At 42.1% G+C, this 270,000-nt stretch overlaps 5 protein-coding genes across 5 annotated transcripts; 2 read left to right on the forward strand and 3 right to left on the reverse strand.

Annotated features, from left to right (window-relative positions):
• Positions 1-16,920: 16,920 nt before the first annotated feature.
• Positions 16,921-198,050, forward strand: il1rapl1a (interleukin 1 receptor accessory protein-like 1a; the record flags this gene model as incomplete). Its single annotated transcript, XM_080498496.1, has 10 exons — positions 16,921-17,002; positions 76,387-76,672; positions 84,919-85,105; positions 88,828-88,981; positions 124,792-124,866; positions 183,493-183,625; positions 189,783-189,928; positions 192,499-192,642; positions 195,622-195,792; positions 197,329-198,050. The coding sequence occupies 10 exons, from the start codon at positions 16,921-16,923 to the stop codon at positions 198,048-198,050; spliced, it is 2,100 nt and encodes a 699-aa protein (XP_080354622.1).
• An 18,783-nt stretch (positions 198,051-216,833) lies between these two features.
• Positions 216,834-218,805, reverse strand: nr0b1 (nuclear receptor subfamily 0, group B, member 1). The gene is made up of 2 exons (XM_080498629.1): positions 217,939-218,805; positions 216,834-217,577 (listed from the first exon to the last, which is right to left on the reverse strand). Exons 1-2 carry the CDS (start codon positions 218,612-218,614, stop codon positions 217,336-217,338), a joined length of 918 nt encoding a protein of 305 aa, XP_080354755.1. The 5' UTR covers positions 218,615-218,805; the 3' UTR covers positions 216,834-217,335.
• Positions 218,806-240,795: 21,990 nt separating this feature from the next.
• Positions 240,796-241,725, reverse strand: LOC308131144 (TLR adapter interacting with SLC15A4 on the lysosome; the record flags this gene model as incomplete). The annotated part of the gene is made up of 1 exon (XM_080497751.1): positions 240,796-241,725. One exon carries the CDS (start codon positions 241,723-241,725, stop codon positions 240,796-240,798), a length of 930 nt encoding a protein of 309 aa, XP_080353877.1.
• A 3,559-nt stretch (positions 241,726-245,284) lies between these two features.
• c9h13orf42 (chromosome 9 C13orf42 homolog) lies at positions 245,285-248,720 on the forward strand (the record flags this gene model as incomplete). The annotated part of the gene is made up of 3 exons (XM_080497708.1): positions 245,285-245,698; positions 245,769-245,892; positions 248,488-248,720. The coding sequence occupies 3 exons, from the start codon at positions 245,285-245,287 to the stop codon at positions 248,718-248,720; spliced, it is 771 nt and encodes a 256-aa protein (XP_080353834.1).
• A 3,440-nt stretch (positions 248,721-252,160) lies between these two features.
• On the reverse strand, positions 252,161-257,251 carry rnaseh2b (ribonuclease H2, subunit B). The gene is made up of 11 exons (XM_080498615.1): positions 257,104-257,251; positions 256,216-256,284; positions 255,442-255,549; positions 255,030-255,106; positions 254,357-254,471; positions 253,479-253,543; positions 253,267-253,372; positions 252,931-253,012; positions 252,812-252,857; positions 252,500-252,577; positions 252,161-252,309 (listed from the first exon to the last, which is right to left on the reverse strand). The coding sequence occupies exons 1-11, from the start codon at positions 257,165-257,167 to the stop codon at positions 252,199-252,201; spliced, it is 921 nt and encodes a 306-aa protein (XP_080354741.1). The 5' UTR covers positions 257,168-257,251; the 3' UTR covers positions 252,161-252,198.
• Positions 257,252-270,000: the final 12,749 nt, after the last annotated feature.

Consider the following 270,000-nt stretch of genomic DNA (forward strand, 5'->3'; position numbering starts at 1 on the left):
TGAATAAAAAGGGGAATGGGCTAAAGAGAGTACACTGTTAACATAGTTAGCCATGAACAGATACACTTATGAATTAGTAGAAAAATTGTTCAATACAAAAAGAAAATATGAGTTGGAATGTTAGTTATGGAGACCTTGAGTTCTGACTTCAAGATGAAATTGTCTGATTTTAATGTATTTTGACTATTTTTAGTTTGCTGGTGCAGTGGTTTGGAGTGAATTGACTAGTAACACAGTGTGTTTTGGGAATTTCCAGCAGAACAGAGTGAGCAGAGCGGGTGTTGTCGGCAGCAGATCTCATTTGTAACAAGCGACACAGGTAAAGTGGTGGCAGACTGGGGATGGTTTTTGTAGATGAGTATGAGCCAGTGAATTTCACATCGGGTGTGTAAAGATGGCCAATTTACGGAGGAATACAGTGTGCAGTGGCGTGTTCTGACAGCAGAGTGATAAATAACATGGAGCCAGCGGAGAACTGATGTATATACTGTGTCACCACAGTCAAACATGGAAAGGATTGTGATGTTGACCAATGTGGAAGCAGGAGCACATCCTGTAGCTAAAGTTTAGATTGAGCTTTACACAGTACCTCTCTGAAGGAAGACAGTAGGCTGTCGAGCCAAATACCCACATGCGGTATTTGTATTCAGAAACCTGCTCAGGTGTTTAGAATGGAGTGACAGGAGAACCGCATGTGATGAGAGTCCGTTTGCATAAAGAGCCAAGTGTCACGGTTGTAAAGATGATGGATTTCTCGCAGAATCTGTAATATCATTTCTGCATACTGAATATAATTTGAGACTCAGCATAGAGCCTTGAGACACGCCCCGCATCAGGACTCATTTGCATACTTTGTACAAAAGAATAACCAAGCTATAGGCGTGCATTGTCTGTATAGTTGATTCCAAGTCCCTTTGTGTTGTATGGTGAAATACATTCTATATTTTGGTCGAGGCAAACAGGTAAGCTTGTTGGAGATTGGGGAAAGATGTGTGAGACTGATGAAGGTCACGGAGATGTTATTATGGGGTGTAATTCACTGTGGAGCACTGCAGTCAGAAAGGGTGAGACGGGAGTGTAAATAAAAGCAACAGATAATGATGTGAGCACATGTTCAATTAAACATCCCCCTTCCACCATCCATCCATCTCCCGTGAGGGTGTAATACCTTCCACTCAGGCCTACACACACACACACACACACACACACACACACACACACACACACACACACACACACACACACACACACACACACACACACACACACACACACACACACACACACACACACACACACAGTACTGTTGTTGTCTCTTTGTGTCGGTGAGCAAACAACCCTGGTTGGTTGCAGCTTTTATTCTGCAACACTGACAAGATGCTCTCATTGGCTCCGGTTCTGATGGAGCTCGTATATCTCTCTCAGTCAAAAGTGACAGAATATTCGACTCTTTTCCTCCTCAATCCACAGCTGTGATTTTCAGTCAGCACTCTCGTCTTGTTCATCCTTTGGTAAGTTGAGGTGTTCTTGGCATGTGAGTTAGCCTTTTTTAGACATTTACTCAATATTATGTGAATAATTTAGTGGATGATTATAGATTATTTCAAAATAGTTTGGCATTATGCAGACGATGCAGTAGTGAGTGGTGGCCTGTGTCGGGTGTACCCTGACTTCACTCACACTGGGATCGGCTCCAGCACCCACTAGCCTTGAATTGAATAAAGCATCATCGAATATGTTATCTGCTCAGTACGTGATTTGAGATACATTTGTAATTGGTTTTATGAAAGTACTGTGCTCAATTCTTCCGGTGAAAACATTTTCGTAAAACCTTTATTGAGTTTGTACAAGTAATCCATCACTGGGAGTCAGACGTTGCCGGGTTTTTCATCAGAATGATCTTAAGGTTTTGGTACATAAAGTTCCTTTCACTGTTTCATATTGATGTGCATGCATGGAAATATTGCTTGAGCTGCGATGAGAAATGAGCCAATATCCAATGTCTGCCCTCTGATTCACTGATTTTATTGTCTCTTCTGCAAAATAAAACTTTTGATGAATAGTTAGTATTCCATGGTTACTGCAGGACGTGCCATCTGTCAGTCGTTTCACAGATCAGATGAGTGTGACATACAAATCAAAACAAGATACTTCAACCAGAGAATCAATTGCTCTAACTTGCAATAGGAGACATAAAGATAGGAGTACACTGATTTAAAGCAGAATCAAGTTTATTGGCCACGTGTACAAACACGCATTTCACTCCAGTTACATCCTTTAAGTGTAACTCCGGAAATTAATAATAATAACAGTAAGCTGACTCAAAGCAGGTATAAAAAAGAAAACAAGTATGTCTAGAAAAACCACAAAAATGTCAATTAATAAGGTACAAAATCTGTGGTGCAAAAATTGGAAAAAAATTATATATTGGACAGTGATTACTTGATGGAATTTTCTCCCATTATACAGTCAAACACAACTGTTTTCATGCCCTCTGTATATCTTTATTTCAAGATCTCAGCTTATAGATGTATAAAGGTGTGATTTAAAGAAATGACAATACAGTTTATTTGCCAAATTCAATTCAAATACCAAAAGAAACCATGAAATCTTAAATGTGTTAGACTTAAACTGAGATGTTTCAAGCCTTTTTTTGTAGTATGCTAGTTCATATCTTATAAATGTAATATCTTTTACATGTGAGTCCAAATTATCAAAATGCTTCTGTGTTTACCTGCTACAAGTGACATGCAGAGCAGCCAAACAAACAAGAGGAAGAATTCCCTTTGTCACAAAAACGTAATTAATGGGACATCCTTATGATAAATTTCAGCATAATAATTGGACATGAATTGGTATGATCTTTCTTGTTATTTTGACCATTTCTTGGCCGCCAGTCCTTCTTCCCGCTACTTTCCTCTCCATTTCTTCCAGTTCTCTCTATTCCCAGTCTGTCCCTAGTCAAGCAGAGAATCGATTTTTAAACAGGCAAGACTCTGGGGACCGAGCACAGAACCATTATTGGCCTCATTTAGGCTCCATTGCCACTACGATGGCTTCTCCAGACAATAGGATAGAGTCTGTCATGGATACCAAAGCACAAACGCACTCTCCAGCTGAAAACTGCTCAGGCCAGCATTTCCTGTCCTCAGGGAGCTTTGTTTAAAAAAAAAAAAAAAAACCTGTCCGTTTGAGAGGATAGACTGCAATGCCGTTCCGCACACTGATAATATAGGCACATCCAGCACATTTCACAGCCGCAGGCAAGATTGGAGAAGTATAGAGCAAATGTATGGGCTTCATCCTCGATGTGATTTACTGTGAGCCACCGATCACTTTCAAATCACTGCCACAGTTTTTGTGCAGTCTGCAACATAAGGCAGCGTGTTTCTACTGTAAACAGCGGCTGTTGATTCCCCATCAGGGGGATGGAGCTCCTCTATAGCAGCTGTATGTCTGTCAGCCTGCTCGAGCGTGCAGACCCAATCACGGCCCTCATTTTCTTTCTAGGATTGAAAGGTCTCTGGGAAGTTTTTTTGTTTTCCCTGCTACAGTTTATCCCTGACAGGCACACAATAAGTAACTTTCCACATTAAGGGGAAACACTGACGAGTTGCACAAAGGATCAAACATGTATTGTAAAATGTATTCATACAGATGTAAATGTACAGATGTAAAAAAAAAAAAGAAAAAAAAAGATATATATATATATATATATATATATATATATATATATATATATATATATATATATATATATATATATTTATATATATATACATATTGATTGATTGATTATGTTGAAATTTTTTTAATTATCATTACCAGTATGTGTAATTGTAGCATTCGCCATGTACAGCATGGCATTGCACCCCATTTAGATATTTTGTGTGTTGGTTGACATTGAACTGAATACTTGGATGCCCTCTCACAGCACATGTCAATAGCCGACTGCATGTTTGACAAAAGAAGGATATTATGTTCCACGCCTGATAAAATAAGAACCCTATTAAATAAATCAGTATCTATTTAATGGTATTTTTATTTGCTTCAGTTGATGAGAGGACGCCAATTTTCAAATTCACACAGATGCTTTGTCGACTGTGTTGCTTGGCTACATATTTCAAGCAGCGCTGCTTTTTATTATTAAGACTGACCTTAGTCCACCCACACTCATGTTGTAGAAGTGTGTCTCCAGGTAGGAAACATAATCACATGTGGTGAGAGAAAGGTAACTCGCATTGTGTGCGCTCTTGTTTTTAGAAGAGAGAACCACTGTAGGTAATTGCAGGGTTTTTAATGTGATTATTGGGATTCTAGTATTATCAATATAACATCAGCTTATAGCTAATAGTATCTACACAACATTCAATATGACTAAGCTGCTGTTTTATAATTTTGTATGTCCTCAAGACAATTAGTATGTAAAGCAGAATTTGACTATGTAGGGATTTCTTACCTCATGAGGAACCATTTATGTTGTGGTTGGCTATCAATAATGATTGATAATTATCAAAGATAGTTATTAATAATGTTATCTGATCTGTATCAGATTCATCGGTGCACCACCTGTTTTAACAGGAAATGATAGCCAATTCAGTTATATCAGTCTCATAAGATATACTAAACAGTTAATCAGGAATTTGAATTAATAGTTAAATTAATTACAATTACCAGAATTAACAGTAAAGATTGAGTTCTTGACACAGAAGAGGTCGGCATTTCATTCACCTTTGTGCACATTAATAACACAGCAAGTATAATTTCAAAAATTATATTTATTTACAATGAAAACAAATAAAACACAGATTCTAACTACCTATATACAGCTTGGTGTGTGCATGTGCGTGTGTGTGTGTGTGTGAGTGTGTGTGTGTGTGTGTGTGTGTGTGTGGAGAGAGAGAAAGAGAGAGAGAGGTGGAGGGAGTGTGTGTGAGACGTGTGATGGAACTACAAATCAAGATGGCGGATCACAAGAAACTACATTCAAATGGAGGTTATCAGTAGAGCAGGAAGTCTGTCCTGGGTCTCGACCATGTGCTGGAGAACAATGGAACATGGAAGCTAGTCTTTAGCGTCTGCTTCGTAAAGCTTAGTAAAGCAAAGATTAGCATGCAGACCCTGTGTCTGTGGCAGAGCTAACGTTGGTTTACAGGTTGATAACTGCTCCTAATATCATTATCTATAGAACTCAATTACTGTAATAAAATCAACACATCTTCATAAAAGTTAAACAGTTCTATCATAGCATCAGGTTTAACTAATCTCAGGTAATGCCCAGTTGTTGTTATCACTTCCTTGAAGGAGTTCAGTTGTTGTCCTGGCTGGAGGGAAGCTGGTGTCTTCTCCTGTAGTTAGCACCTCCTGCTAACTGTGGTTTGCTGGTTCTGCAGGCCGAGGAGAGGAAGATGAAGTTGATGTTTCAGGAGTCCTTCTTTGCAGCTCCTGGTTGTCCCTTTTGTCCACACTGAGGAGCTTGTAACTCAGGTCTGTGATGGTTTTCCTGCTAGTTGAGGAAAACACAAAGAAGTTCTGTGAGGCGTCGTTTCCCTGGTCCCGTCCTGGAGAAACTGGTTGGTTTTCCTTGGTTGATGGGAGAGTAGACTCTGGGTGCTGATCTCTTGGTCCGGGGAAGGCCTGACCCTCGTGGTCGGGTCAGCAGAGGAGTTGAGGAGTGAAGGCCCCTGGTTGCAGGCCTCTGGTGTTAGCTGTATGCTAACGCTGGGTGAGCTGCCTCCAGCAATCCACCTATTCGGGGAAGACTCGCTGCAAGACTCTCCAAGACTGCTTTTGCAGGCTTTTTTTTTTTTAAGTTTGTGGATTCGAAGGTGTCGAATCCCGAGAGCTTCAACCAATCAGTGACTGGCTGAGTGCATGGGGGAAGCGTCTTTTGAGCAGAAAGCGGGGGAGAATCTGCTGTGGCAAAAAGTCCCCCCCACTGGGCGTGATGGTCAATCACATTCCTGCATCCGAATTCATATGTCATGGCTGTGTATCATGACAAATGAAAATAGTTTTTCATTAGAAATGAACAAACTTTATGTGGTCTTGTGAGATCCCAACAACTATGTTCCACCCTTTTTACACATTATTCAACATATACATTTCTTTTTGTCAGGGTTAGTGGAACACAATTGCACGGCAGACAAGAAGCTCAGTTCAAAAGTGTTTAATAGCAAAACATCGGCAGAAGCTAAGTCAGGCAGTCCAAGGTCAAAACCAGCACAGGCGATTGAGAAGGAAATTCAGGAGGAGAAGTCAGGCAGGCAGGAGGTCAGAACACAAAGGCAACACGAGGAAAAATGGCGGGTACAACTGGCGTGAGAATGCAGACAAACTGGCAACCAGAGCTACAAGAGAGGGGAATTAAATACAAACACTAATGACAATTACAAACAGCTGTGACCAGGAAGAGGACGCAGGAGAGCACAGGGGAGGAGCGAAGGGCAACACAGGAGGGGAGAAGTGAAAACTCTCAGGAAGGGAGGGGTGAGTGAGAACAGGATCATGGCAATGAGCTTGCGGACCGGGAGCTTGCGGACCGTTTAAACTGTCTCGCTGCTGTCCAGTATCCGGGGGCATGGAAGGGGTTTTGAGGTGGGGACCAGGGGACTCTCGGTGGTGGGTTTGATGTGGGAAACGTGGAAAGAGGGATGGATCCTGATGTTCCTAGGGAGTTGGAGACGAACGGCCACGGGGTTGATTACTTTGGAAATGGCAAAAGGGCCAAGGAATTGTGGGGTTAACTTGCGTGATGGTCCCTGGAGTCGGAGGCTCCTCGTGGAAAGCCACACTTGCTGCCCCGGTTGGTAGGTTGGTGCCTGTGAGCAATGACGATCAGCGTAGATCTTATGAGACGCCGCCGCTCGGAGAAGACGCTGGCGGGCCTGGATCCAGACCTTGCATCACCTCCGAACCAGGGCAGCCGCTGAGAGAACATGAACCTCCTTCTCCAGGGCTGGGAAGATTGGGGGTTGAAAACCATAAACACAATGAAAGCGTGAGAGTCCAGTCAGCAGAGGGAAGCGAGTTGTGTGCATATTCCACCCAGATGATATTTTTGGACAAGGAGGAGAGTTGTTAGTGGGACAGGAGATGAAGGCCAATCTCCAGGACTTGGTTAAGATGCTCCATCTGTCCATTAGACTGAGGGTGGTAGCCAGAGGAGAGACTCTGGGAGGCTCAGATGAGAGCACAGAACTTCCAGAAATGAGAAGTAAACTGTGGGCCACGATCTGAAACCAGATCCGGAGGGAGACCGTGAAGCCCGAAAACATGAAGGAGGATTAATTCAGCGGTCTCTTTGGCAGAGGGTAGTTTAGTGAGGGGAATGAAATGAGCCATCTTAGAAAAATGGTCAACTACAGAGAAGATGGTGGTTTTACCATGGGATTCGGGAAGTCCAGTGATGAAATCCAAAGCAATGTGGGACCAGGGATGAGAAGGGACAGACAGAGGGAGGAGATTTCCCACAGGGGGTGAATTATCTGACTTGCAATGGGAGCACTCAGGACAGGCCGCCACATACTCCCTGACGTCCGCCCGCAGTTTGGGCCACCAAAAACGTCGTTGGACCGAGGCCAATGTCCGAGTGACCCCTGGGTGGACCGCCAACCGAGAAGCGTGAGCCCATTGGAGGACCTGTGAAAGGAGCTGTCGTGGAACAAACAAGCTGTTATCAGGGATATTATCGAGTACCTGCTGTCCCACGAGAGCGTCCGACACACACTGCTCCAATTCCAAAAGGACAGCCAAGATGATCTTGGCTGAGGGGATGACAGACTAGATGCAAGAGAGGGCATCAGGTTTGACGTTCTTCTGTCCCAGTCTGAAGATCAGAGAGAAGTTAAAGCGTGCAAAAAACAAACTCCAGCGGGCTTGCTGCGCATTTAGCCTCTTCAGTGTTCTTAGATATTCGAGATTTTTGTGGTCTGTCCACACGGTGAAGAGTTGGGTAGAGCCCTCAAGCCAATGTCGCCATTCCTCAAGGGCCAGCTTGATTGCTAGCAGCTCCCTGTCTCCCACACAGTAGTTCCTCTCTGCATTTGAAAGGCGATAAGAAGAAAACGCACACGGGTGAAGACATCCATTGGAAACTGACCTCTGTGACAGGACGCCCAAATCGGAGGCGTCAACCTCCACCACAAATTGCCGCTCGGGATCTTGTTGAATGAGAATGGGGACCGAGCAGAAAGCTGTCCGGAGGTTCTTGAACGCCTGGTCAGCCTCAGGGGTTCATGACAATGGAGAAACAGTGGAGGTGAGTCCGTGCAATGGGGCTGCAACGATACTGAAATCCTTAACGAACTTCCTGTAAAAATTGGCGAAGCAAAGGAAGCACTGAAGTTGTTTGCAGTTCTCTGGAATGGGCCATGAGGCCACAGCGCTGACCTTGGCAGGGTCCATCCGGATGTGTCCTGAGGAAATGATCAGACCAAGGAATGATGTTGAGGGAATGTGAAACTCACATTTCTCGGCTTTAACAAATAGCTTGTTCTCCAGGAGGCGAGAGAGGACCAGTCTCATATGCTGGATGTGAGTCTCCTGATCTGCACTTCAATGCTTGATCGTGTGTCAGAGTTTTCGTGGTCAAGACACCAAACCTCAAACTAACCTGATGGTGTGTGACCACCTTGCGTGGCATCCGTCGCTATTTGTGTGTATGTGTGTGCGTGTGTACGTGCGTGTGTATGTGCGTGTGCACATTTATCACTGGTGTGTGCTTGTATGTGACACTGTATCCAGTGTGTCTGTGTGTGAGTAGCGGTCCAGCTATCCCCAGCGGGGTGTGTACACTAAATGGGTGAGAAGAGAGTTGGCCTCTGCTCTCCATCAAAGGCAGCATTGACTGGAAGCATGAGAGCGTCTCTGCAGCCAGTCATCCTTGGACAGCTGACAATGGCCTGTGCACCGGGGACCAAGCTGAAAGCAATCAACAACAACTGGGGGGAAAAGTTTCTCTGCTGGAACTGGTCTGAACTGAGACCTCATCAACCGACCATTCCGCTCCTCGCTTTGCCTTGAAGCTCCTCTAATTAATTATAAACCCAGTGTTGCTGTTATGGTGGTCAAATATGCTCTTTACACGCATGTGCTCGGTGTGAGTCTATGCACAGCGTTCGGAGAGCGGCAGGGGGTGCAGATTGGCTTGTGTGGTAATTAATCTCACTCAGTGAAGAGGTGCATGTTGGGACTGAGGCAGTGCATAGCTCACAGTACCTTGCTCATTAACTCTAACCACCTATGGTCAGCCTCTGGAGATTAACAAGGGCCTGCCTTGGTCAAAAGCGGTCAAATGCGTTTTAACGAAAGCTCACTCATCCTTCCTCTGAGCTCTCTCTTTTTTTTTCATTATTCTGAGAGAGTGACTCACTTTACTACAGCAGTATAACACTCATGGGGCCTGACTCACGCTGTGACACATCTGGCAAAATCTCACGTACACATAGAGGCCACATTGTGCACACATAGGAACAGGTAGACATACTGCATAACTGCAGTGTGTTCTGGCATTTACAAGTAACCCCAACTTGAGTCTCTATTTGACACAGTGACACACAGTAACATTTGTAACTATTTGTTTGTGTTTGTGTGTGTGAGTGAGTTTGTATTGCTGGCCATTCTGCTTGTTGGAGTCACATTTGGTTGTAACATGGGTACAGAGAGATAACAAGTGACAGCTAGAGAGCGGCAACCACAAAAAAACGTATTTTAACTGTTGTGTAATTTCAAATAATCTCAAATTGTGGTGTTTAACTACTGTTGAACATGTTTTATATTGTCTAACTGAGCATAGCTTCAAAGGTTATTCTCCAGTCACCTAAGTAATGTACTATCCACATGAAATGAGGATGTATAAGAATCCCTCTTACAATACAAGGACTATGACATGAACAGAGCTGAGGACTTTCTTTTTTTATTTTCCACCTGAGGTATTCATACAAATTACATTTATTATTCTTACACGCAATACTGATCAAGTAACACTACTGTTTTTGTGTGTGAGAGGTTTAATGCTTCCTGTGTACTGTGTGAACACAGCAGAACATCACCGAGTTCTGAGAATCACGTTGCCCTCGCTGCACTCAGCAGGGATTGCAGATGAAGTCGAATCTATTTCTTCCTACTCTTTCTTCAATCGCTTGATTTAATGAAATCTACACTTTGATGAACAAATTGCCCGGTCTTAAGTATAATACAATATGACATCCCATAAATACTAGATGTACTTGAAGACATTCATTTCTCATATTGAAAAACACTCAATGGCATAATGTGGTTATGATTTTAAGAAAAGCGGAAAGAGGTTTCTGACAAATACTTTTGAGAATGATGTTTTAAATGTCTTATATTCGGGTCCTGCGGGGCCACATAACCATGTCGGACTTGGCTGATGTGCTTTACCTCAGACTATAGTGCAGGCTGCCTCTAAATTGGATTAACCCTCCAAATCACATGATCTATCACCCACACTGCTTGCTATGCCAAGATGGCGGAGCTTTCCTCCTCTGCTTTAAAATGGCATAACTGCATACTCCATCAGCAGTATGAGGGAGATTAAAAACCAACATACGGACCTGTTTCTCCTTTGAAGTCCTGAGAGATTAAAAAAAAATAGGAGTTTGAGAGTCCATTACATATGGCAGAGCAATTGTGTTTGCAACAAATAGCGTGGAGGTGGTAATTGAATTTGGGAAGAGGCATAGTCATCCTGGAAGATACAGTCCAACAACAATGACAACAGACAGTAAATTCCTCTGCTCCTTTTGACAGGGCGAGTCAGCAGCCACTATCGGGCCATGCCCCTCATTTTCTGGTAACAAGCAGCAGGCAAACGGCATGTGTGCTACAGTGTGCGATGATGTGTGCATGCTTCATGCATCGTTGAAGCGTGGATATCACGCAATGCCTCTGTGTGCCTCCAAAAACACACCTGCTCCCGACGCCTTAGAGGGAAGAGCTTGACCATAGTCAACTGGCCAGACCGTCTTGATCACAAGATATGTATGTATTGCTTTCTAATATAGGACATGACGTTGCCAAGTCATTAGCCTTTTTGTTTATTTGTCAGGAAACGCATTTTGAGCTGCTGTGAGCTGGTCGGCTTATGGTGGAGCTGCATGATATTGCAGATCAATCATTATTAGATAACTGACACAAACAAAACTGAGATAAATTATGTTTCAATGCACTGATATACTCTGCATGTCAACTTATTTGACCAGTCTGATGGAGCCCTATTGCCCCTAGATGCCCAATATGTCTATTATGCACACAGAGAGCAGTGAGCCATGCCAGTAGTTGTTCCACAAAATGCTGGTGATGATGCTTTACTGATATACTGTATAAAAACAAATTGCCTGCTCATGCAATCTAATACAATCAGTGACATAATGTGCAAACGGGAGTATTCAAATGAGGGTTTTGCTGACATTAGGCTATTTACACAAACTGCTAGAAACCGTGTTTTTTCCATGTTTGTTCACTCTTATGTTTTATTTTGTTCATCTGTGCAACATCTGAATTTTCACAAATTTTTGCACCAGCAAACATTTAGTATATCAGGCCCATTGTGTTAGAATATACCGCAATTGCTTGGAAGCAGAAAATCACAAAAAAACAAAGGAAAATAACCCAAAAGAACAAAACGTTTTTGAATCACTGCTGGTGGGAATGAGAGTTGTGCATGTGAAAAAAAAAAAAAAAAAAACCAGCCAGTAAAGAGTGCTGTTATTTTGAATAAAAATGCTGAAAGCTCAGAGACATTGCCACCATATACTTAAGTGTTTATCATATCGTTATCGCAATACTAGACAACATCATCATATTTTTCCAATGCAGCGTTTGCGGCTTCTGAGCATAAATAAGGATATGACAGAACCTTTTACATTTGAAGGATGTAAGAAATGAGAAGAGCTCGTCTCTGTTTACTCCCTGTTAGAAACTACATTTATTACAGCAGGCACAGTAGAGCAGCTCTAATGGTATGCTTTAGTCACTCCACAGACTCATTTCAAATATGTGCTAATGCTTCCTCCCAATGCATCAACAAGGAGTCCATCACACAGTCCATTCTGCACAATACAAGAAGAAGTCAGTCTGACCTGTGCACCGCTCAGGTTTTAAACATTAAAAGTAGCTTTTGAGGTCTTTTGTATTGCCTTTTGTGCTATGAATGCTGGAAATGGGGTGGAGCGGAGAGGCAGAGGAGGTGTGTGGAGATGAGGTGTGTGTGGTGTTTGCAGGGCTCACGGGCGATACACAAAGCCTCTCAGTGTGTGTGGAAGGCAGGCTGATGATGTCATGGCCGACAGGACCCCAAAGCCCACCGAGCTTGTGAAGGCGTGACATGATTAGGATACAGACGAGGGTCACTGGCATTGTTCTGCTGAATTAGGCTGTGACGGGGGGGCATCGCTCCCTCGCGCAGTCAAAAACATACAAGCTGCCAATCATGCAGTAGCACTGAGTAACTCCACTAGACTGACACACAAACTTTGTCCTTTTGAAGGGTTTTTGCCAGTTAGGTGACGGCTGAAATATTGACAAGAAATATGGGAAGTCATATTTGAAAAATGTCCACGGCCTGAGCTTTGGTGTATTTCCTATATGCTTTTTCATAAATCACAACTACATTTGACGACATGCAAGATCTTCGTCAGCTTATGGTTGAGTAAGCATAAAAAGCTGTAATTAATATGTAGTGGCTTCACATGGATGAGTTCGTGGTTAGCACTCCTTTTCTGACAAGCTCAGAGCTACTGAAATAAACATCCCACAGACAAAAAAAATTTGCCTCCAGTGTCATGACTCCGAGGCTTTATTCTCAGACTTGGTAGTTTTACAGTTGAGAGTCACTGTAACAACAATCCAACTTCATCATCTGTCCACAATGTCCTTGTACTCGCCATTGGGAGCATGTGTGTGGTTTTAGGACAAAAACAACCAACAGCACCAACCTAAGGCCTGGCATACTGGTTGGCTGAGTTTCTGCTGTTTTTGTCTCAATAGACATCATTTTCAAAATGTTGCTCTTTAAACACAGACTGTTTTCTGAAACCACAAATTATGCATTTTCTCTTGATAAGTGTTGAGCTTGCCTGTTCTCCCCATTTTCTGTTATTGCGTCAGGTTTCTTTCATCAAGTGAGGACATTTATTAGGTGAATTTGTGTTTATAAATTGACTGTAGGTCTCTGTGTATCTTCCCAGTGGTGGACTGGTGACCTGTCCATGATTAACCCTGCCTTTTACATTTAGGAAGCTTGAGCTCTTCAGGACACCATACTCAATTTTAATTAAGGCTGCACCATGATGTTGTTGAGCATTGTAAAAACAGGATGGAGGATAAAAACATCTCTTTGCTTTGAGATTAGGTCTTTGGGAATAACAGTGCTCTTTCTCTTGCCTCTAATATATACTCTGCCTTCTTTTTCCTTTTTTTTTTGCAGTTTACTTGCAAGGCAGTTTGTTGACTTTGCTTTTGGTTTTTCTTGATTTTGTGGGTCTGACTTCTACCCTGTGGCCATCACCTCTAAAATAATGTAAAAGTAATGAAGTGAAAAATGATTCAGCCAACACAACGTGACCAGATTCATGATGCCCATTGTGTTGCAACTTCCTGTCTGGCTCAATCTTCTCCGGACAACTCGACATAGCGTCTGTGAATAAAAGACATCTTGTCCGTGTAGAGGGACGCAGAGCTGCTCCAGGTGGAGATGCGAGCGTCGTCTGGAGTGAATGTGAAGCACTCTGAATGCTGTCACACCCGACGTGACGGAAGGGTTAGTCACAAGTTGTTCTTTGTCCAGATTTCCTTCACTCGTCTGTTCCTTCATCACAATGCTCACAAAGCTCTCCAAACATTTGCACTGGCCTCAGTAGGATTTGGGCCTTCAAGACTGTTTCATGTATTCACTGGTTATTTGTGTGTACAGTCATAAACCCGGCCGTGAGGTTACAGCTGCAGCTTCAAACTCACATTAAAGCTCACAAAGTTTTCTTTTAAAGGCTTTTTAGCTGTACAAAGAGGAGCAAATCCTTCAGCCGTGGCATTTGCCAGAATGTTATTGGCAGGGCTCTGTTTATAAACTGAAAGTTGTTTCCTAGTAGAATGTGATGGAGGAAGAGAGAAAGGCCTCCTTTTAAAGCAGTGTGTGTTTACACGGCACTTGCAACTCCTGAGAGAGGCTCCTTTCATTAGCTATGTTAATCTGGGAGGCACGTGACTCGCTGCAGATTCCACAGTCCCTCCTGGCTCTGGCTCTCGCTTCTGTCTTGCAAAGGCCACGGCCACATCCTTTCCTCTCAGGTTCATTTAGTTAATATTCTGTGTCCTCTTTGTATTGCTTTGGTTTTTGATGGAAACATAGACTGACTGGTCCTCTCCTCCAACCTTTTGCTTGTCTGGTCTATCTGAGGTGTTATTTCGTGATACTATAAGATCTGAGAAGATTTCCCATCGGTGAACTCTTGAACTTGTTTTGTCAGAGCTAAAAATGAAAAAAAAGGAAAAATGTTTTGATATCTAACTAAGAGTGACAGGATACTAAATAAAATTTGAAAGTTTGATAGATTGCATCCAAAAATGCACCGTGGTCTAGTTTCTCAACCATAATTTTGTCCATTACTGGTTGGGAATCACAAGCTGATAATTGTCCCTGAATAAAAAGAAATGTTCTTTTTGTAACTTCTCAGTGACCTCGGATGAATGGTAAACATTGGCATTTCTGCAAATAAATAAGTCAAAGTTAAAACGCTGCTTCAAAGATGACAGCTTTGAGTGATGCGTTCAGGTGCTCATTAAACTGTCGGAAAGCCGACTTCCCGGGTTGGCAGGGCTCATGCAGGAGCAACGTTATTTGCTTTTTCACAATTATTGATTTGAAGGATTGGATTTCAAAGTATCTCTGTAAAGGTGTAAAGACATGATTTAACTGTGACTCATTACTGAGGTACTAGATATATATACTATATATAGATACTAGGTATATGAAATATCTATAAAATATCAACTAGAAATAATATCCCAAACTACATTGTACAGCATTTATTTTCTCCCCCAAAATCTGAAACCTCACCCTTCGTTAGTTCACTTTTATAATCATTATCAATGTATTACTTCCCCATATTTCTACACCATCACTCAGATATGGAAGAATGAGGGCGTTATTTAATAAGTTGAGTTTATTTTGATTTAATTCTGGAATCGGTATTTACACATTACACCAATATTTTTTATGCTGTTATATGCAGCTTTTCATCAAAAATCATTCCTAGAAATGTATTTGTTGCATCGGTCAAACAATGCATCAAAAAATGTGTCATGAAGAAGAAAACAACACATAAGTTGCACTGGATTATGTTGTATTTATTTGGAAATGTAATGACTGTTTTTTTTTTTTTTTTTGCTTTCCCTTCCACAATTTTAAACTGTGCCTGTGTGTGTAATACATACATTACTATTCATCTGAGATCATTGAAATGTCACAAATTATTCACTGATTATAATAAAGTAAAGTAATATAAAGTCGTCTCGCTGGAAAAACTCACATCCCTTCACCATTTACAAACTGCAGATATTAAAGAATAAAAATCTTGTGTATTAAGGTCATTTACTTACTTGCCTCGAGTTAAACATGAAAAATTATACCCTTTACATATTTGTGTGGTGAAACTGAAGCTGCTGCCAGTGAGCTGCCTTACCCAAACGCGACTGTTAACCAGAAGATAAAGGTTGCCTGGTGTTTGCCTACAGTGACCACAATTGCTCCTAAAGTTCACTGAGTTACATCTCATTGATGTAATTCATGCAACAATGTGTACAAACATAGTAAATGATAAGAAACTACAAAAAAAAGAAAAGAAAATTGTTATTGCATAACCAGTGGAAGTGATTTTAGGGGTCTGAGTTAACTTCAAAGTCACTGCAGCAATTTTCCCTTTTTTCTAATCATTAAGCAAAATAAAACAGCTCCCAGTCATTTCATATTTTCTATTGTTGCTCTCATTTCTAGAAGCATTATTTGCATGCACCTTCTCTTGTCTACCATTATAATCCTTTTTCACCTTCAATCTAATGTTCCTTCTGTCCTTTGTTGTACTTGTTAATCTTTTACTACAATTCGGCTGACGTCGAAGGGTATTGCTGCTGGCTCGTGCCGTAAGCTAATAAACACTTCCTTTGATGAGTGTATTCTTTTTTCATTTCACATCAAATGTACACAGTGGCACCAGCACTTTCTAAGGAGTCGGCTATTAGATGGTAATTACTACATGTTAGATTGTGTCATTTACTCAGAGAAGATGAGAAGTTGAGAATGAGTCACCTCCGTCCATTAATATGAGTCGATAAGGGGTATGGGTGGGATACTTGCCACATCTCCATGAATCACAAGGTGATAATTTGAAATTCCCCCAAGGTCTCCTCCTTTTTTAATAAAAATGGCAATTAAAAGTGGTGTTTCTTACACATGTAATTATTTCTTTATTGATTCGTCAGCAGCTTTGGGAATGGTTCTCATGAAATATCTCCCTGTAATGATAACTCGTCTCAATTGCAGTCGTGAAAGGAAATCATTAAAAGGAAGACCCTCCCACCCAGCTCCCTCATGGGAATGTACAAAATGGTGTGTTGATCTTAAAGTCCGAGGATATGGGCTGTGCAAATGTGTGTGCGTGTGTGTGTGTGTGTGTGTGTGTGTGTGTGTGTGTGTGTGTGTGTGTGTTTGCTGTGGTGTTTGCAGAACATCCCCACACACTGACACTTGTGACACTGACTCCTGTCGAGCAGCAACAAGCAGGTACTTGATCTCGTGTACAGGCTTTGACTGATCGCTCCTTTTCTCTTTCTCTCCATTCTGCCATCTCTCTTCTTCTTTCCTTCACTCTTCCCTTCGCAGGCTGAGAGGACGGGGGGAAGATGAGACCTCCCAGCCCTCTGCTGATCCTGCTGTACATCACCCTATCCAAGAGCGTAAAGGTGGTCTCCAAGAGAGGCTCAGGTATTCTGTCCACTCCTTCACTTGAACCGGTTTACGTATGTGGGATGTTTATATGCCTCTGTGAGAGCATGGCTGAATGCTTCAGCTTATATTTACAGCAGTTTCTTACTGGAAATAGCTGGTTCTATTGAGGCTGCTGTTTTTTTGACTCCCTTACTAACTCCCTTACTTCCCATTCCGAACGTTTCAGTGATTTTACCTACATGATTTTCTCTTGATTGAAAGCACAATATGTCAACCTGTCGGCCTGCATAAGGCTCAGCCCCATGCTTCTTCAAGTGTTAAAGATGGATATGTGAGTAGATCTTGTGCTGCAGTTATTTTTCTCTGTAAGATTGTGTTTAATTGTTGTTTGTTATTGACAGTGTTCCACCTGCCACAGTAAATAATTCCTCCCCTTAATTCTGCAGACTCCAGGCGGGGCTAGAAAACAGCTTTTTGGGTCAGGGTTCATGCAAAAAAAAAAGTAAAACCTTCAGAAAGATGATGGGCAGGTAATTGCAAAGGATGCTGCCCTCAGTACAGTTGGAGTGCAGCTGAGCAATTTAGCTATAAGTGGATGTGTTTTTTCAGCTTGAGTCTCAGATGAAGAGACAAGATAGATATGAATTTATGTCTCAGAATTAGTCAGACACGCCTCAATCTGACACCTCCAAGATGATCCAAATTGCTCAGTGACTGGGTCACCAGGGGTTAATATGAAACTCATTTTGACTCTAAATGCCAGCAAATTGAACGTCAGCAGCGAACAAAAGCAAAGGTCAAAAAAGAAAATGGAGATCAAAGAGACTGAAAGTAGAAACTTTTCATGACATGAATACTGTGGTGTTAAGGAGGTAATTATTACACAATGAAGACAGACTGCCACTCAAATGAAATAATAAATCTGCAGCCAGTAGATGTGATTCTGCGATAGCCATTACAGCGTGAATGATCATTTTTAATATTTTCTCTCGTGTGTGTTTTTGGCAAGTGGTTGTTACATCTGGGTTTAGAATGAATCTGATAGTAAAGGTAATGTTATATGTGTGTATGTTCTTCTACCATCCAGCCTGTCTGATTACCTATTGTGACTCCTGTTAGCTCCCACTCCTTTGTTTTCCTGGTGTGTGTGTGTGTGTGTGTGTGTGTGTGTGTGTGTGTGTGTGTGTGTGTGTGTGTGTGTGTGTGTGTGTGTGTGTGTGTGTGTGTGTGTGTGTGTGTGTGTGTGTTCCTCTCTGGGCTTAGCGTCATGTTGCATGTTCTGCATTGGACATTTCTGAAGATTTAAAGAGTGACCTAGAGCAAAAGGTTTTATATTGAGAGGAAAGCACACTAAACTTTTTACGATTGTGCTGGTAACATCCAACAACAATGATTGTTGACATGGAGAACAGACACACTAACCCCGGTGTCGGCAACCTTCAACACTCAAAGAGCCATTTGGACCTGCTTCCCACTGAGCAGAACACACCACCGAAGGCCCCCCCCCCAACCAAATTCATCCTCGACTGTTTTTTTCAGCCTTATTAATTCAAAGGAATTGATTTCAAAGTATATTTGACACATTTAGAAGGATTATTTAGTGCATTTGACACAAAAACATAAACATTGGCAGCTGGCCAGAGCCAATCTCAACAGAGGTGTCGTGCACTGGCTCAGATGCTGTCTTCAGGAATACGTTTTTCAGATTAACTTATAGTCATTCGCAAGCTGGAATGTGCATGCACAGCACACGGTAGTGCCGAAGTTTTGGTATGCGGGACGTCATGTGCGCAAAGAAGACTATTCTTCGCGAGAAACAAAGCTATATTATACTATACTGCATATATATGGACATATACTAGTGATATGAAACATATAGAAAATATCAATTAGAAATATGTAAAAGCGCATTGTACAGGATTTATTTTCCTCCCTAAAATTCTGAACACAAGTTTTCCGGGGTTGCAGTTTTGTGTATGATTCGTCTGTGAACAAGTTGTCCCAAAATTGTCATTGCTATAAATCAGTGATCAGTGATTTTAGACGCATGAATGTGAGTGGTGTGGCTTTCAATGTCATTCAGGATTATTTAGCGTTAAGTGGATAATTGCCGCTCTCTGTGGCTGTGAGCACGAAGTATCGTGACTCACTCTGCTGACTGGTAGTGACGATCGTCACTCTCAATAAGTCGGCAATATTAAAACATCTCATCTGTCATCGTAAACACTCCTGTTGCATACGCCGCTCTGCACACACTGGTTGTTTTGTTGACCGGTTTTATTGAAACATCGGCGCTCCACAACACCGCGGTCTTCCAACGAGATTCAAACGCTCTTCTCAGTTACAGGAGAGGAGATCCAGCGGAAGATGGATGCTGCAGTTCAGATTGAGAATGCTTTCGCTGTGTCACAGACACAGGAATCGCACGGCTGCGGCGGCAGTGATCTGCGGCTTCCAGGTTCTTTGTGCCATGATTTTTATGTAATGTTGTTCCATGCCTGCTTCGTTCACAACTCCGCCTACATTTTATCGCACTCTCTGTAGTGGGACGCGCAACACAGTTGGGTCTGGGTGCACTTTGCCTTACCGTATTGTACCGACCCGCTCAGGGATGTACTGCAGTGGGACCGAGGCTCAAGGATGAAAGAGCCACTGGTCACCGACCCCTGCACTAACCCATATGCATTTTGAAATGATTAGAAAAATCCTGGGAAACAAGAAAAAAGGAAACAAGATTTTTAGAGGTTAGCGAGGCTGGCTTGGTGAGTTCAAATCCAACTGGGGGGTCCATGAGCCACACCCTTGACACTCAGCAGCTCCTGTATATGTAGTTAAGGTTAACTATTAATAGGATCTGTTAAATGCAGAGACATTATTTTGCCAAGGGGACGAATACATTTTGCTTTCTTACTTTACAATAATATACTAATCACACGGAAGTTTGGCCACCTGCAGTTGTCATAGACACATTTCTTGCTCTATTTTGTTTTAATTTCCTTTTCTAAACTTGTGTGAAGGATGCCTTTAAACAACATTGCCCAGCGCAACTGATGTTTGATATAAACTTTGTGAATTCTGAGAAGGAAGTGGCATAATAGCTGCCATATCAACAAGAAAGTCATTGTCACGGATATCAGACAGGACCCAATTGCAGGACTCAGAGGCAGGATGTGTTTAACCAAGTCTTTATTAACAATAGACAGCACAGCCCGATGTGAGATGCAGGTTGCTCCTCAACCTGGGGTGCGTAGCCGACCTAGACTCCAGAAGCGAACAGGATGGACTAGACATTGATGACTAACAAACTAACAATGAACAAACACACAGACAGGACATACATAGCTGGCATGGTAATGACTGCAGACTGGCTACAGGTGTGGAACAGAACTGGCCAAAACATGTGACCCGCCCCCACTATTAAAGGGAGGTCCCCAGCCTAGTCCCTGGCAGTACCACCCCCGTATATGCACACTAACCTCAGATTCCAAGGCAGGGAACAGGGGAGGTTGGTAACCATAAACACACTCAAATGGAGACAGCCCAGTAGATGAACAGGGAAGAGAATTATGCACATACTCTACCCAGACTAACTGCCTGTACCATGAAGCCGAGCTGTCAGAGACCAGACAACAAAGGATAGATTCCAGCTCTTGGTTCCCCCTCTCTGTTTGGCCATTTGACTCAGGGTGGTACCCAGATGAAAGACTCACAGTTGTTCCCAACAGTCTGCAAAACACAAACTGAGGCCCCCTGTCAGAGACAATGCCCCACGGGAACCCATGAAGGCGGAACACATTAGCCACCATCACCTCTGCCAGCACCTTGGCTGATGGGAGTTTCACTAAGGGCACAAAGTGGGCCATTTAGGAGAAATGGTCCACTACAATGAGGATAGTGGTAAAACCCTCTGCGTCAGGGAGGCCAGTGACGAAGTCAATGGACAGGTCTACCCATGGCCGGAAGGGGCGAGAACGAGCGGTCTTGTTACATGCACAAACTGGGCAAGCCCTGACAGACTCACGGACCTCCCTGTTCATTCCTGGCCACCAAAAGCGCTGTCTCACCACGAACAGGGTGCGCTGAATTCCTGGGTGACAAGACAAATGGTTAGTATGGGCCCATTGAATAACCCTAGACTGGGGAACACACAAACAAACGATTGGGAGGACAACCTGGCGGCACTGCCACCCCCTGCAGATCATGTTGAACCTGCTCCTCAATCTCTCAAGTCACCGGCCCCACCACGCAGGTCGGGGCTAAGATTGACGTCGGGGAACGAGGAGCAGGATCTGGTTTCAAGACACGGGAAAAGGCATCAGGCTTCACGTTCTTGGACTCAGAGCAATATGACACCACAAAGTCAGACCAGGTAAAAAATACAGCCCACCGGGCCTGCCGAGAGTTTAATCTCTTGGCTGACTTGATGTACTCGAGGTTCCTATGGTCAGTCCATACCACAAAAGGGTGCTCTGCGCCCTCCAGATAATGCCTCCACTTCTCCAATGCAGACTTAATGGCCAGAAGCTCTCGATTGCCAATGTCATAGTTCTGGTCAGCAGGGATCAGCCGCCTGGAAAAAAAGGCACACGGGTGCAGCCTACCATTTTCACTGCTTCGCTGAGAGAGCACCGCCCCTACACCAACATCTGAAGCATCCACCTCCACCACAAAGTGATGTCCTGGATCTGCAATACAAAGCACGGGAGAAGAGGTGAACCTGGCCCTGAGTTCAGAAAACGCCTGATCAGCTGAGGGATTCCAAGAAAATGGGACTTTGGGGGAAGTTAAGGCATGTAGTGGCGCTGCAATGGAGCTAAATCCCCTAATAAACCTCCGATAAAAGTTAGCAAACCCCAAAAATCGTAATAGTTGTTTGTGGTTACCCGGGATCGGCCAAGCAGCTACAGCCCTGACCTTCTCTTTCTCCATCTCCACCTTCCATTCTGAGATTACGTGTTCGAGAAAAGAAATGGAAGGAGCATGAAACACACATTTCTCGGCTTTTACAAACCATACCGAACATGCTTGACATGACTAGCTAGGTCAACAGAAAAAATCTAAATATTGTCGAGATACACAAACAAAAACTTGTTTAATGCATCTCTTAGCACATCATTGACCAGGTTTTGGAAAACTGCAGAAGCATTGCATAACACAAAGGGCATCACCAAATATTCATAGTGGCCTGAAAGAGTGTTAAATGCAGTTTTACATTCATCCCCCTGCCTAATCTGGACCAGATGATAAGCATTACGCAGATCTAGTTTAGTAAACACCTTGGCTCCCTGCAGGCATTCAAAGGCCAATGTCATAAGGGGTAGTGGGTAGCAGTTCTTAACTGTAATGTCATTGAGGCCCCTGTAATCAATGCATGGTCGAAGTGTTTTGTCCTTCTTTTCAACAAAAAAAAAATTCTGCCTTGCAGGAGACGACGAGGATCTAATAATACAAGCCTTTAAGGTGGACTCAACTTAATCTTTCATGGCCTGATTCTCAGGTTGTGAGAACGAGTAAATGCAACCCTTGGGGGGAGTGGTACCTGGCAATAAATCAATGGCACCGTCATAAGGACAATGAGGTGGCAGTAATGTAGCCTTCCCTTTACTGAAAACCTCTTTTAGATCATGGTAGCAGCTGGGAACTTGCTCTAGATCAGGATACTCAGGAACCTCAACAGTTGCAACATTAACTAAAGACACTGACTGACAACGTTCAGAACATTTCCCTTCCCAACTCAAAATCACTCTCGACTCCCAGTCACTATGGGGCTTGTGCAAACACAACCAAGGAAGGTCCAAGATAACTGGGTAGGATGGACTCAGACCTAAATGAAAAGAAATCTCCTCAACATGAGAGGGGCCAAATAATAGCTGAACTGAAAGTGTCTTTTTATCAATGGAGAATATCTCACGTCCATCCAAAGCAAAAGCCTTTAAAGGCAATGATAACATTTCAGTGGGAATATTGTGTTGCTCAGCCCACTTAAGGTCCATAACGTTCTCATCTGCACCTGAATCAATGAAAATGTCAATGTCTAATATGGTGCCGTCATAACTAAGTTTAGCCAGCGTGAGTCTTCTTAAAGGTGCAGTGGAGGAAGTCTTAAAACTCACCGGAGCCCTCCTTAACCCAGGTGAGCCTGTTCTTTTTAAGGACACGCTGCAGCTCTGTGCCCGTGCTGACCACAGTACAAAGACGGGCTGCTGGTCAGGCGCCGATGCTGCTCCTGCATGGAGATGCCAAGCTGCATCGGTTCTTCCAGAAGCTGTGCAGCACTCGGTGCTCGCTCCTGCTGCGAGGCGGGGCCGAGAGAGGGACGATCCTTGTGTGTGCTCGTGGCTCCTCCTCTCAGTGAATCCGTCTGCCTGAGATGATCACGGACCGTGAGACGATTATCCATCTTGACAGCCAGGGCAATGAGGGAACCCAAGTCATCAGGGAGATCTAACGGGAAAAGCTGATCACAGACTGGGCTGGCCAGCCTGTAGAGGTAAGTGTCCTGCAGTGACGCATCGTTCCAGGCGCAGTCCGCGGAGAGAGTGCGGAACTCAATCGCATAGTCAACCACCGACCTTCTGCCCTTGCACAGTGTCTGCCGGGTCGTCAATCAAAGATCTTTGACAGTGCGTCTGCAAACACGTCCACTGTGTCACACAGCCGGGATCGGCGGTTCCATTCAGCGGTGGCCCAACCTTCTGCTCTGCCAGACAGGTGGGAGGTGATGTACGCTACCCTCGACCTCTCTGTTGGAAATGTGCCCGGCTGCATCTCGAAGCGGAGACCACACTGGACCAGGAAGGCTCGCGAGTCTCCAGAGTCTCCCGAGAAACGCACTGGACTTGACAGCATTGACGGCGGCATCGTGACGGCGGCATCGTCACGGCGGCATCGTGACGGCGGCGGCAGCCGGTGGGACTGATGGGAGAGCTGGAGCATCCGGGGCTGAGAGACGAGTGATAAGTTGAGGGAGCTGACCAGTGAGTTGGTTCAACTGAGTCTCCACTGAAGTGTGTCGGTGTGAAAGGTCTTGGAGACCCGCCGTTAATCCAGCCAACTGCTCATTATGTTGAGTGAGGCGGCTTCCCTGCCTCCCAACTGCTCCTAGCAGCTGGTGATGAGAGTCCGCTGGGTCCATAAGGTGGTTGGTCTGTTCTGTCACGGGTATCAGACAGGACCCAATTGCAGGACTCTGAGGCAGGGTGCATTTAATCAAGTCTTTATCAACAATAGACAGCACAGACCAACGTGAGATGCAGGTTGTTTCTCAACCTGGGGTGCTCAGCCGACCTAGACTACAGAAGCGAACAGGATGGACGAGACGATGACTAACAGACCAACAATGAACAAACACACAGACAGGACATATATAGCTGGCATAGTAATGACTGCAGACTGGCTACAGGTGTGGAACAGCACCGCTCAGAACATGTGACCTGCCCTCTATTAAAGGGAGATCCTCAGCCTAGTCCCTGACAGTCATACATGTTGCTGGTATCCATGATGTAAAACAGCATGATTATGTATAAAGTTTATTATTGTGTTATATAAGTCAATGATGGATTTCCTCTTCCTTTTTTGTATAATTAAGGCCAAAGCAAGAGACTATTATCAAGACAACAGGAAATGACTGTTGGCCAGTTGAGCGGTAAAATAGTCATTATTCAAGTGTAGATGACTAAAAATGGACCGAAGGTGTCATAGAAAACGTTATTGTCGAGGTATTTTTATCTGGCTTTGCTGCAAAGGCCCAAATGGAATGAAAAATACTATGGCAATTAATTAGAATGGTACTGGAATTCAAGACTTTTACCTAAATGTAAGTGAGTAAGAAAATGAAAACACCACAGTGAATTCCGAGCAGACCTGAGCGACACAAAAACTTAGCTGGTTGTCAGATTGAGGTTGCACAATATTTCCACCAAGAGCAATTATCTCTGCAGTTAACTTGTGGGGCCCTTTTTCGAAACAGTTTCTTCATTTTTCTCCACACAATAATCTGCCACATAAATCATCTCATGGGGAAAACAAGCCAAAGTACATCAAAGTAAACAGGGGACAAGAGCAAACATAATTTGCATCAAAGAGGGGTTGTTCATGATAGATTTTACACCAAAGCTTGGTCTGAACTTCTATAGTATATAGTACTTATCCCTTTGAACTTTCGACATGAAGATACGTGTCTTATGTATGATTTTCATGAGGTCTATGCTTTGTGATTAACTATCATATCTATTTTTCAACTGAATGATGACTCATAACCAGTAGCATGCGGGGGATTCAGTCAGGGCCATCAGTAACAAAATACAACCCCACCCCCCCGCCACATTTTATGTCCTGCAGTAAATACACAATCTGAATCCAATGTAAGGCCTTTATTATGCATCAGCACTTAATACACATCAAGACACCACTGTGCAGTTTCACCATCAGATCATTTTCCAGTGTTTCCAACAGGTTTGCACAGAGAGGGGGAGGAAGGGGATCGGGGGTGCGAATCTTGTCTGTCTGTGTGCACAATTGTATGGTAAACACCACTTTACAATCTAATCTAATCCAGAGAAAGTAAAAAAAAAAACTAGCACTCACCATCACTTGTAGATTAAATCTATCCTGCTGTAAAATGCTGCACAAAGCTTTTGTTGATCTGAGTTCGCTCATCCATTTCTGGTGTCGATCTTCTTCTACTCACAATTTCCATTTCTTCTGCTAACGGCGCCTTGAAAAAGGCCCCCGAAGCAGGTCTGCTATCGTATCATCCGATCTTGATGTTAAATTAACCGCCATCACTCCAGAGTAGCAGATAATAATAAATGTGTCATCACCACCTGCCCATGGGCCAATCAGTCACGCTCATTTCAATGAACAGCAAGACCAGCGCTCGAAACTTTGCTGGCCCTAAGGCGGTCCGTCAATAACACATCAAAATCTGATTGGCTGATGATACTATCACTTAACATTTTAACCCAATAGCAGCGTCCAGCTTCCATCAGAGGGTAGCAATGAAGTTACTGCTGGCCCCCAGCAGAGGAAAGGAGATGTGATGCGTTTAGAGGACATAGGAGATTTGAACTCCACAGAATATAACCAGTCGTATTCTGAACAAAGTTGCTAAAGTCACTAATTGATTCCAGAATCACTTTTAATTATTATATAAAAAAAAAAAAAGAAAAATCATTTTTGACAGGGCTGGCAGTGCTAGCCCTGATGCCCCTGACTGCACACCACTGCTCATAACACACTTCTTTATTAATATTGCAGCTTTAGAGTTGGTTGTCTTCTGACCATTGAGCTGTTTCAGGTTACCTGTGTGTGTTTGTGTAATAACAGTTGATTTCACGTTGAGATAAATGTTTGTGTTTGTTCAAGTGCATGCGTTTGACTGCATACTCCTTTTGTGCCCACACAAAAGGTTTGCTACCTTTGTTGTTGTGTGGTTCAGTTAGTGCGGGATTTCCACATAGATCAGAGTCATGGCAACACATCGGATCAATCAGCCGGGTCCTCCAATTCCTTCAGTCAAATATCGATAGGAGCAAAGTCAATACTACCTCCCAAGTGTGGGGTCAAAGGTGATTGACTGCCACAGTGCACTTTGGCCATCTAATGCCACTTTAAAATGCTCCTGTTTCTGCCTGAAGGAGTGTGAATGGTGAAGAGGAAATTGAAATAAGCTTGCTTAAAACTTGCGGTTTGAGGCTTCCATGCGTTCTGTCGCTGTGTCTCATATATAAAGATGACAACGTGACATCTCTGAAGACATGTGCACTTGCATATTGTAAAACATAGGGCCATTATCTATGACATGACCTGATATTGCACACATACACATGTGGAAGCTGATCTACTAACTGCACATTCTGAGGAAATATATGCACAATGCATAGCAGCTGCAAATTTCTGTTGTTACTCGCCTCTATTTTCTACTTCTTTTTTCTGAATCTCTTCTGCGGTTTTCTCCACAGCTTAGACTTTGTGACAAATAATCGTCCACTTTGCAGTTTATTTTTTGTTCCCAAATTGATATTTGTTTGCTTTAGCTGATATGTTTGATAGTTTCCTCCATAAACACATCCATTACTCCATCAATACAAACAACCAGCCACACAAAGCCCTCATTTGAATGATCCTGTTTGCAATCATGGTGTTAGTTTTAGTCTATGACTATTAGTCTATTAGAAATCTCAAACCCCCAAATTATGTTTCTTTATACTTATTTCATAATTTAAATGAAAAATTCAGGATCTTTACCACCTCTACATCATAATCGGTTACGAACAGAACAGTGTGGAGGTTAGTCTTCTGTAGTAAGGATGAAATGTAGTGGTGGAAGAGATTAATTGGCTGATAAAGCCCCTAGTGTGTGATTGTTTTCCGGTTCAAAGGTTTAGGACATTTGTCTTCATGTGCCGGAGATGAAAGAGATGGAGCAGGTGGATTCTCCTGACTGCTATTAAATCTGCTTCAAAGGACTGCTTCTGGTTTCCACTTAAACTAAGGTCAATGCTGGTTAAAGGAAGTTATTATTATTATTGTTGTTCATATTATTATTATTGTTATCATTAATGCTAACAACAACAACAATAACAACAACAGCAATACTACTACTACTACTACTACTACTACTACTACTACTAATAATAATACCACTGAGAAAGAGGGTAAGAAGCAGCAAGTTTCAGGACAAAGAGACAAAGAGGTCTTTTTTTTGGTTCTTGGTTCAAGTGAATTGTTTGTTTGTGCACTGTGTTGTTTCTGAGGGGAATACCCTATTGTTGTGGTGGGATAGCAGAACGAGTTGGGGATTTGATTGCACAACCTTGAATAGTTATGGGTAAGGGATCAGATATAAGGGCTTGATTAGCCCTCAAGAGAGACTGGATGAAGCAACTGTTCAATTGATTTTTTTTTCCTGCAGTGTCCAGATGGCATTCCCAGTGTTGTAGCATGCCACAATCCTATAATTATTCAATGAGGAATCTACTTGGGCCTGTATTACATGGATTAATGACTTTCTCAAAGGTGTGGACGCTGCATGCAGCTCATGCTCCTTCCTTCTCGCTGCCATGCTTGATGCTGCTCCTGCTTTTAATGACCAGTCAAGCTCTGCAGAGTTGGATATCAGACAGTCTGTGCTGCTGCTGCTTATTGTTTTTGGGTCTATGTATGAGCTGTGCATACACACGTCTTTGTGACCCAGATCTTTGGGGTCAGTATGCTGCTGCTGCTGCTGCAAATGAGGGTTTTTACTCCAGGCGCTCTGCTCACCTCTATGTGCGATTGTGCAGTGGACTGACCAAGGCAATGCTGACACTGCGAGAGATTCACTCCCAGGGACCGTGAGCAGCTCTCTGACAGAAACAACCTGTCAGGGTCCATCTATCAGACTCCAGTTGTCTCTGTTGTGATCTGACCCGGTCTGGTCCAACCTGAACAAGTCTGCTGTTTTATCCCTGCTGGACAAGAAGCCCACACAGATCTTAAATCAGATAGGAAAAAAAAAAAAACAACAACAGTCTATTCAGCCGAGTTTGTTTGCAAACCCAGTTTGCAGTAGGCTGTAATCTTCACTGTATGTTTCTGATTATGGGTCTGAACTGAAAAACGACTAAACTCAGTGGTTTGCACACTGCAACAAAACCAAAAATAAGTTATTCGTCACCAATGTGAATTAAGATAAAACCCCCCAAAATTCTGTACAAAGTCAAAATATTCCTGATAAAAGAGGGCTTAATTGAACTGAACATTCAGGAAGTGGTTAGCACTTTTGCGTCATACTGCAAATTCCCCTGGTTCGATCCAGGCTTGGGCCTGAGGGCTTTTATATGTGGAGTTTGTATCTTATTCCTGGATCCTTCTCATGGTCAGAAACATGCATTTTGAGGATCATTGGCATGTGTAATTTGGTTGTATTTGTCTATGTGTGTGTCTGTCTCTCCGTGATTGCCTTGCGATGGTCAGGCGACTTGTCCAGCATGTCTCATGTCTCCACCTTTAGTCAGCGGTGACTAGCTCCAGCTCCCCGTGAACTCAGTCACAATTGAAGATGAATGGAGAGCTTAAATAAAAAGTGAAATAAATTCCTGTCATTTGCATTAGATTAAAGTTTTCCCTCTATAAAACCATCAAACATCTTTGAGATGAACTTCTTGTTACGGCTTGGAGTCGGTGTGTGGAGTCCTCAAACCCAGAATCAGAACAGGAGGTAGAGCAGGTGCAATTAGCAATGGTTTATTGATATTGCAAGGCCTGTGAGATGAGGAATGGAGACTCCGGGGTGCAGAGTGCACGGGTGAGAGGACCGCAGCAGGACCGGCAAATTACCTGCAGGACTGTCAGAGAGGGAGGATCTGCTGCTGGAGCGAGGTGTGGATCCTCACAGTACCCCCTCCTCAATGGTCGCCACCTGGTGGCCTACCCGGCTTGTCCGAGTGCTCGGCGTAGAAGTCCGTGAGGAGTTTCTTGTCCAGGATGAGTAGACAGGGGAGCCAGGACCGCTCCTCTGGATTGTACCCCTCCCAGTCCAGCAGATATTGAAAACCCAGACCCCGAGGCCGCACGTCTAAGATCTTGGACACGGTGAAGGCAAGATGATCATCGATGATCCAAGGGGGTGGTGGGTGGTCAGCAGGAGGACAAATGGGGCTAGAGGAAACTGGTTTGAGGAGAGAGACATGAAACGTAGGGTGGACCTTGAGGGAGCCGGGGAGCTGGAGGTGGACAGCTGTGGGATTGATCACCTTGGAGCCCGGAAATAGGCCGATGTAGCGGGGAGCCAGCTTCGGCAACTCTACCTGCAGTCCTGAATGCACTTCACAGCTCCTCATTCAGTGCGTCCTCAGTGCACCTCCTCCCGGTGCAGCATGCCTCCCTGCTCCAGTCTAAGATCTCGGGAGGACAACCACACCATCTGCCTGGGTCTGTAGTCTGGAGCGGGAGTGCGGTGACAGTCTGCGAATCGTTTGTTGGACTCCGCGGCTCTGGAGATCGCTGCCCAGGCAGATTTCCATGTACCTCCCCGACGTGACGTAGGTGGTCCGTGACCGTGGGGACTACGTCGAGCTCCTGATCTGAGAACAGGGGCGGTTGAAAACCGCAACATACCATGAACAGCGACATCCCAGTGGCTGAGCAGGTGAGGGAGTTGTGGGCGTATTCAATCCATGGAAGGTGGGCGCTCCAGGATGAAGGAAGCCACGCAGTCATGCACTAGAGAGCCGCCTTGAGGTTCTGGTTCGCCCACTCTGTCTGGCCATCGGTCTGGGGGTGATATCCAGAGGAGAGGCTGGCTGTTGCCCCCAGGACCGAGCAGAACGCCTTCCACACCTGGGAGGCGAATTGAGGTCCCCCCGGTCGGACACAATGTCCATGAATTCCGTGGAGCCTGAATAATCCTAACCCTGAGTCTGTCCGAGAGACCCTGGGCGTAGATTCCCTGGAGAGCATCGTCATACCACCCACACTCTTGCGCCAGGATCCAGAACTTGATTGAGTAGTCGACTGCTGACATGGTGCCCTGGGAGAAGGAGAGAAGCCTCTACGCCACCTCCCTTTTCTTTGCCGGTTGATCAAATGCCTTCTTAAGTTCCTTGGTAAAGCGGGCCCAGGTCTGAATAACCGGTGACTCGTGGTTCCAGAGTGCCATCATCCACCGAGCTGCTTTCCCTCGCAGGAAATTGGTGGTTTAGGAAATCTTGGCCCGATCAGAGGGCTTGGAGGGCTGGAGGTCGAAGACGAGGCAGCCCTTCAGCAAGAACTGGTCACAGGAGCCCAGTTCCCCGGCGTATGGTTCTGGTGGGGGAATGAAGGGCTCTTTGCTGGGAGAAGAGTCATCCTGGGCCCGTGGGGAGTGAGTGGCGCTGGGGTTTGACAGGGAAGCGTCTGTAGAAGTCTGCTGGACTAGCCACTGATGAATGTCTTGGATGGAAGCAACAAGATCCTGCAGCAGACGTTCGTCCTGACTGAGTAGCGCCCCCTGGGAGGAGAGGGCTTCTCCCACCGAGTTGAGGTCCGCTGGGTTAACTTTCGTGGCCAGAAAATTCAGTTATGGCTTGGAGCTGGTGTGTGGAGTTCTGAAACCCAGAAACAGACCAGGAGGCAGAGCAGGTGCAATTAGCAATGGTTGATTGATATTGCAAGGCCTGGGAGATGAGGAATGGAGACTCCAGGGTGCAGAGTGCACGGGTGAGAGGACCGCAGCAGAGAGGCGTGCTGCACTGGGAGGAGATGCGCTGAGGACACATGGAGTGAGCAGCTGTAAAGTGCATTCTGGACTGCAGCAGGAGAGAGCGCTGCGTGGAGAGGATGCTGGCCGAGGATGCTAGAAGCAGGGAGTCGTGGAGCGCATTTAGGGAGCAGGTGACTCAGAACAGAGACACAATCTTCTGGCACCGGATCCGCCTCACTGCAGGGTTTAAGAGGTGGGAGCAATCAATTAGCAAATTACCTGCAGGAGTGTCAGTGAGGGAGGATCCGGTGCTGGAGTGAGGTGTGGATCCTCACACTTCTTTCCTTAATTGGATATACCTAGTCCTTTGAATGATCTTTTTTGTAACAGCTGTCAGAGAAAACAGAAGGTGTGAAGAAGATATTTTTTTATTTTAAAACCAGTGAATATTGAGTAGTTTCACATATTGTATGTGTATACACAATTCAAAATGACACAATACAACCATGTGACATCTTTATTTAGTGTGATGTGTGTAAATATCTTCTGGGGCAACATTTTGTCTCCGGCAAGATATTGAGGTTGGATTCCAAGAAAGACAATCTGTATTATGGTTGAATATGGGCATGTGGAGTTTACTGCCACACAGTGTGTGTTTTTGTGGAGATATCAAATCTTTCTAAAAACATCAACTTTGAGAAAAGGCAACAAGAGTCTGATGAAAGAGCGTAGACACTGGGAACATGACAGTCACGTATCCCTTGGGGTTGATGTGCACATCAAGACATAAGTCGTGGGTGGACGTACAAAGAAAAACAAAGGCTTTAAACATCATATGCTGCCTGTATGATTTGTCATTCATGTCTTCATCAGCCTATAGCAATGTTTGTGGTTAGACATCCTCATCACAAGGTTCCAGCTCTTTCAAAGCAGAGTGAAGAGTTTTAGATGTAATTTCACTTCATACAAGGTATTGGGAGAGAGGAAACGGGTCTGAAGCCATATGTTAACTGTGCCAGTCTATCTGTTAATGCACCAGAAAAAAATATTATTTTTTTATTTTTTTTAGCCATGCATAAAATGTAATCTTATCTCCAACTATGGCCTATGTAAGGATCAACACAACCTCCCACAAAGTAACAGATTTGGATATATTGTTCACTGCCTGTGAACATTCATTGTGAGTTCACAGGAATTCACACACAAAAAAAGACTGCTACTGGAGGCATTTTCTGAATCCTTTCAGGCACTTGTTGACTCTAATCTTACCAGCCCACCTCACTGGTGGGCTGGTAATGAGTAATGGGTGCGATGAGAAGCTGAGGTTGTATCGGCAAAGCTTGAAGTTACCGAGTCACCCAAAAAACTTTGAAGACCAGAGAACAATCATCTCTGTTTAGTCAAACACACTTACTTTGATGCAACATGGCCAACTTTTAAATTACTCTCTTTGTAGACTTGAGCTATAAGTGAAACTCAAGCAGACAGATGAGAGCTCCATAGCTGGTCCAACCAGCCCTGTAGAGTGGCCACTTGAATGGGAGTATTAAGTTTGTGTGAGTCATGTGAGATGAGACGGAGAGACTCCAATTATCAGGGTTATTTCCCACCATTACATGATCAATTTCATTACCTGATTGATTCACATGGTTCACAATAGAACACCCGATCCATTTTCCTGGATTACACAGAGAACCATGAAATCCCATTTGACTGTAATGTGTCCTAACAACTGAGCTTTACCTGGCTCTGTCCAGCTACTATTTCAGTAATAGCCTTTGATTCTGCCTGGATGGGTTTTCGATATGGCTCTTTGCCCATAGCCATATTGTTGTATTCATGAATTAAGCATTACCGAGGCATGTCAGTTATAGGTTTATGACAAAAAAAAAGTGAAGTGGTTGGAGCTAATTACACCAGGCTGTAAATCGTGGGTCTTAATTGTGGATGTATAAAGAAGAATCACCTTGTTACTGGATTTGTTAACTTACTGCTGACTCACAGCACAAAACACAAGATGAACGTAGTTTTTCTTTCATATTTCATTATTATATTCATGGAGGTTGCTTCACTCTGGTGTAATGATAAGTGCTCTCGCTTCACAGTGAAATACATTGCTTTTTCGACTCCAGTTTGTGATTTTCTTTTTGGAGTTTCCATGTTCTCCTGGTGCATGCTTGAGTTTTCACTGGAATAATAAACCTGTCCCTGGTTTACTCCATCAGCTGCAGTCACAATTGACCCCGAAGTGGATAAAGCATCGAAGATGATAGATGTGATTCAGTGGTTTGACACCAATATTCGTACTTTCTGTTGGTAATATTTTGAATACTTTATTTGAATGTAAGCAATCCTGATCCTGTCATGATTATTCAATAATAAAAAAATAAAAAAAATGTAATCAATATTGTCAGTATAAACACAGAGATAATATGGCCACCATTTCTTTTATACACTTTAACATTTCAGCAGCTGTATCGCTCTTTTATTTACTTTTTGAGTAAAGATTCACAAGTTCATTCTGGAAAAACTATTTGTGTCCTGTGGTCGAAAGAGTAAAAGCATAAAAACTTGCACAAGGCGCAGTGTGTTGCCTTTCATGCCCGACTTTCCACTGTGACATAAGCTGACGATAGCCTTGATCATGAATCGCTCACAGCTGCAACTCCACGCCAACACAACCTCTGATGTTCCACACTGAAGTGAAAAATAAAACACTGTATGAACAATTTGTCCATTTATGCACTCCAAATGTCATAAGAGAGACAGACAATGCACATCACTAAACACATCCAAGGGCCTGCTGACTGGTCTGTTAGCTGGAATAATGGCTTTTAAACACAGCCTGTAGGGATGAGTGAACATGCTGCAGTGGAAAACAACGCTTTGCACTCAGCTCAAATACAAGAATGGGTGCCTCACTGTGTCTCATTCATAAGCCAGCAGATTTCATTAAATACTGTATGTGGAGTGTGTGGCTTAATCAAATGTTTGTTCACACTGCTGTAGTCCCTGATTAGGCGGGAAAGGTTCATCTGTACCTCGATAAATGGAAAAACATGGATATAACACCTGAATCTGCTCACATCTTTAATTATAATAATAATGCCTTTCGGATTAAAGGGTTATTACTTTACCCACATAATAATTCTGCCTAATTCATTGCAGTCACTGCTGTTTCTACAAAAAAAAGGCTAAAAGACACAAATGCTATTTCGATTTTTTCTTTATTAAAAACTGTCATGATATGAAATAAAGACATGCTAGATCTAAGACTGCTAAATTAAATATTTTCTAAAACTCCTCTACTTTATTTACATTTAATTAATGTGATTTTGAGTCACAGTAAAACATGTTATTGTACACATGGTGTGTGTGTGTGTGTGTGTGTGTGTGTGTGTGTGCGTGTGTGTGTGTGTGTGTGTGTGTGTGTGTGTGTGTGTGTGTGTGTGTGTGTGTGTGTGTGTGTGTGTGTGTGTGTGTGTGTGTGTGTGTGTGTGTGTGTGTGTGTGTATAAACCCCAGAAGTTTGCCGCAGAAAAGTCACTACTGTGACTCCCTGGCCTCTTTTTAAATATTAAACCCTGCAACTATGTCTCTGTGAAATTTGGAATTTCAGACCCAAGAGAGATACAATCATGGCCAACATTTACAGACAATTGAGAGTCAACAATTAGCCTCATGTGGACATTTTTGGTCCTGTGTGAGAAAGCCTATGTACACACAGGAAGGTCATACAGACTGCACAGAGTAAAGCCCAGTCTGGATTCAGACTGAGGGTATTCTTTCTGTGAGGTGACAATACAAAACACTATCCACTGTGAGACAAAGTTTTATAGCCCTTTATATGACACTCCTTGGAGAAACTTTAAAATATCCTATTACGAGGTGTTTTTGCAAAATAGACCCAAGGCTCATAAGTTTTCCCACTATTCACAACTGATTTATTTATTTCAAGGATTTCCATAAACTACAATCATTGTCACAAACTACTGAGTACTACTGTCCTTTATTATGTGTCAATGAGTTTTTTTTAAAAGTCCCCTCGATGCAATTGTTTGGACACAATGAGTGAATGTTTGGCATGTGTGTAAGCATGTAGTCTCAGATATTAAGAAAAACAGTCACTTGCCTAATGAATAGCTAAAAAAACAAACAAACTATTTATTAGTATACAGCAGTAATCTGTATAAAAATTTGCCTTTAATCATAGACATGGAAGAAAATGATTAGTGCTTTTTATGCGGTGCATATTGTTGTTGTCCAAACTTGTAAAAACAAATAAGCCTCATATCTGCAGAGCGCTGCTCACTCAGACTATAGCAAAGGCACTGCAGTCAGCTCACTGTCTACACACTCTGCTATGACAGGGCTTTGCTACTGCAATGATCCCAGCAGGAGATGTCAGGAATGTGTGTGTGTGTGTGCGCGCGTGTGTGTGTGCGGGTGTGTGTGTGTGTGTGTGTGTGTGTGTGTGTGTGTGTGTGTGTGTGTGTGCGTGCGTGCACTGTATTTATATGGCTTGTCATACCCCAACCTTGGCCTCTCGCTGTTTCTCTGAGAGGGGGGATAAGAAAAAAAAAAAGAAAAAAAACACACAAAAAAACCTGAGAGAGCCAATATTCTAGATGACTCTGCAAAGTCCTGCTCCAAATCCTTGATAAGAGCCTGTCATGGATAACTGTAAATCTGACATGGCCTCAAGGCAGTGTGGGGAATGGAGTCCGTGGAGCTGATGCCTGAATAGCCGCTCAATAAGTGAGAGGACAGGAATGCAAAACTCAGCCAGTCAGTCACTCAGTTAATTTATTTGTCAAGGTGCTTGCCTTTGTTTTCACAAATCATACAGCTGCTATTATTTCGACACTTGAAAACTGAAATGTTCCTGTCTATACAGTCCCTCTGTCAAGTTGATGAGCTCGATGACAAACACAAATAAGATGTAGACCTTGTCGGCACTTGTCACGCCTGTCTCCTCACCAGAAGCTGTATTGAACTGTCGTTCACCTTCATTTCGAGGTCAGTAAAGAGGCTTGATAGTTTATTATTGACATATTAGCTGTTCATCTATATACATTAGTGTCTATATATTATTATCTATACAAGCATAGTGTCAGCCATCGCTCTCCATCTCTCTCTCTCTTTCGCTCTTTTGCATTACTGTGCTAAACCAATTGCATCTGACGCTCATTAACAATGCTGTGCTTGTACTCGGTGCACTTTCTTGGCATGAGCCACTACGTGTCAAAGTAAGGATACACTGACGATAAGTGGAGAGTACGGCCCTTGTGGAAACAAGCAGACGTGAACACGCAGGTCTGTTAGCGTGCTGTTTGCATACCTTTAACACACACCTACATTTCATAAAGATACATAGAAACACACACAAGTAAATGTAAAAAGAAAATTGAAGGAAATCCGTGTTTAATGGATTCTATTTGGTTTAGTACAGATGCAGACACACACACACACACACACACACACGTATGCATGCCCTCACACATACACTCAGATACACTACGGATGCTGTCCTGGCCCGGTCAATACTCCTCTCTCTAAATGATGAGGAATGGCCTGCGCTGCAGTAACACAGTGCTGGGAGATTGATCACATGCAGACTACTGGAGATTAAATGGCTTTCTTGTGGAAAGCCAGACTGGATGGTGCATTGTGCAGATAGGAAGGCTGTTTTCGTTCACAAAAGCTTTACTGCCTATATTGGACAGCGTAGAGAAGCTGCAAGGTTATACTTTTTTTTTCTTTAGGGAAGGTATTGCATTTGCCTTCACACTTGCTTTTTTTTTGTACTCAATGTAAGCCACAAAGAAGTTTGGGGTTTTCTATTGAATTGAAATTAAAGTTCTATTCTCCGTATTATGTCTCTGCTGTGGGCATTTCGATCTGTGGAAGTTCAAGTATCCTTCAAAGCTAAACTTGTAAATGTTTTCAATAACTAACACAATGAGGGTACGGCTTGTGTAATGGGCCAGGTACTGTATAGTGTTACACATGAGAAAACTGCATGACAGTAAGTACTTCTTATACCATCGGTCTGGTCTTTAAATCCCCTTTAACGGTTTCCATTTAAAGACCATCATAGTCAGGGAATTATTCCCTCCAGTGAGTATGTGTGTGTGTGTGTGTGTGTGTGTGTGTGTGTGTGTGTGTGTGTGTGTGTGTGTGTGTGTGTGTGTGTGTGTGTGTGTGTGTGTGTGTGTGTGTGTGTGTGTGTGTGTGTGTTTGTTGTTGGTGTATATAGACTGGAGGCTTTATACTCCAAAGTGAACATGTGACTATGGAGGGACTTGGGGTGTAATATGTGCATGCTGCTCTCCACTGATAATGAAGCAATAATCCTGCGGTATCACTCACGTCAGTGTAATATTCAGCATATGCACTGCTGTAACACTGTGTGTGCATGTCTTAAATAGGCGGGTTTATATCTACTACAGAAATAATCTGCCAAGGTAATTAAATGTTGGTAAATGAGAAGTGCCACAAGACGCTTCCATCAACATCAAGGCAATTTAGCCTGCATTAAATGGCAAGGACAGAACGGCAGTATGTGCAGTCGGGGAGGAAGTGGTTGGATCCGATTTTCCCAGAAACAAAGAGCCTCATCTGCTGAAAAATGGGCACAAATTTGATGTTGAGTCACACACATGTGAAAGCTGATCCCCTAATGGATTGCATCTGACAGGCGTGCGGAATAACATACACAATCAATTGAGGGCATTTGCCATGAAAATGTAGCAATTTGTACCTAAATACAACAAAACGTCATCATACCCCTTCTGAGGACTTTTAATGTTTTACTCATTTGAATACTCCTGTTCAATGTCATTTCACTCATGGTGTTCATTCTTAGTTGATCACAGCGCTACTATCATGTTGGAATAGTTTAAGAATGCTGGCATGTCAGTGTTTCAATAATGAAATACCATCACTGTCGCCTCTGTGAAAGCCTCTACAGCTGAGGTGTCAAGTATAAGGCCCGTGGACTAAAACTTGGCACACAAAACTTCCAATCCAGCCCGGTAAAACACCAAGACATTTGTAAAAAAGAGTTTTTAGAGTAATGGTCACAACAAAATGCTGAGATATTGTGATTGCTGCCATGAACGCTAGCAAACTAGCATAAGTCTCAAAATCATGCTGTCGGAGTGAGTTTGTGAAAACGTGCATAATTCAACAGATTTAGAAGTTTTTCAGACATTTCACTGTATTCTACACCAGAAGGTTTCATTGTTTTTATGTATACAGTGGAGTAATTTCTGGGGAGTAATTGTTTGGTTTTGCAAAAATATAGGTGTTTTCACCATGTATACTCGGCGCCACACCAAAGAAAATCTCAATTTAAAGGTTATTTTAGCAGCATTTTACCGGTCCAGCCCACTCGAGAGGACATTGGGCTGTTTGTGACCCCTGAACTGAAACGAGTTTGACACCCATTCTCTGAGAATTGTCACCAGATAAAGCAAGTGAGAACCTGAACTCAAACCGCAAGTTGTGTATACCTCACCACTAGACCCAACACAACGCACACACCTAATGACATGACTGAGAGATATCACTCATTCGCACTTCCCATATGGAGGCGCGTTTGATTGCTGCTTGACATGATTATATCATATGCTTTCGCAAAAACCCAGAGGTTGCACCGCAGGCTGAGAAACTACAAAGGCCAGCGATCGAGAAACTCTTTCAGGCCATTTTAAACTACAGTTACCCACAGTCCTCTGTCATCTCCTTCTGTCAAAGTGATTTGCACTCACATGCTGTGTATTAGACCTTTATTGAAGGTGAGATGTACAATGGGTACGGACAGAAATAAACACTCCCTGGTGTTGGCGCCTTTCTGTCTACCAAGCCTCATTAACTAAAAATGAACTAGAACCTGAACTCCATGCTGGGATTTTTGAGAAAGAATCTGAATGTCTCTCCTGATGCAAGCGCTGTGTGTGTTTTTGTAGACACACGTTTGTAAGTTGTGTTCTGTTTTTGTAAAGGTACAGCGATTTCTGAAAATAGTTATTTTTACATATCATTAGAAACCCAATGCAGCCCCATCGCCCTGACAACTACATCCTTTCCTTGCTCTTCTGCTTATCACCATAACAACTAATCTACCGTAAATAGTGCTGTCTCCCTGTCTGCCTCACTCACTTTTTGTCCTTTTCTTTCTTTGGGTTTTTTTTTCCTTTCCTGCATTCCTCTCTCTCTCTCTCTCTCTCTCTCTCTCGCTCTCTCTTTGCACTTGTCTTGTTGCCACATCACCTCCCTCGTCCTTCGCTGTTGCTGCTTCTTCCACTTCTGCCTAGTTGTTGTGTTTGGAGTTCATTTTTCCGTGCCGCTGCAGATGTGGGTGGTTCTGGTGACTGCACAATAACCTTTCCACCGCTTCACGTCATCAACTGACGAAGTTCAGATGGCGATCGATAGCAAAAAGGCAGCGAGAACAAGTTACCCAGCGAAGACCCCAATATCGATCAGATGCTTCGTTTTTCAAAAAGAGCTGTTTTCGAATGCATAATTCTTTGTGCATGCACATGGGCTGTCTCATATAAAAACATATTAGACTGGGTTGATGGAGCTGTGTCTGTGGAAAATCAGGCTTTCTGTCTGCCTTTGTGCTTTACCTAAATGTGTTATTGATGGTGAGTCTGGCCTGACAACTTGATTGGCCTACTACGCACTGGGATTAAGTTGCCAGCCTGGCAGGCTTTTACAATCAAAGATCAAGCCAATGGTCTGTTTGGCTGAGTAGCTCTGGGATTGACTTAACAGCCTGATGTGCTAATGCAGAGTTATCCCAAGGTTGGGCAGGAAAGCAAGGACACTCATGCTGCTTTGTGGCCTATGTAGATCCACGATCTATACAATCGGCACAGGGCATTTGGAAAGGTGACAGCCAGCACCGGAGTGCTGCGAGCTGATGCTACTTGCAACAGGAAAAATCCCTCCTTTCAGTTTGAATCGTTCTGCAACTTGCACTCTTTTCTCCCCTCCTATCGTTTCTTTTAGTCTGTCTCCCTCATGTTTAATCACTGCTTGAAATCTAATTATTCTGGTTTACATCGTTTCCTCCCCCCTCTGATCTCCTTCTTTTCATCGGCTTCACATGTGAGGTCACCTTTGCGCACGTATGCCCCGTTTTCTCTCTTTCCCTCTGTTCAGACATTGCGTTCATTTCCCTGCTCTTTTCCTTTCACTCTCGATCCAAAGCTCTAGGGAAGCCCTCCTGGATCACTCCTTACGTAACCGCCTCCCCCTCACTCTCCTGGAGAGGAGCATGTGTAAAAAGCAACGTGAGTGGTGAGGGAAAGGGAATATTGATATCATCAATTCTCACCAAATTCCTACAGTTATCTTTCTAATAGGCAGTTGCATCAGTGTGAGGCAAAGCCCGGGTTTGATTAACGTCTCCTCAGATTACAGGCCCGGATCGCTCCCTCGAGACCGACTTGCAACCATAGGAGGGCTGATCGGAAACAAACAGGAGAATGAGGGGATGAATGCTGTTTGGAGCCATTGAAATGTTGAAAGTATAATCTTCAGTGCTTTGTTTAAAGGCAGCTCTTACCACACATCTTGAATTCCCATAATGTCCCTGTTGGTTCCCATACACATGCTTCACTGGGTTGCTGTATGTGATGTTGTAGCCTGTGACGCTGCCACTCCTTTGTAGCAACATATGCCCCCCCCCTCTCTCTCCCTCTCTCTCTCTCTCTCTCTCTCTCGCTCTCTCTCTGCCTTCATTAAGGGGTTGTCTTAAGCTCCCAGCTTAACGCTATTTACATTTTCATTATTCCACCGTTACCGGTAAGAAATGGCATGAAATGCAGCAGTGTTCAGGACATTAGACAAGCTTCATTCTCACAGCAAATGGATTTACATAAATAAGGATGCTGATACATGGAAGCAGAGAGAAAGATGAGACAACAAAGGATTGGGAAAATAAAGTATGAAAAGAGGGGAAAACCTTAGAAAAGGACAAATTCTGATGCAGAGAGAGGAAAGATAGATGTAAAGTAGTAAATGAGAGGGGATTGTGTCCGGCGCGCTGGCTGAATAAAGTGGGCTCTGAGGGACTGACAGAGGTCCTCTGATCCACTGCATGTGATCAATACAGCTCTGTCTTCCCTCATTACTGGAGCACATCTCATTGTGTTTATCATACAATGGACTGGTGGAATCAACCTCTGCTCTTGCTTGAAACCAAGTTATCTTGAAACTGTTCCTTTTCTCTGGCCGCTTTATGGTTGTTGTTTTTTGTTTGGTTTGTTTTTTATTTCATCTAATATTCTTTTACAACTATGTAGTTTTTTTTTAATGCTTTTTAATTCAACCGGAGGTGCTCACTAAGAAAGTGTTTGTTGTTGATGATTGTACTCAAGTGGATTTTTTAGATATCTATACTTTTTAATACATTCTTCTGAAGACTGATACCACCTCTTATTCAGTTTGCACAGATTCTTACATATATTTACAATTAACAAACAGCAATTTATCCTGTTTTTTGCCTCCTAACATTTGCTATTATATTAGATTATTGGATTATTCAACATCTGACTATTCACCTCATGACTGAATATATCCACATTTTATTATAACAGCTTCCCCTCACCTCAGTATCTGTCAATGGTTTGTTATTTTCTAATTGTACATAACTATTGAACATTAGAACCTCACACACTGGAATCTATGCACAAGTTTTTTCGATGGACAAACACAGGTTAGTTTTCTTGTCAAATGTCACTCAGTATTTTATGCTTTACCAGGAAATTAACTATCTTGTTTTGAATATAATTAAAGTCTTGTCTTAAATTTGACCAGATCCATTATTTTAATCTATGTGAGCTACATTAATTATGACAGAATAATAACACTTTCTGTTTCCATTTGAAACCAAAAAAGGTGTACTTATCGTGTACCAGCATGAATGATACTCTAGACTTATTACTTCACTATCAGTGGCGAGCAGCATCACAGCCCGCGTCTCTCCAATCACGTGTTCACTTTGGGACACAGAAGCCGATGATCAAAGTACAAGTGATTTATTTTACAAATGAAATACTGAAATGTCGCACTCCAAAAAAATATCCAAACATTATGGGAAGATATTTAGAAATTAAGATCAGTTGGCAAATTTTCCTTTTGATCATTGCCTTTTTCTACTCCTTTTTTTGACATTATTGTACAAATACACATATACACATATACACCATCCATCCACCTTCTTTAATCCTTTTTGCCGTGCAAGGTTGTGAGGTGCTGAAGCCGAGCCCACCTGACTATGGGTGGTGGTAGTCACAGGACAAACACACAGAGACACCACACACACTCACATTCACACCGAGAGGCATTTAAGTTTCACCAATGAACCTCACGTGTATGTTATTTGACTGTGGAAGGAAACCAGAGAACCCAGAGGAAACCCACACAGGGAGAACATACAAACTCCACATAGAAAGACCCCGGCCGATATTTGAACCTGGACCTTCTTGCTGTCAAGCGAGAGCGCTGACGAACTATACAAACTCCACCACCAAAACAACCTTTGTGTATCTTTGTAGTCAGACATTTCAGAACTTTTTTTACTTCTTTACCCAAATAAAATTTGAATGACACAAAAAACAAAAAAAACATCCATAAAGTAGCCCAACATGACAACTTCAGTCTTTTACAATGGGTTCAAATATTACATTTGCTTAAATATTTAGGAAATTACTCAAAACAACCCCAATTTTTGAAAAACATATTTGGGAAAAGACAAATTCTATTAATGTCATCAATACTTGTAGTTCAAGGTTGACAACATCTTTATTTCTTGATCCATCAATAGATTTTGGGGTCATTTTTCAGGATGCACTCTGTCACCACACATGGGTGCCGTTTTGTTCTGCGCAGGATGTACAGGTCATGCAATGGGGTGTTGTTGATGTGTGGAATTGTGTGTTGCTGTTCATTCCCAGCAGTTCTTTTAGAATGCTAATGTTAGATTAGCCTCAGTGGCTTCCTCCAGGCTCACCGATTGTCCAGCATGCCAATCACAGACACGGACTTCTCTCTTTCAGTCCTCTCAGTGCTCATTCCCAACCACTGCGACCCCTGGACCCTCTCTTCAAACCAGAAATAAAGACTGAACAATGACAGGAAAGAACTCTATTTTCCCTTTTTCAACCACTTTCTTTTCATCTAAGTTTTCTCAGGAATTTTCCTTTTAAAATCTTCACTCTCACACTTTTTGTGGAGCGGGTGAATTCACCACCTGCAAGCACAGGGCCCTCATCGCTGTCTGGAGTAAACCTTGGAGGAAAATACTCAAAAGGCTCAGTGAGCACATCAAGAACAGCTCATTTCCTCCAACAGTGTTCGTTTTAGCCAGCTGCTCCATACCGCTATCGCCTCTTAACAGTTGCTGTATGGTGTTGTAATGGATCATTTTAGCATGCTGGTGAATAGAGAGGCATTTATAATATAACACATTACAGATTCATATTGTGTATTTCTGCTTCAAATAAAATAAAATAAAATAAAAAAAGGCAAATGACTAGCTACATGTGTACTAATAGTTTCACAGTATTGTTTTAAATCATCTTTCATCTAGAGGAAATACTTTAATGGCAGTAAAATTCTGGAAACTTGCATGAGTTTCTTTCATTTTCCAGTGCTCCTCCAAACCCACCTAACCGCCCCCAACCTCTTTTCCTTTCATCCATCAATGGCTGAAGACAAGTCCGGGCAATGTGGTTTTAAGGTATCCTTTATAGGTATAACCGTTGTTGCATACAGAAACAATTCAAGTTGCACTTATGAAGTTGCTCTATAAAAAAGGTGGAAAGGTGAGTATTTATTTTCTTTCTCAGTTCAGTTTTAGTTAGACAACATCAATTTCCTAAGCCTTGTCATAAATTAGAGATACATCGATGCTATGAGTTGAAGCATTAGACCGTCACGCCATCATTGGCCTGATTCATTAAGATACATGTTTAATTGCATGCTGAAACAAACAGATGCTTTTGATTTTGGTGTGTCTTTTGATCAACTCAGACAAATACAATTAGAGACAAACAGACACGTTGCAAGTATTACGGTTTTGCATGCGTTAGGCTTTTTTTGAATACAATATACTATTGTTTCAGTGGAGTAATTGGATAATGTGCAGAGCTTCACAAGCAATGAAATGAAATAGGATAATAATGAGTTGGAAATATTGATAGAGAAATTCAAACATTTCGGAGTGTTACAGCAGACGATATGAGTTTGACATAAAAGAAAAGAAATGGGAAACGTTAAACTCAAAGCTTTAGGGAAAAACACTGAAGCAATAGCAGAGATTTAGAAAAGATTGCAAGACTTAAGAATGGGTAGAACACAGAAAATATCCTCCAATTAAGTTTGCATATAGAAGTCGAGGGTTGTAGCTGAAAAGACTCAGAATAACAGAAGCATCTTTGCTAAATGATGGGCTGATATTTTTCAAACACATAAAACAGACAAGTTCATAAGTAACACAAATGTCTTTCGTGTTATTCTCACAAACTCCATCCATTACTTTACGAAAAATGGTAAATGCCCTATATTCTACATTCATTGAAATCAAGTGTGACTGCTTGTTGTCTTGTAATTGTCACTGAATCGTGTTGGTGTATCAGCTTGTATGTGTGTGTGCACAATATCAAGATTGCACCATTTTTTATATATATGCAAAGCTATAATCAGTGATGCCACAATGCGTTAATTAGTCACTCATTGCTCTCACGTGACTACTTTTTTCAGTAACGAGTAATTTAATGTTATTATTTTCAAACCAGTAATCAGATTAAGTTACTTATCCAAGTCACTGTGCGTTACTATTGTAGCATTACTATTGTAGCATTACTATTGTAGTGTTACTATTGTAGTGTTACTATTGTAATATCCCTGAAGATGGGTTTCTTGTCTGCAAAGATCCTTTATAATTAAACAGAACTAGCTGCTCCATTCTCCTCCAAACTGACAGACACACAGCGCATGCAGACACTGCATGTTCACCTGCCCCGCCCCCTTCTCCACTCTCAGCCAATCACAGGTCAACCCGCTCCAACAGTGTGTTCATGTAACACAACAGAATTGGAACCAACCATCATCATCAATAAACCTTAACATTGCAATCAGCCCCCCCCCTCCCTTTTTTAAAAATCAATCAATCAATCAACCAATCAATCAACCAATCAATCAATCAATCAATCAAATACTTTTTTTGTCCGGGAAGGGGGAATGAAGTCATCGTGTAGTCAACAGACTACAACTACATCTCTGGGTAAATAAATACCAGTAATAGTAAAAATGTGATAATAAAACCGTGATTCACATATAAATACAACAAAAAATTAAGGTCAAAGGTTAAATATGTATAAACATGGTGCAGGAGGCAACGATCAGCACAGTTTTTGGCAAAACAGGTTGTAATTTTTATGTTCAGATGATGGCGGTGTTGTCAGCAGCTGCTTAAAATAACTAAAAAAGTAACTAAACAATTAATCGGTGAAGTAACTAAGTTACTTTTTAAAGGAGTAACTAGTAATCGGATTATTTTTTAGTAACTGTGGCAACACTGGCTATAATAGATTAGACCCTGTGTGGCCATCCATCCATCCATCCATCCATCCATCCATACAGACACAGAGAGATACACAACCACACACACTCACAGTCACACAAATTAACCTCACACACACGATGAGAACATGCAAACTCCACAGCAAAAGGCCCGAGCCGCTATTTGAACCCAGAGTTTCTTTCTCTGTGAGACGAAAGCACTAATCACTTCACCATCCTGCTGCCCTCCACAAATGAAAATAGTTCAGTTGAGTTTTTATTGTTTAACTTTCTTTTTTATCAGAAGTAGTATTGGAGTGGTTATTCACTTTATATGTGATAAATTAGCTTGTTTTATTTGTTTTCCTTTTGTCTATCATTTGTGTTTTTTTATGACTTTAAAGCTACATCATCATATTGAAGCTTTTTTCCGTACATTAATTACCCCTCCTATCATCCACAGTCGTCAAACTCCAGCAGTCCTCAGAGAATTTATTCCAACGTCTTCGTTGTAAAGTAATTTGTGATTGTAAAGCAGCTCAAAATATGATTTTTAAAGTCTCGCCAAGCTGCTCAATGACAACCGACAACACAATTTACCCATTTAGTAGCTTTTTTCCAGAAATTTAAAGAACAAAAAGATGGAAGTGTCTTCCTCTTTCACACTTATATCAGCTGGCTTTTTGACTAAATTGGTAGTGACACGGTGTCTTTTAACATTCAGTTACATATTATATTGTTTTGAAATCTGGGAAGTCGGGAGTAAATTATGAAGGAACGTGCATACGGCCATAACTCAAAGGCTTTCACTGTAATAAACACATCACCTAGTCTAATGAAATGTAAACAGCCCAAACACACAGGCAGGAAGCACATGGCTGTGTGCAGAAGAGCTGAGTACATAGGCTCAAGCTCCGCTCTCCAAACTCAGCTCGAGTTTGAGGGTCAAAGGTTTCCCTCTTCACACACTGCAAGACTGAAATGAGAGTTTTTATGTTCGTGTGCAAGCTGCTATTTGCCTCTCATCTTGTAGGCAAATTTCCAAATTGATGTACGAGTCTCTGCTTCCTTATTTTTTGACTAATGATACCTAATATATCTAATACGTTTTAGAATCGATTTTAAACTTCTGTTGTTTGTTTTTAATGCCATCACTGGCCAGGGTCCCTCTTACCTGTCTGACATTTTCACTCTACGTGACCCTGGCAGGGCCCTGCGTTCTTCAGGTCAGCTTCTTTTAGACATCCCAAGGTGGAGATACAAACAGTGGGGCGATCGCTCTTTTGCAGTCGCTGCTCCGAGACTGTGGAACAAACTGCCCCCCGACATTCGCGCCATCACTGATCTCGGCCTTTTTAAATCAAAACTGAAGACTCACCTTTTTAAGCTGGCTTTTAACTCTGCCTAGGGCAGTGTATTTTATTTTGCTCTGTATGCTCTGTTTTATGATTTTCTGGATGGCGTCAACAAACTGCAGTACCGACGCACCTCATACAGACAGCACCTGTGTTCTATTTTATTTTTTTGTTTTTATGTATTTATTCTTGTATTTAATTCTTAATGTATTGTTTTAGCTTGTAAAGCACTTTGGATGTCACCGGGTGATTATAAAAGGGCTATAGAAATAAAGTTGATTTGATTTGATTTGATAATATTTCTGTTTCAGCCTTTGAATTGAATTTGTCCATCCCTGTTTTGGTTAGATTTTTGCCCCAGAAACACACCATATCAAATTAACAGAGTAGTCCCAGTCTGTAGCAGTGGCTCAATGTGATTCTGAGTTGATTTTGATGTACTATACTCATCTATTAACAAGACGTTTGCCTGCTGTTACCATCCATCACTCAGATGAAGCACCGCCGATGCACACGTACACGTACACATACACATGCACACACACACACACACACACACACACACACACACACACACACACACGCACACACACGCACACACACGCACACACACGCACACACACACACACACACACACACACACACACACACACACACACACACACACACACACACACACACACACACACACACACTTGTTAGCAGGAGAGAAAACTCTTTTATCTGTTCCATCTACAGCTCATCATTATTGTGTGTGTGTGTGTGTGTGTGAGAGAGAGAGAGAGAGAGAGTGATATGTAATACTGTTGACGAAAGGGTGAAGGACACCACCTCCCCTTGTGTGCACATCACCCTTCCCTGAAGAGCCCTCATATCCCTGATCATGTATTCAGTCCACTTTTGTGTCCCACTTCATCCTCTCCTCTTGTAGGTTTCATTCATCAATAATTGAACCCAGAGGTCTCAGCCAAATTAGTTGAATTATTTTGAAGTAGTTGAATGCCTGCTTTTGGCTAATGGGACTGTGCTTTCGGGCAGATGTTTTATTGAAAAGAAGGAGGTTTTAATTCACTTTAAATTTTTGATAAGTAGTGTTATACTTAGATTATAGGCAAACCAATTCTCCCCTCTCTAATGGATGTGAAAGCGGTTGGAACAACTTCACAACAAACACAGAATGCTCTGGAGCTGGAGCACATTCCCCGCTTCCCATAGAATGGGAAATTTCTTTTTCTGAAGGATTGTAAGAGACAGTAATGACCATAATTGCCTGCCAAGACTCATTCACATCCACAGCTCAATAAGCGACTTGTTGTATCTGTGCCTCTCTGGCGAATCCTGACTTTCATTCACAGTCGCTGTGTTTTCTTTGTTCATTGAGCTTAATGACATTCTACAGTTCTACCTCAACTTTCATCTCCTTATTACCTCAGAATGACCTTCTGGTTTGCTTCTGCAACTTAATCTCTGCAGGATTTTCTTATTTTTCTTTTTTCCTTTTTTTTACACTGTGCATATACGGTTTATTGCATTTCTCCAAACACCTGTTTTGTCCCTGTAATGGTCACTTTAACTTCCAGCCTTCCAAGCACCTGCCTGACCTGTGTGTGTGTGTGTGTGTGTGTGTGTGTGTGTGTGTGTGTGTGTGTGTGTGTGTGTGTGTGTGTGTGTGTGTGTGTGTGTGTGTGTGTGTGTGTGTGTGTGTGTGTGTGTGTGTGTGTGTGTGTGTGTGTGTGTGTGTGTGTGTGTGTGAGAGAGAGAGAGAGAGAGAGAGAGATCCCCGATGCATCATTGGCATGACTGAGCTCGGCACAGCTGTTGCAGAGCTGGGCAGAGCCAGTGTGGGCACGGGTCCAGACTTGCTAGCAGCTGGATTAGCAGTGCAGCCATTAGCATCTGAACTACTGTAATGTGACAATATGACAAGGATTACGCCATCTGAGGGCGAGAGGCAGGAGCAGGCAAGAGGAGACGGGCAAGCATGAGGGAAGCGGGGTAAAATGCAAAAACTGGGATTCAGGCAGGTAGTGTGAGATTATTGGATGCTGAATAGAGGAAAAGGGCTAAAGGAGCGAAGAGCCTAAAGATGCAGAGTGGACAGAAAACCAGAGATTGGCTGGGACACGAAGAATCCTGAATTAATGAAAGAAAACAAGCGAATTTGTGCTAACGTAAGAAGAAAGGGTATTGTTGGGTAATAGAGTCTTGCAGATTTTAATTTAAAAAGCCTTCCAGTTGAGAGATACATCTTATAAGACAAAGAAAAATGAAAGAGATTTGACTGCATAGTAACAAGTCAACTCAATTTTACATTATGGATATATGCATTTTAATACATCTGCAACCCCACACACATTCAGAACGGAGTTACAAAATGTACTTATCTTTATAATAGAATGAAAATGTCGGTTCTTTCTGTTTCGGTTATTGGAAGTATAAAATATTAAAGCACAATGAAAATGTCAATCACTTTTCCAGAATACCAAATGGTTGTCGTCAAAGTGCTTCCCTGCAGCAAAGAGCGCGAAGATAGCCGATTTACTGCTAAAGTGTGTTAGCACATGAAAATACATCAAGACTGGACAATTCAGTGAGTCTGTCTGTTAGTGAGATGTGACGTTTTTGTTCAAACTACCAATGGGGAATTTTCTGTCAATCACTTTTGCTTCATACTGAAACCAAACTAATTCAATTCTGCTTCGTATTGAGGCTTTTATTTTTTTTTAACACATCCTCATACGTTTTTAAAGCTGGATCACCTCAGTGTCTGGATACCAGGAAGACAGTGTACAGTGTCCTGACCACCAATATGTTGGTTCAATAACACCCACAGGGTATCTCTCTGGAAATGAACACTTTAATTACAGACTTGACTGGAATCTTTTGAGAGAAGTTGGCTGGTTGCTAAGCAATAAATTTTTTTTTTTGTAGTGTCCACATCTAATCAATCCTGACTGTTATTTTTCATTATGTCATTTTTGTTTTTCCATTGGAATTTTTGCGTTTTATCTTTCATGCAGTCCATGCAGTTTTTTTTAGGGGAATTATTTGTTGTGGCTTCAACAAATGATAATTTTTTTTCTGTAATTATTGTAGCTGGAAAGTTGAATTACACAATATAAGTTTGTTATTTAAACAAATAAATAAAGTGAGACTCTCTCACTTTCTCTCTCTCTCTCTCGCTCGCTCTCTCTCCCTTGCGCTCTCTCTCTCTCTCTCTCTCTCTCTCTCTCTCTCTCTCTCTCTCTCTCCTCACGCTACTGTGTCAAAACAGCAACTGCAAATTTAGACACCTTGCTCTAACCACTGGAGAATGTTTTTTTTCTTGGAGGGCCTGTCAGTTTGGCCTGCTACATCTGTCACTGCTGCCACTGCTTTGCAGAGCTCTTGTTTATCTGTCCAGATCTAAAACCTCAGCGTGATCTTCACTTATTCGTCCTCAAACTCTGCCCCGCCTCTGCAGCACTCACACCTGAACCTGCTGCCTGAGTGAGAGTGACAACATGCCTGTATGCATTTTTTTGGTTTTGCTTGGTTTTGTTTATTTGACTTTCTGTGATATCATACCATCGCCACAATCTACTGAATGTGCATTTTCTTTATTTTTCAAGACTCTACTCATACTTTCATACAAAACTAGTTCAGGACATTAAGGATGAGCACATGAATAAACAGGGCAGATGCTTAATGCACGCATTTTTCTACAGCGTCAAATAACATAAAGCCGGAATGCAAATTCTGTTTGATTTTGACATTCAAAAATGCACTTTAAGAAGTAATCAAATGTTTTATGATTTAAGGGTTGGACAATTTGCTTCTTGAGGAAATCAGAGCATTTAAGCTTCATATGTTTTTTTATAATTCTACTTATAAATGAATATTTAAAAAAAAAAACAACAACAAAAAACAATCCACTAGCTGATGATCGTTACATGAGAAGCTTTGGGAGTGTTTTCTTTAGCTCCACCAGTTTCTTCTCATCATCCCACAAAAAAATATATTTTTGAGTCTAATAAGTGACTCCAAACTGCACATACTTGTGGATGTGAGTGTGGTTGTCGGTCTCTATTTGCCCTCTGTGTGACTGGTGACCTGTGCAATGTGTCCCACCTTTTGCCATCATCAGCTGGGATCAAATCCAGACCCCCTTTGTGCATACGTTGGATACAGTGGTTAAAAAAAAAGATGGACCAACATACTAATAGTGATTTTTCTGAAGGTCCTCCTCGGTGAAGAAGTTGAACAGACAGCCAAAGAAAATAACAAACCTGCAACATAAGAAGAAGAAATGGAAGCACAGGGGTTCTGAGTGGCACAACAGTCTTTTCATACAGTCGAATAGGAAAAGCTAAAAGAATTGGACACTGAAGTGTTTGAAGAGGTAGCTACAGCCTCACTGATCCTGACCATCTTCAAAATCATCATGCTTAAAGGTAGCTTGTCACCACTAACCCCTCTCCAAGAGACCACATCTCGTTGCTGTGGAAACCCAGTCCACTGTGGGTCTCCTTTGAGTGAGCAGAAGTTAGCTGTTAAACATTGGAGGGCCAAGAGTAAAGATATTAAACAATGTATGTCTCATTTATGTATAATTGTACAAATGAAAGATGTTAATTAAAGTGTATAATACGATGCAATGGAACAAATCTCAAGCCTAGAATAACCAATCTCATCTTGGAAGTGACTTCAGGCCTTTTTTTTCCCCATTTCCTGTCATTCTCATTCAGCAGGAAAGAAATTCTTAGACATGTTGAATCTCCTGTTAAATTCACGTAACATAACATGTGACAGGTAATTGGAATAGTATATGTAAATGTATGTAAACTTGGTTCTAAAACAAACATTGTGGTTGCAGCATGAATAATGAATGGCTTCAACTAAAGACATCAGTGTTAATTAAAAGACCTTCAATATTTTCCATCATGCTTATAAAATTGTTTTTGGGATCACGTTGAAAATGATTTTCTCTATGAGTTAAAAAAAAAAAAATTGGCTCAGTTCTTCTTTCATTTCCAGGATTGGTGGTTCAGTCCGCCTCTTGACCCGTCTATTCATCGAAGCGTCACAGAGCAGGTCATCAAACCACACATTTCTCAAAGTGGAGCTCGAGCTCCTTACATGAGTGCTGACGCAGTGAAAACGTGCGAGAGAATTGAAGCCAGGTCACCTTTTTCTTTGAAGACTTTCAGTTTTTATGGACACTGGCAGCCCAATTCTAATCAAGGCAATAATTAGATCCCACGATACTTTGCACAAAAAGATCTTTTGTTGATCATGAATAGAATTAAATGCATACAAGTTTATTAAACTGATGATACAGTGAGAAAGTGAGCATCAACTTCCTTTGTCAACTGAGATTTTAAAGGTCCTAGTCACAAATGTAAATGTGATGTACTTCTTGAAATTCCTTTGGATGGTACGCTGGAGCGAGGAATTCTGTCTGTCAGGCCGAGTCCAAGCCTGAGATAACCACCTGCCCAATCATTCATCCATCTCCTCAGTGACTCGGCCCCCAGAGCGCGCCCAGTAGGAGCTCACAGCCGCTGGCCTGCTTCCCTGGTTCCCTCCAGGCTGAAGTGCTTGTCACAGGCAGAGCTGCATTTAGATACAATGCTCCATTACATCAATAATAGATAGGAGGATGAAGGAGGTAGGCCAAATAAGATAGGACAGCTCACTCAACAGGAGATGACAAGTCACAATGATGGGGTAAAGTATTGGTGTGTGTGCGTGCGTGTGTGTGTGTGTGTGTGTGTGTGTGTGTGTGTGTGTGTGTGTGTGTGTGTGTGTGTGTGTGTGTGTGTGTGTGTGTGTGTGACACGAACTGGAGGTACATGTGAGAGATAAGATGACAAGCAAGCGAGGGTCTGTTGGATACAGAGGGATATTGACTTAGTGGGTTTCTGCTACGATGGCACCATTTAGGATCAGACTGACCCAGTTTTCACAGAGCCCATACATTTTAGATAATCCCCGAGGAAACGACGGTTTCCACAGTCTGCCTCCCCTGCGTGGTTTTACATTGTAGCATGCCGTAGTTAGAGTCAGGGACACAAAATGAAGCAGTTAAACGTACATGCTGAATCATGCGCGGCTGTGTTAAAGAGAGGATATTCATTTCCCTACCTCCGTTAAAACCTCTTCCTTTTTGCTCTTTCCTCCTCCTCCTCCTCCTCCTCCTCCTCCTCCTCCTCTCCTCTCTTCCTCCTTCTGCCTTTTGCACCAGTTGAAGTGGTTATGTGGCTTTATGCAGCAGCCATTTAAATCATTACCTTTCCCACATTGATCCAGCCAGAAGGTAATTGGCTCAATCAAGAGAATTAAAAGCCCGGGTAAGATTGAATAATTCAGCTCACAGATCAAAAGAGGAGGGGAAGGAGGACGAAAGGGAGGTGGGGGGGGGATAAGAGGAATGCCGATATTAACACAGTGGCTGCAAAAAAGAACACTGCAAGTAAAGGGGAGGGCAAAAGGAATTAAAATAAGATCATTAGCATTTCAATGAGGCAGAAATGAAGGCGGAGTGAAAAACTGAAAAATAGCAGTACGATACATAAAATGATGGAGCAGGGAGAACCGTGATTGTGCAGAGAGAGAAAACAACCCAAGTTGATACTGGAAAGGGGGCTGAGTGCTAAATGAGTAGTTCTCTTGCTTTCACATTTGACTCATTTCCATCCTTGCAGGATCACAAAGCTCCTATTTGACTTGCTTTCAATGTTTCTTTCTGATCAAGTGTAGGTGCATGTAGACCATATGTTTTCCCCTCCAAAGTTACAGTTCTTCCCTACTTCTTGACATAATGACTGACATCTCAGGCGTCTCAGTCATTAGCAACATCTGTTTATATCGTCTCTCTTCACGGTAATGTCAGCTGCCCTTCGCTTGGTCAATCGTTCAGAAAGAGATCTGGCAGCAGTGATAAGAGCTTTTATTTCACTGAATTGCCTATTTAAAGCTGTGGGTATATAGGTCTCCAGCAACGTGAGTGTGTAGCATGTGAGGTGGATTCACAGATGAGAAAACTTGACACTGGCATTGCCCCCAGGCTTAGTTGAATATGCAATGAAGACATGTACAGAAATAAAGAACAGGAGATGGGAGGAGCTGGTGGTGATTGAGCTCGCTCCATGATAATTAATAATGTCAACTCTAACAGTGACATTTTGAAGCAAAGGTAGCTGGAGGAAGGTTATGAGAAAATTATGAGAAAGGTTTCATATGTATAGGCGCACATGTGGCAGAGGTAAAGCAGTTCCACTTCGAAGATATGAAGGGATGCAGAAAATCAAATCAATTATCCATACTTGGAAGAGTTTAAACATTCATTGTTGGTTCTTTTATTAATGTGGCCTGTGAGGAAGATCAAGACCTGCTGTTTAAATGGCTAGACTTGTTTTAATTACAGTTGGAAGGTTGGAAGGGCAATTTCTGCTATTTCCTGCTTAAGGGCATTTAATTCATCCTTGACTTTTTAGGTCGCTGTCCTATCCATGGACGCTTAGCTGAGCGGCAGCTTTGTGTTTTTGATTTCTGGTCACTGCGGTCCAGAGCTCAGTTTTCATTGTGGTCAGAAAAACATGCGCATTTGGAAATCAGTTTTAAACAGGGCAGCTGCTTTCATGTGGCTCAGCCGTTGCTCACGAGTCTGCCCAGGCCTCGCAGGAGTCTTCCTGTCGTCTTAACTGCAGTCTCGGTTGGGAATGCCAGCCAGTCAGTTTTCTGCCTCCCTCTCACCAGTCGGAGAGTCACATGAGCCCCCCCTGTTCCCCCACTGTGTTGTTTCTGGCTGATGTTCACTCTGCTGCACACACACACACACACACACACACACGCACACACACACACACACACACACACACACACACACAAAATAAAACAAAATTAAATTAAATTAAATAAAATTAAATAAAATTAAATAAAGTGAAATAAAATAAAATAAAATAAAATAAAATTAAATTAAATTAAATTAAATTAAATTAAATTAAATTAAATTAAATTAAATTAAATTAAATTAAATTAAATTAAATTAAATTAAATGAAATGAAAGAAAAGAAAAGAAAAGAAAAGAAAAGAAAAGAAAAGAAAAGAAAAGAAAAAAAAATAATAATAATAAAATAAAATAAATCCCAGAGATGAATGCCCATGCCTTGAAAGCAGCATCTTGCTGGGCGAGGAGAAGGAACAATAGCTACAAGATTATATCGTTCCAAATAAAAGCTGCTAATCTGCACAGGCTACACCAGTTATAATAAGTACAGCGGTGAGTTGCATGTATGATGTACGATAATCAAACTTTCCCTCATAATTGGTTTTTAATTGGGATTTTCTACAGTCAGAATGAGATGTGAAAATATGCTATGATAATATATTCATACAGCCACTATGTGAAGCTGTTCTGTCAACAGAGAACAAACTTTCAAAGGAGGACTTCCACTGCTATATTAAATAATTAAACTGCAGTTGAGCCAATGTTTGTAAAAATATCTAATGAAAAGTTTTGTTTTTGAGATTTATGTAGTGACAATATTCTTCAATGCACAAATACTTCAAGTTACTTCAAGATTGATCCACCAGTTCAACTACCAATTGCAAATGTTTGATCATCCCATCACATGGCAGCACTTTTAATCGTGCATACATCAGGACGACCTGCTGAAGCTAGAATGAGTAACAGAATGATAAAGTGCAAGGTTTTTGAGGTGACTTTAAACATAGTATGTTTATTGAGTGCCAGACCGAGTGCTTGTGAAGCCATGACCAACTGGGATTTCCACACATCTCTAAGGTTAACAGAGAAAGGTCGGGAAGCAGAAAACATCTTATGAGCAGCAATTGTCTGGGTGAAGACGCCTTGTTGATGCTGGGGATCAGAGAAGTCCTGAACAGTTTCAAACAAAATAAAAAGGATCATAGTGCAAAAAAGCGGCTATCAACAAGATCCACAGAAAACCATACAATATGTGCATTTGCACATGTTGAAAGACATGTTGCCACACCTGTCAACGAAGAACAGGATACTAAGGTCACAATTCACACATGATCGCCATAGCTGCATAACAGCTGGCTGGAAAAAAATCAGAATTTTGATTTCTGCTGCATCTAAACTGGGTAGAGCTCTTTGTTCTTGCGGGTGGGGCAATGGAAAGAGGGATTGTTTTTAGCGTGTTTCATGGCCCTCAGCTCTAACTGTACATTGGTTAAATGACCCAGCCTTCCGTCCTGTGTAATGTCATTGACTAATATTATGACCCACAGTTCGTTCTTCGCTCCTTCTGCAGGATAGCACACCAGGTTATTCTGTTTACTTTACTCCGATGGCCTTGGAGCCCCCAGATGTCAGTCCTTTAGGGATTAGCTGGATTGAGAGCCTCAAGTTTTGAATTTGAAGCGGCTATTGGAAGATGTTCTGTCAATATACTGATGTATATTGAATAATCCCATCAGACTATAGCTTAATGTTTTCAATGACAATTGAAAACATTGCAAGGAAGAGTTATTGTTGTTGCGTGAAAGCACATGTAAGGCACACACAATAGGTAGGTAGAAATAATAATAGAAATGGCCGTGAACTTGGAATATTTTAGAAAGACTTTGATACTTTGATTAGTATTTGTCTTCTGGGGACACTTCATTGACTCGTTTATCTCCTGCAGACTTGCTCTAAACTCAGTAATAACAACTAATTGAACAACCATAACCACCACAATCCCAACCTTATTCTGAGGATACAATATAAGGCGCTAATAACTTTCCTATTGCAGTCTTTCTGTTTGTCTTCACTGTGACATGAATGAATACGTCACGTTGTAGAACAACATTTACACACAGGCAGAACTTAAACAGAAAATGAGAACATACTGCTGGAATTATGAAGGAGTGATCATATTCAAGTATAATCTCTTGCACTATAGATATATGAATCATTGGTCATTCTACACCTTTGCGTTCACACTGTCTGTGTGTGTACAATTAGCAAAAGCTATTTGACCTCTAAACAAAGGCATCATGGGTAGCAGAGGGATGTGATGTGGAAGATGTGGACCCAAAATATGAGTCAATTTCCTGCACGGCTTATCACAGCTGTTTGACTGGCGTGCAAGCAGCGAGTGGCCGTCAGTTGTCAGGATTTAAACTTTGGGTGGAAATGAGACGCTGGGATGTGCTCTGAATATCTGGCAATAATAGGATAAAAATGAGAGAGAGAGAGAGAGAGAGAGAGAGAGAGAGAGAGAGAGAGAGAGGGAGGGAGGGGGCAACTACTTTATGACACTATAGAGAGCGATGTATGCTTCAATGGTATGTTTAGTATTTACAAACCGTCTAAATAGAAGTGGAGCAATAATCTGACGTTCTTCTCAGCTGGAGCAGCACTAGAGCTTTCCCCAGTGTGTTTTGGATAGATTCGGTACTTTACTGGCTGTGGTGGCTGCATCAGACTGTCTGGATGACAGACACATCTTACTCCCTTCATTAATCTCAATTTAGTTCTGCACTGGAGGGAGGGAGAGAAGGAGGGAGGGAGGGAGGGAGAGAGAGCGAGGCCTGCGAGTGAATGTCACACAGGCGATATGAAGAAGAGCAAGATTAAAGATATGGCCTGCCATAAAATCGAAAAGGAGACAGAGGATGGAGGTTGAGGGAAAAGAGGAAAGATGGAGAGGAAACGGATGATGAGAACTCAAATTTAATATTGAGAATGGAGGTATAGATACCTGGAATATTATTGGTGAAAGTGAGGAATAAGGATGGTTGTGGGATGAGCAAAGCAATATACGTATGTATAATCTGGAGAAAAACGGAATCAGGAGAGAAAGGCAGGAGGAGGGGAAAGGAAGCCTTCTGTTTGATCTTTAACAGGATTATTTTTCCCTGCTGTCCTTTTATTTATTTGATTTTGGCTCATATTTATTCATATGTAAATGCTGGATGTGTGCCAGCAGAGAGCCATATCACAGTTTTGCGCTGAACAGAGCGGCTGCACACACACACACACACACACACACACACACACACACACACACACACACACACACACACACACACACACATGCGCGCACACACATGCACCGCCACACTGAGTAATCCTGAAGGGATTTCTGTGGAACTCTGCAGCCAGGCACAAGGCCTGGAAACATCATAGCAGTGAAGTTTGGTAGCTTCACTGTCAACTGCATTTGTCAGTGTTTTGAATTGTTTAACAGCTCGACCTTTAAAAAATGATGTTTGACTATGTGGCGATCTGTGTGTTTGCTCTTTCTGTATATGAAGAGAGGTGCTGGACCTGCGTCCAATCTGAACGCTCTCCAGCAGCTCCTATTGAACGGCAAAAACAAATCAAAAGGGAGCGTGTGCCCTGGTGATTATTTTGAGTCTCTTATTAAAAATGAGGGCATGGAATGTATTTGGTCGTTGTTGTTGTTGTCTGGGGTTGAAGGGGTATTTCCAGGCTGCTGTTTGAGTGCGTTAAAACCCCATGTAACTGCTCGATGCTGGATCCTGTAGTGGATATTGATTCGGTCTTTCTCTCAGATTATACAACTCTGGCACGGTTGATTGTCAATAGGGCCATCACTGGAGGATGGGACTTAATCTGTGTGGCCTGCAGCCCAAACAGGATTAAGTTATCTTCATGTTTGTCTGTTTGTACCAGTTCTTGAAACCAATAGCAGATACATACATAACAAGACTGATGTAAAATCACATTATTTTGCATCATGCTAGCATCTTATGTAAGTTTGTCACAGAATATATTTGCATGTGTACGTATTGTGTGCATATGCTTAACCTCAAAAGCTACTCATGGGGGATGTACGAGGCCTTTTCCGGTCAATAAGCAGGAACAGAAAGGGCACGTTCAGTCCTCTGTGACACCACTGTACGCTTCACAGATCCTGCCAGATATTCAGTATATTCTTCCAGCTTTGAATGTATAAACAGGCCCACAGACATACATATAAACATACAAAGTTACATGTCCTGTAGCCCTGGAGAGACTGCTGGTGTTCAGACGCTAAATACAGATAGGGGATAGTTTCCAGAACCCTGATTCTGATTAGGGATTGTGTGCGTGTGTGTGTGTGTGTGTGTGTGTGTGTGTGTGTGTGTGTGTGTGTGTGTGTGTGTGTGTGTGTGTGTGTGTGTGTGTGTGTGTGTGTGTGTGTGTGTGTGTGTGTGTGTGTGCGTGTGTGTGTGCGTGCGTGCGTGCGTGCGTGCGTGCATGCATGTGTGTGTGTGAAATTGAGTCTGTGTGTGTCTCCCCAACATACAGCAAGGACCATGACCATTAGAGCAGCATTGCAGATTGTCTTGTGGGGCGCTCAGGGCCACAAAATGCAATTAGATTCCAATATAAAATATTTATTTCCACAACACCTGCTGTGCACCAGAGGAGCCTTTACCCCCTGTTTGCTTAAATATGAAAATAGTGTATAAAGTGCATGCCTGAGAGAGCTGCAGATACAATTTCTCAGTGTGAGTTAATTTATTTGGTGCGTGTATTTGAGTGCAGGCCCATAAATGTGAATACAGGAAACGCTAACAGATGACTCCTGGTTATATTGCTTCTTTATTTATTTAAAATAAACGTGTTATTATATATTTCCAGATACAATTTGAGTTAAGGCTGTTTGTTTTTTTTGTCAAATGTACTTCATTTAGTTAAGCGGTTTTCTGTATTCTTTATGTCTAGTTGAGTTATATGTCTTGATTATTCAATTTTACATGCTGACATTCATCTGACTGCAAGAATGATTTTCAATGATTACTTTCAATAAAACAATCCTATTATTCTTTCTTGCTACAGAGGTTCACAATAACTAATTAAACTGTCTATAGTGTAAAATTGTCAAAATTAAATTGCCTGATCTGTTCTGTTTTATCGTACTTAACTAAAGTTTCATTGCCTGTCACTTTTAATTGCCTATCTGTATGTTTTACTGCCAAAAAAGAATTAATATGAGACTGACAGTGTTGTATTAACTTTTTCAAGTTCAATCTTTGCAAATGGATATCATTTCATAAAAGTCCCTATCTATACAAATTTGCTTTTTCTAATGAGAGTTTTTAATGTGAAATTAAAAACTATTTGTTTTTTGCCCAGCCTGTTTGGCCTAACTCTTTTACAACTCAAATTACAATGTAAATGTATGTTGGAGATCTTGTGCAGTTTCGTGAGTAAACAGAGTTTAGTGGAATGTAGTTTTTTTTATGGTTATGTGGGTACTGAATAAATACACAGCTGCCTCTTTTCTTCTTGTCAGTTCAGGCTGAAGTGCCTAATAATCCTGCCTGATTAAGCTTTTTCACTGATCTTGCAGCTCAGAGAAGTTCACAAACTTGTTGTAGATTTCAAATCTGTAAAGTGAAGACACAGGTGAACCCTGACCATGAGGGAGGCTTGCAAGAAAATGCACTCAGCAGGCTTCATGATAGTTTTGTACTCTCACTGTAACTTACCAACAATGTGTCTGCATGCCCGTGTGGGCTGAAGAGTGGGTGGAGGCCAAATGTTAAGGAATAAGCAGTATGGACAGTAGTTAGTAAAAGAAACCAAAGTCTGAGTAACAAAGTTATTCTAATAAAATTCACAAAGATCACAAGAGGGACAAAAAACTTGCATATATTACGCTGATTTTGTAAGACATTAAAATCACACGTTCTTTAATTCTTGCCAGCTGGGTGTGCTCAGTTCGCCTGCTAGTTTTTTTTTTTTTTTTAAGGAATAATCATACATACATGCAGATTTTTTTTTTGTGTGTGTGTGTGTGTACATTTGCAATATTTATGTGTGTTTGTGTGTTTCTAGTCTGCGCTGGGAGGATTATTGTAGATTTACAAGGCCTGGTAACAATGAGCAGACCCACCCAAGAGACCCATACTCAATAACTATCACAATGAAACTGCTAATTCCTATTTAAAGCTGCCACATAGGCACTGCCCTCCCTGCACTCCAGGCCAAGGGAGAGCAGGAAGCCGAGAGGCACAGCATGGAATAATCCATGTTTTTACAGTTAGCAGAATTCCTGGTTAAAGAATCGCTCATTTGTTACATCTTCATACATCATCCTTTCTCCAATCCCCATCTGGATGATTATGATGTGACTTCATAAGATGAATTCCTCTCCCACTGGAGAGCGCTCTATGTACCAGCACAGTGGCCACTAAAAGGCCCTGTCCTTTCTCGCGCCAGTCCTTATTGGCGAGCTGCTGAATAATTCAGAGGTTTCAGATGTAAATGGATTTGCTTTAATTCTGGTCTTGCAGGTTAATGTTGGTATTCTGTTGTGCTAAATGTATGCGGTGATTTGTATTGTCAGGGTAATCAGTGAGAGTCACAAACAAGGGCATGAATTTGTGTTATTGTGCTGCATTTGTGGACAAAAGTGCCATGTACTGTATTGCTGCGAGCTGATGCTTCTTCTCCCGTCTCTCGCACGAGCACATTCATTTAGAGAAACACGCTTCGGTTGGACTCCGAATCCGGGACAGAAATCTCCAGCCACATGAATATTTTAGAAGAACGCATTGGACGACTCTGCCCATCTTGCAGTTCTCTGTATTTTTGTATCTTTTTGTTACTTGCTGCTGTGCTTGCTTACAGGTGCATCTCCATCTGTTTTTTTCTCTGTACATAGACAAACTCCTCTGAAGATGTAATACATTTCTCCTTCAGCCATTAGGAGGAATGAATTATTGGTACTAAATCACTTAAGAAATCCATTTTACTTACACACTAGACATATGCTACCGAGCAGAAGCTGGCAAGCAAACACACATGCACATATACAGTGTCTTTAAACTGGGACGCTATCGTAATTGGGGTAATGATTTTTGCATTGTTAATGAACTAAGCTTCATACTCATCTTAATTGAAAATGTCATTTTATCTTCAGCACATGCTCATTTGTTATCTCTCTTCATACAAGTGTTTTAAGTCCTAAACTGTAGATAACACATGCTGTATATACTCAGTGTGTCTTTATTCTTCTGTTTTTCAGCTTCCAACGCAGCCTTTTTATCTCTCAAGGCTTTTTGCTGGCTCTGTACAATGACTCAGCTTTTATGCTATGCTCTTTCAGTTTCCAACACAAGTTTATTTGATAAGAAATTAATATTGGTTGGGGACATATGGATGCGAACAACTGTGGTAGAGTTAAATAACAATTGATGAACACATTGTTGACTGAAGATTGATCAATGTGTGATGAAACCTTGAAGATACAGTTGGAAGAATCTCATATGGTCAGAATTGATTGATAATTTACAGTTTCATCACAGAGAATAGGTTGTGGCTAAAGGTGGGAAGATAAAACAGTGGACAACATGTGAGGGCATGTGCCAGTGGAGTGATATATATATTAATAAAACGCTACTGATCTGTTGTAACTTTGTGCGAAGAGTCAATAACCAGCTTCAGGTGCTGCTGGAAGATGATGGATGGGCCTCGTTCTAAGATGAAGTGGTCTAACGTGACACGTGTCTGTCTTCAGGGGATTGCTGGTGAAAACTACAAGTTTAAATTAAAATAACTAGAGCTCCTTGTTTGGTTGTGTTCATCATGGGAATGGTGCCTGAATCCAGGCCCTGGGCGGTGTGTCATTAACTCCTCTGGCCCAGGGTGCTAGCTCTCACTGGAAATATCTGTTTAATGAGCGGACGGATGGATGGGTCATTGGTTCCATCTCTCCCCCACCCTCGACCAACCTCAATTCCTCTGCTATCACCTTGATTTAACATCACATTTCTTATTCAACCATGGCCATCATTTATTTTTGGTTGTATTTTTAGAGACATAGATCGGCTTTGCACCAATATCCTTAACCTCAAAATTGTAGCAGCACCACCAAACAAACACACACGTTTTCCAGCCTGATAAATGACACAGACAGAAAAAAAATGCATAAGCTATAAGGAGATACTTGTTTAGATATTTTAGTGTTTCAAATGAATTAATCATCCCAAGGCTTTATAAATCTTTGTAAATATTTAAAGACACACACGCATATGACCAACATGAAAGTTTACCTCCAATGACAACCAAGGCAGACCAGCAAAGTAACCATGAATATTGCACGCGGTGGTCTGTTTCACGAGGACTCATGTGTCAGGTTCATGCGTTCAGCACCGTGGATAGCTCTGTGGACACAGTCGCAATAGAGAACAAATCTGAATTGACGGGCTTATCTCCAGCGATCGGCTCAGTTAGCTGGTCTCGACCATTACCGGCTACGTCTACTTAAGACCCCATTCTCACTGCATGTCCCTGTCTGCAGTTACATTGCGTATTTTGCAGTCGGCCCGCAGGCTATCAGTTGTACGCGCAGTAATAGAGGCCATGAGAAATGCTCATTCACTCACCCCGAGGATACAAAATTCAATGACCTATGAGACTTCAGATGAGATAACTCTGTTTCAGGAAGTTTTGTCGAAGGAGGACTCTACTTTTGTCTGCATTTGTTAATCTGAAATTTGATTCCGGCCGCAGATTTTATTAGACATTGCCATCGGTTGTGCGATAACAGTGTGCGATTACAATCATCCTGTATACAGTCACAAATAATATGAGACAAGTTTTCTCAATCCTCCAAAACAATATGTACATTACAATAATGCACGCTTCTATTTCTAAATTGTGTCTGTGCCATATCTGAGCTCTTGTCAGAATTAATGTCCTGTTTCAGGTGTCAAATCATGAGATGACAAATTGGCCTCAGGCATCGAGAAACAAAATACTTTATTTATTCAAATGAGGAGGTTTGCTTTTTTTGATGCAAGATTTCCTTTGTGTTTCAGTCCTTGTCACCATTAGCACTGTTGTGAACCATAGTCTGTGTTTTGTCCCATCACACATAGCCACCAGCTGCTACTTTTTACCAGCGAAGCCAGGAAGGTTCTCCATGAGGGCTTTCTGTCTTGTTCCTGCATTTTTAAAATATAAGCATGCTGTAGGGAATTACTCTTTTTTTCCCCCAAAAGATGTGACGTTTACAGAGACATCTGATGCAGAATAGCTTATGTAAAGTATTACAAATACAAATAATCCTGAGGTGTTTGGATTACCTGAGTATTGAAAGTGCTGTTGTGTGCCTCATAGTGGAATTTAATGCCCTTGTTTTGTCTCCCTGGTTCTTCCTCCTCCCCCTCTTTATGTTTGTGTCTCAGGCCGTGAGAGGGAAGAGAGAGAGGAGCATGGGTGATAATGACTTGTCAAATTAGAAGCGATGGAACCTGCAGCGAGTGTAAACACAATTCTGAATGTTCAGATGACATTTTCCAAGCTGTATTTCTACTGGGGGAGATTAGCAGAGTGACAGCTCAGCCTGAATCTCATGGATCACAGCTGCACAATGGAGAGCACCAGCATTCGCATACACAGCGAGGGACAGCGTGAGACGGCATTTTAATATAACAATGCAGCCTGACACCTGCGTAACCAAACAGGGATTTCTTCACAGAAAAATAAATAAATAAATAAATAATACAGAAAATATGCACACACATACACATTTTACATTCAGAGATCCTGAGATTTGATTTGCTTCTCCTTCCAGGCCTCTCCACCGAGTCATGGTCCAGGGAACCTGGCTCAGCCAGTCAGCCTGTGCTTGGATTCATGTCCATGTATCCTGCCCACACCCTACCAGCGTGATGGATGGTGTTCATGCACAGCCTTGCCTGTATAACTTATAGGGAGTTTATTTGCATGTGTTCCCATTGCCAGTAAAACGACACATGATGTAGTAGAGCCCCAGACTTTTCGGTTGTTAACATATTAAGGGCTCCTGTTTCTTAGTGTTCCATTTTACGCATGACCGTCTTCCCCCCCGTATAGCAGACGCCACGAACGCTCCTGCTCATTTCGCAACTTCGCCTATGAAATAAAGAGCCATTTACGAGGGACAATGTCGCAGCCACCACATCTCCCTCTATCCTGCCCCCGCTATTGGAGAGATAGTATTGAGAGTTCTGGGCACATCAATTTGGGCCTCAAATGACTTTCTCCAGCTGGCCAAATCCTGACAAGCTTTCTGTTCTCCTTAAAAAGAGTCGCTTTATCATCAAGAGAAAGGAAGAAAAGATGAGCAAGGGACAGAGATATAGTCAGAAAGAGAGAGAGAGGGAGAGAGAGAGAGAAAGAGAGAGAGAGAGCAAAGTCAAAAAGCTAATATCTCAGTGACACCCTTTCTCACACAACAGGGGAAATTTCTGTTCTAAAACGGGTTCTGGTTAATTTGAAGTCAATTGGAGAGTTATTAAAAGGATATGAGTGAGCTATGCTGAACTTGGTCAAGGGCAACAAATCCATCCTGGTTTCCATATGAAACAATAGAAACAGGACTGTCACCTTGAGGCAAACTTGAAAGTTTGTACCATTTGTTCCGGAAATACTTTAATGTCGTACTCTACACTGCCTCTTTTTCTTCTTGCACTTCATCTCAAATAAATGTGGCTTCTGATGCTTTCAGAACACCTGCATAGATTCTCCCAAGTAAATCAAATTTTTGAGGATTTGCCTCAGTTTAGGTATTATTTTGGGGTTTATCTCTCCAAGCTTAATGTTGCCTTTGAAATTACTCTGCCAATATGTATGCAAATGTCAGCATGTACTGCCAGAAATTAGATTTATTTCATTTCCCTATTGTTCCCATATCCTCTCTCCGGTCCTCAGGTGCAGGTTCAGTAGTTTAATGTTAGACAGTACAATTTACAGTGCACACACGATATCAGAAAAAAGGAAAAGGAGTGGGAGATTCAATTCAATCTATGCAGAGCAGTATATGATGAACACTTGCTACGTATGTGGTGACACACTTACACATACTTACACATAGGGACAGTCAGGGTATTGCATTCTACTCATCTAATATGGACAACGGCCTCAGATTATGAGGAATATATTAGAAGCGATGGACTATTTCTTTATTGTTATTTTTGTAAAAATTAGTATTTTGCTTTCTCTCCATTTCGAATGCAGAAGGTACAGCAGTAATAATATAAACCAGCCAAAGAAAATAACATAAATCAATATAAAGCAAAAAGAAAAGATGAAGATAATGAAATACAACCATTACAGCAAACCAGTAGGCATCAAGGAGGTTTATTTTGACATTTTACTCCATTTTGTTGCAGTCATAGAGTGGGCTTTGTTCAACCTTAGTAACAGTTCACAGAAGTCAAACCATGTTTATCTGAAATGTAAAGTGATGAAATAATTTAAATATATTTAAATTTGGTTTAAAAAAAATGCATTTTAGCAATCATTCAATCACATATTTATCAAGAAATTAGAGTCGAAGCAAACATTCAAATTAAGGTTCTGAGTGCATTATTGCTTATGAAAAAGAGTTATTCAGTAAAGACTCAAGCAGGGAAACAACATGAAATATCTTATCATAAAGTCTCCAAGTACAGGTTGTAGGGAGCCACCAGAGGAAAAATACAATAACCTCACCACAATACCAGCAGGTTCACAGGTAACGCCAGAGCCGGTTTGTTTCAGATTTTGTACATTCATGAAAGCAAACGTTTGTTATTGTCTGTGTCTGTCCTCAAATCCTCTTCGTAGATGAGCTTTGACGTGCGCGCAAACAATATCAGGTTTGCATCCTTTGTTATTATGCACGCAAACCTTTAGTTGATCATGTATTAAAGATCATATTTACACTTAATTTAATAGATTTTGTTGAAATTGTGGTAATTATTTACCTACACAGTGAAATAAAACAAGATTTTCTCAGTTGTCGCTGGAATGAAATAACATTCCAGGTTCAAGTTAATGTTCATGAATTTTCATTGTCTTTTTTTAGGGGATTGACAAAACTTCAGTTCTTCAAACATAAAACGCATGTTTCCTATTAGCTGAACTTTGATGCCCTCCCTTGTTTCTAACCTTCTATGCTCACACATTTTGACAAGAGCCACATACACTTGTTCTTCCTTGATTAGAAGTGCGTTCAGCGGTACAGATAGTTACACCAAAGGACTGATAAAAGTAAATATACTAATCCAACTTCCTTCTTAAAATGAAAATGAGAAAGTACAAGCTCTGAAATGTGTGCTTAAATTATTAAAGTAAAGCAAAGGCTTTTGAAGGACATCTCAACTGCTTGTTTCTGCCGGCAACTTCCAACATCTCCTTTAAATAAGGCCACGGACATGAGGACATGTTGCTGCTCTGAATCTGCTCTTTTGCATTTAATCACCTTCACTATCCCACATGCTGCACTTAAATTCTTACCATCATAGACATCACATCTTTTTAGAGACTGCAGTTACCAATGTTATGGTATCATTCACTTAGTTTGTCAGGGGAAAGAAATGCTAATAAAATCTTATTAAATTGTAAATCTCAAAAATCGTAAAAGCTCTTTTGCAGCTCTTGGTCCTGTAAAATCAGCAAAGTCAGGATTTTCTTTAACGCACCTTGCCTTGGTTATTCATGTTTCTGCAAAGTGAGGTTGTGATGTCGCTGGGGGCTCCAATATGTTCAACAAATTGTACATTTCGATGCAATTATTAATGTTTTTAAACATATTTCTTAAGAGTAGCAGACACAACACAACACTGAGACTTGAACTGAAATGTCGGTGCAAATGCCATGAAACACATTTATAATGCCTTTACAATTATTTTCATATTTGTGTTCTGACGTTTTTGGATGCAAACATTACTTTACTTTGGAAGCTATACAACTTCTTTGTATAGCTCACTTAGTTGAATTGGACTGCCTTTTTAATTTTTTTACGGAGCCCCCGAAGGGACATGGAGAAAAAAAAAAAAAAAAGAAGAGAAAAAAAAAATATCTCGGGCTCTCGCAAAACTATCTCGGGATCTCGCAATAACATTTGCGAGATCTCGCAAAAGCGTGTCCCTTAGTTAAGCACTGCTTGAATGTCATTATATTTTAGGCCCATTTCAAAATAAAACATAATAAAACTCTCGTACGGGTGGGTGTCCTCCATTAGCTTTAGCTCAGGGGTCTCAAACTCCGGTCCTCGAGGGCCGCAGCCCTGGATGTTTTCCCTCCCCTCAATGTCCTGATGGTTCATCACCACCTTCAGCACAAAGCCAGATAACGAGCTGCTCATTGCAATCAGCTGTGTGGAAGCAGGGAGACGTGCAAATCGTGCAGGGCTGCGGCCCTCGAGGACCAGAGTTTGACACCCCTGCAGCTTCTCTCAACAACAGTCGAGGGGGGTACGGTGTCTCTGAAAGGACAAACTTATTCGAACACATACACGATGCGTATATATAACAATATAGTTTCGCGAGATCTCGCAAAAGTTATTGTGAGATCCCAAAATAGTTTTGCGAGATCACAAGAAAGTTTTGCGAGATCCCGATTTTTTTTTCCCCGATTTTTTTTTTTTTTTCTCCATATCTCTTCAAGGGGCTCCTGACATTTTCAAGGACATTGCTCAGCACAATAATAAGGGGGAAAATGTAAATATTATATATTTTTTTTTATTAATTAAAGGGAATACATTTTCTAACATATATAGCAATAATGACAGTCTTTAATATAGACAAGCACAGCACTTCACATAATGCGCGACAGATACGGCAGTCATCATATGTTTAAGTCATGTGGTTGATCTCAATGAAACGAAAACAGGAAGTGCAGGCTAAAGTAAAGATTGTTCCTTTAAGTCTCCGTCTCCATCCTGCAGTGCCGTCCTCACAGGAGTGATCCAACCTCCACATATCGAACCCTCGCATTACACCCACCTTAAACTGCTAATCCTCAGAGCTGTCTGGGAAAAGATGAAGATAACAGCAGAGCATTTGTACTTTAATAGAGGCGTCTTGTAGAATGAAGGTTAATAATTCATTTTTACTTTTGCACCTGAGTACATTTTAGAGTTAGTACTTTCTTACTATTAGATAAAGGAATATAAATAACCACTTTACTTTAACCAAAGTATTGTTTTACTCACCTCTACTTGAGTAAAGAATGTGAGCAATTTTTGCCATCTGTGAGAAGCGCCTCTCAGTTTCACCTCAGCCGGGATCTTTACCTGATTTGCCCCCCTGTCAGCGCCGAGGGGGAATCGCGTCTCACGCTGTGAAAACTGATGTTGTAAAATATTCTCGGCTCTATTTGTATTCCATTGAAGCTGCAGAGTGAAATAACCTGTCATTCACTACAATTTGGAGAAGAGGGAACTTTTGACAAGTGAAAATGATGAGACTTTAAAAGAACAAAAAAAAAAAAAATGTAATTAATATCTCATTGAACAATCAGCATATGCATCTGAATTTAGTGGAGTGTAGCAGTAGTTTCCTAGCCGTATGGCAGCAGGAATATACATATATATACATATATATACATGATGTTTCCACTTCATATGTCTCTATTTCTCCATCTTCAATTCCAGTGAAATGAAATTATATGTTCATACACAATTACTGTAAAGATAGGTTCACAAACCTTGACATAAGTCCACTGGACGAGACAGTTTGTATTCAAAGTTAAATGACTAAGCAATAATTAAACATAATTTCAAGCAGCTCTCGCTTTATATTTGAATATATCACCTCAAGGCCTATCAATGAAAAAGTAAAAACAATGAAACAAACACAGGCTACAGACTATTTACCATTTATTTTGTCTTGTTCTTCCTGTAGATCAGGGCTGTCAAGCATAAGGCCCGTGAGCCAAAACAGGTTCACGAGACATTCCAATCTGGCCAAACCAGCAAGCACATTGTAAAAATGTAAAGAATACATAGATTTATTAACAATTTCTTAAGAGTAGTGAACACCACACAACACTGCGACCTGAGCTGAGATATCAGTGATGCTGCCATTAAAAAAATCATCACTATCAAACGAGCCTCAAAGCCTTGACGTCAGGGTGACTTTGTAAAAACATACATAATGCAACATCTAAAGGAGATGTTTTTTGGAGATTTAAGTGCATCTGTATTTTGCACTAGAAGGTTTCATTAAAATTGGCTTTATGTATGTATAGTAGATTTATGGGTTGGCTGTGGCTCTGTCAGTGGAGCCGTGGACTCTAAATTACAATTCTCACCCAATTCTCGAGCTGTCCACTTGTCAAAGTGCCCTTGAGCAACACACTCAACCCCAAGTCACTTACAATGGCTGGACTGAGTGCCTTGCATGGCAACCGCTTCCATCGGTGGGTGAATGGGTGAATGTGATTAATGGTGTGAAGTGCTTTGGAAGTCCCTAAGCAGTTGAAAAGCACTGTATAAATTAAATCCATTTAACATTTATGTTGAGATTTCTTTTTCAGTAGTAACATCAAAGAAAAAAATGTGAAGTTTAAATGTAAAGATTATGGCTTTCTTACCAGCCCAGGCCACTTAAGATGAAACTGAGCTGTACATTGCTCCCTATTTTGCACACACACACTTATATATCTATATATATATACTGTATACACACACACACACACACAAACACTCTCACAGCCAATATCGAGTGTTGTGTTGCTTTGGCTGCTTTACTCCCTCTTAAATACAAGCTCTTTTTTTGCCAAATCACACCACTCACTAAATAGTAATTATTTTACATACATTCAGTGGCTCTGAAATCACTCAAGTTTTCATCTGGCTGCAGTGAATTATAAGAAATCATAATGTGCCAATTACTGTGCATTTCCATCCAATACTATCATGCGAGTACAGGAAGTTATAGGGTGCATGAAGATAAACAGTTGGCTGTCGAGTACTATTGTACAACTTTATGTGGGTACGGTTTTGGTTGTTAAATCACATCATCGTCATGTACATCATGATTTATTCACTATGCCTGTTCCCACTCCATTTTGGAAACTAGCGGTTGAGTTGCAGTGACACTAGCACAGACTTCACCCAGGTCGGATCCTTGAAACATCGACCTCTGTTTTGAGGACAACAACCCGGAGGAATCATTCAAATTCAGAGCACACGCACACGCACACGCACACACACACACACACAGACACAGTGGAAGTTTTGGCTAAAAGGACAAAGCCAGGGATGTGCAGAGGCAGCTGGATTTAACCAACACAGGTTAACACTCAGATTGCAGTCAACTGCATTACTCCTTGATTTAAAGAATGTTGGGGATAAAGTCGAGAGAGATAGAGACACGTGGTGCAATGGGCAGGTAACAAGCCTAAGAGAAGCACATTACGACTGGTACCTGGACGTATTTTATAACGTACTGAGAGAACATTTATCTGTTTATTTGAAACTGTTTTCTCTTCCAGTTATTGCACTTTACTACAGAGTACTTCTAGTCATGTGTGCAACACAGCACGATGGGGTAATTTGCAAATAGATAATGACGGGTGTTTTTATCTCATCATAGGTTTTACTACCTAGTGTATTGAGCTAATTACAATACATTATGTACAATTATCGTGAGTGGTAGACCTGTCTCTTAGCCTACACTTGTTGAGCCAGAAAACCAGGCAGAGCTATAGTTCATAATTAGGCTTTGAAGAGAATACATCATTGAATTTCTATAAACAGATAGTGATGGTAATTTGAGTGTTGTTCTTTATACAAATTGTTTCCCATAGGGAAGACAGCGTCCATATGGAAACACAGTTCTATTAAAAAATGAATAAAGATAAAATGCAGCAGATGAAGTGGTTAGAATATCTCTGGTTCGATTAACTTCCATGTTGAGTTTGTTTGGATTGATTAAGAGTCTTCACCGGGTACTCCAACTATAATTATCGCCTCAAATTGACCATATGTGTGATTGAGAGCGTGTTAGAGACTGTTTGTCGCTCTGTGTTTCCCTGCAATGTACAATGTACAATCAACTCTCAAAGAGGGAAGGATGTTGAAGATCAGTTACACAAACCTTAAACCTTAAAGAGGTGACAAATATATGGCTTAGGGTAGCGATGCACCGATCCAAGCTTTATCACTTCCGATCCGATCCCGATACCTGGAATTGAATATCTGCCAATACCAATATTATTCCGATACCAGACCTCTGTTTGCTTTAATATAATTATCATTATTGTTGATTTTATATGAGGCAGTAATAAACTCCTCTCTACAGTAAAGTATGAAATGTATGAATGTTTGCATGTATTCTCTCAAAAGCCAACTTGAGGTTAGTATAAAGTCAGAAAAGGAAGCAATACAAACTATTTTTGTCCACTTTGGACAATGTGAGGGTCTGCGTGACATCATCATCTCATAATAAACTAGTTCTCGCTTTAAAACTTCACAATCACTTTATTAATCCCTGGAGAAATTCTTTATCAACGCAGCACAAACTGCAATTTTTCCAGCTCTAATGCAGCACAAATGCTTGGGGCTTCAGGGAGTTTAGCGTGGAGTAAGATGCAGCTTCACGGAGGTGTGAATCGCCTGCTCCCGAGGAGGAACGTGCTGTTTTGATGCCACGGTCAGCGCCATTCTCCTCGGCAAGTTGGCATTTTAAAATGGTGATGTCTGGCGGTAGAGCGTCCGCCTCGCTGTACAACGGCTTCACAAACATTCACATCAATACTTTACAGTTTTTTGAGTGTAAAATACGCCCAAACAGCGACATGTTGTCATGAAAAGTTGCTAGTTCCATAGCATACTAAGCTGGCTGCAAACTGTGGAATGGATTTCCTGACTCATTACTCCGCGTCTCATTGAGACCCGCTTCCGTTCAGGAAAATCCATTCCACATTTTGTAGCAAGCAGAGCAGCCGGAACAAAAACACATGTGGACTCATTTCAGCAGAAGCACAGATGAAGCTTCATGGATCAGAAACCTCTGCAGGTTGGATCAGAGATTTCTGGTTTTCTTTCTATTAAACTCACTGCTGCTAATAATCTATTGACTACAATGTTAGTGTTTTAGTGAGATAGCACTGAGACTCAAGCCGATGGATCAATGGTAATCCGTTAAAACCTCGCTACTTTATAACTTCCTAAAGTGTAATCAAATTATGTTTATTAAATGTAAACTTTTCAATAACAATGATCGAGTCACACTAACAAGGGGAAACAATAGTTTTCCGAGCTCAAATTGAGCTGTATGTGCACTAAAATGAGTTAAATGTGCAATATGCAATTGAAGACGATTATAACCAAAACTTCAAGCTGGAGGGATGAGTTGACTGGACTGGGAAATAGAGACGGAGCCTTGAATTTGGAGTGGGTGCAAATTGAGGAAGGAGAAAAAGAGATGGGAGAGACGGAAAGTTTTTAAGTGTCCTTATCCACATGTAGATCACTGAGGGTCTTCCATGGCCTGCAAAAAACTCTGCCGCCCACCCAACATCTGATAATTATACTTCATTAGGAGAGCAGATAGTGATGAGAGAAAACTATTGAGGGTGACATGAGTGAGGGAGGGTTGTGTAAGTAGCACGGGAGTAATACCATGCTGTGGAAGTCACGTGGGAATGTGATTATGGGGTTAAGAAAACCAGGAGTTGACTCAGGTGACACGCAGCCCACTCTGTGATTCTGTGCTCCCAGGTTGGGTCGGCATGAGTGTGTAGGATAGTGGGTAAATGTATTCTAGCTTGGGGGTCCGTATTTATTGCCTTGGTTTAGTGTCACGCGAAGACGGACAGGTCTGCCTGGATGCAGAATGTAATAAGGTCTCAGTGAGAAACACACATGCTCCTGCAGCTTGACATTATCCCCTTGCTATTTTCCTGCTCCAGCTATACCCACACCCTATACATCATGGGGCGTAGCATTGTTAGGGGCATCAGCAGCAGTGTAGCACAAGCCGGTGGAGGAGTGCTGCAGCTTACAGTACTGCGGTAAGATTCAGAGGAGCAGAGGCCGGTTTCCCTCAGACTGACAGCCATGTGGGAATGTGTCCATATGGAAACATCCTTTGCAGCCTTTGCTCATGTAAGAGCAGATGAAGAGTCGGTACAATTGTGTGACGTTCCAGTGGTGCAGGGAGACATCCTGTACATGAGTGTACACACCAAAGCGTGTCAACTTGTGCGCGTGCACGAGTGTTACGTGCTGTCAGGAGAGAGTGAGAGGTGGGGACTGCAGTATTCCTCCAGCGGGAAGCATTGATTTTCCGGCCCGGTGTGGGGATGTGGGAAATGTCAGCCTCTAATTGAGTTGATAAAACCGTTTTGAGTCTCAGACGTAAATATGGTTTCCCCCACAAAAGGCCACCGCATTAGACAAGTCCCATCGGGATGTCTGTGAGGAATGAAAGGTCTCCTTGTTGTGCATTTGTCTGTTTACATGCACACACTTTTATGCATGTGGAGTTTCTCTCTCAGACAACCTGTCTGCAAGTCAGCACGGTGAAAGCAAATGACAGGCATGCTGCTGCAGGGTAAAATGTCTTTTTTTTTTTCTTTATTGTGCATCAGGCTTCAAGCTTGTTATAAGAAACAGCTTTTGTCGTGCCAGAGAGGGCAGGGATGGAGATTCTGAGAGAGATGCAGAGGTCATATCTATTAGGGGTGTAGAGAGTGAATAAAGCAAAAGATGAATGAAGCCTCTGCTGTCCCTGCTGATTAGCAGATTGATATGCAAAGAGGGCAGAGGCCTTTTACCTCAGGAGAAATTCACCACAATGTCAGAGGAGAGATTCTCGCCTGTGATGTAGTGTTTCTCTTTGGATGATATTCTTTTGATTTTTCTCAAATAATAATAGCGTGCCATTTTTTTTGGTTGGGAACAAAAAAGACCTGTCTGTTGTATCGAGGCTATTAATGGAACACATCATTACGGTAATCAAGTTGGAAGCCATGAAGACTCAACACATATGAGAGTACATGCATGCCTGTTTGCATCTATAGGCACCCTGCTCTCAATATTAGGGATGATAATGAGACAAGGTTTCACACATTTTGCATGCACATGCACACACATTTTCTGTGTCTGCTTCTGTATGTAAGCGCACACACATTTGTGGCTTAGCCTGCTGGTAATTACTGACATAATTAGGCAGACAACCATTCGTATAGGGAATGCGTGCACTCGTGCTCACGCACGTGCACACGCACACGCACACACACACACACACACACACACACACACACACACACACACACACACACGCACACACACGCACACACACACACACACACATAACTTCCCTGGTAATTAAGAGTATTAATTACAAGCATAGCTGTCCCTGTGAGGCTCTGTATCACTCACAGACTGGCACACAGCAGGGTTCTTATTGCTTTATCTCACCACACCATCACAATTTCTCTCTCTCTCTCTTTCGCTCTCACACTCTCTGCTCATGCACTCTTCCATTCTGAAATATACACCTGCTGGATAAACAAATGTTAGCTAATTAGTTAGAGACTGATAGATGGCCATAGGTTAAAATCACATAGCTCGGTAACTTAGAGAGTGTTTATTGCTGCAAGTATAGCAGAAGAAGAATTGTGCCTGAGAGGCTGCACAATTGTTTCGGATTTTTGTCAGATGTCTCACACGCACACACACACACACACACACACACACACACACACACACACACACACACACACACACACACACACACACACACACACAAGCAGTTGTCATCTGAATTGCTTGCGTTAAATGTATGAATGAGCACCCGCACACCGAACCCCACCTTCACTATGGTATACACACTAACCCAGTCAGACATGCAGGCCGTGTCGTGTGTAAAAAATTATAATAATTTAAAAAAAAATACATGGATTAGAGTTCTTATAGAAATATTGCCGGGCTCAATGAACAAACTGTACACTCTCGTGGCCTGGTGATGTAGCACACCTGCAGCATTTGAAGGTACCTGACATCATTTAAGGAGATATTTTACAGTTAATTCCCAAATGCCAAAGTGGCTGCGCATGTAGTTATTTCACAAGAGTGTCTCAGCTGCCTCTGCAGAGGCCGAAGAGGCACGCATGCTCTGAATGTGTGAGTAATGTCAGGATAGCAGGAGAGGGGAGATGATGTGTCGAGAACAGGCTTTACGCAGTAAAATTGCAATCTTCCAGAAGCCCTCACAGAATATGAAGCAAGAAGATGTGAAGTACATTCAGATTATTTAGTACACCCAATGAAACAATAATAATTGTACATAATGGGCATAGCTTAGTGCCACAGTGTTGATACGGCTATTTTAGGGAGGGGTTTTCTAATAAATAGAGGGTATTACTGTGGGTAGTTTATAACCCACTAATCTTCATGAAGCAATGTACATATTATTGCTGCATTGTTATTCTGAAACTATAATATTTACTTGTATGTGCACTAATTACCTACAATCAAATTAATTTGTTCTCATACAGATATTACTACTGGACGATCGCTTATTCTAAACCCTGGCAATGTGTTGATAAAACTCTCCTTTTCCCTGTGTGTTTCTCTGCAGTGGATGGCTGTACAGACTGGTCAGTGGACTACCTGAAATACAGAGTGCTTCAGGGCGAGCCGGTGCGGCTGAAGTGTGCTCTGTTCTATGGTTATATCCGGGCCAACTACAGCCAGGCGCAGAGTGTGGGCCTCAGCCTCATGTGGTATCGCAGCTCTGGCCTCGGCCACAGCGACTTCGAGGAGCCGATCTCTTTTGATGGCATTCGCATGAGCAAAGAGGAGGACGCCATCTGGTTCAGGCCTGCTGACCTTCAAGATGTGGGCCTGTACTCCTGCGTGTTACGGTAGGTTCGAGAGAATAAATGTACTCCAATTATGTACTTGCTAATTGAATCTCCTCCTTTCGACAGTCTGGGTTTCACAAACATTTGCCTGGGCATATGTTAGTGTGTTCCAGGAAATTGTTCTTCAGCACATTCAATTCCATTTTAAGTACCACAGTCCGACAAAGGAGGCAGGGTCATTGAACGTCATTGGATACTCAAAAACCTGACGCATGTAAATAATTTACGATTGCACAGCTGTGGTTTAAACTTGCTGGATTTTGGCAATAAACACTCATTGCAGGATCCAAGGCTTTGAAAAAAAAAAAAAAAAGGACACACGGTTTTTGAAATAAGGTGAGGTTATCTCAGGGACACAAAGTACCTCCAAACTGGTCTTTTCATCACTGCTCATTGTGGCGTTTGGTGAATTCATTACTTCGTCATCTCTGCAGTCATTCATTTTGCTGCTGATCTCGCTACGAAATGACATTCGGTGGTTTGATTAACGTGGGGGCTCCCACAGCGAGCATGAATGCACAAAATCAAGTTTAAACAGACATCAATAATCACTTTTCAACGATTTGATAAACACATTTTGATTACCTCTGCTTCTGTTCGTCCGTCTTTACATGTACCTGCATAGTGTCATAGTGTCTTTTAACTGAAGCTAAAATAATCAGTCTTTCCCACGATGCAACATGTTTCTTCAGACACAGGTCAAACATTTGTATAACCTGTAAGGGTTCGATGAAAAGAGCCTTTTTTTCTGTCTTATAATATCTCTGAGTATGCCTATATCACTCTGAGCTTGGAAAAAAACACTTGACAAAACAGAAACTGCATTTTTATGCAGTAAACAGCCAAGTGGACATTTGTCATTAATTTGCAAAAAAATGTGTTTCTGTGTGCTGAAACAAGTAGACATGAAAACATATTTAACCTAGGTGCTTCCACTTAATAGTGGAGAAATGTTAAACTAATGTTTAGTGTCAATCAGTAATGGAATGGAAATGTTATGTTTAATGGATCTGCAAACCACCACTGATACACATGCATACTCAGTGCAAGGAAATAGCTCAGTAATACATTAAATGTATTCACTACTCATTGAAAGTTGTTATAGATTCCTGTACAGTCACATATATAACAGCAAGACTTCAAGAAAAATGTTAGACGAAAACTTGTAGCAAGAATAATGAAGTTTAATTTATGTATCAAATGAAAAGAAATATATAAAAAAAGATTTTCTGAAAAGCAAGTAATAAAAGCAACAGAGCAAAACATCACATCTCGTGAACTATAAGAAGGCTTTTCCATAAAAAATTAGTTCATAAAAGTGATTTAAAGAAGATGGTGGTGCGCGCTGGAGCTCCTCAAACAGACAGTGGCTCTTTAATTAAAGAAAAACAAAAAAACACTGTCTCTACTTTATTCATGCACAGGGGACTGTCAGCAGGTTGCTCACAGGTCCGTAAGGCTGTAACAGCTCTTATAAATAGTCTGTGGCCAAGCAAAGCTTTTAAAGTCAAGTCTTAGTCAGTTCTAAAAAGAGTGTGCATGATATATCCTGTCATCTCCTGATTTACAAAATCCATCCTTGTGAAACTGCAAGCATGACTAAGACTAACTCACCTGCACTCTTATAATGAATGTGAACACATGAAATATGCAAAGCAACATCTGGACGAGCCACAGTCTCTTTTGGGAACAAATTCTGGGTCAGATGAAGTTAAAGACCAGTTTGTTTGTTTTTTGGGGCTTTTTTTGGTCCAGTAACTTGAGATGTGTTTGTGAGTGTAAAAGCAACATCTGTAAGCTGTTGGACGCTGGAGGTTTTTTACACCACAAATATTAACAAAGCATGTGATTTGGCTGCATTAAAAATGCAAAGGGGCACTGAGATACATATGTGTACAGCTACAAGAAGAAAATACACAATCTCCACACACACACACACACACACACACAATGTCGTGGGGCGTTACAGAAAGGCTCCTGTGATACAAGATGCATAATCGTGTGGCAGTAACTTATTAACCTTTACAGTGAAGAACATCCCTCAATACACGGCTCATTGCAGTTCTTCATTTCAGAGAAATTTTAATAAACCCAGCTACAGACCCAAAGAGGCAGGCTACATTGAGTGTGACCGTGGGGAGTGTGTTTATGTGCATTGATAGCCAGACCTCCACTGTGTTTCATTACAGCACTCAGTGCCACTAATCGGGTGCAACCACGCTCCTCTGGTGTCTCACTCTGATTCAATATTGTCTTTGAATATTGACAGTTTCTTCGAAAGAGTCTTTGCTCACATCAAAATGTTGTGTTTGAAATTCAGTAAATACTATAATTCTGTAAAAGAAGTGCCCCCAGCTTTGTGTTTCCCATTCTTGTCGGTATTGAGCTCAGGGGATTTCAAACTTCTCAGATAACCTAATCACAACACTACTAGAGATTTGCCTCTGAGCTGAAATCAATTGTCTTTTTGTTAGAGAGCGAGCATTTGAGTCACACATTGTAGTACATATGACCCAAGCACTCTCCCCTAAAACTCCCTGCGGGCAAAGAGAGGAGTCTTTCCTTTCCCTCTTCAGATATAGTTCAGGTTTTATTGGAGATCGTTATGTATGTAAAAAGTGTGTATTTGAATACTTTTATGAGACGTGACGACATCACCAGAGATGTGCAAATGTTGTATATTTGACTACATATGAACACACATCAGAGATTATAGTCCCATAAAATCATTGTATATTGTGCTAAAAGCAACAACCGAAAAAACAAAAGAATCCTTGTGCATATGGTTTCCTATATTCTACACCTTTTTGTTATACACTCTGAGCATTTGCTCAGACTGTATAAACCCTCCAGATGTTTTTTTGAGAAAGATATATGAAGGTCATCAATTCAATGGTGTTTTTGTTGCCACATACACGTACACTGATTAGTACTAAGGTAACGACAGGTGAAGTGAAAAATACCAATTATCTCTTCACCGTGGCAGCTGTTAGTGGGAGGAGGGGGAGTGTCTGTATGTTGGAACCAGGAAGCCTGGACAACAATAAAGATCTGAACATTTTTGACAAATAGCAGATTTTTATGATAAGCGCAGCTTTTTTGGGTGTCTGCAGTGGTCAGTATCTACTCAAAGAATTGCCAGAGACAACTCCAGAGGCCTGATCATAATGTTGTGGCTGATCAGCGCATCGTGACTGCCTCTGATGATGAGTGATCTCTGTCCTTCTCTGTCTGGAAGTTTAAGTGAAGGTGACTTCATTTACATGGCAATCTCCATGTACACTCTTTGTCTCTTCCCTCTCTATTTTCCTCAGTGTTTTTTCCTCCTGCTTCACTTTCCTCTGCATATCATCTCAAGTGTGGTCCGAACCGCTTATTCAGATCCATTCATTCCTCCCCAACCCCCCACCCCTTTCTGTCTCTCTCTCCGTTACCTCCACACTCCCTCTGCGTTTTGCCTGATACATTATTTTATAATACTTTTCATAATGAGTCTGTGTTCTGAAGTGGTTGAAACAATGTGCATTTCCTCCTGATGATTACATTGTGAGAACACGTGGGATAATGTGTGGAGAATTATGGCCACCGTGAGCTGCAGACTAATATCCAAAGCAGCTCCACTCAAATAGAATGTGACAGACGTGAAAGACACCACCGGACTGTGCATCGACCCCGGGCTGTCCATCAATCAAGCACGGCCACCGACACCTTCCCACAATGCCGCAGGGTGCCTGCTGTGCATATTTAACTTGTAGCCATGTCTTCAGTGGCCTCCCCAGGGAACTTAATGGCTCAGGTGCATGACTGTGAGAGGTCATCTCTGATCATCTCCCCATAATGTCAACAAACCGGGAGGAGTCCACTCCGAAGATGTGTGTATTTGCCTACATGGGTGTGTGCAAGTTTGTGCTGCCGAGTGTTTTGTTTGCGCTGCTTTATTTAATCATGGACAAATGTATTGTCCAAGTGTACTCTGTAAGCCTACAACATCACATCTTCCCACTCTATTCCCTCTAGATAGGAGGTACTGAGTCGATAATGTTGGATTTCAGCACCAAGAGGGCACAGCGGTGTTGCAATATCTTGCATCTTAGTTTTGCTTCCAACAGCATTTTCCAGATGCCCTTTTAGTCATGCTCTATGTTATAGAAGTATACAGTATTTATTCTCCTTCCAAGCAACTATTCTCTTCCTCCTCGTCTCTACACTATCTCTATCCAGTCCTCCCCATCTGCGTGTAGCCACATTTGTCTTTTGGCCATGTGTGTGTGCATTTGTGCGTATATGTCTGCAACCATGTTTTATGGCCCTAGGGGGTCAGAGGTGTTTATATGAGAGAGGTGACTCCCTTATTGCTTCCATAACCTGAGTAGATCATATGAAACCCTGTCATTTACAGTGAATGGGAGCATCTGGCCAGCCGTAAATGTAATGTAATGAAATGAAATGAAAGCCCATATGGCTGTACTCACAGCCTTCCGACCGCGTGACTGACCGAGTCAGATCGCAGCCAGGCTGAGCCACTCAGTAGAGCATGGAGGCACAGACAGATATACATTAGAAAAGTGGGGCTCTTCTTCATGTTTTGGAACCAGGCTTCTGCTGCTGACACTCTGATCCATGCTGTCATTACCTCCAGACTCAATTACTGCAGTAGCGTTTCTCATGGTACATCGTCCATAGTCCCTAACAAACCCCCGCCACATCCTGAAGTCTGCTGTTCACCTGCTCACTCGCTTACTCTCTCGTACACACAAAACCTCATCTTAAAGCATGTCCCCCGTGTCACTGTTGATTTGTATCGACATCTCCTCAATCAGAGAGCCCTGCATAACTAGGCCGCTTTCCACATCGCTCATCCTGTCCGTCCTCATACTCCCTCCGACATCCCTCCCTCATCACTCTGACAAAAACCTTCTGTCCCCACCATTTAGGACAATGCTCTGGACCTCCAGTGCTTCAGGCTGCTTCATAAAGTCTGTTTATGATGGAATCAAGACAAATCTTAATATGTTACGCTAGCATGCCACTTTGCGGGTGACTAAGCCCCCATACACAACGCTTCAGGTGCAAACATGCATGTTTGGACGTTTTCATTTCAGAAAAGTTTTTCATTACACAGTATTTTGAAAGCCATGTCCGATGAGATGAAAATGTCAGAAATGCTGGAGTTAGCATGTTGGGCCATTAGCTGGTACCATTTGTATGAAACCACACACATGTTGGGATTTATGGTTGGTTATTAGCATTAAAATTACTGAAAGTAATAGATTACTAAAAGTAATAAATCACTGGAAGTAATTTATGAAAAATTGAAGTTCTAAAATTATCAAAAATAATGTATTAATGAAAAATGATTAATTTGAATAAATTGATTATTTATCAAATCATAATGGAATTGGGGCACCACCAGCCAACCTGAAAATAGCTAATACCAAAATATCAATCTTGTTTGTAAAAGGGTTATTTAAGTTAGTTAACATTCCTGTGCAAAATATAACAATCTTAACTAACAAGGAAGGTGTGAGATTCGAGCGCAGACTGTTACAAACTAGTGAATTGTCAACAATAAATACACAATAATTACCAGGAATCGATCAGGTCAGCTATAAGGTGTTTATTAACAAAAATGTATTACTTCATAAATAATTCGGGAATCATCTCATAAATCAACACGAACAAGTAACAAACGTCATCTAACACAGAGATCTAATCTACTAAACAGCAAACACTATGTACAAAGAAAGTGTGTGTGTGTGTGTGTGTGTGTGTGTGTGTGTGTGTGTGTGTGTGTGTGTGTGTGTGTGTGTGTGTGTGTGTGTGTGTGTGTGTGTGTGTGTGTGTGTGAGGTTCTTTGTGGGGATGTAATGACCACGAGTGTCCACCAGGTGGCAGCGGACCCGAGGGTCAGTGTGAGTGGGTGTAATGATCTAGAACGGATGCCAGAGGGGGGCAGGCGTCTAGTTCGGGGCGGTGACCGTGACGACCACTAGGAGCGTGCGGCGGCAAGCGGAAGGAGAGCGGAATGACTCTCCAGTTGGGCAAAAAGAGAGATTGCGATGACCCACGCAGCCACCAGGGGCATTTGACTCGCTCTTTCTGGGAACGCGGCGGTTGCTCAGCTACCAGATAAACAAGACGTCCGTCGCGCGCATGCATGGGGGACGCTCGGAGCAAGCGGTCTCACCGGGGCCGAATCATTACTGTAATGCCGGAGTTTAACTGGATGTTGAGACATGCAGTCAAACTCCGGTGATGATATGGATGTATCACAGCGGCACAAGTTCACGGTTCGGATGCTAAATGTGACTATGTGGAGAGCTTATCAGTTAACGCACACAGCGGCGGGATACGCGCGCACGAGGGGTTAATGAAGGAGAGAGAGAGAAGAGGAGGAAAGTTCTAGTGAGGCTCGGTTCCGTGGCTCAGTTCTCCACACAGAGAGCTCCTCAGAACTCCTGTTCTGAGGGGGAAAACTAGAGCCTTGAACTTGCAATGGTGCGCGTGAACATGGTCATGCTTATCAGCGGCACATGAAACACAATTGCTGGTTAGCTTTAGGCTAATCTAGCAGCGCTGCCCAGACAAAAGCTCTTTTACGGTTCCGTTGCGCTGTGTGGTACAGCCCCGTCTGTGGGCTGGGCTTTCGTAGGGCCCTTGGTTCGCTGCAAGGAAGCCTCAGGTTTGCAACTGTGTGGGAACGCAGGCCCACACAGTTCTTGGTCTTTCCGCAGGTCTGTGGAGCGCTTTGTGCTCTCTTGATCTCCCGGTGCAGCCGAGAGGTGCTCCCTGCTTGGAGACCGAGTTTGAGAAGCGGGAGGCAGTTGGTTGCGAGCTGGGTTTGACCAAGTTTGCCTTTAGGACACCTGCTGTATCCAGGTCGGGTTCGACCAATGATTGGGCTTTTCCAACCTGGGGCTTGTGGCCCTGATCTCCCCCCAATGCTGTTTTATTACCTTCCCATTGTTCTTGCAGCCTGTTCTCTTGGGGGAGAACTGCTTGAAGGAGAGCATGGATTCCAGGCCCAACACACACATGCACGTGTAGGACAATACGCTATCAACATTAACAATAATGAGCACACATGAGGACAAGTTGAACCATTATTATTGCGACTCTCAACTATCTAACGTCCAAGTCCCAGGAGAACACGGACTGGGAGTCATGACCCTCTGGATAATTGTTAGGGTTAGTTAACTATTTACTTTGGTTGTGCGCATGTGCATTTCAGAAAAGTTGCATTTTTTACAGTACATCCCAGAAAACAAGCTTCCACACGTGTGTGCGTCGAAAATCATTTTTCATACTTCCAAACTTTTATTAGATCAGGCCGTTTTGTGTTGAAAGCCTTTTTTTCCCTTCTGCTACTTTATAGAAATCCTTTGAGCTGGAATTTTAAAAAAAAAACAAAAAAACACAAGTTATTGCCAATTCCTGCAGCTAGTTTCCAAACTCTGTGGAAGGACTCCCCAAAAGTGCAGGAGCTAATAAAGAAAAAGTGTCTGCATACTTTGGGTCTTAAAGCATAGGCTTTATACAGAGCACACTGACCTTCACTTCTACGGAGGTGGATGCTGTGGGACAGCAATGTGGTGAGGGCATGTTGTAATGATGGTGTTTTTTTTTACAGCACAGAGAGAGAGAAAGAGAAAGGGTGAGAGTAAAGCTGGGTAGATAGATGTATGTGCTGCTTGCTGGGACACGGGGATGATGGGGGAGGTGTAGTTGAGGTCTAGGTGGTGTGGCGAGTGACTGCTTATGATGACCAAGCAGCTTTCTCCTCCTTGTTGTGATACCATCTCTGTGTTTGTCTCTTTTCTGATTAGCATTCTCCAGCTCCCCCCATAAATTTGATAGTGATCATGAGCGTTCGGCATTGACTCTGCAAAGCTTCTGAACATGTCATTATTGCAAGCCCCACAAACACGCAGGAGGTGGAGGAGAGGATGTGGCGAACAATAAGAATAACTAAAAGGGAATCAATGGGAGTAATCATACATTTCTGCTTGTTTCACCACATGTTGGAGGATCAGTGTTTTTTTTGTTTGTGAAACATCCTAATTAGAGAGCTGTTTTTGTCCTTATTTGTATGATGTAGCATCAACACTGCTAATGTAGCAAAGTGACACATGATGATGTGTTTTCACTGAGCTCCTTCAAATGAAGAGAAATGAAGATTAACTGGCACAATTATAATAAGTGAGATGGATCCTAAACCCCTTTGTGGTGTTTTTCTCTCCCAACAGGAACTCCACATACTGCATGAAGGTGTCCATGTCTCTGACTGTGGCGGAGAATGACACCAACCTGTGCTACAACTCCAACATGAGACTGACCGAGAAGGCTGAGCTCAGCAAGAGTAAAGACATCGCCTGTCCTGACATCGATGACTACGTTGAACCCGGCAAAGAGCCAGACATCACCTGGTACAAGGTGGGCGTGCTCGCTGAGTTGTTTATTAGTGTGTGAGCCTTTGTCAGTGGTTTACGGCAGACATAGGCAACGAGACAATTTTCAAAAAATGGTGATGAAAGGACGACGGTGAAATTAAATCAGATGCAATTATTCCTTTAATATTGTGACACTAAATGCTTTTTAAGCTGAATATGATCAAATTCAAGCATTCTAATTAAATTAGTAGCTCCACTTTTCATACATCATTAAATAATCTGCCACAATTTGGCCCTCTGGCAAAGAGGATGCGATGTTTGTTGCCCCTGTCTGCTTTTGTCATTATATCACATAAAAATATGCTTCAGTGCTTTATTGGTTTGTTTTCATTCATCTTTGGTGCTGTTAGAAAGCCTTGTGAAAAAATGTGGGTCCTGATTACTCATCAGGCACAATATGTGTAAAAGCAGTTGATGACATTGAGAGAGTTGAGCTACAATTTTTTTTTAAAGTATAAATGCAACACTTTTGTTTTTGTTCCTCTTTTTCATGGGCTGAACTCAAAGATTGAAAGTTTTTTTTCTATAAACACAAAAGGCCTTTTTCTTTCAAATACTGTGCACAAATTTGCAGCAGGATATTTGCACAGGTGTGTCTTATGTGGGCTACAGTATAAAGCCACTCTAAAATGTGCAGTTTTACTGTATTAAGGAGTCTGGGGGTGGCAGAAAGCCAGTCACTGTCTGATGTGACCACGATTTATCTTGCACAGTTGCATAGAGTCGATCAGGCTGTTGAGTATGGCATGTGGAATGTTGGTCCATTCCTCTTTGATAGTTGTGCCAAGTGGCTGGATATTGGCAGGAACTGGAACACGGTGTCACACATGTTGAACCAAAGCGGTCCAAACATACTCAGTGGGCGAAGCATCCCGTGAGGATGCTGGCCATGCATGTTTTCAGCTTCAAGGAATTGAATACAGATCTTTACTACATGGGGCCGTGCATTATCATGCTGCAACATGAGGTGACGGCCGTGGATGAGTGGCCCAACAACAAGCTTCAGCATCTTTTCACAGTAACTGCGCAATCAATGAAATGCACCTGTGTTCATTGTTTACAACATACGCTTGCCCATACCATAACCTGACCGCCACCATGAGCCACTCGATTCACAGTCGACATCAGCAAATTGTTCACTCACACAATGCCAGCCCTGAACGGTGAAAACTAGGATTCATCAGTGAAGTGAACACGTCTACAAAGTGCCAGATGCCATCCAATGTGAGCATTTGTCCACTGAAGTTGGTTCTGGCAGTGAGCTGCAGTCAGCTCGAGACCCAATGAGGAACATGTAGATGAGCTTCCTCGAGATGGTTTTTGACCATTTTTGTTGAAATACTTTGGTCACGCAAACAGCAGATGGCCGTTCTCTGAGCATCTTGGATTTGAAGATGCTGGATGTGGAGGTCCTGGCCTGGTGTGGTTCCACGTGGTCTGCACTTTTGAGGCTAGTTGGATGTACTTCCAAATTGTCTGAAACATCTTTGGAGCATTCAGTTCACGGGAATAGTTCTGCTGGACATTCCTGCAGTCAGTCCACCAACTGCACGCTCCCTGCAAATCTGTGGCATTGTACTGTGTGATAAAGCTGCACATTTTAGAGTGTCCTTCCTTTTATTATAGCAGCCCAAGACACAATCCTGTCCAATCAGCATCTTGATATGCTACAGCTGTGAGGTGGATGAGGAAGCGCTCACCTACACAGATTTAGACATTAGACATTAGACATTTTAGTGTACTTAGGAAAAGTACACTAAAATTAATAAACTTAGATCTTTGAATCCACCTCATGAAAAATGGGCACAAAAACAAAAAATGTGTTTTTATTTTTGCCCAGGGAATATTTGCACTCTGCTTGAGACAGAAGGACTACAGTATATGGAGGGCAGATCAAGTTCATAATTAACAGGAAACTTCTGTGAGAGTAAAATTGTTCAGTGTCACTCTGTGCCCTGTGAAAGGAGTCGATGCCCTCCAAATGCTCCTGTTCCCTGATCTTTATTCAGCATGCGCCTCCTCGTCTACCTGGGTTCTCGCCTTTCCCAGGTCAGGCACGGCCTGCGGACAACCGAGTGAATCCCGGAGAAGGGCTCAGGCCAGACTAATCACAGGCAGATCAGCAGTAGATTAGCTGGCCAGGCTCGACCTCTAGGTTTTTCCAGAATTCAATTACGGTCTGGGTAATGACTGGGAGTGCTGGAACCCAGAGTTATTTGGACCACTGCAGAGCCACTCTGATTGAATTCGAAGGTTGCCGGGAGCAAGAGTGGAATAGATTCTGCCGAGCCATCGTTGTCGTTGCCGGAGCACCTACAAGCTGGAGGGAGGATCATGTCATGAAGTTACTCATCGTGCCAGTGCACATATCCTCACACATTCATACCGACGCAGCACAAACACACTTATTCTGCCAGCAGAGACCACGGCAAATACAATTCTGTGTCGTCTGTGGCCTCGGTAGTATATTGAATGGAGAATATTCAGTTCAGAGCAATAAATCCTGATCAGATAAGTAGAGTAATGGTGAAGGCTTATCATTTTATCTTATAGAATTATTATGTCAGAATGCCAAGATATGTATTGCTTCTACTTTATCCTGTCTCTCCTTCTTTATCCAGCATTCAATGATAGCTTTTGATCACTTTTATCTGAAGCGCTTGAAATATAATTGATGTTTATTTCTTATTGAGTGAAGTGAAAATACTGAAGTGTCCAATATTATAATATATAATAATATCCAACATTTATTGCCATGCTTGCTTTATTCTACCTTTCAAGCCAGATGCTAAAAATCAACCGCACATACTGAATTTTCTCTTCATGTAGTCTGAAACTGTCAAAGCTGTTACATTTTTTTTTGCACGATTCATAAAATGCATGTTTTCCTGAAATATTACACATGTATTACACGTAGGCCTCATGCTCAGAGCTACTGAAAACACAACTTTTATGAAAATAGCTCCCAAGTTGGAACTTTTTGAAAATGCTCTGAATCTGTCTCTGTGTAGACGCCACAAAACACATCTTTTCTGAAATGCTTCTACTCTGCATGCACACCACAACTGTACTAAATAGTTCTCCTATGCAGCAAAAATCCCACAGTTGAATTAAATCCATTCTAATTCAACCATATGTACACATGCTTGAATAGACGGACAATAACAAAAATGTTTGCCTGCAGCGTGTCATGACTCCCAGTCCGTATTCTTCTGGGACTTGGTAGTTTTATAGTTGACGGTCAGCCAATCCATATGCACGTCTGTGTACTCAATGGTGTTAATGTTTAGAGCTTTCTCTGTGCATGCTCTCATTACAAAAACAAAAAACAGCACCCACTATTGGCCCAATGCAAAAATGACAGTTTCAATGTTTCTGTCATTTCCATGTAAACGGATCTTGTTTTCAAAACGTTGACGTGTGAACTCAAAACTTTTCTGAAATAACATGGAAAAAATTATGCGTTTTCATTTCAAATGTTTCTGTTGGGAAAAGTGGAAACCTGCACCATAATTTGAAAGAACAATGCAGTTGAATTTGCAGTCATCAGTTGAATTTCAAAATTTTTCCAGGACTGGAATTTCTTTGGAAATAACATATTCTTTTCTGTCTCTTCCCATTTTGTGGGATTCTTATACTACAAAGAGCCTTTAGCATGTTTTGCTGAAAGGGCTGTTCTAAGGTCTGTCCCTGTCCGATGTGCAGGAGTGCCGTCCGAAACAATGGCGTGCCAGTATCATCCAGAAGAGAGACATTCTGTCCATTCAAGAGGTAAAGGAAGATGACATTGGGAATTACACCTGTGAAGTCCAGTTCGGTGGCTTCGTGGTCAGAAGGACAACTGAACTCACAGTAACTGGTAAGAACATTTCATGTGAAAAGTCTTTTTTTTTTTTCATCTATCTGTGGAAGGGCAATTTCCAAATTCCCCTGACTCTGTAATTTTACCAAACAAAAAAAAGCACACTGGACTATAACAAACACACTTGCAAGCACTGAACTGATGTCCTGCTGCTGTGTTAATTGTTGGGGGAGGCTGAACACTGAGGCCTGGCCTCTACCCTTTCTTCTAACTCAGCACTTTCCAGTCAGCCAGGCAGCGTTGAAATATTTAAGGCTATAGGCTAAACCTCTTCACACAGAGAGGTAAAGAGCTTGGACCAAGGTCAGGAGATTTACAGTACACTTGTACTTTGGTTCTATTCATCTCTCTCTCCCTCGCTTTCTTTCACTGTGTGTAGCCTGCAAGGTGAGCGCATGACAAATAAATGCATTCATGTGCTGGGACCTGGGAAATGTGTGCTCCAAGCTCATGTGTCTGCCAAGTCAAGTGATGCGATTAATTCTTTTTTTTTTTTTTTTTTTGCTGGCCATTTTGTTTCCCTCAAACCGCTATCCAGTCCTACCTACTGTAATGTTCTTAAAATACTGTGACAGCGAATAACGGCCCAGCTCAAATATTGCGAGGTCAAACAGGATTGAGTAACTTTCAGCTTTATTTCTGTAGTTGGTCACTCTTATTTTGCTATAGGATTCTATTTGCAGTCCATTGTTCTCTCCAAGTGACGGTTTCTGATTAATGTTATCGTCTGGTTATGTGAGTGAGTTAGAAATCATTGTGGTCATCAAATGTAGGCAAGTTTCACTGTAATTTAAAGTGCCTTGAACTGATCAATGTGGCCAGGTCTCTTTGTGAGAGAAGGCTCATTTAACTAATTTTCCGAACTATAGGTAGAAAGTGTAGATTGAAATACAAAAGTAATAAACACGTGTCAATATTTTTGATGCACAATGCTTTCTTTTAGTTTTGAAGTAGGCCTCGTGATCATGGACTGTATGCACATGTGCACTATCTTTATGGTAATTCTTCAGTTTGTCAGTTGAGACTGAGCCACTTAATCATGAGCAAGGACACAGAGAATGATCACATAGTTTCAAGTCAAAGAAGCCAAATTATTTTTCATGTAAGAAAAATTGTTAATAACCTGAACAAACTTTATATAAAACATTATGAATTCATTCATCATCATTATTCTTTGAAGATTGATCGCTCTTAAATCTGTCACCTTCTGCAGCTTCATGGATAAATGTTCCCATCAGCCATCTTGATCCCTTCACGGAAACTCTGAATCGTCCTCAGAGAGGTTAAAAAAAAGAACAAGGCACTTTAAAGAAGCAAAGTAAAGTCATAGAAATACCTCAAAAATCTTCCTACCTTCAGATGTAGAAATATTTTTATTACTTGCCACCTTTGGCTGGGATGAACAAGTGTAATCACACATCATCTGTATCGGCCGATAAATAAATACTCATACAAAGTATGATCAATTTCACATTAAAATCCAGATATACATCCAGATTTAGTTTTGATTTTAGATCAATTGTGCACAGAAAATGTGTACAATCTGTTTATACTGACTACAATTTTTTTTTAATCTGCATTTTTAGTTAACTTTCATGATAACAATCTTATTCACGGTAACTAAGGTTATTCGCTCTCTTTTTGTCTTATTTTGAAAGTGGCACATCCATACTAGGCTTCAGTGTTCAGCTACCACCAATATGGAAAGTAGTAATGTATATTTCATTTCTGGGCTGTTCTTGCTTTACATATCTGGTGTTTATTATCTATTCTTACAGTTCAGAACGTTGTATTTAAAGTTCAGAGCTTTGTAATGTGTCCACATTGAAATCCTGTGGACTCACTCATCGCTGCACCTCTTGAATATTGATCATGTGGTTCACAGCTTGAATTTAAACAATCATTCAACAATGTGACCTGTGGTAATATGGAGGCTGGAATCATAATAAACTTGACTTACTGGAATCATCTATTTAAACAGAGACTAAATGTGTGTTTATCACACTGAAAGCTTGTTTGCTTTCAATCACCACCTGAAGTGGTGTTTGTTTGGATGATTGTACCCATGTGGCAGGAGGGTAAAATCTTCGTTAACAGCATAATATCCAAAGGATATTTATATCTACTTCTATCACCCTGAGCACTCTGATGTCAGGAAAGATAGGATGAAATCCTGGAGGCGTGGCTTTGAGATTGCTACTGTTGTGATTGATGGTCCCACATTAAATCCAGAGCAGAATTCAATGAAGTAGATACACTGGATTTAGTTTTATCACCATTACTATCACACTTCTCCAGGAGGTCAGCGTTTCCCTTGAAAAAAAAAGACCCAAGTTTGAATTAAATTTGGGTTTCAATAGGAGAAGCATAAACATGTCAGAGGCCTGAATATGTGGGTCCATTAGGTCCGTGACCCGTGTGGGTAAGGCGTTACAGTTTAAAAGGTCACTGCACACATTTTGACAGGAAATGTGTTTTCCCAACAAACCTTGTGCCTTTTTTGCAGGTTATGTTGAAACATTTCAGCTCCTTACATCTTACAATATGTGACCAGAAGACTTTAGCAACACCCTCGAACAATGTAATCCAAACTTCTTCTTCTATTACATTTAATGAAATGCTTATATACCTGCTCTAATAATTGCGATCACCGATGCACTTGTATTACTTGTAGAGTCTCCAAATCCATGACCACAGTGTCACTTTTCCTGGAACATTAAGGTGTTTTGCCATTTGTTTGCAGATATACAAAACTGTGGTTGATTATATGCACTGTGCACATATAGCTAATGTAAGTAATATATCATGTTTATGACCCTTTTTGGACAGTTAGTTGGTCAACCTTAACATTCAGTAACATCCAATAAGACAATTATCCACACTTGATTATTTTTACCAAAAAATCTGGATTTGCAGAGTTTTCCCCTTCGAACACATTTTAAAACATATGAACGACATGTAATAGGGATTATTTAATCTAACTTCCATACATTGATAAATAAATACAGGGAAATACTCAGTATCTATACTGTTAAATTGAGTTGTTAAATGATATAAAGTATTAAAAGTTAAAGTAACATTTTTTCAGCTTTGTTTGCAAAAGATGCCAATTTTGTTATTTTTTTCTCTACATCAGATTACCTATATGACAGATCATTCCGATATATTTTCTCCATTTTAAAATTTTATTGATTGTGTTTTGATTTTTTATTTCAGTTCAGTTGTGAGGATGTAAAGGTGTGCCACAAAATCATTGTTACAGGAAAAACAGTTTCTTGAAAAGCACAATCTGCTCTGTCCGGACCGTTACTATTGCTGCTATGATTAAATGTTTAATATTGTGTGTCAGACAGTGTGTACGTTTGGTGAGTGAATCCCATGTTGGCTGTACGCTCAGAGTCCGTTGGCTGTGTGTACGTGCTTGCCTGTCAGCGTGACCTTAATGTTCTATAATGATGACAATAATAAAAACTTTATTGCATAATAAATATACACAGTCTACATTAATGATACAGAGGGGAGAACACATAGAGAGGGAGCGCGGCTCAGAGGCGGATAGGGTAAGGGGGGAAAAAAAACCACAAGCGATGTGAAATGTATGTTTTAAACTGTCATTCTCTTTCCCCATGTGAGCCCTCATTACAACCCGTGTGTCATGTGTTATATCGCCAGAGCCAGAATGGCAAATTGTTGGCAAAAACAACTGAATGTGCTTCAGACAGTAAGCAAAAAGGAAAGAAAGCAATACATTTCCATTTGATTTTCTGTCTCACTGAACCTTTTCTAACCTATTCTCAGTGTTCTGCCGTCTTGAAACCAAGTTTTGTTTCTTTCACGCCTCTAACTCATGGGTGTGTGTGTGTGTGGGAAAAAAAAGAAAAAGTTTTGGACAATCTGTTCGATGTAACAGGGGAAAGTAAAAAGGATTTTCTAACATATTTATTAATATTTTATCTCTGTTTAATGTGATCTCAAGTACAGCAATGAAACCATTTGACGAAGACTCTGGTAAAACGCCTACCTACCATCACGTTTTAAACACGCAAATCTCATGCACCCATATTTTATCACACAGTAAAAACACAGACACCATAACAGATGTTGAAAATGAACCATCCTTTTTTGTTGTTTTTGCGAGGAAAATATGGCTATACAATCAAAAGGTACCTCCTCCTTGAATTTGCAATATCCGACTAGAATTCAAATGAGCTCGTTCTCACCGTGGGCTCATTTTCTTTAATAAACCTACACCATCATCCCCTCAAGTGGGCGTGCGATTACCCACATTTTATCACACCCTGTTAAAGCCTACATAGCCTGGACAGCAGGCATAAAAGGCCAAACTATGTGTAAGATCCCAGGGCTAATGTCATTTATTTGATAGGCCAAGGGGATGAAGGAGGTCATTAAGTTTAACTGATCTTAAATATAGTGCAATAGACAGATACTGGCCTTTACTTCGACCCTGCCTTGCCGCAGATTGTGCCTATATGTGTCCTCTGTTCCCAGCATGCTCCACCATATAACATCCTCCATTGGAGAGGCTGATATCTGAACTGAGGTCGATCTCGTAATAGAGGTTAACTGTGGACATAAACATGGCCTCACGTAGATCAGGACGATCCAGGAGCTCATTAATCAAGCAATGATGGCAGTCAGGTTAATAGAAATGTAAAAGAAACAGTGACCTCACCCCTGCCTTATTTTAAGTGTATGTCAGAGTTTATTTAAATGTTCTTGCCTCAATCTGAGCATGTGAACATGGGAGCGCACAGCCCGTTTGTACAGAGAACAGAAATACTGTTATCTAATAGACGGAAAGATTTAGTTTTCTCTTTCCCCTCTATGGACCTTCACCTCCACCTCCCTCCTGTAAAGAGAGTGCCTTATTGTGTACTCTTATAATTGATTCATAGGAGCAGCAGCAGCAGGTTCACCGTTTCCTGGCTTCTCCCAGGAACGAAGCGTGTGGTCAGATTAGTCTGCACTTGTTTTTACCCCTTCCTACTTTCACTGATACGGGGAGGAATACCTCGACTGCAACCCTGAACCACCTATGACTTACTGATACGCGCACATTGTGAGCCACTACCTTTCTGCATGCACACCTACGACAGTCTGATGTGATATGTGTGGTTTTTCCCTTGTACATCTGAATCATTTTTGTTAAATTTTTATATTTCTCCAAGGCCTCACTTCACCACTGTGATGGTAATGCCACAATGGTGTAACACCAGATAAAAGCCCCTTTCAGCTGATGTATGCAGCTTCCTCTGCGTTGTGTAGGAAGCAAAATATTATACGGAGGGAGCGGCAAAGGATAAAGAGAACAAGGGAGTGAAAGTGACTGATAACACCAACAGGGAGGCGGAGAAAAGATAGAAAGAGGGCAAAAGATAGAGAGGTTGGTGCTCCTATATCTTATCTGTATTCCTCACCAGTGTTTCCCAGCAGAAACAGTGTGTCCAGGACTATAAACAGACTATTATCCCAGTGTTTATCACAGTGCACATTACCAGTTGCCTCTGTCGGACTTACTGTAATGGAGTCGTTTGGTGTGATGGATGCCTGAGGCATGGGTTTCTATCTATCGTGCCCATTATACCTCTGTCTGCATCCCTTCACTGTAGAAATGTCTGTCTGCACATTCAGCATAGCCTGCAAGCATGGTGATTGAGGTTATGGCCAATGTAAATGTACCATTTGGCACAGTGAATTGGAGGTGCAGAGGGCAAGAGGAAATCGAGGGGAGGAGAGTAGTCGTCTACCTCACATTACCGCTCGTGGAATACCCACAGCGATAGGGGCTGATGGTTGGGGAAACTCACTTTATGTACTGTGAATAAATATATCCAAGTGTGAAAATACAATATGTGACTGTGTTGTGGTATTTTCTTTGTTTGCATGCGGTGTGCTCTATTCCCTCCACACTGTGTAGAATTGTATTGTGGCAGAATTTTACATCCTCAGCAGGCAGCGCCACATTTAACATTCATCCATCAGAGTTCACGGTAACCTTATTGCCCTTGCCACTCCAAGCCCCATCGTACATTTGAGTCTGGACAACATGCATATGGCATGTGTGGTGTGCATGAACGCATGTTAGAGAGAGAGAGAGAGAAGGGGGGGAGAGAGAGGGAGGGACAGGGAGACAGAAGGAAAGTGTGCATGTTCTGTGTGTAATGAGGAGCCGAGTTGTGGGGAGGTGAGCCGGGACATCGTCTCATCGCAGTAAAAGGTTCCTAACAGTTCTTCTTCCACAGGGTCACCTTCAGACGCATGAACACTTCACAGCCTTATAAAATGTTACTGCCTGTGTGCACATGTTTGAGCGCAGCTGTGTGATTTATATATCTATTTATTTACTTAGTTATTTATTAAGGTGATAACTTGACTTTTACCTTGCCAGCTGGACAGGGTCTCGGAGGATGTTGTGCGAGAAAAGGCGGGGGCAGACGCAGCCAGAGCGGAGACACGGGGAATAAGGACAGTGGCATCCATCCACACCTCCTCCATCTGTTTCCTTTCCTCATCTATCTGGCTGAAGGAGGCTAGATGGATGGAGTGGCAGCGATTAGCTCTGATATTATCCTGGAGAGCAGGGAGAAGAGGAATGAGTGGGGCGAGATAAGAGGTGTGGGGTGAGAAAAAGAGATAGGTTTCCTCTCAGCTGAAATGTTCTACATCTCCGAGTCCACACACTCGAGTCTGGCATGAATACATCGCACCTCTGCTGCCTGCAGTTTGCCGGCCTGTTATGATCATGCTAAACACTCAGCCTCGGATACTGTACCTGTCCTTGGAGAGGGGACGATAAAATCACACCTGAGATAAGTGTTTCTTCAGCAGTTGACTTCTCCTAACTTCACCTACACATGTGTACGCTGGCATGTAGGCGGACGCTGATATCAGTCGCACCCACAAGAGGCTGGTCATCGCACTGTGAAAGCACTTTATACATATCTGGCATGTGCAATACAGTGTGGGCGCTCCTGTCTGTCACAAACCTCCTGGTATCTATTTGCTCTGCAGAAAGGTGGCTTGGCATGCTGTATGTGTACCTACATGCTTTTAAAGGCAATACAATTACAGATCAGCCCAGTTGTACGGCCATAATGGGGTGGAGCAGAATGGCTCATTAGTTTAAGGTCAACTATCACTCTTGTCATTAACTAACCCTCCTCCCTTTCTTTATCTCGCCGGCCCCTAACCTATCCCCCTGCTCTCCTTCCCCCCCTCCCCCAAGTGTTCTCCAACTCACTTCATCACTATTCACCAGCTGTCCTCTTAGAATAAGCAGGCCAAAGTTCACATTGTTTTAATTCAATTAAAATTGACATGAATCTGCATGTGACGAATGAAATTTACATACTCCACAATTAATCTTGCCTGACCTACCCCTCTCCACCCACGTACACACACACACACACACACACACACACACACACACACACACACACACACACACACAGAGAGAGAGAGAGAGTCTCTGGTTATTATCATTATCTGGGCCGATAGGGCTGGTACCAGAGCATGATTGAAATTGAAATTACAATTTGGTCTTTTGAAGCCTTTTGAAGTGTAGGTCAATAATTAAAGAGTGTTTCTCTGTGACTGGCAATGCACATCTAGAAAAAGGAAAGCCGATCCTATACTTAAGAGGCAAATGAAAAGGGTCTGTCTCATGTAAATCCTGCTCTGGTGGGGCTGACATGTTGAGGAGCTTTTTTTTGTCACACTAACAGTTATCTCAGTATAAATGACATAACCTTCTGGCTCCTAATAGAATAAGCTATTTGCTCTTGTGAGTTGTGTCCAACAGTTGCTGTTTAGACTTGAGGAAAAAAAAAAAAAAAAAACACCCTGTTTGTATATTTATGAAAAGAAGAAATACTTGTGTTGAGCACAAACATTTTGAAAAAAAGGATGGAGAAATGCTGGTCAAATACAAAACCAAGCAATTATTATTGATGCTTTCACCTCAACAGCATCTCTAATTTCCATTTCAAAACTCGGATGCTTTTTATCCCAGTCAGATTCAAAATCATAGGTGACTGTCAATATCCTTTTCACTGGCGTTTCTGTCAAAGCCAGCTCGTTTGCAACTTGACTGGAGCCTCAAAATTCACTCATTTTATTCCACTTTGAGGTTCAAATCTTAGCTGGTGAAGCCTGCTGTGAGATGACAGGACTGATCTAATCATCAAGAATATAGAATGTGAAATCCCTTTTGTATCTTTTTTTGGATTAGACACCAATTACTTGTTCAGTAAATAAACTTTGATCACATCGTAACGATTGGACATAATGACATCTGGAGACATGCAAATGGAACAAAACATTGATGAAATCATCTACTGCCATCGGCCCGGTTAATCACGATGGTCGTGCAGGTACATTCCACACAGTTTAACAAATGTGCATCAACAGAGAGTGCAATGTGGGATTCCTCCTTTACTAGCACACGGGTATCGTCACAATCATGTTATTGAATTTGTAACGAGCTGAGCAGCAGTGTAAATCCCGTCACATGTAAAACAAAAAACATGGAAATGTGGCACAGCCATTGCTTCTGAACTACTGGTTTCCATGGTAATGGTTGAGAGCCTTTCAACGTCGGTGGTGTTTGCTATTACAACAGATGTTAAAAAATTATAGAACAATGCATAGCAATCCTTAGTCAGGGGGAGTTTGTAAAGCTGTAGGAGACATTTTTTGACCTTGTACTGTATTTTGCACCAGACGGTATCATTAAACTTGGTTTCTTTTGGAAATTGTAGCCAATTTCCGGAATAACTTCAGATTTACAAAAATATTGACATTTTCATAATGTATTTTCCGTGCCTGTAAAGTTTAAATTTAAAAATTTATTATGGCACTATGTAACCAGTGCGGCCCACTCAAGGAGAAATTGGCTGCATGTGGCCTCTGAACTAAAATGTGTTTGACGTTGCAGTGTTAGAAAATGGGACAACAAAGATAGATGTAATGCAATCAAATTTGAATAAGCCAATAAATGAATAATGAAGAGCAAGAACTCCATGAACCTGATCTACTAAAGATCCTGCATGAGATCAAACGTATGCTAATGGTAATAGATACTTTTGTGCTTTGGGTTAGATTTAAGTTTTGATTTGAATATTGAAATAAGGCAATATGTGAATTGAATATCCTGATGAATGTTTCATCATTTCATCTGGCGTTTTTTCTGTCATTGCAAACCATTTCACAAATGTCAATGTTACAATCTACCTGAATCAATGCAGGTGTCAGTCCACCATTTCCCGGCACTCACAAAAGATTTTTATTTGGTGATTTTCTCTCCTGATTTAAATTATTGTTGCTGCTTTTATTCCCCTGGAATAGACAGATCAACGCTTTCCCCTTTTTTATCCCCCTCGGTCTTTTTTACTTTGCAGTCTATTACCACGCATGTAGGAGCGAGTTACTATAAAGCTGTAATTTCCATTTTGTGCCATTCCTTGTCGGAAAGATGGTGATTTAGTGAACAGCACACTGAAGTAATGGTGAATGTGACATTTAGTGCCTACATATGAATCATTGTACATTTTGAATCTTAAAACAAGTTAGACGGTGTCATTTGTAAATGCAGTGGTGGCTTCAGTAGCTACATGAACAACCTCGGTGTGAAGTTTAATTTGAAGGACGAGCTGAAAGATTTGGTGACTGACCACCTTACTTTTATTTAATGTTTTTTTATTTTTTTTATTTGCGAGCATCCGTTTTCTCTCTCATGTGCTTGTTTGAGAGGTAAATTTTTTTTTTTTGCGTGGGGGGGGAAACAAAATACACGTCATGCCTTTTTGTCACTTTGGTGTCTGCAGACATAATTCAGCCGGAAATAATTTACTGACATTGAGGTGTTTCTCACTGCCCATATTTCCTGTCACTTTTCATTCTTTCCTTCCTCTTCTTTCATTTTCTTTTTTCTCTCCTTAACCAGAAAGCAAACACCTCACTTATGGAACTCGAGAAATGTGCTCAAGGTTTTCTTATAATCGGAGCAGTGAAATCTGCAATGTGCCTTTTGTGACAGCATGTGAAACAGCTGAAGGTCAATTAGAGGGCCTGAAATAATTATCTCATTATGCAGTGTCCTTAAGAGAAGAAACACCGGAAAGCCCTCCTTTCAGTTCAGAGATAAGAGGGTGACCATTAATGACCATAAGGGACTCTAACAATAGAAAATAGAAGGCTTGTCACACATCGCAGACCCACTGGGGCAAGTCCTGTCGTGTCCAAATTAATGAGGAGATAACGCAGGCGTGTTTGAGCATCTGCAGACGAATATGCGTGCGGTTTTCAAACAAGTGTTACAATGTATGCATGCAACACAAAATAGGTCATTAATATGCATATCTAACCATTACATGGTGAAGAAAAATGTTAACAAAGGCAGAGAAAGAAAGTTATGCAAACAATTTCAGAATATGGATGTTTTATAAAGCTTTTAAATACATTGCAGGTAAAAATTAATATACGGTAGATAGCACAAAGCAATTGACCATGAGACTCAATTATCAGGCAGCAATTGTGCCTCTTTTCTAAGCATGTGGCAACTTATTTTTTCTTCATGTCACCACCCATTGCACTCTCCTCCCAGGAGTCATGGATCTTCATAAGGCTGATGCAACCCTTACCCTTTTTCTTGTCACTCAATTGTGTAAATCACAAATATAGTGCACAATGTGAATATCTTCATCACCCCCCCCACCCCTCCGCCCCCCACCCCAACCCCGGGGTAGTGGCACAAAGAGCTCTTTGAGATTGCTTGATGTAGAAGACCCCCTTCCACCCATTGCATCAGTGGTTTTATAATATCCATATTGCATATGCATGTTTGTGTGCATACATACTGTAAGTGTATGCGCTATGGCTACACTTTGCTTGAGTTATTTTAGACCGAGGGGCAATGTCTAAAAGAATATTGGCTTTGTCAAATGACGGTCTGTTTCTTTCTTCTTTCTTTTTTTTTTTGTCAGGACCTCCCAGTAAGCCCGTGACTAAATGCCTTAACTGTCATTACCATTTTGTGTCGCCACTACTTCCTATGCAACACAATGAAGAGAATGTCTTTACAGCATTGCTGCCGCTCTCTCTCTCTCTCTCTCTCTCTCTCTCTCTCTCTCTCTCTCTCTCTCTCTCTCTCTCTCTCTCTCTCTCTCTTCTCTTCTCCTCTGGCATCTCTGCACACTAGCGAGTGTCAGCATGGACAGTTTTCATTTGCATGCATATCAATGTGTGTGTGGTCCAGGTGTCACTCATTCCCCTGCAAAAGTTGAGCTGATCATACTGTATCTATCTTAGCGTGTATACTCCAGTGCACATCCTTGTAAAGCCCCACATGTGGTTTTCTGCTGCATATGCCAGTTTAAGAATTGTATGAACACATTTTAACAAGCCTGCCCAGCTGTGATAACTGCAAATAATTGGCAGAGTATATGTTGCACCTGTTTCTCACTGGGTCTGGACACACAGGTGTGTGTGTGTGTGTGTGTGTGTGTGTGTGTGTGTGTGTGTGTGTGTGTGTGTGTGTGTGTGTGTGTGTGTGTGTGTGTGTGCGTGCGTGCGTGCGTGCGTGCGTGCGTGCGTGCGTGCGTGTGTCATTGCTTCTTTCAGCCAGAAAAGTGCTGGTTTGTCTGAAGCAGCACCAAAGAAGCTGATAAGATTGTGTTGGTAGGAGCCAGCGGCTCCCACGTAACAGTTTTCCTTGGTAATGCAGTGATTGGGTGAAAGGGAGCCAAGCTACAGGTGGCCAGCAGGTATGTAGGCCAATGATGTGGGAGAGATTATGTTGATGAATGTCTTTGATTACTTCATTCACCTCAGTCAAATTATGCTCGAACGTGCCTGCAAGTACTGGAAAATGCTTCTTTGCCATTTATTTAGTTGTTTCCCTGGTTCCTCTCTAAACACAGCACATAATCAGACACCTTCTGTGCCCCAATCAGAGGTGTGTGGTACAGTGAAGTAAAATATGCATTAGACAGGAGACTGAGTCAGACAGACTTGCCAGTTTGCTGCAGAAGGATGTGGGTGTGCAGAGTGTCAGATCATACTGTATATGGTCAACCGCTCTCCTCTGCTGTTCCCTGCGCATCTTCTTTGTACTCCTTTTTCTGAAACTCTTTATTTTTGGTGGCGATAGCGTGATTCAGAGACCAATAATTACTGTTGTCAAGGGCTCTTACCCCATCCTCTCATTTCCTTTATGTGAGCAAACGCTTCTCCAACGAGCCCCTCGATTTCTCCTCTCTCACTATTACTCTTTCTCAAGATGTCTCCACAGTTATTTTAAAATTGTGTCAAATGAAACATTTAGGAGGGACGAGAGAAGCATCCAGGTGTTGTATGAAACAAGCTATAGACAGCCCTGTGTATATAATTTTTTTTCTTTCCCAAGCCTGCCTGGGTTTGAGTCAAAGTGTGGTGCAGTGTAAGGGCTGGGTCCATTCCTGCAGTTGTTGTTCAGCAGTGCACTGAAGCAGGCTTTATGCTGATTAACTGAATCACATCTGATGGATTCCCAGCGACCTCTCCACCCCTCAATATAGCTCTGGGAGCCTTTCAGGGGGAAAAGGCTTCCCTTTTTAATTAGACAAGAATAGGAAATCTATTAGTGAATGCAGACAAGGCTCAGCGCTGAATGAGGGATTGCTGAGTTCCATTAGTGTTGAACTAACTACAGTCATCTCTGCTGCCATTATGCGTTCGCAAGTAAACACTTTACAGTATATGCTTTCTGCCTCATACATCAAGAATGAGTGGAAAAGAACAAAAGGTTTTGCAACTTAAATATCTGTTTGGTTTGTTTGCACAAAACAAACTGTAGCTTAGTGGAGAGTAATTAGTCTCTCGCTACGTTCGCACTGTGGTAATATTGATTGATCCCAGTCATCAACAGGTCTTTTTCGCAGTGGGTATTTTTACTCCTGAGTAGAAAATTCATGAGTCGCTTCATTCAAGTATCTTTGACGGTGATCATCATATTAATGGATGCTAGTACTTCTGCTGACCACACAACGAAGGCAACGTGTAGATATGTATTACGTAGGTATTGCACAGCTGTGTGCTGATCCTGGTTTCACTGCCCTAGATCGATGCACAGCTTGCCAAAATGTCACAAATAATCTATCTCAGCATCATAAAAATCTCCTCCTCAGTAGGGTGGTGATGGTCATTTTAAATGAAACCACATGAGCCAGCTTTGAACCATTTGTTGTACTCTGTATATAAAAAAGAATGTGCAAAACTCCTTCTTTTGAATTGTGCTGCAAGTAAAGCCCTGTTCACATCACAACATCTGAAGTGAAACGTTTTTGCTTTTTTGGTTCAGAAATCTTTCGCATTTTGCAAACAATGTCCAATTACAAGAAACAGCAGAAACGCTGAAAACTATTTAGTTTTCATGTAGGGCGACTAGTGGATGCTGTTGTTTGTTTTTTTGTAAAGAAACCACACACATATGTGCACAGAGAACACATGGACACATGGACTATGGACATTGTCAATGGCGCTTCAAAAAACCCTTGCCTAAACAGACACAGAAGATGCAATCAATGATTTGGAGTCTTAATATTTATTCACAGTTGATTGATTAATTAATTAATTAAAAATAATAAATGTAATTGTTTTTTCTTTTTACACTCCAAGCAGAACATTTCTTAGTGCATCTACCTCCAGTTCCCAGTACAAGGTTCACAGTAAAACGCTGAGTGACATCTGACTATAAAGCACCGTGTGGAAAGCAGCTCAACGCAGTAGCAGGTTGATGACTGTGATGCACGAACCAGATGAGACGGACCGAAAGTTTCTGTTTAAAAACTGTCAGGTGGAAAAACAGCATGCAGTGTGTTTAAGAGCACAGTTGGGTGCAAAATAGGAATTTACATAAAACTGTAGCAGCTCAAGTCCTCAGTTTCACCTCGATGCTAAACATGCAAACCTCGGATGTAGACGTCACAGCTAACGGAAACACCATTCCTGAGGTTTTATTTCAAAAACGCAGTGGCATTCTTTTTGTTGTTTGAATATAAGTAAGCCTAATTGCTCAGTTTCTACCTAAATTATTTTGAATTAGAAGATGTTGTTTCCTCTATCAAGTATGGATAGAATCAATTGTAAAGTTCCTACAATATAACTTTTTCTTAAATCAAAACCCACCACGAAAAAGATTACATACTTTACAAATGTGAACTTATACAATACCACAGGACAATCCACACATACCCCTCTCCCCTCCTTTCTGTTTTTCAGAAATTACCCTGCCTATTGTTTTTATTGTCAAATATCATCACACAACAGTTGCAACAGTCACGGACATAAATTGTCTTTAAACCTGCATTTTTGAATCAATGACATCCACAGTCCCCTGAGCGAATATTCAAAAAGATATAAAACAAGTAGGTTATACATATCAGCAGCAAGTAGTTCCCAGCGAATGTACTATAAGTCATTTTGTTTGAGAAGATTATCCACCAAACACAAAATGTTTCTACAAGATAGATAGATAGATAGATAGATAGATAGATAGATAGATAGATAGATAGATAGATAGATAGATAGATAGATAGAGATAGAGATATATACACACACTATTTGCACTACACTATCCACCTGAGACTTGTGATTATCTCTTAATCAGAATATTACAGGTTGGATCTCTCAGATGACAAAAAGTATATAGTCCCTATATAAAAGCACTGAATCCCTTGTTTCATTAGCACCATGCTCCATGAGCACTTTCCAGGGTGTGTGGATCTGGTGGTTTGTCCAGTCTGCACCCCCCCCCCCCCCCCCCCCCCCCCCCCCCGCCCCAGGTTGGACAAAGCAGGCAAAGAAGACAGATAGATGGTTTGTGAACACAGGGCAGAGCACCTCAGGCAGCACAGATCAGGCTGTTTTTCAAAGTAGATGAAGACGTCAGCCTCATTTGAAAAAAAAATAAAGTGTAGTGTGTAGATGTAACAACAAAGCAAGGGGGGGGGGTTCCATAAATCCCAATAACTTCCACCCTCACCCATCCAGAGTTGTTTGCAGTGTTTTTTTTTGCACGGGGCTCTACAACTCTCATAAATAAATTACCAGCAATGTCTTCTTCATAATCATGTTATATTCATGTTGCAGAGCAAACAGAACAGAGGAGAGCTTCCGTGGCACATCAGTGTCCCTGGCCAATCCACTCAAAGACACCGTCCATTTTCAGTGTTTATGACCAAAAAAAAAAAAAAAAAAAAGTCCTTAATTTTTAATGAAGAGGCCAAACTTTGCCTGGGAAATGTTTGTTGAATGATTTATTTAAAGTCTTGCTGGTAGAGAGGAATATTTGTTTAACAATCAGTTGTGGTTCAAGTGAGGATGGCCTTCTTTCTTAAAGTGTTGCTGTTTATCTCCAGTCCATTGAATGCGTCTTTGTTTGTGTGTGTGTGTGTGTGTGTGTGTGTGTGTGTGTGTGTGTGTGTGTGTGTGTGTGTGTGTGTGTGTGTGTGTGTGTGTGTGTGTGTGTGTGTGTGTGTGTGTGTGTGTGTGTGTGTGTGTGTGTGTGTGTGTGTGTGTGTGTGTGAATGGGGGGAGGGGGGCGGGAGGGTTCTTTTTATTTTAACTGTGACTCACTCACACAGTGTCTCCCTAAATGCTTTACAATTCAACACAATCTTCCACATGCCTTCATCTCGTGGCATCTGGCGCGTCTCACTGGGATGGCATGTTACATAATTAGCACCAAATTAACACTCAATTAGGCAACCCGTGTTGAGAGGGTGGGGACAGACTATGTTCAGAGCCTTCAGAAATCGTATCAGAGTTGCATCCACCACCTGGCCCATTGAGAACATACTGTATGTTCCTTGCATATAAACTGGCAATATCCTCACAATTTAAAGACAATATCTGCTTCGCTGCAATGTTCGGAAATCCCCTGCAGATAGAGGGATCAGAGCTGTTGTGTTCCAATAAGATGTGCTTTGTGTTTTCTCAGCAAAAAGCTTTGATTTATAAATCGAGGTACTACGGTTCTGTTACGATACAGCGCCTGTGCTCCTCTCGAGAGTTAAGTGATAAAGAAAAAGTGGGAAAGTTTTTGATAAAGTTCAGCTCCTGAGTGTTTCCTTTGCAACTCCACCTGGAACGGGGCGAGATTTCCTCTGCGTTATGAAGCAAAACGTAAAGAAATTTGACTTCACCTGTCGTGGCCTTTCACAGAACAAAGCCCTCTGATAATAAAATTACCCCATCCTCATTTTTACCCTCCACTTTTAAATATAGGTTGTGTCAGGAATCCAACAGCTTTTGTTGGAGCCGCCTTTTCTTCCCAGGCTGCCTCGAGCGAAAGTTCACAAAGAGACGGAATTAACGGCCAATCGACATGACTGCAAAGTCCTGCATGTCCCAGATTATTCTTTTATTATAAAGCCTTGGCTGAGATAAGCAATCCAAGCATCCAAAGCTGATGGGAACATTATTTTCTTTGGAAGGCCATGAAAATCACACACACACACACACGCACACACACACACACACACACACACACACACTAATACAAAGCACCTGCTTGTACAAATGCTCTCCTCCACTCTTACACCCTCTTTCTTCATCTTTTTTGCTCCGTCATAATTCTCACACCTTCCCTCTCCTCAGTGCTCCAACTTCCATGAACTTGGCTCCTCCTTCTCTCTTTGCACACACACTTGGACACTTGAGGACACACACCCACACACACACACACACACACACTCACACACACTCACACCTCCGGTGGGGTGGAGTTCTTTATTTCATTAACAGCCGCTTGCACGCCAAAATTCATTATGCCAACCTTCTGTTCTCGCGCACCCAAGCATGCCAGCTAACGTGCGGAACAAATTCCTCTGCCCCCCCCCCATCTCATCACCCTCCCTCACTCTCCTCCCTCACTCCTGCTAATAAGTATGTTTAGGATGTGATTCACCTGCATCAAAGGCTCCCTGTGAAGAGGCTTGCTTTGTATCACTGGCCCATGATTAGTCATTACTGTCAAACCCTCAGCGTTTCCCTCTGTTGCTGTTCTCTGACGCTAACAGGTGGTTGTAGTCCAAATACAAACACTGGAGATATTATGATGCCCCCGCCGGGAGGAATTGAGACAGCAGAGTGACATCGGTGGTTCTTTCTGAGACTTAACTGTATGCAAATGTAAACGAAAAATGTCAACAGAAACCCTTTAAAACACTGTTTTGTGTCATTAAATACTTATTACGTTCATGCTTGTTCTGTTAGTAATGTACAAAAATAACATGTTGTGTTTTTCTCTTCATACTAATTGGTTGGTAATTTAGATTAATGGGCCCTTGTGAGAAATGCTCCTGTTACGACATATGACATCATTAAGTAAGTGGTGGAAATGCTGCGTATAATTGAGTGAAGCAATGGGTTGGTTAGCTACCCTTCATTTGTAAACGGAAGGAATCTCTTTCTAATAGTTGGTTATATATATATATATATATATACATATATATATATATATATATAGTCGCTGCATTCAGTTTGCTTGTCCTTGATGATTGTGAAGTGATCCCTTCTTAAACTTTTGATTTTAATCCTCAAGTGAATGCACCTCCTTCACACACACTGCCCTATAACAACCGCCTACTTTATTCCATTCTCCCAATTGCCAATGTCACCAACCTTGTTACCATGGAAATTGATAGGGTGGCACCTTGAGTTCGGCTGTGTTGTGACAAGTTATTCTGAGTGGTATAAAAAGGGGGCTTTTTTCTTGAAATAAAGCTGAAAGACTGCAATGGAAGAGGGTAAGAAGGGGGAGTCCCAGCCCTCTGAGACTTGCTTTATTTATGAGACACCAGAGAGCACACTGGCATAGAATTAAATAGCCCAACATGACTGCCACTCAGACTTTAAGCCTCTGGTGTTTTATTCTTGCTGAATCCAGAGTGCAATCTGTTAAAAAAGAAGAAGAAAAAAAAACAGCGCTGTCGGTAACTTTCTATGAGGACAATTTAAATGGTAAATGGACTTTATTTAGATGGCATGGCATCGGCAGTGATTTATTCTGTCACATTCATCCTTTCAGGATGCACACAATTACACACACACACACACACACACACACACACACACACACACACACACACACACACACACACACACACACACACACACACACACACACACACATCAATGGCAATTAATGCCATGCAAGGTGCTAACACACCACTGGGAGCAACTTGAGGTCTAGTGTGTTACCCAGTGACTCTAACACATCAAGTGAGGCTGAGGATTAAACCTCTAAAAGGCCGCTTCACTTACTGAGCCACAGCTATTAGGAAAATCACGAGGAGAAGGACATGCATAAGGACATACTGCAGCTCTCAGAGTAGAACCTGCATTGCATTTTATGTCTTCTAAAGGCAGCAACATGTGGAGACTCCAAGTCTCTTCCTGTTGCAAGAGCAAAAACTGTTCTGACACCGGAAGGCTCTCAATCACATCATATTGTTTGCCTAAGCTGCCGAACAGGACAAGGGGAAGGAAAACAAAAAAAAGGATTTTATGTCTGCTTGTGGTAAAAAGACAACAAATAAATGTATAATATTTTTCTCCAGCTTCCTGATAACGAGAACATAGGACTCCAGGATGAGTCATCGAGTGCTTTCTGTGCAGTTTGCATGTTTTGCTTGTGTTTGCATTGGTTTTGTCCTTTCACAGTCCAAAATCATGGATTTGAGGTCAATTACGTAACAACTCTTACTTGTCTTTCTGTGTTTTTGTCCTGTGATGGACTGCCGACCTGTCCAGGTGTTTCCTGCCTTCAGTCACTGTGTGGTGGGTTTGCCTCTTGTTCTTTGGGATTGGCTCCAGTGTCCTGTGACCCTGAATTGGATAAAGTCGTTTAGAAGATTGGCAGATGTTTTTCATTCATATGATCTCAAGGGGAGTGTTCGACTTATCCGGATGCGGACAAAGCGAATGTCGTTGACGCAGTAAAGGTCGAAAACAACGTTCCGTTTGATTTTAAGACAAATTGATATCTTTTTGTACTTTCCCACATCTCCTTTGCTCACATCTCCTGCACTTAATTCCAATTTATCAACTTGTTTTTTCCTTCTTCCTATTTAACATTCTGACTCGTTCTGTTTTTCCTGACACCGCCTTTTGCCTTTTTCACAAATACATAGCCTTGCTCTTTTATTTAGTATTCTCGCAGCATTGCCAAGAGTACGTGTGTGTGTGTGTGTGTGTGTGTGCATGCGTGCGTGCGTGCGTGCGTGCGTGCGTGCGTGTCCATATATTGTGGGTGAGTTTCTGTCGGGTTGTAATTGCAGCTTGATTTGTGGTTACAGAGGACCATAATGCCTGCAGGGAACATGTAAGGTTTTTAAAAGCAGAGAAAAGAGAGCTCGGCCGTTTAACCTCAACCTTCTCCAGGGAGGTCAAAGCACTCAATCACTTCTTTTGCTTCTATTAGCAAAATATTCTAATAATGGGAGAGAGTGAGGCACGTTGTTGTATTTTAGTGCATGTACATATACTATCCAATGACTGTTGGTATTTGTAAAAGTACACAACCTTTTCAAAGGAATGATGAAGCATGAAGATAAATTCTGCTAGTGTGCACAGCAGCTTTGTGAATTACTCTCAAGTAATTTCTGTCAATGTTCCTTGGAGCATCATCACAACATGATTTCTGCCTTGTTCTGGTAGTGATGTAGTTATCCCAGATCTGTTGATGAGCAGCTTCTTGACTTGGTTTATCAGTTATACACTAGACTTTTTTATGTGGGATGAGAAAGGATTTGGGACAGAAAGAACATCTCAAATAAAATGCATGGCTGCAGGAGCGATGAGCACAAACAGTGAGAAAGTTTTTGGTAACCCTGAAAAATTGCCTGTCAGTCTGAATGTTTGCATGGATTGATTTGATAGTAAGATCCAGGGCTGAAAATGACAAATTCTAGTCTTTGTTGGAAATATTAAATGATGTTTTTCAAATACAATCCTTTTATCATGTTTTTATTTCTTCATGAAGGCTATAATTTTCAATAAAAAAAAAACATCTGATCAAACATCATTGATGCCGCAGTGGTGAATCACTTTTGCAGGCACTTATTTTCTGCCATATCTAAGTGGAACAGCATTTTATCTGCCATCCCTATAATTAAAAATTTGCACCTGACCACTCAACAATTTGGTAACATATCTCTTGCTGTGATAAAACACTAATTGGAGTGGTCGTGTTGCTCGACAGCCACGTTTACTCCCAGGGTGTTATGACTCCCAGTACATGGAACATGGAGACCAGATGATTGCTCTAATATTATAGCCAATAAAAGACCTTGCAGCAGTGGTCCTTGTGCTTTCATTGACCCAAATGCCCCGCTGACATGGCCGTATGCGACAGATGTTCCTTCCTTGCAACTGGACCAATAATGTGCTAAGGTCACCGCTGTAAAGGCTGTCATCAGCAATTTAATAAGCACTTTGGCTTATTATAGGGAAAACATGTTGGAGGCATATGTGTTTGTCTATTTCTCACCCGGAGGTGAGGAAATTCTATTTGAAGTGAAGATATTATCAATGCCCCAACGAATATGACAAAAATAAATAATGAAATAATGAAACTTTCACATTTTTAAAGTGAGAATATAAAAAAATATATATATTTTTTTTGTAAAGGAACAGTGGCAAATTGAGGTAAATGCTAGTTTTAGAGCTAAAATATGTATTTCAAAATAATCCATGTTGTAATTTTGTGTCCGTCGTACATTCACTTTACAATAATGAAACATTGCTAAAGACTGTCGACAGAAAACTGCTGAGTCGCTATATTTCTAAACACAACATCCCAGTAATTCTTGTCCCTAACATTTTTTTTGTGATTAACACATGGCAATGTAGGAAAGCGACTCTCAGTAATATATAAGAAAACTATTAGAGAAGTTGAATCCATTTTAGATAGTTTTGTTAAACAATAAATGGACAAATGTGTGTGATTTTCAGTTTTACAGGTTTAGCCTAACTGTATAATGGGATGGGATGGCGTAGACACATGTCACCCAAATAATAATAAAAGCCAAATATAGACGAAATGTATCACTTAAAATAGGCAATTTCTTGACATCCTGATGGAGGATCAATCTTCATACAGACTTCAAAGTCTTCCATTTATAATAGCAAATCCTCTGGAAAATACTATTTCCATGTACTGCAGTACATCTACCTGTTGTCTCACTCACTATCTTTCTAACACGTAAACACTTTGTGTGTGACAATCACAGCATTTACACAGTATGGCTGATGACAGTTGGTCATCAGCCCTTTTCTAATTAGCCCCTCCCTAAAGCAGGTCCCACCAACATGTTGCAGTAAAGCAAAATTAGGAACCAGGGCCACAGAGGAAGTGCAGAACAAAGTGATGGATTTGGTCCAGATGGTCACCAGTGCCGACAGGACAGCAGGAGTTCTGTTAACACTTTTCAGCTTAACTGCAAACAGGCACACAGCTAAAACTGTTCCAATAAAAGCCATGATTCCATACTGCATGGTGTTTACTTAGCCACATGTGTTCACTGATAGACTAATTATTGACAGAGATTCATTAACAGCTAATAGTCTGCCCGCCTTTGGTGATGGCAGTCTGAACCTTTTGGCAGATGCTGTTGTTGGAATGATGGGACATATGTTTGGAGGGGTGGTGCATTTTGTCTGGAGCGCTGCTGGTGTCCGGGTTCCTGTGTCAGTGATGGAGGCTCTCGCATTCACTCCCACCGATCAGAGGAGTCTAATGGCTTCTCATCAATTCCTCCTGTCTGGGGAAGTGTGTGTCATGACTCTTGTAACTACTTCTGACAAGAGTGATGAAGCACTTGTTAAAGTTGTAAGATTCTGCAGGAGTTTGAAACCTTTAGATATGAATCTGTGTCGAGGGCGATAGACAGAGACAGTGAGCAAGCGGCAAACAGAAGAGGAGGGGGGCAAAGACAAAGAGAGTCCGTGGTTTGGGAAGTGACGTAGCAGAGAGTGGAGAGGAAGGGGAGTGCAAATAGCTAATGATCTCCATCTGTCTTAGAAAGGCTGGGAGAGGAGAGCATTGTTAAAGCTTTTGGAATAAGAGGAAGCAAGCTAACACATGATCTGCAGAGCCGGGCCTGGCACTGCGTGGTATGGCTGGTTTCATTCGAGTCAGCTGGTGAATTGCAGCTCAGAGAGAGTTCAGACCATCAGATGTGTCATGTTAATGACTGCTGCTCTCCACTAAGAGTGTTTGTGTAGCAGTACGGGCATTTACTGTGTGAACGCCAGTGTTGATTCCAGTTTGGGGTTTTTTTTTGCATGTGTGTCTCTATGTTATTATGTTGGCTTAATGGCGTGTATGTGCACGTATTGTCCTCATGATCACAGATGAGGCTAATGAATCTCTAATTAGAACTTGGCACAGACGAGAAACACTCGACAGCGCTCTGACATCAAGCACAGGGAGTATATAAAATTAGTGGAAAGATTCATTCTTTCTGCCTTTGGTTTACTTTGCTGTATTTTTAATATTTACATCCTACAAGTCATCCATTTTCATCATTTGCCCTCTTATTAATTGCTTGCTACATCTTGAGCAGTTGTTCTCAAAGTGTTGGGCGGGCCTCCACCAGGGGGCGACAGAGAGCTTCACAGAGGAGGCCAGTAGAAATCTGGGGGTCAGGGGAAGGCTTTTTCTCGGCAGGGTTTTATTTTCCCCCAAAAGCATCTTAGAAGAAATTCTAAAAAAATAAATAAATAAATAAATAAAATTGAAAAAAAATAAATAAATTAAATTAAATTAAATAAATATATATATATATATATATGGATTTTTATGTAAACGTGACAGAGATTAAATAACATCATACATATTCTTCAAAAACATTCAAGTAACAACAGTTATAGACTATATATAAATAGTTTAAAAGAAGTTTAAAACAAAAAAAATTCAATTTCCTATGGATCTCAACCACTGTTGATATTATTTCAGTGGTACTGGTACATGCTGTAAATTTACATTTATGTGCACGACTCTGTTTGAATGTAAAGTTTTATTTGGAACTTGCTGAAACAGCTTTGTTTTCTGCAGGACAGTCGCTTCACATCTCTTTTATTTCAACGTGTATCTGATGGTGTGTGGGAGCCACTGAAAAATACCTCTTCAGTGTGCTGAGAGAATGGAGAAGGCAAAGATGAGAGAGTACACAGAAATAAATAGTGTGAAACTACAGCTCCATAAAGTATTGCAGTAATGTGTGGCTTACCGGTACTAGTGGAGACTGCTCTTTTTTTTTTCTTTTTTTTTTTCTTTTTTTTTGCACATATTTGGCCACTCTAAACTTAGTGCTTACTTAGTGGGCAAAAGGAAACTGAAAATTGGCCCGTTGGTTTCCTTTTTCCCTCCTCCTCATTCTTTGGAGATTGTTGTCCACATGCATTGGTCGAGAGTCATCTTCACATTTAACAGAGAAAAATCCATTCAGCATGGCTGCTCCATCAAAAGAGAATCAACAGGATGCCAATTAACAGTGAAAAGCTCTGAAAGAGATGTGAAAATTGTTTATTCATCGAGTCTGCTGAGGATACAACAATGTGAAATATTTGCAAAGCAATCAAAGACACATTAAACTAACAGGTTCAACTCAAATATATGTTTTTATGTAGCCACTTTAAATTTGATTTGTTGTCTTTGTCTTGTTCTGTTGTTCCAAATCCCCAAGAAGTCTCTTTGAACACAAACCCTGACCTTAAAATGACAAACATATCCTACAATTAATTACCAAGATGTTGCTGGCATGTTATTGTAAATTGTTTCTGACATTAACGTGTGAAGGCATGACAACCAAACAATCAGACAATATTAAAAAAGATAAGTGTAATCAAATAAAGTGTTCATTCTTTTATACTTGGTTCTGACTATAGAAGCTTTTAGAAGTCTGTCGAGAAATTCAGGAGACAACAAATCAATTCAGGTAGTACTGGACACAAAAACACCAAACACTGGATTCTGTGCTATTTTGAAGCCTCTTTGTTGTTGAAACATGACAGAGCGTTGAGAAGCCAAATGAATTGAAATAAATCAAGAATATTTGAGTTTTATATCTTATATCTTGAGCCACCAAACATGATATCAGAGTCCGAATTCCAAAAGCAAGATAAAGACAAATGTCCACATGTGGAGCTTAATCGATCACTTGAGTTACACACTAACTTCACAAAAAGCTCTTTATTGCGGGAATTGGTACATTTTGAGGTGAAGACATGTGGTTGGGTTTTGGTTAAACTCAGGGTGGGTTAGACTTAGTCCAGGGCTTTCAAATACCTTTTAGTTCAGGAGCCACATACAGTGTGCAGAACTAGTTTTTCACATGATGAAAATCTCTGTATTTTTGCACAACCTAAAAAAAAAAAACAAGACCAAAAATGACTACAATATCAACAAAGCTAATTTTAATCATCCCCTCTGGTACAACATTTCTCCTCTAGCTGTTTTTGGCCTTTAGCAATCTGGCTTTGAGGCTAGTTTGATAGCTTTCATGGCAGCACCACCAATATCTTGCCTCAGGTCTTAGTGTGTTGTTGTGTTTGCTCCTCTTAACCAATGTGTTACTAAAAGAAAAATAATATTAATTAATTTTAAAAATCTATGTTTTCCTTGGAATTTTTACAATTTCTTTTTACAATTTCCAGTTTTAGCCTTATGTTTGACACCCCTGAATTAGGCAACTGGTTTGGTTATGTCTGCAGGAAATTAATGCAAGTCGATGTGTTTTCCCCATAACGCAGAGACACATCAGTTGTTCGTGCATGTGTGTTCATCACTGTTCTGAAACACTAACTCAACCAATATGACAAAAAAGGGCAGGAGTTTTTGCACCATTACCCCACTTTTAGTGCTCATGCATTATTAAACCAGCATTTAGTAACCAAGTGACAATTACTGAAGGGACATGGAGCTCATCACTCGTTGCTTTGTGTGCAAAAAAGGTCGGAATGCTATAAATCTCATGTTTCTTCCCTGCTCTCCAAGCTCTGGTGTTCATCAAAATCCACTCTAATACTATTTGTCTAAACTCCTGCTTACCATGGTAGATATTCTAAATTAGTCCCGAACTACTACTAACATTAAGATGAGACTTAATTTACAGTGGAGTTGAGTGTGGAGGACGTGAGTTCAAGCAGGCCAGTTCATCCAATGAAAAAAAGAATCATGGGTTCTGCAGTTCACATCGCAATGAGTTCCCGTGTAGCAGCCGATTACTCGCTCCCTCCACTCGGGCTTTGTTCAAACGTCCAGCTCACAGGAGCATCTTCCTCCAAACTTTGGCTGAACTTGTGTGACGGAGCTACCACTTCTGTTAACATGTCTACAATATCCCTGCTGTATTGGCATTAATAAGACAGACTGATTAAAGAAGGTAATTAAAGGTAGCTAAGCAAAGATGCACAAATAATTAGTTACTGTTTACTTGATGTGACCAGTAAAGCACTTGCGCTTATTTGATAAATTACAAGCAAATGTAACTGATTGCTAATTATCAGTAAGTTAAAAGCGTTTTTTTTTTTATTCAGTCAAGAGTATACTTATTGACTGTATTGTTATGTCTCTCTGCAATGATTCACCATTCATAGAATAATTAGCAACGCAATCACATTGTTTCTGTAAAGCAAAGGGTTTTTGCTTTACAGAAGGGTGTCCTCATTCCCAATATTCAGTTGTCGCAACATTTTCTTGAGTTATTCACTAGAAAATAATTACAGTCGCCTGACAGACTTATTAAGTGATATTCCAGCATATACATCTACACTTTGTGTTACTGTACATTTATCACGCAGTTAAGATGCGGTGGTGGCTTTTCGGAGCCGCTGAGGTTGCTGTGGCGATGGGTCAAAGGGAGCTGATAAAGCAGATGGCGGTGGGGTGACCCTGCATGCTGCCTGTCTGTTCCTCGGTTACTGCGTGTAAATCTCAGCCCTGTACGTGTCGCCGCAGGAAGCCCACTGGCAGTACCAATATTTTAACACACCTGGACAGACCTTAGGTGGCTATAAAGTGCGGCGTGAAAGGAAGAGACAGACATACACACACACCCCTTCCAGTGAGAATTTACACTCTGCATGCTGCTTGTAATGTGCCAGGACTGTGTTAATCCTGTCCCTCAGGTGTGCATCCACCTGCTCTGGCTCTCCCCTGCAGTCGACCGGGTTCGCCTCGTCCTCGTGCTCTGACAGAGTAACAGAATGGATACCGGGCCACTCGGGCTTCACTTTGAATCACCCACAGAGATCGGCGCTGATTAGTGGCTAATCCTCTGTCATTTCATCCCGTAGTAGTCAATGCCGGGTGTTTTGAACGCCAGTATCTAACTTGTTTGAATATTTCTCGTGCCATTTTGTGTCACATGTCTCCTTGGTTGATTCCCCCTGTGCCTATCTGCATAAGCTCCACACAGGTGTATCCATTGTACATTTTGCTCTTTCATTTAGTAGGAACGGCCTCTTTATCACTCGACCACCACCGGGTTTTGTTATCTCAGACAGACAGGGAGGTTTGTGTACTGCCTGAACGTTTGGTTGTACTCACATGTCACACAGTGCATGTTTTTGCAAGGATTAGTACCCCGTGTGTGTGTGTGTGTGTGTGTGTGTGTGTGTGTGTGTGTGTGTGTGTGTGTGTGTGTGTGTGTGTGTGTGTGTGTGTGTGTGTGTGTGTGTGTGTGTGTGTGTGTGTGTGTGTGTGTGTGTGTGTGTGTGTGTGTGTGTGTGTGAGCAGTACCAGGGTGTAAGCTGAGGTTGCAAACTGGCAGACATAAGCACTGACCTGCATTATTGAATACGTACACTCTTGTCTGCGAGCTGCTCCCTAATGGAAGAACAGTGTAGTGTACACTACCCATTGGGGAAACATTGAAGTTCACACTGATATTATCCAAGATAGACTGCACAGACACACCGAATACACTCGCAGGGAAAAGCAGCAAGCACAAGCCAGATTGAGTGCAGAAGAACAGGAGCTAAGAGAAGACCTGGCAGGGCTTACTGAAAGGTAAAAAATGTAGCGGGGCCAATTGTGGGACAGTGACAAATTGATGAAAAGCTGACAGCGAGGAAGAAAGGGCCAATGCTTCTTAGTGAGATAGAATTAAAAAAAATATCCCTCTGCACAGCGATAAAGGTTAAGAGCAGAGAGATGAAAAGAGTGAGATGCTGAGATCAGAGAGTGCACAACACAGACCATGCTGAAGTGCACCGATGCAAATTGTTGACATGTCAATTATTCAGTGATACATTTTGGACCAAAGATGAACTGTAATCTCAGGGATATTCTCAAGTTGTGTCAGCTTTCTTTTCTTTTATCTTTTATATTTTTTCTTTTCATTTTCATATGTGCAGAGGCTTCAGAATTACTTTAGCAGGGGTTCATAAGCGAAAACATAAATATGCCACTTGTGGTTCGACCTTCCATTTTAATCATTCTCATCTGAACCTTGAATGTCGACAGAAGCGCGGGTATCCTACGAACACCCATGATTTCTTTATACCTCGTCACAAACACACATCTGCGCATCCGAGTGGTCTAAACGTGCCATTCAAGAGTTTTTAATGCTTTTGCGGACGTACATACATACTCTCGAGGGATTTGCACACAACACACGGTTCCTCTCATGTTTGCCATGGAGCACATTCAAAGATTAAACGAAACGATTTGATCTCTGCTCGTGAATCTTGGACTTTGCTCCAAGTGCAAGTCGTTTGCCATCGAGCATCTGGCAGCTGTGAAGCTGCAGCAGTCATATCTCAAACTGTAACACAACAGCGTGCAGCACACCATATGTGCCACACATCCCTACAGACTGCGCAGGGAGATGAGTAGGCAGGTTCTGTGTGTGTGTGTGTGTGTGTGTGTGTGTGTGTGTGTGTGTGTGTGTGTGTGTGTGGTGTGTGTGTGTGTGTGTGGTGTGTGTGTGTGTGTGTGTGTGTGTGTGTGTGTGTGTGTGTGTGTGTGCGCGCGCGTGCGTGCGTGCATGTTCTATGTGAGAGAGGCACATTGAATAATTTCATAAAATTTTCACCGGTATTGCACCTGCTTTATCATTATAATTATAATTACTTCCATTTAATTCAATTAGATGGAAATGAAGCTATTGTTGTCATTCCAACAGTGAAGCAAATCCTGCTCAATTTTTTAGTCTGCATAGCGTTTATGAAATACATTTCCATGTGCCCATGAACTTGCATTCATGCATACAAGTGATTCATAGAATTTCTTTCTTTTTTTCCTTTCATTTTGCTGCTCAACTCGAATGCACACGTTTAGGAGGCCATTAATCCTGAGGTTACCTCCGACTCTCTTCTCTACTCTCGCCTGAGCATCCATTCTTTCTGTTCACCATTCTGTAAACAATGGACTTATTAAAGGGGGGGGGGGGGGGGGGGGGGGGGGGGGCGCTCCTGATTCATTTCAAACGCTCTTCACATTCACTGACTGCTTAACCAGAACTCTTATTCTGAGTACAATGCAAACTATCAGCCTCAGTAAAACATAATCCTTGTTGAGTCAGAAAAAACAAACCGCAATAATGAAGTGGCTTTCCAAACACAATATTGAGTATGAAAATATAATCTTGTATTGTATTGAGGTGGATTCTCTCTTTGAATCTACTCCACCGACTGCAGTAGTTGTTTGGTTAATTGATGTTCAGCAGTGCAGAATAACAAGAGAATTTGTATTTTAGCTGTTATTCAACTGTAGGACCTTTCCTCCAGAACTTTATTTTGAAAGGGATTTTGTGCCTTTCTGCACCTGGAACCAGGGTCTGAAATCACTTCCAGCTGTTTTTAACCAACAACCCCCCCCCCCCACCCCCCCCCATAAATTCCCTTGTCTTGAAAAGTTTAAAAGTAATTAAACCTCACACACATGCATGCACAGAACAATACACTATAAACATTAACAATAGGAGTACGCAGCATTGGATTGTTTTCAAAAAGTTTATTTTCCCAGATTAGCACACAGACAAGTGCCACCTTTGAAGCTATTTTCAAAAAGTTGTGTTTTCATTGACTGAGCACCATTGTCGTGTAAACGAAAGTTTTTGGTTTTCTCTTGAAAACGTTGTGTAAACTGGGCCTTTGACGACTCATGCAGTATTTATTTTACCGGTCTTATTTTTTTTAAAAATCTCCATGCATTTTTTTGCCATTGTGCTTTGATAACATGATTTAATTGAACGCAATGAAGCGCCATTGATAGCCAAACCTCCATGACGTCAAACAACTTCCTCACTTTTTCCAACCCTGGTAATGTTGATTGATTAAATTTTTTTTAAGTGTAGTTACCAGTACATGTGATCCTTGTTGAGATTTGTGGAGGAATTGCATAATAATGATGTGGCTTTCTCAGTAGTACCCACAATGTGAAATTACATAATTGTACTGTGTAGAGCTGGACACTGAACAGTAGGTTTTGCATTTACTCTACTGAACTAGGATGTTCTTCAGTTCATTAATGTTGATTCAGTTCCTGCAGAAAACTGTCTGTACATAGTCACTTGTAATATTTTGGATAGAACTGAATAATTTGTTGGATATTTGTAGATTCACAGCCACATGCGTGCGTCCGCATGAATATGTGCATGCATCTGCTGAGAAAGAATCGTTGGCAATCCTAATGATACATTTTCTCCGTCTCTCTCAGTCAGTCAATGTCACCGTCTCTGTATTATACTTTCATTTTTATCTTTCATTTTACTCCTTTAGGAAAATTCATCTTAAATTGTTCTCCTTGCGGCAGGCTACTTATTGGGTAATGAATTGTTGAAAGTCATTTGAAATGTTTAGTTATCACTTTCAGAAAACAGTAGAACTGACAGGCAGGCACTTTTAATTTCGCCCCTTTCTGCATATTTCACAGAGATGTGAAATATAGAGTCCTCACAGCTGGAGCCCTACTTTCAACAGCTTGACCACTGCCATGTTTCATCATAAGATAGTCCCTTTGAGAGGAGCTTAGTCAGAAAAGCTCCGCTGGCCAATTGGCCTAAAGAGAGCAATTGTTCTCACTTTCCGTGATGATAGCCATTTGACGGTGTCCGTGACTGTGATGCAGGAGCCCGTCTGGCCAGATTTGTGGGAGCGAGCACATGCTCCTATGGCTTTGATGTTGAAAAAAATGTCCAGCTTTGCCAGAGGCAGGTGCTCTCAGAGTGTACAAGAGTGGTGCACAAAGGGGGAGTGTGATGTGGTTTAAGATTAATACAACGTCTTTTATTAGCTTCTTCAGGATGACACCAACTAACTGCCTGCGTGGCTCCTCTCATGTGGGAAATGGTCAGATCTGGAATAGAATTCCGTATACTCTAAGGTGACTTTATAAGGGAATCATACAGGACGGTTATTTCACCATCAGGAATGAAATGAAACTGGCTCAAAGGTGACAGCAGTACAGAGGAAGGTCACTGTTAATATATGGTGATCTCCTGAAGTACAATATTGGAGTCTGCCAGCCGTAGAGGAGAACGAAGTCTTCTCTATTCAAGCTTAGCTGTCGAGGGACTCACAAGGACTTTATGTTTGCCACCTTCTGTTTTTTTACTTCTATAGATCTAGAGGCTTGGCTGGTCATTAAATACGATAGTCCATACATAAATATAAGTGGCAGACTACATCTGCATGATTTCAAATATACCCTGTACTGCAGTAGTTAATTTGTCCTTTGTCATGACTTTGCCAACGTTCTTTTTTTGATATCAATTATTATTTCTTTTTGTCCCACACAAGCCTCCACAAACAGAACGACTTAGAGGAAAAATCCCAGTGATCCAAGTATCTCTGTTAATTCATTAATTTGCTGTTTGCCTACAACCACTCACCCAGAATAATCCATCCAGAAAGTCCAGCGAGCTTTTCCACCGCCCATCCAGCAGTAATGGGATGACTGATCACAACACGCAAGCCCCCGGGCTCTGACTCTATGTCACAATACACACATGTAGGCTGGTGCACAGACGTTTGGTTCCTCCTCGACAGCACTTAAAACCAAGTCAAGCGAAGTGATGGATCAATCTCATACTGGCATCGAAGTATCTCAGGATTTTAAGATATGGAAAACACACACTTCGTGTTTTCAGTTACGTTGCGACTGGGAACAATTCGAACACGTCTGACATTTCAGTCACTATCTGAGGCCTCTTCTAAGTTAATGCCTTGTTATAATCTAGTTACGACCTGGTGGAGCAACGCAGGCAGAAAATGTATGGACATCCTAATAAAATAGGACAGGAAGGTGTAGTGGAACAGTGGTGTCGCATCTCGAGTTTGAAACCCCCCCCCATTCACTCGTTTCCACAAAGTCTGAGTGTTTTCCAAAATTTGCATTTTCAGTGGCTTCGAGCACTATTGCCATGTATGAAAGTTTTCCATTTTTTACTTGAAAACGTCGTGGTGTAAACGGGTCCCCACTACTGCCATCGTAATAACAATCCAGCTTCATCGTCTGTCCATCTGAATGTCTGTGTACTCCCACTGTTAATGTTTATATCGTATTGTCCTTTGAGTGAGTATGTGTGTGGTTTCATTACAAAAACAAACAACTGCACCTACTATTGTAAATTTCTCCATCTGAGATTATTAAAGGATTCTTTTTTCTTATCTTACAGGCGAACTATATCGTTTTCAGCGTTTCTGCCATTTCCATGTAAATGGACATAGTTTTCAAAATGTTGCCGTGTAACCAAAAATGGAAAAACAATGTGTTTTGACTCGAAATGGTGTGTAAACGGGGCACATTCATTGTTTCCCCTGACACTCCTGCAACCTTTCATTCGCCTAACAGCTCACCAGATGTATTTGCTTGTTTAATTACCTTTATACATCTGTGGTTACTTGAGTCCAGGCTTTGTCTGGTAATGGCAAGCCTTCTCTTTTTTTTCTTTCCCTGCTCCCAAACCATGATAATTGATGTATTTCCCATAAAGGGGTGGTAATTAAGATAATGAAATTTTCTGAAGCAAGTGTAGCATGCCAGAATGAGGGGGAACATGTTTCGTGACTGGTTCACTTTTGCTTTATAAATTTTCCTGTTGTTTTTCTTCTTTTTTTTTTTGCCTCTTCTTCTTTTTTTGCCAGCTCTGCTTCTTGGTCTAATGGTGTCTGCTTCCTATCTGTGTTCTCCTTAACACATCTGCCCCCCTCCTCTTGTGTCCCATACACAGCTTGTCCTCATTTGTTTGCCCAGTGCATAATTAGATATAGGATCACCCATTGTCTAATTATGTATAGCAGTTTGATATGTAATTAAAGCTGTATCAGTATCCAGTGTAATTTGTGTAGTGTGATTACCTATTAACAGTGCAAACAGTTGTGCCTAAAAGCCCGTGACCGCCCCTCTCATGGATGTCACCGTGCTATTCGGCTTGTATTTGCATACAGGCGGGTATTTCACCTGAAACAGAGGCTGTGTTCATCCTAATATTTGAGTCTGCATGACTGTACATGTGTGCATCTTTCTGGCGGCATCAGTAACCGTTAACTACAGCGTCAGGAATCCTTAATCCAAGCACTTAACAAGACCAAGCACTGTACTTCAGACAAGAGTTTCCTCTGTAGAATTACTTAGCACAGCAACATTACATGGCTTGTTCCTCACAAACAGACACCAAAAACAGAGAAGGGCTTTCAAACAGCTTGTTAGCGCGCTCTTATAATAAGGCTAAAGAAGGCCGCATGTAAAAAGACTCTGAGGAAACATCTTAATGAAAGCACAGGGCTACAAACTGGCCCGAACAGCCACCTTCCCACTGCATAATTAGACATGCCTGAAAGGTCTGCTGGTGGGAGTCAACTCTGTTGTTCATTGTTGGTTTAGTGAGTCCAGAATTAGTTTATTGCTTACTCGGCGCCCAGGACTGCATCTCATTCGAGTGCTTGCCTTACTTCTGCATTCTTATTCACTGGAGTGTGCTGCTTTTGGAGATGTTGTGTCCTTTCTATGTAGAGCTACTATGCATGATAAATACATTCAGATTTATAAACACAGAACTGTTTTCCTTGATAAACCTCATCTTCTGCTAAAGACTGAATTAGTGGTTCGACACATTTTTTCTCCCCCAAAAGCATACTCTATGTTCTGCACCAAACGTGTTGTGCTTCTGCTTGTGAAATGTGGATTATATTGAGCTTAATACACTGCTGTTTTTCTTCATGATGTAATGGCACAGCAACCTAAAATTGTGTCGGAGGGTTCAGAAAGTATAATAAACTTAAGCGAAAATAAGCAGAGGGGGAATATGTGCATGATTTATTTTGTTCTTCTCTATGGAGAGCTACAGAAATTGCCAAATAATTATGCAACCACGACAAATGCATAAGTGAGCATAGTTCTTATGAGTTCCTGCTGTGCTGATGCTCATGATGGAAACTGCGTTGACTGTGAATCGCCTCTCTATAGATTTTCAAGGCCACTTTAGTGAGACTGCAGTGCAAAATCATGAGTGTGGAAAAAAAGTAAAACAAATCTTCAGCTAATCTAACAGGCTGTTAGGAGGATAGCATGAGGGCCGGACATGATGGATGAAACGACACAGTCACGGGTTGAGATTCCCACTGGAAACACGGCTCAACACAAGGCTTCAGGGCATGTAGTACATATGCCAGGTCTTTAGGGGTGCTGTAGCTCACTAAATACGCAGAAGAAGACACAGAGAACATAGAAATTTAGAAGTAGACTCCTGCTCTTAGACACCTATATAACTCTGAGTTATATCAATCTATGGCCGTGCCCCCAGTGCTCCTAGTGTCAGTAGCTTATGCAGCTCAACCGGAGCTTGTAGTCCGCCATTGTTGTCGTTATTAGGTGACATCGCGGACTACGGTGTTGGGGGAGGGGCACAATTACGCCATAGTTTTTCCCCAGATGATCGTCTTTGCCGTCCATACTTTACAGCTGAGCCGGGGTTTGAGAATTTCCCCACTCTGGGACCCGTGTTTAAAAAAAACTTTTTCTGGCTGCTAAAATGGCACCTTGTGTGGATGATCAGCTAAAAACGGTGCATTTACGTGAACTGGCATTCTCGTGTGAACAGCCCCTTAAATTTATGTCTACATGTATTTAAGGGGCTGTGAAACGAAAGCTCTCACCATTCCTCCTGCCCAGCTCATTGTCATTACAATGAGTCCACAGCGAATTAACTCATGGAAAAGGAGTTTGAAATGTGGAAAGAGAAAGCTGGAAAAATCTGAGCACATTCATTCACAGCAACGTAATTCAAACACAAGAGAATCCTTACATAATCTAAATAGTTACTCGTGGTGCTCCTTCAAACTTCCATTTTAAAATGTTTAAAACGAAGCCTATGAGCTAAATCAAAAATACAGTTGTATAACGTGCGCACAAGAGTATATATACATAAGTAAAGACAGCATGAATATCAACGTAAATTAGCCTTGAGCAGTGTCACTTTGTCTCCGTGTCCACGCAAAAATAACCGCAAGTAAAGGGCAAAATAAACTTTTCATGACGAGCAGCCAATTTATCGAAGTGCTTTAGAGCTGTGGAATCAAAGTGTGGGTGTTGTCTTTGAATCTGCCTTTCGGTTGCTATGCTGCAGATTCACTGGAAAGTTGTGGCTAGTTTCGTCAAAAGCACTTGAGATGTCTCTGAGGTATGTTGGAAAAGCCAACACTCGTGAACTTAGATTGGCAGCTTGTACTCTCTGGGGCATTTGTAGCTCTCCTGGCAGTTCTTATTATTCCTTATTTTCTTGGTATTCATCTCTTTTTGTTTGTAATATTATCAATGTTTTGCTTCTTTAGAAAGTCCAACTTGGTAAATATTTCATGCCATTTTTGCAGCTCAGCAAGAGATTGTGTAGAATAACAGAGATGGTGGAAATCATTTAAAGCTAAACTGCACAATGTGCTTGGAGATGTGACAAAAAAGCTTGATTGAAAGAAATACATTTTTCATGTGTGGCATGATTGAAAGCACAGCTAAACAAAACAAGCAATGTACAAAGCAGAGGGGTTTTTGTGTGTTTTTAATTTGCTCTTCCATGTTTCATGATTATGACATTCATCATGTAGACATAAAGTTACTCCATTTCTCTCCCATCCACTTTCCTTTAGCGGTGTAGGTACAGAGGTTTCTCCCTGTTCTGCTCACCTCTTAGCCCTGAAGAGCACTTCTCTTCTCCGAGAACACACAAATGCTTTTAACAACAATAAATTGGCTGCATGTTGCTTTTCCCAGAGGGAGGATTTGAGCAGCAGGTCCGGCTTCCACCGACTGCATGATTAGCATCATCAGCTGCTCTCTCTAAATTATACACACACATACACATAACACAGACACACACACACACACACACACACACACACACACACACACACACACACACACGCACACACAAAGAACACACACACTAAACCAAGTTAGACAGGCACACACACACATACACACACAGAACCGCACCAACACTAAACCAAATCGCACAATAAAACACACACACACATACTCATGCAGATGAAATTTGTTTTTTTTTTGACTGAGTAGTGATTAATGTAGCCACAGCAGCAACTTTGGAAAGCAGAAGTTATGAGGACAGATAAAAAGGGGACGTGCATTTATTTGATTATATAACTTTGGTTGTATGCAACTTTTCCAAACACTAACGAATGTTTGGGATGCAGAGGAGGACCAGATCAGGAACAAACTAAAAATAGATCAATTCTCACCGCTCTCCTTCAAAAACTTTCTTCTATTTTTCTTCTACTTTCAGCTCCCTTGACGGACAAGCCTCCAAAGATCCTGTTTCCCTCAGAAAACAAGATCAGCAACATGGAGCTGCAACTTGGTAAGTCTGTCATGGGATTTTCTTCCAGCTGCAATCAGTGCAAATTGTGTCATTTCCAAACGACAGGAAATGGATGACTTTACAAATCCTCTCCAACACACATCTGGGCACCGAAGCCAAATCAATCATGGCACATTTATTTGCACGGGAAACAGCTAAAGCAAACCCAATTGTAAAAATGGCTTCCATATATGCAAATAGTTGGGTGCTAATGTCCCTTAGGCTGTTTTGTCAACAATGGCAAACCCATATGGCGCCCAGGTTCCATAGGCTGGCTCGCCACATGGAGAATGGGCCGTTTTCTGTCGCTGTTGTTTGTCTTCTTTGACGTGGGGTCACAGCGGGTCACAGTGGGCTCCACCATGTGGGTGTACGTGCGTGAGAGCCTATATGAGTATGCTTTGTTTGTTTGTTTGGGGGGGTTTTTGTGTGGCAACATATTGCTTGATTTCTGGGCACAGTCCACTGTCCACATGGTGCTCACCGCGCCATGAATGGCTAATGTGTCTGTCATGGTGAAGCCGATCGGACAAGACTGAGAGGTCTGGAAAGCAGAGAAGCATTGGAAGAGCGTGTGGCAGGAAAGGAGGGTCGGGACAAAGACGGAGATGGTGTGATAATTCACTGAGTGGTTGCCTTTTGTCTTCTATCTGATGTTACTGGAATGCAGGTAGTTCATTTAAAATGCCTCCACGCTTGGCTGATCAAGAGTGAAAAATTGCTGCTGCCGATAAACTGACAGGCACAACCTCACATGTCAGCCCACTCACAGCCATGCATGAACAGGTTGCACAATGTGGGCCCTTCAGCTATTTGTGACGTTGTTCTCGATCTGGATTCCACTGAGAGTTTCGGCAAAGTGTTGGTTTCTCCATTGAAACTGTCAACCAATTATTTAAAGCATCACCCTCGACCCTTTGTTACATCTGTGTGTTTAAGTACAAGTGCTGTGGGGTGTCTGTTTGCGTTAATGGGCAGATGGTCTTCAAGTTGGAGAGGTCTCAAATCTGTAAAGAGGATTTTAAAATACTATCCTGGTATGACTCATAATCAATTTATTCGTGTTGCCCTATCCTCTTGGTGAAGTGTTTTGACAATACGCTGAGTCAAACTGTGAAGTGTAAAGCCACCTGAGTCTGCTGAAGTGGTGAAAACACAACACGAGTGAAGCCCATTAAGCACAGAGAGACAAACACTCCATTGCAGAGGTGTAAAAGCTCAATTTAGAGTCAAACCTAAGAAGCATGTATTTACATGGTGGGAGATATTCAGAGGCAACTCACATAGGCTGAGGTAGAACATGTTAACTCCACACTGAAGGACCTCATCAGCAGGTTCCAACCCGGAACTGTGTGAAGTACATACATATGTCCGTCCATCCATCCATCCATCCATCCATCCATCATCTATCTTCTATGCCGCTTACATCCTGTTCAGGGTAGCAAGGTGCTAGAGCCAATAGAGGTGAAATATATCACTGAAGTTTCCTATACTCACTTGGTTGACTGGCTTTCCCATTGTTGGTCACCAGCAGCAACATATTTCTTTGATTAGCTTTGTTAACTTGGTTAACTCAGAGTGGTCAGTACACTTCTTATTACTTAAAGTAGCTCTTGACTCATAGAAGTTATTGATCCCTGAGCCATCTTGTTAGAGATAGAGTTAAAACACAGAAATACAATGCAGTCAAGCACAAGTTTCATGCACTGGCTCGCTTCTATGATGTTTTTACATCTTGCTGCTGGCCAGTTGCTAACCCAAACCCCAGTTGGCCCACAGGCCAAAGTTTGCACTCCTCTAAATTATACTATACAATTTCCCAAAACACCAAGTCTTACTGGATTGATTACAATATCAACGGTGCTGAATGCAGGTTTCTAAACGCCTGTTTTCACATTGTATTGTTGTGTGTCTCCAAACCCTGTCTTATTACAACATCTCAAGTGTTTAAATTAGTGTTTAGATTTCTTAAATCTTGAGTCATCAATGTCTAAAATATGACACATTTCTTAATTGTGGTTTTGTTGAGCTGCTTTGTTTGCACATTCAAAGTTGTGAGTGTTCTAGTGAATCACCTTTATTCTCCCATTGTCTATGTTTGAATGAAATCCCAACTAATAATAATAATAATAATAATAATAATAATAATAATAATAATAATAATAATAATAATAGGTGAGGAAGAGAGAAATGGGATATATATATATTCACACACACACACACACACACACACACACACACACACACACACACACACACACACACACACACACACACACACACACACACACACACACACACACACACACACACAGTTTATCCCAATTCATGACCAGTATATTGATCCGCGGATCCACGCAGCTCTTTAGAGCCAGAAGAGCTGCTCCGAGTTGATATGGTGCTACTATCAGCAAAAGAAAGTCCAAAGCAAACCAGAGTATGGAAGATGGGTAAGCAAGGCAGCCTGAGAGAGAAAGATAAAGTCTGTGTGATGTCGTGCAGCGAGCCCCCACAGACTCCCAGCCGAGTGTCTAAAGCACAGAGACACTGAGGTAAATATTTTACAGTCAGGCTCCATTTTGTGTGCTGAAAAGTTGTTTCTCCCTCAAGACGAGAGTTCCTCTTTTATTTAGCTTTATTTATTTATTCTGTTCTTCCTTAAAATTTGTTGAGCCATGCCCTAAGCAGCTTTATGGAGCAATGTGGCAGATTTATAGCGTCCAGAACGTGCACAGAAAGAGGCTGGTCCCTTATGGCGAGTGGGAAGTAGGGAGAGGGAGAGAAAAAGACACAGGATCTGGTGGAGGCCAGAGGATGGGCAGTAAAATCAGATCTGTAAGCAGAGAGATAAATCTGCAACACTGCCGGGAAACACAAACTCACTTTATCTCCTCTGCTGTTGCACACAGTGTAGATCTCAGCTAGTCACCAACACAGCCAGCTGAACACAACACATACACACACACACACACACACACACACACACTCACACACAGAGGCTGATATCATAGAAATGCACACCTTATGTAAACTTACAGTGAGAAGGTCGTCAAGATGTCGTTGAAAGTCAAAAGGATTGAATCAGAAGGAAGTTCAAAGTGAAACACAGATGCATCAGAGGGGTCATGTTGACGAAAGAGGGAAGGATGGTTGAGAGAAACAGACGATGGGAGAATAAAGGGAGGACATGAGAGAGAGTTTGTCTCTGTGGGGGGCTTTGCCTTCTCTCCTCAGGTCTTCTCTTCTTAGATGTTCCTGTTTGCCCTGTTTGCTGAAGGGACAAAATCCCACAGCTGTCTGTCACTCAGGACTACACGTTAAACCTCAATGTCAGCACCAAAAAGCGGCATGTACGTGCCGCTATCATCACAGACCTGTGCTGCAGGGCGTTAGGGAGTCCTCTGGGATGTGCGGCTGTGCAGCTGCTGAAAGCATCTCTGTTTTGCATCACAAATATCACATTTGAACAACTTGACATTTTCCAGTGTCGCCTCTAAAGGAGACAAAATACCGGTTGTGTGGGCTGGGCTGGATTTTCACAGTTATATTTTGCCAGATTTATTGCTGTCCCCCAGTGGTGAGTTGGTGAAGTCCACTTCTAATTCTTGCATAGTAGGAGGATGATTCATAATGTTGGGAGCACATTTGCTCTGGTGAGAGGGAGCTACAAAAAAAACAAAAGTACACACTTACAGTTTGTGGCATGTTACGCACACGCGCAGAACTTAAAAGAGAAACACACCAGCGCATAGATTCGCTGACTTGTTGCGTCCCCCGGGATGGTTTGTCATGGATTCGTTGTCCCAAAGGGCTGGGCTGAGGGATTCAGCTCACGCATACACAGCACTCCACTCTCTCTGTCTTTGTGACTCACCCTCCATTTTCACACACAAATGCTCACAATACTCCAATACTCGCACACCCCTGCACTACTTGGGGTGAAGAGGTCACGCACACGCTCGCAGCGCAGTCCTTGGCAGCCCTGGAATAATTGTAACTGATAGAGGATTTTACTGTCCCCCAAAGCCAGCAGATGGGTGCAGCCTTGTGGAAAGGAATTAGACTCCATTATTTCAGTGAGTGGGGCCCAACAGCAGAGGATTGGTGGAAAGAGTGAGTCGACTCTTATGAAGACATGGACAGATTATTCAAACAATAATTCATTCCTCTTGAAAAGTGATGAAATGATGAGCAATTGTCTCGTACATACCTGCTTTTTTTGGTTTTTCCTGATGTCATGAAGTGAAGTAAAGAAAAGAAATACCTCATCGCTTATGCTACAAAGACATTTTAAAATGACATAGACACATGTTGCTGTCGCAACATAGCAAGATTTAAAAAAGATAGTATTACAGCAAGGTGAAGCAAGTTTGTTCACTTGCTTCACCAACATATTGCTATCAGTAATTCAACCTACTTAGACAAGTAAGCTGCTGTTTGTCATCATTGGGTGCATCACAGTGAACGTTGACTAGATGAGCCAGGAAGTTGAGTCGTCAGGGGAGGTTGGGCCTTGTTTAAGCCCCGGTCACAACCCATCGTGCGTGTTTTTAGTCTGTACGTTTTTTTGAGAGGCCACAGCCACCACGTTTTTCTGAAAACATGGGGAGGGAGTGGCAAGAGCAGGTAGGGAGAACGTCAACACACGTCACTCGCACGGTTGCCCAAGTACGTGGCCCACAGACCATGTCTGGCCATGAGCAGTTGCGCGCATCGTAGGTTGCGCACATGGTAAGTGAGTTGTATGTGCTTACAACGTACGATCTCTATACGGTTGCCACGTTACCCTATGGAGGACATACTTATGTGTGCCGCTCACATACAGTGGTCTTTGCTCACTTGCATGTAAGACCGTGCAAGTGCGATGAACGTAAGTTTTTCTGCTGGATGTGAGCGGGGGGGGGGGGGGGGGGTTGTATATATAGGACAACCTTCAGAGATTCTCCAGAAGTCCCAGCGGCTGCTGCCTCCAGATGCCACCCATTCCACTGCAGAGACTCTGAGTTCTGATGCTGCAAGAGCAGCTTCAAATAGCAGCACATGAGCACGACATGGTATTACTTGCCTTGATACGGGGGGGGGGGGATATGGGAGAAACTAAGGTTGAAAGGTTGTATTGTCAACAAAGGCTGGGACAGACAATGACACATTCAGAGTAAAGGCCAAATAATGCTTCCTGTTTCAAACATTGTTGCACGGCAGTGATTTCATTTGTCTCGATTCCTGGACCAGATAATGTTCTAGATATGTTTGTGTCCACGCACACTATTGCACAGTCTTTCCTGAAATAATCCTTATTTCTGTTTTCTTCCACTTTACATTGTCTTTTTGTTGGTGGAGCATGAGATATTCTGTGAAACACTGCCCCCACAGGTCATCAGTGGTATTACTCTGTTTGCTGCATAGGCACAAGCTCCCTGATAGACAGAAGGCTTATCAGGGCCTTAACACCAACCTGCAATTAAGAGCCACAAATTAAGCACTAATGCATATTTTTGGATAGTATTACAATGTGAATTTATTCACTCATACTTTAATCAACATAATTTGTGTTCTTCCTATGCCTTTTCATATCCTTGCTCAGAGTTGTGAGGATTCTACCGAGCGCCACAACACTGAAAATATCTTTAAGCTTCAACACCAAGCCCTAATAACAAAAATGTGGCCCTACCACGGTGAAGGGTGAAATTGAAATTGACATTGCTCTGGAGAGTTGCTAAATGTCAGTGTGGAGTCAGTTCATTAAAGTACTCTGTCTCTCTCACTCTCTTTCAGTTGGTATCCTCACACACTCATTCACACCCAAAATCAGTTCCTCTAATATTTTCGCTTTCAGCTCAAACATACATGACAATATTTTGAAGGTATGATTACAGTCATGCACACTTATTAGGTTCTTTTTAAACATTTTTACCAAAGCCTTTATGTACAATTCTGATCTAAATTGTCCCATTTTACCATTTACCAGCAGTTTTAAGGATTTTACCCTGAAACCTGATGATATTTCCAAAATTGACACAAAATACACCAATATTACAATATGTTTTATTTATACACGAGTACTAAAAATGTTTGTACACTGAGGATTATCTGAATTTCCGATCCACAAGTGTGGGTCATATTGAGGGAAATGATGTTTCAGCTGTGCTGAAATGTGACATTATGCCGTTATGATTTCATGTCCTGTGCATATTTTGTGATAGCAGATGTTTTTCACCAGAAATGAAACCTAATACAGTCTGTTTCACCTGTGAAGCATTTATTGAGGATTATTCATACATTTTTTGTTTATGTATTGTTCTGATACACTGTGTTAATTTAACATGTAAATAGTTCATTTTAACGATGAGTCACGTTACATATGGTGCCTATCTAGAGTGTTAAAGTAACACGAAGCATAGCGTTGAATTTTTCTGAGTTAATTAAACTCTTCAAAGAGGTATTATTTTACACCACACTGCCCAACATTAACATGAAAAAATGTTTATTCATTTTTACACTTTGACTGAAATAACACCCACAGTGTTCTTTACAGTTGTTGGCTGCACCACTGGAGCTGCTGTCGGTTGCACAACCAGCAGTGCAACCAACAGAGGACTTTTTAATCTATGTATTTTAACTCTGAATATTTTCATCAATGCTTGGTAAAAATGCTGTTGTTAAAGGACTTCTGATAGATACATATTTTGAGAGGTCCAATTTTACACTTGAGAATTTAATGTGTATATTTTCCCACTGTAAACAAATTTTTGGACGGGATAAAAGTTTATCTACACCATATATACGATTTGTCATAAAAGATTTAATGGAACTAAAAGTAAAAGAGATGTGCTCATCTGTACATTGTATGGTTATATATATATATATGATCTGTACTGTACTGAAATCGTGCATGCATTCATGTGTACATAAAACAACTATCCATGTTGCAGCTGCAGATCTGGGAATTTTTGCCAGAATTCCCATCTCTTTACCCCATTTAGGGGCGACAAAGCCGATCTCATCTGACTCTGGGTGACAGGCAATGTATATTCAGTCGAGGTTGATGAGGGTCAACACACAATGAAAACGGACAATCACACTGCCGGCTATATAGTTGCCAACTAACAAGCATGCCTTTGGACTGAGAGAATATTTGAGCAAGTGAAGAAATCCCATGTCCTCAGGGAAGATGCAAACGTGCTGTGAGGAATTATTACCAACCTCATCACAACTGTGTCAATACGCAATAATTAAAGTAAACAGTATACTAGACATATGTGAGTAACAAACAAAAAGTTGACGTGAATGATCAAGTTGAATATCCAAAACTTTCTATTCATTTTTCTTTTCATATTGTTGATAAATATTCTGTTGCTAATCGTCTAAATCAGCGGGGGGAAACACACAGAGGAAGCTCTTAAAGGTCACCCTGCAGATTCATCATTGCACTTTCAGTCCCTTCGTGATCGAGCATTAAGTAACACACAGCGACCACTATGGTAACTAGTGTGTCAGCGAAACAAAGCTGAATGTTTAAGAGCGTGAATGGCCGTCATTAATCACCGGGTCAGGAGCTGAGAGCGGGAAAAATGCAGTATGATAAATGAACCAACAGCACTTCTACACATGCCTAACGGGAAAGAAAGTGAGAGGAAGTGATTGAAATGGGAAAAATATCTAGCAAAGAGACAGAAGCGATCACTACATATTGCATGCAGTCCAGTGAAACGCAGCTCGCCAGTCTGCATAATATATGGTGGTTATTTTACTGCTACCTTCAAATTACTTTCCCCAAACGGTGAGGCTGTAAAAAGATGTGAGAGCTTTGTAAACCGACTCTTGATTCATACCAGGCTGGTGTTTTTTCTCTCAGGCGCCAAGCTGACATTAGACAGTGAGGCAGTATCTTTGAGCAGCTGTAGTTTTAGTGATATGTCCAGCATTGTTGGTTTTAATAGACTTTATCATCAGCAGCTGATTCAGCATGTTGAATCTGAGGCAGGCGCAGGAGAGGCTGTCTGACCAGCTGCCCAGTCCTGTAAATCACACAGTTCACCCTTTCAGTGCAGTTTTTCCCCAGTCTTGCTTTCAACCTGTCCTGAGAGAATCAAACCTCTCACAGTTTCAATTTGTACTCTTCTGCCAGGGGTTGTTGGTCTGCATAATGTGACATGTGACATGGCTGTGTCATGTTGTGATCCAGGAAGTGACGAGATTATCACTTCAGTTTGCTTCCACATCATTTCTGAACACTTTCTCCCGTGCACTTCAGACAGCTTCATGATTGCTGTAATCTGCATGACTGCAGCGTCGTGACATTTGACTGTAGCACAGTCATGACAGGTCACTATTATAAAGTTAGTGACATTAAAGTAAATACAATCACTTGTTGGGCCCTGTGAATCCATTTTCTCTCCCAAGCAGTTCTTCTCCAAGACAGCAGGCTGCAAGGACAATGGGGAAACAATAGAACAGCGGGGGGGGGGGGGGGGGGGATCAGCAAACCTAAGATGGCTGCACGCCCCAGGTTGGAAAAACCTTATCATTGGTCGAACCCAACCTGGACACAGCGGGTGTCTGAAATGCAACTTGGTCAAACTCAGCTCTCAGCCAACTTGTGCCGCCGTGATACATCCGTATCGCCACTTGAGTTTGACTGCATGTCTCAACATCCAGTTAATCTCCGGCGCTACAGTAATGATTCTGCGCCGGTGAGCCCGCTTGCTCCGATCGACTCCCGCACATGTCGTCTTTGTTTACCTGGTGGACATTACACACACACACACACACACACACACACACACACACACACACACACACACACACACACACACACACACACACACACACACACACACACACACACACACACACACACACACACCCTCTTTCTTTGTACATAGTGTTTGCTGTTTAGTAGATTAGATCTCCATGTTAGAGGACGTTTGTTACTTGACGTTTGTTACTTGATTGTGTTAAATTATTTCTGAATTATTTCTGAATTAATACATTTTTGTTAAGAAATGTCTTCAGCTCAATTGATCGATTCCTGGTAATTATTGTGTATTTATTGTTGGCAATTTACTGGTTTGTAACAGGCTGTGCTTGAATCTCAGACCTTCCCTGTTATTTAAGATAGTTATATTTTTCACTGGAATATTAGCCAACTTAAATAACCTTTTGACAAACGAGACTGATATTTGGTATGAGCTATTTCCAATTTAGCTGGTGGTGCACCAATTTCATTATTATTTGATAAATAATCAATGAATTCAAATTAATAATTTTTCATCAAGAAATTATTTTTGATAATTTATTAACTTTTGAATAATTACTCAATTACTCTAGGAGTTATTAATGAGTAAATGACCGTTTACTTCCATTAATAATTCTAATAATTTTCATAAATTACTTCCAGTAATCTATTACTTGCAGTAATCTATTACATACAGTAATTTTCAAAGCTAAGAACCAACCATAAATCCCAACACACTGCTCAGTTAGCTTGTTATTTTAGTCATTAAAAAAAATCTAGTGGGCTGATTTAAAAGACTAATTTCATGCAAATACTTTACTCCACCACTGTCACATAACTATTATGTCATTTTTCAGCTTATTTAATTCTACTTCCACTTTGAGGAATCCTGAGGGCTCATGAATCTCACAAGGAGGCCAAACAAATGAGTCACTGGAAACTATATCTGTTCTGGTCAAGAGTTTTAATGTGAATCAGTCTTTAATAATGTCACGACACCAAAAACTCCCGTTGTCTCAATGTAACCACGTGTTTGCAAAGATGTTTGAAAGTTACAAATCTCGCATTTGAGGTATTTACTTACACTTAGGAAATGTTTGAAGCTTAGGTTTTATTAACCCACCCTATCAAAAGTGTCATTGACCTCGATATGAGGGATCTGATAGAAATAAAATGCTAATTAAATTCCAGACTATACCATGACACATATTGTTGCAGAAAGCTGTTGAAAACATTAGATAAGTTGTTTGGGTTGCACTTCTGTCATATTTTTTGAAAAACACAGCCAGTTTCCTCTCACACACTCTGGCAGCACATGCACGTCCGTGTGGTTGTCAGCTGACTGTCGGCTGCAGGCCTTGCCAGTGCTATTTAGATGATGTAAGGCAACGCGAGTTGTCGGATCAGTCGAGTTTCATTTGAGTTTCGTGTGTCAGGTCCATAAGGTCTACCTCCCAACGAGGGCAACTAATCTGCTTTATATCTGTCTGGCTTCATCTGCCTCTGATACTCAGGCTCAGTGACAGGTAATCAAAGGAAAGGAGCACCCCACTCATCCTTGCATCAGTCTATATTTCATACAACAAGGGCAGACAGGAGGAGGAGGCAGACATAATGAGAACTGTCTGGTTTTAAGAGTCTCTGTTTCCAGAAAGCGTGCGTTACATTGTCTACCAGTCACCACCACCTCTGTTTTGTCAGAGTGGGAACAGTGAGGTCAGAGGACTGCGTCGGGAAGACAGCCGCTCCAAATGCACACAACACCCACAAAGTGCCACGAAAATTGAGTAATTGACCCAAAAGACAGCCGGCAAGAGATGTACAGTAATGAGGAAAGATGCAGGGAGGATGAAGAAGTGAGAAAAAAATAATGACGGGGATCGTGGTAGATGGAGGGGGAGGGGGAGCGAGCTGGCACTGGAATGACATGCATGAACAGCAAAGCGAGCAGGGGAAAAGGCAGCTTTGCCATTCACTTTGAAGCCTGCTCCACTTCTGTCTGTCTTACGTAACAGAAAAATGAAAAACACAAGTGCCAAAAAAACGAGGCAGGGTGCAGAGAGAGAGAGTGAGAAAGAGAGAGAGAAACAGAAGTAAACTTCAGAGCTCGGATGTTTCCGGCGAGGCAACTGGCTGTATTTTGGACGGTGGAGTTAGTCACCGCGCTGCACCGAGCTTTGGAGTCGAGTGAGAGGTAAAAGAGTTGCAGAAAAAGGGGCAGATCAGTCAGTGGTGTGAAGAGAGACAAGAAAAGAGGGTTGAGAGGAGGCGGTCGGACAGGAAAAAGATAAGGAGACAGAGGAGGAGGGGGAGGGATAAACACGGAGAGGATGGGGGCCACAGTGAGCATTTAAACCCCAGAGAGCGATCTACAGTAGCTCTCTTTCTCCACGTTACATAAGCAGATCCCTCCATACTTACTGCTCAAGCGTTCAGAGACCAGCTGAGGCTCTTCGTATGTGTCTGTTCTTCGTTAACCAAAGAAGACCTCTGGCCCCTGGCCAGAGCTTCATCTTGCAATAAGCAGCACTGTTGCACTTGAGCTAACACCTCCATTACTGTTCCCGTCTTCTTGCTCCACTTTTTGCTTCTTTTTTTTTTTTTTATGACAATCAATCTCCATGATGTCACTATCGCCCACGGCAGTGAATGTTGCTATGGAGATCAGTAGATCTGCACTGAACTACTGCCTAAAGGGAGAGTGTGTATGCAGGCTTACATTAGTGCATGTGCGCATCGCTCTGTGTCTTTGCACATGGTTCATCTTTAATTGCCATCTGCAATCTGCATCCTGAACACAGTCAGTAATTCGAAAGCCCCAGCATGTGGTAAATAGCTGAGACTCATTTACGAGTGTGTTAATGGACTTTCTCTGTCTTTGTCTATTCTTGCTTCCCCTTTCTCTCCTCCCGCTCTCTTCCTCTGCCAGTCTTTCTCCGCCCGTCGCATGTAGATTAAAATATACGGCGCGAAGCAGCATAGCGGACGCAGTATACAAGTGGATTGTGCATGATTTGCATAATTTTATGAATACACACATAGGCGAGTAATTATCTTCAATTTTGTCATTACTGTAAACATTGTTGGATTGACTGTGATTGGCTGTATTTTGGGGGCTGTTGCGAGCCTGGGGGGGAAAAAAAGAAAGTTTATAGCCATTTAAAAATGAACTGATGTTTTCTTGTTTGACGTGCTCGCTACTGTTTCAGGAATGTGCGGGATGAATGAAAACTTGAGATTAAAAACAGATAAACCTTTCAAAGTGTAATTTACTTGGTGGAAGGATGAGAGACAGACTCATTTCCTTTAGCTATTTTAACCTCTCCGTGCAATTTATTCCTTCTCTTTTGCTCTTTTCTCCTCCCAGCCTCTTTCCTTCCTGTGTTAACTACTCTCTTCAGCCTCTGAAATGTGTTATTAGTAATAAACAATGGAGGAACGGGCATTTTAAGTACCAGCTTTACTTTCCTTAATAACTACCCTCGATAGTAATAATTACCCCTCTTGAAACAAAGGGAAAAAGCCCTTCTTGGGTTACTAAGCGATAAGTGTACAGCTGGAACTGAGGGTTTTACGTGTTTTTCTGTGGGGGCGCACTTACCGCGCTGTGTGCTATAGTTCGTCTTGTCTTCACACATTTAAATTAAAGTTTGAAAATATTTAAAATAGTCACATTACTGACAGCTTACATTTGTTTTATTGTGCAAACAACCAAAATGAAAAACCAAAAGCATTGCATTTGCATTTTTATTTCACTGCAGTTCTCTGTTTTTATTATTTTATGGTGATTTTTCAGAGATTTTATGGTTTTTGTTTGACACTGGCGATAATTTGATTATATGTGTTGGTGGTGTTTTTGTCATTTTACCATACAGGACTGTGAAATTCGAAATATCACTAACAAATGCCGACACTGCTTTCAAGATTAGGTTTGGATATTTCTTTTCCCCTTCATGCTAATCATTCCTCTTCTTCATACTGTCTGTGAAGCTGTGCTATCTTAACACAAGTACATTGCTACGTCACAGATGGGTGACAAAATCCACTGTTCCCATTCTGGAGGAGAATGTATTTTGAAGTTTAGAGAAGGCTTAGTGAAATCAAGTGGCTATATCTTTTTTTCTCTTTTCATTTTTTTTTTCTACAGCGAGACATTCTTATACATCCAGCATGCCTCTATACTGTTGCTCAGCATGAAAACACTGTGATATAATTAAAGGGTCCCCGCATGTGAACACTGATATTACACACACAGACGTGTTGAATCTGATCTACAAATGGGACCCTCTTAGGATTGAGTAAAAACAAATAAAAAACACAATCAATGTAGCGTTTTTCTTTACACTTGTATAAAACAGGGCTTGTCTTCTAAATCGCACAGAATGCAAACCGTTTAAAACGCAGATTTGAACACACATGTTTCAGTGTGAGCTCGCTGATGATGTTTTTCTTCGTAAATGACTCACATTATGCTGCCAAAGCAAAAGTGCTTAATGGCATTAGCATGCAGCTTAGCATGCTTTATGTAGGATCTCAGTAAATCTGGCTTGATTTGTTTGGGTGTTTTTCTTGGTGCATATTATATTTGATTGAACTCTGTGATTGTACTTCTCAGGAAGTTGATGCCACATGGTCAATACATTCTAATTCAGAGCCATTTCAAAACAATTTTAAAGCGATAACTGTCACAATAATGATATTGAATGTCTAAGCTGTCCTGATAATCGTATGCATTGACCAGCTGACCACCTTCCCCTTTGAACAAAAGCATCATAGACCTTCCCGTTTGGAGGAAATTCAGACTGATCAAATGTACATAATATATTGTTAATACTTACATATAACATGTCCAGGTTAATTATTACAGATACGTAGCTGCATACATGATAAATGGCCTAAGTACTGCCTAAGAAGCAGTGTAGCATCACAAGTTGTTCATATGATATTACTGTATATCTCCACTCTTGAATCGCCTCCAATAAACATTTATATACTAAAGATCAGATCTGAAGCTTCTTTGACTTCCTTTGACTTCAGCTTATTACTTTCCTCAGCAGATAAAATGAAGCCACTGACTGAATGCAACCCATAGAAATGTAATAGCCCCGACTTGATTTTCAAAGACAGGATATAGGAAGGCTGTTAACTCTTGACTTTAGCCTGAGGGGGTAATGTATTCATCATCATTTGGATTATAGTCAAGGAGAAAACTTGTTACCTAAAGAAATATCATGAAAAAACATTTATTAGAGGTGTGCTCTGGAAGAGAGCTGACTGGACTCCACTAAGAGAAGGAAATTGATTGGAGAGGCAGACTTGTATTTCTCAGTATGCTGTCTTCCATAAAATAAAAATAAATTATGATAAATAAGTTTCAACTGCAGTGCAAAACCTGTGTTTATGTTGGTGAAACATTCTGTATTGGAACTGAGGCTTTGATTTACTTTAGAAAGTGTCAATGTGCGACTGAATGGAGACAGCCATGTCTCCCCTCACTGATGTTTTAGCCACAAAGCCTCTAATTGCACACCAATTTTGTCGTCAGCATTAACTTTTGGCTGAGACTTGATCCCCTTTATAAAGTGATCTAAATTACAGACTGCATATTCATTACGCAAGAGAACAGCTGAAGATATTAACCTGAATGAGATCACGTGCAAACACATAGTATTCAAACGAGGGTTTTGCATACATTAGCCAGTTTGAATGAGAACAATCTTCTGGAAACAGTATTGCTTCTGTGTTCATTTGTTTGCATTCTTCACAAAGTGACTTGATGGAGCTCAAAAGGAACGGTGACACCATGATGGTCAATGTTTCCGTGGCGGATGTTTTCAAACATGTCAGAGCATTAGCAAACAAATGGAAATCTGTCACAGAAAATTCAAAAAAGAATAAGAAAGATGTGGTATAGGAGAGTCAAAGGTTGAGAATCCATTTTTTTTTTTTATATCTAATAATAAAATCTGGTGATGCAAATATTAAATGTTGATAGCATACGTCGATTACTTCATATCCTTGAAGGCAAATGCACAGAATGTCACGTTTTTAGCCCATGAGTGTTTGAAATATGAGAAACATAGCCATTATATATGGCATGCTATGTTACTCATATTCAGAATGCATGTTCTTCCGTGGAAATTTTTGGAAATTAAATATTCTACTGTGAGGTCATATTGAAAGACAAAAACAAAGATTTAAGTACAGAAGCCCTAACATTAATCTTCATGTATCATATTTGTGCAAAATGGCAAAATCACATTTTTCTACAATTTATAATTTCAACATTTCGCAGCATTATTGATTGCTACTGTCTTACAATAATGTGTATTGATATAGTTAGAAATGAAAGTAATGCAAATGTGACTTATGATTTTTCAATTAGGATTTAGGAAGATTTGTTACATTAGCTGTTTTTTCAACAATTTTAGACATTTCAACCTTCATTTTCAGCATTTTTTTCCCCACAATTTTGACATTTTACATTTTAGCAGTTTTTTTACATGTTGGGCTCTTTTTAGTAAGTTTTAGGGGGGGTTGTTTAGTTTTTTTTTCTCTTCTATTTTCAAGTTGTCTTTTTTTTTTTTTTCTTTTTTTAGAAATCCTAGTCATGTCAGGTATTTATTTTTTTCACTGTTTTAACTGGTGTGTTTTTTTCCCCATTACATGTGGTTTTAGCTATTTTTGGCTGAGACTTGATCCCCTTCCACGATAAGATACGTGGTGACACTGATTACTCATCTGGCAAATTCAATAATGAATTAACTTGGCACAACTGTATCAAATTAACAATCCTTTCCTCCCGTTCACCCCTCCATTCCTATGGGCTAATGACACATGCTTGCTGTCTTTAAAAAACACTCAGCCAGCTAAGTAGCCCATGCTGAGCCAACATTGATCTTGGGGACTCAATATGTACATGAGAATAGGAGTATGGATCGGTTTTTGATGAAAGGCAGCCATCTTGCTGCTCCTGCTTTTCTCCCCCGGTTTCTCTTATCTGGGTTTAATGTTTCAGGCAGACGACGGTGACAATGGAATCAAGTTTTCTCAACTGTCTTAGATTCATCACCGCTAATAAACTGCGTTTGGTGAATTAACATAGTCTACTAGACCAATCGCATTCTGGATGAGTCCAGACTCGTCTCGTATCATTCCACGTTAATTTGAATCCACGCTTCTTTTAGCCTTCACTCCTTGGTTCGTTGTGATTGACTCTGCACTGCTTCATGTATCGCTACCTTGTTCACCTAGTGAATTCGGTTTCCAGCTTGTGTGATCAAATCAATCATTTCTTGCTTTTAATGCCATCTGGGAAATGTATTATTTATTTTTTTCCCCTTGACTGTGAATGATGACTAATTGTGAATTCAAAACAGGAAGACATCATTTAAAAATATATATATTAATAATAATAATTTTGACATTCGGTGTGATTTTTTTCCACTGGATCCATGACAGTGAGACATCATCGGTTGAGTTCTCCCTCATGTCATTGTGTTATGTGCTCATGCAGATTGATGCCTGCATGTGTTGTGTGTAGATCACGAACAGAGCCTGAACTGCAGTTCACTGTCTCACGCCATTATGTAAGAGAACTCAGAAGAACTCTGAGGAGCTGTGACTGTCAAGAAGAGTGTAAAACAGCCTTTATAGACAAGATGAGATTTCTATGGCTTGTATTCTCTTTTTAAGTGTGTTTCCATGCACTGCGGATGCTGTCTCACGGTCTGTTTCACCAGTGCTTCTCTTCATACTGTTACAATAACAATAAAGACAATTCTGATTCTGATACTTGAGATGTTGTTCATCCCAGTTTAGATTACTATGTTTTTGTTGCAGTATTTATGACATTTTAGAAAACATTTGATCAAAGATCCAGCAAGATGTCACTTTGACACCTTATTTGTGAACTTTATCACAATGTCTTGGTTTTCCTTTGGAGTCTAAAGGTGGTAGTAGTGAAGGTACAATAAATTAAATAAATTAGGAAGACTACAGAAAAATGTTAAATTTCACAAAACAAAGAATTGTGTGTGCATGTGTTTTTTTTTTGTTTGTTTTTTTGGGGGGGGGGTTCAGTAAACAAAGCCCCCGTTTACACGACTTGGTTTCAAAATGCCTAGTTTTCCAGTTTTCACTTAGAGCCACTAGTAGGTGCTGTTGGTTATTTTTTGTAATGAAACTACTTGCATGTGCACTGAGAACAATATGCCATAAACATTAACAATGGTACACAGACGTGTTCACAGATGACCAAGTTGGATTGTTATGACGGCTATTAAACGACCATGTTCCAGGAGTCATGACACTCTGGAGGCAAACATTGTTGTGCAGAAGGACTATTTACATGAGCCGTGTTGCGCATGCACAACAGCAGCGTTTCAAAAAGTTGCCTTTCCCATAGAGGCAGATTGTTCTCAAAAGGATCCACCTTGGGAGCAGTTTTCAAAAAGTTGCCTTCTCCGAGCACCGTGTTTCAGACACCCAAAACTCAAAGGAAGTTTTGTATTTTCACTTGAAAATGTTGTGTAAGCGAGGCCTAAGGTATTGGAGAGCAGAAGTCATTCGTGTCTTCAACATGTCATCAGTAAATCACAGTTATTGTCACAACGCATCCTCAGGAGGACAAAGCTAACCCCACTCACATTCTCTATTAGCGGGTGAACAATCCAACGCTTGATGAATTCTGCTTCACAACGATAGGAAGAATCGCAGGATCAAAACACGACATCGCTATGGACGCTTGGCTGCCACCAGCCAGTTTTCACCGCGCCCACTTTTCTGACATCTACAGCTTTAAACCTCACAAGTCAGAAATCATGCTTGGTAAAGGTAGTTCATGAAAGCTTCACGCAAAAAAATGCCCGATCAGCCTTTTTGTGCGAGGCGACCGAGCTGAAGTGCTAATGTTGAGATTTAAGGCAAATAGCAGGAGCTCTTAGGAAGTGACTGTGTCACACCTCAGGGGGTTTAACAGCCTCACAGACCACCGGGGCCTGCAACATATCAATACTAGTTATCTTTGACTTTCTTTTTTCCTCTTCTGTTCCAAAAAAAAGAACTCCTTTCTTCTCGGTTAAAGTATGTTGGCAACTCGTTCCAACACAAGGCTTCAGTTTTGTGTGTACGTCGAGCATATGTGAGCCTTTTTTTAGCCCTGACCTGTACAGTCACTGTGCAAAAAGCTCCAGTCTTTCCAAGCTTAGTTTCAGAACTTGCATTCAGTCGGTATTCGACGAAACACTTTTGAAGAGAAAAAGGAAAGTATCTGCTAGTCAGGCAAACAGCTCAGCTGCAAAAACGACAAGCACTCCTGGACAGGTAGAAGTCACAAGTGTGACGCAGCATGCATAAAGTATGGATTCACTGATATACACAAGAAAAGCCATTAGAACTAATAATCCACTTGGAATTAGCATTTGAGTCAGACATGCTGTGTCAACATTTCCTAGTGAATCAATATTCTGAACAATATCATCAGACACTCCTCCAAGTCTAATGATGACCACCAGGCTCCATCTCCCACTTAACATTTCCAGAAGATGTCTGTGTGTGTGTGTGTGTGTGTGTGTGTGTGTGTGTGTGTGTGTGTGTGTGTGTGTGTGTGTGTGTGTGTGTGTGTGTGTGTGTGTGTGTGTGTGTGTGTGTGTGTGTGTGTGTGTGTGTGTGTGTGTGTGTGTGTGTTTTTGTGATTTGTTTTGGGTTTTTTTCTTTTTGATACTTGTGGAGCACTCAACCATCTGCCCAGCGCCGGTGGGTGCTGCTAGAAGCTGCTTGTTGTGAGAATTTTGTTACGGCTGGGAGCCGGTGTGCTGAACCCAGAAGCAGACCAGGAGGCAGAGCAGGTGCAATTAACAAAATGATGTTGGGATGATGAGATCCAGCAACTTGGAGGAGGAAGGGGAGGAGTGGAGCCGAGACAGGGCATCCGGTTTGATGTTCCGGGATCCAGGTCGGAAGGACAGAGTGTAGTTGAACCTACTCAGGAAGAGGGACCAGCGCGCCTGATGGGAGTTGAGTCTGCGGGCCGAGCAAAGGTACTCCAACTTCTTATGGTCTGTCCATATGATGAACGGTACAGTAGCGCCCTCCAACTAGTGTTTCCATTCCTGCAGAGCCCACACCACCACGAAGCAGTTCCCGGTTCCCCATGTCATAGTTTCTCTTGGCCAGAGAGAGCCTGCGGGAGAAGTAGGCACAGGGGGGAGCTTGTGGAAGCCAGGATGTCATTGGGGTCTGGATGAAGCAGAACAGGAGTGCTGGTGAAGAGGGTTTTCAGCCGGATGAATGCTGCAGCTGCTTCCTCAGACCATCGTAAGGGAACGTTGGTGGAGGTCAGTTGCATTAGGGGACAAGCCACCCTACTGTAGTCCCTGATGAATCGGCGGTAAAAGTTGGCGAATCTCAGACTCTCAACAGCTCCTTCTGGGTCATGGGGAGGGGCCACCCTGCAACAGCTTGAACCTTGGCCGGGTCCGGATGGAGTTGCCCCGGTGCAATGGTGAAGCTGAGGTACTGCACGGAGGTTGCATGGAATTCAAATTTTTCTGGCTAGACATACAGCCGGTTTTCCAGGAGGCGTTGGAGGACCAGGTGGACGTGTTCCTGGTGCTCCTCCAGTGAGCGGGAGAAAGCTATGATGTCGTCCAAGTAAACAAAAACAAACTTGTTAAGCATGTCCCGGAGGACATCATTCATGAATGTCTGGAACACCACCGGTGCATTTGTGAGTCTTCATCTCCCACAAATCAGTCGGCCCTCCAGGGCGTTGACGCTTTGGGGAGAAGGCAGGAGTTCCAGTGGCAGTGCGAGCTGGCCCGCCACCCCGGCATCCACGAAGTTGTCGTCAACTCCAGAGTCCACCAGTGCTGGAAGGGTCAAAGAGTGTTGATCCCAGTGGGGCACCTTCATCCGGGCAGTGGAACCCGGGATACGAGAGATCTGGTTCATCAGAGGTTTCCCGGTCACTGACATCTTTTTGGTAGGCTCGGGCAGGAGTTCTGAAGATGTCTAGCTTCGCCTGGTTCTGGATGCTCCGCCGTCATTCTTGGGGGTCAAGACAGGCCCACCCTAGCTGCATTGGCTCGTCTGCTGACTCGTCGGGAGCTCCGGAACCCAGTGGGAAGGTCGAGGACATGGGAGGCGGCTGGGAGGAGGAGAGTCCGGCAGGGACCCGTTGCCTCTCCCGCAGCCAGTTGTTCACGCAGATGGAGAGGGAAATGAGCTTGTCGAGGGAGGAGTGTTCATCCCGGGTAGCCAGTTGGTCCTTGAGTCTCTCCGAGAGACCCTGGATGTATATTCCCCAGAGAGCCTTGTCCTGCCACCCACACTCATACACCAGGATCCGTAACTCAACAGAGTGGGTCGGCCGCTGACATGGTGCCCTGGGAAAGTGAGAGAAACCGCTGCGATGCCTCCCCTCCTTTCACTGGTTGGTCGAATGTGTTCTTCAGCTCCCGGGTAAAGTGGGCCCAGGTTTGAATTACCGGGGAGTCATGGTTCCAGAGTGCCATCACCCACCGAGCCGCCTTCCCTCACAGAAGGTTGGTGATGTCGGTGATCTTGGCCCGATCCGAGGGATACTTGGAGGGCTGGAGGTCGAAGACGAGGCGGCACTTCAGCAGGAACTGATCACAGGAGCCCAGTTCCCCGGCGTATGGTTCTGGTGAGGGAACAAAGGGCTCCTTGCCGGGGAAAGAGTCACCCAGGCCTCCGGAGGGGTGGGTGGCGCCGGTATGTGACGTGGAAGCATCGGGTGTGGTAGTGAAAGATTGCTGGACCAGCCACTGGTGAATGTCCTGGATGGAGGCAGCGAGCTCCTGTAGCAGGCGGTCATGCCGGCCGAGTAACACCCCCTGGGAGGAGAGGGCTTCCACCGCTGAGTTGAGGTCTGCTGGATTCATGTTTGGGCCAGAAGATTCTGTTATGGCTGGGAACCAGTGTGCAGTGTTCTAAATCCAGAAGCAGAGCAGGTGCAATTAACAAAAGTTTATTTAAATTGCAAGACCTGGGAGACGGGCATTGGAGACTCTGGGGTGCAGAGCACACGGATAAGAGGCCCGAACAGGGAGGAGTGGTGCACTAGGAGATGTTTGGCCAAGGATGCTCGGAGGGGGGAGCCATGCAGCAAGGGGAAGCACTGTGCTGAAGAAGGGAGTGAAGGAGGACGCTCAAAGCGAGGAGCCGTGGAGCACACAAGGACCACAGCAGGACAGAGAACTGCGCTGAGAGGAGGTTAGCCGGGGGCGCTCAGAGCTGGGAGCCGTGGAGTGCACGAGTCAAGCTGGTGACTCGGGTGAGAACTCAATCTTCTGGCACCAGATCCAGCTCACTGCAGGGCTTAAGAGGTGGGAGCAATCAATTAGTAAATTACCTACAGGTGTGTCACTGAGGGAGGATCCGACGCTGGAACAAGGTGTGGATCCTCACAAACGTTCTCGTTTGTGCTTCCAGCAACAGAGTTTGACTTGAGTTTAGCCCTTCACTTCACAGTCAACTTCCACTGGATCACAGCATATGGCTTCCTTAAGCAAGGCTTGTGGTTAAACAAGGGTCCTCCAATGCACAATATGTGGTTCATTATATACTTCATTTGAGTTTTTATTGATTTTGATGAGAGATTCCTCTACTTTCTGTTTGTTTGTTTTTAATTTCCACATATCATGTAATCGTTTAGGAGCTATAAGTACAAAAGCAAGTATAACATTCTGTAAGCTGTGACAGAATATAAATATAAGGATTTACTGTGATGGACTGTGTTCTCATAAAAAGAGAGCACAGTATGCTTAAAAGTCCATCCATCTGTATTTTAGGTAACGTTTTCCAACTGGAGGTCACTCACTGTCATCTGATACTGGACGAAGACGAGTAACATCCTGGACGTCACAGAGCAAACTCAGAAAGACTTGCATACACTCCTCAGTATAACCAATTCACCCCCAGCATGTTTGGACTGTCAGAGGTACATTAATAGCATATAGTTTACATGTCCATCATTCCATTGCAGCAATTTGACACTCCTGGACAAAAAAAAGGTTCTGCCGGTTTCTCCTTGTTTTTGACTTTTTTCTTTCTTCCTTTTTTTTTTCAATCGTCTGTAATTTAGAGGTACTAATTGACCTGATGTGCATGTGTCCAAAGAAAGAACTCACACAGTGAGATCATGGAAACTCTACACACAAACTCAGGCCACTTCTTCAGCTTGGGGATATTCTTGCAATGAGCCGGTGCTAACCACTCCAACATTATCACTAATACGCCTTAATTTTCTTCAACTTGTGAACCTATTTAGGTATTCTAATTGAAATATAGCGACTTTTTTTTTTTCAATCTGAAGTATGGTCCCCAACACTTCACCGGCACAACTTCACTCCACAAAACTGCCACTATATTAATCTCTTTTCTGTCCTCTTGCAACTTCATTTTTCTTTGACTCAGTGGCTTTTCTAATCATATGCGCTCCCCTATTAGAGATAACGTGACCTTTGGTGTGTTGGCAGTTCCCTGCGTGACCTTTAAGACTGAGGCAGGCTGAGAACAGATGTGGATCGAGTGGAGCATATTGTGTAGCTAAAGTGGACTCTATCACTGATTCAGCCGGAGTGGGCCATTACAACAGTTTGTCTTCAACTGGAAAATGAGAAAATTAGTCACCTTTACGTACGTGCAAGTGTAGCCAGGCTTACAAGAACTTCTCTGACCTCGTACCTTGTTCTCCTCAGTGGGAGTAGGCCAGATCACACCAACTTTCACAAGTAATCTGTCACTTTCGCTCTGTCCTGGAAACTCCTTATCACTTTCCCTGACACTCACTGGGCTTTTTTTTTTTAAGAAAAGAAAGAAAATCCCTCTCCATCACATGTTTAAATCACCTGCAATATAATCACTCACCATCATGTACAGCTTCAATCTAAAGTTTGTGTATGAAAGCAAAAACATTTTTGCACAACGGTGAAATAACTCCACTGTTTACCTTCATGTTTACTAACTTTTTTCACAGAGTAATTAAAAAATATTGTCTTGTATTGCTTCTATACACCTTACTTTGCCAAGTGAAGTGATAATTAGATTGTGAGTAACTCGAGAGTAAGCATATCTTCACTGTGCTGGGTCTGACTTTATGGCTGCATTTAATGTTCAGCAGCTGGTTAGGGGGGAAAAGCAGTGGAAAATTTCAGCTTTGTGCAGTATAAATGGGACCTGTATCAGCACTCTGCAGTTTAATGGTGTGTTTTCCTCAATCAGAATCCCTTTTTGTTTGTGTATGTTGTTATTGAAGCGTGCACTCGTGCTATTTCCAACAGAAAGGAGCATTCCCTTTTGGCTTTAACTCTGTTTGTGAAACAAATAACTTTTCCATTACCCAGATCCCCCATGCTCTGCAGGTAGCATGGCTTTTTCACCTGTGTGATTCACCAGCATCCACACACACGGCTGAGCACGCCAGGATGCATACACGGGTGCACGCAAGGCGACGTAGGCTACCATGCCTAATTGGGGAATTCATTCAATCTACCTTTCATTTCTGAGCTCACATTTCCCTGCCAAACCACGTCCTTCGGCTCACGCGGTGAGATTAGACGCAACCCCAGTGCCAGCAAAAGCCTAGACGCCTCAGACGCCACAGTGGCGAGGGGGAAAGGCGATGCAGCGAAACCCAAGTGACTCAGTTCACGTTAGCTTGTGTTTAATTATTTATTCAGTTTGGTTTTCTGTCTGTGTTTCCGTCACAACTTGTCATTGTATTTTGAAGATTCAATTCAATATTTCATCACTTTTGTTCTGCAGCATTCAAGAAAAAATACATATATTTCTGTTTTCTCTTGAATGGAATTGACTAAAGAAACAATAAAAAACAAGTTTAGTTCGTGTTTTTAGGTGAAACAATGCATATTTTAATCACTGACACCCTACTTCACAGGTACACCTGGACACACAATCATATGTACAGGTATATACTTTATGTACGATAATTTGCCCTCCTATATGATTGCAGCAACAAATTATTTTTAAAATTACCTTTTAATGTATACTTTGGGGATACTTACGCCATTTCCCTGTGTTTTTCCATTAACTGGTGAAAAATTTTAAGTGGGTGCAATTTCATCATTATGCAAATGTTAATATTACCTTGAGGTTCAAAATACAGTGAAATGTCCAGAAACTAGCCTTAAGCATTCATGTACTGACACCCTTATCCTATGGCTTTGATCCCAGTGCTACTCTGTCAATAGTTTTCACGGATGTATCAGCTTGGGGGAACTGAAGTACCGCACTGCAATAATACACTTTGCACAACAGTGGGATTGTTATTTAGGATGTCATGATAACTATGTCAGTAATACAAGAAGTTCTATCTTCATCCTTAATTTTCCACCTCTGCTGGCAACAATGCATTTCTGAAGCATTGCGGACACAAGCTGTGGCTGTTTTTGTATTTTTCTCGAGCTAATTTGATGCAGTTTTATGTTAAAAGGAAGATCAAAGTGTTTATTTTTTTACTGCTATCGTATACGCATTGTGGCATTGAGTGCACAATGAGGAAAGAAGTAGAAGAAAGAAAGTAGAAAAAAAAAGATTTCCCAGCTGGGTGCTAAAACATATAATTTTAATTCTGATTGTTCCAGCTTCTCCAGAGTGATGTGTGTGTCTTGTGGGAATGATAGCACAGTGCAGTGGAAAACGACCGAATGGTAATGATATCCTACAAGAGAAGTTCCAGTCGTGCAGCAATAATCATTTCTACAGGATTAAGTCCTGACCCACATCAGCCTGGCATATTAGCATTCTGAGAGAGTACTGCGGCACGACTCCATACGCACTAAATGCCTGCAGTTCATAGGACGGGATGAAAGAACGGGAACGGGAGACAGAAAGTGAGAAAGAAGAAGAGATTCGACGGGGTCGGGATGTTCATATTTCTCATGTGCTTGTTTTCTGTGGTGCATTTTCAAGCTGCTGACCTTCAAACCAGGGTTATCTTCACTTTTGCATCTTCCTCTACAACATCTGCACCACAAGATTGATCCCTCTCTGACAATGGGTGGCTGCAATACAAACAGACATGAATGATATTCTCATCCGTCTGTCAATCAATGGGGTCGACTACAAGGAGGCCGCCAGTCCGTCACAGGGCAAACACGGTGCACGGACAACTCGACCTGCACCACTAATTTCATCATCATTATTGATTTGCAGGATTGGATTTCAAAGTGTATTTGACCCAAAAACCTGTATTTTAAGGTCAACAATGTTGTGTATTTTTAGCATCTTTGATAGGGCAAACAGAGGATTTTTTGGAGTCCATTGACCTTCTGAAGTAAAAAAAAATGGGATCAATGTTTGTTATATAATTATTTCCCCGTATTTCCACACCATAACTCAGATATTGACAAATCAGGGAGTTATATAATAAGTCCAGTGAATTTTGATCTAATACTGATCTGATTTTACACATTATGCCGATATTTTTTGCTAATTTTGACTTCAGGATATTTATATGCAGCTTCCAACGGATCTTTTCATCAAAAGTAATTTCTAAAACTCTTTTTACATGCACCTGTTCAATTCATTTACCATTAAGAGAATGGTAAACAAAGAGAAACAAAGCCATATGAAACTATACTAAAGATATATGAAAAGGTATAAAATATCAATTAGAAATAACAATATGTAAAAATACATTGTAAAGGATTCATTTTCTCCAAAAAGAAATTCTGAAATCTCTTCCATGGACGAGTTGTCAGCTGAGGGTGCTGTCCATGGACGAGTTGTCCGGGGTTGCAGTTTTGTGGAAACTGTGGGTTACAATCCAAACAAAGAAAGACTGACAATTGCATTCACACCTCAGGGCAATTCACAGTCACCAATTAACCCCAAATGTGGGAAATACCTGGAGAAAATCACATGCATTTAAGGAGACTGTGCCAAATTCACAAAGAAATGCCCTCAAACACCACATTGTCTCTATAAGGTGAGAGTTTTATTTGTTCTCTTTTCATCCTAATATTATTCTGCTGAAAGCTGTTAGCACTTATAGTATTAGCCAGTCAAAGTGGCTGGCAGGCCGCAGGATGGCAGCCAGTTTGCAGCCACTGGGACTCGCCCCCTTTCCTCCTGGGGCTTATTTAATTCCATTCAGTTGCAGGGTGTCACCATAGGATGCAGATGGCCTCGTGGTTTTTCATTGCTCGATGCAATCTCAATCAAAGGATCACAAAAAAACAAACAAGCCAAGGTTTTATCTTTTCTCAGAAATGCCTCTAAACATTTTGTTTGTTTTTTTGTTTTTTTTTGGGGGGGGGGGCACGTAATCCCAAAAAGATCTGGCTTCACTGAGCTTTTCACCTGTTTCTATTTCCAATGATAGCATACCCTTTGATCTACAAACAGACTCCCAGGTTTCCTGCACCGCGACGCCTCCAGTTGTCATTTGTGTGACTGATTATTTGATAGTGTTGCATCTTCCACTAATTACAAAGCTTAACAAACAGCTTTTTAGTGGGCCTCCGCCTTGAATCTCTCTCTCCGATTTACATTTGTTGTGGGTGTGAGCAGCAGATGGTTTGTTGCAAGTAATGACAACACTGAACCACTGGCCCACTCAGAACTATTAAGTGAAAAATTTTGTTTTTTGTTTTTTTTTATCAAGTGTTGAACAGTTTCACGCGTCTTTCCCCTCTGTTATAACATAGCAAACTGCTTTGTTCAAGTTCCAGAGATGACGCATAAAACAGCTCCACAATAGTATCCGCATGAGCCAAAGTCATTTGAAAAGATATAAAAGGGATCTTATGTGCCACATGAAGTGTCCTCTGTTTGATGTTCTTGCACCCCCATGTCTAGACCTTAAAGACCTGGTGAAATGAAAATTCAACCTCCAAAACACTCTGGCTATCGCTTCTGGGGACATTTTCATGCTAACTGGCCCAAGGGGAAAATGTTAAGAAACGGCAATCTGCGAGAAAATAGCCGATAAACAGCGCAAGTTTCGCTGCTCGGTGAATCGCTTCTGACACACGCTGTGCCCAATTCGTGTTTACATTATAGCGGATTGGACTTTTGACGACAAAGAGAGGGCTGAATTTAACGATATTTCATCATCGGGCATTTCAAATCCAGTTATTGATGAAGAAGACACAGAATAGGTCGCTCTGCCATTGGTGAACATGTTTCAGGAAGCAGAAGACTGTTCGTCCACGTCTCCTCAGCCTCAGCAGCCGGCAGCTTTCATCGTGGCTTTGAGGCGTCCTGACTTTTGGCAGAACGACCCGGCTTCAGGGATCATGTCCAAGCGCTTTTCCGACTGCGCGGAATCACCGAAGATGAGTCCATCTATTACTTGATCGTCGCAGCCTCAGACCAGCAGTCCACTCGTCGGGCCATGAAGCTGTTGCTCGCTCTCCTGCGTCTTGGGAAGTGCGCCACTCTCAAGCAGCTCCTGCTCCGGAGGTACAGACTGTCTCCCTGCCTGGTTTGGGGGACGGCTCGGCTGTGGACCTGATGGACAATATGTTGTCGCTGCTGGGCCGGATGAAGGTGGATTCCTTTTCCCTCCCGTTTTCCTGCGCCAGCTCTCGCCGCCCTTGGCTAACTCCCGGTGTTTGGCCGAGGGGGACTCCCGCGTTTTGGATGTGTTGTGCTGTTCTGTTTTCGGTTTTTGGCGGTTGCGAAATAAAAGACAAGTTTACCTTCAGCTCCAGCGTGTCCTTTATCCTGCCACATTGGATATTGTTTTTCCCTCCTCCTTTTCTCCTCTCTCTGGTCTCTTCCATGCTCAATCTTTCGTCAAGGCTCATAAAACGCCACACAACAGATCGAGATTGTGTCCACCTCGTGTCGTCACGCATAGGCTCCGCCCACAATGGCCACGAACGAGAAGAATTCCCCCGATTTCGTCGGCTGGACATTCAAAATTCAAATAACTTTGCTATGCGACAACAGTGGTGGGGCAGAGTCGGAGAAACCTTTCAAGTAGTACCCGAACTATCGTTTTTTGCATAATAGGGTGTTACATTGCACTAGGCCTTTAATTTTGATGCAGTTGAAGTAGATTAACACCATCTAAGTTGTTTAATGAATAACATTTAAATTTTTTCATGTAAGTGCATCACATACAGTTTAAGGATTGTAAGTTACTGTGCCTTTCCAGCTAGAAAACGACATCGTTTCCAGCATTTCTGCCATGTAAATGGGCTTTGTTTTCCAAATGTTGCAGTGTAAATACGAAACATTACTGCAACGGAAACACAAAAACGAGGTGTTTTCTCATGACGCATTGCTCTTTAAACAGGACTTTAATTGTGTTAAGTCTCCACCAACCGTGTGATTTCTGGCTGTGAGACGAACGATCGGCTCATGGGAGAATCAGTCGTAAAATCTGCGGTTGCGGCTGAAATCAGTTGGGCTTTGTGTTCAGTTGTCGGACTGCTGTCACAGGCCCGCGACCACTATCGGACTGTGTCTGCGATCACGTCACCTTAAACCAACCAATAGAAACACAGTTTGACATGACGTAGTTATCCAAGCAACACCGGAATGCTACCATAAACATAACAATACAGCAAGGATGAGAGTTCAGTCCATATTTAGCACCTTTATATTGTTGGACAGATAGTTATCTAACCGTTATTTAATTGCCCCGTTCTGTTCCTTTTGGGATGCGTTGTTATTGCTCTTTTATTGTGTTATTGTTGTATTCGTATTCATTGTCATTGCATTTGCGCACCCGAGCAGTGCAACGTAAGTGTGTGACGTCAGTTAACCCGTTGTTATTTGTTGTTAAATGGTGCTCACGGCTCACTGCATGGACAGGCTCACTCGCTGGTCTGTGCCCAAGCCAGAGACCAGAACACAACCAAAACCGTGGAGTGGATTGTTTACAACTGTGAAACCTTGTACTTACCTGCTGAAGTTCACTTAAGTTCCTGAATAGACATTCTTTGTTGTGTGAAGTACTTTCTACCCATGCACACTCAGAAGACGGAGCTAACTCACCCAAATGGCCGAAAGCACAACAATATTTCTTGAATGGATGACGCACGCTTATGACATGTTATTCTTGTGTAATCACGTGGAGTCGGGTGTATATTCAGCTCGTACAGGCTGCAAAAACAATTATTAACTTCATGTTGTACAGTTGTGAACAGTGTGAAGACTACGACGACCCCGGCGGACGAAAATCCCGCTGTTTGTGGAAACCTTATCTCAACAGGACAATGTGTCGATACTGAACAAGAGAATTGCCTCAAAATGTGTTGGGTCGGTTCTGTTTCCACTTCTGTCACTACTGAGTCATCTTTTCTTTCTTACTACTCGTTGACTTAATAGCGTATTTAATGCAGGATGTTTGTTAAGATCTATTTTTCAAAATGAAACTTGACAGTTATCTCTGTATATGATTGTGCAATTTACTGCTTTTATAGTGGACTTTATAAAGAAGAAGTACACAGAGTGCAATAGATGACATTGTGGTTGCAACTCTCTCTCATATAAATCATGTAAATACGTTCCCAACACTCCTGATGAGTAGTGATCACGGGGTTACGTCTCTGAAATGCACCAGAATCCTCCGAGGGGGTTAGCAGATGGTTGCACCGAATATAGAAAGTAAATTTTGCATTGCAACGTCAATATTTGCCAGGGTTAAGGCACTCAACCCTGGCACTTTGATTTTTAGATTTTAGTGTTTAAGTTGAAATGTTGAAGGACAGGCTGTGTCTCAAGTCAGCTCGGACAACATTTTAAATACAGACGTTTTAAAACATTTCAGGATTATTTTAAAAGAAAACAATCTGATCTGCATTTCTCTTCGTTTTACCTTTATTAGATTATCTTGCATCTTATCGATCCTGTTATATATGCTGCTGCTGCTTTCCCTTATTTTTGATGGTGCAGGTTTTTACAGTATTCACCAGAAACTGAAGAAATGATGTCTGTAGATAACAGTGAACATTGAACTGTTATTTTATCTCAAAACAAGAACACTACTTATTCAACTGCTTCAAGATCTCACACATTATTTGCTTTGCTTCCAGTCAGATGGTTTGAAAGCATATATTTTTGAGTCCCCAGAGTGACAAGCTTGTTTTATTGAAGCTTTATCCTTGTGTTTTATCTGTAGGCAGTTTGCAAATGTGAATTTAGAGACATATGGGCGACCTGGTATTCAAAGCAAAATGGTAATCCTCTCTCACAGATGGTAAGGTGGGGACAGATCCTGTTTAATCACAGATTGAGCAGTCAAAGTAAAAACTTTGATAATAATTTGTTTTCCTCTGTTCTCATCGGTACATACTTCTTGAAGCTGTGGCACTGCGTGTTTTCTTTATTGCAATTTGGGTTTGACAGGTATGCAGAGTTTAAACAATACATTTCACAGTTGTTGTTGTTGTTTTTGTTTTATTTTTTGTCAACATACTGTGAGAGTAGCATTACTTTCTTTCTCTGGGTCTGGCAACAGCTACCAAATCGAGCTTATCACACACACACACACACACACACACACACACACACACACACACTCACAGATAAAACCATGCAACCAGTCATATAAATATTTTGAATCCAAGCTGTTACTCCATGTGCACCCTCTCCCAGTCGACCTCACTCAAAGCCAGATAATTGTTCAAATGTGACCTGCCCGTGTATTTCAAATGCATGCAGACGCACTTACTCATAAGCAGGCGCACACACCCGTGACTGCTGGCTGTGTATATTTCTAAGTGTATCTGAGAGCCTCTTGTCTCTGAAATGAATTACCACGCCGCCTCACGGGTAATACCTGTCTCTTTATGGAATCAATTAGAGTCTACCATAAGGCCCAGCGTCTGTCGTCACACACACACAAACATGTTCGCACGTTCTCCAAGCCCAGCAGACCACTGATAAATGCAAGTTACTGTAAACTTTAATGATGTAATTGTCCTTATTCATCAGGTAAAGTGTGCATACAAGTGCCTTGCCTATTGATGTATAGGTTTACACTGGGCTTTTTAGTCTTGCTAGAAGTGGCCGCAAATTCTGCAGTAGTTGGATTCGAGCACAAATATATGTGCACAGTATTGCCTCCTGCAGTCGGACACACTTACTGTATGCGGAATATGTAAATTGACTTTTCCCCCAGAGACACAATAATCGTGCACACATCAGTGTACTTGGTCTTTTGTCCAGCCATCACAGATCAATGTCCATTAATCCTCTTAAAGTTAAATGAAACGCTTTAAAACTTCAGATCTTGCCTCATGATTGTTAACAATTTAGACAGTTTATTTAGCCTTAAAAATAATCCCATTGATGTTGTCAGCACATTCAAAGTGCTCCAGTCTACTGCAGTGGAAGATGAGCACCTTCAATCGTTTCTTTCCACTGTGGTGGAAAACACGTTTAATCAAAGTCTGTTGACCTCAGATGATCCATGGTTTGGAAATCAGGTTGGATTAGCTTACCTTTGCCTTTAATGTCATTGTGCTAATGTCACATAAAAATGAACTTCCAACGGGAAGTTGTACTGAAAGAGTCAAAGCACAAAAATTACAAATTAAAATACAATGATAAAACATGGAACATTTTTCGTGATTCTTATCATTTAAATTCATATGGTTCAAATGCACTAAAAAAAAAGAGTTAGTTTGAGCTGACAGTAACAATACAAACAATATAAACATGTAGTTGTGGGGATCAAAACATAACACACTGTAAAGCAATAAAAGAATCATTCAAAAGATTTTTTAAAAGGAAAAAAATTCTGCTTTATACACAAAGGCGATGCGACAGAAGCATAACCCACGTTTCCACTGCACAAAAATGCGGGGACAGAACGGAGCGGTACGGCAAAGCGTAACCGGAGCCAAATCCGGTACCCGTTTCCACCGCAAAAGGGAGCTTAAAAAGTGGGCGGGGCTTAAGAGCTCCGCAGATATGTGACGTTACAACAGTCAAAGTTCTGCGCCAGAACACGGAGGCTCCGAGCTCGGAGCTTCTCTGTATCGCGTCCGCGGTCCGTCCCCGCGATGCAGCAGCATTGAACAGAACGCTGACCGCCTCTGCCTAGCGTTTGAACAGAAACTACAGACCCACGGCGCGCGGCGCACCCCCACGGCACACGGCGCACCCATGGCTGGCGCTATGCTGCAAACAGAAAGCTCCAACGCGATGCAAAGTCCCAAGCCCCACGACCAACACTGAAGTTGAGCAGCAAAGAAAAGAATAGGGAAAAAATAAAAATAAAACAACCAGTGCAAAGCTGACCACGCCAACAGCAGAGGATTCATCCAGGCCACGTATTAAAATGTTGAGGGCGTGTAGTAAATCACCGACCAATCAGCAGACGGCTCCTCAAACTCAGACCCGTTCCATGGTCCCGACGGAAGGGTAGCGACCGCCTTTGGAGCAGTTTGGAGCGGTTGTTTCCACATTCCTGCGGTGGAAACGTGAACCATAACGGACTATACCGGTCTATCCCCGCACTTTTTGTGCGGTGGAAACGGGGCTTTATTGTGGTACAATGGTTGATGTCTTCACAGCTTCTGAAGCAGATGTGTTTCACCTTGAGCCCAAGGCCAGAAACTCATCTTCTACATGTTTTACCACAAACTAACTAATACACTTTGTTGCTTTAAAGTTGCACATAATGCAATTTATTTTACATATTGAAATGATAATATACAAACAATATAATGTGTTATGTTAGTATAAGTAACATGTAGCATCTGTAAAAGGGCAAAGCACTTGAAATCAGTGCTTTGCTCTGATCAGGTGAGACTTCCTGTTTCTGTAGAGTGGCGGCACAAGCTTCCACTGAGAGCCTGGGAGGGCATATAGAGAACAGACTGTACCCGAATGTAACCATGTGGATGTTTTATTCTTTCTACAGAGGCAGAAGTAGAGAAAAATGTCTGACACATTCGTTGTTTTCAGTTAACCTTTGCAGAATTACTGGAGGCCTGTCACCGCTGGCTCGCTCTTTTTGCGGTTTCCTGAAAAAGATCTAAAGCTTTTTTTTCTGGTTCAAGGATGAGAGTAAACCAAATTGTTTTAGACCCATCTTTTGAAAAATAGAATTGTGTTGTTTCGTGCAATGAGTTCACACAATCACTTTCATATATTTACATATCGTGGAGAGTGTTATCACACGGCTAATACAAAAGGGCTATTATCCACTCCTCTGGGCCATTTGGAGTTACTAATTATTCAAAGAAATATGTCTTTGGTTTGTGGGTGGAAACCAGAATACCTTCAGAAAGCCCTTATATACCCAAAGAGAACATGCAAACTCCACACAATGACTACCAGGTCCAGAGATGTGTCTTAAAAAGTGCTGAATACTATGTACTACATCAGGAGTGACCAACATGAGGCCCATGAGCCAGAACCGGCTCCAGTCCGGCCTGTCAAACCACCAGGTATTGTAAAATGTAAAACATTTTAAAGAAAACATTCATTTTGTCAACACATTTCCTTAGAGTCGTGAACACAACACTGAGACCTGAGCTGAGATATTGGTGATGCTGCCGTGAAAGCCAGTAACTACCATTAGCCTCAAAGCCATGCTGTCAGAGTGAGTTTGTAAAAACTATACAGACATCCATAATGCAACAGCGATAGGAGAAGTTTTTTGGATGGTTTCACTATAGTTGGCTTTGTGTTGAAATTGTAAAAAAAATTTTTTGACAATTTGATTACATGTGCTCTGCAAATCAAAACTGTAAAGTTTACATTTAAAGGTTATTATGGCCCTATTTTACCCGTCCAGCCCACTCAAGATGAAATGGTGCTGTATAGGTGTGATTCCACAGCACTTTCTGTCGCAAAGCGGGACAGGGTTTTACGCGGTCCAACTTTAAATTTGTAGATGGTATGGAAAGAACCCGTGACCACCAAGCACACATGTGGCCTCTGAACTAAAATGTGTTAAACACCTCTGCACTACATCATCATAATCTAGAGCAGGCTTCCCGAATTCTGGGCTTCGAGGTCCGGTGTCCTGCATGCTTAAGGTTTTTCCCAGTTGAAACACACCTGAATGCAATAAGGGCCTCGTTACTTGGCTTGTTTACAAGTTTGATGATGACGTCAACATCAGATTGAGGTGTGCTGACGCTGAGAGAGAGTGAAAACCTGCAGAACACCGGACCTCGAGGCCTGGAATTGGGGAAGCCTGGTCTAGAGTGACGTCACTACCAATCAACAGACGGTGGCGCCGTCACTCCTCCTCACAGACCCGTTCCACCGTGCTGGGTACCTCAGCGGAGGGCTAGCGGAAAATCGTACCCGGCAGTCACGGGTTCTTTCCGTACCATCCACAACTTTATAGTCGGATCGCGCGAAAAGCCATCCCGCCCGTGATAGAAAGTGCTGTGGAACTATGCCTATAGGTCCGCTCTCCTTCAGGTCAACACAGGAGATCAAATTAATTTGAGAACAGTTGGAGGTTTTGGGACCCGCAGTTTTATTTATATATGTGAGCAACTCTGGCCTCCCTGTTTCCCTTGTGGTTCCTGCTTTTGTTTGTGCCAAATGTGTCTTTTAATGGTCCATTATGAGCATTTTCATTCATGGAACATTTGTGCACAACTGAGTCTTCGTCCATCTTTTGAATTTATACAAAAGTGTTCTCAGTTTGTTTGTGTTTTTGTTTGTTTGTTTGTTTGTTTGTTTGTTTGTTTGTTTGTTTGTTTGTTTACTTTGGATGATTACGGATAGCTCAGGCATCTGCTGTCAACTCGTTGACACTGGACTACGTATGTGTGAACGCACGCTCATGCAAACATACTATAGCCACTCTAGTGATAATTGAAGGCCTTGTTTTCTTTGCTCATAGATGAGCTACGATGTGAATGTCGGTTACCATGGAAACCAGATCCCACAATTATTAGTATTTTATTGTAATGATCCTCAGGGACGAAAAGGGGAAAAAAATAATTTGGATGTCATTACAAAGCACAGTCCTATGAAAATACTAATTTGGACCTGATCATCAAGATAATACTCTCTCAGACATGAACATCATCACAGTTACAAGGCATCACAATTCAGGTTATGGCCAAAGTGACAGAAAGAGAGAAACAGTGAGGGATGAATCTTCACAGTGAGGATTTATGCTCTGCAGGTTGTTTAATCTCTTTTGAAGACAAGGAGTCTCTGATTGATGCTGTGCTCCTCTCCAACGTTTGATGGAGGACATATATTCTCGTGGTAGACACTCACACGCACATGCAAATACACACAAATCAAACACATCCTGCTCCTCGCAGGAAATCATTGCAGTAATTAACGTTCTAGCGAGCTCCCTCATCGCTCCACTGATTGGCTGAAAGTCATCCTAAGACGCAGCTCTGCACTAATCCCACAGGTATTTTTGCCAGAGTGAAATTTTCCCAGTGCTTACCGAGTACCAGGGGACATCATCAGCTTGTGTTAGTGTGTAAGTGTGTAAACATTTCTGTTTTCCCCAGTGCCCCTGTCCCAGTGTCTCCAGCCCACAAGTCGTTTGTCAGCCTTGATTTGGATTTATCAACACGTGGACTTCGTGACTCAGACACTCCATCCACTCACAGATTGTACCAGACATGGTTTGGTAGATCTGAAAGAGGGAGAGAATTAATAATGTAATTTAAAAAAAGAAAATGTAAAGACAATGTAGGAGAGAAGTGTGCAGGGGGCAGATCAAAAGGCAGGGTGGGTTGCGATGGCCTGTGCGATATATCTCAGCTTCAACTGAAAGCAGCTGAAGTGGCGTGTCCAGATTTGAGGGTCAGGATCCAGACGTTGAGGGTGAGCGAGAGGACAGAGTGCTGGAGGTGTGATAAGAGGCAGGTATGTGGAAGAGTAGAGGGGCGGCCACCGCTTTGTGTTAGAGAATGGAGGAGGACTGGAACAGCCGGTGGGTGTGTGTGTAGAACAGTTAGCCTTGCACTTCTATATAACTGAGGACTTCAGCCTGATCACTGATTTTTTTTTTTTTTTTTGGGGATGGATTCACATTAGTATAACCAGTTTTTAATCAATGCAATGCCCCTAGAAGTAGTGGAAAACGTCGCCTGCGTGCGTGTGTTGCCCTGGTGTTTGGATGATGTTCAAAAGATAAGCTCAAGCTTATTGGCTGGTTGGCGGCAATGGCCGACTGAAAACACGGAGGAAGGTGAGCTGCGCAATGAAGGGGCAACGTATCTGAAGGACGCAGTTGAGATATGGAGGATTTCTCTCTTTAGAGGGCGGAGATATACGATCTCTTGCAAGGAAATGAGATAAAAGAAAATACCAAATTAATTCCTGAAATCTCATGACACATGAGTCAAACCCAGAGGTGTGTGTTGAGCGCCAGAGGCTGAGCAAAAACACAGAATCAATGCTTGAAATTGTAAGTGTGGGAGCATGATGTATTATCGTTTTATTTAAATTGGCCAAGTGTGCATTTTGCTCTAATTTAGTTTGAATGCAGCACATTTCTCTATAAATACATTTCCATTGTTAGTGCTGGTGGGGTAGCCTCCCATTAGACACGTGGCATAAGCTTCTTTTCTTCAGATTCAGCTGCATAAGGAATCCAGGCTGTTCAGATAAAGAGCCAGGGGAGAACCTCGCCGTGTGTGACTCTGACCAGCCAGCAACAGCAGTGCAATGCAAATGTACAGACACAGACAATTTATTCAAAGTATTTTAAATCGTCATATAAAAGTAAATTGTGTTTCTGATTTTTAGCAGACAGAATACAGAAATCCACCTTTTCCATCCAAACATGAAACAGAAGATTTAGCAATTTCTCTGCATATTGTTGTTAAACTGTTTGATGAAATCAGAAAGAATTGACCTCTGTGACAGTTCCATGTCGGTGTGTTTTACCCCCCCACCCCCCAGCAACGCCTCAATTTTGTGGAATTTCCGGCTTGATTAAACTGAATTCTTCACCAAAACATTTTAGGACTTCAAAAAATAAACAAGCAGAGTCATTTGGTTCACAGAAATCTAAGTAACTCTGTAAGTGCAAATGGTCTCTCCCAGGCTGCACAAAAATAATAAAACAGAATGTCTTTTGAAAGTACAACACAGTATCTCATTCTATAGTACAATTTAACGTTTGCTTTATATACGTTTGTTGTTTCATTGGTTTATGTAACAGCAACCTTGAGTGCACAATGGAATGAGTTACAATTGACGGAAATTATATTACCGTTCATTTTTTCACAGACAGCCTGAGCTGATTGACAGCTTTTAGCACTTTACTGCTTAAATTACGCCCACTTGCCTGGATCATGGGTGCAAGAGCTGAGCAATTACAAAAGAAAACCTGGTTCTTAGAGAAAACATCACAAGTATAAACTTGCTTACACAATATGATAGGTTGCAAAATGATGTGTCTAAACAGCTCATTATGTATTTCAATAATAATAAAAAAAATACAACATTCAAAACGAGGGAGTCGCTCAGCGCGGTGACAAACATTCCTCTTCTCTCAGCACTGTGAAGCAATGTAGAGTCATACATTGACCTAACACTACTCACACAGGCAAAGGAGGAACATGCAAACTCCAGCTGCATCGCCTGAAAGTAACATATTAAAAACATTCAATAAGGCAGTGATCGCTTCCTGAATTTCAACTGGAAAAATAATTCACATTTTGCTTCAGTTATTATTTGCTGACCTGCTTCAGCGACTCTCCAGCGGGAGCAGATGATGTTTGGCATTGTGAGATCCAAACCAATCTTGCGTGCCACGTGCTCTGAATTCATATCAACTCATCCAGAAATTGTGGCAGCACTCAATTGCACAGTTTAGACTGTACGACGCTCCCGTTCGTTTGTTTTCTGCTCCCACTTTATCGGGGGAAGTTGTACAGTCTGACGCGAGTGCTAACGCGGACAAGCGCAGACGTCCACGCACACGAACAAGCAATTCACATTCAGCAATTAAACCAGCAAGTGTAGCGTTTTGAATGGTGAATGAGAAAACCTGCACAGGCACAACATGCAAACCTCACACGAATGAATGTCTGAAAATCTTGCAGTTAGGTGGTGGTGCAAGCTATTTGAAATGGAGTACAAAACTGTCAAAACACTCTGGTCCTTTGGGGTTTACCAACGTTATTTCCCCTGAGAGTCGTTTCCACAAAATGAAAGCGCTTGAACGCAATCCATGTATTATATTTAAAGTTACACTTATCCACCATCTCTCATCAAAGCTGTCGGTGTGAAAGAGAGGATCTGTGTTTTATGCAGTTCCCAGATGGCAGAATCTAATGTCAATGTGTCAAAATCGACTGCAGCCCTCTTAAACTGCGTCACCTTCAAGCTGCGGAAGCTACAGTTTTTTAATTCAAGCTTATATTTTTCAATCTCCTCTTATTGCCATGTCACCTCAAATGACTCAAAAAAGTAAAAAGCCTCTCATTCCGTCGTTAACATTTCAGCTGACTCACCCTGATGTCTGACATTGAGTCGTTAAAGGAGGTGACTGTGACTCATTTCGCCGAGTCATTTCATATAAAATCTGTCAGTCTTTTGATTTTTATGTTTCATATAAAAGAGGCAACCAAATAAAGCAGTCATTTCCAGACCATCTTGTAGAATTTCTTTCTTAATCTTTGAAGTTCTTTTTTTGTTTTTTCTGCTGATGTTGAAATTATAAGTGGGCTCCATTTGGGGGTTGTGCAAATCTCCATCTCCAGGTCCATCTCCAGGTCTGACAGTGAACAGTTTGACTCTGCTCAGCTCATCACACTGGATTGAAAACCTCCTGGCCATGAATCTTCTCGCCACAACATCAGCGCCGAGCCGTACTGATCAAAACCTGCCTCACTTTTACAAACCCCGGGTAATATGCTCCCGGCTGCAGTCGTTGTCTTCTTCATCGCCGGTGACAGGCTCCTCGTGCTTCGTTAGTTTGTGTTTCACATCAACAGATCCATCTGCTGCGGCGGCGTTTTGGTTCGCTGACTGCTTTCCTGCTTCCAACAGCAAAGTTCACTGCAGCGCCACTTTGGTGACTCGTCAAGTGACACTTGATGTTGCATCTTCTTGGCCACTGAAGTCTTTCCTCTGCAGATAAGGAATATGTTTGTCATTTATTTCTGACTAGAAATCTCCCTTTTGAAAATAGCATTTTTCTGCAGACATTGCAAATGCAGTTTCCTGCGAGCACTGTGCCCTATTTCATATTTGTACTATCATTTCAAGGCCTTTTTGACTTTCCAGACCCTCACAACAAACTACACAAGATCTTGAACATCTTGAATACATACATAGTTTTTAATCATGTAACAATTAAAACCTTGAGGATTGAATCTGCTTTAAGACCATAAATATGACTAAAATGATTCCTGTCCCTCTGTGGAAACACTACTCTTGAGGGCAAGCTACCTTTGTCAGCTTGGAGCTATGTTTTTCCTGTATTTGAAGATATGTGACCTTCAAAATTCCTAACACACAACATCTGATTAAGCTGGTTCATCTAATATGTTGATCGATACTTGGCTTCTCATTTATAGCCTTTTTGGCATTCAATGGCTATAATATCCCAGTATTGTGCGTCACAAGAAAACTCAGGATGCGGTTTTAAAATTACACCCGCAATAATTAGAGTAGCTTAAATACTTGTGGAGACAGACGGATATGAACAACATGTTGTTTTAGAAGAGTATGAGTATATGGTTGGTAATCAAAACACACCTGTTTCCATAGAAACACAGCTGCATTGGTTGCTTTTAGAAAGAGATAACGACACATAACAGCAGGTGACTGAATGTTGATTGACATGAACAGTTTAACTCAAAGACAAAATAGGTTTGTTGTCATCAAAAGCCAGGCTGTTAGAGGATCTGCATTAACAATCGTTCCTTCTCATCTGCAATTCCTCCTCTTCAAAGTCAAACTTTCATCTTTCACTGCGTATTGACGCTCTGTCACTCTTTATTTATAGCATCCTGACCACATGTGTTGACGGGTGCCCCGGCTGTCTTATTAACACTCCGGAGGTGACCCGTGCCTCACTGTGCCTCACTGTGCATGACCAGATTTAGCGTCGAGTTTATCAATAATCACTCAGATTCATCAGTCAAACGCACGCCCTTCATAACCCACGTGAAGAGTCTCAGTCATCCGGGTCATGACATATCCAATTTTGTCATGAAGGCAACTATGCTGGGGAGGTTTTATCTGTCAGCTGAAAGGCTTCATCACTGCTAATTGACTTCCAGGATTTAGACGGCATTGTTAATCCGTGGGGGCGTTGTTAAAACGTCAAAGCAACGTCAGAGAGCAAAGAGATTTCTGTGTGATTCCATATTTCTGGATCCCATTGTGTTGTATGTATTGACCTGAATCTGTTTGAGATGTTAGTTTGTGCCTCAACGACTCATGACTGTAGTGAAGGGGGACATGGAAGTGGCTGGTGCACCAGTAGAGATGGTGAACGTAAGAAGACAATGCATCTCCTCTGCTTATGGATTTATAACACGTGCTGAGTTAGTAAAATAAAGTAAGTAAGTAGTAAAAATGTGAGATGAGCAATCCAGAGATTCACAAGGCTTAACAGAAAGAAGTATTATATTCTCCAAAAGAAGTCACATTTTATGTCTTTAACATTTTTATTTCGTATTGAATGAAATAAAACACACGTTCCACCTTGCTGCACCTTGCACATACAGTCTAGAGCAGTGAGTGAATGAAGAGCTTTTCTGTGGACACAGTGTGTGAGCAGGGTTTGTTCTCGTCTGCCAGGACACGGGTTAATAGTGACAGCTTGGACTGCGGTGACCTGATCATGGTTAGGGAGTTTTGGTTTTAAAGGGGTCAATCGGGCCTCGGTTGGTATTCTGGTCAGTGGGTCAGCGCCTGCAGCCAGGCCTCTCCCGGGTCGTTCATTAAAGTGATGTTCCTCATCAAGTGTTGAAATCACACTGTTTAATTGGCCTCCAGTCCCCTGGACAGGAGCCAGTTACAGATGCCTCTGTCTTTTTTTCCTTACTCTTCTTTTTGCGCATCAGCACCAGCCTTTCAGCTTCGATTATCAAAGTTACTTCTTCTTTTTTTTTGCTTAACTCTTTTTATAAGCAGTTCTTTTACAATGTCATTTTCACAATAGCCTGGATTAGCATTGATTTTCAAAATATTTTCTTGGTCAGTGGCAAGTCTTTTCAAAGGCCGAAGTGCCACAGCTTCCCCACGGTGCCTCCAAGGCTGTTCTTAGAAGCATGACGCCCAGTGACATTGAGGGAAAATTACATTCTCTTTGGTCTCATTTTTGACAATGAAAAGAGATTTCACATGAAACCACAGTAGTGGGGAAAAGTGATCCCAAAACCCTCTGGCGTGAAAGCGAGGGAAGCATAAAAGAAAAAGAGGATGTGAAGCCTTCTGCGATGATAAGACATGAGGGACAAAGACTCACTGTGAGAGAACAAGACTGTATTTTCTAAAAAAAAAAAAAAAAAGAAAAGAAATTACAAAAAGTGCACTGAAAGGTGAGAGAGCAAATGGTTTCTCATGTGGCTAAACTGGGGAGCTTTTGTAGAGTTTTCAAAGTTGTTTCCCCACGGTGCTCAGTTGACAGAATTGGAATATGTTGGACGCGTCTTCCTATTGATTCTCGGACCTGTATGAAATTGCTGTAAAGATAGAGAAATGTTTATTAACTTCACATAATCACGTAATCCCCCACGTTCCCTTTCTGTTATAATGGGGCTCTGTCTGCCGCCGCCTTTGACAGAGCAACTATTATGTCATCAAAAAGGGACGATTATCTGACGAAAAGGGAGATGAAAGCAAGGGCATCAACTACCTGTTCACAAAGGCCGCAATTTTTACCGGTAATTAAAAGCTTACATTTCCCCAACATATCATCAGGGGCCCCAGAACAAATGAGGAGAAGGAGCAACAGAGAGGAAAAGAAGCAGGATTCCCCTCTGTTAAAAGCTCTCAGGCTTGTAATGGTAATTAAGGGCTTGTCTCTAGAGAAGGGACGATATTAGAACTGAAGAGAAGCTGAGGTGGCAGAGGAAGTGGGCCCCAACTCTTTTCTGTTCTCATTGCCCATACTCATTCCTCCACTTATTTCACCCAAATCCTCAAATCCACTCTTTCGCTGTGCTTTTCACCCCTGGACCCCCCACCACCACTCACTTCCCATCTCACACCAGACCTACACATCTCTGCAATGCAGAGTAAAATGTAATCAGTGCAGCCTGTCGTCGTTCCAGCAGAAAGCAGCACCTTTGCTGACGAGCTTTGTTCGGCTCAGAAAAGTTTGAAAAGCTGTTCAATAAAACTCGTGAATGTTTTTTTTTTTCCCAATGTAGCAAACTCCAAATTTAGCTCCGATCACAGATGTAGCTCATCATCACCGTACATCAGAGGTGCCAAACTCCGTTTGGTTCAGGAGCCACAAACAGACCGATTTAGCGTCACTGAGGCTGGAGCAGTCAAAAAGAAAAACATAATAAACTATATTGTGCAGATTCATTTTCTCATTTGCTCAGTGCAAAAAAAAAATAAAAAAAATGCAAGTACATCTTGAAAAGCTTCATATTTCCTGCACTTTCCTCATTTTTCCTTGGGGATCGGAGGTTTGCGGGTTGGAATCCCACATCTGACAGGTCACAAAACCCTCGACCCCTGTAGCGTCTCATTATGTAATAATAGTGCAATATGTAATATTGTAATACATTTTCAACTCATTATGTAAAAACTTTGCATTTTGCAATAATCTGCCTCATTTTGTAATAACATTCTCGAGTGCATTTTGTAATAACGAAATACATATTGCAACAGTTATTGAAAAATATGTATTAAATGATTAAATGCACTCAGTGGTTCTTTCAATATAGTTTCATTTACAACGTGGTTTCATTTCTTCAAGAAAATTGAAATGGCTGGTGGAAATACTGGTTGGCTTGGAACTTTAAAAATCTACCAGCCACAATGTCAGGTGGTTTAAAAAGTTCCACCTGATTCCACTAGAATGACTTTCATTCTGTCACTCCTTGCAAATGCAAGGACTGACATAGAATTCTAGTCCAACTAAATATTAATTTGTTTTCTCATTATCAAACATAGAACCATGTATATGGATAATGGTAAACATGTTTTACCCCGATGTGGCTTTATCGACACATTCTAGAAATAGGATGGGTCGATGTGGTCCTTAAAGGGATTAATAGAGAATGACTAGTTTTATTATATTTTAGTTTGATGTTTGTAGTTCCACCCCACACCTAGAAAACTACTTCAATTCTCATTTTTGGGTTACGTCCTTGACTTTTACTGAACCATTGCGACCGCCAGCGAACAAATGAGCAACAGCTACATTTGTTGGTATAACTAACGTCCAACTAATTAACGTCCCCCAAGCTCACCAGCAGCGCCACTACTGTGGCACAGTACCTGTACTGTGTCTTGTGTCCTGACAATGCCTGCGGAGCTGCTGCTACCCAGCACAGTAGGTGTAGTCATGGCAACCTGCAGGCGGAAAAAGGAAAGCAGTGTTGAGATGACAGATATGGACTTTCCTGAGCTCAGTGGCCCACTGCTGACACAACCAGAGGAACAGTAAACCCGCCGGCCCCCGGTGCAGGTTCTCAAGAGAACCCTCATCCTGCAATGGGAGACCGGCGCGGACAATAAGTGGGATATCGGATGTCTTTAGCAAAGGGAGTTGGAATGAGATCTCTAAAGAATCTCTCGGGGACATTGGCGACGGAGAGTACCTGTCGTTCTTGGGATGTTCTCAACGCTCAGTTGACATCACTTTCTGTCTCCTTCCACTTCTCTCCAGCCTCGTCTCGCTCCCTCTTTCTTGCATGCATGTATTTTTGAAGGCATACTGCAACGTGCTGGTGGGGAGGGTGAAACTGAGGTTGACTTATGAAGGCATGCTGAAGATGTCGGCTTCATCATATGCAACATGCACTTTGGGGTTTTCTGCACTGCTGCCTTCCACAGCATTCCATCCATTTTTAACCATGCAGGTCGACGTGGCTCCATTTGCCACATCTGGGCATGAAAACCTACAGACATAGACACATGTTTGGTACACATCATTTTAACGTACTGATTGCAATCTGAAAAAATAAACCCCAAAGCACCAGTCAATTTAATTAAAATATCTCATAACTTTTGTTGCCTAAAGCCACAAATGTGTGTATATAGCTTGTCTTGTTCACCGTCTCATTTTTCCAGTGTGCAGAAAAGGGATTATGTGGTACCATGTGCATTTTTTCATGCTTGTTTCACACCTTGTGGGAGAAGAATCATGAGTGACAGGACATGAACCATTTCTCCTGCAGCGTTAACCACAGGAAATCTTCACAACCACACTGCCTCTCTCTCTCTAGCTCTCTCTCTCACACAGACTTCCATATATATACTGTACTGTGTGTTCACACACTTGTATTTTCTGCACGGCCGTTTTAATGAGAACCTAAAATACCTGAATGCTGACATTAGAGTCCGTCAAAAATTGCAGCTTTGCATAAAAAGACCAAGAAGGGGGAAAAAAACCATGATTGTAAGGTACTATGTACTATACTATACTATGTTCACAATACACATAATGGTCTTTAAGAACAGTTTTCTGTTTTGGGAGATAATAGTGTGGCATTCTTCATAATTTAATGAGGTGCAGTTTGATTTTGTAGTGCAATAAGTACTCAGAAACCACCGTCCATAATTACCATGAATTTTCTTTTTGTGTATTGTTTGCTAAGGTAAGAATAATAAGTTTTGCAGTTGTGAGTGATTACTGAGGACTTTTCCTTTAAATGATTGCAGAGGTAAAGGCTTACTGTGATTGGTTGAGGTTGTTGCCGGGTAGTTTTACTGAAGCATTTCATGTACTGGCATTATGGACTGATGGCTGCTGTGATTATTTAACATATCACATCTTTACTGCAATTTCTTCTTAGCATTTCTATAGATATTACATGGATATTCTCCAGTAGATGCTTAATGTGACCTGTCAGTAATTTTCTGCAGTATCAACATTTTTTTGAGTGATTTTCTTTTACATTAGTGCAACTATTATATTGATTTCTCACTGCAGTATTATGTGAATGTTTTAGTAGTGTGTAGGGCGAATAGTGTGAGGTCTACTGGGATTTTGTAGCATATCAACGTCATTTACTGTCATTACAGTAACATATACTTAAATACTGCAGTGATTTCTCACAGTAGTTTTATTTTTTTCTGTGATTTTTAATTATTTTACAGTATCAACATCTTTGTTGTGATTTTAGTGAAAATGGTAATGATGAAGGGATTTCACTTATATGGCACATTCTTCGTTGTTAGTGGTATGTGGTTTTGTGGATCGGGGTTTGAAGACAACCCACTCAAACAGCTAACCCACAGCAGTCCCGGTGCAATAAATGTCAAGGCAATTTTTCACAATGTTCACATTGCCATAGTTTTTACAGTGGTATTTGGACTGTAATTTCACTGTAAAAATCAGATCAATCGCTCAAAAGCCCCATTTACACAACCTTTTTAAGTGAAAACGGTAACCTATCATTGCATTTTGGGTGTCAGTATCACAACATTGATGCTTAGAGCCAATGAAAAAACTCTCGACGTTAACGGGGTAAAACAGGTTTTTTTTCTGAAACACTACTACTGTGCACCTAAAAAAAAACAACAGCATCCACTCGTGGAGCAACTTGCCATGTGCATCATTGGAAACCTTTCTGAAACAAAAACTGCGTTATCATGTGAATCGCCATATAAATGGCCCTTGAGAAATGAACTGTCTTGAAATGAGTAAGTAATTTAAATAGCTTCCATTTTGTCTATTTGTTGTGTTGTTGAATGTTCGGCTCACGCGTTTCCACATGTTGGTTTTATTTTCCTCAGTCGTTTGTCCTCTTCATTTGTGGGACGGAATGATCCAAATAGCAGTTGGGATGGTTGCACTCCAGAGATTGAACTCATTGGCTTGTTCTGCAGGAAGTTGAGCAGAGAAGAAAGACTGGCAACCCAGATCAATTTGGGTTGGATCCTGATTTGTCGGCGAATGATCTAAATGTTTTATTGCAGCACATAGATTATGACCGTCATGGATTCAGGTGGTAAAAATTTAGCTTTACTTTACATCTTCTCATCCGGTCCATCTGGCTTTACCCTCCCCCACGTTCCACAGCCTTCGGTTTCGAGACGAAATTTGACTTGTACCTCCCCCTCAACCTTATGGCAAAGACTCAGTCCTCTGTAGGAGTCACAACACACCCAACTGTTGCCAAATACTTCATTGCATCCACTTTGTGTGAATTGCAATGCCCCTTAATAATATGTTGATCATTTTAACATCTTTGTTCCTTTAGAGATTTCCAAATGGAGTCCTTTCTGGTGAGCTGGTGCTCAATGAAATCCCTCCTTCTGGATCTTTGACTTTCACTGCACAGATTGATGTGCAGTGTGCCGGGAGTGTTTCCAAAGCTGTTTTAACATCCATCTGCTGCACTGCAAGTTTTCACATAGGGAGCAAAGGTTGGTGACGATCATGACGGATGTAGAAGCCAACCACCATGGCACAAACATTACAAAAGCAACTAGCAAGTAGCAGCGAAGGTTTGAAAACCTCACAACTCAAGCTATAGAACTTCACTAATTAAACATTTTTCACAGAGAGTGAGGTGACAGAAATAGTTTTAAAGCCTTTTTTCAGGCACTTCGGTGAAGATTGCACAAAATTATCCTCAAAGCGGATTGTTTTTCTAAACGTGTGTCCAGATGGGATCTGCATTTGCTTGTTTAACATCATGCTGCATTTCACAATGTGTTAAAAATGAATCAATTCTGTCAAAGTACAACATCCAACAGAAGAGGTCATGCATGCAGCCTTTCCCCTGATAGCATCCTCTTTTTGGATGGGCGCACTCTGAAGGATGGCTGGCCAGGCGAACCTGGTAAGAAGAGCTCGGATTTGTTTTTCACTGCAAGACTCTCTTATTATTCAGTTTCGTTCAGGTGATTATTTTGCAGAATTCTTGTGGTTTGTCATTTCATCAACACAAACATAATTTATCATTGTGTCCGGTGTATGCAATGTGTACAGTTTCTTTGCCCCTGCATTAGTTTTTAATGCAGTAGCTTCGGGTTATTCCATCCATCTTCTTTTCCCCTTTTTCCAGTTTAGTGTTGCAGTGTTGGAGCTGATTCCAGCACACTGTGGGTGAAGGCGGGTTAGTGTCTCCTCACAGGGCACAAAGAGACAGATTTTTCCAGATTAGTCTGAAAAGAGGTGGCACAATTGTCTAAGCTGGGCCTCGGAGCCTTTCTGTGTGGAGTTTGCATGTTCTCCCTGTGCATCTGTCAATTTTACCAAAATGGAGATTTTGCAAAACAGTAAATGTTAAAAAATAAAAAATAAAAAAAATCCTGGATTATTTTGCATTTTCTTGCATTGAAATTGAATTACAATAGTCGTTATCCTAGTCCAACCCAAATGGAATTAATCAAGGCAGGACCAGAAAGAGTTCCTGTAGAGTATTAATGTGTCCAAGTTTTAAATCTTTCGCAGAACACAAAAATATTATATAAAGTAGGGCTGCAAACAAACAATTCTTTTAATAATCAATTAGTCGGTCGATTATTTTTTCGATTAATCGTTGAATCGTTTAAAAAAAAAATTCAAATTGCAGGATCAGTTGATATTGAACGAACCAAACATCAAACATGTTATAGTTATCTAAAAGCACATAACTGAACCAATAAAAAGATGTATCCAATATAAATAAATGTATACACATTACAATTATTAATTTCTTTTTACATTTATTTAATATATAATTAATATTAATATAATATAATTGATATTGAATATATTATTACATTTTATTTACTTCAGGGATCACATACAGTCCAGTTTCATCCTGAGTGGACCAGACTGGTAAAATATTGCTATAATAACCTTTAAATTCACACTTCAAAGTTTTTCTTTGTTGTGGTCACAGTGTATGTAATGAAATTGTCTATATTTTCACAAGATCAAACAGTTAGTACTGAAAAATATTACAATTTCAACATGAAGTCACTCAGCTCAAATTGTGTGACCGCGTCGACTGCGCATGCTCCAGAGTTACTGGACGCTTGTGTGAGGAGATCCTCCGTCTCCCGTCTGAACAATCACAATTTAAAAGCAGATAAAGAGCCAGAGGCTCAAAACTCCTGAAGTGAAACATAAAGTACTTGACGAAAGGTGGAGAACGCCGGGCAGCAGAAGTGGAGATATTTTCGGGATTGTTACGTTACGTTATGGAATGAGCGAAGATGAAGTAGACGGCTCCACAACATGGCGAGCAGAGCATAACAATGAATTGCTAAAGAAATTAGTCGCCAACACTTTTAGTAATAATCGAATTTAATCGATTCGTTGTTGCAGTCCTAATATAAAGCTTTAATTTTTTTGCAATCACATTAATTCGTTCTGTCTGCCATATTCAAAATGCATAAATCAACTTCTTTAATAATTCAAGGTAATAATTTTACACGATCTTCCTCTCGCTTCCACAACATTTCACATGCAATCCCAACTAACATCACCGTAGATTTAAAAATTACTCATATTTGTATAACCTTCAGGTTAGCCTCGCTTTTTTTTTTCCCCCACAAAACCTACACATCACCTTGCCTGGACCTCTCCACTCATTGTGCCTCCCCTCCCACCTGCACAGGTCAGAGAAATCAAATAAATGAGCAGAGTGCACTTCAGCTGGAAAGAAATGCCGACATGTGATCACGCTTCCCATGCCAAACTTCATCCTACCTTGAAAGTAAAGTACTGAGCGAGAAGAACACCGTGTAGTACTTAAAGACCGAAGCGCGTTATAAAACATCAAATCCCACTCTGACTATGACTTCTTTCGGAACGCTCTCGAGACAAAGTTGCTCATTCTGCAAATAAAACATGGTGGTTGCTGTCGCAATGGAGGAGAAAACAGGAGCCAGCTCCACTCGGTGCTCTGGCACAACAGAGACAAGGAGTCTATTCACTGTGTTTGAGGAGGAAAAGATGAGACGGAAAAGAATGAGACGACAGAACGTGTTCATTTATAATCATCTTTGCATGCGCATGGTTTTATTGTTTGGGGTTTGTTTTTTTTTTCCTTCCTTTCTTTCCCCTGCTTGTCTATTCATTCATCTGCCCTTCTGTGGACGTATCTGTCAATCTCGCTGTGTGCTCTGTGCATCTGTGCTGGGTTTGGACAGCATCTGCAGACTGTTTTCTGTGCAAGGTTTGTTTTCTTCTCCTCTGGCTTGGAAAAGTATTCCTCGGTGTGAGTCTGAGTGCCAGCTCTGTGAGGCCTAATTATCCCAGATACTGTGAAATCAGCTAAACATGCACCAAGAGTTGATGCAAATCAAATGTGTGACCCTCTGTAGCGCACATCATTTTACAGTCTCAAAATCCCTTCCATCCATCCCCCGGTCTCCTACCTCAGTCATTTAGCAACTCATTCATTTATTCATCCTTTGATTTTTACATTTGTTTTTGTTTTTTTAATGTATCAAATCAGAATGTACAGAAATGACTTCTCCGCGTCACAGTTTGCTTATTTCACTGCTCCATGCATCATCTAATAGATTGCTTCTTTTACTCTTCTTTTCAATGACATTTCTATTTGTGTCCTTATTAAGTAATACACTTTTTTGTAGCCTCCACAAAGCATATTCAATAAGTTTTTTTCAAATGCTGGTTTAGATGTACTGTACACTGAAAAAAAAAATAGAGCGCTATTTACTTAGAAAAACCTAGGTAAGTTTCCTGAGTAAATTCTACAAAGTTGATTTTCAAGTAAACTTAACTTTCAAATACGAGTTATTTCTACAAGAACAAATCTGGTAACCTTTATTGGTAATTATCAATATTTTCACTGAATTTTAATTAGCTTTTTTAAGTAAGTTCTACTCTTGACTCGGATTGAAAACTGAAACTCTCACCTTATAACAAATGGTTTTTCAGAGTATTATTTTAAATTGTTTTCCCCATTTTTTTACAGGCTATATTGACATTTACACAAAAATGTCTATTATTTAACATTAAATTCCTATGGCAAATTTAATTCCCTATAGTGGTTCTGTGTTTATTGGAACAAATCTTTACACAAAACGGAAGCAGCTCCGTTTAAACATCACCTTTATTTTTATTTCAAAACAAGGTGGTTGATCATACTTTGCTCAGTAAAACAAATGTCGATAGCAGTATTGAAATGTGTCATTTCCACAAAACTTGGAGGGGGGGGACCCACAACTCTCAAAGAAAAAACAAAGAAATAGGCAAACTTTTCTTAAAGTGCTCTCTTAAGAAGACACTTGTTACAGCTGGGAGTCAGTGCATGGAGTTTCTGAAACCCAGGAGGCAGAGCAGGTGCAATTAATGGTTTTATTGAGATTGCAAGACCTGGTAGATGAGGGAACATAGACTCTGGGATGCAGAGTGTGCAGGCGAGGAGACTGCAGCAAGGAGGCGCGCTGCACCAGGAGGAGGTGCGCTGAGGACGCACGGAGTGAGGAGCCGAGAGCATACGAGGAGCGCAGCAGGGAGTGCTGCACAGCGAGGCGGTGTGGCCAAGGACGCTTGAAGCAGGGAGTCGTGGAGCGCATGAGAGGAGCTGGTGACTCGGAACAGAGACACAATCTTCTGGCACTGGACCCGCCTCACTGCAGGGCTTAAGAGGTGGGAGCAATCAATTAGCTGATTACCTGCAGGAGTGTCAGTGAGGGAGGATCCGGTGCTGGAGCGAGGTGTGGATCCTTACAACACTACACTTCACAGTAGTTTTGGCCTCTAGTGAGCAAATGCATAAACCCCTTCTTTTAAAATAGTGTTTAATGTGCATTTAGGTGACAAGTTTGTTTCGCAGTGAAAGGGCTTTTGGTGACAGTTTAAGGACGTCAAGCTCAAGAAAGAGCTTCATCTTTGGTGGGCAACTCAAGTTAATTGCGCAGATGATGCCCATGAGCAAGAGGCAGGCATTCGCAACACTTCGACAATTGTCAAGTACCTCAGTTCCTTCAACAACAATGGACACATCAGCATTGGATGGGCCTTCATGTTCTTCATGGACATGGATGACACATTTTCAGAACTTGCTTAGCCTGGTCCTCTTTGACTGCATCTCTGCTGACATCCTGTAAAATATATGAAAATTCATGTTCAGTTGCACAGTACGATGCAATTTATGATGAAAGCTACTGAGTTTTGAACAGGTTATTTGTTGGATTAATTAAAAGCAGGAATGTTCCTAATTTTTAATTACAACTGAAATGATAACCAATTTAGTTGCCAATTTGTTTGACGCATTAAAGGTGGTCTCCAATTTGAGAAAAGGGCATCCAAGCTTCTCCTCTGTGACTTCAAATAAATACACTTTTTCCTCAATCAAAGGTTCAGAAGCCTCTCCATCAGTGACAAATAATGGCTCATGTTGAGCAATAGCTGGATCTGGGTATTTTGTCAAGACTTCAGTTTGAAAGTCTTCAAGGCCATGTGGAGAATGTTTCCTATGTCTATGAAGAGCAAAAGTGGAATATATGTTTGTACTGAAACTGCAGTTTTTGAATACGCATGCAACGACTTCAAATCTCCTCAAATGGCTTCCAAGATGTTCAAAATATTTCCTCTCCGAATCAAAACAATTCGATCTACACAGGACACATATAAAAGACAGAACCTCGATTGAGGACAGTGTCTGGATAAATGGGCCTGAAGGGCATTGAACGTCTTGAATGAACAAGGACAATTAGTATAGAGGCAAGAACCTGTCTGGCCACGGCTAACTACTCCATGTCTTAGTCTGTAGTGTTTTAACAGTCCTGTCCATTTGTCAGCTTGAAATCTACATGTTTTGCACAGCCATCTCATTTTTTTTTAGACCTAGGAAATAAATACAGAAATAAATAAATAAATTCATTAGTTAGGTCATATATCGCGAGTAAACTGAATGAGGTTATTCAATGTTTGCATACATTACAATTTGAACCACCTATGTAAGACTTTCACATTCCAATAGATATTTTGCCTTCTTACCTGTATAGCCAAATCATTTGCTTGTAGTAAAGCTGTTTCTTGAGAGGGCACTGTTTCAACCAACTGCAGATTTGTTGCTGAGGGACAAATCAAAGTAGAAATACAAATCACACATTGAAATTTCCCAAACATGAAACCAAATAAATTTTACCGGGATCGAATCACTGCCTTTCGTTGAAATACAGGTAATCTGCAGGTCTACCTGGTAGTCTGCAGTTAGTGAAGATGCTTGAAGCTAGAAGCAGTGGAGGGCTGAGTTTTGATTGTGGCCATTTCACATGTTAAACACATCAATGTAGTATGAAGAATCAAATATGTTTTATTTATATGTTATGTTTTACTGGCTTACCTAGGAACCTACTAAAAATGAGCACTACTAGTGACGGCCGAGACATAAGTTGACCTGATCAATAAGAATTAGATCTTCATTAAAAAAAACAGTTGTTATTTTTTTCACAGGACATTTACAAGCTACTGCTGCTCTGCGTCACTTTTTCTTTCCCAGCCTTCGTCTGAAAATCATGATTGTATTTCTCAAAATATTGAGTTCAGAGAATAACTGAACAACATTTAAAAAATTTTACTTAATCACCTTGTTGTTCTACTGTAAAATAGTATTGTGAAGTATCAATTGATAAACTACTGGTGAAGGTGAAAAAAACACCACCAATAAAGTAATATTGGCCAAAAACAATTTTAGATGTAAATATTAATAGTAGATTTCATTGAGTCAGGATTTTCCCAGTGACGCCCTGTGGGCCGGTCAAGCAGAGCTAAAAGGCATCATATGGCCCATGGGCCTTATGATCCTCAGGTCTGTTTAGAGTTTTTTTGCCCAACAGAATCAATAGTTTCTACTCTACCCGACTACCTTTATTACTCATTTGTGTTCTAGCTATACAACGTTCTCGGTTAAAAGTGATGATCTGGACCGGTTGTGTAGAGACCGTCTTGGTTGTATCAGATCTCACAGGGAGAGCTCCAAGCTCTGCCTGCCCTCAGGGTTTCTAAATTAGATTTGCGCATGTGAACATCACTAGAGTACAACATTCAGGAGACTCCCGACCACACCTGAGAAACTCCCCATTGTGCGAATGTGTGCTCAGCGGTTGGCCTGATTTAAGGAAGGAATCATTATACTTGTACCATGTCGCTTTTTTAAGCTTCAGATTGGAGGCCATGGTTAAAATATAACACAAGAACTTTGTCAGCAATGTGATTTTTGAATGAATGGAAAGTGGCAATGAATTCGGTTATTTTGAAGTCCAGCTCCAGTCTATGAATAATAGAGAGGCCAAAGAAAAACCCCTTTGAGCCATGCACTGGACCTTGCTCACGTATCTTCCATTGCTAGAAAAGCAGAAAACGGGCCTTGGTATGTTTGAATTTCCTTTTGAAAAAGCACTTCACTCTTTGCGCTTGAGATCTTAAGTGTAGAAAATACGAGTTGTTACTGCCGCCTGTACCTCATTAATGTTGGACACACGAGTGGGAAATTCGTTTTATTTTTTCTCATCTCACTCTCATCAAGAAGATAACCATATTTTCAACTAAGACTATCATCTTTTTTTTTTTTACTTTTCTTTCACATAACACACTGCCAGTGAGACTCGAAGATTCATTACATGTTCACTTTTTCTTTTTTTTTGAAAGTCTTCAGCAACTTTATCTCAATTTAGAGAAAAAAAATAACTTGAGTTTAGCTTTTTCTGATGAGCTCTGAAAGAAAAAAAAAAAAAAAAAAGAACGTGAGAAAATCTTGGGGCTAGATTACAAAAGGCGGTGGATCTGCAGCCCTCTGTAACTCGACTCATCACCTCCACAGCACTCCCACTTATAATCAGGGTCAGGAATTATGGTTAGTTATAACAGTTTTTCAGCAGATACCCATCTTGTGGCTCGGGGGGGAACCGGAGTCATCAGGCTGGCTGGAAGACTCTGAAGCAGCAGGCAGAACTGTAAGAAAGACTGGATTTAAAGTCTCATTTCCATCGGCTGCCGTGACCAGCAGGAGTGTCAATCACTCCGATTACATGGATTTGTTCCACACCCACGCCCGCGTGAATGCAGAAACAACACATACTGACATGCACGTTTAAAGAAACACACACTCACGGAAACACTTCATCAGGCTCGTGTGCTGTGCACGACTCACAGTCAGGCAGCAGGGGATACTTCTTCACACCTCGTCTTGCCAAGTCTTGTAATGACACATTTATTTATGAACTTCAATAAATGCAACACGGATCAGAATTATTATTTTTTAAGTTTTCAATTAAATAAATAAATAAATGCATGTTGATATTGCAGATGTTGTTGTTTTTTTCTGATGAGGAGCGTTTTGATTGTAAAGAAGTTTAACAAAACCAAATTAGTCTTGATCGACGCAGTGATGAGTCAATGTTGATGTCGTTGTGCTTTATGTTTTCATTGGCTTATTGTATAGAGAAAATAGACAAAAAGCAACTGGATTAAAGTGTAGTCTGTGAGTATTTTATAACTAGTGAAGTTGTCCTTCCTTTGACAATCATGTATTATGCGCCACAGAGTTACCTCATGACCTGAAATTGAGTTTATTGAATAATGACATGACAATTGAGCTACATTTATTTGTTGATCAAGTGAAAACGCTTTTTATCAGTATAATGTGACTGTATTTGATTTGACACCACATAAGACTGAGAAAATCAGCATTTCTCTCCAACTTCATACTTTCAAACAAAGAATTAAATTTATTAAGTTGCCATGTGAAGCTTAAGATCCCAATTTCACATTTGTATTTTTTTTTCATCTCCTGCCTACTGTACTTGTTAAGAATTCAAAAATAGTACACACACACACACACACACACACACACACACATACATGATCCTCTCTGATAATCCAGCTTCCAGGGTAGTTCAAGTATAAAGAAGAACCATCCTAGTGAGTTACCAAGGGTTACAAACACCACCACAACTATTAATAAACCATCATAATAATTACACTGCTGTGGGCTTTGACAGCAGGAGATTTTAAACGCTGTTTCTGCTCCTTTACGCCACAATAGTGTGCGAATCGTTCACATCATTGTTCCAGTCCTGGTTAATAGTCGTCCCACCATCTGTTCAAAGTTCAACCGGCGCTACATCATAATGGTTTGCATCATGGCAAAGTCATGCCACGCTTATGTAACACTGTCTTCTCCACATTGTTCATTTTTGTTTTCGCCCAAGCACTGTTGTTCGAGTATTGTTTGCCCTTTCTAAACTTCAACTTCAGGGGTTATTTGTTGTACCTTGCACACTTGTGTGTTGTTCTAAATAACTAAAGCAGTATTTCAGTTGGACACTGAAGTGTCGTTGAAGTAAAGTAGGGTCCGTAATAGGAGGAGATGGTACATTTGAAGCAGGGAGAGACCCTGATGTGGCCATGGAAGTATTAATTGAGCTGGATACTGATAGCCTTGCTGCTATTTTCTCCTCATGGTCAACTGTGGTACCATCATAAAATACATGCCTGTAAATCTAACATGTTTATTATCAGTCCAAACCATGCATTATGATGAGAATGTTATTGAAAATGGTATTTATTTAGGTAATTACACTAAACTGGTGTCTTTACTTGTATCGTGGAATAAAGACTCTCGCTTAACGTGATTCAAAATATAAACTGAATAACATGTTGAGACTGTAGTCTGTCATTTTGCCAAGGAAAATTGCCTCATTGACGATTGTGAGCTATTTAGAAATCTATTGGCTGAATAGAAAAAGCAAGAAAAAGACATTAATTATGCGTGGGTATATTTGGAATAACTGGATGAAGCTGTGTGATGCAATGGGCAAATTATTAAAAATATAAATGACCACCATCTTGGAATAAGTATATGATGATGATGATGATGATGACGATGATGATGATGATGATGATGATGATGCTGATGCTGATGATTACACTGTTGCACAGGTGCAGATACCACCCACTCGTACGGAGGTGCCACAGAGGTGGCTGTGAGACTGGTTGCTGCATTTGGATTAAAATGAGACAGCAGGAAGCCTTCAGCAGTTTCCTGTGATTCCCAGGCAGCTCAGTGGAGACTTCCTCTCCAGGCATGACATTTCTAGTTTACAATTGATCTGGGGATAAACTAACCGCATGGGGCAGATTTATAAACAGAGGAAATCTTAAGTGCTACATCTGTGTCAGACACAATGATGCACAGCTGTAGAATATGGTTACGCTGTGTGTTTGTTATACAAACATTAAGTCTGATGGTGTAGTTCAACACTGCTGCAGCGAAACATGTGCATTTATTACTGCTTGTTGTCCTTGTGGGGACAAACATTGAGGTTAGTTTGTAGTTACAGCTGACGTTGGAGTAAGTCTGAGAGGAATTAATGTCATTCGAAGCAATGTTCCTGAAAGGTGTGTGTGTGTGTGTGTGTGTGTGTGTGTGTGTGTGTGTGTGTGTGTGTGTGTGTGTGTGTGTGTGTGTGTGTGTGTGTGTGTGTGTGTGTGTGTGTGTGTGTGTGTGTGTGTGTGTGTGTGTGTGTGTGTGTGTAATCACACACAGGAGGTTCCTATTTTGTACGTACAGCATGTAGCCTTTGTAGAGCCCGGCTGTGCACAAATACCAAGCTGAGAGTGGCTGTTGAACTTTGGAAATGTCAGCCACTGCTCCTCACAGACAGCACTATCACTTCATTCTTGGGTGTCCCCTCATCCTCCTTCACCGCATGCCTTGAAACTTTCCCTGTGCTGTGGGTGACCTGCTGAAATCTTTTGAAGCGGGGCCCCGTTTGTGGGCCGGTCGGCGCGCGGAGGCAGCTGCAGGTCAAGACAAACAGTCTTTTAAATAATAACCCGCTGAAGACCGGTGCGACTGGTGGGCGGTGGCCAGTGACACGGATGGAGCATCTGGGCAAATAAGGCTGCAGAGATTGCAGATGAGTCCGTCACACTACTTTTACTGGCTGTCTGTATCGCACTGAATACAATTTGTGTCTGTTGGGTGTCCCTTCAGTTTCCTGCTGAAGCGGTTCATGGTGCTGTAACATGCCAGGCAGCATTAACAAATACCTCGTGCCCCTGCTCACGAACCCTGCTGTGAAACAGGGAAAAGCTTCTCCTTCCCCCCACCATCCTCCGCCATGTCTTTCTCCCAGTGCATTCTGAGTGATACACCTAAAAGCCATTCACAGCGCTGCCTCTCCCCAGAGGAGTGTCCTACACCACACAGCCCACTGTATGTGCAGCCTGATGAGCCTCCCCCATCTGTGTGTTGTTTACATGTCTTCTGCGTCGTTCACTTAGAGGCAGCAGCATGTGATCACTGCACCCGAGGCCTTCTCCTAATGCCACTTCAGTAGAATGCAAAATAAACGCGTGCATATTATATGCCAGCAGTGCCGTATCTTCATTCTAATGCATGCATTGTTCATAGGCATCGGAAGTCTTACCAGGCCTCGGGATGCCATTTTCTCATCAGTGCAATAGTTTTTATCACTTCCATTACTGATTTTAGGTGCTTCACCAATCTCAAATGACATGAAAATGAAACATTTTGATTTATATTTATCGGTGAATACCTGCCCTCACTGTAAGACCAAAGAAATAATCCATTCATTCACAAAACAAAGACTCCCATTGGCTCCCAAGTGATAATTACTCCTTCTCCCACATTTCAACTCTCAGGAAACAGCCGTTGTTGACTCCTGACCTTCCTTCATACTCAGCAGCAGCTCAAAATAAAATAATGTTATTGTCTGTCTCCTCTCACTTCCTTTTGCCATATTTCCCCTCACGGGCAGTCTCAGGGGGGATTTTATGAAGCTCTTGAGTGCCCTCATGTGTTCATTACTGTTTACTTGCTTTCAAACCATTCCTCTGTATCTCTGCACTACTGGCCAAATGAGCCAATCAAAACATTCAGAGATATGTTCCCCCAGACACTCGGTGAGAGTCTGTCTGCTTCAGTCACAGTTGCACGACCCTGATGTAGTCGACAGTGCACAAATGTTCCACTTTCTTGTGCTATATGACTTTTGTGCACAGATGCTTGTGTGTGTGTGTGTGTGTGTGTGTGTGTGTGTGTGTGTGTGTGTGTGTGTGTGTGTGTGTGTGTGTGTGTGTGTGTGTGTGTGTGTGTGTGTGTGTGTGTGTGTGTGTGTGTGTGTGTGTGTGTGTGTGTGTGTGTTTTTTGGGGGGGAGTGTTTGAGAGGGAAATATCATGAAAAACTAACAACAAAACATGTAAGTTCTTGTCACCAGTAGTTTAACATGAAGCTGATGTTGTTGACTTTGACGGCACTTACTGTTATAGAAAATAAGGCCTTCTGACCTACATGTGGATTCTGTCTTATCCGCGAGAGACACAGATGTCTCTTGTTCTCGTCAACCCAGGACACTCCTGATAATAAACTAACTTCCCATCTGCCAGGTCGGTGCCACCCCGACCGAAGTTTGTGAGCGTTTGTCAGCTGGAGCCCATTAATCAGGATTGTTTTTGCTGCAGTTTACTTGGGCGCCAGAGCCAGGCCTTAGAGGAGGGGAATTAGGGGGAAGCGGCTTTATATATGGGATGAGGGAGTATGTGGGGGGGGGGGCAGATTCTGTGTGCCTGCGTTTGCATGAGGACCTGTTGAATGTGTCTGTCTGTCATGTGCGGGAGCGCTCCGGCTGCAAGTCTGAATAAATTCCCCTCTCAAGCATCTCAAACTCCGTGTTTCAAGTCGTCCTTCCAAACTCGAGCATCACTGAAGAGCACCAGATTATCCACTACATTTCCGAGATACATTACAATATTTTTTGGGGCTAAAGCACATGAAATATATATATCATTAATGAGACGGCAGGGCCATTGATCATGACATTATGTCATCTGCTGTCTTTGCAGGAAGTGCATTGAACCTCACATGCCGGGCATTTTTTGGCTACAGTGGCGACGTCAGCCCCCTCATCTACTGGATGAAGGGCGAGAAGTTCATCGAGGACCTGGATGAAGAGCGAGTCCAAGAGACCGACATCAAGTAAGTGACACGTGACCCGAATTGAAATCATTTCACTGGACTTGGCAGTAATGCGGAATTAATAGCAATTTACCACCAATATTAAAGGAGGAAATCAATGGTTTTGCATGTTTTAGTCCATTAACTCCAAATTGCATACAGCAAACCAGCCATTTTCCAGAGTTTAATTCCCTTGCTTCCTACTAGATACTGATTTCAATATATCTGGCCATGGTATGAATACAATGCAGATATTTGAAATGTCCTTTTTCTCTGATTTTGGCACCTTAATTGTTTTTGGTTTATATTACGTTTTCAAATGAACAGAAGCAGCACCAAGAAGAGAATCACCCACGGTGGTACGGAAAAGGTTTATTTATTGAGTATGGTCGAAATTAATGAAAACTGAACCAAATTAATGTGCCGTTTTTCTTTCTCTTTTTGGCATTTTTTCTTCAGTGATGTTTAATTTAGAACATTTTTCAATCAAAAGAAATTGGGTTTTTCCATTGGATTCTAATTTGTGGCAAAGCAAATCGTGTTCCGACCTTTGTATCTCTGGATTTAAAAAGTTCAGACTTTGAAGAAATGATAACTGCACACACATAGTGTTTTCATAGTAAGTGTGTATTTGACCACTGCCTTTGAGAAGAACGTCATTGCAACTCGTGGCATGAACTTGCTTAGTTTTCAGACCAGTTGTGCCTCCTTGTCCAACAGGGAGTCAAACCCCAGTCGCCTGCACTCAAGGTCAACAGGCAAGCTAATGCACCACCAGAGGAGAATATTATATTTGTTTTTACTCACAAAGTATTTTTGATTGGGAAAAATAGATTGCTATTCTTGAGGTTTACAAAAAGCCAGCTCATACCCTGCACATACAGGTCCAAGCATGGTGCTGCACCTGTTTTCAGAAGGCTGTTTATGTACATTACATACACTACATTTCCCTTGACTGTGGTCTGATTATAATGTAATGCTGCAAACGCTTCGAGACAAAAGCCACACTTTCAGGGCTTTCAGACACTTAAAACAAGCCCATCTCCGCATCTCTCCCCTCCTCGTGCTGTTACACATTTAAACAAGTCCATTCCCTCGTCCATGTGCATGTTTCCATTTAGAGTTGTTTGGAGAGGCTGCAGCTCGGGGGAGACAGTCCTGTCAGATGGTTAACAACTGCCATTTTTCACACCGCCGCCGCTACCGCTATCTCTCGCTCTCTCTCTCTCTCTCTCTCTCTCTCTCTCGCTCTCTCTGCACCCACCTAAGCAGCATGCAGATGGGCCACGGGGAGCTGAGGAGGAGGGCTCTGAGGGAATGAGTGGGAGAGGTGGAGAAAAGAGAGTGGCTGTAGACAGGGAAGATGTGTAAAACAAACAAAAAAAAACCCAGTTGAAGTCACTGATGAGTGAAGCAATAAAGACACATTTCTGATAGTGAGTTCACTGATATGAAGATTCAGCAGACACAAACCTTAGTTCAACCACCCACACCGCTCCTCCGTCTGTCTCTGCCTCTATCTCCTTCTCCTCCATCACTCCCTCGCACCAGGATTCCCCCACTCGCAGGCCGAGGGGTTGTCTTTTCAATAATTCATACCAATATTTCATGGAGCTGATCAATAATATATTCGATCATGCACTCTCTGTTGCTGATGCTGCTACCCCAGGCATCTTCACATCCAGCCTGCGCTTTGGTGTTGCTTTCATAACCGTAGCCGGAAATGTGGGGCAAGGAAACACGGAGAGAAATAGAAAGAATGAAGAAGCACAGACAAATCTGTTTCTCCAGAGCCAAGCTCACCCTCTTTTTAGACCCCACGTTTTTTTAAGACTTACCTACGTTCATCAAGCTGGTACTCGCGTACATTGGGCTTAAATTTGCCTGCTGGTGCATTAGTGATAAAACTCAGAGAGGACTCATGCCTTGAGCTTAGACTTTCTGCAGGCATATATTTAGCCAGCTCTGAGCTTATTGATTTGGGGGAGTTAATTTCTATAGCGACCTAACTCCATAAATTCTCATTTGCACCAGCGAGACAAGGCTTACGCTGTTATCATAGCATGGATGACTAGACATTAGCATACGATGCAGAGATTAATAAATTAGCTAAACAAATCTGGCTCAGCATAATAAAATAGTTCATCAATAAGCTATTGACCCAATTCAGTTGGTGTTTTGCAGGTGTACATTAAACAGAAAGTATGAAAGTTGTGAAAAAGGCTGGAAATTGATCACTAAGTGAGCAAACACAGAGGTTTTGCTAATGAAGGAGAGCGACAATATGTAAGGAAAAGTGCCTGCAGTAGCCACGGTTGAGAACAAGTCGGAGACTTAACTCTCTCTGCTCTGGCTATATCAATAAACTTGATCACAGCCCCAGAAAAGCAGAGGAATTTTCCGCAGGGTTTTACAAGAATTTGCATACCATTCTTACAATCGGAACATCTTTCAGTCAGTGCACAGTCTACTGCACAGTGATCGGCTACAAGATATTAAAACTTAATACTTAATACTCATCATACCGTCAAAACAACTCCAACATGCCTATGCGCCAAGTCCAACACCTTTAAACATTTTCAAAGTCTCACACAGTGTCACTTCAGGAAATTAAGAGGTGGGACTTTCTTGGATCAGATTTGTTTGTTCAAAATACCACTCTACGGCGTTCCCTTGGCAATTTTACCCCTGAAACGTTTTCATGGCAGTATGCATTATCCTGCTGAAGAAAGCCATTGTTACTTGTGATTCCTGGTTTATCCAGTCGAGTGTTGCACCAGGTTCCAGCCAATCTAATGGGTATACCCTGGCGAGGCTCATCACAGGGCAAACACGCCCACACTTTCAGATAGAAGCCATTTAGAGACACTCATTTACTGAACTTGCATGTATTACTTGACTGTATGAGGTGGCTTGAGTACCAGGAGAAAGTATGTGTGTGCAAACGCCACATAGAAAAGCCCAAAGACCAAAATCAAACTGGAATCTTCCCACTGTGAGACAAGAGGCTTCACCACTGAGCAGCTCAAACCAGCAAATACTTATATGTGGTAAATCTGTCTGTTGATGCTTAAATGTGCCTGAGTTGGATTTTTTTTCCCCAATTACAGACTGTGCTCCTTAGAGCACAGTCTGTAATCTGCATTTCCCCCCCCTCTTCTCCTCACCTCTTGTTGTCCTTCTTTTCCCAAAACTTTCTCTGCAATTTCGTTGTACCTGTACAATGATGATAAAGACAATTCTGATTCTGATTCTGATTCTGATTCTAAATGAATGGTGGGAACCAGTGTTACCCAGTAGGATTAAATACAATACAACTCATGGCCACGAGGATTCATCATGGCATTATTTTCATTGTGAACAGTCAGACATACAGCACGGATCTGGAGTGTATTGTAAAAGCAAATACACAATACATAATTTTGAAAAGGGAAGAAAAGAAAACATCACAAAATTCTTGCTAATTATTTTTTATCAAATTTGAATCGATGAACACATAAAAGTTGGCCACAGGGCAGAAGCACAAGACTCATTGAAAAACCGCTCAGCTTCTGAAATTACGCTGGTGGGAATTGTAGATGCTCAAGTGATGCAAAAACAAAACAAAACAAAACAAAGGAAGGTTGGGGGGAAAAAAAGACATCCCTGTCACATTTCATTCAAATTTACATAAATCATCATTGCAGTACTCAATGACATTAACGCCGGTTTACCGAATATGCTGACTTATTCCACAGTGGCTCTTGTGTTCGCTGGAACCTCACAGATCAGCCTTCACTGCCCCAGCCCCCCGGACCCACCTGTGTATCGACACGGCTGCAGACTTCGAGCCCAGTTAGGGCCCGATATGTAACAACAACCCAAAATGTCATCAAATATAATGTAATAAAACCCAAAATATAACAACTGGTCAATAATGTAACAAGACGCTGAGCCCAAAACTTATACATTTATTAATACATTTTGGGGCAGGCAAAATATTTTTCCCCTAATACTGCAATAATTTTATTTCATCATAATGTGAGTCAATAATTTATGTTTTGGACCTGAACTGCTTCAGTTTTGATAACAGTGAAAGAATGAGTTTGGACTATTTGTTTATACATATATCTATATACAGTTTATAGTATTCATGTATGATTGAGATTGCCCAAGTCATTTATAGTCTTCTGTTCTCTATAATCTGTAATCTGTTTCTTCCTGTCGTTAGCACAATATAATTTATAACATTAAAAATATTAAGATCACATTTAAATTCTTGTTAAAACTTTTTACATTATTGGCCAGTTATTAATACATTTGCTATCATTTTGGGTCAGTGTTACATATCAGGCTCTAACAAGCCCCCCACCACCACTTGAGCATCAGTTTGGGAGATGCTCCAATCTTTGTCAAAGTCGTTCTCACCATTTCTCTGCCTCTAACACATCAACGACGAGAACTAAGTGTTCACTCGCTCCATAATGTAGCACACCTCTTGACAGGTGCCATTGTAATGAGATGATGGCTGCTATTCGCGTTACCTGTTAAGTGGTTTAAATTGTATGGGTTAGTGACGCAGTGACGTTCAGTCTCCAGCCCAGCAGTTTGTGCGGGTTCGCAGTTTTCAGCCTATTATTCCTCGTACGTGTATGTTTTGCCTGCACTTCAGTGGCCACCTACTCAAACCTCCGACCCTCCTCATCTCCACTTAGAGGCATTTGTTATCCGCCAGGATTGTATGGAAGCGAGTGCTGCGAGTGTTCCAGCTCACATGGCGCGATCATGTGAGGTGCGGGGCTTCAAAGTAACCGCTGCTCCCGGAGAGACATGAATTATCCCCCGTGCTTCCCTCTCCGAGTGCCCAACCTCACAGCACAACAGGCTCAGCCCAGGATACACTTTCAATTACCAATGCCCAGTCTTTATATCTTATGTGCAGTTTATCGGCTTGAATGCAAGAGAGGAGTGAAATGCTTGGGAGTCATTATCCCCCTACACACACACACACACGCACACACACACACACGCACACACTCAAACACTCTTTCTTCCTCCCTCATCTGACTCGTCCTTCTAAGCACAGTGTTTGATACATGCAGGGACACACAACCTACACAAACATACAGAGAAATGTTGTTGTTGTTGGGTTTTTTTCCCCCTCCACTCATTTGCACTTTGTTTCCTCCAAAGTGTCATTTGTGCTGAGGATGCTGTAAAAGTAGGCTAAGTAGTGTATCTAAGGTATGAGGGACCATTTTCTCCCTGTTCTCTCCTCCATCAGGCTCAACCAGCCCAGCAGGGGGACACTCATTTACTTTATGGAATATTACTTTCTCTCCTTCTCGCCGTTTCCATGGCAGCCGCTATAAAAAGATTTTCTTCTCATCGCCATTATTTGACCCCCCACCACCACCACCACCCCACACACACACACACACACACACACACACAACCACACACACGAGCTGAGAAAGTTCCCTTATTGATTTTCATTTCTTGTATGCTTTCAGTGCGGGGAAAGAAAATTAACTTACCATGAAGTACCTGAGCTTTTATTTAGATGCTATATTTGTGCGCCACACACACTCATTGGTGGAGAATATTCTCCGTTTTTAAATTATAACGCGCTTATTTTGTGACAAAAGCTGAGATTTGTGAAGTTTTACCATTTTAAAGGCTGGAGGATACCTTTTCTTTCCTAATAAATTACAACAACAAAAATTGTAATTTGAGGAAAGTTTTTCTTGTACTTTATTTAATTCTAATCCTGCTGGTGGTTGACTGGCTTAAGTCTTGATCTTGAGTGAGGTGGACCCGGGTTTTTAACCCCATTTGCAAGTTGCAATATCTTGCTGAAAAAGGGAAACAAATTCAATAACTTCATTCTAATGAAAACAAGTTCAAAAAGAAACAACTGTGCAAATCCATAAGTAAGTGCAATATTTTCAGGCTATCATGAAAAATTCACCCTGCATTTTAGAGTAAAGGTCTCTTGTTAGCAAAGATGAGCAAATGTCTGCGGATCCCAACAATGTCCCTTAGGGTGAAATACATTATAAAGTCCAGTATTTAAGCAAAGTTTACTGGTTGGAGACAAAGTGTGAGGTGGTGTATAAGTTTAGATTTCACCAGAGACCGTTTAAAAACTGCTCCAGAGGAGACTTGATCCATATTGTGTCTCATTTGTATCCCGCAGGGTCGTCAAGGAGCATCTTGGTGAAAAGGAGGTGGCTATATCCTTGACTATTGACACCTTAGAGGAGGAAGACCTGGGAAATTATTCGTGTTATGTGGAAAATGGTATTGGCCGTCGCCAAGCCACCATCCAGCTTTTCAGACGGGGTAAGAGCGCTGACTGATTTCTCACTGCTCTCTTTTAAAGTGTTTCCTCCATTAAAGTCATTTTTTTTGTTTTGTTCCCAAAAGGTGGCTTTATGAAGTTAAAAAAAACTTTAGTTTTTCTTCCCTTGTCACAATGACACCCTCCAATATATATTCTTTGTCACCTTTTTCCAGCTGTCTTCAAGTAGAAGATAAATAAAATCATCGAAGCCTTGTTACACCATTATATCAAATGTAAATATTCTGTATTATCTGTATTATCTAGATTATTTCACACAGATCTCCACAAGCTTTTTAGACCATTTGGTGGTTTCACATCTGCTGCATGTGCACACGTAGCTATGTGATGTTTTTGGCTTTCCAACATGACTTGTCTGAAGCTTTTTTCATGCGCTGGCTGTCACCCTAAAAGGAAGGTAATTTGATGGCTGTTTAAGCAGCAAATTAGTCCTCAGCGTTTCCAACAGTCCAATAGGTTCAGCATACAATTACATGTTTCCTTACTTTAATCCCCGTCTCTGTGATCGTCCTTTGTCAGACAAGGCAATTCCGTATGAATGGTCTTTGTGGGCTGTAGACGGCTTCATTTAACTCTCAAAGCAGCAGATCCAGAGAGAGAGAAAGAGAGAGAGAGAGAGAGAGATACAAAGAAAGACTTCAAATCAAGCTCTCCGTCTCTCTGGCAGGGATTTTCTCTCATCCATATTAGTCTGATGTTTATTTCATGTCCCTTCTCCGCACATGCTTCACTGCATCCGCCCTGCAGCAGGTCTAACGTCCCCGCAGGAGGCCTTTTGCCACCGTCTCACAAGAAAGAGGGCGAGGAATGGAAAGATAGAGTGGCAAAAGGAGGTAGTGGTCAGTGAAATGTAAACAACTTGGAGAGTGACGATTATTGCTGATAATGAGTCGCAAACTACAAAGTTACGGCGAGGGATAATAAACAGCCAATTAGATGAATGTTTTTCTCACTCCCAGTAAGAGCTGTTGTTTATTTTATTTTTTTAAAACAGAAAGAAAATTCACCAACCGATGCAGAAAAAATAAAAAGCTGTCTTCACAAGTAGAAGTTGCTTGACATTTCACAGCGTACACTTGTTGCCACTCATGCAGCAACATGTCTCAGAAGATCAGTAAGGCTTGTAGGGTAAATATATAGCGAACGGTTTGTTTATCCTAGCTGAAGGACTAAAAACAGCACCAGAAATAGACCATGCCTAACCTAGAAACCATCAGGCACATAACAACCTGCACAGATAAAGTACAGTGACCTGATTACTAGAAGCATTTCAAAATACATTTAGTTTGTGTGTGTGTGTGTGTGCGTGTGCGTGTGCGTGTGCGTGTGCGTGTGTGTGTGCGTGTGCGTGATATGTATGTGTATATGCAGGTATGTTTGTTTGCAAATATTTTTCCTTTTATCAAACTACCCATCCATCCACCTGAAATACATTCATTAGTTACATACATCAATCTTTGACACATCTGCTTGACAGGAATACTTGAATTCATATATTCATCCATAAAACATAATTGACTATTTCCATTTTCAACCACAAACCCAAATTGTCTTAAAAGTAATATTTAATTATTTTGAAAAATCCTATAATGTATATATGTAGTCTTCAGTATAAGTCTTTTAATGATGCATGAGATTAAAAATGTTAAATTCTATGTATCCTAGGGAGTGCCCTATAAACACATGAACCATTTTGTAAACAAAAATGGACATCTGTTGTTGAAGTAAAAAAAAAAAAGAATGGTTTCCCTTGATTGTTGTTTCTGCCTTTAAACATTTGTCCCCTCAATATGGAAATGCTTGAAGTGCATTTTGGTTGCCATGGCAGCAGATTGCAGCCCACAATGTGACAGAGATATAAGGTGAAGCACTTCGAGCTGAGCCAAACAGGTAAATGCTGCTTTAATACACTTCATAACTCATCCTCCCCCAGGCTTGGTCTCTGGAGAGATGGGGAGGAGATAATAGAGAAGAGAAATGAGTGGAGGGATGTAGACTAAAGAGTGGAAGGAGAAATGAAAGAACTTTGGGGGAAAGCGGCATGATAGAGAGGCGAGCGAATCCTCAATTCTCCTGTTTTGAAAACGCCTCCACCCATGTCCCGGATTGTCACAATTCCATATGGATGAGAGCCAAAGTGCGTGCTGCACCGCAAAGAAATGAACCCAATTTCTCATTATCTCCTCTCTTTCTTTTTTTCCATGTGTCTTGCAATGTGGCTTTTCATTTTTCTTGAACTCATTATGATCCTCGTGTCTCCCAAGATTGATTCTGTGCAATGAAGGAGCTGATGATGGTCCAACTTTTCTGCAAATGTAAATGTGACCAATAAGTGCCTTGTTCTTTGGGTTCAGAAGGAAAATAATGAACAAAGAAGAAACTCTTTGCGTTTAAGCTTGGTGGAGAATAAATAACCAGTTTAGTGCGTTTGCCGCATCCAGAGAAAATAACAAAAAAAAAAAAAAGAAGAAGAAGAAGATGAAAGATTTCAAGCAATCCCTGTTTCTGCAGGTTTTAATGTCTTCTGGTCTGTGTGTGTTATTCTCAGCAGAGCTCATGTACACCGTGGAGCTGGCAGGAGGGTTGGGAGCAATCCTGCTGCTTCTCATCTTTCTCATCTCCCTCTACAAATGCTACAAGATTGAGCTGATGCTGTTCTATAGGAGGCACTTTGGCAGCGAGGACGTGGACGGAGGTAAAGACGGTGCAATGCATCTCCAAAAACGATCCTCCATCCGTCTCTTCCTCCTGCCTTTTAACCCCCTTCTAGTTTTCGCCTTCTTCAGCTAGACTTTCTCATCCAGGTGTCAATGTCAAGCAAGCGGAGACGACGAGAGTTGTGGTCTCCGTGCGTTTGTTTTCATAGATGCGAATACGTTCTCTACGCACATGGTTTTGTGTGTGTGTGTGTGTGTGTGTGTGCCTCACTCCATCTGAATCCCTGGTAGATCCAGATGTCTTTTCCAGTTTCGTCTCAGTGTCAGCGGCCCCATTTCCCCTCTCTCCCTCTGCTGTCTGTGTGGAGGTGCATGTGATTGTGTATTTATATTGATGTCATGGGTGCATAGGGGGAGGAGACACTTTTTCAATTTGTTGCCCATTTAAAAAGAGATCAGTCTCAATATGTCATGAAGTGACGCCCACCCGCTGCTGTCAGAGGCCAGATAGTTGCACGCGGGAGCTGGACAGCTTCGACATGCCTTCCCCCGAGCAGCAAATAAAAGCGTAATCAGCCTGAAATTGAAGGGCAACTTTTTGTTTTCTCTTCAGAACATAGTTAACTTTTGCTTCAGTTAAGGATCTTTTTTTTCTTCTGTTTATGTCCCAGTGTATTCCCTTTGTGCTTGATGCTGTGACTCTTTGCTTTCTTCTCAAAAAATTCTGGAAAGACTGAACTCACTAGATTGTTCCTACAGTGGCATGAATTATCTATTACACACGGTTTTGTTGACTCAAACTTCCACATGATTAAGTCATACCATCGGGGACTGCTGATACAAGCTGTTTTTGATTTTCCAACTTTGCTAGGTGGTTAATTTGCGAGGTTGGATGCTAATTTGAAAGCGTTGTTTGATGTTTGGATCATACCGAGCACAGCCTTGGCCTTTCCAGTCAGTTTCAAAGCTGCGCATGCTCCTCAAAGACTTTCTGAAAATCCCCTCTTCCCTTTTTGGCTGGCCCACATTTCAATTTCTAATATAGAGTATAATGAGTGAAACTTACTGAACATGTCACCACTGCTGTTTTTTTCTTCTATCGTCTATTTTCTGCCTTTTCAGTCTCTTCCGCTGCCTTCTGGGAAATCATTTTGAGAGGAAGAAGGGTATTGCAAGAGTCTTGATTTGGATATTTTTGTGTCTACCCCCAATTTGATTCTTCTAAAAAGAAAACGGTCAATTGAATATGTGATCAATGAGAAAATCCTTGTCATGTATGGTCTAGGAGTATGTCAGGTCTATGAGATGGGCCGGTCTGATAACAGTAAAGTCGTTAAGCAATGAGACAGGATTCTGAAGAAGGATATCGAATATTTCAAGATTCAGAAAGGGATTTTTGGATTTGACGCAAAGAAACATCACAAGATTTCTGCGGGATTATGAAACATTCTTGTAGTAAATTAAAATTATAATGAGTCCTCGCAGAGAACATGGTGGGTACAAGATAAAACACACACAAAATGTCTGGATGCATTGGATGTACACACCAGGATGTCAGACTCAAGCCTGCATCAACGTTTCAGTCTTACAACACCACTTTTGTTAGTTTTTGACTTTAATCTATGTAGAAATGATTATTACACATTCTCTTTTGATGGGAAAATTCCACAGCATGACGGCAGCAGTTGAAAGTTTGAGTGTTGAAAAAAAATTATTACCAGAAAACGCAACAGAAATTAATATTTGAACTGTTTTGGTCCCGTTTGATCAAGTTGATCCAAGTCTGTAAGTGAGATTCAAAGAGGCCAATAAAACCCAGTATTTTGAGTGAGTGGTAGTTTTCTAAACATAAAACTTCATTTATATTTCCACTGCAAGATCTAATAAAAAATATCTGTCAGGCCATATGAGTGTAATTTTCTTATGCATCAAAAGTGTATTGCGCCCAGTTAGTGTACTAGTATGGTGTGCATATCACTGCCACTATATTGTACATATATTAAAAGGTATTTACATATATAAGTACTGAAAAGTTTTACTCAAGTTCAACTATTGTTACATTCTTGGAAAATACTCAGAACTGCATAATACTTTTCTCAAACCTACCCTGAGAATTTGTTCCTGTCTGAATATGAGATCTATCAAACAGCTAGCAGTAAATAAAAAAAGTAAAGTATATCAAAATTAGACAATGGCACTTGTAGATTTAAAACTGGGAGTTTTGTTGTTAAAAAAATAAACTTATTGACAACCAGATATGTTGATGATACTTTATTATCAGTTTAATTGGCCCTACTCATTTGTGAGTTATTAAGTGTGTAAATAGTACTTGGGTATGAGTGAAATCTCATGCTTAAAACTATTGCTTAGTTCCTACAATGTGAGCATTTGTAATTCGTTATATCCTTTTGCGCTTGTTGTAAATGGGTCAAAGTGTGTCGTGCATGAGTGTTCTATCAGGATCAGTATCAGAAGAGCTCTATTTATCCCGGAGGGGCAATCGGGCAATTATGAAAAAAAAAAAAAAAAACCTGCACAGCAGCAAGACAGACATAATGCAATCTAATAACATTTTTAGGACTCTAACATTGAAATTGGTGGTTAAAAAGAACACAGTGATGCACTTTGCTGCCCGGCGTGCATACTGCAGTGGATAATTGGTCTTTTGGTGTAACAGTGTGACGAACAGGGGGGAAGGGAGGAGTGTTAGTTTAGGATGCTCCCTGTTACTGGAACGAGTTACCTTCCTCATATTAGTCAGTCTGGGCCATGTAATACTGCATTTGGGGTTATCAATAATGCTTATAGTGTTCATATGGTGATACCAGGAATGTCAAAAGTGGGCCAATAAATTATAATGTATAATATTAGGATGTGTTTCTTCCCTCATTAGGAGAGTCATTCTCGCACTGCAATGATGACTACAGTTATGTTTTATTCTGTTGTGGCTGCACTACAGGGACTACGAGTTGGATTTTTTTTTTTAATCTATTCTCTTTTCATTTATTTTTCCCTAGAAAATAAAGACTATGATGCGTATCTGTCCTACACCAAAGTGGACCCTGACCAGTGGAGTCAGGAGACCAGGGAGGAGGAGCGCTTTGCCCTGGAGATCCTCCCCGATGTGCTGGAGAAACATTATGGATACAAGCTCTTCATCCCCGATCGAGACCTCATTCCCACTGGAAGTAAGGACTGTGTGTGTGTGTGTGTGTGTGTGTGTGTGTGTGTGTGTGTGTGTGTGTGTGTGTGTGTGTGTGTGTGTGTGTGTGTGTGTGTGTGTGTGTGTGTGTGTGTGTGTGTGTGTGTGTGTGTGTGTGTGTGCGCGTGTGCGTGTGTGTGTGTGTGTGTGTGTGTGCCATGCAGCAACCAAATATCTCTGTGTGGACAGTCTCGGCGCAGCGTTTGGCACATCGTAGTTCGAAGTGTTTTGTTGCATCTTGTTTGTCCTCAGTGTGGTTTGTTGTTTGTTTTTGTTTTTTCCACCGTCTTGTGTTGCAACATTTTGTGCTGTCAGGCAAAAGATCTCCACACTTATAAATGATGATTAGATAAGGGTAATTTTCTGTGAACCTCTGCCAGTATGAACCCTTTTATAGAAATGTCCTATCCAAACGCCTGTGGATTAAAGTTTAAGATCAGTGGCTCTACTGCGGATGTGGGAACACTGTATACAGTGTGTACTGGGAGCTCATATATTGAACAAATCTATCATACGCCCTGGTTTTTCATCCAAGCATTAATAAATCCATAAAAATTCTGTCTGAACATATTCTCATGCGTGCTAGCTCTGCTTATCAGTCTGCGCATGCCAGTGGTGCACACTGTGCTCTAGTTAGTAGTGATGCTTTGTGTTTATACTTTTGGCTTCATGTGGAACAGATAAAACGCAAACACGTCCTCGCCGGTCCAGACAGAATTAAATATCAGTGAGTAATGTGCGAAGGCTCTGAGCCCCGCTGACTGAGCTGCTTCTATCCTTTAATCAAAAGAAAATTGCCGGCAGCATCTGCGCCAAGTAAAATCACTGTAGATGAATGTCCAATCAGGGAAACATGGTGTGTGATTAATCATATGTGAAATTAAAAAATAATAAAATAAAGAAAAAGATGAGTAGATGCTGCCACTATTACAAGTGTGTTGAGAATGTTTTTTTTTGTTTTTTTTTGTGCCTGTTGCTGTGTTCTTCCTGTGACCTGAATGTGAAAATGTTTATGTTTAGGTCTCACCCATGAGCATTACCAGGATGACACACGGCTCTTTGGAGGTACTCGCCCTCAGTCTTTTCCTCTGCTTTCATTTACCTGGTCCTTCAGAGAGATGCTTAGAGTGGCACCATGCGATCTGAAACAAGCCAAGATAGACTCAGTCTGATCCTGTGCAGCTTCATCAATAACTTGTTTTTACGATTACGGCAATAGCCGTATCTGCTCTTTGTAAAACATCTTTCACTGCAGTTGGATAGATGTGCATCCACACAAACACACACTGTCTGCACACTTTAAGCGAGAGGCTGAAATGAGTGTTAATAGGTCAGATACTTGAGGGAAACGACAAAACAACCACCTGTCATTGTCTCGTGTTTGTGTCTGATAGTCATCCATCATTACATGTCACGGTTCTGTCTTTAGTCAGCGATATCAGCACATTATTAACTTATATCTGCAACTTTTATGTCTGATGAGCGCTCTTTCTCATCTTTCCTCCGCTCCTGCCTGCTGCAGCCTACATCGAGGACGTGGCCCGCTGTGTCGACCAGAGCAAGCGCCTCATTATCGTCATGACGCCCAACTATGTGGTGCGCCGGGGCTGGAGCATCTTTGAGCTGGAAACACGCCTGCGGAACATGCTGGTGACCGGCGAGATCAAAGTCATCCTGATCGAGTGCGCCGAGTTGCGCGGCATCATGAACTACCAGGAAGTGGAAGCCCTCAAACACACCATCAAAACCCTCACCGTCATCAAGTGGCGCGGACCCAAAAGCAACAAGCTCAACTCCAAGTTCTGGAAGCAGCTGCAGTATGAGATGCCGTTTAGACGCACGGAGCCCATGCTTATGCACGAACCGGCGCTGGACGTCAGCGAGCAGGGCCCGTTTGGAGAGCTGCAGACCGTCTCCGCCATCTCCATGGCAGCGGCCACCTCCACCGCCATGGCCACCGCCCACCCAGAGCTGCGCTCCTCCTTCCACAACACCTACCACACCACCATGAGGCAGAAACACTACTACCGCAGCTACGAGTATGACTTGCCCCCCGGAGGGACCCTGCCACCGCTCTCCTCCCTGGGGAACCAGCACACCTACTGCAACATCCCACTCACACTGCTGAACGGACAGAGGCCGCCGGGGAAGAGCCGAGAACACAGCCTGGAGGAGGCGCACGCCAACAACGCCATGCTCCCTCTGCTCCCCAGAGAAACCAGCATCTCGAGTGTCATCTGGTAACAACGAGTCGTCTCGGCGACAGCTTTAAGAAGGTCAGACTGGGTCCGGCGTGACGAGGCTCGGCCTGTTTGTTCTTGGGAACGCAGCGAGGGGTCGTGACGGCGGCGGAGACACATGTTTTGGATCCATCTGGCTCCGGCCAATGTAAACTGCGAACGATGGCAGCGCAGCGGTTCTGAGGACACGGTTTCTCTTGTTTCTCAAGTGGACTGCATCCCTAATGACATGGGATGGTTTTTTTTTTGTGTGTGGAACTGAGGGGGATATCATGAAAAAAACAACAACAAAAAAACGCACTGTTTCATCCATCAACTTGATCCGAGAAATGGACTCACACGGACTCCACCTTAAAGAAACACTCACCGTCTGCAATTCATGCACATACATGCATACATCAACACACGAAAATGTGCATACATACAAACAAAAGGAAAACAGGGTCTGTACATATATTTCAATTTTTTTGTAGCATCAGTGTTTTCCTGTTTTGTTCTTTTGTTTGTTTTCTTCGATCATGTTTGTTGCCTTTTCTACCGTAGGACTTGCTTTAACTTGTTATACAGAGTTGTATATTTTTGGTTTCCTGTTTTGAGTTTCTTTTCTCTTTTTTTTAATACTTATTTTAACATGCTTGTTTCAGAAGCCAGTATGTCATGTACCTGCGCTGTACTCTTTTTTTTTTTTTTTCTCCATTTGTTTGTTTTTGAAAATCTTTGTGTAGTTTAAGAGAACATTTTGTTGAAACCTTTGAAAATTGCCTGGACATTTCAGGAGCTTTGAGGGGCTGAAACTTGTTTTTGTTTACCTGTAAAAGGTGTATCTAGTTTAAAAGGAAAACTCTACTTTGGGGGGGGGAATCATAGAATATGCAAAAAGAAGGACAAGCAGGCAAAAACATACCATCCTGTGGGACCGAGGACGAAGGATTGGAGAGCAGTGCTTATCTTCTCCAATCAGATTCGACCGACAGACTGGCAGATCTCTCTCTAAAGCGTCATATTTTCTATTGAAACAAGCAGCCTTGCTGTTTTAGAGTGATAGTGAAATGCCTCACCTTAAAAAGAAATCTGTAGATTATTTTAAAAAGAATTCTATTTTTATAACCGAAAAAGAGTTTGCTTGAGAAGTCATACTTATTTGCATTTCATCTTCCATAGAAAGAGGATTTGTGTATAAGTGTTATGCTGGTTTTGTACACTTGCAATGTGGTTCCTGGTTTGTTAAGAGATTAAGGTTGCTTTTGAATCCCACACGACAAAATATGTCCTCTACTCTTCTCGATTCAAAGGTGAAGCATTTTCAATGTTTTGGTTCTTAAAACATAATATTATTCCCATCCTGACAATTCATTTGCTTCATATGGATAGTTCATGTTTAAGGAAAGAAAATAATTCATTTGTGTTTTGAAAGACTTTTTAAATATATTTGAAGGTGTGATTTTTGAGTATGCATAGCAAATAGATATGTATTCTATATATAATATAGATATTTATATAAATATATAAACACAGTTTTCACTTGGGAAGAAATGTCTATCTTTATAGAAACACAATCATTATCAGTTGCCCTTACTTTCTCACTGCACATTAAAAACGTTGATTTCCTTTGGATGTTTTCCATTTGTGTCAACTTAAAATAGTCCTTGTTGGATCTTAATGACAACTGTTTGCATACTAATACTTGATCTCTTTGAAGGAAAAATGATGGGAAGAACCAAATCTGAATGAAACCCAATTAAAGTTATTATTATCTTCACATAGTTCAGGTAATAGTAGCAGACCGGGGGGGGGGGGGGGTCAAAGACATTTTAGTTCAGGGGCCACAATTTCATCTTGAGTGGGCCAGACAGGTAAAATAGTCCCATAATGACCTTTACATTTAAAATTAAAAGAGTTGGTTTTTTTCAGTTGTGGCACATAGCATACTTGATAGATCTATATTTTCAAAACCAAAAGTGACTTAAATCTCAACATAAAGCCAATTTCAATAAAAACGTCTGGTGTGAAATATCATGAAATGTGCAAAAATAACTGTTGCATAATGCATGTTTTTTAACAAACCCATGCTGAAGTCATGCCTTTGAGGCTAATTTGATAGCAGCGATCTCATGGCCAGCCTTCGTGGCAGCATCGCTGATATCCTCGTATGGGTCTCAGTGTTGCCTTGTGTCTGCTACTCTTAAGAAGTTTGTTTAAAAACATTTTTTTTTGAGATTTCCTCAGTGGTTTGGCAGGAAATATTTGAGCCTCTTGTGGCCAAGTTTTGTGCCAGCGCGCCTTCTGTTTGATACCTAGGGTCAGACTTCAGTGTTTGTATCACAGAAGAAAGAGTCGTCTTCTGTCCTCAGGTACAAACACTGTTACGTTCATTAAATTCTGCTCAATTGCAAGTAAATGTAAAAAATAGCAAACTGATAAACACCTATTTAAAAGTACAAAGTATTACTTTCAAAATATCTTCACACTATTGGCTACTTCTCCACTGTTTGATGTTTTATCATCGTTGAGAAATCATGATTGAATGCACATATCAACAATTAAAAAAACAATATCGTATTTTTTTTAAAGCACATTATCATAAAACAAATGTATATATAAATGCCTTTTCTTTTCAAAGATTAATCTTCTCGACTGAAAAAGTGCAGAACAAAAGTTTTGGATGTTCAAATTATGGTTCCAATAAGTACAGACTTGTTTTAAAATGGATTTGTACTTAAACTGAGTTATTATAGAGAGCTGCCAGCGCTGTGTTGGAGTCTGGTGATGGGTTCATCTGGAGTTAGCTGATGTTTTTGGTCTGACTTATATCGCTCCTTATTGAAGCCAGGTGTGTCTCCACCTGTGAGTGCCTCACCGTGCGTGCACTCCCACACACTGATACAAAACCCGCCACAACACCTGCTCTTGGAAACGAATGGATTCGACAATTAAAAAAGAGGCTTCAAGGAGACAAACGAACCTCCGACACGGACAAGACAATAAACGGCTCGTCCAAAGGTAAGCTTGCGTTTTTAAATGGTGAATGGACTTTGCTTTTATACAGATTTTTTTTTTTCAACTGTGTGAGCACTTCCAGTGCGCTGCTTCACATTGCTATTCCAATTGACACACTAATGGAGGCTGCGGGTTCGAGAATTGCATTACAATGACAATGGATAAGAGAGCATATTTTGCAAAGAGTAGCTGCATTGACTTCAAGTTGAAGTCAAACTAATGTAATTCTCTCCAAATGAGACGTTATATTACACTTTTCAGATCATGAACATGGTTGCACCACTTCCTTTTATTCTAGTTTCAACCAGACATGGCCAATTTAATCAGATAGAAGTGTTTACGAGGCACAATTTAATCTGATTACCGTACTTCTGGTCCGGCAGCTTGACATTCCTGTTCCAAAAGCAGAAAAGGAAAAGAGTGCCTGTCCAGATATGCTCGATCTGTTTGTTTCCCCACTTCCAACTATTCCATTCCATTTAAAAGTAACACGTGACATAATTCTGTAGCGACAAACAGCCAAAGCCAGGAGACAGGCCAAGTGGGGTTTTTTTCACAGCACACTGGCTCGTCATGGCAGGAAGAGCACAGGAGGAGTCTGTGTCATTAAAAATAGCGGCTCTCCATCCATGTGAGCTGCTTCCAGGATGGTGGTATTGTGCAGCGTGGCTCATTGTCGCTGCTTAACAGGACCATTAACAGGAATTAGTCCTGGATTCAATTTTACTCTTTTTGCTGCAATGATGAGTAAAAATGTCTGGCATGAACAACAATAACAAAAGGTTCTCATTCATAACATTCGTTTCGATGTCTCACTATGGTATATGCCCCCTGCGTATGCCTCAGATGCATTTATCTCATTACGCCTGATTGGCTGGTGATTGCGACGCCCATGTCAGTGTGGAGCCAACCACACTTAAGTAGCTCGCTCTTACTACGCAGTGTCACTCAAACGCCTCTTCTCGCTTCGTGCCGTAGCATCTCTCAATTTACAAGCGCTAGCTAGCTTAACTGTTCACAGACTGGAGCTAACCGAGCACCGAGCGCTAGCTGCCATACTGCGACCTTCCATCCTTCACCATAGCTTGGAGAGTTGCACACCAGGCCTGACCACACCACGGGAAGGTTTCACAGTTTAGCACACCGGCTAACACCGCCCTGAGTAATTAGCACACCAGCTTATTTATGGCACCTCTTGTTTAGCTCCACAGCTAACCATTATGGATGCCCACGCTCCTCACACCAGAGGAGATGGAGACTCCGGGGCCTGGCTCTGTACCTGTGGAAACAGCCAGGCAATGTTCCCTCTAAGCTGCACGCTGCTCGCACATTCTCAGCGCACAAGAAAATCTATGCAGCGCATAAAATAAATTTCAACATAAACGTATTAATTAATATCTATTATTAGACCTAATCTAATCTAATTAATTAGAACAATAATATTGTTTTCTGTACCATTTTGCAATGTAACTCAGTGAGTGACAGGTGTCCAGCCAATGATACGATACAGTTCACTTACGCTACGACGCCAATCATAGCATTGACCGTGCCTGCATATGTGCCCTGCCCATACGCACCGTGCAGGTTAGCTAGCTGACAACAGCGCGCCGGTGTTAAGAGACGCAAATGCTAATCCCTTATCATGGTGAAACTAACGGGCAGCGACACCTCCACTCACCAAGCCAAAGTAAAAAAGAAATGCAGTTCTTTTAAGATGGAATGGCTTTCTGAGTATGTGCAAATAGAAGAACAAGCCGTGAAAGTGGGTGAGATTTTTTCATTTTTGAGTGAGAAAGGTCTACTCTGCAAAACACGCAGCGAAGCCAAAGTAGCCAGTCAGTTTTCGGAGGGAAAAATGTGGACTGAATGGAAGTTGGACTACCTCAAGCGTCACATTCAGTAGAAAAGTCATTTGAAAGCTGTTGGAATTGTACAAAGACTCAAGATGGGACAGGGGATTGGTGCATTACTGCGGGAGAGTGCAAAAGAGAGAAAAGGAACGAGCTGTCACACAAAACAAAATCTGACCCCGAGCAATTTAAAGTTCTCATTGACAATATTTTACTTGCCATCAAAATGAATGTATCAATGCTGTCAGTTCAACAAATCCATGATCACATGGCAAAGAGTATACCAGAAAGCTGGCGAAGCAAAAACTATTTGAATTTGTGAACTCAATCAATGAGATAGTGCAGAATGAGACTATATGCAGTGTTAAAAATGCACCCTGGCATACCCTGATAGCAGATGAGAGCACAGACATATCAGTACACAAAATGATAGTCCTATATATTAAATACAGGGAGGAAACTGATGTTAACTATAGAACTGTGTTTGGTGGCATCATCCAGTTGACAGAATGCACTGCTTAGGATATTGTGCAGGCAATAACTCAGTTTTACTCCAAACATGGACTGGACATGCAGAGAATGGTGATGCTGACCTCCGATGGTGCCTCAGTAATGCTAGGAAAACACAATGGAGTTGCAGTTTTGTTTAAGCAGCAAATAGCACACTTAACTGAACAACATTGTGTGACCCATAGAGAGGACTTGGGCATTGATGATGCTTGGAAAAATGTACCTTTGATGCAAGATGTGGAAACTCTTCTTAGAACTGTGCATTCCACTTTCTCTCTGCCCACTGTGAAGAGGGGAAAAATGGAGGACCTAGTAAAGATTCTTGATGAAGATACACTGTCATTCAGGCCTCTGAACGAAGTGCGATGGCTGCCACGGCAACAAGCTGTCAATGCTGTTCTGAGAAACTACACTGTGCTTCAAGAATTCTGCTAAAGAGAATTCACCGATAACAGAGATCCAGTGGCAAAGTACTGCTACAAAAATCTGGGTGATTCAAAATTCAAGGTTACTGTCACTGCTCTGGGAGATGTTTTGGGTGAGCTAGCACAACTCTGCCTCGCTTTACAAAGACGCAACCTGACTGTGATGGAACGACACTGCTTTGCTAGAGCAAAGATTGAGAAGTTGCGTTCCCAATACTTGAAGGAGAAGGATGTACAGTGGAGTGACCGTGTCAAAGAGGCAATGGGGACCTCATCAGCTGATGGCAGAAATACAGGTGAGATTACTCTTTTCATTAGTAAGCTCTGTGATCACATGGATGCTCGTTTTCCAGAGGATGAATTAAAAGAGTGGTCTGCATTTGACATTGAAGCACTGAGCTCAGACATCAGTTTTGCCTATGGATCAGCAGACATTGCCATACTGGCAAAGAAGTATGAGGCCATTCTCCACCACCCACAGTCTATGGTGGCCATTAACAGTCAATATGCTGAATTCAAGTACATAATGAAGCAAAAAACTAAACAGGGGTCAATCAGCACATTCTCGGATATGGTTGCTGTAGCACTTAGATGTGAGGAGCTAAAGGAGATCTCAAAGCTTGTGGATATATGTGCTACATTTCAAGCTTCCAGTGCAGATTGTGAAAGAGGATTTAGTTTAATGAATCACATCAAAACAGCATCCAGAAATCATCTTGAAGTGGCACATTTGGACCAGCTGATGCACATAAAGTCAAAGCAAGAAGCAGATGAAGCCATCAACCACTGGAGAAGTGAGAAGGACAGATGTGAAAAATAAGGTAAAATTTAAGTCAGATTTGTGCATATTAAAGTGACATTTATTAAGATTTTTTATTGATGGAGATTAATTTTTAAATGCTGTTACTACTAGATAATTTATGGGTAGTAGAAATGCTAATAAAAAAACTGAGCAATTAGATATTTTACAGACAAAGAGTTACATGAATTTACACTTTATCACAAGCTACATCACATGTCATTATGCAAAATGTGAATGTTTTAATGTGAAGAAAATGTTATGTCTGAAAGGTGTATATGTATCATTTCTTTCAGAACTGGACCCTCAGCCAGGCCAAAGCAAGACTCTTCCTATGGCCAAAGCAGGATCTTTCCATGGCCAAAGCAGGACATATCCATACATATCCATACCAACATATAACATACTACACATCTCATGAACAACAAGATTTTTGTCTTTTTCATTTTAAGTGGGCCAAATCAGTTATATTAAAGGTCCTACATTATACTAAATCAACTTTTCTGTGCTTTAAACATCATAAAAGTGCTATTTGGGGTTCATATACATCCCCAAAGTGGTTTTTTAATTGATTCTCTCAAGCTTGAGTTCACAGCGATCTTTCTCTGTTCTAACTGGTGGGGGAGCTCAACGTGTTGATTCAATTTGATGACGCAGCACCACCTTGCTGACTCGGCACAGAGCTGGAGAAGCCCCGCCTCCAGGAAGATTGACATGCAAAGAAACCAAAACAAGACACGCCCACGAATGTACCAAGGAGCGCTATCTCAGTCTCTGCTCGCTTCTCATTGAACGCCGCTGTTTTTGTTGCTGTCGATAACTGTTTTCACCATCATGTCCACTTGGAGAAAATGTGTTTTCGGGTGCAAGTATGTGTCCACGCTATTTGTCTTGCCGAAAGAAGAAGCACAGCGGCGAATGTGGCTGGACTTTTTTTTCTTTTCCGCAAAGAATGTGTTTGTTTGCGAGCGACACTTCACCAAAGACTGCTTCCAGAACTACGGTACTTTGAAACTGGACTCACTCAGAAGCTCATTTTGAAACCTGGTGCTATTCCAACAATAAAAGACTCTAACAAGGCGCCGACACCTGTAAGTACATTACTACAACTACGAGCGTGAGCTGCTGGCTACGTCACCCAGGGGGTGGGAGGAGGCGGCTGTGGGCTGGGCCGCAGTTTCCGTTCTGACGGAGGAGGCTGAGGAGCTGAGAACCACCCGTTTCATGAGAGGTGACGTCAGCTCAATCCAAGAAATAGCTATAATTTCACAAGTGTTGAGTGTTATATACTGTATCAGCCAAATTATTATCCCACATGAGCATAGGATGGACTGTGAAACATGAAATATAGCAAAATATGGGTCCTTTAAAAGTAAACTAATGAAAATTGCTGCTGTAATTCGATTCTTTTAATAAGCCATGTAACTTGCTATGATCCACTGTTTTGAACAAGTGTGATACTGTCAAGGTCCGAGGACAACCCAGAAGCAGACTTGAACAACAGATTGGCGCTTGCAGGTTTTACTGAACAGTCAAGGCAAACTGGTTTACATCCGGCGATCAGAGAGGTAGTCCAAGTCCAGGCAGTGGTCGGTACACGATTGAATCCAAAACACGAAGAACACAAGGAATGAGCTGGGTTCATGAAGTACAAACAACAATGACGATCGAGCACAGAGACATGAAGGAGTGAGGTTTACATACATGAGGAGAGGGAAGTCACAGGTGAGACAAATCAAGCAGATTGTACAAGCACACACAGAGGAGGAGTACACAGGAAGGGCAAGTGACAGAGACACAGACAGACGGAGGATTGCAGAACAAAACAGGAAGTGAACACAGAGTAGAGACGTCGATTTGACATACACACACAGCACAGACAGACCCTTACAGTACCCCCACCCCCAACAGCCGGCACCTGACGGCCCAGCAAAGTCATGGTGCAGACGGTGGAAGTCAGCTATGAGCTGGTGGTCGAGGATGTTGCGAGGAGGTTCCCAGGACCGCTCATCGGCTCCGAACCCCTCCCAGTCCACCAAGTACTGGTACCCTCACCCCCTATGGCGGATGGCCATCAATCTCCTCACCGCGTAGACTGGTTGGCCATCGACAACACGTGAAGAGGCGGGCAGGGGGTGGGAGGGACCAGAGGACTGGAGCGCACAGGCTTGAGGCGGCTGGCGTGAAAGGTTGGGTGTATCCTCATGGAGCGAGGGAGTTTGAGTCTCATGGAAAAGTTGTTAATCACAGCTTTAATGGGGAAGGGACTGATAAACCGGGGTGTTAACATATGGGGGGTAGATCTTAGGGGGAGGTCTTGTGTGGAGAGCCAGACCTGCTGGCCCACCCAGTAAAGCGGCATCTGGGAGCGATACTTGTCAGCCGCCCACTTGTCGTCCAAACCCGTGCGCAGCAGTATCCGACAAGCGCATTACCAGATCCGTCTGCTGCGGCGCACCAAAGCTGCGGCAAACGGGACCCCCACCTCGGTCTCCAGGGAATGAAACAGGGGAGGCTGGTAACCTAAAACACAATTGAAGGGGGTGAGACCCGTAGAAACACAGGGAAGAGAGTTATGGGCATACTCCACCCAAACAAGGTGCTTAGCCCAGGAGGAGGGGCTCTGGGAGGCCAGGATCCGGAGGCCCATCTCCAGTTCTGGTTGAGTCTTTCCGCCTGCCCGTTGGATTGGGGATGGTAGCTGGAGGACAGACATATCCGGACCCTGAGCAGCTCAGAAAAAGCCTTCCAGAACTGGAAGACAAACTGGAGTCCCCGATCCGACACCACATCCACTGGGAACCCGTGTATGCGAAAAACCTGCTGGAGTAAGACCTTGGCCGTTTCTTTGGCCAAGGGGAGTTTGGGCGAGCCGATGAAGTGGACCATCTTGGAAAAACGGTCCACCACAGTGAGGATCATAGAATTACCTTCAGACATGGGTAACCCAGTGACAAAATCAATCGCAATGTCGGACCAGGGGTGCCAGGGCACGGGCAGCGGGTGGAGCAAACCAGAGACTGGACGACGTGAAATCTTATGCTGGGCACAGACTGGGCAGGCGGCCACGTACTCCTGAACGTCGCAGGCCATGTCTGGCCACGAGAACTGCTGCTGGGCCACAAATAAGGTCCTTCTGGTCCCCGGATGACAGGAGACACTGGCTGTGTGGGCCCCTTGGACCACAATGGACCTGAGAGGCTCGGGCACAAAACGGCCGTTCGGCAGGCAACCCTGGGGAGTCTTCTGGCCCCTCAGTGCCTGTTTGATCCTCTCCTCAACATCCCACAACCACAGACTCAGGCAGGATGGTATCAGGAATCTGTGGACTGGAGGGGGTTTCGAACAGGCGAGGGAGCGCATCGGGCTTGATGTTTTTGGAACCTGGACGATAAGACAGGGAGAAGCTGAAGCCATTAAAGAAGAAGACCCACCTTGCCTGACGGGAGTTCAGTCTTCGAGCAGTCCTCAGGTACTCCAAATTCTTGTAGTCGGTCCAGACCACAAAAGGCACCTTGGAACCCTCCAGCCAGTGTCGCCACTCCTCCAACACCACCTTGACGGATAGCAGCTCCTGATTCCCCACGTCATAGTTCCTCTCTGTCGGAGACAACTTCCTGGAGAGGAAGGCGCATGGGTGGATGCCGTTATCCTCAATGCTGCATTGAGAGAGCACCGCCCCCAGCCCGAGGTTGGAAGCATCGACCTCCACAACAAACTGCCTCGTCGGGTCCGGAACCACTAACACAGTGGCAGAGGAAAAACGCTGCTTTAGTCGTTGAAAGGCAGTGTCCACAGCGGTCGTCCAGGCAAACAGGATCCGGGACGAGGTCAGGGAATGGAGTGGGGCTACCGCCGAACTGAAACCCCGGATGAACCGTTTATAGAAGTTGGCGAACCCCAAAAACCGCTGCAGGTCCTTCCTGCAGGATGGGATGTGGGCCACTCTCTGACGGCGCTGACCTTCTCCGTGTCCATCTCCACCTGCCCCTTCCACACCACGTACCCCAGAAAGGACACCTGCTGCCGACGATCGATCCCAGCTGCCACTGCGATGACTTCCTCCAAAGTGTTTGGGGTCTCTAACGGCGCCATCTGGTCGAGGATGGGGTTGGAGAGACCGTTCACGAACATGTCAACAAGGGCGTCTTGGTTCCAGTTGGACTGGGCCGCTATCGTGCGGAACTCTACCACGTAGTCCCGAACGCGTCGGGATCCCTGGCGGAGGTGCACCAGTCTCTGTGATGCTTCCCAGCCGGGAGGCACATCTAGGAATGCCTGACTGAGAGCATCGGAAAACTCCCGGAAGGAGTTGCAGAGTAGCGACTGGTGTTCCCACTCGGTGACCACCCACGCCTCAGCACGGCTGGACAGGTGGGATATGGAGAAGGCCACCCAGGTGCCGTCTGAGAGGTAGAGGGAAGCCTGCAATTCAAAATGCAACCCGCACTGGGTGAGGAAGGTACGACAGTCACCTGAGTCCCCCAAGAACCGGGTCAGTGCCGCCAACATCAGACCTGTAGTACTGGCAGAAACAGCGGAGACAAACATAGGTGGTAATGAACTCCCGTCACCGCTGTGGAGGACCCTGACCTGCTCCCCCATTGCGATAATGGCGCTGCTGTGCCGCTTGGAGCTTCCAGATCCAGGCGTCCATACGAGACTCCTGCTCCGCGACGTGGCGTTCCTGCACAGTGAGTGCGTCGTGCACCAGTTCAGAGTCCACTGGGTTCATTGTTAGCGCAATCGTGCTATCAGAGTCCGAGAACAACCCAGAAGCAGACTTGCAGAAAAACAACAAATTGGCGTTTGCAGGTTTTATTGAACAGTCAGGGCAAACTGGTTTACATCCGGCGATCAAAGAGGTAGTCCAAGTCCAGGCAGGGGTCGGTATACAATTGAATCCAAAACATGAAGAACACAAGAAATGGGATGGGGTCATGAAGTACAAACAACAATGACGATTGAGCACAGTGACATGAAGGAGTGGGGTTTAAATACATGAGGAAGTCACAGGTGAGACAAATTAAGCAGATTGCACAAGCACACACAGAGGAGGAGTACACAGGAAGGGCAAGTGACAGAGACGCAGACAGATGGAGGATTGCAGAACAAAACAGAAAGTGAACACAGAGTAGAGACGTCGACTTTACACACACACACACGGCACAGACTGACCCTTACAGATACTGGTGTGTGGCCACAGCATGCACAGCTGATGTTGCTCACAGTGGTTCTCAGTGTGCTCAGGGAGCTTGTGTGTATGCCCAGACACATGAAAAATTAGAGGGAACATTGCCGCCAGGTCCCGTTTTGAAGGGAAGAAATTACCCCAGGCTATGAGGACACCGAAACAGCAACTCCCTGTCTTCCCTGAGCTGCTCGATGAGCTGTCATCCTCATGGAAGGACTGCCCGCTCAGCGGCAGAAGCCCGGTACACAGAGCTTCCTCCCTAGATTGTGAGGGCATGGAGAAGCTTAGCATTCTCTGCATGCCCCCCGTGGAGCTGTTAGTCGCCACGCACCTGCACCCGTGACTGATCACCTCCTCCAGGACCCTCGCACTGCCATCCAAAGCAGACCGCTTCCAGTCCGCCATGACGTAGCGCACTTACAAGGCGACGACGCTGGCCGTCAGAGCTCTTAATGTGTTCTCTATGCTCACCGCTTACCAAGCAGAGCTATGTGAGGACATGACGAGCAGACTTGACCCAGCTGTATGGGACGAGATTACGGTGATAACCAACATCTGCCTGCGCGTGCAGCGCTGTGCGGTCCAAGCCATGGGAAAATCTCTCGGGATGATGGTGCTGGAGGAAAGAGCCAGATGGCTCAACCTGACCCACCTGTCGGACAGAGAGGAGGACATTTTGGATATGCTGGTCACACCATACGGCAACTTTGGCTCAGCCCTTACTTCAATGCAGCAGCGATGTGAAGCCAGGAAGACGGAGGATGAAGCTCTCAAGCACTGCCTCCCTCGCAAAGCCAAGCATGCACCTGCCACGGCCCAGCAAAAAAACGCAGCGCAGGCAATGGTGCCACCTCCATTCCCTCAATTTAAAATCCTGAAGCGGCCCAAGGCCCATCCTGCCCCTAGTGCCCCACCTGCACAGGAGGCGAGGACCGGCTGGCACAGACAGGCCACCACAGCAACCGCAGCTCCGCCGGCACAGACCACGCAGACTGTCAGTCAGCAGGCCAGGAAGAAGAAGCGGACGGCCTGACGACCTCCCCTCTTCCCACCGTGCTTCCATGCTGTCCCAGGCAGGGGGAGCAGTATTACACCCACACCAGGAGCATCTGGCCCTATGGGCCTGGCCTGTGAGTGGTGTAACTTATATACTACAGGGCTCCCTCAAAGTGTGATTAACACTATACAGAGTGCTCAAGCATCCTCCACTCAATCTCTTTATGACTGTAAGTGGAGGGTGTTTGAGGAGTGGTGTCAGCAGAGAGGACACATCTCCTTTCACCGTTGGTGTAATTTTGTCATTCCTGCAGAGCTTGATTGACAAACAAAAAGCCTTTTCCTCAGTTAAGGTGTACCTGGCTGCTATTGCAGCATGCCATGTGGGATTTGAAGGTAAAACAGCCAGCCAGCATCCCGTCGTCGGCCGTTTTATGAAAGGAGCCTGCAGGCTGCTTCCTGTTTGCAGACAAACAGGAAGCCCCCCATGGGACTTGGCAGTGGTTTTGGATGGGCTCTCTGGGGCTCCATTTGAACCACTGGAGGAGGTCAGCTTAACGCACCTGTCTCTGAAGACAGGGCTCCCTGGTCCTGCTGGCGTGCACTCTCAGTGCACTCCTCATGCACTCAGTTTGCTCCTGAGTACGCCAGGTGTCACTGAAGCCCCACCTTGCTTTTGTGCCCAAGGTGATTGGCTCGAGCGCTCTCATTGTTCTTATAGCATTTTCACCACCGCCATTTTCTTCTTCTGGAGAACAGCGGTTGCCCATTCTGTATCCAGTCCAGGCCTTACGGATTTATATGGACAGAACAAAGGGATTTCGTAAGAGTGACCAGCTCTTTGTGTCCTGGGCCAGCTCCTGCAGGGGCAGGCCCATCACAAAGCAGTGGCTCTCCCACTGGATTGTGGGAGCAATTGCTCTGGCTGACACATCTCAGGGCCAAAAGGCACCGGTGGGCCTGCGGGCTCATTCTACACGGGACCTGGCTGCATCCTGGGCCCTATGTAAAGGGGTCTCAATTCAGGAGATTTGTGCAGCAGCAAGCTGTTCTTCACCTCTTACCTTTGTCCGCTTTTATAAGCTGGATGTCTCTGCTCTGAGCCTTGTTCATGCACTACTGACTGCTGGGCTCATTAAAGGCCTCGTGAAATGTGAAACACTACTTTGCAAAAAACGATAGTTTGGGTTCTACTTATAAGGTTTCTCCGACTCTGCCCCACCACTGTTGTCACATAACAAAGTTATTTGAGTTTTGAATCTCCAGCCGACGAAGTCGGGGGAATCCTTTTTCGTGAGCGTGACGTCAAGAGCTGTGCAGATCTCGATCTGTTGTGTTTACATTGGCTTGTGTTGTTTCCGTCTTAAATATTTAAGTTTTAACAGTGTTTTGAAGTTATAGTCGGCGTTTTATGAGCCTTGACGAAAGATTGAGGATGGAAGAGACCTGAGAGAGGAGAAAAGGAGCACAGGCGACGGGAGTGGCTAGCCGCTAGCGGGAGCCGCTAGCTCGGGCGGCTAGTAGACGATCAAGTAATTCCTGGACTCATCTTTGGTGATTCCGCGTCGGAAAAGCGCTTCGACATGATCCACGAAGCCGTGTCGTTCTTCCAAAAGTCAGGAAGCCTCAAAGCCGCAGTGAAGACTGGCGGCTGCTGAGGCTGAGGAGACGAGGACGAATCGAGGACGAACCGTCTTCTGCTTCCTCAAACATGTTCCAGACGGGGTCACCGATGGAAGAACGACCCATTCTGTGTCTTCTTCATCAATCACTGGGTTTGAAATGCCCGATGATGATGAAATATCGTTAAATTCAGCCTCTTCGTCGTCAAAACTCTGATCCTCCATAATGTAAACACAACTTGGGCGTGTGCACATCCAGTGACGTCACTCTATTATTGTCAGAAGCTCCGCCCAGCAGCGAAAATACCGCTGTTTATCGGCTATTTTCTCGCAGATTGCCATGTTTTAACATTTTACCCTTGGACCAGTTGGCACAAAACATGTCTCTCGAAGCGATAGCCAGAGTGTTTTGGAGGTCGGATTTTCATTTCACTAGGACTTTAAGGCAGGGGGCCATTCCTGGAGTGTTGGTGGTTGACTTGAAATAAGCTTGTCTGGCAATGTGGGAGCTTCCATATTCCATAGTGATACATCAAAACGAATGCTATTAATGAGAAGGTTACTTACTATAGGTTACTTAACGTAACCCCAGTTCTCAGAGTAGCATGGGTGTCTCACCAGACAGCCCTTCTTGCTGGGCAAAGCGAGAAGAGGTGCTTATTTTGAGTGACGCTGCGTAGTAAGCGCGAGCTACTTGTGGGTAGCTGGTTCCAGCCTAACATGGGCGTCGTAATCACAAGCCAATCAGTATTGGCATAATGAGATAAATGCTTCTGAGGCATACGCAGGGGGCGTATCCCATAGTGAGACATCTCACTCATGCTACTCTGAGAACCGGGGTTATGTTAAGTAACCTATAGTTCTGATTGAGGTCATGATGGGAATCTGAGATGATAAAGCAACTCCTCCTGCAGCATAATCACAAAGGTTCTTTCTACTATGAAATGAGCAGGAAATGGTGGTTGTGCTGCATGTCTCATGTTTACTCCTCCTGTCAGATAAAGCCAGAAATGCCCCACGAAGATTTACCTTTAAAAAAAAAAAAAAAGTGCTGATATAAGAAGCATTTTGGCTCAAAGCCAAGAATTTTTATGTTGCTTGACATTTGCTTGGCAATATAAACACATTTGGTGGGTGAGGCCTGCCAAACAGTGCCATCTCCTGGGGATAAACATGACATACAAGGAGACTTTGCGATTGAACACGGGTGTACACAAAAACAAAAAGCAGATTTACTGACGCCTGCCAACCCCAGGAGAAAACAGGAGAAAAACAGAAACTGGGGCAGAAGAAGGAAAAAAAGAAAAAAAACAGGAACACACAAAGTTAAAGGCAAAAAAATTAGTAAAAGACTCATGATGTATGTCACCAGAAAAGGAGTATCGGATGGTTTTTTGCAATGAACGAATATTTGAGCCATAAGCAGGGTTTGCTATCTTTTCATCAAAGAACAGGTTTCTATGAAAATACTGACGCAGACTCAACCAGAAGATAAGCTGGTGGCTTTTGGCAGCTTCCCACTAAACAGCTGGAGTTTTAATAGCAGACACATGATTAATAGAGTCTTTATTACCCTGAACAATTAACAGCTTAATTGGAGAGAAAATGGGTCCCATTGAGAAGGAGCATACAAAAGAGAAAGACAGAAGTGAGAATAACTTCAGAGCAAAGCTCGCTCTCTCTCTCTCTCTCTCTCTCTCTCTCTCTCTCTCTCTCTCTCTCTCTCTCTCTCTCTCTCTCTCTCTCTCTCTCTCTCTCTCTCTCTCTCAAACAGACTGTATGTATTTTTATTTTCTTCTAACGTGTCCTTATGTTTTGTGGATCCATTAGGAGAAAAAAAAAACATTTAAATTACCTCACAGAAGAAACGACCACAAAACACAATATACAACAGCAGTATGGATTTGTGGCCATTAAATGTTCATCCTGAGGGAAATAAAAGCCATTAAGGCTTTACTATTTCTTGATTTTATGACCATTATATGTCATTTAGTTTTGAATCACGGAAGTGTTTTTGGATAAATGTGACTTGTGGCGTGTATTCGCACAAGTTTAGTTTAGTTTCAACACTGCCGGTTGTTGTTTTTTTTAACAAAAATACAAAACAAACTCCTTCATTTGTGGCATTTTCATGCATATTTTCTATGAAAAACACAGCTCCCTGGTAAAGGGAGTTTTTCTTGTGAGCTAATAAACTGTATCCCAGCATCACATCTGTAAATTATAGCCAAGAATCTAACTTAGATTCAAATAAAGGACATTTTTCACCCAGGATGTGTGTGTGTGTGTGTGTGTGTGTGTGTGTGTGTGTGTGTGTGTGTGTGTGTGTGTGTGTGTGTGTGTGTGTGTGTGTGTGTGTGTGTGTGTGTGTGTGTGTGTGTGTGTGTGTGTGTGTGTGTGTGTGTGTGTGTGTGTGTGTCATACCTGGTGGTACCACCGGGCGGTGTGAGAGTCAGCAGACTCACATGAAGGTCACAGTGCTCTGCTCATGACTTGACATCTCTGCCTCCCTTTTCATTTCATTGTGTCTGTTTCTCTTTCTGCCATAAATAGAAGTCAGCAAGACACTGAATCTTAACAACTGCTACCTTTGGGGGACACTTGAAACCACGATTGCCAGTGTACACATCTTTTCAGGGAGCTTTTGATGCCGTTTCTGGGAAATCAATTGAGAAATTTAGGGGTTTTTGTTTTTTTGCATTTAATGAAATGACGTAGGGAGCGCCAGTTAGGAGAACAAACACGTGAGCTCCTGATGTGTGGAGGCCACTGGGGCTCTGATAGCTCTCTCTAACGTCGCTGTTGTTCTCCTCACTTCACTGCCTTCAACATCAGAGAGCAGCTCACTAAGGTCGTGCCAGCTTTGTGGTGTTTTAAATAATAAACTCCCTCGCTCTCTCTCTCACTCACACACACACACACACACGTCATTTCATGGTCTGGTGACTCTTCCTGACTGAGACACAAAACTACATAAATTCCATCCCAGCTGAGAAGATGTACATCTGTCTTTGTCTTTTGCTCATGTCACTTCATTTCATCCACTGTGGTGAATGAAATGAGCATATTTACTCAACCGCTGGGTTCAAATACACTTTCTAGTTTTCAATCTATATTCAGTTTTTCTTTTTTACTTCCATTTATGCATCTTATATTCTTTCTTCTGGTAAAAGTATTTTGATCATATTTTCTAAATCGCCATCAGATCCATTAATCTTATACAATGAGAATGGTTGTTATTATTGTTGATTCAAATACACTTTAAAAGCCTTCAAGTTAATATCACGTGGAAACTTTCTTTTTCCCTCGTAAATTTGTTTTCGTGACGAATCATTCACTCCCCCGAACTGAAAATGCGTTTGTGCTTGAGCGATGCAAAAATACTGGGTTACAGTGATGTGGTAAAACTCCAGTTACATATCAAACCAAAATCCAACCGTAGTTAGAAAAGTCGTGTGACTGGCTGGTACCAGGCCGGATCCTCTTACGTGTTCTTATGTAGATTTTCTGAGTTGGGATTGGCTCAGGCGGGCGAGTATAAAACTGATCCGTCCTTCATTAATGGCTTTGGAAGCATCTTGCAGTTTATTGTTCCATCAAAACTGGAACTAAACTTCCAGACTCCAGTACTTTTCACTTTAGTCACTTTTGGGACTTTTACATGTGACAAAGTATTTCCACCACACTGATGGATTTTTATCTTACACGATGCCTTGATTTGTAATTTTTTTTAAATGACGGGTGTCATTTACAATACTGACTTCCTCTCCCAGATGTTTTATAGTTTTATTGGTGTGACACAAACAACATCAGTGGGAACAAGCTTATATTGACCATCTGGCCTTTGGACGGTGATAAAGTATTAAAGCTGCTCCAGGGGGAAGTCAAGTGTTTTAAGGACTCGGCCTCATAAAGTATATGGTCATTCCGTAACAGCAGGAAGCATTAACAGCAGGAAGCATTAAGCAGTAGCGTCTTATTATCGGTCACTGTGCCCTCGGTCTTGTGTTTGCCTGTATGTGGGTTAAAGAAATGCCTTCTCCTTATTCTTTGTGCCTGCAGCTTTTAATCTGCAGCCACCAAATTCCACATTTACTGTCGATACTTTGAAAGGCAGGTCGAACATTGCTGGAGGCACTTTTCCAAGGCTGGATGGTTTCTGTCCTTGTGTGGGTTGATGGGGAGGCTGCATGTGGGATACTGATGCTCTCTGGTGGCACCACATGAAACTTCACCCGCACTGCATAAACAAACTGGAGTGAGTCATTATTGATCTCCACAGCTGATGTGATAAGCCCTCATCCAAAATGTTTGAACTGCTGCTGACATCAACCGGGATGACTAAGAACATTCCCGGTGACACACGTCTGGTTGTATTCAAGTACACCGCGGTCACCACTGCTTATGTACTGCGATGAGTTTATCTCCTGCAGATGATTTCACACACACGACTCTCCACCCTGGAAAGTATGTCAGTAGGAACAGAGCAGATACGACACAAAGAGCGCACAAACAGTTCAAACTTTTTTTTTTAATCATTATTATTATTATGATAGAAAAATAATTTCTGTAAAAACAAATAAGTTATGAATTCCAGCAGCTGCTTTGTTTGTTTGTTTTTTTCCTTTTTTTTTTATAACATCTCTTTCCTTTTTGTTCTCTCTGTGTCCATCATCGTCACACACTCCATCCCTCTCTCTCTCACACACACTCACACACACACACACACACATACACACACACACACACACACACGCACGCACGCACACACACTTGTGATGGTCATTTCACAGTCTTTGAAGATGTCCACGGGTGTTTGGAGTTTCCTCAGTCACTGTTGCTCTGCGCTTCACTCCTGGAACACTTCAGTCCAGCCGACGGCTGCAAACGTGTGACCTACTTCCCGTAGAACATCTCCATGAGCACCTCCTCGATGTTGACGGAGCCGATGACCGGTCTGAAGAAGAGCTGTGCGACCACCGGCGGGCTGATGGCCCTCAGCATGGACAGGGCGATGAGCAGCTTGGCGAAGCGCGTGTTGTCCTCGCGGTGGATCAGCTTGACGTGTTCGTTCAGCGCCTGGTGAGCCTCTCGACGCAGCGACTGGATGTAGTGCAGGCAGCGAAGACCCTCCAGATCTGGGAGGAGGGGAAGGAGAGGGGAAGGAGACCAAAGTTGACACTTCAATGGAAAAAGAAATAAAAAGTGCTGCAGAGGTTGTACAGCCTGTTGCATGGTGGGCTTTATGGGCACATTTATACATCTTTTCTTTAGATAAAAGCAGTTGTTTGTTTGTTTTTTTACATCAATAGGAGATATAGTCGCTTTAATAATCAATAATGGGCTGACAGATATAAGTCAGAGCCTTGAGCACATGTATACATCTTTTCTGTGGATAAAAGCAGTTATTTTTGACATCAATAGGAGATATAGTCGCTTTAATAATCAATGACGGACTGACAGGTGTCAGTTATCTGTGTTGAATAAGTTTGGACCCACCTGGATTGAATAGCACGGCTCCCTTCAGGTAGGCATACTCCTTGGTACTGATATCCACACTCCAGCACTTCTTCAGGAAGGCTCTGATCGCCTCGATGTCCACCACGGACACCCCGGCGGCCCCCCGGCTCTGGCCGGCGGGGAGCTCGCCGTGGCGCTCGGGCCCCCCGGTGAGGATCCGCTGCAGCATGCTGGGCTCCACCGTCTCCGTGGTGTCGAAGTCCACCCGGTCCTGGGCTAGCCCCAGCACCAGCAGCGGCGCCCAGCCGCTCCGAATGAGCAGCAGCTGGTCGTCCTCCGGCAGCTCGCGGAAGCACGGCACGTTCTTCACGAAGCGCAGCGTCTTCACGAGCACCGCCGACGCCGCCTTGCAGGTGACCTGCGGGGAGCGGAGCACTCCGCGGCGGCGCGTCGAGCCGCACGAGCACGCCTGCTGCCGGAGCTCCTGCAGCGAGGCTGGGGCGGCGGCGGAGGAGGAGGTGGAGGTGGAGGAGGAGGAGGAGGAGGAGGAGGTGGAGAGGGGGGTCTTCTGGAGCGGGTGTTGCGGTGGTTGCTGCTGCGGGTGCTGGAGCTCCTCGGCGGCTGCCAGGCTGTCGCTCTTCAGGATGCTGTACAGAATGCTGCCGTTGGCGCGGCCGCTGGCGCCGCGACAGCGGCAGCCGTCCAGCGAGGCCATGGCCGCTGCCTGCTCTACATGAGCCGGGGCGCGGCGCGACCCGCCGCCGCTTTGAAGACCCGGAGGTCAGAGGTGGAGGGAGCGCTGTTTGTCTTCGCAGCCCGATAGCCTCTGGTCCAGGGAGCCACGTTTATATTAGCTCCTGTCCGTCCCTCCGCTGCCAGTCTGTTCACTCTCTCTGCTTATCTTCCTCCCAGGGCACCTCCTCTTCTCTTCTCTCCTCTCCTATCCTCTTCTCCTCCTCCTCTCATGTCCCCTTCTCCACCTCCTCTCTCTCTCTTTCTCTCTCACACACTTTTCACTGCCCTCATACTCTCAATTTACTACCGTATCAACTTTGTTTTTTGAAATAAATTCAATTCAACTTTATTTAGACAGCACCAAATACAACACAGTCATTTCGAGGTGCTTTTATCAGAAAAAAAAAGACAAACGCCATTAATCTCTACTGTTAAAGGTTTAAAAGTAACCAGCATTTCACATATTAAAGTCGTATGTGAATGAATGTACAACTAATAACCATCAAAGTTAAAATTATCAGTAGAAGAAGGAAAGTAATATATTCAATTGTATTCATATCACCACATACAACAGTCATCTCAATCCACCTTTACAGAGAAAAACCCAACAATTCCTCGTGAGCAAAGATAGGCAACAGTGGAAAGGAAAATAAAAATTAAACAGGAAGAAACCTGCAGAACCAGACTTTGACCTGGAGACTGTTCTAGAAACACTTTTTATTTCAGGGGTCACACACAGACAGATTTCTCCTTAAATAAGTCGGACTTGTAAAATAGAGCCATAATAACCTTTAAATTTAAACGTGTCGCTGCTCAACAGGACTATTAATGGTAATTAGTCCTGGATTCAATTTTACTCTTTTTGCTGCAATGATGAGTATAAATGTCTGGCATGAACAACAATGACAAAAAGTTTGATCGAGGTCATGATGGGAATCTGAGATGATAAAGCAATTCCTCCTGCAGCATAATCATAAAGTTTCTACTATGAAATTGGCAGGAAATGTTGGTTGTTTGGCAAATGACTCATGTTTACTCCTCCTGTCAGGTAAAGCCAGAAATGTCCTACGATGATTTACCTAAAAAAAAAAAAAAAAAAAAGTGCCGATATAAGAACCATTTTGGCTCAAAGTCTTTGTCCTGGCACAGATGAAAATATTCATATTTCCACCAAACAATTACTGTGGAAAATGACTACAAGCTCAACATAAAGCCAATTTTAATGAAACCTTCTGGTGCAAAATACTGTGAAAAGTCTCAAAACGTTCCCAACAAAATGTGACACGAGCAAAAAAAACCCACACACATGGATACAGTGATAAATCCACTAGCTGCAGACGTGAAGAGAGAAGAAGATCCAGACCATCAAGTTACACTGTCAGAGGTGTAGAGTAAGAGAGAAAGAGAGTAGAGTCTGGTACCACAGACACTGAATACAAAACATAATGTGTTGTCCATGTCTGTCCACAGAGACAATCACAGCTTTCAATCAGATTTTATGCAGTCTGTCCTAAAATGTAAACAGTCTGGGACCACAAATAAAAGGAATAATTATACAATTTCTACTTTTGATCATGCAGGGTACCTGTTAAATATGTCATGTAAAGGTTGTTTTCCTCCCATCAAATTTAATCTTAAGCAAATAGCACATCTGGTAGATCTTTGTGCATAACCTATAACTTTGATGAAAAACAACACATTTAGCCAAAAATATAGTTACTACAATGTAAATATCAATATGTTAATAAGAGAATCGATCGAAATACAGATGTAGGAATTACTTGAAATATAAATGTTTTGGTATCGATCTGCACGTCGCGAGAGAACAGAGCAGAAGACAGAGAGGGAATCAGACATCAGTCCTTTCCTCAGCACTACCTTGAATCTCTGGCAGCGCTGTTTATCAGGCGGGAGCCGGTTAAAAAATATAGGCCAGAGATGGATCTGAAGGCTTAATTATTTTAGGCACAATTTATATGATTTTCTATGAGAAAGAAGTAGGAAGAGGCAAGCTGTGAAGGCCAGCCTCCAACCTTGACTCGGACACACTGATATTGATTTAACCGTGAAAACTGGAGCCGGTGAATTATGATGTCATGACTCAGTGCTCTCCTTGCCTCTGTCACTGAAGGAGGATGGGGAGCAGCAGGGGGGAGGGGGGGGGGGGGGGTGGAGGTCAGTGAATGAGAGACTGAAAAAGACAGGTTGGGATAAAGCAGACGAATCGGAGGTTTATATTAATTGCTCCTCAGAGGGCTCACAGGTTAGGGTTGACTGCTACCTGAGAGGGGGTGGGGGTGGGGGTAGGCCGGACGGGGGGGGGGGGGGTCGCTCTTGGGAAATCTGAAGTGATTGTACAGGAGTTTAACCAGGCAGAAAGCAAGGAAAGAAGTTGTCGGATTGAGTAAAACCGAGTGGAAATAAGTGAAAACTTTGAAGCCGAGGTGCTGTTACTATATAGCCCGCATGCTGGGTAAAGGCCAGAGCACTTCTGGTGCATCCATGTAACGAATACCCTCACGCTGTCAAACGAGGGTCTTCATAGAAGGTTGTCATTGGTGTGGATAAAGGACGACATTGAGTGCATGGTTACATTCATGAAATAGCAGTAAGCAGGACCTCGGTGTCCCTTAGTCCGTTGCTTTGAAGGACGCAGTCATGAATAGAGACGGGATGAAAAACTTTTGCAGTATTGCTACGACATTGTTCAGAGGCCGAATGTCTTTGTATTGATTTAGCTGAGAGAGAAAAAAAACAGAGAGATTTTTCACATGTTTATATCAAGGACACTGCGGGATAAACAGCCTTCACTCAGCCTGTCTCTTCTGCTGCTCAAGGCCCAGCCAGCGCAGGTTATAAAAATCCTTCCGTCTCAAGGAGAGATTACATTATGTCTTGTTGCAAAAGCACAGAGTTGAAAAGACAGCTACTGCGCTCTGTCGCTCTTTGTCTTGCTACTGGGTTCTCTTTTTCTTCCTATGTTTATCATATTTATCTGGTTTGTACAAGATGTACTTAAGTAGCTCTCCACTCCACCGCCGTTCCCTGTGACAGAGTAGATTCAGTCTGTTAAATACTTCTTGAAGCTCCTGCGTCGCACGACCCGACACTTCTAATGTGCTGCCAGTGTTGAACCTTGAACCTTGAAAAGGGCAAATTATGACAGTGAAACGAAGAATATTTACATTTGATTGGATTTTTGGACTTAAATGTTTCACTTTGCGTAAAAGAAGCAGCATTTAAAGGGATTGGAACAATACTCAACATTTATCCAATAATGAAATAACCTGCTTATAATATAATGGGATATTTGAGCCATGTTAGATCATATTTTTGTCAATGATGTAGTTAAGTACAGCATGGAGTACTATTTTTTTTTAAACATTCAAAATGTAATAAAGACAGCCAATATTGAAATAATACAAAGCTTTACTTTTTTGTTGTTTTGTACATTTTAGTCATCAAAAATAAATCTCATGGAGGCATTGTCACTGTATTCATTCACTGAGGATAAATACTCTGCACAATCGTCTCAGTTATGGTTCTAAAATAGCTTTTCCTATTATTATTATTACATTGTTGGCAATTTATTACTTTATTGGCTTTTTTATATTCAAAAATTATTATATCACTGGCAACTATTACTTTAATGGCTATTATTCCATTATTTGTGGTCAATCAATCTCAAAGGGGAAACCTAAGAAATCTCCCACACACATAGGGAGAACATGCAAACCCCAAACAGCACAGCAGGGTTATTATTGCAGCAACATAGTACCAGTATGGTCAAATCAACCAGCTTCAAAATGATATAAACCAGGAGTTCAACCACTTCGCCTGCTTCTGCAGCGTCACAGGCAGATAGGAAAGGAAAGGAAAACAGTTTTTCGTGAGATTACCAACACTGAAGCTCTCCAACTACTTCCTCCTTAAAGTTTCAGTCTATTTTACTTCAATGTCTCTGATGCAGCTTTATCGAGCTCATGGTTGTAGAGAACTAAAGGTATATGTACTCGGATTCATACGCTGATCCTCAGTCACAGTAGAGTCTTCAGACAGTGGGAGGACACCAGAGTATATACTGACACACACACGCACGCACGCACGCACGCACGCACGCACGCACGCACGCACGCACGCACACACACACACACACACACACACACACACTGTGACCTTACAAACTCCAGCCTACGACATTCTCATGAGTCGAGAGTCCCATACGCCGTTGTGTGGTCTTGTATCAGTCAACTATTTATTTATTTGTTTATTGTGTTTTTGCCAGTAGATTACATGGAACGTTTTTCATTTTGTTGATTCATTTTCACTCATTTAAAATAAACTGTTTCCCAGCCATGAAAATACAGCCAATAGCCATTAACCACCGTGTGCAAATCCTCTGAATTACAAATAGAAACCTACAAGGTTTTTCATGTGTACTGACTTCCAGATTCGTTTGCCCAGTGTCAACCAGAAAACCCTCCAGGTCCTCCCAGCCCACATTTAAAAAGTGTTGGTGTGACTAATTGATAGGAGTAATTTCGCCGTTGTCAGCATATTAGTACAGAACGTCATGGACTGTGTTGAATAGTAAACTAAGACACCGCTTATCTGTTTTGTAAGAGCCAGCTGGATTGCACGCATACATGATTTTCTGGAAATCACTCACGCATTGATAAACAATCTTTGTGGAGAAGGGTGAAGCAGCTGGCAGGAACAGCAACAATGATGCTCACCACGTCGAGCTCTAAAGTGTACAATACCACTGGTGACTGCAGGAAACGTACCAAAAACTCACTTTGATCAGCTTCGATATAGATGTAAGTTACCTCCTGATAGTATTTTCATGAAATGTGTAGAGTGTTTTAGGGGCATGTACAGATTCACTTTAGAGGGGTTTTTTGTGTGTGTGTTTTTTGTGATTTGCAGCAGACCTCTTTCTCTGGCCCAGTGCCTGCTGGTCCAGTGCCCAGTTTTAAATGTCTCAGCATGGGGAGACCCTCTCTCAGGGTCTCTGGACGGCCCATCATTTCACAGATATGAACACTTCTCACAAAACACAGCTCCCTGGTCAAGGGAGTTTTTCTTGCGAGCTAATAAACTGTATCCCAGCATCACATCTGTAAATTATACCCAAGACTCACCGAACTTAGATTCAAATAAAGGAACATTTTCACCCAGGATGTGTGTGTGTGTGTGCGTGTGTGTGTGTGATCTGCATTTGTTAAACTAACGGTTGCGACACCCAGACAGTGAGAGTCAGACGGTGTCAGACGTGCTGCCGTTTTGTGTCAAGTGGTGAAATTTAGAGCGAGGTCAGAGAAGATATTTCCTCAGACAAAGGGCATGGGAGAGTGGGAGCGGCACGACAGCTTCAAAGTGAGAAGCCAGAATGACAAAGTATAAGTCATGCAAAGAAAATTCAAGTGCTTTTTTTTTTTTTTTCATTTTTCATTTTTGAATAGGTGATAAGAATTTGTAAAAACTTGAAACCGTTTTGTCCCAAATCTGAAATCCTGGCAGGATTTCTCGGCCTCCTTGAAGAACACACCTCTTCAACTATTGATTCCTTATATCAGTAGATTGGATACTAATTCTGAACTTTTTCAGCCCCTGAAGTTAATCTCCAAAAAAAAAAAAAAAACGATTTTTTTCAATAAGTACGTATTGTTTGTGCATTTGCAACTGTAAGCGTTTCCTGAAGGCTGATCACACAAATGAAACTCCGAGGTTGCCATGACCCAAGGAGGCAGCTCTTTGGCACATTCAGCCAAGCTGGCCTTGAAACACAATTGTGGAGAAGAAGAAGGGAAAAAAAAAAACCACACACACACACACACACAAGGTTTTTACTAAACACTTTGGGGCCTAGACACCCACAGACACTCCAAGAAAGGTCTCAAAAACTTAAGAGGACAACTTTGTATGATTCAAGGCTCTGCATTAAATGGCTCTGCTGGAAAAGTCTTGCACCACATTGTTTGTTGATTTGTTGGGCACTCTTGTGGCGGTTGCTATAGTGACTGCCTCCATTTTCTCTCTGTGGCTGCTCACATAAAGGACTGTGTCCTTGTCTCCATAATAGTTACAAATTGAATACTGCACTTTCCAAGGACTCATGTCACCAACTTACAGCAAAGTAAAAGTGTAGAGGCGCGCGTGTGCGTGCATGTTTGTATCAGAGTGGATGGGGGGGGGGGGGGGGGGGGGGGGGGGGGGGGGGGGGGGGGGGGGGGGGGGGAATAGGAAAAATTGAGACAAGTCAGCTTTAAAGGTAAAATGGATATTTAACTTGAAAGGTAATTCAATTGCAAAAAAAACCACACACACACACACACACAAAGCGAAAGACGTAACAAAACACAAGAGTGAGAGAAACAAACGTTCAAATTAAAACATTGAAAAGTAAATGAGTGTGGTGAGACAATGGAAGGTTTTACCTGCTTTGTGGTTGTCAAAAATAAACGAGAACATTTCAGTGCCTGCCCTCGCTCCCAAATATTACCCCCCCCCACCACCACCCCGCCCCGTTTAATGTCTCAACAAAATCACATCCAATATGAAAAAGGGGAGTTTTGGAAGTTTAATACTGGAACTGTTTTGTCCCGTGACGAAAACCTTTTGCTCTTCACTTCCGTGTCGGGAGGATCGCTGCGTCAAATCCATTCCAACTGGCTGGTCAGTCGACAGAGGTGGAAGCTTTGCAGTGGAATCGGCCATCGTGGAGGTTCTGACAGTCAGAAAATCATTACAAGCCATCGGTGGTCATCAACCGTACACACACGCACACGCACACACACACGCGCACACACAGATGGGTGTCAACAGTATTCACTGTATCCTGCACATCAAAAATGAATTGATCACTCCAGTGTTGTTAATACGGTTTTAATAATCCACGAAAACACTACTTACAACAAGCTCTTAGTTCATCTATTTAACTATAGCATATGCTTCTCTGTCAATATGATGCTAATGGCAGTCCATAGCTGCAACGCTGTCGTGGAACTTTGTTCAGGTGCGTCTCAAAAAATGTCCAATATTGTAATTTCAGAAAGTGAAACTGTTATTTTATATAGATTCATTACACACAGAGTGAACTATCTCAAGCTTTTATTTCTTGTTGTTTTGATGATTATGGCTTAAAGATAGGGGTTGCAAAGGGGTGGAAAATCTCCGGTAAATTTCCGAAAACATTCCAGAAAGTTTCCATGGGAAGTTAAGCTGGGGAATTTTGGGAATATTCCAAATTAAATTAGTATCTATAAATTAACTGAATTGTCCCTGAGCTGACAATGCACATGGACACGTGAATAAAATCACTTTAGAACAAACATACTTTCAATAATAAGTTTGAAAAGTCACTAAATGAGTCTACAATCAAGCACAGGTTGCTGTGTTGAGGCCTGCATGACAGATGAATCACATATATATAACACAACAGACTACATTTTAAATCATAATTCATATTACCTACAAATCGATTGGTCATAATTAATTTCAGGGGATCAGAGGAAGTAAATGGCCTGTAAAGTAACTTAAATATATATTTATATATTTATTTGACTGAACGCGCATACAGAAACCTTTATTCATTCACACCAGTCACACAGATGGAGGTAAACTGCCTTGTAGCCACAGTTGTCCTGGGCTGGTGACAGTAGTTGTAGTATTATTCATAATCATGCGTTGCAGCCACAGCTGTCCTGTTTTATTCCCATACATTTCCATGCAAAGTTTCCAACTTTGAAAATTCCCGGAATTTTGCAACCCGACTTACAGATAATGAAAACCTAGAATTCAGTCCAAAAAAGGATGTTTTAAGCACAAATGTGAGGCTTCTGAAAATTATGTTAATTTCCATGCAGTCATGGTTGGGTCTCCCTTTGCAGGAGTCACTGAATAAATGTGTCGTGGCAAGAAATAAAAGCTTGAACTATTTCACTCTGTGTAATGAATACAATAACAGTTTCACTTTTTGAAATGACTGACAAGAAATGCTGAACTTTTTCATGATATTCTAATTTTATGAGATGTACCTGTACGTTTAAATGTGAGCAGCCACAGATTCTCACGAGGTGGGGGGGGGGGGGTGATTACTCAGCAAATCACGGCGTTGCTCCTTCTCCTGGAAGTCCCCCCCCCCCCACCCCCCGTTTCCTTAGCCGTGCAGTTTTTCACAGTGAGTTGTGTTTAATAACCCCCATCAGTTAACCAAAACAGCTCAGCCTCCCTGTGATAAAACACAGCGTCGCTCATTGTTTACCTCAGCTGTGAACCTCTCACCGAATGTGGAGCAGCGCGCACGCACACGCGTAACACACGCGTGTGATAGGATGGTTCACAGCCTATTTGTCTCTCCTCTCGTAACAGTGTTCAAGGTCGGAGCGTGAACACAAGGTCACCCTGATTACAACAAACAAAGCTGCAGATACGCCAGCTTTCAGGCCAGGCACTCAGGATTTTGTTATTACGCCGTAATGGGAGGCAGTCAGAATGAATAAAATATGACGTATGGGGATTTTTATTTATTACTTATTACTGGTTCAAGGTTATGTTACACCATCACTCTGTAGAACTCATGTTTGCCATAGAAAAGCACCATTTTACACGAATGCTATATTTCACAAGCGGTGATAATGTTGGTATTATATTCATGTGATTTTATTCTTTGTTGTTTTACGTGGTTATCGATGTGGAAAATATAAATCACTGCAATTATTTAACGCTCCACAAAAAAAGATGACTTGAATACAAAATGTCCATTTAAAACTTGTGGAATTTGTAAAAATAAAGACATTTTTAACCCAAGGAAATTTTTAGCTGTACAGCTCCATTCAGACCCATAGTGCTGCACAAGGAAATCAAGAAAATATTGTAAAACAGGGCAATAAAGTTCCATCTGTTTAAAAAGAAGTTTAAAGAAAAAAGAAATCCTGCATTTTGTGGGAAACTGACATTTAACACTTGTGGACATATGTTACTATTACTTTCAAACAGTCGTGCATTCCATTGCATCGCATTGTTATTGTATAAAAGGTCACACCATCAGTTTTCAATTTTGTGTTTTTATATCTCAAGAAAATGTTTCAAACCTCTGAAAGTTACACTCAATCATTTCCAATCTGAATTTGCACATAACTGAAGAAAACTTCTTTATCACTGAATGTGGAGAAGAACTAAGATTAGAAGTAAGAAGTTAGCACAAACCATTTTGCAGAAGTCATTTTAACACATTTTGTAACTTTTCAGATTGACTGCTCTCGTTTAGTTTTGAAGTATATAGTGTTCCATGATGATGAGCCATGATCAGCCATTAGAACTTTAGAATCCCTTCTGTGCTGCTGCAAAACAGCCGTGACCAGCTGAGGCTTGGTCGTTCTCAGGTACCAAGAAGTTATCGTTCGCTCAAAGGGCTTTCGTTTAACCTCCAGCATCAACAAGCCTTGGCTGTCCTACGACCCTGTTACCAGGTCAATGATTATATTTAATTACTTAGACCTCTTTTGAACTTTAGCTCTGGAAATGCCTCAAAAGAGCTCTTCTGAAGGGCTCCGACCCAGAATAACAGCCGTTGCGATTTGACGCCTGTCAAAGTGGCACCAATCTCAAACTACGCAAATATTCAGCAACACATAAACCTTTTACCCTAAAAGTTAAGCCCCACGAACAGCTGTCTTAATGAAAACATAACAGAGTTGGAAGTGATCACTAAAATAATCAAACATAACAACACGACCAAAGTTAAATGAATCGACACCAGCAAGGACAGTATATCCGTGCTTCTAACTGCACTGTCTCCTAATGTTTTCTCTCTGTCAATTATAATTTTGGGGAAAAGGTTGAAACAAGCCCACAACAATGCACCGGCGTTCAGCAATGTACGTCTGATTAATACAAGGCAAGCTCAGATCCATACACAACACCTGGCAGCATGAACAAGCACATTTTCCGACACGGATCATATTTGTTTAGCTTGCGCCGACTGAATATTTCCCCAAAGTCAGGCTATAGATACCAGTGTTTAAAAAAAACCCAAAAAACTATTTCACATGAAATGCATAGTGAGAGGTGGAAATATAGCTGTTATGCTGCCTTGTGCAACCAGAAACTACAAGATGAGGATCTTCCACTCTGCAGTCTCTACATGCGATCCCACTTCAAGGTGGATCCAAGGAGTGAAGAGCCACACTGACATCCATCTGGGGCATGATGCCCTGCAAATTACCGCCTCGGACCACTTTTCAACCGAGCGTGGGAGGCTTGAGTGGGGCTAGACCGCGTGGCAACCAGCTGCCAACAAATATGACCCGTGTGTTCATGCTGGATGTCTGAGCTTGTTGAGCGCTTTGTATAGCGTCAACAGAAACTAATCAGTCCATCCTCATTTAGTAGCGTAGAGCACTTTATTCTTATTTCTTTAAGTTTAGAACAGGACAGCAAGCTCCTTAACTTAAATATTAACAATTGGTGATGTAAAACATCCGCCACATCTTTGATGACAAGTATGTGTGATTACCATGGGTATTCCTACGTGGACAGAAAAGGGTGAATGGATTTCATTCATGTGACACATTTCTCCAAAACCACCCGAGTACATTGTTAGTCACATTCACCCATTCATACACACTGACACGTCTGCCGTGCTGGTGGTGATCAGTGTCTTCCTCAAGGACACTTTGACATAAGGACAGATAGGGGATCGAACCTGAAACATTTCCATTGAGAACCGTTTTATAGAAGTTGCCACAGCAGGTTAATGTAATTTATACTTGACTTGGACTTGGCTAGTTTTGGTGCTGGAAGCCATTCCTGCCACAACCGGTTCATTCTCAAAGTCTCCACCCAACTGTACTACGGTGCACCACCACTGTGGTAAACAGCTCTTCTGCACATGCTCAGTAGACGGACAATAACAACAATGGTTACCTCCAGAGTGTCATGACTCCTATATTCTCCTTAGACTTGGTAGTTTTATAGTTGAGTCACTGTAATAACAATCCATACTTACTTTATTCTGTCAAGACGAAGGTCCCTGTAGTCACCATTGTTAATAGAATAGGAATGTTTATAGCGTATTGTTCTCTGTGCATGTGTGTGTCCAGTTTTATAACAAATGCAACCAACAGCACCCACTAGAGGCTCAACATGCTACTTACATTGTTTTCAATGTTTCTGCCTTTTGCTTGACTGGGACGTTGTTTTCAAATATTGTCAAACAAACACAAAACTTTTCTCAAATGAAAACAAAAAACCCCCAATGCGTTTTCACTTGATATGTTGACGTGTAAAGATTCTCTGTCAGTGATGTTCTACAATATAAATAGTCATGAAAGTTTCCAAACTAGTTTGAACGGTTAAAACTCAACTTTTTTTTTTTGCTCTGATTTCAGTCTCCATCAACTCCGAGCAGAGTAATAAACCGACTGCGAATTTGTAAAGGTACACACAAAGAGTATGTAAGCTTTAAAAAAGATAAAGAGGATATCAGAACAAAGTAGTGTGCTTAATTAAAGTTAAATTCATCTGCATTTATTGCTGTTATTATTTAAATGGTATGAATACATTCAAGAATTTCCCTCTGTGATTAATAAAATACTTCTATTATAGTGTACTCTAGTTCGATTCAAGTATTAAAAACGTTTCCACACTTGAAAAAACAAAGCCAAAAACATAATTGCAGCTGTAAGTTGGCCGAGTGAGGGAGAGTCAATGTCAGAGGCAGGACGCTGCAGTTGTAATGTCCTTGTTGTGGATAGATTGGGTGTTGAACATATGCCACTGGGATGTGAGCTAATTAGCCCAGGTTGAGTGGGACCCTTGGGGTTGTGGGGGTGGGTTAACACAATTCAGCAGTACGCACACATGCATGTGTTACATACAAAAAGGAAACATTATTTGAAGGGCAAATTCGTGAGTGTGCATGCTCTACCAGATCCCTACAGCGAGACGGTCCTCCTCGGAGGGGCCTGGTTTGATTCAGTGTCCCCCTCGACTTGAGGCCATCTTCACTATTGATGAGAAACCCGACTCCTTGAATGGACTCATGGGTTTTTGAGTCATTGATCCAAGTGAACCGGTTGTCTGAGTCATTTGAGTCATTTGATTCAGTTGCGCATGCGCACTATTTCCACCCGCTCCAGGACCTGGAGGCTCAGCTGAACTGCGACATGAACCACGGGGGAGAATCATGTGTTCATAGTAAAATGCTAAAACACTTCTGAGGAAAATAAACAATAAGTACACATTAGTTTTTAGTGGTCCTGGTCTCCTTATTCTAGATTATGTGTGTTGTTTTTGAGCTTAATTTGAATCACAAAATAAATTAAATAAGTGATTAAACTGAATGAATACCTGGCATCCAGAATGGCAGATATACAGTATATATTAACATATACACATGATTTTAAAATTTTTTTCCTTCCAACATTCTGATTTTCTTTTTTTCTTAGTATCAATAAATAATGTGAGGTTCATAGGGCAGAACTAAGTATAGGGGACAATATTAAATGTAGGGCTCACCGCTCACCGTTCATGAGGTGAACGACACAGCGGAAGTGCTAATGACCGATTCAGTGAATGACTCTTTTGAGTTTCGAGCTGACTCGGGCATGTGAGCTGAACGATTGAAGCGAGGTGAGGCAGTCATTCGTGCTGAACTACACCTACAAGCTGACTCGAGCTGCTGAAAGCCTCATGTGACTGTAAGGAGCCAGAAGCTGCTGTGCTTAGCAGCTAGCGTTAGCGGCCCAGCTACAAGCTGCTTTTAGCAGCTCTTTTAGCATTACAGCTGGTTTTCTCACAGGGCGACGAAAGTGAGTAATGGAGTTCAACTAGCAGCAGAACAGTGACATTTATATTTTCCTCTCTGCGGCTGAAGGCTGTAGCAAGAATGACTCAGTGAACGAGTTAATGAACGTGATTACTCGTGAGTCACCGTTCAGTAAAGTGACTCGCGGGTTTTGAACGATTCGTTCAAATTCGATCATCACTAATCTTCACTGTGCCGACACACACCTCCATTCAGGTTACTTCAATCAGTCTATGCGTTCCTTGCCAGTCACAACGGATGTTCTCAAAGGAGACTCATAAAGATTAATTTACAGACGACAGCTTTTTTTAAATGCTTCACCCGGCTGCTGTGTGGAAGCCTTTCACTTGCTTTCAAACCTCCTTGCTGCGCCTGTCCTTACACCATCATCCCTCCTCCAATGTATTCATCTCATCTATATACGTACTGTATATGCCACCCCATGAAATAATGTTTCCTTTTTGTATGTATAGCCTATTCTGGAAATGAAGCTAACACATGCATGTGTGCGTGCTGCTGAATGAAATATTGTTGCAATGGAGCTGTAATTTATGTCCCTCCTGTCTCATCCTTTATTGGTCTCACAGTGACTACAGTATGAATATTTAGCCTTACAGCATATCGAGGACAGGGTCATGTTTGCATAAGGAGGTAAATTATGACACCAATAATAATGTCTGCGAGCTTGGAAAGCTGTAGGGGTGGATGCATGAGTGGGTGGGTGGGGGGTTTGGGGGGTGGGGGGGGGGGGGGTGGGGAAACAAGGAAGAGCTCACATGAGGAAGGCTCAGCCGCAGTGAAAAACAGTGGTAGGCGAAGCGCTGACTTAGAGAGAAAAAAAAAAAGAAAATGGTTTTACCGCTTTCTTTATTCCGAGACATAAAAGGCAGGTCTTTTTCATCCACATCCCTCAGAATTCTCATTAACATCCATCAATGAGATACTCTCCATTTGAAACTTGCACACCTTGAACAACAACAAAGACATTTTCACACGTCTGAGTGTGAATGGGATTCACCAGCAGACAATGACTTGCTCTTGTTCTCATGTTTAATCACTGCAGTTACCAGATATTTTGCAGATGTGTAGTTAGTGCAGCCTTAAATTAAGCCAACAGAGTAACATCTCCGGATCACGTTTCCTATCGTGTTGGTACGACAATTATAGGCTACTTATTTGAATTAGGTTGTAAGTAACTAGTGAAGTGCTCGACTGGCTGTATAAACAGTCAAATGTCCCCCTCCAGAAATATTAGCGTTATTGTTTCATCCATGAATTGCAACTGTCATGCACTGGTCTGCCACTAGTGGGCGCTACATTGGCACAAACTCGCCACTTTCGTGCTTCATTCTGGGAAGATGACGCTGCTCATCACGACAGTACTGATCTGCTTCAAACTTATTTTGTGAGACCTTAAAGGATTACAGAAGTTAAAAGAATACATTTAGTTGGAATACACAATGCCAGAATGCAAAAATATTAACCTCCAGAGGAGTACACTGTGCAAAATACCTCTTATTTCAGCAACATTTAAAAATATACACAATGTACATCTTGGAACAGTGTATAAAATGCTTCATTCTAAATTCTGAGCATACATAACCTTTTTTTTTTTTTTTTTTTCAATAAGCTGAGAAAGTTGGCAGAAAAGTTCCAAGTTCTTAGAAACTCAAGTCATTGATCTGCAGTGACATGTTGTCTCACATGAGTAGAGAAAGAAAAAAAGAAAAAGAAAGTTTTCTCAGGGTGGCAAGAACAAGATCCAAGGACTGATTTGTAAAAACCTGTCAAGTGAAAATGAATCATTGTTTCGTTTTCATTTTTTTTTTTAAGTTTCATGTTTACACGACAACATTTTGGAAAAAAAAAAAAGTCAGTTGACACTGGAATTGCAGAAATGCTGAAAATTATGTTTTCATGTTGGGCCACTAGTGGTTTTTGTGATGAAACCACACGACACACACACACGTCTACACGAAATGGTGGCTCCGACCGTCGTCATGGAAGTCAGTTCCTCGCAGGACATTTCACACTGTGTTGGACTCTTGAGAACATAGAAAAAAAAAACTGTGAACGTCGGTGACTTGATTTGATCGCTTCTTTTGCGTCAACCACGACCACTTTTAATTTCTAATCAATCAGACACTACAAGAATGAAACGTTCTGCCCGGATGATGAGTGTAGAACAAGTGGGAACAACTAAAACAGAGAATGAAGTAATTGTTTTATCACATTCCTGAGAGGAAGAACACGTCTGTGTGTATATTAGAGGTTTTATTACCCTACAAATTAAACTTTGAGTCGTATAAAATAATACTTTTTACCTCCATGAATATTGGCTGTACTTGTTTGACGTGAGTTGTTACCAGTCGTATGTGTGTTTTTAGAATAGGACGTGACAGGTACTTGAACAGTGACAATTGCCTGAAGTTTTGAAGCATGTCACATTTTGCCAGCATTAATCTAAGCCTTGATTCTTTTATGAGAAGAAGTTCTTTCCAATTATGCTTCCTTCTTTTACATTTTCAAGTTCAGCCATTGGCCTTGCTTAACTAGAAAAATTGCTTTCGCTCATCATTCTGCCTCCTCTTCACAACTTATTTGTACCAGTAAATTTTCTCTCTATTCAGCCAGTTGCTTTCTATACATGTTTGCTTTTGCCAAGGCCAAGGCCTTCACCAAATGCTAATTGAACTTGTTGAACTTCCTGTTTATAGGAGACAATCTTTTTCTACCTTGGCAGGCACTATACCGCTCTGTTTTACATTTGTCTTTAAACTCGATCAACAAGTCTGCACTTCATCTTCAATAGTTTCAGCTAAAACATTAGATTAAGTCTGTGTTCATAAGTGGAAATGGGGCAATAGTGGGAAAAGACAGTCTTGTGGAGATTTGTTCGGGATGACAGTTATGTCTCTGTTTGAAATAATTGATTGAAACGTTTCAGGCACTCAAGGATGGATTAGAAACGGAACAAAGAGAGCAACAACCATAAACCAAAGATCCTTGAGGAGCAAAAAAAATCCAAGTTTTTCTTATGTTAGTTTTCTTTGCATAGTTAAGATACATTTCTGGAAAACATGAAAACATAAAACAAATGTTCTGCAGAAATCCTTGAAGATAATACAATTATAATATTAGAGGACTAAGTTATTCCAGACACAACCTGCCTCTAAATAAATGTATATTTGGGAATATAACCATAAAATACTCTTTACTACTGCAGAGCCAGTGTATGGCGGGTGGGAGTCATGGCAGAAGAGGAAAGAAACTATTAGAGGAAGCAGTTACATTTTGTACAAACAAGCCACAGGTGATCTTAGGGAAGAAAGAAAGCTAGACTTTCTTAATTACAGCTAATCAGTTTTGGGAATAATGAGCTACTGTATTTATTTATTTTTTTTAAAGCAGTCACAATCGCAAATACCTGATTCATTTCTCAATTTTGATAACAGTGTTAATTTGTCATACATGATATGAGTAGTGTGCAGTGGTTGTTTCAGTCAGGGCCAGCAGTAACAGAATACAAAAAAAGTATTCGGCAGATGCCGGTACAACCAATGCATCAGCCGCACATTATGTGCTACAGTAAAAACACAATCCGAATCCAATGTAAGGCCACTACTATGCATCAGTATTTAATTCACACCACCAACACTGGTGTCAAGCCAGCCCTACCAGTCCAACATGACAGCTGATCAACAACCACAACACATGAAGACACCACTGTGCAGCTTCACCGTCAGATCATTTTCCAGTGTTTCCACCAGGTTTGCACGGGTCTTGTGCACTACTGTCATGCATGTGCGCTCCTCTGTCTGTGTGAATGACAATAGCGGAGAAGGAGCGCTACGAGGAGATGAATGAATGGAGCGATATTGCGTTGGACGAACCAAAACCTGACAATTTAACCGTGGGACACCACGGTTGTATGGGAAACACCACTTTACAATCAAAAACCAGAACCAAATGCCAACAGCAGCGCCAATCTAATACACAGAAAGTAAAAAAAAAAAAAAAAAAAACCTTGCAGTCACTCATCACTTGTAAATTAAATCCATCCTGCTGTAAAATGCTGCACAAAGCCTTTGTTGGTCTTAGCTCATCCATTTCTGGTGTCGATCTTCTTCTACTCACAATTGAAAAAGGCCCCCGAAGCAGGTACGCTATCGTATCACTCAATCTTGCTGTTAAATTAGCCGCCATCACTCCAGAGAAGCAGATAATAACAGTGCATCATCACGCCCCTGCCCACGGGCCAATCAGTCAAGCTCATTTCAATGAAGACAGCAAGACCAGCGCTCAAAACTTTGCTGGCCCAAAGGTGGTCCGTCAATAACACATCAACAACTGATTGGTTGATGATACTGTCACTCAACATTTTAACCCAATAGCAGTGTCCAACTTCAATCATATGGAATCACAGGAGTACCAAAATTAAAAGGAAATAAATGAGGAAATATAAAGAGAACCAATGATACCAAAAATGGTAGTCATATTCTTTTTCTGTCTTTTCTTTGCTTATTCCGTGTTGTCAATTCTTCTCCTGTTTTGTCTTTTCCATTTGCTTTTTACTTACTGGATGTGTCAAGCCGTCTGGAAAAGACAAAAGCAATACAATGCAAATCAGCAAGGGCTGTGGGCGGGGCGTCCTGTTCAGGGCGACAGGTCCAGTGATTTCACTACCATTCTCCTACAATTGCTTTCCTTCGTCTGCAACGGCCGAAAGTCGCTCAGTGTGTCGCAGCTTTTAGTAACTTTAGATTAATGTTTTCCCACAACACCTATAAACAGCATTACAGCAGCATTAGTGCACAATTAGGAGTTGCTTTCCCGTTGTTTGTTTGTTTTTTTTGTTAAGTAATGAGTCAAGTAACTTCACATGTTTGTAAAAAGATAATTAGCCACGGTAATAAAGTACACATTTTCACTCCATGGTAAATCCACACTAGTGATGAGAAACCCGACTCCTTGAACAGACTCATGGGTTTTTGAGTCGTTCATCCAAGTGAACCAGTTGTCTGAGTCATTTTGAGTCATTTCATTCAGTTGCGCATGCGCACTATTTCCACCCGCTCCAGGACCTGGAGGCTCAGCTGAACTGCGACATGAACCACGGGGGAGAATCATGTGTTCATAGTAAAATGCTGAAACACTTCTGAGGAAAATAAACAATAAGTACACATTAGTTTTCAGTGGTCCTGGTCTCCTGATTCTAGATTATGTGTGTTGTTTTTGAGCTTAATTTGAATCAGACAATAAATTAAATAAGTGATTAAACTGAATAAATTCAGTGAACGACTCTTTTGAGTTTCGAGCTGACTCGGGCATGTGAGCTGAACGACAGAAACGAGGTGAGGCAGTCATTCGTGCTGAACTACACCTACAAGCTGACTCGAGCATGCAGAAAGCCTCATGTGAATGTAAGGAGCCGGAAGCTGCTGTGCTTAGCAGCTAGCGTTAGCGGCCCAGCTACAAGCTGCTTTTAGCATCTCTTTTAGCATTACAGCTGCTTTTCTCACAGGGCGACGAAAGAGAGTAATGGAGTTAGACGAGCTGCAGAACAGTGACATTTATATTTTCCTCTCTGCGGCTGGAGGCTGTAGCAAGAATGACTCAGTGAACGAGTTAATGAACGTGATTACTCGTGAGTCACCATTCAGTAAAGTGACTCGCGGGTTTTGAACGATTCGTTCAAATTCGATCATCACTAATCCAAACAAAGCTCTGTGACGGAGGCAGTGTCGTGATTTGAAGCGAGTCAGAAGAAATGGCGGACGTGTTGAAGGAGCAGCAATGTAATGCCTGGATGTGTTTAAAGGCGCAGACCACCGCCATCTGCGACTCTGCCTTCGTCTCCATACGAACATCAGTGTTTCCTCATGCCGTCATGTTGTTGACTTCTGCCTTTTTCTTTTTTTTCAGAACATAACTCCACTCGTCGTCTTGGTATTTTCCGGCTGCTCGACAACAAAATGTCTGAAAAGATTGGGAATTGTCAAATGCATAAGTTTAATAGTAGAGAAGAAGGATAAAACCTTTATTTATTTATTTATTTATTTTCCCCTGCCAGTTCCCATCCACGCTGAGCGTGTGCAGTGATATATAGTCAAACATAAACACATTATGTTTCCCAGCTCTTTGAGAGCCGGATCCCGCTGCACCGCCGGCTCTCAAGGTCTCCCTCTGTCTGCTCCGCCTTAACCAAGGTCACTCGCCCTGCTGCCGGCTCTCGCAGACCTTGAGCGACTAACTGACCGGGAAATGTGCCTCCTCCCGTTCCACCGCCGACGTGTCCCGGTGTCAATCAGCCAGGTACAGAGCAGCGCTGTTGTTAAATGTTCCAGGTAGCCACCGCGGAGAGCAAACAAAGCTAGGAGTAGTTTGGAAAAAAAAAAGGAGAAAAAAAAAGGCCTTCACTCAAGGCCGTTATTGAAAACAAGAAATGCAGTTCAGCTTCTGAACAAACGTTAATTCAATTAGGTGCCTTTGGCTACAGTCCATCACGACTCCGCTTGTGTATAAATGGAATAAATGTATCACACATAGATAAACAAACAAACATGCAATATGTATGTGTTTATTGTTTGGTTTTTTGTTGCCAACATGAGCCTGCATCCATGTCATGGGAGCTCTGATAAATCTCGACAGTCACCAGACCAATCAAGGTGTTTTTAATCACAGCCCAATAAAAAAAAGAAAAGAAATGTAAGTAAACGTACATGACAGTTCCAATCAACAAGGCTAAATACCAAAAGCTTTTTAAATAAAGCCCAGCCTCAGAGTGCTACAGGCATTAAAGTCACAATAGTGAGAGCGTAACCAGGACCTTGGTTTTGATATAAAATGTTGTGGCCTTGCCTCTACTGCCCTCCATGTTAAAAGCTCTTTGTGACGAGGAAATTACTTTATGAACCTCTGAAAGACACTCCAACACTTCAACCGCCCTGTTAGTTTCATTGCCAGGCCATGAGAAAAGTGCCCCCCCCCCCACCTCTCTATTTTTTTTAATCACTCCAACTTGCCATTCGTTTTCGTTTTCTCTGTCCCTGGTCTTATTTCATGGTTCTCCCTCATTACTTGACCTTAATCTTTTCCTTAAAGAGAAAAATTGCCACAGATTTTTTTTTTTTTTCAAAAAGTTAAAACTTGTGGCTGAATTATTCATTATTGCATTTGCAGCCTAATAAAAACACTGGACGACATTTGTAAAACTGTTGGGAAGAAAAAAAAAATCAGTTTGGTGAAGTTGGGGATTTATGAGTAAAGAGTGTGAGCGTGAGAGAGACTGCTGCTTGTAGCATGTTTTTCATTTTTTCCAAGGTCGGTGGAAATCGGTTTATTTGAATGCGCAACTTGGCATTGGGTGAATCATATTTATACGTGCGTGTTTAGGTCTTAAAGGACTCTGCTCCTTTAGCGTGTACCTGGCGTGCTCGGGCCGGAAAGAGGCAGAAATACCAAGCGTGTGTCTCGGCAGCCTTGAGACTTCACACGACTGCGGCACTCGGCTCCGTAAACACAGTTTTCCTCCTGCGACTCTCCGGACAGAAAACAAGGAAGTTGATCAAACGCGGGCTCAGAAGGCCATGGCTCCGCTGAGCTAGAATAGAGTTGCATTTCTTACAGAGGACTTTTAACCTGGAGGATTGTGAAACGACAAATATCACTTCTCAGGTGCAAATATATGGAGTCTATAGACACTCACACTGCTGGATGGATGGATGGATGGAAAAGAGTCGTTTCCCATGATTTTGCACCAAACAAAATATGTCTGGTGCCACAAAGCCTGCTAATTATCTGAATTAAAGAAGAAAGACATTTTTGAATAACTGCTGTACAGTACATACAAAAAATAAGGTTCCATTCATGAAGTGTCACAGGTGTAATTTAGAAATAATCTAAGACAGTTTCAGCCATTGAGATTTTTTTTTTTTTTTTTGTGGATTTTCCCACTTTAACCATTTTAATTCTGAGTTTATGCATCTTGGCCATTTTGGCCTCTTTCACTGTTTATAACTGCTCTTTGTTTTCCATTGGACAAAGTAGTTTTAGACATACTAGCAATTTCTTTACTTCCTTTTTCTTTTTTCCTATTCTCTTAATATTTCTTTGCTTTTTATTTTATTTCTTTTCCTTTTTTTTTATTTAATTTTTTTTCCTTCTTTTTTTCCCTCTTGTTTCCTCTTACTGGCTGACTGAGCTCTTCCACCTTGTTCAGCTGTTTTTACCTTGCAGATTGGGCCTATGTTGAGAATCAACGTGAAACGCTAACAGGATACAGATGCAGAATGTTTACTTGCGTGACACAATCTGAAAGCTTCAGGGAGCCGCTACTGAGGCGCTGAAGAGCCACATGTGCAGACCCTGTGTCAAAGTCATGGAGGTTAATAAGTATGGTGACAATACCGCCCCCTGGTGACCGTTGGCCGAACTGCAGATTTTTGGGGGGATGGTCATTTGTGATCCATTGGAATTTGTAAGGAAGTTTGAATGCCTAAAATATATTCACATGACATTCCTCACCAGAAGTGAATCTAACCTCTCGACTTTATTTCACCAGCATCAGTTTCTCTTTGTTACTTTTAATCAATTATTTTGGACCTTGAGCTGCAATTTGTAATTTTGTAAAAGCCCCTCCTTAAAGATGCACATTAGATGTACTTTACGCTAAAAACAGTCTGTCTTAAAGTTAATACAAGTTAAATTGATCAGCTCCCAAATACACACGAAGAGGGGAGACGATGGGAGCCGAGCTATCTGAGTGCACGAGTGGCCATTGGAATATGGTTTAAAGCGCACACAAAAAAACAGAAGTTCATATTTTAAAGCTTCCCTATTTTGCACAGAAATTTGATTCTGAATCATGAAGGCCAAGCTGTGTGGATGGAATAACTAAAACCAATTTATGAGAGAGGGGAAACTTTATTTTCTGTCGGCAAAAATGTACTTTTGTACGAAGAGTAAAAAAAGGAACATTAAAAGCATCTTCCCTGTTAAATGATATAATTGATTTATATGAAAACATCGGCTCTGCCACACATCAATCGTTAATCCTCTTTATTTTGATGACAGTTCGCGTTGTTCGAAATCAAAAGGAGGAACTATCAGTTTCACTTCTTGTCTTTATTGTCCTTCAGAAACGGAAGAGGAGCGGCTGCAAATGAAAAATCACAGTACATTATTTCAGCGCTTTCTCCTGGTTATTAATAATGTAATTTGCTTTCAGCACCTTCTCAAGAGCTGGTAAAGGGGAAAAAGAAATTGTCATCACTTCCATTTTTTTTTGTGTGGGGGGTTTGAGCTACAATAAATAGTGAATTGGATGAGAGGGTTCCTTGACACTGGGGTTACTCCTCTTTATTCTCTGCGAGCTGCTCCCTGGAGGCATCATTTGAAATCTGCAGAAAGGGAGTGCTGATCTCACTCGACTGCATGTCGCTGGCCACCCGCAGCAGGCAGCTCAGCACCATGTCCTTGGCCAGGCCGGCCTCCAGGTTTCCCTCCCGGCTGAGCTGCAAAGTGATCTGGTCCAGGCTGGTCAGGACCAACTCTGAGCCCAGCAGGGGGCAAATGGGGGCCGTGTGGGAATCCGAGCCACCTCTTGCCATGTTCTCCATGGTGTACTGCTGGTAGAGGTCCAGGATCTTCTGCTCCAGGTAGTGGTTCAGGAGGGAGTTGGAGAACGGGCCTTCGCGGCCCTGCAGCACGAAGCTCCGATCGCGACCGCTCCCCAGCCTCCAGTGGTTGGAACCGCCCCTCAGGGGGAACGCCAGCCCGCCCTGCGACGGCTGTCCCACGAGAGAATCCTCCGAGGGCTGGAGGGCGGGGCCAGCAGCCTGCGGGTCGGCGCAGACCCTCAACTCTCCGTCGCCGGCCGAGGGAGGCAGCACCTGGTCGCCGCCAATATGGAGGTCACTGTAGTTTTTACAGAAGCTCTGGCAGAAGGACGGGACGAAGAACGGCGTGTCGCCACCTGAGGGCGAGTGGGCCGGGATCTCTATCCCCGGAGACATCTGGCCGCCCAGGGGGGCTCGGCGCATATCTATAGAGTGTAGGGGAGAGATGTGGAGCTCGTCTGAAGCGCGGCGGTGGTCCGGGCTTCCCGTCTGCTGCGGAGAGCTGGGATGAACAAGAGTCGCCGCCGCTCCAGATCCCAGGGCCGCCACCGCTGCTCCCGGCAGGCCAGAGGCACCGCGGAAAGCTTTCTGTGGGGGGTGAGGGTCCCACTCCTCCACTTCACCAAAGGTCATGCTCAGTAATCGTGGTTCACAAAGCATGGCTGCAAGAGAGACCACGTGTGGTAAAAGTTAATCAAACCAATCAATCATTGAAGGAGAGACGGAACGAGGGAAACCAGGCTCAACATGACGGACGGAGTTTCAGAGTGTGAACGGCAACGTGAAATTAATGTGAACAGTCACAAAGAGAAGTTTCTATCTATCTTAACTATCTTATGAAATGAAAAGAAAACCCTTGAGTTCAAAGCTATTTTTCCTATTTAAAGCTCGGCTTCAGAGGTAACTTTTAACATGTTTTTCAACACTTTCTGTCGCCTTCAGATTATCAAGCAGACTCTCAACAGGCAGTTGGGTTTTTTTGTTGTTGTTTTAAATCTAAACAGGTGTGGTATTATCCCTCCTAAAAGCGAGGGCACATAGAAAGCTTTGCTCAACCAGTGCTCTTTTCTCAAAATCGAGTTATTTTACACTTAATATTAAGCCACTCCTATTCTAAACTAAACTCCAACACCAAATAAATCCAAGTAACTTCACATGTGGTCATGATTCCCACAAATTAGTCAAAGTATTCCCATTATTCTGACACTAAAGTGATTCAAATATACTTTTTCTTCACGAAGATATTCTCATCAGTCATCATTCATTCAAGTATACTGTATATTATTTGAGCAGAAATCTAAAGAATAGGTTCTGTTTCAAACAATTAAACCCGTGAACACTTAAATGTCTACAGAATCTACAAAATGTCAAAATGAATGACTCTGGGCACAAAAGTTATTACACTGAAGGTATATTCACCCTCATCAAAGCATGATTTCAAAACGTTCAATCCGAAACCTGCATATTAAATAAAAGCCATTTAGTCAGGATGACCACTCTGTTAGAAAATCTGTGCAACAGAAATTGAACATAACATCTGGCTGGATCCTTTTAGTGGCAGTATCGCCAGGTGGTTTCTCTAATGACTTTAACACACTCTGCCAAACAACCACCCTGGCCGAGTTTTATCAATGATACATGCTGAGAGCTGCAAAGTCATTTATAAAGAGGATGCAACATGTGATGAAGGTCAAACTGTCACCACACCTTCACATGGAGCAGTGGAACACTGTGCCTGAATAAAGGAACCTGTAATGACTGAGAGTGACGCTGTCATAGCTGATTAGAAGTCAATGTATTTCAGAAATAAAAGCCAAAATATCCAGGAACTACATCAATTTATCCAAAACAAATATTTTCATACCTGCAAGACCAGTCTTCAAATCAGGTTCAGCTCCTGTTTAAGCTCCAGAAGTCCTTCAGGTTTGGGGAGCCTCTGAAATCAATATCGTATTTTTTTTCAACATCTGCTGGAGTGAGAAGAGAGCGCGCATGTGTTATTTTTTTTATATATATATATACCACCACCACAGGAGGAAGTGGAAATGGAAATTTTTTCACTTTCTTCCCATCTCTGGAGATCTCTGGAGATATATATATATATATATATATATATATATATATATATATATATATATATATATATATATATATATGCTAGTCCTCTGACTAGTTTATGCAAATGTTAAAGCTTCATTATTTATTTTATTGTATTTCTTTCAATTCTTTTAAAGCTTCAGTGTATTTATTTTATTAATATATTCCTTATGTCTTTGTAAAGTTTTTCTGTATTTCTTTCATTTCTTTGTAAAGCACTGTGACTTGCCCTGTGTTTGAATGGTGCTGTATAAATAAAGTTGCCTTGCCTTGCCTTGCCTTGTCTTGCCTCGCACGAACCATTAACAGGTCAAATGAAACCGTGCTGTTTCGTTTCTGTGTAAGAGAAGCAGGTGTGCGGCTGACATATGAAAGCAGAAGTGAAAGTTTATGACTTTAAGAGAATATCGGCCAACAGAATGCTGCAGAGTTTGATTCCTCCTTTTGGATGAAGTCGATCGAACGCCCGGCTTTTTTATTGACATTTTTTTTTGTGTTTGTCTGGTTTGTTACGGAGAAAGGTGTCGCCCCCTCCGTCAGGTCCCTTGGCTTTCAAGCAGAAGTGTGAACTTATGACCACATTTCATTTCCTCCTTCCAACTGAGAACCTGCGATACAACTTTGCCAGTTGCGAAGCGACAGCCTTTATAGTTTGAACTGAGAAAAAAAAAAAAAAAAAAAAAAAAGAATCTTCTCTACAGTGAGAATAAATCAGCGATCGGCGTAGCGAGAGCCGTGGAAACTTTCAGGCATTATTTATGGCCCGGGATTTTTATTTCCGAGTTGAAAGCATCTTGTCTGCACATTTGTCTCGCTTTCAATTAGGTCCGTTTTCTTTGGACTTCCTCTGCCCACGACAGTGAGGCCCGACAACGACAGTGCATGAAACACGAGCGAGCGGTTTCATTTATTCATTAGATGAGGAAACATGAGAAACACGGGTCAACATCACGTAGATGTTCAAGGCTGCTTTTAAACATCCAGGATGTTGATATAACTTGTTCAATTTGTCCTGAGCTCTGCATGTGATATCAGCAGTGATACCAGCTGCAGTTCAAATCCTCCTCATTTAATACTTCTCTTTTGTTTTGCACTATTTTAAACTAGGTGTTCTCCCCCCCAAAAAAATATTTTCTAACTGAGGCCAATCCTAGCTGGTGTTTCCACTCAAGGCATCATAAAGGAGAATTAAAACTGAAACCTGAAAGTAAATTTAACAGGAAGTGCACTGGGTGATGCATCCTTAATTGCTCTTGATACATTTTTCACAGTCAAATTTATCATGTTGAATTATGTTATATAGCCTCAGCTAGACTGAAGAAGCTGATGTTTAAGCGGGGGTGTCAAACATAAGGCCTGCAGGCCAAAAGAGGCTCCAATCACCAAGCAAATGGTAAAGCAAATCTCCAGTGAAACATTGATTTCTGAACACATTTCTTAAAAGTAGCAGCACAACGCGACACCGAGCCCCGAGCTGAGACATCAGTGATGCTGCCGTTAAAGACTGTAAACTAGCATTAGTCTCAAAGTTGTGCTGTCAGGGCGAGTTTGTAAAAAGATTAGTTTTTTTTACATTTCACTGTATTTTGCACCAGAAGGTTTCATTATAGTTCACTTTATGTTGAGATTGTAGTCATTTTTCAAAAGTAATTGTTTGGTTTTGTGAGAATACAGTTGCCTTTCAAGTGCCTAGAAATGACCGCTGTATTTAGTACAAGACAAATCAAACTGAATTGTCGAACCGCCCCGTTATTACAAAGTGATGTGGAACCACCAGCCTGTTTCCCGGTGTGTGTGCGCTGCCTCTGGTCTGAGTCACGACACCTGACACACACACCTGCTGCTTGGCAGTAACGGTGTCAAGTTACAAGCCCTCCGTTGCCACAGCAGTGTTGCTGAGCGACATCTGATAGCAATAACGACATCACGAGATCGGGTTGGACGTCTGTTTTCAGATCCGCTTCTGTGTCGCGGCGAGAAGCCACAGCTTCAGCACCGCGGACAGCGACAGGACCCACCGCTTCAAGGTCATCGGCTTGCCCTGGGACGATGGACGAGTGCCACTCGCATGGAGGACAAGACGAGAGTGTGATGGGAACCATGGGAGGCTCGGCGTAGCGGCATGTTCAGGAAGATCAACAATGTGTTTCGTCCCAACCATCACGGACACAGAGGACGGGACGGCGGCGGACACGACTACCACAACGCCTGCACCGTCAGGCTGGTCCGCAGCACCTCCATGCTGGTGGTGGGAGAGAAAACCCAGACGGCCGGTGGCTCCACTCTGAAGCGGAGCAAGAGTACCGTGAGCGTGGAGTCCACCTTGTACTGTTACCAGAGGCAGGAGGACCGGATATGGCTGTACTCCCACAATCAGAACTGCCTGGAGTACCTGGAAGCACTTGTCGCTCTGAGGAGGCGGTACACAAAGAGCGTGAGTGATCTGAAAAATAATGACACCAAGGCCTCCGTGTCCTCCAAGAAGAAACCCGCACCGCCGCCGCCGCCGCCGCCGCCGTCAAAAGAGGAAGGCCTGGTAAGGTTGAATCGATTCCAGTAACTTCACGTGGAAAGATAACGTTTCAAAACGTGTTTTTCGCCCACAGATTCCCCCGGCCCCCAGCGAAGAAGACACGTTGCAGTTCTTCGATGCAGTGATTGCGAGCTGTGACCCTGAACCGCCGCCCAAGCCGTACGTGGACGACGGGCACGCCGACGTGGATTTCATAGGCGAGTTTAGATAGATAGATAAATAGATAGATAGATAGATAGATAGATAGATAGATAGATAGATAGATAGATAGATAGATAGATAGATAGATAGATAGATAGATAGATAGATAGATAGATAGATAGATAGATAGATAGATAGATAGATAATTACTTTATTCATCCCCGAAGGGAAATTATTTTGTTGCAGCAATCTGGTACATACGAATATTATAAAATACAATAGAATAGAAATAAAAGTAAAAAATTAAAATATTAAAATATCTGGGTATAAGACATAAAGTAAAAAACAGAACGGAACATGGGCACTTATTAATAAGCACGAGATAAAAGCAAGATAAATAAATAGTAAGGTGCAGTGGCAGAGCCATTAGAAGTAGGCATTATATAATAATAATAACAATAATACAGACAATAACAATGTGTAATAGTGTATAATACTCGTGTATAGTACTACTAATAATGGTAGTAATAATATAACAATAACAATATTGTAGCAATAAAATAACAATAACTATATATATATATATATATAGCAGTAATAATAATAATAATAATAATACCAATAATAATAGTATACCGGTACTTATAATAATAATAATAATAATAATAATACCAATGGTAATAGTGTACTTGCACATGTATAAATATATGTATATGTACATGCAATATGCCATATGAGATATATGATACAATATAAGTATCAATGTAATCTAGTCCAGGTGGTGATGATTGAGGCTCTGACGGAGGTAGAAGAGTTAAAAAGTCTTATTGCCGTGGGGAGGAACGATTTCATGTAACTTAGAGCAGCGGGTTTGAAAGTGAAAACAGTCACTATCACTCTTCACAATGCTTTTAATCACCGGCCTGAGAACTTTCAACTTGTGTCCCACAGTGTGGAATAAAGAAGCTTTGAAAGACTAAAGCAGTCACTCACATTTAACATTAGGCAAGATGGAAACGCGGCTTTTCTTAAATGCTGGCTGTGCATGTGTCCCACTGCCTTTTTTAATAGGTTTAATAGTTTCATGCGGTATAAGCTGGACAAGAACAACGTTTGTCTTGAATCCCAGTTTAAACTCTCCTGGGACTTCATCGATTCGTTCTCCACATGTGTTTGACGTTTACACCACGTCGGGTGTTTGTTTCGTTACAAAAAACCTCATTTTGCGCATTTTCTGAAACAAAAACGCGAAAGCAATACATTTGTACTTGAAACGTCATGCAGATGAGGCCTTACAATATAACGACAAGCACATATCAGATAGCGAAAGGAAGGTGGGTTTTAACATTTTGCCACAAATGTTAATTCCTTCTGCATTTAACACGTGTCAGAAAGTTGGGTTGTAACAAAAGGCTGAAAAAGAATAGAAGCAGGATCCGCGATCAGAACTCAACCAGGTATGAAAAGAGTCCTTTAGAAAACAGATAAAGGCTCGACAATAATGCGACAAACTCTGAAGCAACATCAGTAAAAACGACCTTTGAGGATTAAAAAATATATGTACGGTCCAACTTTGTGACGATAAAATACATGGTTGTGTGGTAGCTTGTGCAGATATAAAACTTCTGTAGACTTTTCAGTTGGCGCTGCCATTCCAGATGTGAGGACCTTAAGGCACAAGCATTATTACAACCTCACACTTTAAAATATGTAGGATTTTCAACTTTCTGCTGTAAACAAGCCAGATGTTGCCTTTGCTGCTGAGTTTGTAGGCGATGCCATCTTTGATTTATACATTTTCTGAACAGAAATTGTTTTGGTTTTTTTCTCACTTTAGTCAATTTGATAGATTAAATAGATTTGATGAAAATCACAAAACATTGCATCCCGTTTTTACAAATGTTCCCAAACATTTTGGAGTTGGGCTTCATAGATTGCAGAAAAGATGAGTCATACTATTGTTAATGTCTGAAGATTTAAGATGACTGAAAGATCCACCAAGAGAAAATATATATCCGCAATTCTTTCTGTTCAATTTTTAGATGAAGTTCACTCATTGAATAAGGAATTAACACACTACGCTTTCATTAAAGTCCTTTATATGATTAAACACCAATAAATGCCATTTATATCTACTAATATCTTTTGGAAAGTTCAAAACTGGCCAGAGTGACATGATATTTAATGATATAATTGAAATGAATCTCTAAATGGGATACAATTCTTACTGGATGCCTTCAAAAAAAATGTGTTTTTTAAATATTCTGACAGCAAAATAACATATTATACACAAGTATAATCTGCCATTTGTCCCCGAACAGAACTTTACTTCACCAGTGTACTTTGTTGTGTGGGTTTTATGTGACACAATGATCGACAGTATGGAAGGCTTCTTCAAATATTTATTGACTTTTTGCTTGTTTTCTAATAACTTGTGAAAATTGAGGATTTATCTGTGCTCAGTTCCTTCAATGTCATTGTGTTCTACTTGTACCGACATTAAACTTGCTCATGTCGCATTCCGTGACTCGGGGGAAAATATCATTTCCAATGTTTGCAAGGAAAGCGCAGGTGTGGCTTCATCATGAATAAGTCCAAGTATCCAGATGTAGAATCACTAACGGCTCCCGTCCCTGCGCTCCCTCCCTCAGTGGCCTCCAGCTCGGCCGAGCACGACCTCCACTCTAACTGGGTCCTGCGGGTCCCTCGGGTCGCCGGCGAGTCCAAAGAGCCAGCGGCTCACCACTGTGCCAAGGAGAAGAAGAAGCCGAGCGGGTCGACGAGCAGCAGGCTGCGGCTCCAGAGGAATCCCATCCACCTGCCCAAAGTGGTGGAGAGCGCGTTCCACACTCTGCGCTTCAAGCCCAAATTAAAAAAGCAGTGAAGCTTGCGGAGGGACATTGGAAACCGGCGGCGGCGGCACAACACTGACGGGCAGCCCGGTTTAATTTGTGTGGTCAGACAACCGTGATCTGCAGCAACAACAACGACAAAATCTGTCTGCAACAATCAATAGAGACGCTCAATAATCCAGCTTCATGGAGGGAAACTGGAGATGAAATGTGTCAAACTTTTTCTCAACTAATGTTTGACTGACAGGAGCAGTTTGAGTCGAACGAATCGACTTTAAAGACCAGCCACTGAGAAATTCATAATTATTTGTTTATTGCCTGTGTTGACTTTTCATTAAGAGGTCACACATTCTGAAACAAACGGTTCAACATTAGGAGCAAAATCATCATTTTGGTTCAAATAAAAATGCAGTTTCAAAGTTTCCTGCGTAAAAATATGATTTGCTCTGCGTCCGGGTTACGAATGTCGAACACAATTTGCTGATGTTTGGATTTCTACAGTCTGGGTTAACAGATTGTCTGTGTGGAGTTTGCACGTTCTTCCTGCGTGTGTGTGTGTGTGTGCGTGCGTGCGTGCGTGCGTGCGTGCGTGCGTGCGTGCGTGCGTGTGTGTGTTTGGACAAATGTATTGGGAGTGGATCCGTCAGTCAGAGCAAAGGGACTAGAAAAACAATAGTTTGATCATGTGATTATGAAAAGTTGCAGAAGTTAACGTGACTTTATACATCGGTGAAACTAGTGTTGCAGCAATCTCAATGAACTGCAGCGTGGTGTTTTTATTGAATATTAACTCAGTATGGTTCGTTCACAAGGAATGTAAAGAAACTTGAAACGTTGCCAAATATCACTTGCGATATAAAAAAGACCATTATTAATGGAACAATGGTCAATAATGTAGTAAAGTTGGGCTTTTTCAACATCATAAAGCCCATGATACAATAACTTATCAATAGTAGCACAAGATATTTGATCCATTATGAAAATAACATTTGGTTGATTGAAGTAGTATGACAATAATCCTGTAACAATGTAACAACTGCAACAGATAATGTAATAATACATATATACTGTCGGTGCATGTCTTGGAAAGAAAAGGTGTTTTTTTGCAGGTTTTGTGCAGTTTGCTAATCAAAAATAGGTATATTGATTGGGATGGTCGTGATATTTATTTATTTAAGATACACTGCAATGCTCTCGTGGGTGTAAACAATCATTTACTATTCTATTACAATACTGGCAGTTATTCATTCATTCTTTGCTTTCAGAATGGCCAAGGTTACGACGTTATTGGCCATCATTATATTATTGGTTGTTACCAGGCGTGAACAACAGTCGATTTAATTATTGATTGTTAAAGTTGCCTACGAGGGTTTGGACCCGGGGTGTCAAACGTGAGGCCTGTGGCCCAAAACCAGCTCACAAGGGGCGGTTAAACCAAGACAGTTGTGAAAATTCTAAATAAATCATTGATTTATTTTCTTTTTTTTAAACAAACTTCAGAAGACTCATGGACTCACTGTATTTTCCAACAGGTTTCATAAAAAATGGCTTTATGTTGAGATTGAAGTCATCCCCAGTACTATTTGTTTTGGTTTGGATATTTTCCTCATGTATACTCCATGCCACAACAAAGAAATACTTAATTTTTTTTACATTTAAAGGTTATTTTAAAGGACAGGTGTCATATAGAAATGTGATTCTTTTCCATGGGGGGGGATGAAATTGGGCTGAATGTGGCCCCACAACTGAAACGTGTAACTCAGGGGCGTCAAACTCATTTGAGTTGAGGGGCCACATCAACCTGATGTGACCTCTGGAGGCCCAACAAGTCAAACAGAATATTAAACTGCAGATACGGACAAATGCAAAGTCTTTCCTTCTTTTGATCCTTTCGTAACTGCAAGAATTGGCCAGTCTATTCTGAAATATACATATTAAAGTTAATCAGATATATTTGCAACAAAAAAAAAACCTCAGTCACCTGTATCTGGATATCGTATTTTTATTCAGGATTAAAACAATTTGTCATCATCTGGAAATTGTTTTGAGTTTATGTGTCCAAAGTATCATTTCACATAAGTTGGACTCGTTGTTTTATTGTGAAAGGCGTTGCGTTATGTGACCTCCACAGATGCATTAATGTCGGGGGTCAAATTCTGACCAAGGGCGGTTTTGAATGTCATTTTTGCCAATCGAGTGTTTTTAGATCAGCCTCTGTCAGTTTTCATATTTAAACTTTAAAAAAAGAAAAGAAAAGAAATCACACGGCGGGCCGGATTAGATCCTCTGGCAGGCCGCTTCTGGCCCCCGGGCCGCATGTTTGACACCCCTGGTGTAACTGGTATTAAATCTACAGATGTTTTACGTGTGGACTTTAGTTTAACACGTTTTATTTGTCAGATCCAGTCTTATGTTGGGATGAATTCACAGAGAAAAAAACCCTAGAATTATTCCAAAGAGTCAAACAGTTTTTTGTTTCTTCTCTCCATACAGTAGACGGCTCCGGCCCCGTGTCTGCGTTGTGCACAGCCTTCGTTAAACACCCAATTGTTAAACTAATGACTTTGAACTCGGTGTCAAAAACGCTCCTTTCACAACACGTTTTGAACTGAACTCAATAGAAGAAACATTCAAACGCTGTGAGGAATACAGGCGCTTCCGCAGCTTATAGATCAGACCTGCCAAGAAAACTGCATTCCTGAATTCAAAGCCAAACTGTGCCGTTGGTAACAATGCGCCTTTTCAAGGTGCGAGTTGCAGAGCACCGTGCGGATGTCCTCCTCCTTTAAACGCTCGGGTTTATCAAGGTGAAGTCCAAGAGCGGAGCGGCTTGAAAGGCTCCGACGTGGCTCGTCTTTAAAGTATCAATGCCAAAGTTAAAACCCTCTCAGACATTAACCGTCGCACAAGTAACTAATTAAAAAACACTGATCTGTCTTTCTTTGTTTGGGGTTCTTAGACGTCCTTCCCTCTGTGTGTGTGTGTGTGTGGCGTTTGCATGCAATTGGAAAATAAAATAGATTGAAATTCGTGACACAATCAGACAAACTAGAAACTTTCTCGATGTTTGCAGCCTTGAATAATATTGAAGCCTGACTCAGAGTATCCCTGGTCTGAGTCTGACGCTGGGGTCATTCTGTGTAGTTTGCATGTTTTCAAAGAACTCTAAAGTTAAAATTGTAGGTTATTATGGCACTACTGTGCCACTCAAGATGAATGACAATTGTTAAAACAGTTGAGTTTTTCTTTGCAGCTTCAATCTTTAAGGCATATTTGATGGGATTTTTTCCTCATTTGCTGTTTTAACCACCCCAGCAGTGTCAGAGCTGTTTCAGTCCCACATCAGGAGTAATCCGAGTCTTCTCAAAGACACACGTAGAGGATCGAACCGGCAACCTTGTGATTTGAAAACGAGCCCCAGCCGCCCATCAAACCCGCTAGAAATGAAGCGCCCGTCTCGTTTTCTCGCCTTTATTACAAACGTTTCGTGCTACAAATCAGGAACTGCGTTCATTTTTTCTCTGCTTTGACCTTGGGGCTGAAGAAGGATGACATTGGCTTCATGCCGGTTCTGTCCACCTTGGCCAGAGTTTTCTGAGCTGTCGTCATCTTCTTGGGCGGCTGGGATAAAAAAATGTAAAAAAAAAAAAGAAGGGGAGAAGAAATCAATAAGTCTGGATGACCTTGCTGGAGACAGCAGGGAATTCAGTACACATCATGAACTTTGCTCCATCACCCTCATCCGCCATTCCAAGACGGGAGGATCGCAAAGCAAGCGGAGTGGAAGCCGCCAAGCTCGTCGGTAACTCACTTTACGTGCAAAGTCTTCACTGTTGAATTTGGTGTAGTCTTCTCCAGCCTCCACCAGCTTGTCGGAAAGTTTCCTCATCTGCCAAAAACCATGAGAGAGAGCGAGGGAGAGAGAGAGAGAGAGAGAGAGAGAGAGAGGGAGAGCTTTTCATGACAGATGGCCGCCACCTGATATCCTTTATTTCTCACAAACTAAACCAACACGGCTCAGGAATGGAATCTCATGCAGGAATGTTGGAGGCGTAAAGCACAGCAGCGGCTGCGACGGCAAGCGGAGGTGAGAGGAAACGCCGCTCTGGAAGAGCAGACGAACCTTGGAGGGAGGCTCCGTCTCCTCGGGACTCGTGAGCTCCGGTAACCTGCGGAGGAGCAAAAAGCAGCCATGTTGAACCGGCGGTGGAAAAGCACCGATGTCAATCATCTCTAACTTACTCCAAGTGTTTGAGGAGAGCTCCGCTCAGCTCCTCGCTGATGTACTCTGATATCAGGCCGTGGGCGTAGCGCAGGTAGTCCTCTGTATCAATGGAAACCAATTCAGACATAATGAAATATTTCTACTTCGGTTATTTAAAAATCCAATTTAAACTTGGGGGGGGGGGGGTTCCCAGTAACGTATGATAAACATTAACCCATGGGGAAATACTTATGCACCACTACTGCCATCTAGTGGTTTGTTGCTGCAGAAACAAGCTGTGAAACGTTGGGGAAAAAAAAAAAAAAGGACAATTATGAGATTCCTTTTAAACCTCAAAAGCTCAAACAGGTCACCTTCATGGTCGTCAGGATCTGACTTCACCCTGACGTAAGTGGCAGACTTCACTCCTTCCCCCACAGACACATTTCTTATCTTGAGAGCAGCGACAGTTCTCTCCACCTGCAGCAAAACGTCCAGAAAATGTGGTGGTTTTTTTATTCAATTTGACACAGTGGTGCTTTCTTGTATAAAAAGTTTGCATTCTAGCTGAAATGATCTTGATTACCTTCTTTTTCAACCACTTCATGGTCTTCTCTTCACTGTATCGATGAAATTTCTTGCTCCCCACCTCTAAATGTCCAGATCACAATATTTAGCCACTCAAACTTGTAGCTGTAAGACTTTACAGGTCCTATATTAGACGTTTTTTGTTTTTTTTTAAACAATTTCATATAGAGGTCCAACAACGTTGTATTCAAAGTGTATTTCCCCTGAATTTCAGTCTAAAAGTCCCTCTAGTGAGCTCTTGTGAGAACAGGCCTATTGTAGGCTCTTTTCAGTGAGAAGAGCTTTCCCGGTGTTTCAGATTAAGTGGTTTCCCTGCTAACTGGTGGTCTTTAATCCTTTTAATTTGATCTTTTATCCCTTGTTGCTACAAAAAACAGATGTTAAAAACCCCACAGAAACCCGTAACCGTCCTGGCAAAACGCTATTAAACAGCATTTAGAGTGAAGTTTCCAAGTGTCGCACCGTTTCAGAGTCTTATTTTAATATTTGCCGTTACGAGCAGCAACCAGGGACCATAAAGGAAGCCGGTCATCACTTAACAGGGAAACAAGTTCATCTGGAACACCGGTCCGACGCACTAATGTTTACAATTACCGCCTGCTAAATGTGAAGGGAAATGTGTTTTTTCTTATTGTTCAATATACCAGTGAGGCAGAGTTCCACTGCCAGAGGGAGGGGGGTATTTTCCCCACATGATGTCACAAAAGGAAAAATCGTGACTCGCCTGTACAAGCTCACATTCCCTAAGTGGAACAAACGAGTGATGGAGACGATACTTTCTTTTTCCACAGGTGCCTCGTACACATATAGAACGCCACTAGAAAGTCAGTTTTGCTCGACGTGGGACCTTTAAAAAAAAAAAATGCTGCAGTTCACCTTTCTCCTCGGTGACGTGGTGCATGGCGGCCAGCGAGCGTGTGCAGCTGAGCAGTCGCGAGCACGCTGGGAAGGCCTCGTCCACGACCAGCTGCTCCGCCGGCTGAAACTTCCCCTTATAATGAGAACAGATAAATAAATAAATAACCTCAATGTTGAAGCTGCAACCTTTATTTCCCCGTGCTGAGTAGTAGCGTTAAGAAAGTTGCATAATCCAGGTGGGAATGGAAAACTTGATGCCGGGCAAGAACTCTTTCGGACACAGAAGTGTAATCTGATTACATAAACTCGTTGGCCTCAATATACCAGTTCTAGTAAAAGAAAGACATCGTAATAAAAGCTCTTTTGCTTTTCATTTCTTGACTCCGGGTTGTTGTCAGAGCAGAAGACGAGGACACCGTGCACCTGAATGGAAACTAAAACACCAAGACGACGTTACACTTCAATCAGAGTCTCATTGATGTGAAGGTTTAGTTATTCGACAGATATCTGAATCATAAAACAGTGGATTAGTAAAGAAACTAGACGTCAGTGCTGCATGCTTTTTACGTCGCTGTTGAAAATACAATATTTGACTTTTTGACCTTCTTTTTTCCCAATTTCAGTTGAAAGTGTTTAATTACTGAGAGCTCAAACAAAGCTGCAGTGTCGGACAAAAGATTCAGTTTCTTACCTCTCTGCCAGATTTGATCAAATAGGGTAAAATTAAATAGAGAGGATCCATTGGAGTGACAAAGATGAGCTTCCCGTCTGTTCAATAGAAAGAAGATAAAAACAAAGACAAGATAAGTAATGTTTTGAAACTGATGATTGGAAGAAAAAAAAAATCTCCCAGCCTTTTAAACATCTTTACCATTGTGTAGAATGTCAATGAACTTTATATTGAAGATTTTTCTGTTTTTCTAGCAGCTTCTGAAAAGAAGGATCTCGTCTTAACTCTGTCCGTCTTTCTGAGACGCGAAGTGAAGCGCATCAGTTCTTACTTTATGAATACAACATTCCCCAATATCCCCGGAGTCGTCATTGAAACTGGAGCTTTGGTTTAGAACTCAGTTGGACGTCAGTTGGTGAGTGAAGAGACTCACCTCGCTGCACCGCCTGGCCAATAAACCAAGAGCGGAAATCTTCTTGGAACGCTTTGACTTCGTAAAGCTGCACGTCTCCGCTGCCCAGCAGGTACAGAGACGCTTCATCTGCACCAGGAAAAAACACACGCCGTCACTTCAGTGGAAACAAGCAGGAGCTCCAAACGTCTTTCTAGTAGATGCAGATGGTTTTACGTTAGTTTCCATAGGATTAATGTCCACATTAGACTTTAGCTTTGATCATTACTGATTGACGAGGTAACAAATGACCGTCATGCAGAATTCAGTAGAAAATGAGAATTTTTAAGTAGTTTTTCTCTTTTAGAAATTAAGATCATTTTAGATGTTTAAGAGGTTTTAGCTGTTTTTACTCATATCTTCTGGTTAAAGCAACTCCCTCTTTAAATATTTTGTCTTTTTTTAAAGTTCTTTTACCGGCTTGTGACATTTGATCAGTGGCGACTGATACGACTTGTCAATGAATCCAGGTCTGTGCTTTGAGAAGGAATACTTTTAATTTTACGTGATAATATCAGGAAATACAAGCTGAAATTACTCAGTGCTACTGTGCTGTCTCCAAACAGCAGTAAGATAAAATCCTGTCCACGAATTGAGATTCAGATGTTTTATGTGATTCATTATGAGTTGAACGAATGTCAATTTCATCTTTCTTTGTTGTTACACAGGAGGACACAACAGTATAAAGTTAATCAAACCAGGGCAAAGTTTAAGTGATTCATAAATACAAAATACACAAGATGAACGAGGTCAAACCTGTCGCGGGATTTCTCAGTCGCACAAAAGCTGGATCACTGTTGTGCTTCTGTGTGTTGACGGCGGAGTCTGTGGACACATGAAGTAAATTTCATCAATAGAAACTGTTCATGCACAACATTGAATTATGTGCACATATGTTAGTTGTATAAATATTCCTTTGATGTTTAACTTTATTTCAACGAAAGGCAAATGTATTTGTATGGCACCAGTCAGACACAAGTGTTTCACAAGGAAAGAAGAGGAACTATATTTAAAGGCAATTAAGAAACTCAATCTTAAGCAATTGATATTATGAAAAACATAGCGATTAAGAGAGGCATAGAAGACAGTAAATACACTAAAAACTTTAAGATCAACATAATAAAATAAGTGCCTGAGCAAATAAGTGGTTTAAGTCCTGATTTAAAAGAAATTAGTGTCTGGAGTCCGTTTTTATATTCTACAAGTCAATCCGAGATGTATTTAGGCCCAAGACCATTTAAAGCGTCATAGACTAGAAGTCAGATTTTTTTACTTTTATTTTTTAGTCTATTTAGTCTATTTTAGTCTAAATAGAGACCTGCAGACTTAATAATCCAGCCTGCAGAAAATACATTCATGAACAAGTTTCTTAACTCCAGACACTCTTGTGCATGAGCATCCTTCTAAATACTGCAAAACAAACCCATGCTCATGTAGTGTGTAGATGAAATACAGTACACATGCACAACTGTCAGAATGCAAAGATATAATCTGTAACCTGATATGCATGATTATAATTATTACATTCGTGTCCGCCTGTGTAATAGTAGATCGTGACCTTTTTTATCAGGATGTAGTAAGTTTCCTGTCTGCAGAGCTCGTTCGGTTAGCACAGTTAGCACGACAGAGCTCCTTCTAACCTACCTGCAGCGATGACAACCCAGCTGTCGCTCTCTGCGTTTGGAGTTCGCTTCTTTTTAGCAGCCATGCTGTGTAAGTGGAGTTATTAAAGCTGGTGTTGTAGTGTGTGGTGTTATTGTTCTTTTTATGGGCAGAGCATGGGACTACTGTATTTGGCTTGACAACATGAGCTCAGAAAAGGCGCCTCTCGCTTTCCACTTCCGGTCATAAACTCGAAACGGATTAATCCGCACTCTTCTTCATTTTTGTCCAATTTTACAAAGCTATATATTTTAAAACTACATACATTATGTGTAATATTTATGAAAACAGGTTACAACGCTGGAAAAGTAGAGCGTTAACTGAAAACGCTCACCCCTGTTTTAGAAGCGGTGGTACGGTCCGCAGTGACGTCTTGATATAAATATAAAGTACCCTGTGAGTCCATAAGAGGGCGCCGGAGGGCCGCTTCTGGACGCTGCACTGCAGGATGGTGTCTGTCCTGCACAGCCTCTCTCCTGCGCACTAGTTTCCCTCCAGAACCTGGAGGCCTCTGCTCTCAGGTGTGGTGTGCGAGACGTTCGGTGGCCAGTTGTCCTTTGGCACGCTGGCACACAACAGATTGGGGGATCCATCTGTCCTTCAATGAAAGGGAGGGCATCTCTCGCCCTCACTCAGGATGTGACACTGTGTTTCCCAGTTGGTTTACAGTGAGTCACTTTGGTTCGTTTTGGTTTTTTTCTCTCCTCCTGCACTGTTTACTCACACAACCAAACGGATACGTAGGATGCGTGTGTTACCAACTCTTGTTACATGACAATGACTGTGTCATCATTTTTTTAATCATTCACTAGCCTTTACCATGTCACTCATATGCTTATATTGCTTCTTTTTTTCCAGCTGTCGATACACCTCTCTTCTAAAGATGCCCACAGCACAGCACATTAACACATTTTTAATTAGCTTGTTTTGTTAATGAAGAAGGGAGGCATTTGTGTGCAGGGGGGGCTCCTAACATCACCATACAGTGTCCCTGCGGAGATCAGAATAATGTAAAGGAAAACCGGTCTACACAGTATTCTCTGATTAGTTTCAGACTTGCTCATCTTCACATCACCTCTTTTCTTATTTTTGTGAATTGTATTGATTGGCCTTCCTTTTTTTTTTTTTTTGGTGTCCATTTTAAAATCATGTCAGGCCTATTTGCCCGGATCGAGAAACTTGTGTTTGAAACCCTTTGAACACGGCCTCAGCTCCTACTTGAAATCAGTTAGATTTATGTTGCTGTACTCTGTGGCAAAGAGAGCGTGGGTGAGATATTGTCTGTGAATTACTTGTTTTATGGGTCCTGTGAGTATCATACACAACAGTCTGTGCGGCTAAACAGAATATTCCATGAAAGCTTCCTTTCATTTTGGGTTGCTTGAGGGAACGTCTGCGTTTCTGACTGCCAGGCAGAACAACAGCGCTCTTTCTGATACACTGGACCACAGACAAACCCAGAGAGCCCAGTGCTCTGGCACCAGTGTGCAAACGAGAACAAAGTGGGCCTAAATTTAGGTCCATGTGTGGCTCCACACCCAGAGACCGACCCCCCCCCCCACCCTTTGGTTGTTTATCGCCATTCATCTCACAGAGAATTTCAACTTTGTCTTCTGAGTTTTCGATTTTTTTCATAAGTGAACTGGTTCCTGTGAACTTCTCTGTGGAGGTACCGGTTTACTGCAGCTGGCAGATGGTTGGTCACACTCTGCTGAACACATTGAGCAGCCTGTGGTGCTATCTATTGCTGTGGCCTCATTTGTGGTGGGTCCAACACAGGGTGACTGGTTACAGCCTACATATCGACTCAGCATCGAACTCCCGTGTTACCGCTGCGTGAAGTGCATCACAGATTGTCACTCTCGTCGCCATCGTGTGGAAAATGTTGTTTTTCCAAGAAATGTGCATATCCACGAGAGCGCTTCTTTTTTTTTTTTTGCATCTGTCATGGCTGCCAGGAGAATCAGGTTATAAATAGCAAGACAACGTCACTTTGGGTGCCCGTTTTTCTGTGCAGATACGCACTATTGTCTCAGGAAGCTGTTAAAAACCCACATCATGACTGAAAAGTTGGGTTCTCCGCTCGAGGACGTAAAAGCAACACAGGGCCGACGTGCACACAGATGCACACTCATGAAAACAGATGTGGGGAGAATTTCCCTCCACAGCCGAAGCCTTTGAGTCATCATCTGGGATTCCCTTCCTCTCACTTCCAAATATGGGTGTGATTGTGTGCGAGCAGGAGGAAGAATGTGGAAAGCAGTGGAACCCCCTCGTGATGTCAGAGCTGTGGAAGAGTGAGCCTCACGCTGCCTGGAAATTCTCAGGAAGGAATGTCGGGAATGCAACAATCACCGAAACACTATTCTCTCATGCATGTTTGTAGAAAAATCTGGGTCGTGGCACATGTGTGCACGCACACACACACTCGCGTGGGTTTTTTTTTTCGCCAGTGCTCTCACTGGGGAGATATTCCTTCCCGTAAAAGTCATATTCCTCCCCCCCCCCCCCCCCCCCACCTACCCACTCGACAAGATGGTGACTCCTTCTTCCCAGCATCAGCGGCTCTGTGTGAGGCCTCTGGATGAATGTGGTATTTTCCCTCTCACAGTGTGAGAGCATTGTGATGGACCGAGCATTAGATGTTGAGTGCTTGATACGGCTCTTTATGTTTTTGAAAGTACACTTGCCTCAAACTAACAGATATATCCCTTTGAACCTGTTGAAGCATTTCATGTCATTCTCTTTAAAAGAGTGCCGCTAATGAAGGGAGAGGGCTCAAACACAGTGGGGAAGTTTTCAAAGCATCGGAAGATAAAACTGAGCCGTTACACTGGATCAACGTGAGTAAATTATTTCGTTTGTCGAATTTACATCAAGAAATTCCTTCAAACTAGCGTCATCATTCCCAAAAATGTGAGTCAAAGATCTAATCTTTCCTCCTCCTTTTGGTTTGAATAAAAATGACAGATGTGAACTTGTAGAAAGTACAGACTTCTGGACTGCTTTGTCCAACTTCAGGTCACGAGGAACTGGAAACAAAATGGGCGGTGGCAGAGCGCGCCGAGGTCCGGTCACCAGTTCATCACAGGACAAACAGAGAGAGACAGAACAAGCAAACATCCACATCGACGCGCAATTTAGAGCCACTGATTACCCTCAAATGTATGTTTTTACACTGTGCACGAAAAACAGAGTACTTTAAAAACTTACAGGGTCCAGTAAACTCACAAGCATCTGTCATAAACATGGAGACGAGTGTCCGTTTCAGTGGCAAAAGACAGTTTCTCCTTCCTGGCGGAAAACCTGCTGCACAACGAAAAGTATATGGTCCACCAGCAGATTACACGTGACACCCAATACACTGTGTACCACAGATAAGCACATGTACATTCTAGTCCATATAGTATTTCTGCACTTCCAGATTTCAATAATCAATTCTATCATTATGGAATGTTGTCATATTGCCCAACTCAATATTTAAAATATGTATTGTATTGTATCCTTGGCTGTTATACAGCAATGTTAAATGTGCTGACATTTGTTAAATTGACTTGTAGTGAAGAAGAGGAAGAAGAAAAAAAAGGTGCGTAGCAGCGTAGAATAAGTTGCAAGACTCTGGCAATGCATCTACAAATCATTTTAAGTTCATTTGTTGTATAATCTCCCTGTGATTTCAGACAAAGCCAGTCTGTTGTGAAGTCCAGACCAAGAACAACCAAGAACACCAAACTCTCCTCACGTTTTACAGCTGTGACGCTTCTGTCCAGAGCTTTTAGTGGATGGCCGCCATCTACCGGTTGCACCTCGCCAACAATGGATCCTTCTTTGGCTCCCAGAGGCTTGTGGCCACTCGCACAAGCATTGGTGGATCGCTCATTGGGTGAGGCAGCGTGATCGATGGATCTCTCCACGAATAACAGATTCATTATTTACACAGCACAAAAGGAAAAAAAAAGAGGTGTGTTAGTAGAAAATAAGATTGTAAAAAAGCCAAACTTTGTGACGATATATCTTCGCATACAGAAAATTACTTCGTCTGACGCCTCAAACTATAACAACCTTAGAATGAGAATCCTCTTTTGCGTCTCGGCCCGACGCGGGGCGGGACAAGGTGGAGCAGGACTCTCGGTAGAGCCGGGCAATGTGTTGGGAGCTGCGACGAGCCAAGGGGATTTACTCGTGTCGCGTGTCTGCAGGTCTGTGATTCTGGTGTTTGAGTCGGATTTGAAGTGCGAGCGACGGCAGCGATGCTTTGATGAGTGGCCATTTTCCATCTCCTGCGCCGCCGGCGAGGCCGGGATTCGCATGACGCAACATTCCCGCCGACGGCTTCACGCTCGTCGGATGATTGTAGGTCGTTACACAACACGCCGTGGAAAGTATGGGACCGAGTCGCTGAAGTGAGTGGAAGAAGCTGGAAACATTGTGATAAATCAGGGGGAAATTTGTGGGACAACGATAAATCTGCAGGTTTATATGGATGGAGCTTGATATCGTGTTTGTTATAGTTGGTTGGTAATGTTGAGCTGGTTGAAACGTACATATTTTAACTGGTGGCGGTATGGTGGTGAAGCACTTTCGTCTCATCGCAAGAATTCAAGTTCATGTACATGCAGACATTGGTTTCATCCCGCGGTACAAAAACATAATTATATTGAACGTAGAGTCATTTTTTGCTTCAGTAGACATCCACCCACAGGACATCTTCATCAAAACTAGAATCTGTTGGATTCTTTTCTTTTCTGTTGTCTTCCTATCCTCAGTTCATCTATACATGTCGTCCTCCTGTGTTGGACTTGAGCTGGATGAAGTGGCAGATGGCTGGATGAGGATTAACCCATAAAGAAAGAAAGCATTCCTTGCAGAGCTCAACTCAACAGTGTAACTTTGGCTTCCTGTGAGAGAGGACGTCCGTCCCAGGGCCTTCATCTGTCCAGGATCCCTGCTCATCTCCTCTCTCCCAGGTTTTTGGTTTGGTTTTGTTTTTTCCCCCCTCATCGTTACTCAGTCCCGCCTAGTCGATGTCCCACAATACACCACTAACAACCCTAATTACTGTTTACCAGGATCAATCTCTCTCTCTCTCTCCTCGTCCCTCCCTCCATCTCTCTTTCTTTTGTCGGTGTACCAGGGGCCAGGCATGATGTGGTAATTACATCTGCCGACTGCTGGTCTGCCGCAGATGGCTCCGCAAGACTCCATGCTCAGAGAAAAATTAGAGACTGCTCAGCACAAGTCCAGAGCTGTAATTAGAGTACACAAAGTACTCTACAAATAAAGTGTGTTTATTTGTTTATTTATGAGACCCCAGATTCCAGGGCACTTTGGCTCTTTAAGGCCAAATCATATCAGAGGGACGAGCTCAGGATCTCTTGTTGATATGAGATAATTGGTCTGTGGTCTCCTCCACGGAGCAGCAGATTACTACTTTCACTATTCTGACATGTGGCTGAGCTCTGGATTGATGTTTTCAGGGATATTTGGGTTGATGCTGATGAGGCTTTGTCACTCGTTATTTCTATTTTAATGAACGTTCCAGCTCTCTGGGGGGGGTTGAACAGGTTGTCCTCCACATTAACATAGAATAATGTCACCAATTTCTTTAAAAACACATCTAAAAAGTTTTATATTTATATCCGATGTGTGTTTTTTTTCTTCATTTTATTGTCCTCTGGTGTACTTGACAGTATATTTTAAGAATGTTTTAATCGCGTCTCGTACGTACTTGTTATAATTCAACTTTACTCCTTTGTAGTTATTCTAAAGTCAATGTTTGTGGGAATAGATCAACGAAAAGCAGGTTGAAGGGATCCAGTATTTATCCAACATTTTATTTAATATTTCATGAAACTATGACACAGCTTTGTGAAGAAACGAGACGGACCACGAGTCTGTACAGCATCACTCCTTGCTCATGAGCATTTAGGACCTCTGAGGTATCGGACTATGTTTTCAGGTGAAAATGCAGTGCTCTCGAGGCCTGGCTTCCTTTACAGCGTTTCTGCCGTCTCCCTGTAAATGGATATCGTTTTCAAAACCGTTTACTGTAAATGAAAACATTTTCTGAAACAAAAACGCAAAAAATGATGTTTAACGTTTTCACACTAAAATGCTACCAGCAGCAACTTGGCTCCAACCACTGGGAGCAACACCCAGCTCCAAACCCCGCTAGTGTCAAATCTAAAAACTTTGGTTGATTAAAGACAGAAGTTACTGTAGCTGGTGTAGTTTTATGGGTGCATTTTGAGGGTTTTTTCACGCGAACTTGCTGAAAGTTTGCTATGAAGGCGGTTGGCAGAGGCTTATCAGACATAAGAAAGACATCCTTCTCTCTGCAGACATCCGCCGTTATCTCAAACTGTCATTCAGCCTAATAGCAGCTGTTCACAAAACGTTGAATGGTCTTGGTGTATTATTATCTTTTTACCTTAATGTTGTCTTCATCGTGATGAACCAACTACCTGTATATCTCTCATACGTGTGCTCTTTGAGGTTCTCCCTCCTGAACACTCTTTTGCACTGAAGAAGCAAAGTTAAAGTTAGTTCTTACCACTTTTGACATTTTACGTAGGCCTTTACACCGGGGTCCTTTTTGTGCTTTGGCCATGTGATGGTGCCATGTCCAGGTGTATCTTGCCTTTCACCCAGAATAAAGCTTAAACGAAAGATAAATAGATTGGTGTACTTATTGTAGATATACATTTGAATTGACTGCCTGAGAAATATGACAAGTGATTAGATGACTTCTGTAAGAACGGACTGAACAGGAAAGCATGCACCCCCCCCCCCCGCCAAAAAAAAAACTCAATGTTGAAAATGTAGTTAAATGATTAATACGTGTTTTTCCAATTTATAATGAAAACTTGAGTTCAGTAACTTGTGATCCCTGTGCAGGAGCCACTTCTCCTGAAAAGAAAAAAAAAAACGGACAGCAACTACAGCACATTTCACAATTCATAGTTTAAAAAAAAAAGTCTAAACCGGCTCAAATGTGCTTAAAAAGCTTTCATGATCCTGTTGTCTCATCCTAATCACCACATGGTACAACAGTCATGGAGAAAATATTGTTTTTATCTGATAATTTTTAAGAAGTTCTGCAGAAAAGAGATTTGAAAATGAATCGTCAGTCACTCATTTGGAAATGATGTTCCTCCTTTGGGTGAACTCTTGAAAAGCACATGAACATGCAGGACATTTGAAGGTGTCAGCATTGCGTCCGGCGGCGTTTCTACCCCGCGGGGTGGGTGGGTGGGGGGCAGGTGGCGGATGGCTGTGAGCCCGGGGTGTGTAGCCTTTAACTTACCTCAGAAGATGGATTGACCTCGCCGCTTTATAAAACAGCTCGCGGGTCTTTTAGTGAGATTGTTCCCATGATGGATCTATGCTTTTATGTCAGAACTGTCATTTTCCCACAAACCCAAAACAACTTGTCATAATTCCGGGTGCTCCGCAGGACTTGCCACTGGATTTTTATTTTTTTTTTGCCGCCAACACGAGCAATAAACACACTGGCCTTTTGAATACAATCATTTTTAAGTAACCCGTGCAATTGCGTGCGCCAGCGGTATATTATATAGGAACAGCTATGGATGGACAGCGCGTGAGAATGTTGACGTCATTATTCATGAGCAGGAAGAGGAAAAACATTACTTATGTGACATAAAGATGTTGGCCCTTCTCCATGCTATAGGTAATGACTGCTTTATTTGCCAAAACCATTATCTCAGAGTGTGAATGGGAAATTTAATTCTGCCGTTAAGCTCTTCTCGCCGGACAACAAAAGCTGAAGCAGGCGCTTTCATCTCAATAGTAAAAGTGGTCATTACTCCGGACTGGACCCACTCTCAGTCTGCATTTTGCCCTTGGCTTTTCATGGACGAGGGTCTTGGCATGAACCGGCCCAGCGTAATGTAATCGAAAAAGGCAAAGACCGTGAATCTGGCGGTGTGATGTCATCACTATGAGACACTGGTGTGATATCATAATCATGAGGTAATGGCGGGAGGGGTCTGCAGGTTTACGACTTTGGCACACGCTCACGTAACCGTCAGCCGACTGCAACTGGGTACTAATGAGAATGGATGGCCTGCCTCGAGCCATCCATGTGTGCTTGTGTGTGTGTGTGTGTGTGTGTGTGTGCTCCTGCGTGTGTGTATGCAATGATAAATTATTAGTTGTTTGCTAATTAATGTGGTAAAAAAAAATAAAAGTGGCCTGACGCAAAATGACCTACAGGACGACACATCAGCAGGGGGAGAAAAAGCACGAGTTCTAGAGTCAACAAGTTCTCCTCCACAAAGCTGATTCATTTTCCATTGACACACGCCGTCTCAGACAATACTGAACCGCCCTGGCAGATGTGTGTCGCCCTGAACAAGGCCTGTGAGAACGAGCAAAGGTTGAGTCCGCTCCCGGAGTCATTCAATATGGCGTGAGCAATCACCGCAAGCTCTGACACGCTGCCATAACAGGGCCGTAACGTTAATGCTGCAGGGCAATTGTGCCGGTTTAATTTGATGATGATACAGTGTGGTGGAAGTCTTAATGTAGCTTTTGGGGTTGTTTTTGTTTTTCCCTTTTGTTCCCAGGAGGTCTCTGTGAGCGAGCACTCTGTGGTCAACTTTGTCACCAGAGAAGAGAAAAACTTATTTCAATCACGTCTGTGTCAAGCGAAGCGGCTTTGTTGTTTGTGTGAGTGTGTTCTTTGTTGATGTCGATTTCATTGCCGTTAATTGTGATCAGTCAGAAGGAATCCTGCCCTCTGGTCCAGACGAGTTTCCTCCAGTGTGAAATTGAATGCGTAACATGTGGTATTGTCTTCTTTGATGAAGTGACTTTGGGTTGAGCAGAGTTTAGAGGCAATCCTCTGAAGCTGAGCAAAGCTCTTTACGTCTACATGTACATTCTAATGTAAATCGGTTTGAGACTTTCTTTCTCCCATGTTAAATTTGTAGAATTGCATTTTGCACTTTGGGTCATTTCAAACACTTGGCCTTTCTGTGTGGAGTTTGCATGTTCTCCCCAGTGCGTGCATGGTCACACAGTCCAGAAACATTTATATGACGTTAATTGTTGCCTCTAAATTCCCCGAGATTGGCATGTGAGTGTGTGTGGACGTGCCTGTCTCTGTGTGTTTGTCCTGTGATGGACTGGAGACTAAAATGTCACCACACAATATCTGGCCTGTTTGACTCTATGAATTCTGAATTTGAAAATCAAACACAACCTAAATCTTCAGTTATAAACAAACGCTGAAGATATAGTTTCTAACAATTCTCACCATTTTAATGTTGCACACATTAGCTTATGCTTATACAACTATCAAGTCCGAGGTGTAATCTGGCTTCACCCATCGCCAGCTGGGATTGACAAAAGCCCCCCCTTGCAACCCTAAATCGGATAAAGCAGTTTTGGAGATGGATACATGGATATATGGAAATGTGGAAACGCTTGCAATTGTTCACAACTCAGGAGGACTCGGCCACGTCGACGACTGTACTCTGTGCACTGAGGCACAAACATCTGCACATTTATGCCCTGTGCTTAATTCTCTACAGTGAAAGCTGTAAAATCACTGGCTGTGTGATTCCTGCATGCAGACCTCTCTCTCTCTCTCTCTCTCTCTCTCTCTCTCTCTCTCTCTCTCTCTCTCTCTCTCTCTCTCCCCCCCCTCCCTCCCTTTTTTTCTTCCCTTTGTCTTCAGCACAGTACTTTATTTTTTCCGCGACTTCACACACGAAGATGGCAAATCATTTCAAGTCAAAACCATCTAATGTGAAGATGAGAACCTGACCTCCGTCCAGTCGGTGCCTCCTACACACACGTGGATGAAAACTTCCCCGACAAAACAAAGAACTGCTGCACAGTCGGCTGCATGCAGAAGCACAACAACACGAGGCACGTCATAAATTTCTCGCGTTGGTTGAGCTTTTATGATGCGATTGGTAACAAATAATGATTGAATCTGGGATTTGCTCAATGAAAAGAGAATCTGTTTGAGAATCGCTCCCCGGAGCCGCGGCTGCGAGTTGGATAAATATATTGGGGAACACGTTTTAATGCTGTTAGATTGACCCGCCTAATTGGTGGCTAAATTTGACATGGCTCAATCTGCTGCGGTGATCCACTGTTTCGCTGTCAATTACACGGACTTGGGAGTGAAAGCTGACCTCACCCAGCCGATCACACGCGCCAAAGTCACCCTGCAGAAATGACTTCATGGATAATGATGTCATCCCAGGATCCCAGACCCTCTCCCATTCCCATTCAAATGCTTTTAGGCTGGGCTATACACACACACACACACACACACACACGCATGTGTGGGCGCGTGCGCACACACACACACACACACACACACACACACACACAAAAGCCATTGGAGGAGCCTCACCCAAGACTGAGTCGTGATATAAACAAGACAAACAAACAACAGATGCGATAAGGAGATCATTTGGCCTCAAAACAAATAAAATGAGTCTGCAGAACTAAAAATGCCCAATAATAAGCTTGTAAACCTCCAGGTCTCTGACAGAAGCCAGGCCACAGATTCTCATATTCTGCTGTGCCAGGAAAAAAAAATAAACTTCTGATTTTGAACGTAATCACACTAAGCAGCCTTTAAAATGCCCCAGAATAGCATTGCGGGCCACTGTGTTAATTTCCTGCAGTGCATTTGCACAGTTTCTCACTGAGTAAAAAAGAAAATGAATTAGCCATAAAGCACCCTTTCCTCTGCGACTGGAAAAAGCCATGTGTGTCCAGGAAGAGGAGGGTGAATTTCAATGTAAGCTTTCGGTTTGGGGTGTTTATGGTCAGCTTTGCATTCGAGTCTTTTTCTTGCTTTTCTTGCACAAAATGAGAATCTGGTCAAATGCCGCTTTTATATTTTTTTGCAAAGGTCGGCGCAAGCACAGCTTTCACTGTAGACTTTGTTAGTTTTAATGCTTAATACTGAAAAACTGTTTTGTGAACTCAGCCTTAACCAAAATAAAGATCAGTGATTCCACGCATGGATTTATATAGATCTAAAATATCGAGGCTGCCGTATGTTTTTTCCATGTCGGCCTCGTGATGATGTTACTTAGATTTACATTAAACTGACAAAGGTTTGTTGAAAGCATTACGCTTGCAAGTGGGCTTCAATAATTTCGACAGCAGAAGTGGGCTGTAATTTAACTGACTTGCTTCACTCTCTTTTCCCACTCTGAAACGCTCACACACACACACACACTCACTCACACACATACTCACACACACACTCCCCCCACGGGCTCCGTGCCCAGTGCCTGACCTTAGTAAAAACGTGGCTAATTTGAAGCATGTGGCAGCAAATTGGAAACACTGAGCTTTTAAAACTGTGGACTTTTCTTTTGCACATGCTAATTCCTCCCAGGGGATCCCATCAGATGAATTGACCCAAAACATGTCAATGTTAAGGCAACGCTCGGGCCCCGCAGGGACGGAGGGCGGGTGGGGGGGGGGCGAAGGGGTCCGGAGGGTGGGTGGGTTAAACAGGGTGTGTTTTAAAGTGGGAAATTCACATAAGTCATCAACCACTGGTGCTCTCCTCCCTCTTTTACTGTCTCACTCTTTCTCTATCTATCAGTCACTTTCTCATGTACACGCACACACACACACACACACACACACGTGCACATATACACGCCTCCCACGCATAGGTGGAAATCCTTATTGCTTTACCTCCTGTTCGAGGGCGAGCAGCGTGATCCATATAAGACAACAGGTGCACACAAGGCAGGAGTGCACATCCACTTGTGCAATTGTGTGTAAATGGATGTGTGTGTTTTCTGTGTATGTGTGCGTACTATATTTCTTCTTTTTTTTTAAACAAAATACAGAGAAAGAGAGAGAGAGTGAGATTTTGGCTGGGCTCCTGGACTCCACACTCAGCCTCCTTTGCAAAACACTGCAAAAAAAATCTCAATCCCACCATTAACGTCTGTTTGCAATGCTGGTTTAAAAAGAAGACTGCAGCAGGACGTCATACATGTTTCTATTTTTTTTTTTTTATAAAGAGATGGTGGTGGAAATAGTTTCCCTTTTTATAGAACTACACACTCACAATAATTATTTTCCACTCTGTATTCATATTCAGGTTTTGGACCGTTTTGCTGAATTTGTTATAGGGCATTAATATTAATAGTTGGAAATTGAAAATCTTACTTTTTGTGACAGTTTTCAATCCATAAAAACATCCGTAATGAATAAAAAGTGTAAACTTGCTGAAAACACACTTATTTCACATTGTATAGCTTAAAAATGTCTGGAAATGGGTTAAAATTCTAACGAAATACTTGTGAAATGTTACACAATCTACTAAGATGTGTACACACACACACACACACACATATATGTATAAAACTTTCATTGAAATGTTTGAATACTGAATGACGGTGCTGCTTTTAGATACCTTACATAGTTAATTATTTCCATTACAAGTTATTTTGTGGTCTTTCTTGACATGAGACAAGAATCTAACTTCATTTCAATCCTGTTATGAAAAGAATGTCACTGTCTTGGCTTGAGAGTGAAACTCAAGGAGATTGCCAGTTTGTCTGAAACTGGGCAGTGGTGACAGTGTTCACTACATAGCATGCAACCATGACAGTTTGCATTAAAGAACACCCCATTATCTCATAAATAAAACAGCCATCTTAAAAAGGAATATTTCGTGCACTCTGTATCCTCCCTCTGTCCTTGGCACAGAATTGATAGCTCCAGTTTTCCAACAATCTGGAGGATCACTATCCCAACTCGTGTCCGCAAACAAGCTTCCTTGTTGGGCTAAATTTAGCCGCGGTCCCCTCTGGAGGATGGAGCAGGTGGAGGTGACGGGGGCCTTGGCCTGCACTC

The sequence above is a fragment of the Blennius ocellaris genome (genome assembly GCF_963422515.1).
Source record: "Blennius ocellaris genome assembly, chromosome: 6".
Lineage (NCBI taxonomy): Eukaryota > Metazoa > Chordata > Actinopteri > Blenniiformes > Blenniidae > Blennius > Blennius ocellaris.

What these genes read in the sequence shown, in the direction of transcription:
- nr0b1 (XM_080498629.1), bottom strand. Translation starts at nt 218,614, where the DNA reads ATGGCCTCGCTGGACGGCTGCCGCTGTCGCGGCGCCAGCGGCCGCGCC. An exon ending in AGCCGTGCTATTCAATCCAG is followed by an intron (nt 217,578 to 217,938) that starts GTGGGTCCAAAC and finishes CCCTCCTCCCAG; the next exon opens with ATCTGGAGGGTCTTCGCTGC.
- rnaseh2b (XM_080498615.1), bottom strand. Translation starts at nt 257,167, where the DNA reads ATGGCTGCTAAAAAGAAGCGAACTCCAAACGCAGAGAGCGACAGCTGG. An exon ending in GCTCTCCTCAAACACTTGGA is followed by an intron (nt 252,858 to 252,930) that starts GTAAGTTAGAGA and finishes GCTCCTCCGCAG; the next exon opens with GTTACCGGAGCTCACGAGTC. An exon ending in AGACGGAGCCTCCCTCCAAG is followed by an intron (nt 252,578 to 252,811) that starts GTTCGTCTGCTC and finishes GGTTTTTGGCAG; the next exon opens with ATGAGGAAACTTTCCGACAA.